General features: G+C 41.8%; 3 protein-coding genes across 3 annotated transcripts in view; 2 read left to right on the forward strand and 1 right to left on the reverse strand.

Moving 5' to 3' along the window:
• SEC61A1 (SEC61 translocon subunit alpha 1) overlaps positions 1 to 8,387 on the forward strand; it is a 12,294-nt gene extending 3,907 nt beyond the window's left edge. Inside the window, 7 exon segments of the mRNA XM_041425939.1 lie at positions 810 to 919; positions 1,122 to 1,275; positions 2,219 to 2,379; positions 3,010 to 3,207; positions 3,507 to 3,698; positions 5,276 to 5,352; positions 6,103 to 8,387. Coding sequence (XP_041281873.1) covers positions 810 to 919; positions 1,122 to 1,275; positions 2,219 to 2,379; positions 3,010 to 3,207; positions 3,507 to 3,698; positions 5,276 to 5,352; positions 6,103 to 6,289 — 1,079 coding nt within the window. The 3' untranslated portion in view covers positions 6,290 to 8,387.
• A 19,076-nt stretch (positions 8,388 to 27,463) lies between these two features.
• RUVBL1 (RuvB like AAA ATPase 1) lies at positions 27,464 to 44,107 on the reverse strand. The gene is made up of 11 exons (XM_041426001.1): positions 43,858 to 44,107; positions 43,083 to 43,169; positions 42,342 to 42,474; positions 38,329 to 38,480; positions 36,979 to 37,068; positions 36,010 to 36,159; positions 34,615 to 34,678; positions 33,241 to 33,439; positions 31,428 to 31,530; positions 28,352 to 28,443; positions 27,464 to 28,052 (listed from the first exon to the last, which is right to left on the reverse strand). The coding sequence occupies exons 1-11, from the start codon at positions 43,996 to 43,998 to the stop codon at positions 27,893 to 27,895; spliced, it is 1,371 nt and encodes a 456-aa protein (XP_041281935.1). The 5' UTR covers positions 43,999 to 44,107; the 3' UTR covers positions 27,464 to 27,892.
• A 6,237-nt stretch (positions 44,108 to 50,344) lies between these two features.
• Positions 50,345 to 179,709, forward strand: EEFSEC (eukaryotic elongation factor, selenocysteine-tRNA specific). Its single transcript, XM_041425582.1, has 7 exons — positions 50,345 to 50,630; positions 83,169 to 83,376; positions 85,377 to 85,473; positions 87,055 to 87,219; positions 115,552 to 116,193; positions 130,620 to 130,776; positions 170,476 to 179,709. Exons 1-7 carry the CDS (start codon positions 50,360 to 50,362, stop codon positions 170,658 to 170,660), a joined length of 1,725 nt encoding a protein of 574 aa, XP_041281516.1. The 5' UTR covers positions 50,345 to 50,359; the 3' UTR covers positions 170,661 to 179,709.
• Positions 179,710 to 288,358: the final 108,649 nt, after the last annotated feature.

A 288,358-nucleotide genomic window follows, 5' to 3' on the forward strand; every position in this document is an offset into this window, starting at 1 on the left:
CTCAGAGTTTTCAGTATCTAAACCAGCCTTTGATAACCAAACCCACTTGGTTCTAAGTGCATTTGAACTATCTGTGTGTATTTCTGTTTTCAGTGCCAGATTTCAGGCAACAAAGTTAACTTGCACTTGAATGTAAGCATCCTGTGATTATGTATTCCTTCCCAAATGTTGTGGTTTAATCCCATCTGGCAACTAAGTATCACATGGGACACTTGGTCACTCTCCTGTGGGAGAGAGGAGAGTGAGGGGAAAAAAACCAGAAAATCTTGTGGGTTGAGATAAGAACAGTTCCATAACTGATATAAAGTATAATATAATAATAACAATAACAACTGTAACAAAAAGGAGAGAGAGAAGTAAAACCTCAGTAAAACAAGTGATGGGCAATGCAATGCTCACCTCCTGCTGATGGATGCCCTGCCAGTTCCTGAGCAGAGATCAGCCCCTCCTGGCCAATCCCCCCAGCTGAGCCTGATGTTCCAGGGTATGGAATATCCCTGTGGCCACTTAGGGTCAGCTGTCCTGGTCATGCTCCCTGCCAGCTTCTTGTGCACCTGCTGGCTGGCAGAGCAGGGGACACTGAGAAGTAAGCACTGCTGAGCAGCAACTAAAACGACAGCACATCAGCCTGTTATCAGCATTATTCTCATGAAAAATCCAAACCACAGCACTCTACCAGCTACTACAAAGAAATTAATTCTGTCTCAGCTGAAACCAAGATCCTCTACAAAAAAAGTGATTTGTTTCTCTAATTGCCCACTGACATAAGTATCCAGGACAAATACATACTTTTTCTTTTTATTCTGTAGTGTTTGGAATGATCATTACCATTGGACAGTCCATTGTGTATGTAATGACTGGAATGTATGGAGACCCATCTGAGATGGGTGCTGGGATCTGCTTGCTTATCACAATCCAGGTAATTTCTAGTCTTCTCTACTTACTCTTCCCCTGAAAGGGTCAAAAAATCAGCTTTATGGACAGGTTGTCCCTCATGCAGAGCAAAAAGGCCCAAGTGTACCTGCTTCTTCACGTGTAGTCTAATCTTTTAATACACATTATTGTTCTAACAAAATGAAAAAGACATGGAACTAATGCTCTGCTTCTTTTTTTTTCTGTAGCTTTTTGTTGCTGGTTTAATAGTTCTGCTCTTGGATGAGCTGCTCCAGAAAGGATATGGTCTTGGCTCTGGCATCTCTCTCTTCATTGCTACCAATATCTGTGAGACCATTGTGTGGAAAGCATTCAGCCCCACCACAGTGAACACCGGGCGAGGTAATATGGCACAGTCTGTTTTCTTTACCAATAGTTTGTACAAAAAAGCAATATCTTTTTTCTTTTTTTTTTTTTAATGTTAACTTAATGCCAAATGCTGTTACTACCATCTTGGCTGTGTCATGGCACAGTCTGTTTTCCTTACCAATAGTTTGTACAAAAAAGCAACATCTTTTTTCTTTTTTTTTTTTTTTTTAATGTTAACTTAATGCCAAATGCTGTTACTACCATCTTGGCTGTGTAGTGAATCTTGCTAATGCAGCTGGTGCTGCTGTGCAAATTGCAAGGACAAAGACATTTTTTCTCAATTTGTATCTCACAAGATATTTAGTGAACTTGAGATTCTTACAGTGCCTTCATTGAAGTCAGCAGCAGTAGACTGCCATTGTATTATGGTTGCTGTCCAACTTACTGACCAAATATTAGCTGTTCTGCTCCTTGCATTTTTTGCACTTTGCCCTAAAGACCTTATTCTCCCAACTCCACTGGAGATGATCCTGTTTGCTGCTGTGTAGTAGAAAACAGAAGTGAGGTTATGCCATTTGCTGTAATCCAAACAATAACTTGTGTCTTACCACAACTGACACTAGAGAGCCTGATGCTTCCCTTTAAAGTTTACCTTTTTTTTTTTTTTTTTTTTGATCAGGAGGAGGAAAGAAAGAACTTGGTGCTTGTCAGTGTTTCTAGAGACCAGTAGAGTTATCCTGTGCTGGGTTATGATTTAGTTTCTAGGCCACTACAAGGGGATTTTTTAAAAAATCATGGAAATAACATAGCTGACATGAAGGGTGACAATGTAAAAGTCTGAGAACATGCTCGAGATGCCAAAGACTCAGAGCTATCCTATTCTGAATCCTGTAGTTCAGAAGTATGCTTAATGGGACAAAACACTGAAACTTGGAGATAATCACAGCTCACCTAACTTTTTCTTTTCCTTTGCAAGGGATGGAATTTGAGGGAGCCATCATTGCTCTGTTCCATCTTCTGGCTACTCGCACAGACAAAGTCCGAGCTCTTCGTGAGGCCTTTTACCGTCAGAATCTTCCCAACCTCATGAATCTGATTGCCACCATCTTTGTCTTTGCAATTGTCATTTACTTCCAGGTCAGTTGGAATAATGAGGGTTGTAAAACTTTATGGAAGTAGGTCTGAAATTTGCTTCCTTCTACAAGAAATTTTATATTCACAAGGCTCATTTTTGTACATGCAGCATCTGGATGTTCTTTATACACTGCCTTCTCTTAATCACTTTCTACACTTACCATAGTCACACAGAAAGCTTGAGGCTTAGTTTGGTTTCTGAAAAAAGAAACAATAAAACAAATAAAAATACCTCAGATGCATGTGTGCATGTGATATTGTCTAACGCAAATGCTATTGCTTTTTACTGAGAAACACTTTGAAGTTTTTAGGCCTGTTTGTTGCTGAAGAACATAGGAAGTTGGAATGTTGCTTTTCCTGGATGCTTCTTGAAACTTCAGATTTCTTCTGATGTCTGAATCTTTGATACCTTCTTGTGTGTGGCTGTGTGTTTAGACAACCATGCAGTTTTGCAGACCCTTTGAAGAAGGGTTCTCATGGGCAGGAGAGCCCTCTGGGCAGAGTAGTTGTACTTGCACAAAATTATTGCAGATTTCTTCTGTTGCTGTCAAAGCCTTGCACTTGCGATTTATGATCTCTGCTATGAGTTGCCATCCAGGTGTAATGGGGGACTTTCTTTTGAAAACTTTTCAGGGCTTCAGAGTGGATCTTCCTATCAAATCTGCTCGCTACCGGGGCCAGTACAACACCTACCCCATCAAGTTGTTCTATACTTCCAACATTCCCATTATTCTGCAGTCTGCCCTGGTGTCAAACCTGTATGTCATCTCCCAGATGCTTTCTGCCCGCTTCAGTGGCAACTTGCTGGTCAGCCTGCTGGGCACCTGGTCTGTGAGTATTCCTTCTCATCTTGCACACATCTTTACAAGGGCACCAGTGAAATGTGGGTTGAAGAGATGGTCTCTCAATATTAAGACACACTTTTTTAGGTGGTCATGCACACTGAAACTCCTAAATTAGTAATTAGTTTGAGTTAATGGTAGCATATGAGGCTTGCTGTGATGAATGTAAATGTGTGTGCTGCTGCAGTAGTAATGATGCAAAGCTGATACAAACTTTTCTAAGACTTGGCTTAATGGCTAAGAAATAGTGAGAAGATTGGTGACTGACTGCTTGCTTTCTTCTGCCAGGACACATCATCTGGAGGCCCCGCTCGTGCTTATCCAGTTGGTGGACTCTGTTATTACCTGTCACCTCCAGAGTCCTTTTCTTCGGTGTTGGAAGACCCTGTACATGCAGTTGTTTATATTGTATTTATGCTGGGCTCCTGTGCTTTCTTCTCTAAGACATGGATTGAAGTCTCTGGCTCCTCTGCCAAAGATGTAAGTTTAAAATGACAAATTACATAAGCTTACATGATGAAAACAAATGGGCTGTTGTAAGAATAAGACTGACTTTCTTCTGAAAAAGCTGTTCTGCTGATAATCTTGTTAGTAATATTCATTGTTTGTGTAAACAGGGACTGTATCTTTTTTTAATTGAGAAAGATTAAGACAGAATGGGGGTCATTTTTTCCTGTTTACTGCTTTTTCAAAACAACATCAAAACTTAAATTGCTTTAATTGGAATTAGGAAACTTAGGACATAGAAATATGTGATCAGTGTGGGAGCAGGAAAGGTAACAGGAGAGGTAGAAACTCTTTCAGTGCCACATGAGAGGTGCGCTGTGTGCAAGGCAGTTGTCACTTGAAAACTTGCAGGTAAAGCTCAGACAGCCATTCCTGACACAGTTTTGAGCTTCCTTTGTGGGAAAATTAACTAGAAGTTGTTATCTTTAACTAGAGAGCACTGACAATGGAGAATATAATGCATTGATATACCTGAGGCTAGCTTCTCAGAATTTCCATTTGCAACAGGCTATTTAACATTCAGGAACTGTATCATCCTGAAATTGGAGTTGGAAAACAAAATGGAAAATAGTTGTCAGTGGTAGATTTGTATTGTGTGGTTCTGGGTAGGAGGTGAAGTTTGGTAGACATATGGAATGGTTTAATCCTTTATTTAACAAATAAGTAATTGCACAGTTACTGTGACACTCTCTTCTTTTGCACTTGGATCTTGCTGTTTCTCAAGCGTGCAGGGAGGCACTCACAGCCATGTACAGTCTGGTTTTTATTTCAGAGTAAACCAATTCAGTATTCAGAGTAGACAGTTTTTAACACTTTAATACTTTTTCCTGATACTAAATAAAATAATTTTAGGTTCGTGCAAAAAAGGTCAGAAATGAAAGTTGATAAATTATTACAAGTGTTCATTGTGTAGTGGAAAGCTGGCAGCTTACCCATCTGAAAGTGTGTTTTCTCAGTGCATGGAGTCAGTGATGAGCACCTTCATGTTCCCCTGCTAGAGTTTGTTACCTAGAGTTGTTAGTAAAGTGTTTGCAGGGCTCTGCTGTAACCCTGTGCAATGGCAGAAATCCAGTTTAAGAATAACATTCCAAGAAGGGATTCTAAGTCTAGTTTCTAGTATGGATCCACAAATAAATAGTTGACTCAGCTGAATGCAGGAAACTGAAATGGAATGAACACTTCAAGGAATGATTTTGCAACATCTATGGAACCCTCATCAGGGTAAGAGTAGATGGCAAAACATGATTTGAATTATGTGTATGAGAGCCTACCAGTATCTAAATTTTCCTTCTCTCACTAGGACTAGAATTATCCAGAAAGCTTTGTATAATTGACAGGTAGAAAAGTGCCTGTGACTATAATTTATCTGAAGTTAAAATACCGGATATTTTGAACTCAGATGAATAATGTAAAACACAATCCAAAGCACAAAACAACACAAAAAACACCCAACCCCACCACCATTTACTTCTGTTTTCCCACAATACTACATTCCATGGCCTTGGGAAATCACAGTAAACTTACTTGCTCCATTCCTTCTTTCAATACAGGTTGCCAAGCAATTGAAAGAACAGCAAATGGTAATGAGAGGCCACAGAGAAACTTCAATGGTACATGAACTCAACAGGTGAGCTACTTATTCATTGGCTGTTCATGCAAGGTGTTATGGGCAAACAAAGGGCAAAGTTTGCTTTAACTTCCATTTTCTAGATCCTACAACACAGGTATTATTTCAGCTTTGATGTCACATGCATATGACATAGAATAATATCTCATTAATGGAAGACTTTTACAGTACAGCTTATTTTTGCCTTGCATTTAAAGAATTTGCCTCAAATTCTGGGCCTTTTATTTTCCTGTTTTATGTCTTCATTTATATACTCAGGGTAGCTAATTTCACTGTACTTTACTACTTCAAGCTGACCCAGAAGTATTTTCTTACTGTAATTTTTCATGTGTTATTAGTCTTGAAGACTGTTTTCATGCAGACCTTGCTTCTAAAACAAGCAGTTACTTAAATCCCCTAGGTGCAGACGTGGGCAGGGATTGATGTCTTTAGGTTTTCAGATTTCAGGGGAGGATCTGTGTACCCTTTGTGTTATGGTAATGTTATTGTAACTTTGGATTTCAGTCACCTACAGACGATTTGAAGAGCCAGTAGCCATGAGTTTAATGTTTGTGCCTAATTCCATAGTGGACTGTAGTACCTTCTCCTCTTAGTGTAGCATTTTTTTCTACTCCAGTCAGGTTGAGCATTTTATATTCTTATCTAGATTGCAGACCCACAAGGGAAGAGAGTATTCTGCCATTGATGTTTTTGTTACTATCTAAGCAAACTCTAATGGCCCCTTTTCTATTCTCATTTCTTGTTTTCCAGGTACATCCCTACAGCTGCTGCCTTTGGTGGGCTCTGCATCGGCGCCCTCTCTGTGCTGGCAGACTTCCTTGGGGCAATTGGCTCTGGAACTGGAATTCTGCTTGCTGTCACCATCATTTATCAGTACTTTGAAATTTTTGTAAAGGAACAGAGTGAAGTTGGCAGTATGGGAGCTCTTCTTTTCTAAACCTAGTTTCTCATGGACCCAGGAAAGAGAGGAGGGACAATGTCAAAGTGTAGCCAGTCAGGGGAAAAGAAGTATCATAAACTTGATAGTGTCATTCTATAGAAACACATATTTTAATAATGTTTCCAAAGCACATTCCCTTATGTTCAAACTTTTCTAGCATACTGTTTGCATTTTATAAATTGATGAGGAAGATGTGCAAAAAATTTTTTTAAGAAAATTGTTTTTTAATTATGTGTTAGGAGAGTCAGCTTTCTGACTTGGATTTAGTTCAATGACTCCTGAAAATTTTTTGAGCCCCTTTCACATTTAGTAACCTGAAGCCTTTACAGGTTTTAATTAATGCTTGTTAAATGAATATTTGGAAGGGATTTTTTTCCATTTGACTTGTTTTTGCAGCTCCTTTGCATAATGGTGAAAAAGACCTCTCCATCTGATGCTCAAGTTCCAAAATTGTGGTTGTAAGCACAAATGGTGCTTCATGTGTTAGGGGTATTTTTTTCAGTATGGCAGATTTGAAAGGCAGTTGTTTCTTTTTACTACGAAATAATATCTATAATTCCAAATATTTTGTCTTGTAATTACTACACTAGACTTTGTCAGCTGTTGAGTATTGGCTTGAGACTGTTTTCAAGTTTCTGTGTAAGAAAGGAACGTGTCCTTTCCCACCACCTCTCCTCCACAAGCAGAAAACTCAGGTAAATCTAGATTCTGCCAGAACCTGTGCCTAAGAGTTGCTACTTTGAAACTTGGTTAAACAGACTTTGTAAAGCCTTCTGATTAGTCTTTATTGCCATTAGTGGCTGTGCTTCTAGTTCTGATGTCAGCTGAAAGGAGTGAGTGTTATGGCTGCTTAGATGCAAATCGGCTTGTGCTCTTTGCTAGAGTGAAGTTTCTCTCCTTGGTAATGAATTCTGGTCTTGTAGCAATCAGGATGTTATCTGATTACTCATATCTAGTGGATTTGGAGTCTCATTACCACAAAAGAGTGGAAAGAATGGATGCTACTTGTCTGTTTTTGTAGATCTGGATACAAGACCTTTGTCAGATAACTTCACTAAGGGGCTTATGTAGGAGGCTTTTCCATCCTGTAGTCTCACAGATTTGAGTGGTACATAGGAAAATACTCTTTCAGAAAGTATTGGGATTCCTTTTTGAAGATCACACCTTCAAAAATTGAGAGTTTACAGTTAAGGCTGTAATGGACCAGAGTAAAACTTAATTTTTCATTTTAATTTAGGTTGTCAGTACTAATCAGGTGCCTAGGACCAAAAGTAAATATCTATGTATGAGTCTTGTAAATACACTTTTCCTCAATCAGTATTGGACAACATGGAAACCAGAAGGAGGAGTTGTGGCTGCTGGAACTTTTCTTTATACTGCATCAACATGCCTTCTGTGTGTTTTTGCATGTTGGGAAGACAGTCTGTGAGTCACTGTTCCTGCTGGAGTGGTGGGACTCTGTTACACACCCAAGGAGCACAGATGACATCCAGAAACCCTGGTTAATACCCTGAGCTCAGATACCAAACACGTGGGAAATCTGCAAAAGTGGAATGAGATGCACCTATCAATGCCCGGGATGAGGATCACAATTGGAAAAGGAAGAAATAATTAGGATGAAGTATCCATGAAATGATCACTGTCACACTATGTTCAATATTTTTTCTGGTTTTTATGAAGTACTAATGCACCACAGCACAACTGTGATGTGAAATGGGGACAGTTAAAAAGTGGCATTAAAAGGAGAGGGAAAGGGTTCTGATACAATTCTGCTTTGGGGATTTTGTTGTTGTTTTTCCAGGAAGCCCAATACAAACTTTATTTTAATATAAAAGACTCCACTTCTGTGCATGCTGCTCTGGCTGGGCTGGAGCTGTACTTGTATTTTTGGTCATATCTGTTTGAACTGGTTGCAGTTTAGACCATTTGCTCTTCGGTATCTAAGCAGCACTTGTTCTGTGCATCTATATTTTTGTGGTCTAGTGGTGAATCTTTGTTATCAAAAGCAGAACCTGCTGGCCATACAATGGATGTTCACAAAAAGAAATAATGCCTATAAAATCTGCTTTATAATGAAATAAAGTACATCTTTGGAGCTTGTGCTTGGCTCTTGGTGCTTGGATACTGTTACAATTTTAACACTTGTAGAGTAAGGTTACCCACCTATGAGAAAGTGGTACCCTCGAAATACCTGATCAGAGTATCAGTGTGAAATAAAGACAACTTGTATTTGCTCCAAGGTCTCTCAGTAGTGGGTTGCCAAAATAACTGGATCTTGACCATTTCTTTAGGCTTTTCTTTTTTGAGTTGCAATTCTAAAGGCGCTGCACAAGTAAATAGAGGGTGAGTGGGGTAGTGATGCCTCACTAACAAAAACTGTTTCCATGAGAGATACAGTGCCAGTCGTTTTATAGTGTGATAATTTAGACAATAAAACTCAAAGCTGATATTTCCAACATTGTTTTGCCCTTTGAGTTTTTAAACTGAGAGTAAGGGAAAATTTTGCCTTCCTCCTGAACAGAAATATCCCAGTACTGGAAAGCAGATCTACTTAAAATACTGTGACTGGATGCAGGAAGTTCAGCCACGATTTTGGTCGTGTTTGAAGTCGCTCTAAACAGCAGCCTGATTCCTCCCTTGCTGTTTTATTTTTCATCAGGAGATTTGTATTGATGACTGTAGTTGCTGTGGGAATATTATGTCATCACGTATATGATCACAGAAATAATTGAGGTCACTGTAGATGTGATGAGTTATGTGCAAGAGCTGGATGAGGACCAACACTAGGGCAACATCTGACATCTCTCTGCTGCGTTGTTTTGTGCAAAATTCTTGACATGTCCTTTTCTTCTGCACTGCAGGTATCATGTGAGAGTTTCTTTAGCATTTAAGTGCTGCATATTTGATTTTTTTCCCCTTTTGTCATTATTCTTGAAGCCTTAAAAATCACCTGGTTTATTCTAGTTCACTTATTCCTAGAGCCATGTAATTTTGAGATGGCAAACAAATGGACTTTCCCCCCTAATTTCTCAAATTTTGTTGGGTTTTTATATTTAAAAATAAATTAATTCCTTTTGGCTGCAACTGTAAAGGTTGTTGCTTTAAAAGCTTCATGGCTGTGCTCCCTTGATTTTTTCTGGGGATAAAGCCTGTAAACAGCCTTCTGTCCCAGGCTGTAAACAGACTGATTTGTGGAACAGGCTCCTCAGCCCGCATTAGGTAAAGGAGGAAGCCAAAGGAGCCAGTAACTGCTTTTCCTAACTAACTGTCCTCTCTTGCAAGGAATAACAAGCTTTAGGTGGCCCTCCGTTTCCCCACTGCTGTGGGGAGGCTCCGAGGTTCCTGTTTGCTCACGGATGTGCTGTGGCACTGCCGGCTCCTGGGCCAGCCCCCGTGCCTGGACCCCAGACCCGCTGCCGGTGTTGCCGGCTGCTGACTGCGCGCTCCAGCCCTTCCCGGGCCCGGCTGCCTCCCTGCGGGTCCGTGCAGTGGAGAAGGGACAGGACAGGGACAGTGTCCTTCTGGGCAGGGAGGGACGCTGCTGGCATCTCTGGTGTGCGCCTTGCCTGTCCTTCACCTCCTTTCCCCGCCGCTCCTCTGCCAGGTTCTGCCGTGACCCCCCGGCCTTGGGCGGCCTCCTGCCCTAAAGGATGTGCGGGTGCTGGGACAGCGCCGGGGGCTGCGGCTCCGGAACGGCTCCTGAGTCCCAGAACGGCGGTCCCGGAGCCTCCGCCCGCCGGGTGGCAATGTTACCCTGCGAGTCAAGCACGGCACTGGGGATCAGGGAAAGGCGGATCCAACCTGTCCCGAATTTGTCCTTTCCTTTCCTTCGCTGCTGTACCGGTGGGCGTCGTACAATGTAAAAAGTTCGGAGCAGAGTTTGCCAATATTTATTTGTGCTTCCTGGAGCTGCGGCCAGGATTGAGGTTGTTTTGAGATGAAACGCTGAAAATACTCTTTTAGAGCGTTTATAATGTTTATGATATTTTCTAATATATTTCAAGCATGATGAGTGCCAAGGGGCAGTTGTCTTCTTCTGCCACTTAAGCCTAGACTGAGACAGTCTATGGGATTGGAAAGAAGACAAGAAAAGAAGCATTTAAAACCAAAATCAGTATTCCAAGCTGGGGACCTAATTAGTCAACTAGACTTTAAGCTGCTGGTTTATAATACGCTCCTGGATGGATCTGCTGAAATTGAAACTCTTCCGTGGGCCAGGTTCAGCAATCCTCTGGCCACTGCCAGCGTGGTTCCAGCCAAGCTGGCAGCGTTTGGCAGAAAGGAAATACCCTGGCAATTGGCACCTCCTTTGGCAGCTGTATCAGAGGCTGGAGACTGAAGGAGCACAGACATGATACACTTTGTCATCGCACAGGGGGCTGTCAAGGTCAGAGACGGGATGCTGGCTCTGAGATATTTCTTGCTGAAGAACAAGACTGGGCCAATATCTCGGAAACAGGAATACCTGGAAGCTTAAAACAGAGGGAACAAATAGAACAGTGAGGATACATAGTTTTAAGAAACTGTTTCAAATATTTTTATATTGCTTTGAAGAAAATCAGGATATGTGGCACATATATAAAATCCCAGATTCCCCTTGTTAGATATTAAGGCTAAAGTGGATAGTTCCAAAAATGGTGTGAGCACTGCTAGGGAATATGAGCTATCTGAAATCACAGGCAAGTATTATCCACTTTAATCTTCAGCGTATCTGAAGCTCTCTGATGTTCTTACAGCTCTAATGTGTCTCTTCTTTATACCTGTGGTGTGAAGATTTATGAAAGAAGGCAGCTCCAGACATATGGGAACAGGGAACAGAGAGCAGAACATTCTGCCTGATTAACTTCGCTATATAAGTGAGACTTTTATTTTTTTGTTTAAATAGCTTCATCTTTTGGCAGTGCAAGAACAAGAAATTGTTGTTGCTGCTGGATTCCCTAGAGCTATGCCTAATGCAGGTAGAGCAAGGGCTCCCTGTGGCCACAAATGTGATCACTTACACAAGGATTTGGGATTACAGAGCTCAGCTGCAGGAAGTAACTGGAGGGTGTGTGGAGAGAGGCCATGAAGGAATTGTGGAAAGAAGCAGTGCAGGAGCCAAGGGGCAGTGAGGGGAGGTAACCTTGTGAAGCTGGGATGTGGTGTATGATGTGCCTATACCTAAAATCAGTGCATCTGAAAATGTGCTTGAGCTCCAGGATTCTGAAGAGCTCTGATTGCAAATGATGAGTGCCTTGTGTGGCTGTGGATGGTGATTAAAATGCAGAGGGGCAGCTGCCTGCTGGATCTCCCCTGCCAGACAAGCCCAGAATACCTGTGTGCTGTAGAAATCAATGATTTGTTTAACCTTGGTATCCCAGACTGACCTCATGTTTCCTCAGCACTGTCCAAAGGGTTTTTTGTGCTCTGCAGATGTAGAAACTTGTAAGATACAAATGTGTGTTTGTTAAAATAATTCCTTTTCTAAGCACTTTTATCTTGGATGTCTGAGGATAAAGCTTAACCTGTTGATTTTTAAGTTATTAGGAGAGCATTTTTTTAGCCTATCCCCTTTGCTTTGAGTGACTCTTGAAAGGAGAAGAGATTTATTGGGGGGGACATGTTAATTTCCTCAAGTAGGTAGGAAAGAGCTGTCTCTTATCTCAGTGCCTCCCATTTCTTAAGCAGTGCAGGCTGGCGGAAACAAGCCAGCATTTGGGATGAGACTTATCTAATTTAGTGATGGAACACAGTAGCACAAGCCAGGGAGTCTGACACTACTTTCTGCAACTGAGGTGCATCAAAGTCATTTTTATTTAGGTTTAAAAATCCACCTTTTTGTAGAGGAAGCTCACAGGATCCATTAAACTGGAATGGTGACAGGGATACAGCATATGAAGAGAGAAGAGTTCTAGTTGCAGAGCAAATAGACCAAAAATGTTTCCATTTTTATGAAGTGGGTTCTCACCTGTTATTTGTGTTGCAGGAGTTGTTTCTTCTGCATGTGAACTCTCTTTTTTGTGGGTACTGGCTGTAATTAAAATATCATGGAGATTTTTAGTTCCAAAAATTGTGCACTCTGAAAAAAAACCCTCCCATTTAGAAAAAAAAAACAAAAAAAAAAACAAAAAAAAACCAAAAAAAAACCTGCAGAGCAGGACAGGACCTGTCCCCAGTCCTACAGCTGATCATTACAGGAGTCCTGGCTCAGACAATGTCTCCCAACTCTTTACTTGCCTCTTCCACTGACGTTGCCTCTTTTAAAACACCAAAAGAAGTGTTAACTCTGTAGTGACTGAAACACAGGTCCAAACTGCACACATGTATGTATATAAAGTAGCTGTCTTTAAAACAAAGCTATCAACACTTAATTAATGAAATAACACCCTTCATTCTGTACTTAATCCCAAAATCAGTGCGACCAGTGAGCTCATACCTGTAGGCAAACGGGGGTCAGAGAATTAAGTGGTCCTTGTGCCATCATGGTCATGTTTTCCTTTGTTCACGCAGAATTGCTGATGCATCATGGTCTTGATATTATTTCATCCTTGCAGAATATTTTTACTTCTGCAGAGAGTATTTCCCTTATGCATAATCCATTAAATGATGATGAGAGCTTTGAGTGCCTGCAATTCATCAAGTTTAACACTTTACCTTTACTATAAGAGAAGACAAAACCATTTCTCTAAGGTTTTGGTTGTTAAACATAATAGCTATAAAATTGACTCAGTCTAGATATTTTACCTAAGTGGAGGTGACAGATTGATGCTACTGGGCTTCTAGAAGTTGTTATTGGAGACATAGTGAAGCTTCCTGCAGGCTGTTACACTGCTTCAGCTCAGGGAGCTCTGTGGGAGCATAATGAAGCTGCACCCTCTAATCATCAGGAAAAAACATCTTCATTTAGCCCAGGCTCCAACTGAAAGATCTGAGCAAACTGGAAAGACCTGAGCAAAATCCTCCACTTTATTTCCTTGTGTTCCATGGGTGGATCTGTGCTGGGAAGTTCTTGTACAAAACAGGCATTTCTAATGTCAGAGCTTCAGTCTTTCTGTGGAAGTGACCCTTAGACAGTCCAAACCTCACATTTTCCATAATAATGTGCTGCAAACATTGGGGAGCACCCTGTTTCCCTGCCTGGAGCCCCCTCAGCAGGTGCCTCTGTCACCTGTAGGTGCTGTTCTATTCCACTACTGTGCAGAGCCATCACTGCAGCAATAAAGTGCAGCTTTGCCTTTCTCTTGTAAATCCTCTGGCAGGAGCACGATGTGGCTCTTGCCAAATTCTTCTGTCAGGGGTAGGAAGGGCCAAGGGGTTTGAGGGGCAGAATGCCCAGGGAGGTGGGCAGCAGAGCTCAGCTTTCTCCCCTGTGCATCAGAGCTTTGTGCACACACATCTGTCTGCTGGAAGGCACGAGAGCCTCGTGCCATTGGCTGCCAAATCAGATGGGGCACAGGGGCTTTGTGACCTTGTCCAACGTGACCTTTCAAAGGCTGTGAGATCAGCTTCACACAATTTGTTTTCATTTTATAACAACACCTAGAGCACTTGACCGTGTAAAACAATTTTGCTATATTTCTGTCTAAAAGGCTTAGCAATTCCTGGATGTGATTTTTTTTATTTTTTCACTTGTTCCTGTGTGTGTGTTCCCTTGGTCTTTGAATGCCAATGGATGGTGCTTTCCTGCTGCCCTAGCACTGCCTGGGTGGGGTTGCCTGCTCTGATTCTGCGTGAGGGAAGGTGACTGTTTTTTCTGAAGACTGGTGATGGTATGTGTGGATAGACCTGGCAAGATCCTGCCTTCTGGATTGGACAAAGCAAATTCATCCTCTGAAAAAATCTATCCAGAGGGACAGGACCCTTTAGGAATATATAGTTATCAGTCTCTGTAATCTTAGGTGCCTATCACCTGTATCCAAGTTGTACAATACAGATGTCCAGAGGGGCTGGAGCCATTCAATAAAGCTGCTGCAATAGTTCTTTACATTAATACTGAGTTTGAACACATCACTCCTGCGGTCACTGCTCTGGAAAACCACGTGCAGCTCTCAGACCTGGAGAGCTTTGGGGATAATAAAAGAGCAGACAGGCTGAAGCAGGGCTGAGGATCCTGACAGTCCCCACTTGGGACCCAGCAAAGGTGGTGCTGGGGAATTGGTTTTGGCCTCTGTGGCAGCATTTGGCTTGCTAGTTCCCAGTATTTACCTAAATATGTTTTGGATTGCTGCAGCTGCTATTGTTTGTGATAAAGGCTTGGACAAAAGGTCCATTGATCAGGCAGTCCTGGCCATCCATCTCTGTCTGCCTGTCCAGACAGCCGGGCTGTGGTGGCAGCGATGCTGCTGAGCCACTGCTGAGCACCAGGCTGGCACAGAGCTGTGCTCCCTGCAGGGAAAAGCTGTGATGGCCCCACAGACCCCCTGCCTTTCTCCCCACATGCACACGAGCATCTCTGTGTGATCACAGAGCGATGTGTGACGGGCTCTGAGCCTGGCTCAAAGCTCATGATGATCTTGCTCCCATGGCCTGGTTTAGTAAGGAACAGTCTGCCAGGTTTGAATGCTCCTGACGTTCCAGCCTCACAGAGCAGAGAGATTATCACACAAAAAAAAAGTTCTGAATGTTATACCTTTTTTTTTTTTTTTTTTAAATGAAGTCAACTATTGAGTGGAGAAAATCTTGTGGCTGGAGGAAAACCCCTGGGTTTCTTAGGAAAAGTGAAATATTTCCTGTACTATTGTTTAAGCTAAACTTTGTCTGCTTGTCTAATGATGAAAAATGGTGTGTGGTGCAATTAGATAACACATGGAAAATATTCATATTTCTGGAATACTTGTCAAAATACAGGCCATGTTAGAAATGAAATTGCATCTCATGCAACAATTCTTGCATTGACAGAGAAATTAAATACTTTTATTCCTAAAATAGGAGAGAATAAGATATTGAAAATAAAAGGCATGAATATTGCTAATGGGTATACAGAAAATATGGTTATATCTTGTGACTCTGAAGTGGAGCTTACATCCAGAACTAGCTGGGGGAAAAAACAATGTGAGATTTCAATATAGGTTCTTTTTAATGTAGTTAAGGGAGTACAAAATTAAAGACTGACAGTAAAGTTGGCAACAATAAGTGGGAGTGGTAGTTACCTGATTTAACATGTAATAACTCAAATTGAAGTATTTATTCATTTCATAGGAAGATTTCTTTTCAAGCAGAGGAGTACAGAAGTAACAGTATCACTTCAAAAGTGAATATATTTTTATACATGTTCCTAATTTTTTTGTTGTTTGTTTTTCTCAGTTGAGCCCTCCATGTTTCTGACACCTCCTGTTCCCACTGCTGCTGCTGGGAAAGGTGAGGTTGGTATCCCCCCGCTGGACCCTGGGTCTCAGCACTGTGCACAAGCTCTGGCACTGCTGGGTCTGTGAGCATTTTGGAAGCCCAGTGCGGGTGGTGGCCGTGGAGCACAGACGGGCAGGAGCTGGGCTGTGGGGCCGTGGGGTGATGGGGCAATGGGGTGATGGGGCAGTGGGGTGATGGGGCCATGGGGTAATGGGACAGTGGGGCCATGGGTGATGGGGCAATGGGGTGATGGAGCAATGGGGCCATGGGGTGATGGGGTAATGGGGCCATGGAGTGATGGGGCCATGGGGCAATGGGGTGATGGGGCAATGGGGCTGTGGGGTGATGGGGTCATGGGGAGATGGAGCCATGGGGTGATGGGGTTGTGGAGCCATGGGGTATAGGGGCCGTGGGTGATGGGCCATAGGGCCATGGGGCAATGGGGCGGTGGGGTGATGGGGCCATAGGGCCATGGGGCAATGGGGCCGTGGGGTGATGGGGCCATGGGGCCATGGGGCCATGGAGGCAGGCACCGAGCAGCAGGACGAGCCGGGCTGCGGCCCCACGGCTGCTCTTGGGAAGTGCCTTTGGAAGAAGCCTCTCCGCGGCTGCCGCGCAGCAGCAGTGACAGGAGCGAGCTGAATGTGGAGGTGATTAACCCCACCCGGACGAGGAGCCGTGCTGTGCCTGCTGTGCCGGCTCCCCCGCATGGCCCTGTCCTGCTCCTCACCCCCTCGGGGCTGCTTCCTCTGTCCCCGCTGTCACCCCTCGCTTGCCCACATCAGCGGTGATCCCCCGTCGCCGATCTGTGCCCCGGGGAGATGAAGGAGCGCTCGGACAATGGGGACGCTGTGCCGGACTCCCGAGGCCGGGGAAGCCAGCCTGTCCCGCACAGCCACAGCCCCGTGTCCCCACGGCTGGCAGGTCACCAGCCAGGTGACGCGGGACTGATGCTGCAGATGTGAGGAAAGAACTTTGGTGGGAGTGAATTGGAACTGCTTTTGGCTGGTGAGATAATTGAGGGGAACAGAGTGTTTTGGGCGGTCTGACAAAAGGGGTGCAGGATTTGAAGTCCCCCATGCACACAAATTTGGAAATCATATGTCCGAGAACGTGTCTCTAATACTAGTTGAATACATTCTTTGATTCATAACTTGAAGTAAACCCCCTATGCCTGGGGTTTTGGTGGTGTGCTTCTCTACTCAACACTTTTTTGTTCTCCCCTCTATTTGTTTACTGGCGTTAGCTTCCTGAGAAGACGCTTGCCAGAGAGCCTGCTGCATTTCCAGGGGGTTCCTCTTTCTCTTGCTTTCTCCATTTCACCTTTCTACTCTTCCCCTCTCTTTCTCTTGTCTTGTGATGCACAACCTTCTTTCAAACATCCAATCTCACGTGTGCTTCTCCTCCTGCTTTCTCTGCGTTTGCATTGCTATACAGAGGGTTTAATCCTTCCCTCTGGTTGTGCTTTCTCTTGCCTATCTTAGCACATTTCTGCCTTTCTCTTTTTCTTTTTCTTTCCTCGTTCTCTAGATTTTCTTTCTTCTTCCTCACACTTTCTTCTCCTGTTTCAGGGAATTTTATTTTCCATTCTCTTTTTCCTTGTGCCTCTCAGGTTTGCCATCCTCCCTTGCAGTGTCTGCTCCTTCTTTATCACCCTTTCCTCCAGTCTGTTCTGTCTTCTGCTGGGTGTCTCAGCAGGCAATAAACCGAAATCCCATGGCCAGGCCAGAGGTTCTGTCCAGTGTGATGGGCAAATAGGATCCTACAAATGAACAGAGGAGTTTATCAGTGTGAGGTCATTGGAAATTACACCTAACCTGCCAGCTCCCCCAGCTCCCCCTCTCACTGGCAGAGGACAGGCGGTGTCTGCTGATCAGCCTGACCTCCCAGACTGGAAAAAGTGATGCTGAGCCCTGCCCATGCTTGGTGAAGCAGGGACATGGGATTATTTTTTTGGGCAATGTGCACCTTGACCCATGATCCGGTCAAACCTCATCACCCAAGAAATATTGGAATAAATCAACTCGGATGGGAAACTTACCTCAGATGCAGAGATATTGCAGTGAATGATTTATCTGAGGATGGTCTTGGTTCCTGTTGGATGTGGGTGATAATCCATAGAGCAGAGAGAGTCCTGTGCTGTGAGAGGCACTGTGGTCAGCTGAGATCCACACTCACAGCCCACACCTCCACACTTCATAGTGTTGCTTGTCATAGGATGGAGCCTGAAGAATCCCCACTCCTGGCTGTTCAAGCCCAGTCTCAGTGGTTCAGGAACATTCCATACTTTCTGTTCTGGGATGCATATTTTCCCAGACTTTTCCAGTGTGGCATTACCTTGCTCCATCAGCCATATTTCACCCTAGAGATGGCTGTCTCTTGATGGCAGATGAAGTGGAGTGATTGAAGCACTACTAGGCTGGGCCACTGTAAAATATTCTTTATCAAAAATGAGCCCTGCAAAGAGGGCTGTAATTCTTTTGACCCCCTCCTATTTTTTTATTTTTTCCTGTAGGAGTATTTCAGCTATGTAATTAATTTTTTTTTAATATCTCTCTTTCCAGACTTTTTATTCTGGTCCCACTGCCTGCGGTTCCTGCGGGGTGTGAGGAGGAGGGCTGAGTGACAGGCTAATAACCTGCTCTGGCTCTCGCTCCAAGCCCAGTGGCAGGTGTCCCAGAGCCCCTATTGAATGCCACCATCCAAAAAAAAAAATTATCAACAATCTTCCTTCAACAATGATTTATTATTGCCATAATTTGCCTTGGTACAATGAGCTGCAGAGTGTATTTCTGCACCCGACTGACAGGTATTTGATGGCTCCAGGTTCCTATTTTATTTAGTCTTGAGCCTAATATGATTTGGTTACCCTCGCTCCCTCCTTCCCATCCCTCTTCTCCCTCCCCACCCAACCTTTTCTCATTTTGTTTTGTTTTCTAAGAGTGTGTTTCGCATAACCCTGGGCTGGCTGACAGCGCTTGTAAAAACCAGAAGTCGATCTTGCAGTGGCTTTTCACCATTAATCAAGCTGCCTGGAATTGGAAAGTAACACTGACAGGCTTTTATCTTGGAGAGAAGGAGGATGGCAGATGTATTTTATGGTGGATGAGCCTTCACGGCTTCTATTAGACTGGGACTTCAGTGGTACAAGGTGGTGGTTTGGGGAGGAGGGGAGCGAGGGGGAGGAGAAGCCGGGGAGCAGCCTATAGATAAATAGATCCGTCAGTCAGGCGATGTGGAGGTCTCCAGGCGGCCAGCCATTGTAGGTGACAGAAAAGGCAATCAAAGACAAAACAAATCAAAAGGTACATCTTATCAGCAGCAGGCCAGCTGGACTTCCACCGCACTCAGAGGCCCCGCCGAGGGCAGGAGAAATTAATCCTGCTGTCGAGGCCAGAGAAATTGTCGCTGCTGAAGGTCCAAGTTCAGGCGAGCCGAGGTGGCCAACATTAAAGGAGAGGGAGAGCGGGGGGCGGCAGGAGAGGAGCGGGGGGCGAGAGCCGCTGTCCCACCACCTCCCTGCCTCCCTCCCTGCCTCCCTCCCTCTCCCCCGGGCTCCTGACAAGTGCATTCATCGTGCGATGATAGCTCGGCACCTATGATTGGTACCTTTAATAATATAGCCCTCGCTCAGCTGTCACCCTGAAAGAACAATTTTTCCTCCTGCTTTCCTCGATGCAAAGATACATCTGTAATGAGAAGGGTGACAGAAAGTGGGAGCACGGGGAGCCAAGGAAAGTTTGGAAGAACATTAATCTAAAAGTGAAGTTGGAGGTGATGCTGGCTGCTTGAGGTGCCTGTGGGGAGCCAGCAGTGGATTTGAAGTTGTTGTCCTGTTTCCTGGCATTCAGTGCTTCGGGGCCCCCTGTGTGAAGGGAGAGGGATCCTTGGCTCAGCCTTGAACAGGAGCAACTTTGCAAGGCACCATCCTCCTGCATGGCAGAGCTGGTTGTGGTGGGAGGGACTGGCAAGGAGCCCCATGTGCTGGGAGCCCTTGGTATAAATTGGAATGACCCCATTAACTGCGGATTTATGCCGGGCAGGGATCTCTCTTCACCTCTGCAGGCTGGAGGAAGAAATGTGCGATTATAGGTCCTGTGACTGTCCCTGCAGCAGAGCCCTACTCACATCCAACTCTGTCCATCCTTTGGTTTCAGCCAGACTCAATCCACAGTGCCATCACTGGCAGCACCATGCAGAACCTGCCTTATTTCCCCAGAGGAGTTCTGCCTTCCAGGGCAGGATGCCCTTGTCTCCAGGCTGCAGAGTGGCTGCCCCTGGCTCAGGTGCTCTTGGGCTTCCCTGTGCATTGGCCCAAAGCCTCTCTGGAGCCCTGATTACAGACCAAGCCGCAGTGTTGTGCTCTCTGGAGCCACTGCCCACATGTTCTGTGCTCAGGGCTGTAGGCACACAGTTTGTGTGATTGGAGTGGGGCTGGCCCAGCCCCATCCCCAGTGGCACAGCTGTGAGCAGCACTGACAGCAATGAGCCATGGAGTGCCCGGGGCACTGAGCAACCTCCAAAGGGAGCAGAGGGCACACAGGGGCAGGGCATCAACGTGAGGGGATAAAAGGCTGGGCTGAAGAGCAAGAAGGGCAGATATTTGCAGCCTCCTGAAGTTGATGGGATGTTACTCTGCATGGGCAGATGCCTGAAGCCCTCTGATGAGGTAGGGTGTTACTGTGTATGGGTGGATGCTTAAAGCCTTCTGGGGTGCACGGGGATGCTCTGTGTGCTGTGGCTGTCTCAGCTGCAGCAGTGCTGTGGTGTGTGCTGTGGCACAGGGCCATTGCAGGAAGAATCCCACTGCAGTGCCCAGCCCTGCACACCCTGCAGCCCCTCCAAGCAGTGGTGCTGGGGGCAGGCAGCTGGGGAAGTTTGTGGGGGTGTATTCCACCCCAGGTGTAAAAGAGACACTGTCAGCCCTGTTCTGGGGGTTGGGGAGAGCAGCAGGTGCCCAAATCTGTGAGATTTGAGGCACCTGCACTGAGGGAGCTCATTTTGTTGTACTTAGGGAAGGTGTCTATTTTAATTTAAGGGATAAACACTGATGCTCTCAAATGCAGTTAATCTCCTGTGGTTTTCAGCAGCTTTCCTGGCTGTCCAGCTCTGCTCTGCACTTGTCAGTCCCTCCCTGGTATGAAGCCCCTGGGCTTGAATTCTTTAGCATTTGCATTTGGCAGTCTTTCTCTCATTCTGTGCTCTCATGTCCCTACAAATGATTTGCTAATCTGCATCTGGTTTTGTTTTTATCCTAATGAAAATGGGGATTATATGAAGATCTGTATCAAACAGGTTGCCTGTAAAATCAGGGGTGCTGGTCTCTGTGGTCTGCACTCTCAAATCCCACAGGATCAGAAGGAAAGCAGGGAGGGTTAGGCAGCATCTCCAAAAGAAGTAGTTTGTTCTGTCTGGTCTCCAGAAATTCAGTGGTGATTATGCCCTGCCTTCTCCATGGAAGCAGATAACTACTGCAGGCAGTGGTTTGTGGGTGTGGGAACCATATGGATGGGATAAAAGTTGGTAAGAATGGGTGGTGAAAACAGTCCTTGAGGAATGTTTCCCTCAAGCAAAGCAAGTGTTGAACCCAGAATGGACAAGCACAGCTCACACAGGGAAGCAGAGCTCTGGTCTCTGTGCAGATCTCACTGAGGAGGGGAAACAGGTCCTGCACTGTTGGTTTGGTCTGTCCAAGCAGCAGCCTCAGAGGATGCTCAAAAGGGTGAACCCTTCATATATGCTCTGCAGAGATGATTCAGATGTGTTTTGCTGGCGCTAAAACGGGTAAATAATGTTTTTGTCTGGTAACATTTTCTGCAGTCCATGAAACTGTAAGAGCAGGGATGTCTATCTGAAATGCTCAAGATGATTTTGAAAACTGAAAAACAGATGTCCCATTCAGGACACATACAAGGTTGCTAGACAGCTTTAAAACATTTTATGCTTTGCTTCATCTTTGTTGCAGAGCTCTGGGGCTCAGTTCAGTTACCTGAACACACCTGGGGGTGAGCTGTGTGTCACGGGACCCCTCAGTAGCTCTGCCAGGTGCAGCAGCCTCTGCAGGGGCACAGTGTGTGCATGTGGGGGCCCTGTGATTGAGTTTGGGGTTTTTTGGGTAGTTGCTGCTGTCCTGGGCAAGGTCTTCACTTCCACAAGTGAATCCAGAGTGTTTTGTGGTCTCTGGAATCTGGCAGTGCTGGTCTTGCTGTTCTGCACTGCAGCAGTGGCTTCAGATGGGCTCCCTGGCAGCCACAGATTTGTCTGAAAGCAAAATCTGTTTTGTCCCATGCAAAAGTGTCTGATCCCTGAAGGTTACCACCATTGCTTTTGAAGGGGAATAATTTCTGGGGGGGCAGAGAACAGCAAGCCAGGCATCAAGGGGATGAATCATTGACCCAGAGCACATCAAGTGTGCTGAGCACCCTGTAAGGCAGAGCTTGTCCTGGCCAGGGCAGTTCAGTGCCCTGGGGGGTGACAATTGCAGGGACAGCGCCCCAGTTCTAGGGGATCAGACCTGTGCTGGCAGTGCTGCTTTTGTCCTTGCTGACACCTGCTTGGCAAATGTCCTGAACAGGCAAATGGCTTTTGTCTCACTGTGGGGAGCCCAGTGCCACCCCTCTCCCTGCATGGCAGCAGCCTCTGCCAGGAGCTCTGCCCAGGGCTGCCTGGGCCACCCTCATGGCCTCGGCACCGCTGTGCTCCCGAAGCTCAGGAGCCGTGGCTGCCCCCTCTGACTCTCTCTGCTGCTGGAACTCAGCCTGGATGTTGTTCTCATGGCAGCTGCCTTCAGCAGTCCCTGTGGATTCCAGCTTCCCACAGGAGACAGGATCTGCACGATCAGTGGAATCAGAGGCCATGTTGAGCTGGCAGTGAAACCTCAAGTTGTGCCATTTTCCCACTTTTCATTGCAGACTCAGGAATTTGAACTTTCTTTGGAAAAAAAGCTCACATCAGCTGCAGATGTGAGCGTGCTCTTTGCTTCTTTGCTGTCCTTACACCCCCTCCAGTGCCTGGTTTCCAATCTGAAACGTGCTCAGATCTCTCCTCTTTACCCCTCTTTGCCTGGTTTTACACCAGAAAACCATCACAAGCTCCCCTGGCTACTGGCACAGTGATGGGGCTGCCAGCCAGTGGAGATGGGCAGTGGCAGAGCTGGGAGGCTGGTGCCAGGGTTGGAGCTCAGGGCGCCCAGCAGCGCTGTGCAGGCTGCACAGTCACAAGGTAAAGTGTGCTCTTCTGTTTGGAAATCCTTCATTGGCACCCAAAATAAAAAAACCAAGTGAAGGTTGTTTTGTAATAAAAATGAATTAATTCTTAATTTTGTTGTTTAAAGAGAAAAAAGTCTGCTCTTTTCTGGCCTGCCCACTTTATAAAAATGTGGCTACTAAATAGGTTTTGTGGCTGTAACTCCCAGGATATCAGTGCTGTTGCTTTGCTGGTGTCAATGACTCACTTGGACATGCACAATTAGAAATGTGCATGGATGCACAGACTCCAAAGCTATTAACCGGCAGAAGAGATACAAACTGTGAACTGAGAGCCCAAAGTGTGCTTGCTCCCAGAGCTGGTGCAGAGCATGGCACTTGTTCATTCCTTTCCAAGAAACCAAAATGTTAGGCAGGAAAAGCTCCTGTCTGCTTCAGGGCATTATGAGGCTGGATGAGAACAGTGGAGTTTAAAATAATCTCCTGCTGGTAGTGACTCTTGAATACCAGGGTATTTTCTGTCAAAAGAAATAAAAAGCATCTTCATCTTCACCTCTCTGAAGCGTTTCCCAGCCTGAGGAGCACCAATGTATCTCACACTTCAGCTGTGAGTGCAGGCATTGGTACAGAGGAAGGGTTCCCAAATGTTTTGGGAAATGTTTTGCTGGCCCTGCAGGGAATAAAACAGGTCACTGGTGTAACACCAGCACACACTCTGACCATCCTGCAGCCTGAGGTAAGGTTTTACCTGTGCCTGCTGACCCACAGCAAAACTCTCACCATGCTTTGAGCTGCTGCATTCACCCTGGTGCTGTTTGTGGGTACCCCAGCTTCAAATGGTAAAAGCCAATGCAACAAGGGAATAAAAGTGTTTTCCACTGAGGGCACCTGGACCAATTTTTGGGGTGGGAAGATTTCGGGATGTGTCCTGAAAGTTAGATAGTCCTGAGTTTTCTTGACTGTGGTGCTTTCCTGACTGGGTCAGCTTTCAGACTTTCTTCTGTTTTTCCCCTAAAGGTTAACTTTGTTTTAAATGCTTTTGACCACATGAAAACTGAAAAGACAGCAATTTCTGCCCTCAGTGTGTACAAACAGGAGGAATCAACTTTCAGGTACTACCAGACCATGGCATCTGCATAGGAGGCACGTACACTGGATTTATGTGTGTCCCCTGCCTCAGAGCAGGCTCCAAGTGTGGCATCGCTCCACATTGAAAGGCAATCACAGCTTATAATATTCAACTGGTTACTAGAACCCCCACCCACCCCAGGTTTAATATTAGAACTATTTTTCACGTTGAAAACGAAATAGTACAAAATATGGGCTTGCTGTAATTGTTGTTAGATTATGTGTCACCCTGATAAGATGTAACAAATATTTTCCTACACAGCAGGACCCGTTTCCCTGCAAGTAATGGATGGAGAAACTTCTCATAGTGTGTAGGCAATCGGTTGTAAAAACTTCCCTGAGAAGATTAATGCATTAAGTGCAACCTTTGTGGGGAATAGAAAGAAAAGAATTAAAATAGTAGTTTGTTCTTTCACATTTAATATTAATAACCAAACTTATTTGGTAGGAATGTTCCTTGCTGCCTGTGCCTTCCTCCTTCAAGGGGCAGCTTTGTGTCAGGAGTATTTCTACTTTTTCTGAAGATCTTTCAGCAGCACCTATTGTACATGGTGCAGTGATTCTTTCAACAGAACTATTTTTATCAGTAATATGAAAGACCTTTTTTCATGGGCAAAGCTTTGACACCAACAAGTCTGCTGGACGTCCCTTAATAGGCTAGATAAACATTGGCTCGCCGTTCAGAGAGGAAGGATTTTCCCTTTGCAGCACAGCTCTACATCTTCCCTGGGCACTCAGTGGCCACCAGAGAGGTGGCACTCAGGGACAGGGTCCTGCAGGGACAGGGCTTGTGTGCTGTGCAGACAAGAAGTGCAGAAGGGAAAAGTGGGGCCCTTCCAGGAGCAAAACCTGTGGGTAGCAGCAGCCCCTCCTGAGCACACTCTGCACCACGTTCTGCCTGTTGAAGGGTCCTTGCTCCTTCCTGGGGATTCTTTGGGACGAGCCACTCCTCTGGCACAGACTTGGCAGATGTAAGGACGGTCTTACATGATGATGTAATGATTTTATTTTTTTTTAACTGCTCAAGGTTTGGGAAAACCGATTTGGTTTGATTGCTGCTGCTTTCCACCGTGTGTATTTTGAGACCTTGTTTTCTTCCTGAAGTACCCTTGTACCTGCAGTCAGTCTCAAGTGACAGGCACCATCAGTCATGAAGTCTGCTGTGAAACCAGGGTCGGATGGAGCTGCTTATTTGCAGTGTGTGGCACACAGTTCACTTCTTCCCAGCTCTTTGCTTGTATCTGAGGTCTGGCAGGCAACCCAGCTTGAGTTTTACAGAGAATCACTTGTTTTAACTGTTGTGAGAACAGATATTTCTCCCCAGTTTTACAGAGCTTGAATTTTTATAAAGAACATCTTTAAGCAAAGAAACAACTGGCTTGCTAAAGTAGAAACAAGAGTTTCTGCCCCTTCCTGCTGATGGTTAAGTGACAACAGTGGTCTCAAAATTTCAGTACCCCAAGAAATCCACCTTTCACTGCCCCAGCAGGTCTTTTGCTGCTAAGTGAACAGAGACAAATTCATCACTAAAAAGCCAATGCTTTCAAATGTTGATTGGGCCTTTGAACTACTCTGGCATTCAGAATTATTTAGGGCTTATTCAAACTTCTTTCTAAATTGATCAGTTAGATATTTCAGAAAACTCAAAGAAAAATGGTACTTATATTCTTAAATAACTACATTCATCATTGCCAAGAAGGACTTTCAAACTGTAACAGAAAAAAGAAGGTTCATTTTTGATCATGCAGCAGCTTAATTCACTGTGTCTCTTTCTATGCTGCCATAGCACTAAAACAGAACGTGCCATCCAACCACAGTAAAAAGAGATTTTAGAAGCACTGTGAAAATTATTCTGCTAGGTTAATTTCAATCTTTATTCATTTGGAGTTAGAGAGGATTTTTAGGTTTGAAAGCAGGAATGTTCCTTGGCCAAAAATATTCACAGATAAACCAAAAATAATTCATTAAATCTATCTGTCATTATTGTTTATTTGCAAATGTCGAGAAAGGAGTAGGTAGATTATTTAAAGTACAAAAGCTAATTAGGGCTGGCTGACAAGAGTACTGAATTTTACTTTGAAGAATGGGATAGGTTTTTACATGACTTAGATGGTAGAATATGATCAAAACATTATTTAATCCAAACCACCCAGCTTCCTTCCAGCTCTATTTTTTTCTCCCTGGCAGACTCTGCTGTCCAGTCCACAGTTACTGGAGCTGAAAAATCATTAGCAATTTCCACTAACAGCACTTCAGCACAAGGAAGAGACAAGCCTCTAGAGCACAAAGGGGTGAGGACAGAGATTTTTAGCAGCTGGACTCCTTCCCCAAGGAGATGATGACTGAGCTCCTGCGTGTTTTAGAAGGCAGAATTCCCTGATTTAACAAGGGAGCTTTGTTACATTTGGTGTGTATCAATTAACCTGTGTAAATTATTTTATACAAATGTGCATGCTATAGCTTTGTGATCATTTTAGCTTCTTTTAACTACCACAAAGTCTCAGAAGAAAACCTCTTAGGAAAGCAAAATGACTAACAGAGGTATATTTCACCTTTAAGAACAAAACAACAAAAAAAAATCCACAAAAAAAAACCCCAAAAAACAAAAACCCCAAAGTGTGCCTAATTTGCCACTACTGGGATTATCCCCACATGAGGAACCACTGACTTCCTGTGAAGGACTCATGGAAGGCTGTGTATGTTTGGTATTTGTGAGGCAGTGTCTCATTCAGTAACACAGATTAAAATTTTGATGAGTTAATTGAAAAGTCATCTTCTTCAATGTCCACTTTACATATGCTAAAAAGGACATTTAAACCTTCCCTCCTGTGATAAGTTACTATTTTTTCCACCCTACCCCAATAAATGCTTATTGAAGTAGTGCACAGAGAGTTTTAAATCCCTAAGGGGTCTAATAAGGAATGTGAGTTTAGTCACTTGATAAGGCTTCTCCATTTTTGCTCCAATACATCCATTTACGTGGTTACAGAGATTTGTATGTTAGTGTTGCAGGGATCTAAATCATTAATCATTTAACCTTGAAGTGCTGCAAAGCAATCAGGTATCCATGCTTCACACAACTGTGAACATGAGACTAAGCTGAAGTTCATCCAAACCATGCAGAGAGGGGTTTTAGCTTGAAAACTTTTCCTGATTCTGAGTGATCAAGAAAGTGGGGATAGTGCAAAAAATAGCTAATCATGATGGAAACAATTTTTTTTAATCCGCTTTAGGAAAATTCAAGTAAAATTTAAGTTTCTCTGGGGGAAAGGCTTTAAATGGGGCTAACATAACTCTTAGGTACTTCTGCATTCTCCAAGGAAGTCTTCAGAAAATAAAACCCAAATCCTACAAAGAAGTAAACACTTTTATAAGGTCCCAATCAATCTTTCCCTTTGCTGCAATCTATTTTTGTGTTGCAGATCCATTTCACTCATATTTGGTTTTGTTAATGCCAATTTATTTTGACTGTTTCTTAGGTCAACGCCCAAAGTGAACACACACACACTTCCAATATTCCTGACATGTTTTATTATAAAGCACTTCAGACAAACTTTGATTCAAAACCAAAATGTTATAATCTGTAAAAGGAAACTACTTTAAAACAGGATTCATAAAGAAAATAGACTGTTCTTAAGCATGAGCTTCAGTTGGAGCTCTTCTGTAACAAAACCTAAAGACAAAACTGATGGGCCAAGAGCTACTAATGTCACATATACTGATAAAAGGGAGACTAAGATGTTACACACAAACCATGGAGCATCTTATTGTTGGTAATGGAATAGGAACACTCAATAGTTAATTCCGGCCTGACAAAGCAGTCCAACATTTAAATATTCTTCAGTCCCAAAAGAGACAAACCATTAACATTTCTCATTCAATACCTACGCCAGCCCTGGCTAAGGGTTAAAGCTACTTCAAAGCATGGAACGTGATAAGCTTTTCATTTCATGTACTTCTCCTGTTGATCAGCCAAGATTTTTGCTGAGGATTTAGCATCATAGAAAAGTTCATTTATTTCTTCAATATGCTCTTTCTCAATGCTGTCTTTCCCATTAATCTTGGCAAGCAGGTTAGCTGGGGTCAGCAACTGCACAGCATACCTGTGATCAAACAGAGGCAGATGAGTAATTACAATTCAGTGCATCCCAGGGAACTGATGATACACAGAGCTGGGACATTTGCTAGGAAACAGAGCTCTACCAGCAGTATGAGAAAGTCAGCAAGCACTCCAGCTCATTCATTCTTTAAAGAAGGAAACAGGAGCATCATCACTCTCTTTTTAATGATTGTTACCAGACCATGACATTGTAAAGGACAGGTTTGTCTGCTTCCAACAGTGAGCTATCCTACAGTGGCTTTAGACCCAGTCATGCCGAACAGAAAACTGTGCCCAACTTACCTTAGGGTTGTCTTGGTACCAATTTCCCCTAAGTGGTTTAGAGCTTCTTCACTGATATTAATCCCTTCTGTCTGAGCACGAAGTTTTGTGATCTGTTGGGAAAAGTGATGTAAGTGCCCAAACAATTAACAGGCTAAATAACTTAGTATCTGTAAACTGTCAGCTTAGACGTGAGACATGCTACAAAACAAGATGGTGGGGAGAGTTACCCTGGTGTAACTTATCACTAAACCAGAATTTGTAGAATTCTAAGTCTTTGAACAGACAAATATAATGTTAAAAGAACTGTTATCACACAAGGAAGTAAAGTAACACATCTGGACTGCTAACCCTTCATGGTAACTCTGCACACTTAGCAAAGCCTATCTACTAATAAGGAGCAGAATATGAGAACTTTTATATAAGAAAATAGAAAATGTATGTTAGAAATTAGTGGCAGCTGGAGGCTTCTGGATAGCCACACCAGTTACTGAATTCTGCAGTCTATCACTGGTGCTGTACAGCAGAGCCCTCCAAAAAGCCCTCCAGAAATCTGCACCCTTTCCTTAGCGGCTTACAACACATTTTTTATTCAATTGACAAGAAGATAGTAAAATAAATCAAAAAGTTACTTTCTATGATTCACCTATTCCTTCAAGAAAAAAAAATCACTAAGAAGAATCTAATCTTTCAAGAACAGTCTCAGGCTTGTACCAGTTTGAAGATCTTTACAAAGTTGGAGAGGAAGATATCACCAATAAGCCTGAGCATATAAAGCTGTAACAAAAGTGGCACAAGTCTCTCTGTAGTCTGTATTACCAGCTGAGTGATAAGGGGCAGACTGGATAATGATGTTGTGTTGTAGTGCAGAGATAACTCTGGAACTGCAAGCCTCATATAATACAGGTATTTTTCACTTTGGCAGCTTTGTAAACAAGATATCAAGAAGCACTCGTTTAAATTAAAGCCATAAAAATGCACTGAGGGAGCAGAGTAAGAGAGGGGCTTGAAATGGCAAAAAGTTGGTGCTAAGATATGTGCACTGAATATTGGCAATGCTGCTGCCAATTGCAATTTCAGGTTGAAGATTTTTTTACCTGTAGATCACCTAGACATCCCTTCCCTTCATTCAAACATTGCTACTTTGCTCTTCTGCTACAAACAAGGTTTTGAATGTCACATCTTCAACGCTGTTTTTTAGAATAACTTTTTATCTAGTAACCTGGTAGAACATTACCAAAGGACCAGGGCCCAAGCCATTAATCCACTTCTTGTTTACATATGCATTTACTATGGAATAGGAAAACAAGCATTTATCATGTGAAATACATTAGGAACAAAACATCTCACTTATAACCTTTAATATCTAAGGCACATATGCAAAAAAGTTTGATAACACCACCACCTGACTAGAATAAGCATAAAAGTGAATTTTTCCCCTATTCTAGCTGTACTAAGGTTACTGTGTGTCTTGTGTAGAAATGGGATTTCTACTTTATCCACACACAGAATAAATATTTTGAACTGGTTATGAACAAACTTTCAGTAGATACATGACCAGATTCTGTGCTGATAAAGGAATCTGTTGTAAAGGCAAAGAGTCTCACACAGAAACATCAGCAGCAGAAACTTCCTCCTAATATGAAAGACAAATGAGAGTAAAAATAGAGAACTAACTTACTTATGCCTTGTTTTTACCCCCACACCAACTGTACTTAGTTAGAAGCCAAAGTTAAGTGTAATAGCTCCTCCTCTTCTTCCATGAGAAGTTGCCATTCAAAAGCCATAATTTATGGGAAGATGAGATTATCTGACTATGGGAACATGATTAATGGGGCTGAGTTTTTGAACTCAGTTTTTACCTTTAGGAAATGCTACTGTGAACACTTCCTTTCCTTCGGCCCTGGGGAGGGTGGAAATGACAGCACTTACCCAGTTCAGAATTCTGAACATCAGTATTCAGAAAGTGTCTTACCTGCATGGTAATACAGCACTAACTACACAGAAATCACTTACACTACAGGGAAATCCAGACAGCCTTTAATACCCCCAGGTTGATAAAAGTCACACATGAAAATTTGTTTTGTAGACTAAACCTAATTGTATTGTTAAATCACTGGGCTGCTTCTACTGCAATCTACACCACAATGCTTCAAAGTGTCCTTTAGGTACAAAAAAAAATCATCCTGAGAACAGCTCAGGACATCATCAATGAAAAGCTCCTCACACCAAGTGAAATGAAGCTTTGCCTCTGTTCCATAAATGCATCCGCATCACCTTGGCACTTTTCCAGCAGCAGGAGACCATTATCTGGCATAACACTCTCTTCCACTGACACTATCTCTTAAATAATACAAAGAATTGACATGGTAAACCCTAATGTCTTCTGCACTGTGTCACTTCCCAGCACTGAGAGCCTAATGAGAAGGGATCTTTGACACAATGCATCATAATGGCACCAAGCATTATAATCAATACACAATACATTGTGATGGGCCCACAGGAAAACTTCCAGGCATTTGGAAGGATATCTCTGCAACACTTTCTGTGCTTACATTTCCAAACTTAACTAGGAGCATATAAATTCTCCCCATTTCAGTTGACAGCCCCAGTAGGTTAAAGCTACAGTACAGGGCACAAAGGCAAAAATGCAGCACATAAGGTCATATTCCTCAATCCTCTCATGTCTCATGTGAGGGAAAAGCCTGAGGTCTGGGACTAAAGATCCCATGATGTGACACTTCATCTTGCACAACTGAAAAAGCACTACCTGCTGAAATCTGCAAACTATGGAAAGCACATTTGTGCAACAGATTGCTTCAGCTAACAGTTCATCCCTTGCTGCAAGTGAGGTGCCACTTTCAGCTCCAGATGTGCTTAGTAACTCCTCAGTGGCTGGGAGTCAGAGAAGCTGTGTGCACAGCTTTAACCAGCTCACTGTATTGACTCCTAGAGGAGCAGGCTTTTAACAAGCAGGAAGCTTTCTAGCACAAGTCCTGGTGGCCAGAGAGTCAAACATCTCTACAATAACAGAATAGGCAGAAGCTGTGAACAACTCTGTGGACTTGTAACAAGCTCTTTAAAATCTTGTGCATACCTGCTTCATTTCTTGGGGTGTATAGAGCATGGTTCTGATAATCATGACTCGATCCAGCAGGTCCAATGGTATTCCATGAGGAGACACAATATCCTCTGTGCCTCTGGAGGAGAAACCAAACAGAAAGAAATCAGACACTACTGTGAGTTCAGTACATTGATTTGGTTAAAATCAGTAAAGAGTGACTATACTAGTTTACAACTGTTGTGTGTCCACAGAGACACACATCCCCTGGGTCAGAGACAGGAAACATTCTGGTCTAAGGTTCATTCCAGACAGCCCCAGGGAAGCAAACACTATTGCTGGAGCTCTTAAACATGCCTCTCAAATATAGTGAGAGGTGCTTTCTTGTACTGTATCTCACAATACAGCCTTATCTAATGTTCCAAGGTATCCTCCAGCAAGGAACAAATCATTTGTACTAAGTTGTTTAGCAATATCAGCAGAAATTATATGCTATTATCCATTTGGACAACATCCCCTGCTGCTGAGCAAGCCATTCTCTCCCCAGTCCCTCCAGTGAATACTTTGGTGATTTACATTCCATGCCTGCAATCCAGCAAACTGAGAGGTTTAGGTCTCTCTATGAAGGATAGGGCAGGATCTAGATCCCCAACCATTTTATTTGTTTGACATACAACACTCAACAGCACAGCCTGCAGACACATGCACTCCTGGTTTCCCAAGACCACTGTCATTTACTGTGAAGTTGAAAGATACCCAGATTTAATTCAGGAGAATTACACAGATTGCAGTAAAAACAGTGAAATACTCATAAAGAATTACACTTTTAAGTTCAGTGCTAGTATTTAGGCAGCTGCAGCTCTGGCCATGGTTCTCCAGTATTAGATGTCACTATTATATGGAAAATTTCCTTTCTTAAATCACAGATTTTTCATAACAAGATCTACAGTGAATCCATGCTGACAGACCTCTACTTCCTTTACTTTTACAAGACAGTTTTTTTATATCTTTGCAAAGAGAGTGCAGTAATGTCCACCTTAAGCATTTTTGAAGGGCTTATCATTCTCACTTCTAAGCAATGCAAACAGAGAAAGATTAATACCAGATGAGCCACTATAAGGGAAATGAAAACCTGATTATGCAGCTGAATTAAATCAATCCAAAGTATAGCAATCATTGCTAATGACAGCTTGTTTAGACATAATTAGACCTAGACCACAAACTAGTAGTAGAACTTACAGAAGACTCTGAAATCAGAGGAGAGAACTTTTACTGAACATGCAAAGAATGCATTTTGTGGGTGCAAAATATCAAAGTGAAGTGGAAATGAAAAACAAGTTGGTTGTCAAAGACTGAAGAATCACAAAACACCAGACCAACAGAGCAGGAAAAGGGAGAGGCTGAACTGTGACACACTTTACCAGTATGAACAAGAAGCTGAAGTCTGATGGAACTAGGATTGCGAGCAGCAAAATAATCCAGAAGCAGGAAACAATGGTATTAGAGGTTTGTAGCTCTGGTGCTTTTGATGCCCCTAATGTGCAGGTAACAGATGTATTGAGCTATACAATGACAATGGTAACTGTCACAGATCACCCAGAAGTGAAACAATTCAGAAACTGTTAGAGGAAAGGAGGAATTTCAGTAAGTCTGGTGGTAAAGGCTTGTCCCATCATGAAGCTCATGAGCAGTTCTTGAGCACCAATACAGCTTGCAACTCATGCAGAGGATTATCACAGGTGTCAGTGTCAGAGACAAAAGCCTTCTAGGATTGTAACTCTACTGACACAGCTAATTTCAAGGTTTTTGGAACAATGCAAACTGGCAAATCCAAGTTTAGACATCATACCTGATAATGCAGTTTCCTCGGTTGGAAGCAAAGATGACAATGGGGGAAATAGAAGATTCCAGTGCTCGGTGCAGGTATGTGAAACACTCAATATCCAGCATGTGAACCTCATCCACAAAGAGCACACCTGGCACCAGCTCTGCAATGCCTTGATCAATGTATTTGTTCACCACCTTATTTATCTCTCCTCGAAGTTTGTCTGAGAAAAAAAAGAAACTGTTGGTTGTTCTGCTAGTGAAGTATAGGTCAGAGGATAAGGCTTGTAGCAAGGAAAATTCTCCTTGAACTTTTCCATGGTTTGGTATCTTACTGCCAGAAGGAAAATACCTGTGACACTAAAATTTTGTGACATTTAATATTATGTTGGGGAGATATCTGTGCAACAAAGTATTTCTAACTGAAATATTCACACATGAAACTTTGATTAAGTTGGTGGAGTTTGGTAGGGGTGGAGAAGTCAAGTCAAATCTCATTTTAAACAGAAAACTTACTATTTGATTGTTTTAAGTTGATGGAGTTTGGTAGGGGTGGAGAAGTCAAGTCAAATCTCATTTTAAACAGAAAACTTACTGAAGTTTCCAAGCATGACTGGAAAGAACATCACTGAAAAAATGAAATCTTGCTACTCTATTCCAGCAAAGATGTTTTAAACAAAAAAGAAAAAAAAAGCTATATAAGTTTCTGTGAACCTACTGCTCTCAAAGCTATGCCAGATGTTACATCAATGTATCTGGTATTAGAATAAGCAAAGCAACCTCTGGGACAGACAACATACTTGAAAAAACGACCATTCAGTTAGGTATTCAAACAGATTTTGATTTAAATTTAGATAGTAACTTAGTGAAGCATCATTTCTTTCAAAGCAAAAAGGAGATCAATTTGTCTGTAGATACTGTTTTCTCCAAAGAGCTGCAGGTGAGAAGAGCAGCAGTGCATGTGCAGTATCATGTCCTTAGACAGCTGTTATAGAGGTGCCATTCTTATTCTCCACCAAAATTCAATATGATTGCTACATCATTTTCTAGAATTTGTGCATTACTGCTGTATTCAGTTTGGCTCTTTGCTGAAAGCCTGAACCTCACACTGTGGCAGGAATGCTGCAGGATGGGCACTGGCACTCTGACCTCTCCCCAGGCAGATGGCTGCAGAGCACTGGATACATTTTACCACTACATAAACAAACCAGTAACTCACACTGTCTCCAGACATTGCAATTCTAGCAACTGCATCAGGGCTTTTGGAAATCTGAGCATTTATGAATATTATGTATGCATTATGTATTATGTATGCATTAATTTAAATATATTAACTCTATTTTTAATCTTTTTTTAACTGGAAAACACATAATCTCAAAATGCCATATAGGTTTCATACCAGTAATTTCAGTTTTCTTAGGTTTCATCAACTGTCCCATCATAGAAAGGATGTCTTGTCCTCCCTAGGAAAAGAAAGTGATAGATCAGCTTTGAGGTTATGTAGTAAGCACACACCTTGGGAATTTTATAGATCAGGAACTGGTTAAAAAGTTTGTTTCTTAGAGCTAACTTAATACTTTACAGCAGCAGTCTTTGATAATCTGTCAAAGTTTAGGTCACCTCACCACAGGAGTATTCTAAACATAATCACCTAGCTACCCCCTCATCTTTGCTCATTTGGAGAGCATAAAAAATCAAAATGAGATATCCTGTCTTGAAAAAACTGTCACAGAGGAACTCTGAAGGAATGAAATTGTCAGGGAACACAGAGACTTGGATTGCCTGCATGGACAGTAGGTGTTCAGCCTGTCAACACAGGAAGAATGATTCTAAATTTTGTAACTTTTTAATACTGTTATTTTTATAAAATAATTTATTTTGCAAATTATTTTGAAATCAAGTAAGTTAAAGAGTTGTATTGTTTTACTGTAGGGATTCCAGCCTTTAAAGTTGTTAGTGACTTCTGGTTTTGACACAGATAGAATTCCCTCAAGAGTGGATTTATGTTAGGACATGGCAAGGAGTAATTCTTCTATTTTCTGGGGTTTCTTTTGCTGCAATACATGCAGAGCCCTACTGAAATTCACAAAGAAGTTTAACAAGTGGCTATGAAACATTTCTGAAATAAGTAAGAACATCAACAGAATCCACAACAGTCAAAAATACTTAAGACACCTTTTATCACAGTCCTTGCAGTTTCCATTTCGTGGTTATAAAACATAAACAGAGCAGAATATATTAATCTGCATTCAAAACTTCCATTAAATGAAATTATGCAGGTCTGGCTGCTGCTACCTCACACCTGTAGGCAGCTTTCCTTCCAGAGAGAAAGCAATAATCTTTTTCTGGTCAGAGAAACAGCCCACAATGCTCTTTTCCTGCAAGTGATGGGGCACAGCGGTGGAGGAAAAGAGCAGGGTCTAGATTTTGCATTAACTGTGAAAGTGGTGGATCCCAAATACCTGTGTGGAAGCTGTTCTACAACTCCCAGACTGTCCTCTGTAGTGCTAGGAGTGTTATGCTGACCAGTATTCTGTGACCAGGTGCATGAATTCTAAGGAAGCAGCTGCTTTAACCTCTTTGACCTCCAGGGCAGGCCTGAGGCAGCCAGCCGCAGCATGACCTCCCTGAGGAGAGCCAGACTGGCCTTCCAGGTGTAACAGCTACTGCTTTTCCTACAGTGGAATCTTTGAGGGTGAGTTAGCTCAACTTCCTACATCTCAATTATTCTGGTAACATCACATCTATTTCAAATATTTTTTTCTGTAAAGACTTCATCTGTGAAGTCAGATACCTGAGGTCGAGCATTGGCCACATCCAAGTCATGCAGGGTGACATCCTGAATAATTTCCTTTTTCTTGTGCACATCACCTTTTGGCAAGGGAACATACTCTTCAGCTTCAAGGTCAAATTCTGTAGCATAGATATCACACCTGCCTTGCCTCTGAGGAACAAAAAAGAGAAACCCAGGTATAGAATTAATTTCAGTGCCAAAACCTTGAGTGACAAGAATTTGATAACATGGTTAGTTCACAATTCCAGCTCTGAAAAGCTTCAGCTGACAATTCAGACATCCCACTCCCTGCTTAGCAACAGGCACACCCTATCTGCTGATCAAAGCTCAAAAACTCTGTTGAGAAACACCTGATATTTTCAGTGGCAACAATATTCTACTCCTCTCTCCCCTTCTTCTACCGTGCGCAATTCTTGCTAAAGGACAAATCCAGCAGATTAACCAGAGATTGGGAGAACCTCCTTTGTAGGTGGGTGATTTATTATGATAGAAAATATTATGCTCATCCATTAAACAGCAAGTATCACTATACACTTTCTAAATCAGATATGAAAAGAATGCTAACTAATGCAGTATTCCCTTCTACATGTATATATCTTTTGGAGAAAATATCAGAGCGATAAAAGAAAGATTAAATACGCTGCACATGTCAGCCTGAAAATGACTAAAGTTGTTTGGTTCTTCCCCTCTTCCCTTAGAGATGCCTTGATCTTACAGAAAACTCATCCAGACAGCATCAGTGATAGCTTCCTTGCCAGATGACCTTAATTGTGAACCAGATCTCCAGATCCTTTGGGTGTAAAAGAGACTTTTCTCTCCCGATAAGAAAAGCACTGGGCTCTTCTTAAAATTTTCATGTAACCATATCATGTCAGTTAAGGTTAATAAATCAGAGAACCTCCTGACAAAGGCAGAGAAAGGCCTGCAAAAAACATGCACCTGCATAAAAGTATATAACTTTTGTTTTACCTTGACAGCTCCACTGTTTGCTTCAATATAAATAACATCACCAGTTTCCACTCGCTCCTTCTGCAAGCTCTCAAAAATGCTCGGGTCCAGCTGGAGGCAAGGAAACAGCACAGTTGATCAAAACAGCTCCATATTGTTATGGTAATCAAGGTAAAGAAATTCACTTTGAAGCTCACTCCCATCAGATGGAATTAAACTGCAACTCACCCTGACAATACCTCTAGGACTTTATGAAGCTGTAACATGTGGAGTAGGGATAGCAAATAAAACTGGAAGATGCACAGAACTTGCTGTCTTACAAAATATCTGCTATCCAAAACGAAGTGACAGTGCCAGAAACATAATGGTACCAGCTACAAAACATAGATCTGAGTAACGTGACAATGTATTTATACCTAAGAAACAGTAGTTCTCTAGCTTTCTAGGAAAACTTTTATAAAAAATCTGGCTATAGTATTGAATATATGAATCAATGTTCCTTGATTTCTCGAGTCCTTATCCTCTGTGGAGCTCTGTGAGGGAGAGTGGGTGTGGAATATATTAGATGCCTTTGTTTCTCCTGGTACATGTTTATTCACTTTTGCTCTTCATTTCCTTGTTTTCAGCGTGAACAAATGAAAGATGATACTTAACAACAGAGACAGCTTTTAGTTCTCTCCAAGTCTGACAGGGAAATTGAATGGAGACAAGAAAACAAAAGGAAAGTGGGCCTGAGCTGGCAACACACCAGCTCAATTTCCAGTTCTCTATCAAATATTCACTAGAGCATGACACCCCATGTACAAAGAAAAGATGTGACAGAAAGAATAATTTATATTTAAACAGGCAATATTTCCCAAGCCATCCTCAAAAATTTGCTTCCAGACAATCACGAAAACAAAACCAAACAAGGCCTTTCTCGTATGTTTATTACCATGAATATTAATTTATAGCCAGGGTCAGAGTGTATCACAGACTGAGACAGAATGAAGCTCAGATTGCAAACTCAGCCCATTTTTTGTGGTACTTGTCATTTACAAAATTGCATCAGGATCTCTTTGTATTAAAACTCATTTTTTAACTCCTTGAAGACATACAGGTGAGCGCTGCCAAACAGAGAAATAGCAGCTGCTAACCAAGTGATGATGGGTTTATCTCCTATTTAAATTAGCAGGACACAAGACCAATATCTAAATATTCTACATAAAGCAGATAAACAGTCAGGATAAAGTTGTCTAGCCAAAGAAACGGCCTCCTGGCAGCCCCACTTGACAGAGACAGGGATCAAGAGCTTAAAATGGAAATAAGAAGTGCTAAAAATAGAAGCAAACCCAAAATATTTAAGGAAATCTCTGAGACTACCACACATACCTTCAACTGTTTGGTTCCCTTTGCAGTTTTGAGTCCTATAATGACGTGGCTGATGGTTTTGCCATATCCCCCCATAGGATTCTCAGTCTCACAGGGAGTCAGTTCTGTGACTTCTCCTTCATAAACTTCCTTGGTCTCTTTAATCCTCAACCCTGCAAGAAATTGTTTTAAATAGCTTCAGTATACACTTATGAGTCTGCTGCTTTACTGTCAACAAAATGTAATATATTGTTAGGGTGCATTACATTTCATGGTAATGTTTTACTTGTAAAGACAGAAAGATGAATTATTGTTCTCTTCTTTAATATTAAGTGAGAATATTCATCCTGTGCATCAGAATGAAAGCTCAGCCCAAGTTCTGACTGGCTAAGAAGTTTATTAAATTTTTAGAAATTACTTTCTTCTATTTTTATTATTAGTTCTTGAAGCAAATGTTAGGATCCTCTGCCTCTTTTCCCTCCCACAAAGAGGGAATTTGCTTGATTTGCTCCCTATGCTAAAGCCAGAAACACAGAACATCTTCTGAAACCAGTGACATTAACATGACATTTACACAATTTCTGGACCATCAAAAAGCCCTGCAAAGTTAACAAAAATATTGAAGAAAAAATTGACTTAATAAAAAACTTCATATTTTAGCAACTGAGTTTAAAATATAACACAAATTGATTAACAGGCATTGTGCTTGAATATCATAAAATTACTAAAGGGTTAATATATAATTTTAAGTATTTTTCCAGTTGAAAGCAAAAGGTGAACTAGATAAAATTTAGCAGAAACTGCTACAACACAAATTTTAAACTATTTCAAAACAGCCATTTCAAAATTACATCCTCACTTTGTTATTTTTCAGACAGCCAAGCAATCATCAGAACATCTGGCTATCTTCTGTTCTAGTCACATTTACTGTAATTAACTAGGTTATTTTAAATTGATAAATAATATAAAGCTGAAGACATTTACAGGCAGACTGTTTCAAAGCAAACCTACTATCATCACCACCACCACTACAATTATGTATGTTCTAACTACACAGAAGTTCAAAGAATCCACATCTGAAGAAACTCCATGAAGTATTTTATGAGACACACATGCCATACCAAAAATAATGAATGGGCTGTAACAAGATATGAGGAAGTCATCCTGCCCAGTCTGAGGGTATTGTGACTTTATAAACCTTTGCTTGTTCCATAACTTTTCATTTTGCTTTGAAATAGATCAGACACTTCACCAGTAATTTTGAGCTGCTGATAGAGGCTATAAAGAACTGACAAATACAAGTCTGTCTCCCTCTGCTGGGCCCAAACTCAGACCAGGATCTGAAATGTGAGAAACAGCCTGACTGTGAATAACATGACAAATTCTTGGTAAGAAATGTTTGCTTTCTCTTACTTAAGATGAGATAAAAAGTTGTGCATGAAGTTAATTTCAGCGTTCTTCAGGTATGCCAAAGCACCAGATAGAAATTATTGAACCTCTGAGTTAAAAAACTGACCTAGACAAGGCTGCACCACACTGGCTCATGAGCAATGGGTGTGAAGCAATGTGGGAATCTGCACACTGAAACTGCTATTGCCACAAACTGGACCAGGTTTGCTTGTCCTCTTTCTTTTGCTTTAAACATCCAGCACAAGCTCTACCCTGCTCTGAAAATGTGGCAATGAATCTTCCAGTTCTGTTTCATCTGGAAAGAATCCAGTTCATGTGCTCATTCTGCTCCACAACACAAGTCAAAGCCAAGTCAGCAAGGGCAAACCCAGGGATCTGCTTCAGAAGCCTTCCTCTAATCCAGACTAATGGGCTCTTAGAGAGGTGTCTGTAGAAAATATTCACAGATAAACATGCTCTGGACAAAGGTAATTGATGCTTTGAACTTCCTGTTGATAATCCTTTGATTTCAAATGAATATGTACGTGTAAACTACAAACTTCATTCTCAGAAGAGTTCTTAGAGAGATCTCTTCCTTCCAAATCAGACACAATTCCAAGGCAGCAATTGTGGGCTGTTTGATGCTTTGGTTCAACAGCACTCCATGGAGCTGAACAGGGCTTGCTCGACCCGTTGGCAGGCACAGTTTGGCAACACAAGGAACAGTTACACCCCTGAAATGGCTACTGCAGCAGTTATTTCTTACTGCACCTGAGCTCTTACCATTAGCTGCTATCATCATCCTGACCACAAGCTAATGAGCTCTATATTGGATTAATCTCTCCCAGGTTAAATTTCTTTTAATCCATAGAACAATTTGATCTCCTCATTTCCCACTCTGTCCTTTCAGGTTTGTTACATATTATAACCTCTCTTCTGCACGCCAAACACTACTTGGCCATGAGACTACGTTGAGTCTGTTATTAAAAGACTCTCAACAATAAAAAAATCTGTAAACTCAGTAACTCCTACTTTCTTATAAAGTGATCTAAACCAGTCAGACTGAAGTTTCCAAGGGAAAAAAGCCCAACCATTAAGTAAAACCTTTGATGTTAACATCTCTGATAATTTTTAAAAATTCAGATGGCTAAACCCCTTCAAAGCAAAATGCATGATATGAGCAATGCTGATGTACACAGAACCTGCTACCAAAGAGACATACAAATAAAACTCAATAAAACCTAAATTAATACTTTCAAGTACTGATGGACGTGTGAGCTGAAGCTTCCCTTGCACCCAGACCCAACTACACTGCACAGAACAATTTTTTTAAAAATGCACCCTTGTAAAATATTTCTTTACCAAGCAGGGAAGCTAAAACCTACCCAAGATTAAAACCCAACTGGAAAGTGTTTAGTTATAAGAAATGGTGGTTACTAGTCCATTAAAATAATTCAGAGAATTTTTTTTTTCACCCATAAATATTTTCAATAAAGGCTGCGTTATGAACATGTGACATGGAATTCAACAGAAAGGAATAAAAGGAGTTCCATCTTTCATTAACTCTAATATTTGTTTAGAAGTGTCTCTCTGTTGACATTCAGGGAATGCAGGGAACTAACAATGTAGCTGGCTGTTAAATCTCTGCTATCTCTAGAACTGACAACATGGATGGCATAAGTTCCACCTGCTGGTTCAGGTTTCCAAACCTCTGACAGGGAACTTCATCACATCAAGGAAATTCTGCAGACTACTGAGGCTTCCCTCCCCCAGGCCCTGCCAGTTTCATGGTAATCAGAAGACCAGAAACTACTGAGATTCGCTTTTTTATAGAAGTCAATGGAATACTTTTGTTTCACTGAAGAACTGAGAGACTTCTTCACCCTGCTGCTGCCAGATGAAGCCCAAGAGGAAACATGGCACTGAAACAGGAAAATTACTGTTAATACATTCAGGACTAAAATCAACTGGGCTCTCTTTAGCATATCCTCACACAAACAAAGGCCACTTCTATCTGCATTTATCAGCTGTCAGCAGCAGCTGTGTAAGAGATTTTAGATAGTCACTGAGGCTGTGCTGCAAATTAAACCAATTTACATCAAAGTTATAAATGCACCGTGGAATTGAGGAAGACATTCAGTTACAATGTTTATTCAGTTGGCATGGAACTTTCTCTGTGCTCACTGGAACAGTAAGTCAGGCTAATGCTGCTGTTTGGGAGCCCCTGATTAAGTCTGTTTATTTAGTAGGGTAAAATCACTAAAACAAAAAACAGGAGGAGCATTTTTCTGTCTACAAGTATTTCTGCTTGAAATACTGTCTACAAGTAACGTGAGAAGCTAAAAATTATTTTTTCTTTCAGCTTTATTCAGTCACAGGCAAAACAGAAAGGTGAATGTGGAAGATGAGAGAATGTGGTGAAGCATAAACCAAAATACAATCATTAAATTACAGTTTGTAAACAGAAAACCTGAGTTCACTAAGTGTGAAAGAGATTCACTAAATTAGGACCAGCACTGAAGAAAATAAGCATACAAAACTCTGAAAACAGCTTGACCACTGTAAAGTTTTTCCTTTTTAGATGACTGGGAAAAAGCAAAGTAAGTATGACACAAACACTTAACTCTTCTTTTCCTGAAACTTACCAATTGCACGTCGGAAGTTTTCCATCAGAACTTCTGTTTTCTTGATCTCAGTGGAATAGACCTCACTTCCAACCATAGGACAAAAAGGAACTTTGCTTCCCAGTTCCTGAGCAATAGCTAAAGCCAAAGCAGTCTTTAAATGGAAAAAAAAAAACCCAGACATTAATTTTGAAGAGAATTAAGAAACTGTTCTTTTTGCACAAAGTTAACCTTCCTCATTGTATCACCTTCTACACATCAACTACCACTTTAATAGTAAGACTATTCTGTCTGACATGTATTTCTCACATATAACAACCCTCCTCCAACACAGGTGACCTTGGCCAAAGACTTTAAAAAAACCCTGAAAACACAAAACTGGGCATTTGAACTTGACAAATGATACAGATGGGAAAAATAAATAAATAGCATGAGGGAAAAAAATAAACTAAGCAAAAACTATTCTGGCTTTTAATATAAAAGTAACTGCTAAATTTTTTTCAGAGCCCTTGTTACCTATGTGTTTATTACCCTACAAGAGGTGGTTTCACCTTAAAGATGCTGAACACACCACTGGGTGTTGCCAGTGTCAATGACACCACAGAAGTAAAAATATCAATTAGAATACTACATCAATACATTGATTGAAAACAAATTCTGGTATATGAAAACATTTTGTAACCACTATCCTAAACAATTTTGACAACAAATTAAAACAGATTTGTAAATACTCCATTTTGTAACAAAATAGAAAAATAATACCTTGCCAGTTCCAGGAGGTCCTGCCAACAGCACTGCTCTGCCAGCCATTTTTTTGCTTTTGATTAGCTCCACTATAACCCCACATGCCTGTAAGTTAAATAAATATTTATATTGTTAACACAAGTATGCTATAGTATCTTTTGTTTCAATGTCACTTAAAGTGTTTAGAAATAATAGGTTCACAAAAAGTAAAGATTTCAATTTCACGCACACAAAAAGAAAGACAAGATCAGGAAAATGTACTTTCCCAATCGTTTTATCTGACACAAACATTAAAAACCACAGAAAAGCAAACTCAATCTGTGAGCCCTTTTTCCTCTCGCAGTCCCAAGGAGAAACAGAAGTTTGAAAGTAAAGCAAGAAATGAATCTTCGCTGCCTGAGCCGCAGATCCTCTTCAGATCTTTCATGGCCAAGCTGGATGAGGCTCCGATCAACCTGGTCCAGTGGGAGTTGTCCTTAAGATCCCTTCCAAACCAACCTGGCACTCTGACTTTATCCGGCCCCCGCACTGAAGCGGATGCTCCAAACCCCGTGTGCATCAAACCTGCTGACTTTGGGTCGGTTCCGATGCCTCTGGCACCCCAATTTCCACCCCGACACCCGGGAGACCGCCACCGTCCCTGCGCCAAGCGGGAGCAGAGCAAGCACGGCCCCGACCGTGCCCACGGCGTCCCACAGGGCAGCCGCCACACGGAGGGCCCCAGGCACGGCTCTCCCTCGCTGCGGGGACTCGTCACACGCCGCGGCCCGGTTCGGCCCGGCCCCGCGCTCACCTCCCGCGCATTCTCCTGCCCCACGAGCCCGGCCCCCGCCGGCTTGGCGGCGCCGCTCTCGTCCAGCCCCAGCCCCTTGACATGGCTGTGGGCGGCGATGCGCTGGGTCTTCGAGGTGCTCTTCACCTCCTCGATCTTCATGGCGAGGCAGGGCAGGGCAGCGGCAGCTCGGGCCCGGCCGCCCCGCGCTCCTCGCACGCGGCCCGCGCGTTACCGGGGCTCCCAGCGCGCGCCGGCGGGCCCCGCCCCCGCCCCGCCATTGGCCCCCGCCACGGCGCTCTCGTCGCTGATTGGGCGCGGGGCCTGCCCGTCAGCCGCGGGGGCTCAGGGTTTTAGGGTCCGCCCGCCCGTTTCCGCGTGCGGCGCGCGCGGGCGGTCCGGGTGGGCGCGGGCGCTGCGGAGGAGTAGGGCCGGGAAGGAGGGAGGCGGCGCAGTGGCTGTCCCTGGAGGCGCTCAGGGAAACGCTGGACGTGGCCCTCGGGGCCAGGCTCTGGTTCGGAACGTGGTGACCCGTCATGGGCTGGACTCTGATCTTTTACAACCTAAGTGGTTCTGCGATTCTCTGAATCGGCGAGGGCGGTTTGGGGAGAGGCGAGCGGAGCCCTGCTGGAGACGGAACCAGCTCGTTCTTGCTCGCAGGTTTCTCGGCCCTGCAGCACCATAAGCACTTTATTTCTTTCTTTCTGCAATCCGATGTGGCGCTGGAGCCAGCGTTTGTCCTCTGCGGGGCTGGGGGATGCTGGCTGTCCCTGCCTCGGTGCCCTGTCGCTTGCCCGCCCGCAGCCGCTGGCAGTGCGCCGGGAGCCCTGAGCCTTATCAAAACCTCGGCTGGCTTCAGCTCGCAAAAATAAGCTGAGGCTTTCCAAGGGTGTTTTCTAAAACTCTGTCAAAGATTCACAGAATCGTTAAGGTTGGAAGGGACTAGTAGAGACCACCTAGTCCAACTCCCCTGCCAAGGAAAGCGGGGGTGCTGTCTCACCTGCCCGGTGCTGCTCACTATTCCTAGTGGTCAGTGAAACTGCACTAGAAAAATTCTGTTCCACATCTTGGAAGCCTCCCTGTATGCATTTAAAGCATGTGCTGCACCTACAGCACGTATTCATTATGAGTTTTGAGCAATTGGAATGGGTAAATGCTTCCCAGCAGGTCGTTGCATGGCCTCGCAGAAACATCCGTGTTTCCCAGGTCTGTGATGCCGCAGCCTCCAGGCTGTCACAGCTCCTGACTGGGGCTTGGTGGAAACTGCTGTGAGGCTTTAAAAGCTTCATATGGAGATCACTGACAGTGACATTTTAGATGGGGTCTGGGAGCCTGCAGTTCCAGTGAGTTCTCTTTGTTTGCAGATGTTGTGATCTCTCCCACAAAAAAAGACAGGGGACTCTTCCCATAGAGAGAGTTTTCTGTGATTATAAAGCCATGGCTGTTTCTGCGGTGTTTAAAGCCAGTGGATTAATGTGGTATGAGGCAGGACTGCTGTCTGGTGCCATCCTGGCTTTCCTGTGCACTGCCAGGAGAATTGCAAAAGCAGTCCTGGGACAGCTCAAACTCGGAGGGCTGTTTTAGGGAGGATGGGAGTTATGGTTCTGTTTGCAAAAGCCCAATGAAACATATACATGCTATTCATTCCCTCTTTGTTCAAGAGCGTCTATTAGTTTTGTTACAAATGTAATTTGGCAAAGAAAAGACTTTGCTTATTGTTCCTTGCTTTTTCTGTTAATTGTTCTGTCAGTTTATATTTACATACTCTAGTTTAAATTTGTAATTACAATATAATTGCACACATGTGTGATTGAGCACCTTTGTAAGGATATCCTGCTATACAACTGTGCAGCTAAGAATTTTTGACTAACGAATATGAGCTATTCTTTAAATAATTAGAAAAGTGTGTATGTCATTAGACTCTCTACATCCTCTCAGGGATATATTAGTCGCAGAATGCAAACACCTAATGGTAGTGAGCTGCAGACTTTTTCCTTTGTAAAAGAGCAAATATACAACTTTGATTTCTCCTGTGCATTAAACTGCCGCAAGTGCTGTGGGTAAGTCTGGTCAGAGTTCAAGTTTCTGCCAGTTCTGGAAGAATAATTAGCAAGTCTGGTAAGAGCTCTGAAGGCAGTGGTGTTGCTATCAAGGGGTTCAGGCTAGGTATGACCCTCCTTCTCAAAAGGGTGAAATACATAATAATTTGTTAACTTAGACTGAAACTTGTCCATATGGTCCATGTTATCTTGTTTGATGTTGCAACAAGACCTGGTTTTGAGATTATGGCATTTCAAAGTCTATTTAATAATATTTGCTTATTTATTTTTGGTGAAATTTAATATACAGGAATGTAGATGGTAGGAATAGAGAATTGCTGTTAATCATCACTGTAACTTGGAGGAAGGATAGAAATATTCTATGTCTATAAAAATCAGATATGCTGTATAAGAGTCTTTAACTTTGGAAATACTAATTAGGGATTTTTCCTGCTTAAAATGGATAAGAAACTGAGTGTTAATTGCTTGTCTACAGCAATAAGATGTCTCAAACTCAGAATTTAGAACCTAAAAGTTCTGTCTGCTAGTGACCATTGCTGTTCAGTAAATAAAATCTGCTGCCACAATGAAAGTACAATTTGAATATTGGCCTGCAGAAAACGTGATTAAAATTATTTGGGTTTGTGTTTATAGTAGAATAGGATACCTCAATAGAAATCAAAGTAAAAAACAGTTTGCTGGATGAATGTAAGGCTGGCTTCTCCTCTTATTTGCTCACAGGTATTACTTAACTGTGCCATTGCCATTGCTATTGTATTGATTGTTTTACTCATTCCATATGCTCTTTGAGGATTGTCCTAAAGCTGCAGTTAAAGAGGGGCAAAAGAGGATATTCAGATAAGGGAAAATAAACAATAAGCCTTTAGACCACACAGGATTAATTGTTTATTCCCCAGGAAGAGCAGAGTACAAGTGGAACTACTGTATACATATTTTATAGCCGGTGTCTTGTGTTGTGATACATCAATACGAGGAAATATAAAACCTCAACTTTTACATGATTTTCTGTGATTTTTTTAAACTAGTTACTGTATTAGAGAGGGAGAAGAAAATACTTCAATTGCAAAGCATGAGTCTTCTTCCTCCTTTGTCCAGGCCATCAGATGGAACATAGGTCGGTTGTACAACCATCCTGCCCAGCTCATTCTACAGATGCTTTGAGTATAATTTAACATTTCACTAGCCAGCTAACCAGAAAAAATGTCATTGACAGTCTGAACTGTTATTCCCCAGGTTTAACCAACTCATTTTACCAAGGTTTCTTTTGCCCCCTGGTTTGAGGTCTTCTATTTGGCACAGACGTCATGCGATACCCGAGCTGGGAGCTGGAGACTTGAGGGCTGTTTTCCTAGACTAAATGTTTGAGGTTACAGGACGTAGCCTAGTTTCACATAAGCTTTCAAATTTCAGTGGGACATGCTGAATCCTGAAACTGTCAAATAGTGTATTATTTTTGGAGTGAGAGAGAGTATGTGTGTGTGTGTGTGAATGACCTTTACATTTTTACCCTATCCCAAAAGTCTGACTTCCTGCCCTTTCTCCCACGAGTCCATAAACTTTAGCATTAAAGTGAACATGTTTTAAGGGAGAAATTCCATACAGGAGAGAACAACTGGGATGGAGAATGGTTTATTTATGGGAAAACAAGGAAAACGGCTAAATGCTACAATTTTTTGGAGGGATATAGAAAAATCTGGAGAAGTTGGGATTCTCTCATTTTGCCGGGTTCCCCTCTCCCTCTTAGTAACACCAAGACCTTCGTGTAGGGGTGGGGAGTGATGGGGATAGTGGCCATGTCTTGTTTTGTTCCCTGCAAAAGAAGCTGATTATTTTTCTACTCTTCAAAGGAATAGGAGTGATGTGAACTACTGAATGCCACACCTTAACTTGCAAATTTGTAATTAATTTTAAAACTTTGGAAGCTAACAGAATGGACCTTTCTAAATGCTGAAAAAAAGTGCTTATGTCTGTCTTTATCGTATTTCTTCTTTAATATTGGTGATTGAAGTTATTCATTTCACAGGTACAATGTGCACTCTAATATTTCTTCAAGTGATATGTGGCAAAATCAGATCCACAGGCTTTAAAACCCTGGAGACAGAGGTATGAGCTCAGTGGTAATAACAAGCTCAGTGGTGTAGGCACGGAGGTTTTTTTCTTACCTCTACAGAAGGAAGGACTAGAGCTCAGTGGTAATAACAAAGGTGTAGGCATGGAGGTTTTTTTTCTTACCTCTACAGAAGGAAGGACTTCACTGTTTGCTTCCCTATCTAGAAAGTTACAAATCTTTTCTGTGTCTAAAGGGATAAAATTAAACCTCCATTTCTACTCCTCCTTCTTGCAGGTTACTCAGGAGTAAAAGAAGGGCCAATATCGTTATGTGAGGAGTGGAATGAAAGCCATTTTCCTGCAGAGTTTTATCTTCCTTCCTTAGCTATCCTTAACAGAAAGAATTATCATTTTTTCATCCCTTAAGTTCTATCCAGTATCCCTCTAAATTCTGGCTGAGGAAAATGCATCTCTTTGTTAAGCTGGCAGACCAAAATGGATCTCAGGTAAGCTCTGCCGTGCCTCTTACACTGTGAGTATTGAAATGGGACCTCCTTGCCCTCACTGCCAGCTTTCTCAAGACTTGTAGAAAGTTTTAGATCTTTCTACATTGTCAATGCTTGTTGAAAAACAGCTGTTATTTTAGACATTTCTAGAGGATTTATGGATACCTTTTCTGGTTGAGAATCAGACCTTTTCCCTCTTCCTTCTGAACTCATCTAATAATGCTAAAAGAAAAGTATTAAAGGGTAGGTTATATGATACAGGGATATCTGTGTGGATTCTAACTTTTTAGAGCCTTATGGGAATTGATGTAAACTTTCCCTTCCCTTTGCAAGTGCATATTGATGTAACAGATTCAGCACAAGGAAGTGTATATGAGCCTAATGATTTAACAGGAAACTATTCAAAGCCTGGGAACTTGGTCTGAAAAGTGACATTATGCTTAATTTGGCTCCCATGACAGAGATTCCATCAGGCTGAACTATTCTGCTAGAGAAGTTGATTAGCTAGGCTAGCTCAGTATTCCTTGTGAGTTCATGTCTTTCCTTCAGGGAGACAGTTGTCTCTCAAATAGCACTGAGTGCTAGGAAGAAATGCAGTTTTTTCCCCTTTTTCATTTGAGTCATTGATTCTGTCATCTTGACTTCCATGTGTTTTGGAAGGAGGAGTAATTTGCATCCAGCTTTAAACCAAACTCTTATATTGAAAGTGTTGATATATAAAGCCAATTTCTTTGTAGGAAAAAGCCTGCAATTTGGAGTCAAAGCTTAAAAACCAAATCCATGATGTTGGCAGTAGCCTTAGGCAAGTCATTTCACACTCCTGGCTCATTCATTAGTTATTAAAATGTGAATGTTATTACTGTGAGCAGTATGTATTACTGCATGGAGTGAGCAGAAAAGTAAAAAAAAAGCCCTGCTCTCAAAGAAAAAAAAAAAAAAAAAAAAAGAATATAGAACAAGTCTAGTCTACTTTGACACCTGTGGGAAGTCCGTGGCACAGTCGTGGTTTCTTGGCTTGTAAAGAGCTGTAATCATTTGAAGAGGTACTTTGGGCTCTTTAGTCACTGTTGAAATGCCGAGCACACGTGTTAAGCTTTATCCTGTAGAGCATTTATCTCCCTGGTAATCTGTAAAGCGAACCGACTTAAATCGGTGAAGGAATCACGCCCTTAGCCTCGGAAATGCCCTCAGCCTTCTCCAATGTTCATCTTGTTGTCTCTTTTGGTGGTGGTAGCGGTGGTTACCAGGAGATCTGTTCTTCACTGTTAATAAATTTGGATACTTAATTCATTAAGGATATGATTTTTAAAGAAGCATTTTACCTAACTTAAATATCCCTTTACAGGAAAATTAATTATGCAAGCCTCGAATTTATTAAGTGTAAGGAGAATAACTGATCCAAACGTGACCTGCTTCTTCACGTGGGTTTGCAATGTCCATGTGACTTCGAAATCAAACGTGGTCACCACAGTTCCAGCAGCACCGGGGTTTGCTTGGGGACAGAATGGAGGGGGTGATGTGACAGCGTGTTTAAGCAGCCCTGAAGTGTTTAATTAGCGTGGGCGAGCTGTGAGCGAAGGTGCGGATGCTCAGGGTAAATCCCATGCCGCCTTCCCAGGGCCACCGGCTGCCGGCCCTCCCTCAGGCCGGGCTGATGGGCACTGAGGTAACCTGCTGAAATTGCCTCTCCGTGCAGGGGTGCCTGCTAGGGGCGGAGAGGTGAGCTGGCTGTGTGCCGGGCCGCTGCTTCTCATCCCCGGCCGCGGAGCGGACGAACCGCGCCGGCTCCGCGCAGCCCTGCCCGGCGCTGGCCCTGCGCACCGGCCCCCGGCGGGCGGAACGGCGGCGGCGGGGCCCGCGTTGCCGCAGGGGCGCTGTAGGGACGGACCGGGCGGGTGCAGCGCCGCCATGGCCGCCCGCGTCCTGAACGTGAATGTGGGAGTGCTGGGCCACATCGACAGCGGGAAGACGGCGCTGGCGCGGGCGCTCAGCACCACCGGCTCTACCGCCGCCTTCGACCGGGCGCCGCAGAGCCGCGCGCGGGGCATCACGCTGGACCTGGGCTTCTCCTGCCTGCGCACCGCGCTGCCGCCGCAGCTCGGCCCGGGGCCCGGCGAGCTGCAGCTCACGCTGGTGGACTGCCCGGGGCACGCCTCCCTCATCCGCACCATCATCGGCGGTAAGGGGGGCGCAGGGGGGCCGCCCCGGCCCGCCCCGGTGGCTGTCGTGCCTGCCGGGGCGCTCCGGGCCCCGCTGGGGCTGCGCCCGCCCGTGTCCGTGGTGGGAGCGGGGCCGCTGGGAGCCGGCGTCTCCGGCTGTGCCCAAACCCAGGGGACGGGGCGAGACAGGTTTTTCACGGACCTATGACTTTGCTACGCTTGCTCGTAGTTGCTCTTCAAATAAAAAAACCTGTGCTCATAGGGAAGCACTTCGTACATGTGAGTTCTTGGAGTGCTTTTTGAGTGGTCAGGTGTGCTCAGTTTCTTACGCTTACTAGAAAAGAAGTTGTATTTGTTGTGTATGGAGGCTTATTAACGGAATCGAACAGCCCTAGAAATTGCTGTTTTCTTGCCTGTTAAAGCTGTCAGAGTTTGATGTTGTGTGTAGTTGAGAGCTGTGATGTACTTGCTGGACGTGCCCGTGTTGTCTTGGAGGACTGCAGAGTTGTAACGTGATAATTTTAGGCTTAGAAATAGTTTTGTGGATTTTGGTAACTCTTCATTTTAGTCTTCGTAGACTATGTCAGAAGGTTAATTTGATTTGCATTAGGACTCATTTTAAATTAGCTCACCTTGCTCCGTCTCCTCTGGAGTGTCGCCAGGTGGTGATGATGGAGTCACAGCTGCAGGAGCTGTAAACAGCCCCGGGCCGTTGCAACAGGGGATCCCCTGCAAGTTCAGTTCCTCTGCCAGGCTCTCTTTAATAACAGCTTGGTGGTTGTTTTGTAGGACAATGTTTCTTGGCTAGACTGAGGTTCAGGCTGGGTTATTTGTCACTATGTGGGAATTTAACCCCCTTTTGAGCAATTGTGCTGTTTGTAAATTGCGTTAGTGGTAACGGTGTTGTGTTGTTTGCACTTCTTGTGGGAGGATAATAAATATTTACTTATTTGTCAGTTTCAGCAGCAGTAAAACGCTCTGTTTCAGCAGTGTGTGCCCCACAGCTGCAGGGGAGGAGTGGCCGTGTGCTTAATTCCAGAAACCTGCGGTCTTGTACTCTTGTCTTGTACTTGGCAATCCCTTATTATTCTTTAGTAATTGTAAGCACCTGATTATCTTCTAAAGAGCAGAGTTGACTTTGGCAGATGTTTCTTGGATGTACTGAAGAGTCACTTGTAGTCAGACATTCCTTTCTGCCAGCAGCAGCTAATCTGAATGGCATGAACTTTCTCATGAAGGGGACGTGGGAAAACTTAGAGATCAGCTTTAACCAGCTTTGTTTTTCAGTAACTTTAATACTTATTTGGAGTGGTTGTTTGATACACGGACTTCTCATTGTTTTCTGCTATTTTTATGAAGATCTTCAAAGTATTTAGTCACAGCTGAATAAGTTATTCAGATTTGCTTATTGGTAGGCTGTGCAGGGAGAAGGAAGGCATGGATGGGATGAGATGATGATAGTTTCCTTCCCAGCAAAAATAATTTTTACAGATGGTAATTCAGACACATAAGCACATCAAACTTGCTTAGTTCCAGTTATACCACGTTATGTATTTTACTTCAGTAAAATAGTTGATTAGTGTGATTTACTGCAATTCTGTGTGTTAAGAAACGATTGTAGGGAAAATTCAGTATTGTGTTAATAGTTTGAAGAATTAGGAACTTCAGTTTTCTGCTTGATAATAGATGTATCTCGATAGTGAATGCTTTTTTAGCCTTTTTTTACTACCAGGTTTGAAAGGTGAAACCTTGACGATAAAACCTGCTCTGTGCCTGTGGGACTATTTAGGTGCTTACAGGTTTGGTGTGGTTTGGTGAAACTCAAACTGAAGTGTAGCATGTCCTGTGTAACAGGATACATTCTGTGGTGTTCATGTGTGTTTCATCACTTCAGGAATGGAAAGTGAGTCCTCCCAGATAATGGTATTGAAAAATTTAGGTTATTTTCATCTACTTCCTCATTACTAAGCATTAAGGGTTCACCATTCCAAACATTTTCTCTGCAACCAGGAATGCCACTACCCTTTTCTTTTTGATGGAATCTGTGATTTCCCTGTTACTACCCATTTTCTCTATATATGGTTTTTCAGTAAGACATAAGTGCAAAGTACTTTATCTGGTGTTTATTCTGCGTCTCAGATTTCCCATACCTCTTTAAAATATCACTGTTCTGAATTGAAATTCTGGGGTAGCTACAGGTGGAAGTTGACCTGCAGAAAAACTGGAATGCCTGTGGGCAAGGGTGCTGGATGTGAGGATTTGGAAGGTGGAGTGGCAGCAGAGATGAGAGGGCTGCTTCAGAACTCTGGCAGTCATGTGCATGCAGGGTTTGCAGGAGAAGCTACTGCTGTGAAAATGTTATTGCATCTTCTTGTTTGCAGTTCTCTTTTTTTACTGAAGGTGGGATAAAGTAGTTGTCTTCCCCTTGAGTGCTCCCAGCTCACGGAAACACGGTCTGCTGTGGCAGGGTAGCACCAGCATTGTTCACTCAGGTCTCCCATGAGGTGAGGAGCACAAGAGTTCCCTTCTGAGGAGTCACCTTCTGCCTCTTCTCTTCCAAAGTGCCATTTTCACCAGTGGTGTCCCAGGTTATCTGTCTCTTGTAACTGTCATCTGTGCTCCCAGAGTGCTCTAAGAGTTAATTCCTTTGCTGTACAAAGCTGATAAATCAGCTCACAGGTTAAATGTTACTGTTTACCACTCTTTAACATATTTCTGTATGTAGCTAATTCCTGAGGTGGATTTTTTTCGTGTCAGAATCTAGTATTGCATTTTTGTCATGCTGTGCCAGGTAGTGCTTGACCTTGTGAGTACTTCTCACAGTCACTCACAAGATGCTTGTTCAGACACAATACCTTAGGATTAAATGAATGCAGAATATTTGAGCAGTAACCAATTGGAATGAAAAATAGAAGTCGTATTTCATTCTGTGTGGCTACATTTTTCTTGCAAAGCTTGTCCTTGAAAACAAAACATATCAAATGTTAAATCAAAAGTGTTTTGTTTTGGGTGGGTTTTTTGGTGTTTTTGGTTTTTTTTAACCTGCATGCTGGGAATGAGAAATGTTGCAGACAGTTTCACCCAAGATGTTTTCTTTAAGTTTTAGATGGAAGGTGATAGTCAAGGTTGGAATGGAATAAGTAATAGTCACTTGGTGTACTTCATCATGCCTTTCACTTGTATTCAAACCATACTGGTTTATATTCTTCTGATGCTCGTGTGTGTGTGGCAGGAAGGCATTAAGATATTGTGGGTAGCTGTATGGCTTGGACTGTGCTGTGTATTTTTGTCTTATTCTTTCAAACAATAAGAACAGGCCTCTTTATTTTAAAATACAATTTCAGACTTTTCCTGTGCTTCAGCAGGATCTTGTCTCAAGCAAGGCAACAAAACCAGTATTTTCAGCCATTTGTGTCTGACTTGTGCCAAGCAGTGAGAAACACCCAGATCAGCCTTCCACTTTGGTTTGTGCACTGAAGGAATGACTGCAAGATGCAGGACTAATATTTTTGTCACTACTGCATTCTTCTGTTGCTGTAGAGATTTATGGTGGTATTTCTGGAAAAATTTCACACTGAGGTGGGGTAGTTTCTGTCACAGCACTATGGGGTTTTTTTAAGCTTCTGTTCTTGTGTAAATGTTCGGCTCCTCATCTTCCACAAAGCTGATGTTAATGTCATTGAAATAAAATAAGAGTTGCTTTTACATTTGTTTGTCACAGACCTGTGCACCAGTAGGGTCTGGAATAGTTTCTCAAATGAGTTCAGCAGGAAGGGATGCCTGCAGAGAGGTTAGACAAGTTAATCTGCCAGACGAAATTCAATCCCCATATTTCATTTTAAGACCACTTTGCGTAGCAAAGTAGTTTAAGCAGTAGCAGATTTTTTCCTTGCTGATGGTTAATTTCATGCCCTACAAAGGGTCAGCACACTAATATAGGAGAACATGATTACCTCATCCCAACTTCCCCCACACAGGCAGCCAAGGGTTAGTGAGTGTTTGCTTTAGGTGAGCTGTTGTTGGATGCCCTTTATCTGTTTGATTTTGAGATGGGTCCTCAAAACAACTTCTAAATCAGAAAATTGTCTTTTTTTCCCCTATGAAGTTCAAAAGACAAAGTATCCTTATAGGGTTTTAATTGGAAAGCTACCGCTTGACCCTGGTTGTTTAAACCTGGGCTGGGGGGGAACTCTGACAAACTTGTAGTTTTGTAATCCTTGTGCCTGTCTGAACCTTTGACCTTTTTACTTTATAACTAGAACTTCATTGTCACCATTTGTCCCTGCAGTTCCTTTCAAAGCAGACTGCCTTGCAAGTGTCTGTTTCCACTTTGCTGCTGTGTTCAGCTAAGGAAGGGTATTAATTCATACCTGATACATTGGAGGGGCCAGGACTTTTGAACTTGCACTAGAGCTTGGAGAGGGGGAAATGAGCATAGCAAAAGCATGTCTTGCTGATGCAAATGAGTGCAATGAAAACAGGCTTGGGAGATCAAGGGAAATATGGTCTTGCTACCAGCATTCAAATTCAGTCAGATGCAGATTATTTGTCAGGTTAACATATCACAAAAAATCCCCACCTTTTATCACAGATTAGTTGTTTTTCTGCGTTTGTTATACGCTTTTAAGAGGATTTGTAAACTCGGGGTTACCTTTGCATTACTGCCATGAAAACACCCTTCTGTCAATATGAGCTTGTGTTTGTTGAGATCTTTGTGAAGGTGTGACAGTTCTTGGGGGTTTTTTTCTATTCTTGGTGAGTGAGCAAGTAGAGTTTTATAGTTGTAGATGTATATGTGGATGACTTGCTGTTGAGTACAGATGTTGAATGAAGGGAAACCTCTGGAGGGAAAGAGTGCCTTTTATTTAGTGGATATCAATCTATTCAGAAAGGAGTCATCAGAGAGCCTTGAGATCTTTGGCTGCCAGTTGGAAGTAACATCATGAACCCTGTTCTGGTGGAAAAACATAAAATTAACATACAGCTCTGGTGTAATGTAATTTCTATCCACAAATCTTGATGTTGTGGCTGATGTTATGGAAGTACTTGTTAAGGGACTTCAGCTAGCACTAGTGGGAATGTTTTCTAAAACCTATTAGACTCTTTGGGTTCATGGTGCTTGTGAATTGCTGACACTGCTTTGTATTAACATTTCAAATAAACTTTATTTCTGTAAATGAAATTGAAAGAGTGTCTTTTTTTTAGTCACTATAATTTAGCTGGTGCCAGATACTTGTCTGACAACACGGAGTAGTATTTTTATTGACATTTTAAAGTGAAAGCCACTTTTTTAAAAATTATTTTTAATTAAGGAGCTGTGCATGAAGAAGGGCAACCAGGATAAAAACTTTGCGTGGTCTACACAACCCTGGAAATGGAACTTTGTCTCCTGGATGTTGCAGTGCACAAGAGGGCAGTGTTTGCTTACATTGTAGAATCTCAGGGCTAAGTACTGGGGTAACAGGTCAGCCTGGGGGGAGTGACCTCACTGTGAATCGAAACAGAATTAAGGACACGATTTGGAACACAACTCCGGGTTAATTTTCTCATTCTTAAAGAAAACATCCTCTGTGTTTTAAGGAAGGTTAGTCTTATTTCATCTGTAATTTGGGTTGTGCTTTTTAAAGCACATAAAAACGTGTGGGGTGTTGTTTTACACATGACACAAGACACAGGTAACAGGTGAGAAAAACCAACTGGTTTGATGTGGGAACCATGGAATTTAGTGCACAAGTCTTTTATTTCCTTCCTCATTTCCCCATGATTTTAATAGCTGGGTAAAAGGAGGCTAGTTGTACTAAATCTGCTCTGAACCACTGCTGTGTGAAATAGGATTTATTCTGTGGTGTTGGGTAGAATGAAACTTGGGGGGAGGGGAAGGTGTATCAGGGTTCTTAAAAATAGAGGTCTTGTGGAGTTTTTATCTGTCTATATCATAACTGTAATAACTCTAACTTTCTATGTATTGCATGACTTCTTGTTCTTGTGGGTTTTGTAATGATGTGACTGTGGGACTGCTGCTATTATTTCTGTTCTATGCCCTTTTCTGCAATTTTGACTTGAAGCTGATTTCACTGTAAAAGTTACATGTTCAACAACTTCCTAAACTTACACAACAACTCTTAAGCAATATTAGAGACTGAGGCGGGAGGAGTCTTCTGTTCATTTTCTGGATCAAGTAGTCTCAAGGAGCAAGAGACCCATTGTCTCCTGATAGCAAAAGTTACCATGAATAATCACATTCTCTTCTGCTTCTTCTTAGAATCCTGTCAGAAATGTAGTGGTTGCTGTGTGGGGTTTAAAAAATAAAAATAGTTGTGCATTTCATGTTTGGAAGGTGTGATTGATAATGGAATTCTCAATCTAAATTATAGATTTTAACCAGGAGTAGTTGTATTGAAATGTGTTTCAATGGGAATTTGTTCCTTGCTAATATATGACAATTTTTTCTACAAAGCTTCTGAGTGGTTGTGTTTGTTTGCTTGTATACAACAAAACTGTGCTATTTGACACAAAACCATGACAGCTTCTCAGGAAAACTTAATAACCAAGCACTGTAATTATGCTGTTCAAGTCTGCTTGATCATTTTTCCTATTGGTTTTAAACCAGAATTTCTTTGTTCTAGCATACTGGGTGCAAGCATTCATCACATAACCACTTTTCACTTTTGCTTCATGTTTATTCTTGCTTTAAATTATTTTGTAAGCTGTTCGGAAGAGCAGGGAAGCTTTAATCAATTTTTAGATGCTTTAAAATATTAGCTAATGTAGTGAAGTATTGTAAATAACGGCATAAAATCTAGAACAACTTACTGTAAAATATGGAGCATGTTTGTAGTTAAAATTACCCTTGTCAGAGTAAATTTGAAGCACATTTTTCAAAGTAGCATTTTTACTGATGATGGATATGCTTGCTTGCTAAGTAGTACAATTGAGCAACTCAGTGATCTGCTAATTGAAAATCTGCTAATCGACAAACCAGCCTTATAAGATTCTACTGTATTGGTTCTGCATCTTGATTTAGAAGTTGTCTTCAATTAGTAGATGCTACATATAAGCAGAATGATATGTTGCTTATGTATAAACCTATTTTTAATAGCTGGTTAGCTTGATGGAGCCATGAACTGCATTTCCTTAATATATTTGTTTTGGGGTTTTTTTACCTAGAATAATACATGTTTTTGCTCGGCTGTTGTAAAGTACTGTTTATGAAAACCCCTATGAAAACAAAATGTGGATGGAAGAATTGAGGTTATAATTGCAAAGCAGATGTGCAGCTGATCTCACTAAGTGGGCAAATCAAACCTGCACGCTGTCATTGCTGAAGTCCATTAAGTGTAATAAAAAGTTGTTTTTCCTTGTGACAGTGAGTTGTTTTCTGTCTGGGAACCCTAAGGTTAGCCTGGCAAGTGAAGGGCAAGGACAGCTGTTTTGCAGTGGTAATTTCCAGCTGGATTCTTGAACACCTTGTGTTCTGTGGGTCACAGCTGATCATGGGGTAAAACTGAGTAAAAATTACCCTTGTGAGCTTCAGCAAAGAGACTCAAACAGCTGGCATGATTGCAGAGATACTGTGCATTCTGTGAGAAAATATTCCTTGTGCTATCTGTGAAATTCAGATTAGGTAGCTGTTCTGAAGTGCTTCCTTTAAACTATTTGCTTCCAGAAAGTGTTGCAAGCTAAGTAAATACCAATAATTCTTATTTCCTATCTCCTTATCAATTATTTTACCAAAATGTTCTCATGCAGTTTATCTAATCTCTTCAAGTGAACATGAAATGGTTAGTGTTGGCTTCCAAATTGAATGACAATCTCAGTCTCAAACTTAGGCTGATTAATCCTACATTAGATTGTAATTATCAGCATTACCAACACTAGGAGTAGTTGGGACCAGACAGACAATAATAAATATGTATTTATGTGTAATGTAGCAGCAGAAGGAATTGGTGGATGGAGAGGAAATGGAATAGACAGGGTAGCTTAAATAAAAACGAAGAAATTGTATTCAAGAGCATCATGAGGTAAAGAATGATAAGGGGGAATAAAAACTGATGTTTGAATTTTAAGATTTATATTGATCTGGGTAGGAATCCAGGCTCCCTCACCTCAGGCTCTACAGAAGAGATGATTCATTTGGGCTTATGGTTTTGTTGAGAAACTCCTTTCTTACTTCATATTATAGATGGGATGATGATGATGACTCTTTTGTCCACTGCAGATCTGTTTTTTTTCTGCAGTACTGGAAAAATGAATTTAATATTGTTGCCTGTAGCACTTTGTTGTCTTTTGTGTTTACATTTTCCTTTGTTTTCTGTCTTATTTGGGATGCAATGTATGATTGGCATATGACAGTAAGCTGGTATTCTTGGATCTCAGGAGCTCTTTTTAGTTGTTAAACTTTGCCTTATTTTTTTTTCGGCCAAGTTTTACCTGTCTTGTTGCCATTAAATGCATTGTATAACAGGTGAACATGCTTTAGATATGATTCCCCTGTATATGTAAAATTTGAAATGGTCTAGAAGAACCTGTTGGGTAAAAAAAAAGCTATAGAAGTGTTTGAGAGTTGTTGATAGAACTATCCTATCATATTAATAAGGATAGGCATAGGAAATGTGGGTTTTTTTTGTCATACATGTTTATTTATGCTCAAATTTACTTCTCTTATTTTAAAAACTAGCCTTTCAGCAGTATTGCTTTGGGGAAGAAAGTTTTCCAAAATATGCAAAAACTGCATTTCAGAGAAAAAAACAAAATTGTAGTTTTCTTTTTTAGGATCCAGAAGAGGGGGAGGGAAAATGGTTTCCTTGTATTTGACTGTGCTGTTGGATGGAAGACAAAGCTCAGTCTCTCTTGCTGACTAATGTCATCATCAAGGCATTTTTTTCTCCCACAGAGCAGTTTTGTCTCCATTGAGACCCCCACAGCCATTGGCAAGACCATGGCCCGAGATTAAATCTCACGCTTGGGTGAAATTCTAATGACTGTAATTGTTTCCTCTTTTTAAGTCTGTGGTCCCTTCATCAAAGAGTGGTGTGGAAATTATGCATTTATGTTGTAAAGAGAGAGGTCATGATTACCTGAACCTGTGGTTGACTTGGGGGGATCGTGTGTCGTGTTCTGGCAGTGGTTATCCACGCTGACACGATTCAGGGAGATGCAGGGAGCTGCTGTGGCACAGCTCTGGGCTGTCACTTCGGGTGAGCCTGGCAGCAGCTCCGGTGTGCTGGTCACCTGCAGGGACAGGAGGCATGTAAATGTGGGCTGAGGGAGTTTCTGTGAATGATGCCCTGCAAAGGGCTTGGGACTCTTCAGCAAGTGCCGCTGTTAACCCTCGCAGGGCTTACTGCAGGTGTTCAGCGCCTTGAAGGACAGCACTGGTTGTGGAGGAGCCCAGCGTAGGTGTGAATGTGGATATGCAAAGAATTGCAGATAACCCTGTAGAGATAGATTGCCCCATCCTACGAAAATTGGGATGTACGTGTGCAGCAGTGTTGCCGTGTGATGGAAAGATTCACATAAGTATTTTGTATTCTTTGGCTTTAATGTGCAGTTCTGTATGTATACAATTTTGGGGACTGTACTGTGCCGTAACTCTGAAGATTTATGAAAAAAATGAACTGTACATTAATTAGAAAACATTTTGAGCTTGTACTCTAATTTAGCAAGTATCCTTTAAAGACGTCAAAAGATCTGATTTAGATGCATTCCATCGAAGAATAAGGAAAATGGTTCAAATAGTACCTAATTTTAGGTGCCTAGGTTGCATTTAAAGACTAAAGAAATCCCAAAACATCATTCTTAAAAGCATTCACATTAGAATCTTTCCCTGATCTCTGAAATTATGAATATTCAGTTTAAAAAGTATCAAGTATTAAAAAATTGATCAAGAAAAAGCCACCAAGTGTCAGCAGTACTGTTTACCTAAGGGACCAGCTTTGGGCATTTGACACTGAACCTGGCCCCTGTCTGGCTTCAAATCATAAGATAATATGCCTAATTTTAAAAAATCCTTAAAGCCTGAAAAGCAGGTTTTTACACTGAAATTACATCTGTTTGTTTATATGTATATAAATAAAAGAAATAATAAAACCATTGAAATAATAGTTAATATTTAATCTTCTGTATGGCTAAAAATTCAAAAGTCACAGGTCAGGCACCCCTGATAAGATTTTTTTTAAGGATGTAATTTTGTTCTTTGGATTTGCTTGCTGTTTGATAGATTTTCAGCCTGTGGGAGGGGCCATCATGAGTATTTTTTTCCCTGAGTGTATATTTCACCTTACTAACAGCTGAGATGCTCCCATTACTTCAAGTGCTGTGATGAAGTTGTGATGCCCATGTGTTTGTAGTTGAGCTCTCCATTTACTCTGGTGTGTTTTGCGATATCCAGCAGTGGTGGCTTTTTCTGTCTAAAACTGGTGTTGAACTGAAGTCTCTTGTGGAACAGATTAACCTGTCTGTGGTGCTGCAGAGTGCTTTTAGGGGAAGTACAAAAAAAAGAAGTATATTTGGTTAAATTGAACTGTACCAAACTTGTACAGAGAAAAAACTTTTCTGGTTAAGGGAACAAAAGAGTTTGAACTGAAGCTAAATTCTATTTTAAAAAAAAGAACCCAAAACAAGTGACTGAAAATTCAGTCTTTACAGAAAGTTTCTTTGAGGTGTTTTCATTACTGAACTGTGTTCACTAACAAATTATGTGGAGTCAGGTGTGTCTGGTAGTTCTTTCATTGTATGCCCCTAAATGTGCTTTTAAATTTATTTTTAACTTTATATACAGTATAATATAGTTGATTATTCTACTAATATCCAGCGCTGCTTAATGTGGTTGAATGTTTTCTTTGTTGTAACTTAAAGCCAAACAAATCAAAGTGAAGATAAATTTAGCTGTCTGTTTCCTTACTTACCCTGCACCAAGAAACCAGGGAGTCCTAAACTTACTGTGTAAAAGAATGCTGTTTTTTTAAGAATTGCTGTCAAATTGATGCAGTGGATGAAAGTTATTTTGGTCACTGTACTTTTTTCTTTTTCCTTTGCATTGTCAAGATATTTATTTTTGTCTTATTAAGAAAATCGTGGAGTGTAGCTAGGAATAGACCACATAGAAAGTGATGTCAGGTTTATGGAATTTGTTGTTATGTTCTTGCATATAATTGAGTCAATCCTAGGTAAAACCAGAAATTAGTAATCTGAAATTTAAATTAGTTGACAGTATCCTTTCAAGGCTTGTGTACTGTTTTAAATTTTTTTGCACTAACTTATGAGCTCTTATAAAAACAGCTGGGACAAAATAAGTACAAGAATGTTTGAGGTGAAGCTGCCTAATACTTATTTTAGTAGCATATGATAATTTCCCTTTCTGATGGAGAGCTAAAAGTTTTGTAGCATCTCAAGTGCACCTGTATTAACTGTTTTTATTGGATGCTGAAAATTTTCAGGATGACATGATGAAAGCCTCAAAATGCACTCATTTTGGGGATGTCGTTATTCTATTTAGAAGCTTTATGTAAAAGAGTTGTAATTTTGTCCCAGTTCCTCTTTATGCACTGTTTGTTCAGAAATAGAATAAATAAGTTCTGATTATCAGAGTCTGAACTGATGTTGGAGTCTGATGTTCTCTAACAACAGCAAACTAATTTTTGGGTCAGAAGCACAATATAGATGCTGTAAAAGCAGCCACAGTGAGCTCAGCTGCAAGAAGCTGTGTGTGAGAACTTATCATAAGAGTAGAGTTGTGTGGTTAAGTTGTGATGGAAATACGGAATGTTTGGGCATGGTCTATAGGTGCCAATTGTGATTTTATAATAGGTCAGCAAAATATCAAGCCAGTTTTTCAAAAGGAAATACATTTTGGAAAATGTTTTTCTGCTAAGCGATAACAATCCTTGTAAAATACTTTTAATGCATGAGTTGTAATCTGTCTGTCTATTTCTGTTAGCTCTGAGCACCCAAAAAAATGGAGTTTTAATCACCAATGCTGTGTTCTTTCTTGGTGATTTCAGCATTTCATTAAGGAGTGATTAGTGCTCTTCAATTATGCATTCATTTACCTTAGTGATGCATTTACAGTTAGAGATAGTGTTGGTTTATTGAATTTGGCTGATGCTGAGCAGTTTCAGCAGATTTTTTTTTCTTGCCATATAAGAACTGAAAAAATCAGTAGAGAGGCATTTACAACCTTGGCATAATTTTAAATGATAATCTTACTGGATTTTTAGGGGGAAACAAAAAAAAAAAAAAAAGGAAAAAATGAGGCGTGGTTGTTTTTTGTTTTGGTTTCGTTGCTGTTGTTTTCTTTTTTTCCACCACTTTGGACTTTTAGAATTCCTTTCTGAAGTCCATTTCCATAGGCTTTGTCTGCAGAGCATCAGTGGTTCATGGTGTGCCTCTTTTAGCTACAGGGGAATAAGCTCTGTAGCAGGCTGGTGTGGAAGCTTGCATTTAGAATAGATTTTTCTCTATGTTCATAAGCTGGCAGTTCCAGCAATGAATTAAAAGCTCTTAATTTCTTAAATGGGTGTCAAAGAAGAAGGAAAAGAGGAGGGACAATGTGAAATGGGATTGAAAGCCAATTTCTTGAAGTTTAGGTGGTGTCCTTGCCTGTATGAATAAGAGGGAGAAGAAAAGGCTCCTGATACTTTAAAAAACTGCCCTTGTTTGTTTTGTATCATAAGTGGGGTTAAATTTAAGTGGGCACTGTTGGACTGAGAGTTACAGTGGTTTGTGACAGGAGGAGTTGGGTTGCTGATAACCCACATTGCTTCACTTCTGTTTGTTTCATGTTTTCTGTTTTAAAGTCTGATGGCTTTGCTTTCTGATTTAGCAGTATCCAAGGCTGAGCTCCAGTTTATTCACACAGCTGCAGGGAGACAGGCTTCTCTGCCTGCCCAGTGCTCCTGCAGAGGGAAGAGGTTGGTGCTGCTCTCTTGGGACTGAAAACTTCAAAGCTTTCATTTTGCTGGTAAAGCCCTTCCTAAAACTTGCGTATTTTGAGATGTTGTGATTCAATTTTCCATGTAGCAGCAGAATATAGGTCCTGGAGGGAGGCAAATCTTCTCATTGTACATTGAATTCTTTTTTTTCTGAGTAAGAAAACATTAGCTATGTTTAAAACATGGTGACTACAGATGAGAAAACTGTTTTAAAAACTTTTTTCCTGAACTCTTGTGGTGTCTCAAGTCTCTCTCCAGCCCCAATGAGTAGCTTGCTTTTAACAGGACACTAGAAGTAAAAAGCATATAAACAAATGCTATTATTACTTCATTAAGGGAGGAAAAAAAATTAAATATCCATTTCTATGATTATTTGATTTTTTTCTTCTATGTACACCAGTCATTAGACAATTTCATTTTATGTACTTACATACCTTTTTTCATCTTTATATGCTTTATTTCAATGTTATATTTTTACAAAATGGCAAGATAATTTTTTCCTCAAAAGCAAATTAACTATGACATTTTAAACATAATTAATAAAAATAATTTATTGGAGGTACTTTAAGGAAATCTTCTAACAAAATTTAATTTAAGTCTACAGTAAATTGTCAGTAAGAATATACTTAATAAAGTTCCATTGTATTTCTCTTCCGTTATTATTATACCTTTCTCCAACAGCAGTTGTCTCCATCGTTTGATGCGAAGGCCGAAGTGGTTAGATAACAAGTATATTTACTTAAGCTCATTTGAAATGAAATTCTCATTCTGAGTTTTCCTTCCCTTGTTCTGTAATTCTAGTTCTTGCTGTCAGGAAGTTCAATTTAGAAACCATTGTCCTCTCTGTGTCTACAAGATATGAATGGGAAATATACCTAACAAAATGTGAAAAGCCATAATTAAAAATATAAAAAAGGCTTGTACAAGGCAAGAGCATCCAAGAAGAGGTTTTGTGAAAGAGTGAAGTATGTAATCTTTAAATATTCTTTGTATACTTGATACACTTTTGATCCTTTTTTGTATTCATGCTTAGGAATGTCTTCTCTTAGTCACAAAGATTAGATTAGCAGGGGCAGCTGACTTTACTGCACTTCTGGGTGCTTCTTTTCCAGAGCCCCATCCAAGCTAGACAGTGATGGCTCAGTGCCTGCCCTTGCTGCTCTTTGAATTTTTGCTGGGACTGGTGTTCTCTTGCAATGTGCAGTTAAATGGAAATGTACTGTTATAGCTTTGGAGCAGCAGCATTAGTGCCTTGCACTCCATGTTATTTTCTTTTTTAGCCAGGATTATTGTTTGTTGCTTATTTTGAGTGAATAATTTGAGCAGTGCCAGCATTCCTGAGAGCTGGTCACATGAGCCTGGCAGAGCAATGTGCATTCTGAGCAGACTTTGTTTTCTGTAGGCTTTCTTCCCACTTCCCTGGGGATGCTGTCAGCCTTTGTTTTAACTTGAAAATTTAAATTTCCATTTGTGAGGAAAAAAGTGGTTTGCAATGATTAAATGATACAGGAGGGTGAGTGTGGGATGCAAAACTGAGACCTGCTGTACTTAGCTCTTGAAGATCCTCCTTTGTCACAGTTCTGTTCTTGTTGAAGGTTTTGAGCTTGAGTGATGTTTTGCTTAACCCACAGGTGTTACTAGTCACTAACTCAGCTTACAGAAACTGCTACTACTGCTTGTAAAATGCTTGTTCCTCTGTGTCAACATTTGTATTTTATTCAGTTGTTCACTCATCCTGGAGAAAATGCTGGTAGGACTTGCTCTGAATTGTACTGAAATATCTATTATTAGGTAATCATGTTCTGGTTTACAGTGTTTGAGCTATCTTATGAAATTTCTGTGCAGAGCTGTGTTTAACAACTTCACTTTTGGAAATTCTTCAAAATACATAATTGAAAACTCTTTTCCTATATTTATGAGAGCTTTTAGAGATAAAGGGTCTGGTTTTGTATGTTGAAGGCTTCTATATGTTCCTCTCACAAAGATCTACGCTATTCTAAGTATAAAACTTGAAACAATAAAATAACATGGTTGTGTCAGAGATTAAAATACTTCCCTTATTTTAGGGAGCAAGGGGTCTAAATTTAGTCTGTGAGCTTTGTAAACCTAGGGCCTTGCTTTGTGTTTGTCTGTGAGGTGCCATGCATATTTGCAGCTTTGTAGAAGTACTACTTCAGTGCCCAGCTGGGTGTTCTAAATCCACGAAGCAGAATTAAGGTCCAAATCAGTATGAAGTCAGACCAGGTCTGTATTTTGCTCCTTGGCTATAAAAGTTCATTCACATGAATATCTAATGTTAAATAATAAATTATATAATTCAAAGCATTTGAAGTATTTATTTTTAAACTAATATTCCACCAGTGAAATTTAGAATATTTTTTGCGGCACTCACTGTGCTGTAAAATTGTTTTAAAGAAGTCATCTGGCTATAAATCATGATAACTTGGATTTTTCACCTTGTCTCCTCTTAGTCCTATGGAAAACATTTACTCAGGCATTGCTACTGTCTCTTATCTCAATGTGGTTATAGATCATTAAATTCCAGCCCCTCTTAACACAATATAAATTCTAATCTTGGCAAGTGTTGTGCCTAGTTTTATTTAGTAATTAAACTTTGCATGGCTTTCCTCCTTTACAGTGAGCGTCACCTTTTATATTTTAATGGACTTTTATTAATTATATGGAGAATGTAATAATGGGAAACACAAATGCCATACACCCTGCAATTTCTGGAGTGCTTTGTGGTGTTGGCAGTTTAGATAGGATATCCACATGATATAGTTTGTTTTGTCCTGAAGTACTGGGATGTGAATTTACATCACTGTTGACCCCTTGGGGCTACTCTGAAATGAGGTGTGTATCTTGTGCAATCCTAGTCAGCAAAAATTTAAATAAAAATAAATACACTGTCAGAAGCCCTTGTGCTGGCCTGGCAGGAGGTATGCAATAGTACCCTGTGCTTGATAATGGCCTGTTGGAGAAGGGTCTCTAGCACAATGTGATGCGACTTAGTGGAATAACAAATTATGCTAAATTCTTGCTATTGTCGTGATTAGGTAGTGAATTTTTGGGCAGGGCCTGATGTCTGCCATGGGCTGAAGGCCAGACAACTAAATACAAAATAAATCTCTAATGAAATTTGAGTGGGGAATCCAATTTATCTTTTAAGACAAACAGAAGTTACAGCCTTTGTGTACAAACATGGAAAACTCTGTTAAAGTGAACTGAGAAAAAACTAATAGATCACTGCTTTGACTGTGGTTTTGAAGTGATAAGTTTGTGGTGATTTTTGCATACAAAAACTTCCCTTGGTAGTTCAGTATAAAGTCTTAAAACCTTAGTCAGACCAATTTCATGGCAGCATTAACTCTTCAGCTACCCTTCCACTGAAATTTGCAAGTTAGCAAAGCACCTAATATTTAGCATGGTAGCAAGTCAGGGTAACTGACTGATGCCTAGAATGTGTCCAGAAAAATTTGTTTTCCAAAGTATTGCTTGTTTACTTTGGCTCTAATTATCTGTGCACACTGTAGAGAATGAAAGTATTTTGTTTCTCAGAACTGGCATCCGCAATATGTTTGGGACTGATTTGTTTGAGATTTCTTTCTGCATGCTGCACTGCTATAGCTGTGTAGTAATGTGGGTGCTTGAAATAAAGCTTGACATAAAAACTGAGGTTGTTTGCAGGGTGTCTTTCTTGAGAACAACCTGCTTTTTTGACATGAATCTTATTTTTCATCCTTGATCCAACTACTGTTCTGATAAAATTATGTTTCTTGTCGGTGTTTGGAGATCGTGAAGGTTTGGAGAGTGGTAGTGCTATAGATGTCTCACAGAATTTTTTATCTTGACATTGAATTAATTTCCCAGTTTGCATATGTGTTGAGTTGTGTGTTGAAATATAAGACGCAAGAAATAACCTGATTGTTCTCTCTTCGTATTTCCATTGGGTTATGTTCTGCAGCTGGAGTACCAACATGACAGTTTTCTGCATTACTGTCACAGGAATCTAGAAACTTGCATCAAAACTGGGGTTGACCATGCTCCAATATACAAAAGACTCTAAGGCAAAATGTGACATAGTCCTGGTACCTTAAGGTAGTTGTCTTTCAGCTTGCTACCAGGCGTTAGTAGCTCTTCTACCCATTTTACATTGACCTGCTGGAGAGAACAAAGCTGTAGCTGGAAGAAAATAAAAATCACTTGGAAGATGCACTGTAGTTGAGAGTATAAAAGGGATGTATGTAAGAGATTTTAACTTGTATAGGATGTTTATTGCTGCTAGTTTTAGGGGTGTTCTTCATTGTTCCTTGTTATCCCCCACCATTTGGTTCTCAGTTGTGGTGGGATTTGCCCTTGATTGATTGACGAATTTTCAGACTCTCCATAGCATTCTGTCGATGCAGGCGATGACTTGGCTTTGCAGCCTTGCTGTCACTTTGCAGCTGTGCACCATGTTTGGTTGTTTTGGGCAGGCTCTCCTGACTCCTGCTCAAAGCTGGGGCTCTCTTTGAGAGGAGCTTCTTGACCCTTTGTACTTTGTGTAGTACCCGCCTCGCAGGCGGACTCTGGAGCCGTTGTGCGGAATGCGTGTCTAATGCGTTCCACTCGGACCTCAGTTCCATTCCATAATGTTAGCTTTAATTGGCTGGTTTTAAACTTTCATGTACAATTTGGTTGTACACGGTAAATTACCACCCTCCTCGCCTTTTCCTAGGAGCACGAAAGTAGAATTCAGACTCTGCTTTCCCGTGCTGCCTTTTGGTATTGCCTTTGAGCTCTTTTAGGGACAGCACTGGTGGGTAGTGTTTCTGTCAGAGGACTTTTTTTCTAGTGGGCTTTTTTTTACTTCTAATCTTTCAAACACTGTACATTGCCAAACACTGTACCCTTTAAGACTGTACATTGTGTTGTATTTTTGAACTGAATTCTGCGTTTGAAAGTTTAAAAATAATTAATGCTTCTTACCCAAAGGAGTATCTCCAGTTTAATAACTGTTGCCGAACTCTTAGTATGGCTAGATAGCCAGTGTGTCCTCCAAGTGATTTTTATTTTCTTTTAAATACCCCTATATTTTAATTTTAGTTACTTTGTTTGAGTGCACGAGGACATCAGGGCAACATCAATTATATAGCCAAGGCTGGTCTTTACTATGTAAGAATGCCTTTGGAAGTGCTTCTGAGGTGTCAGAATGTGTAGCATGGGCAGAATGAGTCTGTTACTAGACAGGTTTCATCTGGGCTTAAATATTTGATTGGTGCATCACCAGAGTTTCTTTTGAGAAAGATGGGTAAAAAGTTGAGGAAAAAAATGGGCAGTGCTGTATACAAAACAAATTTTGCAGCTCAAACTCAAAACAGTGATGAGTCTCTTGTTTGTACTTGGTATGAATGAGGTAAAACAAAGCCCGTCTTTATTCTCCACATCAGGCTTATGAGCTCATGTTTCGGCTTTTCCTTTCCCCTCCCTTTCTGACATGGGCTCTTGTCTTTTTTTTTTCCTTGCTCAACAGACAGTAACTCTCCACAATATTTTTAATCTCAACAAGATGTCCAGTGGCTGATGATGCAAAAGTGTTGCATCAACAAAGAGGGGATGATAGCTGGAGCATTCCAGGTCTGACATTTTTGGCTGAGGAGCTGTGTATTGTGGCCACTGATTCCTCCCGGCACAGCATGCTTGCTTGGGGCAGGAGACTACTTTTCATTGACTCCTGTTGTGTGGCTCCCTGCTCTTTATTTTAGGTTTCCCCAAGAAGTTATGACTGGGAGTTCATGGTTTTAGATGAAAGAGCCTGTTGTCTTACTGAATTATCTCCTTTCTGTCTATACTTAAACCAAGTTGGCAGGTAAAAAAAATACAGTAAAACAAAAGCTCTCTTATGGTAATACCTGAGGCTAGATTAGAGTGAAAGTGAAAGAGTTATTTAATTTTTTTTATTTACATGTTTGTTGAGACTGCTTGCTTACCTGTAGTCCATTGGCACCCCGCAGTGGAACTGACCTCATTGCATTGACCTTAAGATAGGTTCCTGGGCCCTGGTGGAATCTCACTCACAAATGTATTTCCACTGAAGTGGATCATGAGAAGTATTAGATTATTTGGAATAGAGAAATTAATATTATGGAATTAAAAAATACACATTTGTAATTATGGCTGTTGAGTAGCCATGTAGTGTGCAAGTGCTTGTACTCCTAAATTTTTGAGAGAAAAATTACTTTAAAGTGTAAAAGAAACACTTTCAATTTTTTGATGCTCCAGTGCAATATTTTGAAGTAATAGCATTTTTTACTGACTGAAGAGAATCCAACTCATGAAACTTTTCATTCACTAAAAGTATAGCTGATGCTTTTAAAAAGTAAGGGCTACTTCCTCATGACAGCTAAACTTCTTGAAACCATATAAAAATCTGCTTATACCATAATTCAGCCTTGCAGCACTGCTTTTATTGTGTGAAGAACCTATCAGAAATTGATTTATAAGCTTGTTGTTCCCTAGACGTGCCTGTTTGTTATGTACAACTGTTCTTGTTTGTAGTCTCTGTTCCTTCACAGCATAAAACCTTCAGCCATCTCTGCAGCCGTGTCTTGCACTGTTTCCATCAGGTAATACTTCCAGCCATGAAGTTGTCCCCAATTTAATAAAGGTAAGGTGGGATAATTTGTTGACTGCTACCTAAAACCATCATTAACCATTGCAAGAGGGGAAATTAGGGCGTGGGTTTGGTGACTTTTTCCTTTTTTTTTTTTTTTTGCAAATCTTATTTTTGATGCAAAGGCAGTTCTGTCGCCAGCCAGTCCAGCATGCAGAGACTCTCCCCCCTGCCATAAAACAATGAGCACATTCAGGCACAACTAGTGTTTTCAGTTATTAAAAAACGGAGCCGTCTGTCTCTGCCTGTGACTTTAATCTTTAAGCCTTTATTCCCTATACCCCACCCCCTCTTTCTTTCCCCAACCTTTTGTTTGTGAAGTGCAGAGCTACAGGATATGTGGGCCTGGAGTTTTTGAATGTATTGTACATTCCCCTGGCAATTACAGATGTTTATAACCCTGACTGATGTTATTTCAGTATTGTGGAAGGTGAACAGAAAATTAAAGAATGCATTTTTCATTGCCCCTAGCAATCTTTAATTTTTTTTTTTTTTTTTTTTTTTTTTTTTTTTTTGAGGACAGGGGAGAAGAAAAAAAAAGAAAAAGCAAAATGTAAACTGTTAATTAAAAAAAAAAAAAAATCTTGTTTCGCATTCTCAGATGAAGCACATCTGAGAGCAGTACAGGAATATCTTCCCATACTCTACCAGAACTCTTTTGTTAAGACAGTGTGTTACATGCAGTGTTGTAAAAACATAATAGGACTGGATTTAATATAAAAGACACTCCTTAATGCAGGGTGCAAGACTTTTGCTTACTTTATTTCAAAGACAAGGTAGCTCAGGGCTTGTAAACAACTTAAGAGCAGAATCCCATGGGGTTTTTTTCAGCTTTGTATGGAACACTTTTTTTTTTTTTTTTTTGTAGAATGATTTAGAATCTGAGTTGGAGTTTTACTTTTTGACTTGGTGACAGACTTGTTTAAGAAAATTTGGTTTTGGTAGTCTTGTAGAAATATGCACTTGCTCTGTACAAGGTTTTAAATCAATTTCTTACTAGTGGTGGTTGAGCTATCTAAAGCTGCAGGTGCACTGTAAGATTACTGTCCTTGAACTGACAGAGGGGTGGAGAGAAGAGAATCCTGTAGAAAATCTCTGTGATCAAGGTGATAATTGGTGTGTTTCTTGGGGACTCCAGTGCATTGCATGTTTTTCAGAGTAGCTAGCCTAAAACACTGAATTTAAGTAGAGGAAAGTTAATTGGAGTCAAGAATTTCAAGGTGGTTCAGCAGTATCTCTCAGGTACAACTTTCATATCTGTACCTGTTTTCAACTGCATGCAAACTGCTGTTTATAGGTTTTGGAAGTTTGGAGTTGCATATCTAAATGTATATTCAGGTCTGTCTACCTGTGTGGTGGTCCTTATCTCCAGTGACTGCTGCATGGAACGTTTTTTAGACTGATGTTTCAAAGATATGGCAGAAGAGTGAGCAAGAATTTACAGAGAGATATCCTTTGGCTAGGCAGGACTTGAAGAAGTTAACACAAAAGATAGCAAAAAAGTCTCCTTGTCATCTAATATTAAACAGATAAAAATATGCTTAAAGAAATTCTAACATGTTCCAAGATGTTTATAATTCAGTAATTCTTCAAAGCACCCTGAGGGAGGCAATAGATGCACTGTAGTAACAGTTTTCAAGACTTCTGGGAAGGAAAAAACAAACTAGTTGGTCATTAAGCATAGCACATTCTTTTCATCCTGAGATAATCAAGTACTAAAATTGTGTGATGCTTGTGTAAGGATTTTTGAGAAGTGCTGGTTCTCTTTGTGTTAAAACAAGGGAGCATGGGTGGGATTGAATCCTGGATGTGCTAATGGAAAGATACCATCTTGTACAAATGAGATTAACTTGAAAAATTGAAGAGCTGAGTGTGAAGTAGTACTGATAGAGAACAGAATTTATAGAAACTTCATAGTTACTGTTCAAGAGTCTGGTTTTGCCCCCTCTCTGAGTCCAGTTCTGGGCTTGTATGCAATAGTAGATTCAAATATGGGCAGAAATATGAATACATTGCTTGGGAAACTTTTCAGTTGGTCTGTTCTTGGAAATTGTGTGTTTAATTGTCTGAAAAGCTAATACAGGAATTCACTTACTGAAGGAGCTCACTGCTTGAGGGAAAATGTGTGCAACATTCTTGAAGTTGGGAATAGTCTCTTTCTGTGTGGTGTGAACTGAGTCATTAGAGATGGAGTAGAGGACTTCATACGTGTGGAAGGAAATCAGTCAGAACTGGAGATGGGCTCATGTCCTCACTGGTGCAGGTTCAGTGCCTTTGCAGTTCTTCCAAACATTTGATTCTTTTTATACTGCTAAGCTACTGTTTTCTCTTTCAGTTCTTGGAAATAGCTTCAAAGATGATCTCTGTCTGTAATCTGTGAAAGATGCAAAGGACAGAATGATCATACTTGTAGTTACATTTTTTGCAAGATATTTAACATCACATGCAAATATAATTACTCTTTTTTCTTGACACTTGGCAGGAGATCTTGTAGAGAGCAAATGTAAAGCTGATATGGGTCAGGACTGTAAAAAGGGCATTGTTTTTCTTCTTGGTCCTCTGACCTGTTTGCTTTTCAGTGTTTACAGTAAAGACTTTATGGACCATCAGAGACCATTTATGGTCACTATATAAGGCCCAAGTGTAATGTTAAGTTACATTTAACTCTTCAGAGCTGTGCAAAGGCACACGTGGCCTTGATACCAAAACAAAATACCTCTGAGTAACAAGCCTGAAACTCGAACTAATCACTCATTAGGAACTGGGAAAGCTTACTTGCACCCTGAGCACACATTATCATCTGAGGAGGTCAAAGCAGAGTTTTCCATTTTTCTTACTTTGCACCTTTTTTCCTGAAGCATGAACATGAAGTGTTGATTTCTTACACAACTTACTGTCTCATTGTTTGAGAAACCTTATTTTATGAACTAAACAATTCCAGGCAAAAGGAGCAGGCCACTTCATTGCCAATCTCTAAGTTTGGGTTCGAGATGAATTGGTGGAATTACAGGTGCCATTTTTGTATGACATTTGGGAACTTAAAACATTTCAGGCTATTTCAATATTTCTATGGCCTGAATTCCAAAATATGAAATGGAACTTTTTTCTGCTAGGTATAATATAGGCAGGCAGTGCAAAAAACAGACAAACAAAATCCCACCAAACACCCCCATGCAAACCAGTTTTGTTACTTGGATAGTGATAACCCACTTGGTTTCTTCTATGTATGCTTTCTTTTGCTTTCAAGTCTATGAAATAATACTTTTTCTTACTATATGCCACAGATTGTACTCCATGGCTGATGAGCTGTATAATGACATTCAGTCTAAAATGCTAAAACTGTAGTTTTGTGCAGTATCCTAAATATTTAAATTCTCAGCTTTTACTGGTGTCTGTATTTGCATATACATATGTATGAATGACACTTTAAAAAGTTAATGTTTGCTAACTAATTCACAATTTATGCACTTTTGACTTCAAGCCAAGAAAGAAATTAATGCAGCTGAAATACCACGGTGTTGAGTAATTCAGCAAATGCTACCTTTTTTTGTAGCAGTCATCTGTGTCTACTCAGAATGATTGTTGCTCTTCCAAGATATGTAGGCTTTTTAAAACTGTACCATAGTTTATATTTTCAGCATTAAAATAAGTTGAGGTCTGTTTTGAACTCTGTCCAGTTTGTGCCCTGTCAATATAGAAATTCAGATCTAGTAATAGGTAACATTACAGAAAAAGATTTTTGTACATATGGAAGAGGGATGACGTCTTCTCTCATATGGTGCTTTACCTCCATTTTTACACATGCTATGTATTACATGGCATTTCATGTTACAAGGCAGGGATTGTTTGCTTTGCTCTCCCCTCATTGTCTATAGGATTTCCATTTGGGGTGACTTTCTGATTTTTGACAAATATTTATTTAAAGAACAGGAATTTAAATGCCAGACCCTAGTAGTCACTCATCTGGTTTGCTACATTTTCTTTGGAAATAGTAAAAATGATTGTTTTAGAGGGACAAACAAGAAAGTCAGTGGTGGAATTAAGTATCCTTTACTTTAAGTTTCATCTTAATACCTCTTACACAGGATAAAATCATAAGTGTTTTATTGAAAAATGAAGCTTCATCTATCTGGATGTAGCTTTAAAATCTTAACAGTGTAACATCAAAGCTGTATTTTTATTTGTCTAAAGACAAGTGGTTTTTAGCAGCACTGAATTTGAATTGCTGTGCAACTTAAAATTATATAATTGATTGTGCTCGTTTATTAGAGGTGTTTTATTTCCCTTCTTTCACTCAACTTCATTTGTTTTTGTCATAGTTAACATGAATTTTTCTTTGTGAAGGACCTAACTGCATTTGTCTTGTTTCCTTTTTTGAAGCTACTTTAAGATTCCTTTTCCAGAAAGTGACCAGATCAAAATGCAGTATTTTATTTCAATATTATATTATATATAGGCAAAGTCTAATTCTTCACCTTTCTTTGCTGCTTCTAAACTTAAAGCAATTTTGCATTGAACAGCATATAATGATTGTATCTTTTCACCATTTTCTGAAGTAATTGCACTAGTTTTGTGTATATGCACATGTACTTTGGTTTCTTTCAATTCTTCCTAACAATATGTGGAGTGTTTATTCAGCTTTAGGCTTCTCTGTAGTTCCTCAGGCTGCTGTTCAGTGAGCCCCTCGGCCTGCAGCAGCGTCTTGTCCCCAGAAACAGGAGGTTTGCTTTGCTCCTTCCCTTTTTGCCTTTGCAGCTCTTGGCTGGTCCTGCTGCCTCCCTTGTGCCAGCTCTGGCTCTCCCTGCGTGCTGCAGGAGCTGGCTCCTCTGGCCAGTCCCAGAGAGAGCTCTCTGCTGTGGCTGGGTTCAGCTGACTGGTCTGAGCTTCAGCTTTGCCTTTGGGAGGCATCAATAAACACGGTGTTGGGGAAAGGTAACTGGGAGCAGGAACTTCCCAGCTCATGGAGCTGCAGGCTCCATGACCAGGTGCCAGAGCCTTTTCACTGCTGTTCTTCACTGACAGCTACTTCTGGATCCCTCCTATGTACAGGCTGATGTAGATCAGCACAATAACAAAGTGAAGTGTGTGATTACCCTGGCTTGAAACCACGTGGCTAAAATTGCCTTTTTCCCTTGCATGTTTTGTCTTTACAGTGGAAGTGAAGGATGTTAGTCAGGGCCTTTCCTTGGCTGTGGAAGGATGTGTCCTTAGCAGTGGCCATTACTTGTGCTGCTCTAGCTTTGCTCAGGCTGGCAGGAGGTGAGGTGTACTGAGGTTCTGTTTGTGCTGGGGAGAGGGGAGGACAAGTACAGCAAATTAATGTGTTAGCTAAATTAAAAAGGTTCATAGCAATCTCTCTTTAGTAGTGAATTTCTTTTTGAAAGTCTTTGGAGGCAGATTTCTCTGTAATTTTACGTATTTTTTTTACATTACTATGTGTAATTTTAATGTCTGTTTAACCAGTGAATTTAGTCAGATTGCAATAAGGGCATCCTGTATTTGCCTTGTTTAAGAATAGTCTCTCTTCCACAAGTGGTGGAAACTACCAAAGTGTTCAGATATTTCTCAGGCTTGGTTTTCCTCTGAAGAGGCTGAAGACAGCATGGGACTCCTTACATTCTGCAAATCCTTGCAAAGGATCTCCTGATAATCTTTCTTCCTCTGTTGTTCTGTGTTTTTTTGAGAGTGTTTTCACTTTAGGGTTTGTTTGTGATTTTTTTTTCTCAATAACTCATCCATTTCATATAAGCTTAATCCTGTGTACAATATTCCAATGGCTAGACCAGCATGTAAAAATTATTGGAAGATACTTCTCAGGCTTTCTTAGGATGACCTTCGTGGAGTCTTTATCAGCTTTGTTTGTGCTACTTCAGCATGGCTGATCAAGTTTATTGACATACTCTAATCATTACAGGCATTTCCTCCCTTTGAAGAGCACAGACTTGTTTCTGACATGTGGTTAGAACTTACTCAAACAAGACAGATCCTTGGATGACTTGACAAAGGAGATGGTAGAGGCATTATCCTTTATCCTCTTCAGAACAATATGGCACACTGTTTTTTCTGGCAGATGAAGTATAAAGTATATTCAGGGGGATTCTTGTGTGACCTCTTTTGCAAAAGAACCCTTTTATTTCTTATAGGAAGTTATCACCTACTACTTGTAGTTGAGTTGAACTCACGTTTACAAATAAATAACTGTAATACATGTGTCATTTGACATCCAAGACATTCCAAGTATGTATGCCCTTATGGCCACGCTGCTTTCCCTTTCTAGCTCTCATGACACATCTATTACAGTTATTTATTTACAAACTCACGTTTGTAAATAAATAACTTTAATAGATGTGTCATTTGACATCCAAGACATTCCAAGTATGTATGCCCTTATGGCCACGCTGATTTCCCTTTCTAGCTCTCAGTTACAGACCAACCAGAGTGGCTGGTTTTCATCTGAAGAGAATTAATGCAATGACATAATGCTTCTAATTTTAAGCTTTACTGTGCACTCAGAAATGTTGTGGGTTGCCAGTGTGATGCTTTCTATCTGATGTTACAAATGCTCTGGAGTCTGAAGCTGCACAGCTCCCTGTTTGTGCTCTGAGCTGCTTTGGAAGTAATGGTAGGATGCTTGAGCTCCATGAGTTCCTTTTCTTTTCAAAGTGTTTCCTAACAGGAGTTGTATCAGTTTTGATCACAATTTGCATTGCTTTACAGAAGGTTTCTTCATGTGTAATTCATGTTCCCCAGTTGAGTGCATGCCTCTCCCTGCATCACACCTCCTCTTTCTGTTTGAATTTTGGGGGATTCCATATCCTGTAAAATATCTTCCTTATTCATCACAGTGCCTCCCCTAAGGTAACTAGCAAAATCCTGTGTGACTTGTAACATCTCCCAGGGTGCAACTGTATATGAAAACAGGGAATAATTTAGTTGTTTCTGAATAAAGTTTCTTAACAAAAAAAAAAAAGGGGGGAGGGGGCTGTGAAAGGGGAAGTTGGATACTCTCTGCATGATATAGACAATATTTCCTGAGACAGGAGATACTAACCTCAAAGAATTTAAAATAAAACATTGATTTAATTTTTTTTCTTTTTTTTTGGAAGTGGAATAGTGGAGATAAAAATGGTAGAATAGTTGGTCTTTTTATCCTGTGTGCAGATGAAATTGATTAAACCTTAAAAACTCGCCTCAGTCCACCCGGTTTATTAATTGAAGAATTTCCTCTTCCCCAGAATGGGAAGTGCACATTAAAACAGAGCTTTGCCCTTGAGTAGCAATGATACTTGAGAACGTACATTTTCTACAATCCTATTTTCTCTTCTACACTAGAGGAAATCCTAACATGGTAAAAAGCATATTTAAAAAAAAAAAAAGTATGTTTAAGGAAGTCCTCTTTCATTTCCTTGTAGAGCATGAAATCAAATTATAGCCCATGGCCCACAATTATTTTATTTTTACATTTCAAATTCCATTTTCTGCTTCCTTTTGCTGCCTGTGAACAAGAGTTGTACTGTTTGTGCAAAGTCAGCTAAAAAGATTACCACAAAAAGGACAGGCCACAGTAGCTTAAAGAAGCCACCACTCAGAATCTGTGCTTATGTTCCATGTTTGTGTGGCATGCAAAACGTCCCCTTTGTTCACACAGGGACCTGATCCCCTCTTCTTCCCTCCACTCACCAGGTTTTACGTTTTGAAACCAAGTCAGCTTTATATTGATGTATTATTGGGAATATAATGCAATACTTTAGTTATGCTTGCCAAAACAATACAGCTTAAAATGCTCTCATGTTCTTGATCTACATTTGGTAAAGACAAACCATTTAAGATTCTGCTTATTTATTGAAAATGCCTTTTGGGTGAGATTTTTCACTGAGGAATTGGTAGCTAATTTAGTGCTTGGAGATTATAACTGGATGGTTCTGAAAGTGGGCTCAGTGCATGTATAATAAAATAGTTTATCAGTTCCAAAAATGTATTACTAATACATGAGGCTGAACTGTTTGTTTGTTTGTCTTCCTAGATCTAATAATGTCATTTTTTTCTAAATCAGTGTTAATATTATGTTTTACTGTAGGGATGCAGCTCAGTCTGGGAGCTGGGGTATAAAATTTACCCCAAGCATGCAGCAGGCTGCACAAATGGAAGGTGGTTTGGGGTCATGTACATGCAGAACTGCAACAGCCTCTGTGGTTGAGGTTGAAGGAGGTTTGTTATTTATATGGAATGTTCTGTTCCAGAATAAAACATGGCAGTTATGGTGCTTTACTGTTTTCCAAAACGCATCTGATATCTTGGGTACTCCCATGGTGTTTCCCTGTGAACGCTGATATAAGAGCTGGTTTTTACTAACTCGGTGTGACAGTAAGCACAATTATGAGGAGTGAATTTGATGGAGGGGATGAAGGTCTGCAGCATTGTTTCCTAGAACTCTGGGCAGGCTTTTTTTTCCTATTTTGGAAAAGGTTTGAAGATACATTAAATGAAATAATGCAAATGTAGAGAATGCAGTGAATTTTCTCCAAAAGGCTAACAGCTGATCAATACGTACTTGTAAAATGCATACTGTTCTTTTTCAGTGTACTCAGGCAGGAGCTGGTGAGTTCTTTCAGGATCCAAGAGTGAGAGCTAGCTAGGAATGATGTTGCAAGTGCACTTTAGGGAAGCTTGAGTTGCTTCCTTCTGCTCTTTGGAAATCTGTCATAATCTCTGACATCTGTGATTCAACTAATCTCCTGAGTAAAGAGTAATAAATTACTTCCTTGATGACTTTATATAATCAGATACTCTTCAAAATTCAGGAGCTAGCATGGGTTGTGTGTTCAAAGCAGTAGATGGACCTTTTCTTTATCTTGTCTCTGAAGGTATTTTTCTTATTTTCTGAGTTTTGTGTTCCCTGTCACTTTTGTGATACAAATGAGTGCTGCTGCCTCCAGGCACTTGCAGTCTTTGTGATGCTGTGCTGCTGGTCTTGTTTTTTCCTGTATCTGGCTGTCATCCAGAATCTCTCAGTTCATGTTTTATCTTTCTTGTTTGTTTTTCTTCACTCAGACTATCTACTTTATTTTTGCTGTGGTCTAGCTGCTTATCTTGGAAGTATAATTCCCATCTTTCTCCACCCCCTTGTGTTTTCTGATGACAACTTGTTTATTTCATTTGCTTTTTACAGGGCTTCATCTGAGCTGTGTGTCATCACGCAAAGGGTACTCCAATAATTGATCTTTCATTTTCAAGCAAAGTGAGAAATCACATGTCAGGATTTATCTTTTCAATGTTCTTGAACATGTCTTTCATAGATGAAGTGGTAAATAAAAGGTTACACCCCTGTTTTCTCTGTAAAAGAAATAATTTGAGTATCTTAGTTTAACTTTTTCATTGATTCTATGTGACCTGCTTCAGTGCAGATAAAATGTTTTTGATTGCTGTGCTTCCTTGTATGCAGACCTGTCCTTTGCGGGTGTCTCTGCTTTGTTCAAAGTAATTTCAAGCCATTTTCTTGTTCTGAAGGTTTGAAGAATATTCAAATAGTCCATAATCTCTTCCCTATTACTTGCTTAACTATGTATGCCCATATCCTGTCTCCTTTTTGAGGAGTTTTGAGGAATGCTTTTTTTTTTGTCCTATGACTTCTTTCAGTTCTTCTGTTCCATTTTGCACAAGACCCCATGGCTGATATTATATTGTCAGATAGTGCAGGTGTGAGTAATATTTTCTACCTTTTTTTATTCTTGTTACTGTTTTTTGAGTCTCCACATAGTATATCTGTAATATTTTTATGTCCCAATTGAAAAATCTTTCCAAGTGAAGTTGTATTCATGCGAGTACTGATATAGTCCATCCTTGCTTCACTGTTAAATCTTACTCTGCTGCAAAAAATTATTCAGAAATATTGCTCCTTTTGTTGACTGAACTCTGATATGATAGTAAGCTGATTGTTTACTGGAGATTATTTAAGTAGTGAATTTGAACATATTCTAAGTCTGCTATTACCATTTATGTGTTATGAAGAGAAAATTTATTGAATGAGGTGTTCTGTGGTAGCTGGGAGAGTTACACTTTTGTCATCTTGCCAGCTTTCCTGATTTTAAATGTGACATTGGTGAATCCTTCTACACTGCTCTAGATGATTTTGTTTAGGTATTTAATGAACTTTATTCATGGCTGATGTGCAATGAAAGAAATGGGTTCTAGAATAAACCAAAATGTAAAACTATGTAGGAGAAGATGGGGGATTGAGAAGAAGGTAAATTGTCAAAGATGGTTTATTAAACAGCTCAAAAGGGAAAGTTGAGGTACCAAGTTTTTACATTATTTTTCCACCTTGTTACTCAAGGGTCCTGCAAACCTGAGCACTCCTGCCTTGATATGCATGAGTAAATACACACAAACATCACAAAGCCTCCTCATGCCTCGGTGAGAGCACAGTTCAGGTATTTCTGTCAGAGCTGTCGTGGTCTTTGCTGTGGCTCCACGACTGCTGTGAAGGGCAGCAGCTTCCCACCCTGCTCATGTGCCAGCTCTGCCTGCTGTGCCCTCTGTCCCATCTTGTGCCAGCTCTTAGGAGCTCTGGCCAGTCAGTACCTTGGGGCTTTGGAGGAGGCACAATAATTGTGCTGACAGTGTTTGTGAACTTGTGTGTGCTGCTGCTTTCCCTGACTTGAAGTATTTTTTGTCTGGAGTGCCGTGGAATATCTTCCGGTGTTTCTGGAGTTTTTCCATGGAATGACAGTTATTTCTCTTTGTTCATCTTCTATGAAGATGAGGCAATGCCCCAAGGCAGACATTCTCAACCTTCTAGCAGCAGGGCCAGTCATTTTTATGGCTCTTTTAAAGTGTTGCTAATAGATTCATAAATACAGCAATTGCAAGCGTTTGCTGTATAGCAAATGAATTTGAAGCAGTTGATTTCGAGTTTCAAGGTAAAGTGACTCCTTTTACTGAAACTACATATTACAGTTCAGTGCAGATTTTGTGTTCTTTTGGAGGGAAAAGATACCACACTGCAAATACTGCTTCTTATCAGCTGCCCTTTTCAGGGTCAGGCTTGGATCTGGTGGCTTTGGCTTAGTTCTAGAGCATGAGGATCACTGTGCTTTAGTAGTCACAGTAATGTTTGGTAAGGCTCAAGCTGCAGCATTGGTGTGTTACCAGAATGTCCTTTTTATAGTATTAATAAAGATTTGGACTTGATGGTTTGGTTTTCATTATTTATTCCCATTCCTTTTGAGGATGTCAGCTGTGAAGAACAGTGTAATACAAAATATGTGTATTAGGTTTAAAACAGCCCTGTTTTATGCATTCACAAAAATTGATCCATTCTGATTGTTAAGTGCTTTGTCCCATTTAAACTATTTTCATGCTGTTTGTTTCCCTTGGTTTCTGACCTTTAAGTGTGGACTTGAGTGGTGTATAAAGTCTCAGCCTTTTATAAAGTCTTGATGATGTTTGTGTTGCAATTCCTGAGACAATAAAAATGCAAACTGCTTTTGAAGATATAAAGCCCATCTTTGGTTTGTCAGAGAGAGATACTTGAAATGATTGGTGAAAATTCTGCAGGAGCACTGGAAATACCATAATTATCCAACTAGTTCTCTGAAGGGCTTAACATTCATTATTACAAGATGAAAGGTCTGGTAGGTTGAAATAGTCATTTGTAGCCATAATTTTTTTTTCTTGTAGTTCCCACCCACTCATTCACCCATGCACTTCAACCTCGGAATGATTTCCTATCCTGAGTTCATGGGAACTAGGAACAAGGGGAGCTGTTGTCGTAGCCATTGTAAAAGCCTTAAAAGCAAAAAAAGGCAAGGGAAAGGCTGGACAGCGTGGAGGAACAAGGAACAGTTGTATTGATTTCTTGTTCTTCTGATCTTAAGGCCAATATTAAAAGTACTTAATTTAGAGAACTGGAATTTTACATGATTTCTAGCTTTTATCATCTTTCAAAATGTGCTTTTTTTGGCATATGACTTTCTGGTACTTCAGCTTTAATTTTTTGTTACTTTTTTATGTTTACTTTCTCAACACTTGAATCTGTTGCACTTTTCTGTTTTGGTATTCAGAGTATTTCAGTTACCTCAAAATGAAACAAGAAAATTCTGAATGTAATTAGTGGAAGGCCCAATGTTCATCAAAAGCTTCCTTGAAAACTAATTTAAATCCATGAAATTCAGGTTGCTTCAATCAAAAGATTAAGGGTTCATGACAACAATACTTCGAAAAATAAAAATAATTCATAAGCATGATAGGTAATGTCAGCCTAAAATTTAGGAGGCTTTCCACGAAGAGGTCTAGGAATCAGATCGGTTCCTGTGTTTGAAATTACTTGTTCAAGTTGTGTGGATCTGAATTGGGAGTGAATGGCAATACACTGCAGGTTTTAAATTGCCTCTTTCTAACACCGAGGGATTCAGGAAGTTCTTTAGACTTGGGATAAACCTGTCTCTGGTGGTGATCACGGTTTTCCCTTTTATGAAATTTTGGGCTTGGAAAGAAAAATGGTGGGAAGCAGGTAGGGACTGAGGCTTGTGGGTGTTTTTATGGGGTACCTGGCTGGCTCTTGTTGGGGTTGCTCTGAGTGTGCAGCTCCCTGCAGTGTTGCTGTGTGTTTCTTTGCCTATATTAGATTCTTGCTTGGCTGCTTAGATTATAATTTTTAATTGAGGCAAATGTCATGCCTGTGTTACTACAAGCTTAATTTTCTTAGTATTTTTTAATGCAGTGATAACAGCCTTAGAATTGAACTATCACATTCTTCCCTGGTTCTTATGACTCAGTGATAGCCTATAATAGCTTAAATGCCCAAGGTCTTAATTTCAAAAGAGCTGTGGAATTCAGTGATTACTTTGACTTGTGTTTTGTTTGTCTTTCTGGGCATTTGTACATATGTTGACAATTTTAAATGGAAACAATTTGAGAAAATGATCCTTAATCTTTTTATGCTGTGGCAATACTGACTGTGAGTTCTCCTCCAGGTGCCCAGATTATCGATTTAATGATGCTTGTGATAGATGTGACAAAAGGGATGCAGACACAGTCAGCAGAGTGCTTGGTAATTGGGCAAATTGCCTGCCAGAAGATGGTGGTAGTCCTGAACAAAATAGATCTCCTTCCAGAGGGGAAGAGACAGAGTGCCATTGAGAAGATGACTAAGAAAATGCAGAAGACCTTGGAAAATACCAAGTAAGTGAACAGTAATACTAACAGATAACTTGTCACAAAATTTGCTTTGGCAGAAATACCAACATTTCTCTTCCAATGTGCTTCTAAACATACTGGCACATCTAGCAAAAATGATGACAAGAGAGTGAAAAGATTTACAGAAGCTCAGAGGCAATTCCAAATTAACATCTGCAAGTATCATGTGTAGAGAAATGTTTTCCTGTAATTAAGCATCTAGGTTCAAAGAGCTGCTTGGAGTTTGGATAGGATAATACAAAGCCAGAATATCCAGTTGAAGAACTGCTGGATGTGGTTATAGCACATCTTTGCTTTGCTCAGGGATATAAGGGGACATAACTATTGGGTCACATTTTGAGTTGAAGAATCTAAAGAACAGGATTCAGCATACACAGGAGAGAGAACCAAAATTCAATTTTGGCATGTGCAGTCTGTGCTTGATGGTGCTTTGAAAGCACTGCTGATCTGGGTGTGATTGCAGTGTGCCTGTCCTGTTGTATCTCAGGCACGTGGAGTTTCTCAACAGCCTTTTTCCCACTTGACTTTGAATCTCCAAATGTATTCCTGAACTATTCTTTTTAGCAGGATAGATGATACCATTTGACAATTGCCTCTAATGCCAATTGTGGGGTTTTGTTTTTGTTTTTCTTTCAAATAGTTTACTTGTTGAAATGTTTTCACTACACACATAGGTATGCATGTGGAATTCCATAGCAGTCAGCAAAGCTGAAGGCTGTTGCAGTTGTAGAGTAGATGTTGCCACCAATACAGGGGAAATTATTGTAATGTTGTCAGGAAATTGTATGGAAGGCCAAAAAAAAAAAAAAGGCAGAGAAAGGTAACTGTTATATATTTGAATAGTTTGATATTTGTGAATTTATCTAAACTAAAAGCAAACTGTCTCTATGAACGGAATTTCTGTTTTTGAAAAATTTTTTGCTCATCAGCTTCTTGCTTTGTCCAGCAGGATCTAAATTCTGTAGAGAGAAATTTGGTTTGATGGAGTAAGAGTTTCAGTGGGGCTGGATCATGTTTAGAAGTGCCTCCAAATGCACTATACAATTACTCCAGCTTGTTCTGGTGTATGGGAAGAGGAGTAAAACATTTGGTTACACATAAATTTGTTTATTGCAATACAGTGCTCTGAAATACATGTATGAAAATAAATTTCAAAAAGTTTTATGGTTAATCACAGGAATTTTCAGTGCATGTTTTTAGTACCCTTTGTCCTTAGATGCCTCAGGCTTATGGCGTGTAAACAAAGAAAATACCTCATGTGCCTCATTACAGCTGGGTCACTGAGTGAGCTCCCTTTCTAGAACTTAACATTTCTTTAGCAAAGCCCCATCTCTTCCTTCCAGCTTGCTTCCTTTTGTGAGAAAATCAGTGAGGGGTGGGTGTCAAGAGGATGGCCAAAATAATTAATTAAGTACTTGAAGAATAAAACTGATTGTAGCATAAAAGGTAAACTGAGGCCAGCTGGCTGTACTGCTCCTCTCTGAACCCTTGTGTGTTTGAGATTTGTGAGTTTTGCAGACTTGGATTTCAGTAGATTTACATCTTTCTGTTGTCTACAGATCTTGCAGAATCAGGTGGGCATCATGAGGCATCTTGCATTTGGCTCCTGTTTTGAAGGTTATGACTTTAGAATTTCAATTGTTTAATGAAAGTTAAAAATGTGCTAGTCTCCAGGTAAAGTGACTTTGGATGCAAACCACTGCATTAATACTGGGTAACAGCAGATGTTTGCTTCTGAAATGAACTGAATCTTGCATTTGACTGTCACAACACTGGATCAGTAGCTAATGGGACTTTCATAGTGAAGTCCAGTAGTGCTGATCTGCTGGTAATTCAGGAAGAAATTGTCAGTCACAGTGGGAGAAGAGCAGATGAATTGGAATTTTAGGGAATTTCCTAGCCTTCAGAGTAGCCTGGTAGTTCTCTGTATTGACATGTGTAGAAGATCTGTGGTCTAATGGTGAAAGTCTTTCTCTCTCTTTCAGATTCTCTGGGTGTCCTATTGTTGCTGTTGCAGCAAAGCCTGGTGGACCAGAAGCCCCAGAGTCTGAGAATCCACAGGGTATTTCTGAATTAATCGAGGTACTTGCTGAAGAACATAATGATAACATGAAAACATCCATTCTCAGATGTTCAAAACCCTTAGTTACATGGCATGATGTTTACACTGTGAAGGGCAGGACACCTGAAATAACTGAGAGCAGTTTGTAGCTTGCAATAGACTTTTCATCCTTTCTGTCATTAGCTTAGGGAGAGGAACATCTTTGCCCTGGAGGGATGCCACTGCTGCATCAGACAGCAGAAACAAATGCATCATTCTTTGAAGACTTGTCAAATTCTGATTTGGATGCTGCCAGGTTTAAAGTACTTATAAATTGCTGAAGTTAAGGTGCAGCATCAGTCAAAAATCTAGGGATGCCTGGCCCTGGGCAGCCAGGCTTGTGTAAAGGCAGGATATTGCACAAGGCTGCTGAGCACTGAATGCTGCATCACCTCACAGGCTGTGTGAGTCAGGATGGCTTGGGGATGGGATGTAGTGTGGCCTTAGACTAGATTTAGCCAGGCCAAATCTGCCCCCAGCAGTTTCTAGAGATGAGGAGATATGCAAGTGCTTACTTCTGCCTTTATCTGACTCCTGTTAGATTTACTGGGATGTTCTCCAGGATTACAACCTTTGAAGGAAACTCTCATTGCAGCTGTTTTGTCAACTGAAACCTAATATTAGATGAGCTGGCAAATGCTGTGTGAGCCCTGCCATTGCACTTGGAGCTATTATCCCTTCTGTCCTTCCTAAGAGACTCTCCATTGTTCTGCCATTGCAACCTGGGCTTGGACTGCAGGTTTTGACCTTAAAAACAGATGTTAAAGGCAATGCCAATTGTACATGCAGGTGATATAACAGAGAGAGATATCAAAAGTGATTTGAGACAGGAGTGAACCAGTTCTTTTGAAGCACTGTTGAGTACATGACTTCCTTTTTATAATATTTTAATTATAAAAATTATATGTCTGATTATATATTTTAAGAAACATAGTATTTGTCAACAAAAAAATCCCCGCTAAACTCTGAATTTCTCTAGAAAACGGTACTTAGGTAATTTTTCCTAATGGATTGATCCTTCAAGAAGCACTAACAAAAATCTGAAGGGGAAGTTGAATTTGAAAACTTAACCCAGTATTAGAGTTTTTCTGGGAGGGAGTCAGAGATGGGCTTTATGGGGCACTAATATCTGTGCGTAAGTTCATTTTCACAAAATCCAAAAAAGCTGAAGTAGCAAAATGCTCTGTAAAATTGTGCTTTTGAGAGAGGGAGGAAAAAGGGGGAGATGACACACATAGTTTTTTTCCTCTTTGCTTTGCTGCAGTGTTTATATTGAGTTTGGCAGCAACTTTATCGCCAGTGAGGTTTTGCTAACCAAGCTAAATGTGCAGCACCAAATCTTTCTGAGGCAGAAAATCGAACTTTTCCTGCTGCTAAGTGTGCACCTCCCCTATGGCACACACAGTTAATTTGACATTGGTGAGTTCTAAGCTCATTGGGAGATGCCTGAAATCAGTAAAATTGCAAGCTTGTTCAATCAATCATCTGCTTGCCTGCCTTCTGCTGTGTTGCTGTCATGACTTTTCACCCAGGCATGGTGCTGCTTTTATCTTTTTTTTCAGGTCTTGAAGTCTCAGGCTTACCTGCCATCAAGAGACCCCTCAGGACACTTCCTTATGGCAGTTGACCACTGTTTCTCTATCAAGGGTCAAGGCACAGTGATGACAGGGACCATTCTTTCTGGCTCTGTTAGCCTTGGTGACAATGTGGAGATTCCTGCCCTGAAGGTGAGTCTCTCATTTTCATTCCCCCTGGTTTTCCTGATAGAGACATTCAACAAAGAAGAGAGTGTTCTCATCCAGTCTGAAATTACTCATCTGTTTTCAATTTTTATTTTTGTATTCTCTTATGCCAGCTTATAACAGTGAGAGGCATAGTAATTTTTAAATAAGGCAGTCAGTAAAGTCACCTGCTCAATAATTTAGCTGGATGAAGAGAAGACTGATCTAGGTTAGCATGTTAGGCTTTCAAATCAGAGAAGCAAAGTGGGCATATTTCCAAGCTGGGATGCACCCAAGGACTGAACAAGGTTTGAGGGAGGTTAGTCTCATTTGAGATATGCTGCAGTGAGAAGGTTTGCAAAAGAGTCCATACAGGTAGGCTTCCAAAAATGTCTGAAAGCAAAGGAAATGACAAGAAGAGGGCATTGAAATGCTTGATGTACATTCTCTTTGTTTGCTGAGGCTTTAATTTGTGTCAGCATGTTCTGAGAGAACTGCTGGGATGCAGTAGGTGGCTTGCTGCTACTGGGCTCTTCAGAGAGCCTGTAGAAAGTCAAAGAGACCTTCCAATGGCCTTTGAACTGCTCAGCTGTTGTTACTGTTTAATTTCCTTAAAATATATATTCATCCTTTAAAAGAAAACAAAGTGACTTTATGCTTGGAACATGTGAAATCTGTTTCATAGGTGCTGATGATCACTGCTTTGATTTTCCCTTAATATTAATTGCCCAAAATGAATTAGGACTTGAGGAGTATTTTGCAGCTGCCACATAAAAGTGGACTGAGCTGATTAGAGTCTGTGGGCCAGCAAGTTGTGGCCTACAAGCAAGGATGGGACTCTTTTGGTGCTGTCAGTATTATCTTCAAGTCATTTTACTGTAAGGGCCTTACTATTTCATTGAGTGAACATGCTGTTTTCTCATTTTGACTGTATTGTTTGGACAGGTGAAGGGCTACACAAGGCATTCTGATCTCACCTGAGTGAGGTATTTGGCTGATAGTGGATGATTCATTTCTGGCCAGCCTCTTCAGTGATACCTGTGGCCATCTAGTTTGTATGCTATTGCCATTTGCATAGAAGTGGTTTGTACCATATGTACTCTGACATTTCTGCTTCCCCAGTTGAGTTCCTCACTGCCCATATTCTAATTTACAGCATGCAGCCTATTTTGGGAGCTATGCTTTCAATTCCTGCACAGATTATGATTGCTGGGGTTGTAGCTCTAGCTTCAGCTTCTCCTGGTTTCCACTTGGCAGTGTTCTTTCCTTTGCTGTTGTGTCCTTTTCTCAGTCCTGGGCCTGCCTGTGCTTGGGGTCCAAAGAGGGCCAAGTAGTTAGGAGTGCAGGGAGTGGGAGATGGCTCCTGCCCAAACAGGGCCTTGCATAGCGAGTTCACTGCTTTCTTTTTGACATAGCATTTGCCAAACTTCCTGTCATTTTGTGCTCCAGGAGATGGGGGAGACAGGGCAGAGTAATTATTTCTTGCAAAGAAAGAATGCATCACTAGATTATATCTGGAAATGACTATTCTGCTTTTCATCTGTAGTCCAAGAATGTTTTGAAGAAATGTGTTTAGGAGTAAATCTGCTTTTTGAGAATCCATATGAAGGAAGAAATGACAAAAATATAGTAAATAACTTGTGAATTGGTGTTTAAAAGTGGAAATATACTTTGTGTGTTTTCCAACAGTGGAAAAGACTTTGTGTGACTTTTTTTTTTAGTGGGTTTTCTTCCCAGGTGACTGGGAGAGTAGTCACTGAAGTGACAGGCAACTGAGCAGATGGACAAGTCATTTGCCAGACAAGCCAGATCACTTGGCTCTTATGGCATTAACTACTTCCCTCAAGGTTTTAGTTATTTTTCCAGTTGTTGTTAATGAATTAAACCTTCCGCTGCTGTGTGTGAAATAGAAGGTGTGTTCATGCCTTGGGATCATAATAGTGGTGGGCACAGTTTTGCGTTTTGGCACTAGCAACTTGAGGACATTCACCTTCATGTTGCACAGGTATGGAAACCAAGGCACAGTAAAAGGGAGCAATGTTTTTAAGCTTGAGCTGTGTGTTGTACTTGCCCCTGCCAGCATCACGCAGAGCTGGGTTAGGATACCTATAAAAGGTCAAACCTTTCTCAGGGGTACAAGGTAACGGAGGAAGCACATTTCACAACACATTGTGGTTTATGACTCTCTCTGACCTTTCCTTGCCCTGACCCAATGGTAACTGAGATTGACAGCTGGTACATTTAGGGACGTTACAAACTAGCTGCTTTTTTTAAATTTGAAGAACCCTCTCACCAAATGAAGTGGCATCACCTTCCAGTTCTACTAATGGACTTCGACATCTTTGACCGCTTGAACCTGCACAAAGGAGGGACACAGCAATTAAAAATAAACAGTGACATTCTCAAATGCCCGTGCTTGCTCTGATTGAGGCTGAGAGCACCAGCAGTGCATGGATTCCTTTATGCTTTGCCTATGTAAATTGCCATCTGGGGTTGATTATCCATATAGCAAAAAGAAAAATTATATATATGTGTTTGGCAAAAAGCTTTGACATAGCAAACAGTTCACTATCCAATTGAGTTAGTACTATTTGCTCCTTAGCACTTGAAATCCACCTTGAAGAGCATGAACCTAGGATTTCCGCAGCAAAAACAGAGTGTTGGCAAAATTCTGAATGTCATTTAAGATTATTTCAGTGGTCTTTCAATCTCTGTAGTCTTTGAGTTTATAAACTGCAACAACTTGTGACACTTGTATTTCTGCTTTATAAAAGTTACTGGAGTTTGAATAAGAAGGTTTTTTTGCAATTTAGTTTTGTTTTTATTTTACTGATATCTGAAGTGTAGGTTGTTTAGAGATTTCAGTTTAAATGAGGATGAATGTCAAACTCCAGTGCTGCTGGGTCTTTTTATAGCACACTTCAACTGAAAAAGAAAAGTATTTTCATTTCAGTGGGAGGAAGGCATCTTTTGCCTTCCTTATCCAGGTGACAAAGATTGTAGAAAAAGTCAAGTATGAATTGGGTGAGGAGGCAGAGAGAGATGTAAACAGCTCATGGGTCTGGTTTTCCTGGAAGTGTCCACTCAGCATTGCCTTACTGTGATCAGGGCTGTGGGTATACAAGACCCAGAGCACAGATGTGGCAGCCCAGTATGAAGACCATTGCTGGGGCTCTATTTCAGGAATTGTAAGAAGTAGAAACTTTTCTCTTTGCCTTATAGTCAGGTTCCTGTTTGTCATGTTTAATGAATTGCTAACAAATGCTGGAGCAGATTGATGCAAGCTGAGTGGCTGGTGAAGGTAAATAACTGACTTGGAGCCTCTGTAAAGTCCAGTGCTGCCATTTGTACTGTGTATGTGTCAGAAGTTGTGGGTGTCTTGAATGCTGAGTAGCTGTGTTCCTGCTGAGTGGTTCCATTCATGTTTTTCTCTAGGGTATCCTGTGGGGATTCTCACTCTGTGCTGAATCTCAATAACATATCTGATGTTGTATGGTAAAAAGTTGTTTCTTGTGTAGTAAATCTCATTAAAAGGGAAGATAAATATTCCTGTCAGCTCCAACATTCACCATCCTGGAGGTTGGTAGTAGCCAATTACCATTATTAGTGTGGAGCATCTCAGTCTCAAAAGTTGCAAGCACACTTACGAAATGCTCCCCTCGTATTGCAGAGCAGTCATACAGATTGTTTCAGTACTCAGGTGAACTTTCACAAGGTCATGTGAGACCTAGATATGAAAAATGTGAGGAACTTGCTTCTGTTTATCTCATCAAGTCTCCTAGTAAATGAGAGTGTTGGTGGAAACCAGTAGTGGTTCTGTCTTGGCAGGAGCCTATTGACTGTCAAATTATACTGACTTCATGAACTTTAAAGAAGCATAGTTTTGTGTGGCTTCATGACTTCATTTACTTTCACCATATGAAAAGAGATGTTTTCTTCTAAGCTTTTTTTGTTGGCTAGATAACCTTGGTCTGTGTTTTGGCAAACATAGCTTTTATGACTGATACAACAAAAAAATTCTCCACTGTCTGATAGAATAACTCAAATACTATTTGCAAGGCTTTTTTTCTTCAAACCATTGTAGCTATTAAAACTGTAACAGAGGTCTACTTTTGTCCATATAAGTACCTCAGTCTATCTGATGTCCCAGGACCTCTGATTAGTGACCTTTAGTATGTATGTACATGTAGTAAGAACTAATTTTAGCTTATTTAAGGAATTTTGCACAATCAGAGTTGCACAGTTAAGCCTTGTCAGAGGACATTTAAATCTCAGAAAATGAACTTGGATCAAACCCCACTGAACTGGACCACAAAAACGTCTGTATGTGGACTTTCATGGTTCAATCTTAAAGAAGTTTTTGCTTTTACCATTTTGAGCACTTTGGACCTCCTAATATGCCCCTTCCAAATTGCAGTCAATGTGGATTGCTTTTAGTACTGCAGATAGAGAACCCTTGCTGTATATTCTGGGAGTATGTCTGAATACTGTTTCTACATCGGCTTCTTCCTGTGCTGCTTGGGGTTTTTCTTGCCCAATACTGATATAAACAGCCTTTCAAATGCAACAAGTCCTCTGCTGGGAGGGGAGTTTTGCTTGCCATGAAAGTTTTCTTTTCACTGGAGTGCTGTGAAGAAGGGCAGTTCGGAGAATTGGGTAGGGGGAGAATTGCCTAAATGTAGCTGGTAAATTGTGAAAAGGTAGTTTATGGTGCATATTAAAAGATGTGGGTGCAAAAATGCAAGAATCTTAACTCTTAAAGCAATAAATTAAATGTAGAAACAATGTTTTACATGCTGTTTAATGCAGTACAAGAGTGAAACTTTTTTTATTTGTCTGCTGCTTCTAAAACATGGGTTATGGTTTTTTGGAGATTTTCTTCTTTCCTAGAAAACATCAGTGTGAATCCTACTGGTTTTGCATCTGCTGTGGCATTTCTTAAAAGCAAAATATGCAGGATTTGGCTTATCCTGGAGAGTACTCTGCTTTGAGCATTTAGGATATTATCAGTTGTTTTGGAAGAACAAAATTGTTCTGCACAATTCTTTGTGGTTAAGTAGAGGATGAAAGATCTGATCCTGTGCCTGTGGAATGAAATTTAGATCTGGCAATAAAAACTTCTCAAATCTTTTTGGCTCAGTCTCTTAAGAGAATAAGAGTAGCAAATGCCGAGTTCCTTCTGAAGATCAGTTCCCTCATTTTCAAGTATGGTTTTGTAACTTTTTACTGTGTGGTTTTTATGGTTTTGTTTTTTATTTCTGTTCTAGTTCACATTTTTAAAAAACCCAAACCAACACCAAGCCCTCAAAAAAAAAAGCCAACAAAACCTAAAGACTGCGAAGCACAAAATCCATTTTAAGTTTGTCTTGAAAAACCATACAAAATTGTGGTTAACTTTAGACCTTTAAACTTACAAAAAAGCCCTCAGGAATAAAAACGTTCAGCAACAGATTTGTATGTTGTTATTCATTCTCTACCTGTTACTGAAGTACAATGTTTAGTTCAAATCACTTGCAATTTTTTATTGAGTATCATGTAGGTACAGTAAAGTGAAGGAGCAAGATAAAGGACTTTGTGCATTAAGGTTTGTTTTATTCAGGACCAGGGATAATACATAATAGATATATGTTGTGGGGCTTTTAATTTTTTTCTACTTGGTCCGAGCAGAAGGGAAGGAAGCCAGGGGAGAGCAGCCAACCTGAGCAGTGCTAATCCAAACCATACACTGTATTTCTGGAGCTTGTGTGTCTAATGTGATCTCTGTAGGCAGAAAAGTGGACTAGTCAGTGCTGGCCAATTAACTCTTCAAATACTGAAATTCATCTGCAGCTTTTCTTGGAGGTCTGGGTGTACCCTGTGCTCCCTGCCAGACAGAGACAGTTGGGTACAAGATTGGGTAATTTTTCTCATCCAATAGAAGGCAAAGCATACAAGTTCCTTCCTACAGTGAATCTAAAAAGGAAGGGATTTGTAATTTCTGTGTTGCTTCTGTCTATTTAAATCATCTTGAAATGACTGTTGGGATCAAGGCTCCACCTGCACATGCACCATTGCTGGAAATGATATTGCTCTCCAAGGTAGAATTAACTTCTGCAGCATTTCCATGGCACTGCTTGCTTGTGCAGAGTTATCTGCAGTGCTGACTGGTAGTGGTTAATGCATGAGATTAATTTGGAGTGTGTATTTTGTGCCATTGCCATGCAGATAATTTTGCCTTAATAGTTAGCTAGTGCAGAGAGCTGTTACTGTCTAAGAGCAGGTACACTCTTCAGTGGGGCTAAAAGTTAAAAAATAATGCAAGATGATCTCAACTCTTAAGTAGAAGAAAATACTGAGTGATATGAATGTCATACTTTTATTTGATATGATGACCGATTTTCTTAGATAAGATACATATTTTCTGTCAAGATTTCAATAAACATTTTGTCCCATGAGAACTATAAAAGTTAAAGAAAGTTGTGACAGAAATACAAGGTGGGAAATCAACTGAGCTGAAGACGAAGGAGCCATTGTACTGACAGGAAAATGATCCAGGCAGAGTTGTTCTGAGGTTGGTCTTGGCACTGAAGTTCCACTAGTGACTGCATGTGCTGCCCCGTGTATGTGAGTGAGTTCTCCTCACTCATTTGCCTCTTTAGTGTCCTCTTTGGACTCCTGGAGACTGCTGGCAGATGTCATGTCCATGTGTAGTCTCTCATGCTCAGTGTAGCTGTCCTTTTTGGAATTACCAACATACTGGGTTGCAGGATCTGATGCTAAAGCCTCCAAATCCCAGTGCATGAATGTGCCACAAATGGAGAAATAGATTTTGTTCTTGTGTGCTACATGAGTGACCAGTTTGGCTTTTCTGTAGCAACACACAAAGATAAACAAATATGCAGGTTTTTACTCCAAAATGAGGTTGAAAAGAAAACTAAACATCTAATGAGCTACTCCTAACATGAAGATTTTTTTGTATTGTCTCAACTTTATCTGTCTGCTCGCTCTACTTTTTCTCCTGCCTGTCCTTTTTTGTCCATTTCTGGCTTCCTTTCCAGTCTCAGAGTTTGCTCTTCAAGGTGACTGGTCTTTTATACTTATACCGTAGATTGAAGAAACTTTTTTCTTCTTGCATTTTCCCATCTGCTGTTGCAGCTGAGCTGTGATTGGGATGCAGCTGAACAAAAAGGCACATGTTATCCTAGGATTCAGTAGGTAACATCTTTCCTGTTGAACCATTGCAGCTCCAGGACCAAGTGTTGTGTTCTTGGCTTTGTGTACCCTGGGGTTCAAGATCAGTTTGGAGCTAAGTTAATGGACATTGCTGTAGTAGTCACAAGTTTCATCCAAATGCCTTTTTGTTTAAATTTAGGGTAACTCCTTAAAGCAAAGGATGGCTGGATTGTGTTTGCATAACTTGTTTGCTTAAGCATTTGCTGCTGCCAGGTCATTAACTTTATTTTTATTTCTTTTAATTTATCAGGTAGAATTGTTCTCAATGCAGTTTAATTGAAAGCAGACCCACATGCACGTACACAAACAGTTGAAGCAGGAATCTTAGTGGCATGCTTGAATAGTAATTGGGAAGGTAACCTCCTGTATGGTGCACACAGCCATCACATGGCATTGCTGCTGGGAATGGAACTTTATTAGAAGGCTTAGTTAGGGCAGAGAGGAAAGCTTATGTTTTAAATATTCAAATTCAAGTGCTGGAGGCTTTGGCAAAATGTCAGTAATCAGAATGAAGGGAGGGAATGGCACTCTTCTTCCTTGGTCATCCATACACAGTGCAATTCTTTATTTGATGAGGCTTTTAGAAGCAGAACAGCTCAGCAAGTGCCACATTAACTAAGCTGTGGTCTGTAAATTATAAAGTTCTGCTCAGTTCTGGCCGCTGGCAAAGAAAGGATCTGAATATTGAAAACATTGCTTAACCAATGCTGCTGAAAATAAATATGACCCAGAGACAGAGGAAAATGGATTAGTGCATAACTGCCCAGAAATCTGTAGTTACTCTATTACCAGAGTACTTTCATGGAGTATTGCTATAACACCATAGGAAGTCTGCTGGATTTCATGCCTTGTACTGTGTGTTTCTGAGAGGGCTTCATTTAGAGAACTCTCTACATTTTATTCTTTGATGCCATAAAAATTATGTGAGAATTTACTTTGCTCTCTAAATGTTTATTCAACTCATCACCTGAATCTGTCATCATATGCCTGTGACAATAACATGTATTGTTGAAACTAAATGTGAGATGCATCTTTTCACTAAAATATTCCCATCACTTCATGTTACAATAGCTGGTGCAGCTTGAATTGGAAAAGTTATACTTGAGAGAGCCAATATTTACAGTATCAGCTGGAATGATATAATTAGTTTAGCTGCCCAGATAGTAGTGTGATGAACATGATACGAATGCCTAGATACAGATTTCCATTTGCAACTGTCTGAAATGAAAGCTAGAAACTCCCAGGCTCTTCATGGGAGTAAAGATTAGCTTCAAAGCATATGACACAAAATTGGCTTCTCTTTCTTTCTCCTCTGACAAATAAATAATCAAGAATAAACATTTCACACTTTTAGAAATAGTAAGGAAAGCTCAAATAGCCTTTTAAAGAGTCACTGTAGCTAATGCATTTTTAAATACTAAAATAGTAGACTTAAAAACTGTCAGGTCTTTGTGAAAGATTTACTAGCTGAGCTGTTCCTCTCTAGGCAACCTGTATTTAAGATATATTCCCTCAATATATGTCTATAGGGTATGTAATAGGTTCTGCAGAAGAATAGCAGAGGTGACCTTAATCCTTGTGCAGTTTAGGTGGCAGAAATCAGCCATGAGAACAGATTAACTCATGGAAATAAATAACCCCAGTGTATATATACAGCTGTCAAGGTTTTTTCTTCAACAGAAAGGGGATAGAGGTATGGAAAACAAGTCAGAAATTTGTTGGTTTTGTAAGTTTTGTGTGGGGCTTCAGAATGCCTAGAAGTTTTTTTTGCTCTTTCTTGGTTTTCCTCTAATTTATTTAGTTTTGTTTTCTTAATTTCAGTTACTGTGTTGTAGTTGCTTTTTCTTAATATTAATTATATAATGAATTTCAATAGACTGTTATGCTAAGCATACATAGGGGAAGTTTTTGTCTGATGTGCAATACCTAGTATATAGGACTGCAGAAAGTTAAATGGTAGCTTAAGGAAAAAGTATGTACTGTTATGAATCAGTTCACTTTTGAAATATGGGTATTATTCATGAGGTATTTTCTTGCCTAGTTGAAGACGTCGATCCTGCTTGTGGAAATTAGCTGACAACAATTTAAAGTCTTGAGGGAGTGAGGAATATGCAGGTATACCACAAACACTCAAAACGAAACCACAGGAAAAAAAGGGAAGCTTGAAAGTATGTATTTTTACTAAAAGATTGTAATAAATGCTGAATACAACTAAAATAAATGTCCATTTTGGCCTTGAGTCAGCACAGAGCAACACCAGTTGGTTTTGTCTAAATGCAAATCTTTGTAAAATAAAGTCAATTACAACAGTAAATCTCACTGTGAACTATTTTGCATTTGGTTTTAGGAGAGAGTTGGAGTCAAGTGGTGATTGAACAAGAATAATGTTTTGTATAACATGTGTTTCTGTTTCAATTGTTCCTTTTCTGTTGTTGACATGATGTTCTTGTTTGGAGAAAAGCAGTTGTGTGTACGAAGCGTATTAAAGTGGCAAGGACCCTGATATTAATGCCTTTTCCAGCCTTGCCAAGGGCTGCTCTGTTGTTTGGGTCTAGAGGAGGTTATTAGATATCTTCACCTCAGGGTAGGTCTTTAATTTCTTAAGGGTGGAGCTGGAGAAAGTTCTCCAAAATAGAGATACAAAGTGAGGCTCAAACTTGTTCTGAGCCCTCTGGTGAGTCTGAGATGTTATGTAAGATTGAAGTTCAACATAATTTATTCTAGTGTGATAATATTTTTCGGGCATGTATTTCCCTAAATAATAGCAAAAGGGTGGAAAATTCCTGGGTTGGTAGAAATCTCAGTGTCTGCTTTTCTTTCTTGCAGAAAGCACTAACAGATTAGTGAAAAGTTCAAAAACACAATTGAGGTCAAACACTTTTTTGTAGTACAAATGGTTTTTTTTCAGGTCTTTCCTCTTACTTTGCTTTGCATTGTTTTCACCTTCACTTTTCTTGCCTACTCATCCTTTCTGTGGAGGTTGTTGAACTTCCATTTTTAAATCAGCTATCCAGATGTGTGATCTGTGCAGGTAGAACATCCCTGGTTGTCAGAGCTGAGGTCACAGGCTCTGGCTGCACTTCTGGAGAGTCCTTGGAGATTTTAAAGTCTTTGTGGTGGGGGGGAATTTTTTCACAATTTGAGATTTACTGTTGGGAATAGAGAGAATGGGATTAATAAGGGTAGGGAGAACATTTTTAGGGAAGGCAATTGTGGCTTAATCTGCCTCTACCTCTGTAAAACATGTGTATGCTGAACTAATTTGGGAAATTACTAGAAACACTGAGGTGCTTTTTCTTAAAGGGATGTTTTTGGCAGAAAATTAAGCAGTATTTTTGGACAAAATGTCAGCAATTCTCTAGTAAAAACACACAAATAAGCATGTGAAGGTAAGGGTTCTTCTATTCACTTGGTTTGTGGGTTTGGGTGGTTTTTGGTTTTCTTTTTTGTTTGTGGATTTTTGGGGTTTTTTTAATTTTCAGGAGGATCGGAGTTTTGGGGTTCTTTGTTTATTTAAATAAGGGTGATTCTAATTTTTGTCTGAGGGTTTAATGTGTTCAGTATTGGCAAGATGCTTTGAAGGTGCATATATGGGGAAAGAGATAGGCAAAGTTTTTACGTCAGATTTAAATGGAGTAGGGGAGAAAGAAAAGTTAATGCTCAGGCATAGTTTTGTGGTTATAGTGTGACTCACAAGAAAGACTTAGTCCATGTGACACATACATTACAAACAGTTGTAAAAACATGCCATTAGATATCCAGAATGAGGAGTGGGCTGAGTTAATGTTATTCTGAATCCATAACATTCACGTTTTCTGGCACAGTGAGAGTAATGCTGCAAATCAAACGTTGTATTACTGCTTTTGCTTTTACATTACTTTGTCATCCCTGATGGACAATGTCCCTTCTGATCAGCTAGGAATGAAGTTTTAATCCTGCCTTTCATTTTTTCCATGCCATCTAGTGATGCTGACACTAGGGCTTTTTATTGGAATCAGGATTTAGATGCACTTCGACAGAGAACTCATTGATGTGATTTAAATTCTTATAGTTAGGTGAACTGCTTTAAAGTACATGCTGATTTTCCTGCTGTTTTCCTGCATATGAAGAATCAAATTTTAAGGTTAGATTTATGTTTAAATGTGATTATGTTTTAAGTTTTCATTAATGCTTCCCTCAACCTCCGTTGTGTGGTGATACTTTTCCTTAGTGTATTTGCATAAATATAGTTTTAAACCTCTTGGAGCCATACCTATATCTGAGCATGGCCATGTAGAAATGGGTCTTGTATCTTCCTAATGTTTTGGAGGTCATTAACATTCACTGGTAATCTTTGTTCAGAATTTGGATTCCTTTGTTTTAAGTTTTTGAAAATAGTGGATTTCTTAAGTTCAGTTTTGGATCTGAAGGAGACATTACAAACATTTGATAGTTTTAAAAGAAACTTTTTAGAAACTACAGTATCTGTGGCATGTGCTGTATCTAAGAGGGGTTTTTATATTTTCATTTCAGAAGAGTTGTTTGGTTTTTTCCTAGGAAGCTATTAAAATGAGCCTTTTTTGTGATAAAGACTGAGCTTCCAGATCTGTTTCAGATTCTGTTTAATCTTAGCTTTAACAAAGTTAAGATTTCATTCTGTGTTTAAATCCCCTTTCTAACATAATTTATTCCATCTATTTTTTTTTACCTGTAAGTTGGCTACAAGATTGATAAAGAAAGTAAGAACAGCATGTGAAAAGAAAAAATCTTCTCCATATGTAGCAGTTGCAACAAGTGGGATTTGGTTTGAGATGCTGAATGTATCTCTTACACTGATAGTAACAGGAAAGTTTCAGAGTGCACAGAGATGTCACAGCAGGTCTTGAAAGTTGAGTGTGTAGGGGTTTTTTGTTTTTTGTGGGGGGTGGTTGTTAGATTTTTCTAATGCAGATACTAAAAGTTCAAGTCACAAAGGAAAACAAATTCCCAGAGAAGCTGATTATCCCAGTTACCACTCAAATAATTTGCAGCAACGAGAGCTCAGTGTTAATATAAAGCAGACTACTGTGATTTAATTATGGATTTGGTTGTTTAATTGTAAAAAAGGCCAATGAAGCATCATAAATGTTGGGTTTTTTGGGACTAAAACTTTCCCCCTGTTACATTTAAAGGGCATAGTAGATGCATTTCTCATATGCAATTTTTCATGTGGCAGTTCTACCTAGATTGAGTTTGTAGTGCTCTGATAATGATCAGAATTCTGCAATAATGAAAAATAAATTAGAGTTGGAACAGGCAAATATGTGTGCTTTTGAACCTGCAGAGTTATTTTTTATCTTTTTTTATTTGTTCATAAATAAAACAAGCTTTAGCTTCTTTGAAGCAGACATCTCCCTGCAAATGGGAGAAGCTGAAACCAGCACAGTCAGGTGTTGAGCAAATGTCTCCAGTGAGTTATCACAGGGGTTGTGTTAGAGATTTTTGATTCTTTTTATTACTCTGCTCAGAGTCTCACTTCTCAGGTTTGTACTTAATTGCTGTGTGATTCTGTGGTATAAACTTCCAGATGTCTACCTGTTGTTTAAATCTGATTCCAGCCAGTCTCCCAAGCAAGACTCATTTACCCCTTGTACATCCAAGTCTTCTCTCAGGTACCTTCTCCTCCGAGCTGGAATGTTGTTGCTTCAAGGTAATTTTAACAGATAAATTTACAGGACCACACACTTGGCTTATTTAGTTGTACCTTTTGAACCGCACTTACAAAAATGTAGGTGATTTACATGTTCCAAAAACATGAGTGTTTTCAACCTCATCAATTATTTTTAATATTAAAAGTCAGCAGATGGAGCCAAAGGCTTGTAGAAAAATGACTTGTGCTAAATATATATTAAACCACAAAGCCCACTAAGTTTAACTAATAATGTTTCTGCTAAAATTTATAACAGCAAAGCTATTTATTTGCTGCTAAACCTCACATTAGCATCCTTCTTTCATTCCCTTGTACAGAGTGAGAGGTCATCCCTTCATGTACCAGGGGTCTAACAAGACTAAAAAGAGTGAAGTTTGAGTGGGAACCTGATTTTCTTTGTAGATTTACATCTGTGCAGAGTTTTCTGTGGCAGCATTTACTACTTTATCTGAAAAAATGGTGTTATATTTTGTCAATATTTTCCTTCTCCTGTGAGCATGGTAACTGGAATCTGCTATTGAGGGTTAGACTGGAATTCACAGCAACCAAATTTCTATTGTTGCATGGTTGGTAAGGTACTGGGGTTTCATGTTTTTCTTCTGAAACGACTGAAATAGGCCTTTGCCTTAGATAACTTGTCAGATTTGGTATCCTAATAGGCTAACCCTATGCTTTTTGTTAAATATTAGCATTCTTTCTGGGATTTTAAATAATATTTTCATTAAAAAAGAGGATGGGATGTTTTGTAAACTATGTGTGCAATTTATCCCATTTTTATAAAATTAAAAAACCCCAAAGGCAATGTGGTACCTACCTTTTGTAGGAAAGGGAGAAAAAACTATCATAGTTTTAAAATCTGATATCCAAAGGGGATGCAAGAAATTATGACGTCTGACCAGAGAATATTTCAGTGGTACAGTGATATTTTACCTTTTAAGAAAGGCAGAAAAATGAAATTGTGAAGTGACTAATGGCAGCTGTTTTGTCCAACTTGATGTAAAAACTTTTCTCCTCTAAATCTAATTTTCTGAAGGAATACGAATTGGACGTATGTTACACATAGAATCTAGAGCCAGTGGGATATAAATGTGTGCTTAAATACTGCATGTATACTTTTTCTCATTTTTGTTTTACTGATTCTTGAAGCTCGCTCTCTTCAGTTTGAAGCAATGATCTCCTTAGAGAGGCTTGAGAAGCTTGGTGTCCTGGCCAAGTCAAAAGCTTTTCTTATTTTTCTGTTTATCTTTGGCCTCATCTCTGTTTAAATTATCTTTCCTGCACTCCTGCTGTTGAAAGACAGTGATAAAACTTCCACCAGTTGTACCAACTTGCTGACTTAATTTCCTCTAATGAACATTGGCTGTAGTAGGAAGAGTTTCTAACATTGACGTTTTTCTTTCGATTGATACGGTCGGGTTTTAGTTTCAGATTCTCTCTGGACTTAGTCATAGGCTTTGCTAGTAGGCATTTTGCTTCCAAAATGTGCTCAGTCACTTCCAATGAAATTATATTTGCTTTTCAAGCCCTTTGCATTGTGTTAGAAAAGTCTTACAGGACTGGGATGGTGCATCCCAAATTATATCTTTATTCACTCTCCAGGTAACTGAATGTTACAGTCTCACTGTGATGTGAGTATCTTTCTATTTCCTGTAGATGAACATGAATGCAACTTGTAACACAGAGAAAATGAACTGATAACATAGGAAGCCACAGGGCTTTTTGCTATATTGGAGCTATGAGAGCTAGTGACTATGATGAAAAAAATCTGCAGATAAGGAAGCCTGATCATGAAGAAGTAAGTCTAAAAAATCTGATGAAATTTTTTAAAAAATTGGAAAAATCTCATCTGAAAATCTGATGAACTTTTTAAAATAAGTTGATAAGTTGTCCCCCCCAAGAAAAAATCCAAACACCCAACCCTAACTATCTAGTTTCTAATAATGGAAGGTTTTGCATTGCTGAATAGGCTAGATAACCTTCTTTGGACTGGATTCAGTCATCTCATAGAATTTTTTGTGGTCTGTACACTTTGGATTACATGTAATTTCAACTTTAATTTAAAAAGAGAAAGCTTTCTGGCCTTGGGAGGGAGTGACACTTGCAGTTTTACAGTCTTGAGTGCAGGCAGAACAGTCATATGTGAAATCTTCTCCCAGTCCTGGGATGTTGATTTTGAAGCCCAATTGGAATGACTTTGAGTTGGCCTTTTAGTGAAGGTTGTCTCAGCAGGTGTGATTTGGCAGCTACAGTCCAGAGACCCAAAGGACAGGAAGTGACAGATCCTGTGAGGAAAGAAGTGAAGCAGAAGAGAGATACATAGAAAAAAAAACAAAAAGGAAATGAAAAACTGGTTTTTGGTGTGCTGCAATACCACATAAAGAATTGGTCTTTACTCTGTGAAATGTATGTGCCAACAGGCTACTGTTCTTTCATAGGTTTCAAGTTGCCTCTGTTACTTCTACCAAGCTTCTGTCCTTGGTGATTTGCTGTCAGGTGTCCTTGCTGATGGCTCTGAAGCTGTCTCCTCTGTTAAACATGCATGCTGCAACCCCAGTGAGCCTGTTTTTATGGTTCCCTCATAGACCACATCTAGCTCCTTTTAAAAGACCCATAATGGATTAAATTTTTTTATTAATTGACAACTGTTTTCCATCGTTCTCCTGACTGATGACTGTTTCCTTATCATTGATATATAAATGCCTAGAACTGATATTTCTCAGAAAATATTCTGATAGAGTGTGTTCTAAAACAAATCAATAAATAAAAACCCCAACATAAGCAAACTAGCATTTTGTTCATAGTTTATCATGAATATTTTGGTAAAGGTTGTATTAGCCAGAGAATCCTGTTGAGCATTCCCTGTACCTCAGTGGTACTTGCACATCTCTGCCCAATGGACTTCTTCCCTTCCCTGAGGTGCAGTGGATTTGCTGTGTTTGTTACAGGTGTCTGTGACACTTGATACTGGAAAATGAAGCTGCTTGTTTTAAATAAGAAATGGATTTGCATAGTGTGAGAAATGACGCTCACTTTTAAGTTTTAAAGGTTTATTAAACCTTAACAAAATACAACAAAGGAGTGAATAAGGAAAAATTACAGCGCTGGGAGCATGGGGCTTCTCTTAACATGCACATAATATTCATCCCTTAATTGTGAGAGGCAACCATCACATTACTCATTTATAACACACAGGTACTCAGAAGTACTAAAATATGCTGATGATAGTTGTGATTTCTTTGGATCTTGATGAAGGTTTTAAAAATCATGTCAATAGGTCTGCCAGTAAGAAGTGCCTGTGTGCAAAATGTAGAAATATTTATTCACCTGATGACAGTTGAAAGGTTTAGGCAAATAGAAAGATAATAGAAGATTAGAAGTGTTTAGAAGATAACAGTTTGTACTTCTGTCATTTGAATACAGCTCCTGTCTGGTATTGTCAAATATAGTAGTGTGCTTGCATGTATGAGGAATTACTTATTTTATAGTCACACCTAGGGTTTTTGAAATGGGACAGCTCTTCCATAGCAAGTTAACAAATCCTTGAGAGGCAGAGAAGTCACAGCTCTTTGTCTATTGTAAGTGCTTGTTGTATCAGAGGTGAGGGCCCTTTTCATGAGTTAATCAAAAAGACCTATGCAAACAAGCAAGAGGATTTTTTCTTTGGTCAGTTGCTACAGTTACAGAGCCTGACATTATTAGTGAACCTTCGTGATCTCATAGGCTGCTGCAAACTCTTGAGCACCAGAACCCTCTTAATAAAAACGTGAGGCACTGGATACACAAATTCATAGCAGCTGTCACAGCTGGGCTGTGGTGAAGTTTGGTCAAGACCCTTTGAACTTTTTATTTCACACTAATCCCATTTAGTGTGATCAATATACGGACCTCCAGCTCCTAGGTCTGTTAATTGGGTGTCAAGTGTTGGGTTGGCCTGTGTCAGGCTGTAAAATACAAACACAGAAGAGACTATCAGTAGGGAAGTAAAGTGTTTATTGTCTGAATGTATAAGAGTGAAAACTTGCCTTCCTAGCCTGAGATATCCTTAGGGATCTTAATGATCTTTTGTTTCTCTCAGTAAGGTAACAGTATAGTTAAATATGCATTCTACCAAATATAGTAGAGCAGCTGGGGGCTGCAGAATAATATAGAAGATCTAGTTCTGCTAATAATGTGATGCTGGATTACCTCTTTGTCTACCTACCCTCCTGCCTTTTTTCCTGATAATAAATATACTTAATTGCTCTTGTAACTATTTGTGTTGGGTTGCTTTAGGATGGGAGTCCTTTCTTGTTTTGCACGTGTATGTCTAAAATGAAGTTTCTTCTAAGACTTACCAATATTTATTTTAACTTGTGCTTTGTAGCATTCAGGGAATAGACAGGATAACTTAGATCTTCATTTCCTCATCTCAGAGAATCTCGGGAGGTTTTTTAACTCCCCCATCTTTAGTTCTCTGTCATTCAGGGAAGGGTAAATATGTAGAATGATATTTCAACTTTCATACATTTTTGGGTTCTTTTATTTCAGCCTTTCAGTGACAGAAAGGACTGGGGAGTTGTGAGCAGTTTGTTTCATCTCCTTTGAAGAAAACCTAAAATTTATAATCCCAGATCAGACCTTTCCTATAACTCACGCAACTCATCCTGTTAACTGTTTTAATATATGGCACCGCTCTTTCATTAAACAACATCCAGGAATAATTAGTTCAGCAATGATGCCTCGGAACAAAAGCCCTTGATTTCGTTTAACTTTATAAGTTGGTCTCTTTTGATCTGCAAGAACACATCTGGGGCCTTTAAGAAAGTAGAAAGAAAAATATTAAATGTTTAGTAAGGCTGTTGGTGAAGGTTTCAAAGCACAGTAACCCTTTGGTACCATGACGTAGCTCAGAAGCAAAAAAGTGTGAATTTCTTGTTTCATAAGCTATCACATGGCACCTCTATGTAGTAAATGCAGTTTTTGTTACCTGATGATGACTACATTTTGCCTTTATTTCCAGTTTCAGAAAAGGGAATATCTTCATTCTTCCCCCAATTTTTTTCATTAATTTTTCTGACTTTTTACCTCCATTTTCCCTTGGATGCATTTGAATGAAGTAATCAGAATCATTACTGTAAACCTGACATTTTTTGCCAGGTATCTTGGCATTAGAATTTATTTTTGCTGCATGAAACCTTTCACTGTACTGCTTTGTTCCTTTAATAGCCTACTATAATTTGCCAAGGTGGTAGGGATAAATCCATTTGTTCTTTACTCTAGACTTAGCTGCTTAGATTTTGCAAATATCCTCAGGACTTGCAAAAGTGCAGAGGATATAAATTTACTCGTCTAATCTTAATCACTGTTACTGACTTGTAATAGAAAATTGCTTACCAGTTGAACTCTTTAAAAATTGCCACAAAAAAAAAATCCTGCCTTGAGGGAAAGCTATAAAGATTTTGTATACCAATTGTTTTTTATTTCATAAACGAAAAAGTATTGCGAAAAATACTTGTCTGACTGTAATTAATTTCATTTTCTTTTCTTCTCCTAGCAGAGGTAGCCTTTGTTTTGACTGTAATTAGTAGAAGGAATTCACCAGGAGTAGCACGGTATCATTTGATTTGTACTGTTGTGTTTGCTTGTTTGCTGAATTGCACCCGAGTGCTGCTGTATTTATATTCCGAGCGTTTCCTAGAAAATGTACAAATCATCACGATTAATGTTAACGTTTGCCATAGCTAATGAAGCCTACCAGATCTCTCAGTAATTATTCATCACCTTTGTTTCATTTTGTATAAATCATGGCTTCTATTAACAGGCTTATTTTAGAGAACGGACAGGAGAACTTTGTTCGTGAGAAAGAAATGAGAAAAACAACTTTTTTCTTATTTCTCCCCTTGGCCGTTCAAAATAGAAGTGAAAAGAGTTGAAAATATTATTTTTCATTATTTTTAAATGCAGCTTTATGTTCACTCTGTTTGTTTTCCTTAGTGAGCCTGTAACTCTAAGGTTGTGACCCAAAAATGACCTCCTTTTCCACTCTCAATTGCTTTTGAACTACTCCAATAAGTAAAAAGAAATAACCCAACAGAAGGGTAACCAGATCACTGCTACCACACCAAGGAAACAGGCAGGCTTTGGGATGCTCTTCTTTAATCTCTCTATCCACAGAGCCTTCATTTTAATTTGCAAAATTGAACCCAGATCGAGAGCAGTAAAGCCTGAATACGGTAAATATTCATGCCTCAGTGATCTAGAGTGGCTCCATTACATTTCAGAGATTGGGAGAATTACCTTTTGGATTATGTATATTCATGGGCTGATTTTTATTTGAGATCTAATATTACTCACATTGGGCTACATGTCGCATATTCTGTCAAAACCAGCCTTCTCACAAAGCTCCAAATGTTCCTTACACGTAAAAGTTTTACTTCTTTCCCTATAGTTTCCTCCCTTTTATGCTTTTCAAAGACTGGTAGTAAACAAATTTCTTTTAAAGAAGAAGGGGAAAAAAAGCCAGAAGAAATTCTATAAAACCTTCAACCCTGTGTTTACTGTGATATATTTTTTTGCATGTGACTTTGAAGTCTTCAGATAAAAGTATTATTATTGTTCTAAACCTAAATCTATTTGGAAAAAAAATTCAGTTTGTTCTGTTGGAAGAAGAAAATTCCAGACAGCCTTTCTTTAACCTATAATTTTGCATGGGTTTTGACTTCTTTTTTTTCTTTGAAAAATGTTTTATTGAAATATTTGTGATAAGTTGCAGAAATTTTAATTGGAATGTAAATGTTAAGCTGCTTCTGTGTCATAGTTTTACTATGGGTCTGACATTCTCTGCATTGATACTTGCTACCTCAACTCATTGGCATTATACTATGCCTTTAAAGTTCATACTTTGTCATCTGTAGTGACAGGTGGCACAAGCATTACCACTTAATTTAGGATACTTGACATCTTAATATTTCTTTCTTTTTACCAAAAAAAAAAAAAAAAGAAAAAAAAAAAAAAAAAAAAAAAAACCAAAACAAAAAAACCACAAAAAAACTAAAAATACCCAAAAAAAAAAAAAAAAAAAAACACCAAAAAAAACCACAACAACAAGAACAAAACCCTAAGATATTTTTGTCATTTTGGGATGAAAGGATTATGGTAGGTGTCTGCCTTCTGCATCCTTCCACACATCCAGGGGATGCAGGGATCTACTCCCTACCTCCCAGACATTTGATGTGTGTGGCTGTTGGGCTCTTTTGGCCAGAGGACCAGAGTGGGAGGTCGTCCTCTCCTGTGTGGAAAGATTCACCCACATCTGGAAGAGGCAAAGCAGAGAGAAAATAAAAGTGCAGTGGGGCTTGGCAGAGGTGAGGGGTGGGAGCCGAAGGGTGCTTTAAGAACTGGTGTTAGTGGGAAATGCTGCCAGGTGCTTGAGCAGCCTGGTTGCCTTCTGGGGCAGAGCACAGAGACAGGAGCAGTCATGACCTGAGTGGGTTTGGCCAGCATCTCTCACAACGTTCTCCTGTGGCAGCTGGGGAGGGATGGGATGGGTTTGGGGGGTTGGTGTGAGTTAAAAGTTGTATGAAATGATTAAGTTTATTGGAAGCTTTGCTGTGGATGAGGAAAATTGCTATGAAATTATAATAATTCTGAAAACTTAGCCTTTTGGCTTAAAAAGTGGATATTGTTGTTTTGGGTTTTATTTTTCCTTGAGAATTTGGATTGTGACAAATGATGCAGTTGAATTTATCTGCAGTGAGGCGTAATGCCATGTTATATCACAAGGGTGACAAGATTACTGGAGTTTACCAAATAAATACTCCAGTAAGATAGCCTACATGTAATACAGTGGGAATTTGATGGTTTACAGTAAATAATGAATTCTGGGCAGTTCAGTCATGAGAAGAAAATAAATAGAGGACAGGGTTTTTTATTCAGTGAGATTTGTCCAGCCTGTACATGGGATAGATTAGGTTCTGTTGAAAAAAAATTTGTTTTATATATTTAAAGGCTAGAGGAGACTGCTTAAGCACAGAAGTTCACTTAAGTTTACCTGAAAAATCTTAATATTTTGGTTTGTGAATGCGTGAATATAGCATACATGTAATATAAATTAAAATTATGGTATTGGAGTTGCATGAGAGTAAGGTCATTGACGTGCTTCTTTATATATTGGGTACATAGTCATATTTTAGATGCTGGGAAAGGGAATAACCCAAATGCATTTTAGTGTCCTCTTTTATATTGCTTTATTCCAGTATTGCAGTGCAGGCTCTTCAGGCTCTGGTGCTACTTTATCCAGAAGGAGGACTATATTAAATAAAATCAGATAGCATGTGTGGAGTGTTACATAAGCACCACAGTGGTCATACAGTGAATACCCTTATAAAACTCACTTTAAAAAATTAAGTTAAAAGAATCATTCAATATGAAATAATTTTTTCTCCCGATGCTGTATTCCTTTCCCACATGGAGATGAGGCTATGCAGAAATAATAGAATCTAGAAATATTCAAGGCCTTTCAGATAATTGGTACTAAGCCACATGATCTTGCTGGAACCCACACACTTGGAATTATTTCTGACTCTTGGAGGTTTCTACTCTTTGTAGCTGGTCCTAGCTGCTTTTGTGATGTTGGCTCAGAAGAGAATGCTCTCCACAACCTGAGCAGTGGGCAGAGGCTGCATTGTGTGATTTGCTGCTTCATGATGTGTTATTGACAGCTCTTGTATTATTGACACCTCCTGTTTTATCTCCATTTGTTGCTGTTTTGAAATCCTGGTTGAAATTCTAGAGCTAACTAGTTACTGCATGAACCACAAAGGCATCTCAGAGAATCTAGAAAATACTTACTACATTATTTCTTAAAGCAAAAGATTTTTTTTCATTTCAATGAAGGATTTGACTTTTTATTTCTGATGGCTCATTGTTGCTCTCTTGTGCCTTCATATCCTGTATGTCCTTTTAATGCTTTTGAGCAGGAGTGGTTTGCCAGCTTCACTAAATACATGGCTGCTTGCTCATCTATGGGATTTGCTTTGCCATCCCTCATAAAGCAAAGAATTCAACGTCCTTCACATTCACATGTTTATAAGAGAATTTGTAAAGATACCTGCTTATGTGTAAGGAGCAGTTTTGTGTTTGAATTGGAGCTTTGCTTAATTTCAGTTGATGAACTTAAACACAGGCTGACTGAAAACTAAAAATTTTCAGTCTTTGTGGCCTTTCATACAAGAGGCCAGTGTGGTTTGGTATCTTCTGACCACCCAGAGAGGATACTGGAAGAGAGAAGATGAGATACCTTACTCTTTATTTGAATTTGTAGTACATCAACAGGGGGGAAGGAAGCTCTTGCTTTCAAAACCAGCAGGTATGGGATGCAAATTGGTGATCAATTGGGAGTTTGCTGCTCCCCTTCTGCTTAAAGAGATGCACTTCTGGATGATACTGAGGTGGTGTTTCATGCATTTGGCACTTTGCTACAAGGTATGGATAGCTTATACTTCTCAAGAGTGTTTTTTCTTTCTAGGGTACTGATTCAGGCAGGCTTGTGCTTGGTGTATTTTTAAACCTCAGGGCTGAAATGCTGCTTTCATAATTTCAGTTCCTTTTTAAATGTAAGTTTAAAGATACAGCTCTTAGTGACTGGGCTGTGAAGTGTGATTTTTATCTTTAAACTTGTTGGAGTCCTCACTATTTGAAGTGTGGTCATTTTTTATACTGCCTGTGCAATACTCCTTTTATAAATACTGCACTCATAATCAGCATTTTCTCTAACATATTATTGAGACTAATTATTTTAACTTTGCAGTTTTTCATCAGGATTAGAGGGAAGCATGGTTGCTGTATCTCATATCAGAAAGATGCACTCACAGCATTGAGAGGCAGCAGGAGAGCTAGGTTTTTATCTAAAGAAGCTATGAGCAATGGCACATGGCTGATAACTTAATGGAAGTTGGATAAATAAAGGAAAAAAAAGGTCTGACATATCAGTGCAAATAGTCATTAGTGGACTTTTTCTGCATCCTGTTTTCTATTAGTCTGTTGTAAACTGCTTTGAAAGTCTTAGTGGGCTTTTCCTTTGGTCTTAAAATAACGAGTTCTCTTATATTGGATACATTTGTTTATCTCAAGGGCTGAACTGTTTGGGTGCTTTTGATTTCTGTTTTGTGTTTTTCCATCTGCATTTGAATACAGACTTATTTCTCGCCCTTTTTATGGCTTTTTACATAATGCTTTAGGAACATTAATGTGATTATGCAAACTAAAATTTAAAACAGGAAGCAAATCTCTGCAAATGATGTAAGATTTCAACACGTGGCTCTTGATGTATATGTTGACATATAATCAATTCCCCTGTGCCACGAGAAAACAAGATGTGAGTGAATTTCTTAGCAAAGTTTGTGGCAGGTTTTGTAAAGGTATCCATGTTCTCCATGTTTACCTGCATGGTTCACAAGCAGTAAAACCTGTCACTTTAAAGTTGCACTCAATATTGTTCACTTTCTGTGTCTGAAGGCCTAATTTTCCCACTTTGAGTGGATTGCTAAAATGGGCCTTGGGTAATTTTTGTGGACCATAGAAGATAAAGTTGTTTTCCAGACAGCATTTTGAGAACTAAAATGGGTTTCTTGAAATAAATGCAATGAAATGCCAAAGATATTTGTCATAGCTGGTCTTGGTTACAAATTCCTGTTGCCCAGGACAGTGCTCTGAAGTATTTTACCTCGTTCTGGTGGTGGAGGGGTGAACTGAGTGATCAGTCCCAACTCCCTACTTGAAAAATCCATTGCTGTAAAGCTAAAGAAAATATGTGAAAACTTAGAACTCTGTTATAGCTTGTAGGAATCCCTTACATAGGGAAACTAGATATGCATAAGAGAAACAAATCTAATACTGGGGGTCAGTTGCACCCTTTTCAGTGCTTGCTTCTCGGTTTGTATTTTAAAGGCCAGACAAAATAAAGATGAATTTTACTTATGTACTTGAGTCTCTTGAATAAAACCCCTACATTTGGAGTATTTTAAACCATGGGCAAATGTCTCTGTCAGTCAGGATCAGAGTGTAATTGAATGAAATACTGTACTGATGTTCATGGTCTGCTCAGAAAACAGGAAATCAGTGATTTAAAGCTGCTCTGGCTGTTGTTATTTGATACAGTGGGTGCAGACCAACTCCCTGATTCACTTCTCTGCTGGTTCCATGTCTGGCCTTTTGAAAGAGATGCGACTCCAACTCACTTGGGGTGATCTAACCCACCCGGCAGTCACACTCTGTTCTGGTCAGATTCTAGCTCCTACAAACATTATGCTCTTGGAACAGAGGTTATGCTCAGTTCCGATGCTGTGCTCTGTGCTCCTTTGGCAGTTCTGGCACTGAGAACAGGAGGGGAAAAAAAGAAATGGGCTTGAATGTGTTCTTTCTCTGATAGGTTTATGGAAATTTCAGATACAATAATAGCTAATAATTAGAGCCAATATAGATGGGCTGATTAAATAATCTGCATGGTTATAGATGATATAGTATACTATAGGGTATAGATGAGCATGAAGTGGTGATTCTCAGTAGGTTGAGTGATGCAATGGCATTGCCTGCTCGTGTCTGAGGACAAGCAGACCTGTGTGAAAGCCAGACCCAGCTAAAAGGAAATCAGGTGATTCTGAGAGCTCTGATGAGCACAGTCACAATTTCCTTCTGGGAGAGAGTTGGGAGCAGCACAGATAACCTGCTTTGGCTAGGAGCGGGCAGGGGTGGGTGGATCTTTACATGATTCTGCAAATTTCCATGTGTTTTCAGTTAGTAGGATAATGTTTTCTGAAAGAGAATCAGTCAGGATCCAAACTGTTTGTGAAGTGGCATTTGAAACTGTGAAGACCATGAGCAAATGTATCAACAGGAGCTTCATTCAACACTGGAAAATACTTTTGTGTCCATACTCCACTGCAATGTTTATCTTACACATAGGAATTACAGCAGGCCTTTTGTCACAGGAAGTGATGCTTTGCAATTGTGTGTTGTTTAATGTAGATGAACACTGAGGAATGTAGCAGAACACAGCTTATATTCTGATACAATCCAGCTTTGTGATCTATAGTTGAGAACTGTAAATCACAATGAAGAAAGTTTAATCATGTGGAGTGAATATTTCAGAAGTACTTGTTCATTCTCCTCTGATCACTGTTTATGGGCTGCATGTCAGATGTGCCTAATCATTTGAGCTAAATTAAGAGGAGAGAGTAGGCATAAGACTGAGGAAACTTTCATGGATGCCTAATTAAAAGCCAATATGTGTTCTGAGTACATGCACACAATTGTGTTTTCTAATCGCATTTTTTAGTCTTAAATGTTATCTAAATTATGTAAAAGATATTTCAGATTCATATACAAAGACTGTTTCTGTAATACTTTCATTCATCTGTTTAGGTGGGTAATTTCTAAAAAATAATATTATAAACTGGAATAATAATAATAATAATGAAGTCTTTGTGGCTTCATTTAAAATAGAAAACTAGACAGATCTCTTATGCATCTTCTGGTTCCAATTTTGTTTTGAGGAGTGACAGTGCTGGAAGATTCCTTAGTTCTTGCCAATTTATTGACCCCATCCATGGTTATAGAAGAGGAAAGATTTACTGCTGGTGTTATCACATGTGAAATCACAGAGGTCTTTCGAAATTGTTTGGGCTGGTACTTTTCATACTACAGATTCATTCTTGTAGTGCTTGTAATGTCTTTGAAACACTTATGTTAGAAAACTTTGGGTTTTTTATATTTCATTTTTCTTTTTGATGTCCTTCAACATTACTTGTATCACCATTGATGCAACTATATGAAACTGGAGAAGGAGGGGTAGTGGATGGAAGAAAGAAGGGTTTGGGAAAGTTTTGATTCAAGCCCCTCTACTTCCAGCCTTTAAAAATACAATCTTGAAAAGTCAGTAAAAGCTGGAGGTAAATGCTAAATTGTTTCTCTCTCCAATGTATCTGTATGGTTAATATTGTTGAGGAGGTTTAGCTAAAGGGATAATGAATGTTTATTTGAGTACAAAAATGCTTGAAAGTGAAACTACCAAGTATTTACAATGGCCTTTTAAGTCTGTTTTGACATTAGTTAGTATCTTAACAAACTACTGGGGCTCAGGCATTTTTAGTGAAGGTTTTTTCTCTTACGTGAACATACCTCTTGATCTCCTTTCTCATATTTTGTGGATTCTTCAAGAATTCACAGACATTGATGTGGCATTTGATTTGAAAAATGTTGTAATAATAACATTATAATCTGTAACAGGGTGTTTCTTTTGGTTTTGGTTAGCAGCCAGAGGCTCAGGGAACCCGAACAATATTCACAGTGGTGAAGTTCATGGGTATTGTTATTTGTATAATTATGATTTCCAAAAGGAATATAGGATTTTGTTGTTTTCCAGAAGGCATATAGCTGCTAGATTTTCTATATTTTTTTTTTTTAACAGCTTTCTGTATATTGCCTGTGACCATTTTTTGCTGACTTGTTTGGAGACCTCTTTATATTTCAGTTACTGAAGGTTTTAGTTCAGCCAATAGAGTTTTCATCTGCTCTTCTATTTTGATCTAAGTTTCTGCAATTTGTTCCCCTCTGGGTCAGGTGATGTTGGGAATAGGCATAGACAGATTATCTGGAGCCATGTGAGATGTCCTCCATACAGGGCAGCAGGCTTTGTGGAAAAGGAGAATGTGAAAAACATCATTTTGTTTCCACTTATGCGTTGCAACTAACATGCAGAAAAAAACTGATATTTTCAGTATTATGAATTCCTAAGTAAATAGCTCTATGATGAAAATAATTAAGTTCCCTAGACTGTTCTGAATTGTCCAGCCTAAATGCAGTGCTCTGAAGCTGTGTGACATCTGAGGATGAAGCCCAGCTCTGCTGAGTCCAGTCCTTTGGTTTGAAATCCTCTTCATCAGTGCTTGCATATTTTGGTTTTTTATTTTCAGGAGTTAGATGATAAATAGTTTCAACTGAGTAAGAAAGTAAAAGCTTGAATGCTGGGAGTTGCAGAGTAGCATTTGGCATGAACCTTTCTGATAGCTGTAGAATGGATAATAAGTAGAGGGAGATGGAAGAAGAAATTATGCTGAGAGTTGAGATCTGTCCTAGCAATGTTGTTGTTCTGTACACATTCACAGTTTAATCTATTGCATGTAGATAAAAGCATACTAAAAAAATTATCTCTGGAATTGAGCATTCTCATGAAGAGTTCAGTTCTTGGGTCTGAGTGTTGAGGTTTCAGCCCTTCAAAAATGCTGTGTAAAACTCTTCTGTGGTAAGGAATCTTGTCCAAGTACAAAATATTTATTTGGGACATTTTTTTTTTAAATTGCCAAAGAGATCATTTCAGTATTAAAAGCTATCTAATATAGGGACTTGAAGCAGAGTGGTTACCTATCCAAGCATCCAGCATTAGTAGGAATGCAACAGGTGGCACCATAAACATATTACCAGAAAAAACTTTTGGTTACATTAAACTTGAGGGGATGGGGTTACTTACTAAGGGTAAAGGTTTGCTGAACTGAAAAAGAAAAAAGCCAAAAATGAATCTGTGTTAAACTAGACCAGTTTAGTCTGATCAAGCTGAGCCTAGACTGATCTTTAAAAGCTTATCATTTCATTCTTCTTTCCTTGAAATAAGTAATACAATAGCAAGCTCATTAAGGCCAAACTTTGATAGCATCTGGGAAATTTTAGTATAAGTAGTGATTGGTGTTTCACTTTTCCTATGATATTCCTGAGATATGGAGGCCCACATTTTAGTGACAGCAATGCTAGCTGTATGTTCATGAGCATTCAAATCTTCCTAAGAAAGCTTTGAGGATTTTATTTTTTAGTCTATGGAATACTATAGACTAGGAAAGGGCGGGCTTTTGTGTTACTGATTATTTTGTAGTGATGGTTCATGAGTTCATTGTGCTTGGTGCTGTGCAAATACAAGGGGTTTTTTTCTCTGCACATTTTACAGTTTATTCAACCATGTCAAAGAGATGTGTGAAAGGATTTTCATGGAAGAGGTGGGAAAGCAGACACATAGGTGCATGAATGGGTATTGCAGTGCTATACTTTTGATGCTGCAGATGCTCAAGGGAGTATATTTAAGCTATTCCATGGTGTGGGTATATCTGATTATTTGCAGATAGAGCACAAATGATGTAAATATCAACTTAGTTGTGGTCATGACAACCTTCAGTCTCATGAACAGAAGAAGAATAAGCTAGGGGGCTCAAATATGTGGTCATTTTAAGTGATGGAGTTCTCAGACTGTTGGCCTTCTACTTTTTGAGTTCTGGACTCTTCTAGAAGGTCAGTTGCCTTACAAGACAGCAGGGTGTCATGTGTGGCTCATACATCACTATATAAGCAGATATCATGTGACATAAGCATAATAAGCATATGAGTGCACTCATGTGCAATTAATTGTTTCATTCTTTTTGTTCCCCTTTCATCCATAGGTGACAAAGAGGGTCAAGTCCATGCAGATGTTCCATACTCCTGTGACTTATGCAATGCAGGGTGACAGAGTAGGTGTCTGCGTGACCCAGTTTGATCCCAAGCTGCTGGAACGAGGCCTGATTTGCACCCCAGATTCACTTCACACCATCCACGCTGCCATCATTTCCTTGAAGAAAATTCAGTATTTTCGAGGATCCCTTCAGACTAAGGCCAAGTTCCACATCACAGTCGGTCACGAGACAGTTATGGGAAGAGTGATGTTTTTCAGTCCAGCCCCTGCTGACTTCAATGAAGAAATTCAAGAAAATGTGTTCAATTTTGAAAAAGATTATCTTTATCAAGAGCAATATTTGTCCAAGGACGCACTTTCTTCAGAGGAGAACAAAGAAAATGACCAGACAGGAGAAGTGCAGCTCCCAAAACAGCAGTGGGCTTTGCTGGAGTTTGAAAAACCAGTCACTTGTCCTAAACTGTGCCTTGTGATTGGCTCTAAGCTGGATACAGATATTCATGCCAATACCTGCAGGCTGGCATTCCATGGGGTACTGCTTCAAGGCATGGAAGACAAGAACTACACAGAGACTTTCCTTCCAAAGCTGAAAGTGTACAAACAGAAGCACAAAGAAGGACAAGTGGAAAGGGTAAGCTGTCTCTCTATGCTGTATGTGGCAACTGGAAATATTTGTCCTGTGCATATGTTGGAGGGCTACAGAATTGTCACTGCTATGTTCCAGAGCCCTTACACAGGTTTTTGTAATGTTTGTATTACCCAGTGTATTACATCTGGTCTGCTTGCAAACAGAAATCACTGTTTGAAGTGACAGGTTTATTCAGTGCAATCCAGTGGTGAGTAATTTGGTGCTGTTTTTGCACTGATCCTTTCAGAGTCTGATCAGTGTGTTCCTCCCAGAGGAACCATCCTAAGTGACAAAACTTCCAGGTTTCCATTGGTGTATTTTACACAGTCTGCAGTGCATTGAAAATGTAAAGACAGTGGAAAAGAAAGTAACATTTGGTTAAGTAACACAAGTAATTACTTTTTTGTATCTTTACATTTTCATAAATAAGAGCATTTATTTTAGTAGGAAAAAAGAAATTTCCTGCAGGATGCCTTACAAGTGATAACATGTTGAAGTTGGAATCATGTTCATGACATGGAGATGCCTAATGTATGTTATTTCTGTGTCATACAGGTAATAAAAATTATCATCATCATCTGCTTGTGTTTGACCCATCTCAGTGTAGCAGAAAACAGAGCTGCTTTCTGGAGGAGTTAGCAGCTACAGTGCAAATGAAAGGGGGTTGGTTTGTACTTTGCCATCGGTTTTGGAGAGATGCTCTGTCTGCAGTGGTTGGTGTTACATTGCTGGCATAGGTTTGGCCTTGGTGGTGGTTTCCCTTCAGTCAGCAGTGGAGCATCACTTGTTGATACATTGCACAGTGGAATTTTTCATGATGAATGGTTTAGGTGGAGATCTACAATGTAGAAGTGACTTAATTGTTTACTCCTGAGTAAACTGAATTGATGCAAAGCTCAGCATTTGTTTAGTTGATGTATTGGTATGATAGATGATCTATTAAATATTGGGTAAAGAACTCTCTTAATTTTGATTTTCCTAACTCAAAACTTCATTGTTTGAACAAAATGTTTAGCATTCTTTTTTTCAAAATTCCATAAAGCTGAGTTGAGGATTGCATAGTATCTCTCCTTAATTTGCTATAGGAGACTAAACACTTGGCATATGATACTGTGTTGGCCATGTATAATGCAGACTCCTTGAATACTGTTTGTTTGCTTTACTAATTTAATAGTAGGAAGATCCCTGCTAGGGCATGATCAGTGAGGTTCTTCAAAATGCCTCACTAATTAATTGATCGAAAGCTAATTTGTATTTCCTCCCCTTTTTTCCTGAGGTTTCTAGTGAATTTTTAGCTCTTAAAAAAAAAAAAAAAAAAAAAAAAAAAAAAAAAAAAAAAAAAAAAAAAATTCCCCTTTTTTCCTGAGGTTTCTATTGAATTTTTAGCTCTAAAAAAAAAAAAAAAAAAAAAAGTAAATTCAAAGGAGAAAAGGAGAAACTGATATGTTCACTTCTGATTTTGAAGGCCTTTTATTTCAAAGGAATGACAGACCTATGGCATTGTGTTGGTTTTCTGAATGCCAGTTTTGTCATTAGAAAGGGAGGTAGTTAGGATGGGGATGTCTGTAGCTTTCTGAATTTTTATCTTTGTTTATATGAGTTACCTGAAACTCCCAAAATCCTCAGTCACTCTTCACAATTGTGGTAGCAGGTGTATTGTCTCCTTTGTTTGACATGTCCAGCTGCCTTTCTCTCTGGCTGATGGAGACACTGAATCCAAACCTGGAGTCCAAAGTGTTCTGGGCTCAAATCTGCAGAGAAGCTCTAGATCAAATATGTGTCTATCATTCCTCTGGCTCTCAGGAGCTTTCTGAACTCATGAAACTTTTGCCTTTATCTTGGCTAAAGATTGATACACTTGTGCATGGCCCATGCTGCCAGGATCCAGTGAGACCTGGCTTACAATAACAATGGGAATGGAAGTTTGTGTGAGCCATGGAGACAGATGCCTTTCTCTAACTGAGGTGAACTGGTCTCACATTCTTTATTTGTGCTCTCTATACCTGGCACTGAACTATGGCACTTAAAAACTTGCAGAGTACCAACTGTGTGAGTTGTCTGTTGGGGTTGACAGTTTGCTGTTAGTCCTGGTCATACAATTTTAACTGGTTTTATTTAGTGTTATTTTCAAAATGTTTGCTGGTTTATATATTCTGCTCTAGATTTTACTGTGTAAATAATGGAATAATATTAATCAATTACACTCTGGCCCAAACAAAAAGCAATGAACATGCTTTATTTAATATTTGACCAACAGAATAATTTATTAGGCTATGTTAGTGAACTATTTTATCTTCCTGTGCCTTTTAAAATGTAGATCAGGGAGGATTATTATTTTATCCTGCCTTTGTACCACAGTGTGCCCTATATATGTGCCTTGATCACTGTGTGTGTGATACTAATTGGTCCTGTAAAGGCACAATTGCCATTGCAGCTTTGTTTGTACCCACTTTCTGCCTGCTGTGGTGATGCAGATACTTGCAGCTGGCATTTTCCCTGATGCATGCTGAAGGGATGAAGGAGGAAATACTGCAGGAAAGGTTCGTGGTGTTAAGTCCCAGGAGCACTCAGGGAGTTGGAAGGGTTGGTGGGAAGAGGATGGTGCCAGGTATAAAGGGCCTGCTGGGGAAGTGCTTACAGCCAAGGTAGCTGCTGGCTGACTGTACTTTGCAGAGCACAGCAGCAGGAACAATTGGGTGGTACAGAGACTTATTTTAGTACACAAAGTCACCAGCTAATAGAAAACTTGAATCAGCTGGTCCCACCCTGCTGCTGATGGATGGCTGGAGATTAGGATCGCTGAATTTAGGGTGTCTATTCTTGGCACTGATACAGGAAAATTTCTTTCTCTGTTGAGCAAGGAAGCTCCCCCCTCCTCACCTTCCCTGGGGAGGCATAAAATAATAATAATAATTAAAAAATACATGTTACCTTCACAAGAAGTGAACTTTTCCTTCAGAGAATACTGCTGGGGAAAATTAGCTTCATAGCTTCCTGAAAGCTGGGAGAGAGGGAGGCAGGGCCATGTAACGTTCCTCCTCGGGTTCACCATAGAAACATGCTTCCAAAACTGGGATGCAGGGGAATTCAACAGTGCCCATTTGTAAAACATTGCTGCTAATCTGATGTGGGGTCTCCCAAGCCCCCCTGCTTGCTGCTGGAATTAAAATAAATTCCCTGCAGTTTAACTACCACTTTACCCAGGAGAAATCAGGCATTTATGGTTTGGCTTTTTGTTCCTATTCTGATTACTTTCAGAGCACTAATAAGTAGGAATAGTAAGAACTGTAAATTCATTAAGTTTCAGCATCACAGTATTTTTCTTGTGTGCCCCTTGTGCATGGCACCCTTCTGCATTGTAAGGTTTATTTTTTTAATAAAACAAGAATACTTATTCTCCAACATTTTTTTCTCTCTAAAGAAAGTGTGACATTTTTCCTGTTTCACATAGAAATCAAATCCATTGAAAATATGGCATTTACTACACAGTATTTTTAAAACATCATACTTTAGCTACAAATAATCTTCAAGTAGTACAGTTTACTGAAATGTCATGCCTGAGCTTCCTGTTTTTTCTCATCTGCTGAAGTGATGGAAAATGTTCTACAAAACTTCAAGTACCCTGTCATTGCATTTTTTTACTGCTCACTTTTCCCTTTTGATATCTTACATTTCTAATGCCAAGATTGAGTGGAGCACTGGGAGAGAAAGAATCAAACTTGACTACTGTTGCTCATCAAAATTTTTGAATTTACCTGTCTGCAGTGCATCCTTGTTTATTCATCTACTGATTTTTTGAGGGGAAGGAGAGTAAAGGGGAATAAGTATTACTGTGATCTATGACAAATTACTATATGAGAAGTTAGCGTTGTCTGAGGTGCAGCTTACTCCATGAAATTGAGGTGCTGGGATTGCATCTTGCTTATGAAAATGTTGCATGATTCTACTGCAGTAATGGTTTTTATCTGGTATTATACCATTTGATATTTCTGAGCTGTTATGAAAATGTGTGAATGCTCTCTTTTACTTTAGAGGCGTTTTTAATGTTTAAGTATGGTGAGTTTTAAGGAAAATCAAAATACGCTATTTCATCAGAACTAAGAGAACAGTGGTAGAGGCTCATATTTGCTTAACCTCATAGTTTCAAAAATAGTGTGAAATACTAGCCCAGCTTTCTCTTGCAGAGAGGACTTGAGAGAGGGGAGAACTTCATTGGGAGGAAGTTTCTGTCAAGAGCATCTTTTGGGTGTGGTTATGTGGAGGCAGAGACTGTCGCCCTCTGGACATTTTTATTTTTCAAACCCTTGGCTGCCTGACAAATGTGCTTTCAATAGGAAAAAGCTAGGCTGGCAACAAGTGGCTTGTACTGATAAAAAGGTAAAAGAGAGTGCTATTGTGAACACCAGCGCAGCTCTAAGGAGTGTGATGTGGGAATCTTGGTGGAAAAAGGGCAAATGAGTGTGAAGGAGGTTTTGTCGCTCTGATTTGGCATTCAGTGCTGGCAGTGGATATGTGCTTGCTGCAGTGGAGCAGGTCAGCTGTTCCTGGAGTTGGAGACAAATTACAAAGCGAAGCAGCAACCGATGTCCTTGGATTTGTGCTTCTAGAGACAATGTTCAGCTCTTCACAGTTCTGTGGGCAAAGAGACTTGTATTAATCCTAACATCATCTCTGAAATACCTTCTTTGAATTTAACCTCTGTGCAGCCTTGCAGGTTAATTCCAGTCTGACTCATGAAGCAGTTACTCAGTTCCTGGAATAAATCCTTTATATTTGTCACATTATTTGCTCTTTGGCTTCCATGAACGTACAGGTTGAGTGCAGAGAGTTTCAACTGAAAGGTGAACCACAGGAGTGCATCATGCTTTCCTGCATGACTCAGATATTCTGCCTGTTTTGAAAATGTTTGTACAAGCAAGATTTATCTTAGGATGGTTGCCACAGGGTCCTATTGTCATGGGTCCTCGTAAATCCATAGCTCTGTGACAGAAACAAAAGGAGGAGGAAAAGTCTGTCTTGCAGTGTGAGCTGCACCTTCTGCACTTTCAGGCTTGTGTAGTGAAAAATATGCATGTGTTGGCTGGAATGGTTTCCCATTTTAAGTGTAGCAGAATGCTTTCCTATCATAATGGGCTTGTCCTTTATAATGATACTTTATCAGTTAGAAAAATTAATTCCCTCTATTTCAAAGTTTTTAATGTGTCTTTCTCATTATTTGCCTTGCTCCTTCGGCTTTGCTTGCTGGTAATCATGGTGCATGATGTTCTGGTTTTGTTCCTAGACACTTTGTTCACAGGTGTTGTGGGTTGCTGGATAGTGAATTTTCTTTTTGTACTCATTTTCTTGTTGTGCCCATTCCTCTCCTGGGGGCTGAGGCCATCATGTAGCCAGCATGCTTAATTTCTAGGGATGCCTGTCGCGTAATAACAACATGTTACTAATTGTTTGCATATTGGTGTGGTCTAAGAGTCCCCAAGGAGAAACACATCTTGCAAGAGCAAGAAGTGAAAGCAGGGTAAGTTATCAAGATCTTTATCAGTGCATCTCTTCTGAAGCCTGAATGGAAGAGAGAAAGCTTATCTTTCAGCATCTTTTAAAAGTGTTGGGTTCTTTCCTCTTCTTCCAGCAGGATAGGAAGAGCTTTGTCAGAGCAAGTACATTACCTGAGTGGTCAAAGGGAAGATCTTTGTCACCATCACTTCACAGATCCTTCTGCCTTTCAGAAAAAGGATAGGATATTGTGGAGATGAGTGCCAGTAAGCAACTACAGGAACTGTGAGAAAATGGTATTAAATTTGTTGATGGCCAGGAATGACCCAGATTGTCCCTTGGGGAGCTAGACGCTTTCAAAAGCAGCAGTTTTGAAAATGGTGGGGTTTTAAATCTATGAGCAATATTTGAGTGGAAACAACACATTGAGTTACTGAGCACACGCCAGGTTTGCAGTAGCTCAGCGGCACACTTAACCACACTGCTGAAGGAGTGTGCAAAGGAGGAAAAATGGACTTGCCCATGGGTGAATAGGAACATCTGATGTGATTCATTTAATGGATGAGACCAGTTCTGTGGTGGTTACCTTTGCCTGGGGAGGCAGTAAGTTAGTACAGAAGTAACAGAGTATTCCTGTCTGGAAAGATTCCTGGGTAGAGGATAATTTATAGACAACACTGGCACTTTTTTCACTTAATCCTTTGCAGATATCCATAATACTAGAATTTGTTTCAGAGTTGTGCCTATGGACTGTTTTCAAAGTACATGTGACAGAAATACTGTCCCTTAAATTTTCTGTTGAGTGGTTGCATGGTGCTGCTATGAATGAGGTGGTAATGAAGGTGCTATGAAGGTGGTAAAATTTAATTATTTAAAATTAAATATCACCTTGGACAGATAGACTCCTCCATCTAACTTATTTCTAGGTATAGGATGTTTCATTGTCTTACTAGGGCTAATGGTGCATCTGCAGTGACAGTGCAATGCCAGTAACACCCTGCATCAGCCAGGTGCTTTCTGGGAGACTGAGGTGGGGTTTGCAGACTGATAGGGGCACCCTGTGAGTAACAAGGCCACACTCTGAAATCTGACTGAGTGCTGCCTGCACGTACAAGCAGTGACCTAGGCTGTCTGCAGAGCTTTGTGACTCTAGCTGGGAGAAGTGGTGGATGTCACTCCATCATCTACTGTAAACATGCAGACGCCACAATTACTGTTTTGCCTGCTTTGAAGTCTGAACATGAATTTGTTTGGTTCTGCTTGGCTGCTGATGGTATGCTAAATACAGTAATAATACAGAGATGAAGGCAATCAGGTGAATAAAAGTGCACAGCACATTCACTAGTTAAAATGCACTATTAAAGAGGAATAGAAAAGATGCATTCGTTTATTGGCTCTTGTTTAGTTTTTGAGTAAAAGAGTTTGAGAAGCTTAGTGGGGGAAGGGAGGTCTTACTGGCCATTAAAGAGAAATACCATTTCTGTTAAATAATGCTGAGAAAAGGATGGTGATGTTTCCCAACATTTCCCAACTCAGCATATGGATTAACACAGCACAATAAATTGGTCATAAAAGTGTATCAGGTAAGTTGCAGAATCTGCCTTCTTGCCCATAGGAAAAAAAAGTTCTGTTCACTCACCAGCAAAAGAATGGCTTACTCCACGTGACTGGGTAGTAGAATTTTGCAAGGTTTGAGTAACACCTATGGTTATTATTTACATTATTAAATTTAAAATGCAGACATGCTTTTGAGTCTTGCAAGTGTGTGGACAGCTGGTCTTGATTTTTCTGAGGTTGTGTAACAGTCACCTGTGGGGGAATCAGTTTGTCAGCAAGGCAACCAATACACCATTTTATTTATTGGATACAAAAATAAATTAAGAATGTTGCTTAGGTTGCAAAATCAAGAACTTGAAAGTTAGGAAATACCAGATTTACAGTTGCTTATGCAACATTAATTCTGTTCCCCTGTGCCTCTACCCTGTGCACTTAATAAGGTAAGGTTCCTCTGAAATTTTTTTGGATGTGGTCATGTTAAGACAATATCATGGAGCATATCAAAGAGGAACAGGGATAAGATTGTATGGACATCTGGCATTTCTTAACTTCTTAAGTGCCCAATTCTGCAACTTACTTTCATATAAAACCTAAGTTATTTAATTTCCTAGGTATTTTTAAAGTCAAAAGATGAAGTAAAACTAAACCTCCATATTGCTGAAGCCATCCCTTTACTGTGCACCTTCACTGGGGCTGCAGTTGTCAATATCCAGTGTAGCACAGGCTTGTGTGGCTTGGTAGCACAAACCTTGTTAGCCAAATGGCAGAAGGAAGCTGTTACCTGACAGAGGAGGTGGCTTTGGCAGCAGATCCACACACTGGAGTTGGAGATCCTCAGGGGAGGGGACAGACTCAGGGTGTTTGAATGTCTTGAGAGATTCAAATCAGAATTTGCTCTGACAGAGCAAATCTGTCAGAGACAGTTCTCTCTTCTTCCTCAGCAGCAGTTGCTTCAGGCAGCTCTTTCCAGGCCTGTCCTGTCATTATTGCCTCCTTCCAGTGAGGGTTTTGTAAGCCTCTGCTCCTCAATTCCCCCCACCTTCCTCAAGCTATTTGTGGGCACTTTCCTTTAGAAAGAAATTTAACTTACTGTGGCTATAGCTGACCTCCTACTATGTGCCAGGTCTGTGCAATGTTCCAAATGAAACTTGCCATGTCCCACTGATGCCTCCTTTTGGATGTTTAAGATTTAAGAACCTGAGATCACCACAGTTTAAAAATACTTTAAAATAGTTAAGAAATTGCCTGTGTGTTTTTAAGTCACGGAGGTACCACCAGCAAATCCTCCTGGCTGCTCAGAACCTTCTCCAGGAAGAGGAGTCATCTTCAGCTTGGCAGTCCTCTCTGTGTCATGCTTCCAAAGCCTGGTCAAGACCTGCACATACCAGCTTGTGGTTTGGTTTTTATTCTTGGATAGTAAGGATCACAGGGTTTTTAATCTGTGTAGCAAGCCAGGGCTGGCTGGTCTGGAGATGGGTGGTGTAGGATGGAGTAACAGTCTTGAGCCTCCACTTCCCCATTTCTGTTGAGGTTGCTTTTTCCACATAATGGGAATGCAGCATAGATTAATAAAAAATGAAATCATGACATGAACCAGTTTCTTCTGACTTGATAAAACTAATGTTTTCATTCAGACCATGTCAGGAATTCAGTGCCTGTGTTTGTTTTGGGATTCAACCCTTCTAAGCTTTGAACAGAGATGAAGGAAACTTGCTCTATAAAGGTGCACTGTGTATGTGCCTGGAGAATGCTGTTGGTAGGGTTTTTAGAACCTAGAGCAGTCTGGTTGTGCACCTCTCACTCATTGTCCTGATTCAGTACTCAGCACTCTATTTTTTATTTTTGCTGCCCTGCAAGGTTTTACCAGGCTCTACTGGTGGCACAATGCTCTGCAAAGAGAAGGGCATTTTATGGCTGCTTGTTAAATGTTCCCAAACTCAATTGTCCCTTTATTCAGAAAGGCAGAGAAAGGAAAATGGTTTTTGTATATAAGAAACGTAGGCTGCTGAGAGATGGGACAAACATTTAAAAACCAAGTTAATGGATATGTGGAGAAGTTAATGTGCTGCCTTCCATTAAAACAGCAGTAATGAGATGTGAAGCAGAAGGCTTCCAGTGCTGGAGGGAGTTGCAGAAAGAAAAGTCTTTATGCTGCTGTAAGTAAGCTCTTGAGGAAAAGCTGTGACTGACCAAATATTCATTCTTTGTACCAAGTTGTTCAGCTAATTCTCAATAACCAGCTATAAGCTAAAAGTCTTTGCAGAGTCAAAAAAGCTGGAAACTTGGTCATTGGTGCAATCCTCTCAGTTCCTTTCTCCTTCACCCTTTTTGTGGCCTCATGTACCATCATTTTCTCAATGCATGAAACCTTGTTTCAAAAGAGAACAGGAATTTGCAGCCTCAAAAATATTCCCATTTCTGAACCAGAAATGGAAAGTGCTTGAAACTGTTTTCTAGAAATAAATGAGCTGTCACTGATCATGATGAAGATGTCTCAAGTGTACTTTTTCTGACGTACAAAAAAGTAATAAAAATGCTTTGTATTTTCAGTATTAGTCACAGGTTCTTTTTGTTCTTTTTTTCTCTCCTGTTGTTTTTCTTCTTTAGTTCCAATGAACCTTTTATGAGTTTGCTCAGAATAATCCTTAGGCCTTTAAAAAAATTTTCTTTTTAAACTCATGTAACTTTTTATTAAAGCAGAAAAGGTTATTCCTTCTCTTTCTGTCTTTTCTAGTATTTAATATTCAGTGTTTTTACTTTGTCTTAAGCCTTTCCTTACTTCCCTCTCATACTGGCACCACTTTTTTCCTTGTGTGTTTCTGTTCTGGTCCACTTTTTTTTTCCCTACAGATACATTATGAGATGAGAGTTATTTGCTCTCAAAATATGTGATGGATTGTTTGTGAAGGTGTTCAGGTGACAGTTATTTCTAAATGATCCTAAAAAGGAGGCTTGTTTAACAGGCTGGACAGTAGAACTTGCTGTCCTGCTCAAAGGGGCATCCTGGAGTTTGTTTTTCCTTGGAATTAATACTATGGTTTGCACCGAATTCCAACACTTAACGTGAACCGTGGGTTTGCAAACAGTCTAAGGCAGGGTAAGTACTGAAGAGATGAGGAGTGCAAGTTGGTTATTTTTTTTGTGCTAACTTCTTGGTTTCAGCACAAGGGTTATGTGCCAGAGATGCACATACTTCACCTACGGTTATAAAGCACTGTTTACTTTTTTTTGTGCAAACACAAAAGCCAAGTGGGAAGGGATATTTCATAAACTCAGTGCTATTGTGTCCTCTGGTCTAAGCCATAAAACAAGAGTAACAGAGACATTCCCTTTGAACTTGAAATCCTTTTCTAAGCTGCTGATCTAACCTAAGTGAGAGGGGGAGACTATACCAGCCAGAAAATTTCTCTTCTGGGTATTTTTCCCATCCTGCCCCTTTTCTTTTTTCAACGTCCTTAAGTGAGTTTGATACTGCACCTCTGCCCATAAATTTAAAAAAATATTATCGTAATGTAGGTCAGTGAACTGAAACGCCACTGTACACCATGGGGGATTAAAGTCAGAGAGGCAGCCCTCTCCCACTCCTACTAGGTCATATGACAATATAAACAAGAAATGCAAGGAGCCTTCAGCTTTTTCTTGCCCTAATCCTTTGTTTATGCAGCACTTAAACTGACTTTTGGGGTCGTCTCTGTCTGGCATTAAAGCCCTAAAGCTTTTTGAAGTTTCCCTGAAGTTAATAAAATTAGTCTGCCCTCATTGCTAGGCCCCTTGCTGCTGCTCCAGAGCAGACTGCGGATCCCTTACTGTCTTTGTGGCGTTTGGCTTTGTAAGTTCATAATATTTTATACCAAAAGAAAGACTGTTTGAGAGAAAAGCAGAAAGCTCTCCCGAAAGGCTGTTCAGCTAATAGGCAAAGTGATTGCCATTGTAGATGTTCTGAGAACTCAAAGGGGATTAACTTAAAATCCCGCGATTGGAGGTAAATTGCTGGTAAAGTAATTGGAAGTGTTGAGTTTCAGTTAGAGAGAACAACATGCATTTCTTTCCCTTTTTACAAAGCAAAGCTAAACCAAAAATATAATTTTTCTTTTATTATTTTCTAATGCAGTCTTAAAGTTGAGAAAATGAGCTTTCCTTCATAGCAATTCTCTGCTACACTCATTTATTTTAATGCAAAGACTGATCCAGTTATCTTAGTTCCTGTTAGGACAGGCATTTTCTAGTTATTTTGTCTTTGTCAGGGATAAACTGGTGATAGGCTCACTGGAGGGCAAGGATGGCACAGGATGGGGTGTGTAGTATTTAGTGTGTGAGACAGAGACTTGGGGTCATAGAGGTTTTATTCCAAACATCCAGTCAGGCAAGTCACTGATCACTTATTATCTCAGCACCACTAAAGTGATTTTGTTCCTAATGGCCTGTAGAGATGCCCAAGGAATCATAGTGATACCTACAGAATGTATTCATTGGTTAAAGGAGGGATTTTATTTTTTTTTTTTAACAAGTTGAATTAAGAACTGGCTGGATGGCGGGACCTAGAGAGTGGTGGTGAGTGGTGCTGCATCCAGCTGGCAGCCAGTCACCAGTGGTGCCCCTCAGGGATCTGTGCTGGGGCCAGTTCTGTTTAATGTTTTTATTGATGACATGGATGAGGGGATTGAGTAAATTTGCAGGTGACACTAAGCTGGGAGCATGTGTCGATCTGCTGGAAGGCAGGAGGACTCTGCAGGGAGACCTGGAATGGTTGGATGGATGGGCAGAGTCCAATAAGATGAAGTTTAATAAGTCCAAGTGCTGAGTCCTGCATTTTGGCTACAAAATAATCAGTAACCCCCTGCAATGTTACAGGCTGGGAGCAGCATGGCTCCCAGGCAGAAAGGGACCTGGCGGTGCTGGTGACACCTGGCTGGACATGAGCCAGCAGTGTGCCGTACTGGAATTGTCTTCCCCAGGGAGGTGGTGGAGTCACCATCCCTGGATGTATTTAAAAACAGACTGGATGTGGCACTCAGTGCCATGGTTTAGTTGAGGTGTTAGGGCATGGCTTGGACTTGATCTTAGAGGTCTCTTCCAGCCCAGTGATTCTGTGACTATTAGAGTGAAAAGAACAGCACAGCTGGAGTCCTTGGTTACTCTCCTGTACTGAATGTACAAGAGCAAGACCCTAAAAAACACATTTCTTTATAAAAGATAAGGGGTTTTTTTTTAATTCAGAGGTTTTAAGTGAGTGTGGCATAACTGAATGCTGATAGAGTTTGTTTCTGTTCTAATACTCAATTAAAGGTTATCATTGCTGGTTTACTCTAAGGTACTTGATGCCTGTAACACTTGTTCACAGAAGTCACTGGAGTTTTTTTTGACAGCCTTGCTGGGGAGACTCTAAACTGAGCCATGCTAGCCTGGTATGATTGCTCGTCCTGTAATTCCATTTTTAATTAAGTTAAAGATAACTTTGAAGTGCTCTTGGAAAAATAAAAGATGCTTAGAAAGATGTTGGCCTTTAATGTTGGCTTCCTGTGCCATTTGAGGGATAACTGCACAAATAATAGATATATTACAGATCCTCCCTGGAGCATATTGTACCATCTGTATTTCAAACACAGGGGAAAGAAACATTAGCCAGCAGTGGACAAGAGAGATGAACAGTTTTAAAATTCTTGTTTTAGGAATAAAAGATTTGTAGGATGAAGTAAGGTTTTAATTTCTCCAGCCACTGCAACTGGAAAAAAAATTTGGTTTTGAGAATGTAAGTGCTTCTTCAGGTTGGAATTAACAGCTTCTTTTTCTTCTAGTCTAGCCAAAGAAAGGGAGGTGTGCCTGAAAGCTTATCTCCCCCCTCAACCTCCACCTATTATCAGGGGCTCTAGAAAAAGACATTATTCAGTTTTGCATTTAAGCCAGAAAGTTGCTGCGCAGTGATACTGCCATCAATGCTTCTCAAGCTGTTTTGAAGCAGTGGGAGAGCACAGACACAACAAAAAACCATAAATGTGTCCTTTTGGGGAAAGATGAGGAGTTTGGGCAGTGAGTGTTGTTGAGGCATCTGAGTGTTTCTGCACCCAGCCCAGAGCAGAGCTGCCTGTCCTGCTGTCCTCTCCACGTGGCAGAAGCAAGAAGGGCTGTAGATATTTCTCATCCTGCACCTGGTCTTGGGCAGGGGGAGGTCCTGCCTGTGCTCTCCAATACTGCACAGCCCTTTCAAGACTCTTTATAGCTGAGCAAGTAAGTTCTGTTTAAAATAAAACAAAAATGAAATTTCTGATGCTAGATTTACTACCATCCTGAGATTGGCATTAAAATGGAGGTATATATATGTAACAAAAGAATAATAATCCTAGGGATTTGAGTCTTTATATGCATTATAGTTTATGGAGGAGGCTTCAGGGAAGGAGAGTTGCTTAAGAAACTGGAAATACTTTGAGTCATCAATATTTTGAGTTCATTTAAACTGAGTAAAGGGGAGTGTTCAGAACTGACTATAATTCTTTACTGTTCTAAGTCACTTTGGTTCCTGAGATGTGAAGAAAAGCTGCAACTTTTACCACGAGAAATAATATTGGAAAGATTGAAGTAATATCCCCGTATTTATTCTGATAAATAAATGCTCTTTCTGTGTCTACAAGGCAGAGTAACTGCAGGCATTGGGTGTACAAGGATATTCACACCTACAGGATTAGGCTCACTTGACTGCACCTTATACTTTGTAATGCCTAAGGGAGGGTTGTTTATCTTGCCTCACCCACCAACCTCACTGCCTCTTGTTCCTGATAGCTTAATTAACAATTCAACTTGGAATGGTTCTTCCCACTGGGTTACAAACCTTGAAATTAAAATTGGATATAGTGGTCATAAGGCTCTTGGTTTAACAGATCAATATGTATGTAAAGGTGAGTATTTAAAAGGCTCTTTTTAGAAGCTATGTCATTTCTTTGGAAGTGTAGCTGTTGGAATGCAGGTCTGGAGCTAAGAGAAAGAATGTTTATGTAGGTGATAATGTACTTAGCTGTAGAATAAATAATGGAATAAACTTTTTGTCAGCATAAGTACTTCAGTGACTTTCATGGAAAGGTTTCAAAGCAGAAAAAATATTTTAATTAACTGATCTTTACAGCATGTTCTTATGTAGGTTTTATTATTCTTATATTTTGATAAGGGAGGTAGAAGCAGAAATGTGTTAGCTCATAAAATCTTCTATGGTTTTAGACACAAATTGCCTTAAACTCAGCAGTTTAGATGACTCACCCAGAGTTTTGCTCATCTGGGGGTAAATGGTTTGTCAAAGGTGGAGTGGTAGAAGTTGCCAAACTTAGCATGTAACATGGATAATTTCCTGTCACTTTAGCTTGTGGGGTTACAAATCCCTATTTTTTTTTTTGCAGGTGATGGACGATTACAATGTGATTGGTCGTTCATTGTTTAAAAAGGAAACAAACATCCAGATTTTTGTGGGTCTGAAAGTGAAACTGTCAACAGGAGAAGATGGAATAATAGATGGTGGTTTTGGACAAAGTGGTAAATTCAAAATCCGAATTCCAGGTAGGTGTTAGCAGTTAACTAATAACAATCTATGTCCACTGTAGAGGAACTTCCCATGCTGCAAGGTGAAGTGCTACCAGTGACCTGAAGTTTTGAAACCAGCTCACAGCCAGCTGGAGCAGTGATCTGGTGGGGACTGTACCTCTTGTAATTACATGATGGTGGCTGTGACTTACAGTGTGAGACTGAGTGGCCTGAAGACACATCCCCTGTGTCAACAAACTCAGGTCTCAAAATGACTTCTTGCTAAGTGGCACTAACACAGAAATCATGCTGTGCCCAGAGAGGTTTGTGGCAATCTCTCCTCTCTTAATGTATGTATGATTTGCACCAGAGCCCTTCTGAACAAATAGAAGAAAGCAAACCTGCAATCATTTTTACCTGTGGCTGCTTATTAAATAGAGTATATTGGATGCAAGTTCCTTAAATTGGCTCTGTTCTGCATGTTATTACCTAACTTGCCTTCAAGCAAAAACTGCTTGATAAATGGGGTTTTGGACATCTTGAGAGTTTTTTTATTGCTTGTGTCTCCTGGTTTTATAATATTATATATGACTGTATTTTTCATCCTTGCTGAATTACAGGAAGGATTTATGCCTCCTTAGGTTAGAGCATGGGAAATTATGGGTGCTAGAGTTTATAAGTGTCATTTACTGGGGTTTTTTTCCTCCTTCTTTTACAGCAGGAGAGTAGTTCTGAGCCTTTTCAAAAGGCAGTAATAGGTGTTGCATTTAACTGAGATTGCAGGATAAGATTTTAAGGATACCAGGCAGTACTTTTGTATTTCAGTTTTGTCTTCAGCCCATTTGTCACTAGTTAATCCCCCACCCTCTTAGGGAGATGAGCAAGATTGCTTCTGTTGAACAAGTGGGGAAAAGAAATTACAGTGTTCTATGACAGCAAACATAGCCACTGATCTTCAGAGAGAGGTGAAGTTTCCTGATTCCTTGCAGAAGATGGACTATCTTTCCATTTCATTTAGAGTGTGATGCAACTGCTCTAATTTTGACCCTCTGCAAGTTTTCTTTCTTCTTCCTATTACAGGATAAGAATTTCTGACTGTATAAAATATCTCATGTGTTCTATCCTAGCTGTACTTCTAGTTTTGTAACCAAATGCTAGATTTTACAAATAGGTAAGGCTTCTGAGAGCCTAATTAGCAATCACACTTCACATTTAAAGAAAAAGGTTGCACCAGATAAGTGTTTGCTTTTAGTTTTCTGGTATAGCAAAGATTTTGGGGATTCACTGAGTTACCTTTAGGTAGGTGATGAAATGATGCATAGATGACCTTAGAGCTGAAAAGCTGAAAATCAAGATGGTGTCTTGCTTAAAAATGTAGTTATGTAACTTTCTTAGTCACTTTTCTCTCCCAGAGGCAAAAATCTGATGAACAAAAAGAACAGGAGGATGGCATTTACATTGCCATTTCTACATTTTTGGATGGAGGAAATGGTTCTTCCTGGGACAGGGAGAAGCCTTAAAAGGAGTCTCTGGCACCCTTGTGGATTTAAGCAGGAACTGTAATTGTCAACCAGCAGTTACATTAAGAAAATTGTATATAGATTTAGATAATGGCATTTTGCTCTGTCCATTAAGCTAGTGGGAAGAAATGATACCTTTCACCAAGGTGTTTGTTATCTAATCTTGGTTACACTCATCAGGTGTTCAACAGCAGACCTTGAAACAGAGGACCCTTTATGGTTTATTCTTTCAATGAGAAGAATATGTGGTAGAATGCTAGAATTTAATACCTCTCTAAAGTAGGCAGAATAATACAACTTAGTTTGCTTTGCTTTAGTCTGGGTCAAACTTGGGTGCTCTTGTTGTTTGGAAAGAAAAGGCAGTAAGTTAAATTCAGTCAGGTTGAGGGTATCAAGGAATGGAAAAGAAGCACAGAATTTGAAATAGCCTAAAAACCTGTCTCTTTAAGAGTTCCAGAGATTTGTGTGTAGGGGGAGGGCCATTGCTGTGATACTGCTTGAGTCAACTGCAGTTCACATTCCTTTGTTAGATCAGTGTTGCTTTTTTAATGAGTCTGCACCCTGTTTGTTAGTTGTTGGTTTGTTTTTTTTTTTAATTTCACTGGTCAGACTTCTCTTTCCCTTACCCCATTCTTCATCTTTGCCTCCTCTCATACAGTCTCTTTCATATTTTTTTGGGTAGACCTTTTTTTAAAATTTTTCTGAAGTTATTTTTCTGTGATTTCTTCAGAAACATATCAGAGAGTAAGAGGGAAGGAAAGGAAATGTCCAGGTTGAAAACTGCCTTGTACTGCCTCAGCCTGGCAGTCCATCAGTCCTCTTGTGTTTAAAACCAGTCAACCCCTAGAACTGAGTTAGCTTGTTCAGCTAGTTGACCTGATGATAGCTGGTGACTGGTTCTAGAAACAAACCTCTCCATGCCAGTAAAAATCAAGGAGATGTGTAAGAGATTTGTGTCCTGACTGCTAAAGGTAATAATAGACCATGGCACATCTTAGGGCACATCAACATGGTCCCTCTGGTACCCACAACACCCTCTCACATGGAGCAAGTGTTGGGCTCCCCAAGTGTTCTTCCACACTCTCTTGGAAATGGCTTGTGTTTGCCATAGATCAGCCTGGGAGCTTTGTCTTGTGTCATCTGTGGGCTGAAACTTGGCAGACCTCAACTGGGAATGGCAGAACGTGGATCTGTTCTTACTCTGGCACTGCTTGTGTGCAGCAGTAAGTCAGATACTTCTCTCTGCTCTTCTGCTTTGTGAAACAGGCATAATTACTATCCATTCTGGAAAAAAAACCCCAAAATAATGAAACTCCTGATTTAGATTTATTCCAGGCTTAGAGCATTAATATTTCTTGAAAAGACATAATTATCTTTCTTTAGAGTACAAAAAGCACATCTAGAGTACAGCATGCAATTGGAAGTTCCTCAGTTGCTGAAAGATGTCAGTACTTTGGAAGAAGTTCAGGGAAGAGCAGCAAGAATGTTGGAGAGGCTGAAGGGATTGATTTATGAGGGAAAGAAGATGAAAAGAAATGCATGAAACTTGGCTAAACGATATCTAAGTGGGAGATATTATTATCCACATGTATTTGAAGAACATAACGGAGAAGAATCCCTTAGGGTGGTCCAAGGAGGTGGAAGCAAAGCTTAGTAACATGAAATAAAGCAAAGTGTAACTTGACTATTGAGAGATGTTATTTAGCAGAGATGTCTTGCACTGCCAGATCATCTTTGCAGATGAGGATGTATTCCAGTTTGACAATATTTATGTGTAGTTTGCCTGGATGTTTGCTAGTGCAGGGTAAAACAGGCAGGTAGTAGGATGGTGGGTGGAAGTACAATTTATTTTTCAGTTCACTTCTCTTTTTGTGTCCAGGCATGCTTTTATTGCTTGTATGACAAAGTATAACCTTTCTAGAATGTTTGCAGCAGCATCTAAAAGAAAAAAGTATTTGCTGGCAGATCTGTTCTATAGGGCTCGGTTGTGGAGCTGTTTGTGCTTTAACTGAAGGCGAAGTTTCAAGGCCTGTTAATTGACAAGATGATGCTTCCTTTCCAGACTGGTTGCATGATCAAATGCATAGAAAGGGGGACATAATCTCTAAACTCACAAGAGAGTTTTGTGTAGTTTAACAAGCTGCTTAAAAAGCAAACGGGGTTTGAAAGGCAGTTTGAACTACACTGCTTTTAAAGTTACGCTTTGTGCGGATGAGGGAGCGAGCTACTGATGGGGCACTGCTTGCTGAGGTGGGTGATATGTGGCAGCTGTTTTGCTTGTAAATGGAACACTGTACAGGGTAAATGAGTGAGAAGTATTGTTCAAGAGCAAGTTTGGGAGGCAAAAACTGTATGTTTAAGTGTCTTATTCTAAAGAAGATAAAAGCTAACAATGACAGCCTTTGGAAAAAGCTTATTTCAACATACCTTGCACCAAGGAATGTTGTGCCAGTTGATAAGACATTTAGAGGAAAGTTCAGCAAATAATTTGAATAACTTAGTGCTAATTGTGAATTTGATTTAACTGTTTCTCACCCAAGAACTGACCCTGTAAAACTGTGCTTGGTTTGCAAAATCATGATCTGTTGCTGTGTGTCTTGACATCTTCTAGAAGATTGACTTTAGGTATGCCCATTTCTTTGGTTTTGGCTCATTGCATTTGTCATGTGCTTGTTTATTGTAAAATGTAGCAACTTTTTAAATCTAATGGGAGCATGTGTGATATCTCAAGCATGGTTAACTTTCCTTTCTGTCTAATTTCTAGTGAACTGTTCATCCTTTCTGAGGCACTGCAATGTGTCTAACTGCTGTTCTCCTCTTTTTGGCTAGAAATTGCTGTACGTGACTTAGAGTTACCTTATTTCTTAATGTGAAAGAAGCAGTGCATATCTAACACTCCTAACAGCTGAACACATTCTGAATTGAGCAAATGTAAACGTAATAAAAGACACTTTTCATGAGAAGAGATAAAAATGAGAATATTGGAGTTATAAGCTTTGTGGCTTCACTGTTCTTTTTAGCCGTACAGGATAACAGGAATTTTAAGTTTCTTAGAACAGGTGAAAACAAAGTGGTTTATGACTTTGTCTTTTGTTACCAGTAACTTTTTGCCTTGCACTTGAGAGAACAAGTCCATTTCACTGTTCCCACTGCTTGTCAGGGTAAGAGGGATTGAAGGTGCCATAAAAGCCTGTTCTGAAGGGACAGCACAGATCCCTCCCTCACCAGGACACAGCACTTCTGGCATTCTGCAGTGTTGGTGTAACAGGACATACAGTGGTCAGAATTCAGCAAAGTGTCTTATTCTTGAGAATTCCTTGTATTCTTACGTGTGAAGTTAAGGGTAGGAATACAGAATATGTTTTCCCCTTAGTATATTGTGGATTGGTACATCTTTGGTGTTTTTGTATTTTACTGCTTTTTTCACTGGATGAGGTCCCCTGCTGGCTTGCAAAGTACTTAATGACATAGTGGGAGAGCTATGAAGTAAGAGCTGTACATGAACAGCACTACTCTGCATGATTTCAATTCCAGTTAAAAACTGAGTGTTTAAAAGTGGAATTCAATTGTTTTTGTATTTTAAGGATTCCTCTTAAACAAGGAAGTTGACTGGAGGTTAAACAGCATGAGAGAAATTGAAGTTATGTGAAGACTGAAAAATACAACAGTAAAATAATTTGTGTATCACATTGTCTTCTGTAACCTCCTCCTTAAGAGCTATCTTAATTGTATTCTTTTTTGATATTTGATTTTTTTTCATTACTATTCAAGGCATATGTCGCTTTGTTCAGGTAGGTCTCAGCACTCCAAGGTGGTTGGCATTTGTGGAATATTACTTTCAGGGGTTTGGGTTCTTCTTAACAATTGCAGGAGACAAGCTTTAAATGGTTGACTGTAGTTAATGTCATATTCACAACTCTGTGATTTGGAGGACACTCCTTACTGACACCAGTAGGAATGGGGCAGCCTAAACCTTTTCATTGCACTGAGAATAATTAAACATCCTGTCACTGAGCAGCATACATTTTGTGGGAGATCTTGACATTTGGAATTCTTTGCTTGTGTTGCATTAGAATAGGATAATCTTCTCTTAGGCCAAATGGAATTTAGGCACATTTAATGTCCTTGTTTTCCCAGCCTGGCTTCTGTTTTAATAAAGGAAAATAAAAAAATGTTGGCTGCAAGGGTCTGGTGGGTTGCCATCCCTGTCAGTATCAGGTGAGGCTGAGCAGGATTTCAGTCAAGAGGAAAAACAAAAGCCCAAGGGCAAAGAAATCTGTGTAGCTGTGTTTTATTTAAAAGCTGGAGATTAGCTCTGCTTGTTCTTTCACAGTCTCTTTTCCCCTACCCTCTAAACCAAACAAAACCTAAAATCCTTAAGGGGTACTTCAGGCATAAATCTCCTTCTCTCATTTTTGTGCAAGTTGGCTGGCGTAGTATGGACAGAGGCTGGGAAACGATTGTTGCCAGAGAGGCATCACTTCCTTGTATGATCCCCTCTTGAGCAGATTAAACTCTAGTGGTGTGGAAGTCCTGGTGACCACATAGGAGCTAGGAATTTGTACTGCATTTGCACAAAAAGGTTGGCCTGAAGGAATGGAGCCTACTTTTGAGTGGTGACATCATGTGAGCCCATACTGACCTTTGAAGCTGAAGAAGCAGATTTATCGACCTTAGAGAGTTCTTGTGGAATCAAAGTCAAAATTTGTGTACATTCCTTCTGAATGAAAACAGAAGTCAAGGAAATAACAACTTACTAATGGCCTGTCTGCCTCATTCATGATGGGATTGGGAGATCCTGGTCTGGTCTGCAATGACACAACTGCAGGATGGAATCTCTGAACTGAGAGCTCTGAAGGGGGAATGTGTTGATAGTGAGATTGGTTTCATAGGCAGCAGTCATTGCACTCTGGAGCAGATGCTGCTCCCAGGGCAGGTTATGACTCTGGATTTGAAGTTTCCATCTGTCCAGCAGGTTTTTTTTTCTGGCATCAAGCACATGTGGACTATGGAATTATCAGACATCAGGTGATGTAGCAGCATTTGAGTGTGTCTGCAAGAAAAGAGTCCAGCTCCTGTGTAAGCCCTTGTGTTGGGTACAATATGTTCTACACAGTGATCCTCTGGGTCATTGAAAAGAGTGAGAGGGAGCCTTTTATTTTACTGCCACACATCCTTTCAATTCTTGTGCAAGAGGAGCTTAATGGAAGTGCCATTAGTGTAGCAGAAGGAACATTGGTGGTTCTGCACCACATTTCTGAGCCCTTTTTGCTTCCCTGAGTAGCAAAGCACCTCACACTTGTACAAGTGTGAGCTCAGCCCCAAAGCAAACTGAGCTTTTGCTCTGGGCTTTGCTGCCTCTTGGGTTCACGTGCAGTTTGTTTCGGTACGACTCAGCAGAGCATGTTTTTCTGAGCTTATTGTGGAAAGCAGTAAGGATATAGGTGCTGCCTCAATCTATAAAGACAAGGTGGTGAAGTTAAGCATTTAGAACTTCAAATATAAAAAAAAAAAAAAATCTTAATTAGCTCTCCATTGTGAGATGCATTATGATACCAGGTCTAATTCAGTCATTGCATTCTCCACACTGACACACGCAAGGAAGCTTTGCTGGTTTTGGTGATGCTTTGTAACTGACCTGTTGTCCTGTACTGAGGGATTTTTTCCTCCACAGTGAATAATCAACTCCTTTATTTTTTGCATTTCACTGGAGTCCTGCTGTAAATATGAAATCAATTATTTGTGCTATTTATGGAAAAAATCCTATTAAGAAAATAAAAAGAATTTCAACAGATGGGATTTATTTGACCATAGGGTATCTTAACTTCTACAACTTCTACCACTTGGGGAAGAAAAAAAAATACACAACCCACAATCAAAAGAAACCTCACTTAGTAATCACTTGCATACATTTTCTTTTCTTAATACTTGCTTCCAGTCTCCATTGAACCTCTCTTCACTTTGACTAAGTTTTTGCTAATGCTCTCACCTCTCTCCTCTTTGCTTCTGTTCTTTATTCATCTGCCCATCTTTCTTGGTCCCTGAAGTTGGATGTCACTGACAGCTTGGTTTGCCCTCAAATATTTCTACCAGCGTTTTCAGGCTTCTGTAGGGATGTGCAAGGTAGAGGTGATTTTTTCTGACCTGTGGATGTTCTAGTGCTGCAATATTGTGAGCTCTTGAAAGGAAGGGCTGAAGGAAAATCCAGTTTAACTCTGTGCCTGAGAGTGCCCTCTGCAGATGGAGGCTGTTGGGAATTGAGCTGCCAAAATAGTCTGCTCCAAGTACATTCTAATTAAGTTTCCTTTTTTGCCTCCAAGAACAGCAACTGCTTTACTGGTTATCCTGAAGTTAAGTTTCAAATCCCTGCTGCAAAATAGAAAGATGCTATAATAGAATTTATTTATCTTAATTTGAGGATAAAATCAGGATCTGATAGTGTGGGAAGAGCTTGGGAGACGACTGTGGGTTTTTACAAGTATTTTTGAAACTGAGCAGTTGTTGTTTCAATTGGCAGTGACATTAGTAGTCAGCTGTCCAAAGTACTCATGACAGTAAGCCCCCAAAGAATGATTTTCCTATTATTAAAAGGAGAAAAAAAAAATCTGTAAAGATTGTTTCTTTTCTCAAATAAACTCAGGTCATATATAAGATTCTCCTAAGCCACAAGAACTAGATACATAAATTAAACAAACTGAGATTTGCACTCAGTTGCATGTTTTTAGGATCTGGGATTTCAAAAGAGGTGCACTTATCTTGAGATTTGTGGTAAAACTGAGAGCTGGAAATGCTGCTGTGTATAATAACCTTACTTCTGTGTGGAGTCTCTTGTGGTTGCAAGTCTTTCCAGTTAATCCAGGCTTTGTTATTTTGGGGGAATGCAGTTATTCTGGAAAGTTGCATTCCCTGGGAGAAAATAAGCATCTTGCACATTTAGGGCTGTTACTTCGCTGAATTTTGAATAATTATAACAGCAGCTGTAAGCTCTTGGAGCCCATGGCCCAGTCCAGCTCCCTGGCAGGGCATGTCTGCAGGGGATGTGGCCAAACAGGCTCCATTTGCCTGTATTTGTTCTGTGCTTGCATTTGCCATCACATCACCCTTCACTTCCTTGGGCACCATTTCCAAATTATCTAACACCTCTTGGCTCCATGCTGCTGTTATGTAAACTGCCCCTTGGGCTGTCGTGGGTCTTGCTTCACCTGCTTAGGAAATCCTTTGTTCAGTGGGGCTCTTTTGCTTACTGAAGGTTACCTTTTAGAAGAAAAAAAGAGGAAAAAATCCAACATGTGTGTGGAGGCAAAATTAAGTATTCAAAATTGGAAACGGAGCAAGTTTATTTCCCCTATAAAAGCAATCCTACCCTATGTGATGGTTCTATAAACACACAATTTCAGAATAGAACCATATTCAGGTTTTAAAATTTCTGTTGCATTTTTATTTTGGATATGTTTCATTTTAAAGTGGAGATGCCTTGCACAGTCACTACAACCCACTTGTCCTGTTTCTTACATACCAAATTATTTAATTTTGACTTCACTGGATTTGTGCTGCTGAAGTTTTAAGCAGTTTGGATTAGAACAAGGCATGGAACAACACAATTGCTCTTACTTTCATGAAATAGTAGAGAAGTTTAATGTACCACACATCCCACAAACAAGAGCAGGATGCACATGCTACCTTCTGTCTGTTTTTTTGTTTTTGTCTTTCTTAGGTGTTTCATTTTGCAAATTCAGTACATGCTGTAGTTTTAAATTTGAAAACTTTTTCTTGAAAAAGAATGTAACTAATAGTGGGTTTTATTATGTGTCTATACAGTTTGGCTGAGCAACCTTAGAGCATCAAAAAGTAATAATTTGGTAATACCTTGTACCTCCTAGAACAAATAGGATTTTTTTTTTAACTTTGTTCTCATATACTTGCACTTTGCAAGTTTGGGATGCTTCACTGAGTGCCTTGGAAAAATGTACAGAAGGAACAAAATGCAATTTCTTCTGAAGAGTTACAAAACATCATAAAAATGCCTGCGGGTTTACTGCTGCTCAGTTAAGCTTTGTCCTTCTGGGAAGGAAGGGCCCTTTTTCTTGCTGAGGGCTTAGCTGATGTCAGTACAGCTAAATGTGACGAATTCAGGTACATGACTAAACTGCCCAAATAGGGTCTTTTTTAAATGATCCTTAAATCCTCCAAAAAATATGCAGGGGATATACACAATTTATCGTTGCTTCTTTTGGTGTTTTAGGTGGAGTTTTACTTTGAAGGGTTACGTTTTTTGGTGAGAGATGACAGAAACACTCTCTAGACAGGTGGACCAAGGGTTTCAGGATGAGCTGGTCAGGAGGAACTTGCTCTGTCCTATTTCTAGTGGGCAGCTTTCTCCAAGAGCCCACTTCTTTACATAGAGAAAGGAAATGGAAGCCATGAATCCAAATTTTGTGTTCTCAGGTCTGTAGTTTAGTTATACAATACCAAAGAAGGAATTATTTCCTTCATCTTTATTTCTGCTTTCTTGTGTGCAAAACGGGATGCTAGTTTATGGATGTTACAGTTCTCACTCAGGGCTTTGCAGTATTTGGGTGGAAAATACTTAAGTTACAAGCCTTTACATAACTTTGATCTTCTTAAGTCTCCACAAGGGTCACTCATGCATTCAGGTTGCCCCCTTGCCATGAAATTTCTCTCCCTTTCTGTAAACTGTTTGTGCTCGTTTACTTGATTTTGATCATTCATCCCCTGGGCCTTTCACCTTCCCTTTCCACCAGTGTTTGTTCTGATAGCTTTTTGAAGTCTGAGTAAAAACATACACCACGGGGGCTTCCTGGAGGCAGAGAGCTTTGTGGTTTGCAAATTGTAGAGTATTTGAAGTATTGACTCGAACAGTGGCCAGTGCACAGTGTATGAGAACTGTTGTGTGACAAGGACGTTAACCTTGAGAGCCTGATCCATGTTTTGAGTTTGGGGACAAAAAAAATAGTTGTTCTTAATAGTGTGCATTGATTTCAAGGAAGTCTGTGTAAAGCAGTCTTTGGTTTGTGTTTTCACAAAGGAATTTGAGTGTTTAATAAAGAATAGGAAATAACTGGAGCTTCAATAGACCTGTTTTCATAGGGGGGGCTCTGCTGTGACATGATTTTGTGTAATGTTATATATAAGCAACAAAAGCATTTCCTGCCTGTAGCTACAGTATTACTGCTTTGAAAAGAACATAGCAAAAAACACTTTAAAAAGTACTTAATACATGGAATAAAAGTTACAGGAATAGTGGAGAGGACCATCATCCTGCTTAGAAAAGTCTTTCTTGTAATATCTGAAGTTGTAACTTCAATCCCAAGAGATCCATATTGCATGCTTTTGTGCTATGGGTTTTATGACAATATTTTTTTAAATCTCTGAGCCCTCAGTTCCCCTCACTGCTTTCCCCTCATCCCCCTCAACCATTCCAGATTAGCAAATAAAGACAATTAGGTGATTCAGAGAACCTGTTCTTTTCTATTGCAACTGATGAGTTACCCAGTTTGATTTTTTTTTTTGATGTTTTACCCTAATGCATTTCGACTCTCCCCGTACAACTGATGAGTTACCCAATTTGATTTTTTTTTGATGTTTTACCCTAATGCATTTCGACTCTCCCCGTCCCACTCAATTCCCTCTGTGTTTGACCACTTGCCTTTTCTCACTTCTGCAGCCCCTTCCCCTGATCTTTCCCACACCACCCAGAGTAGCCTCTGCTGCTTTTTAGGATATTTTTTAATGGGATATATATGTCTGTATGTGTATAGATAGGTATATATGTGTGTATATATGTATATAGATGTATGTGTGTGTGTGTATGTACATATATATATATATATATGCAGAACCCTGAACCAAGAAGATGGACCTGTGCCATCCCTGTTCCTTCATAAACTGTCATTGCATGTGTATGAAGAACATTGTTTGTGCAGTGCAGGCTTTTTGCTGTGCACCTGAGGATTTTTAATTCAGTACAAGTTTGCTGCCAGGTATGTATTTATTGTTTACCTTAGCTTTCTGTCTGTGAAAGAACAGTTCTCTGTCCCTAACACAGCCAGCTGATGCATGGATGTGTTAGGCAAGGGGCTGTTTGCCTGCTGAGTATCAGCTCATCAGGATTGGTATTACAACATGAATGCAGCCTGTAGAATACGCATTTGTTTTCTTTATGATTGCAATGAATTACCTTCTCAAGCTCCCACAATGGTAACGTGGGCTGTGCCAAGCAGCATGTGCCAGGCATAAGAGAAAGAAGATGTTTTTTGAGGACTGAAAGTGTGCTAAAGAATGCAAGTTGCTGCTGACAGGAGGGCAGGCTGTATATCATGAACTGGGGATTTTCTTTTCATGGCTCATTACAATGGATTGTTCTCACAAGTACCTCCTCCTCAGATGTTCAAAGATTATAGTCCCTTTGGAGTTCATGTGGAAATCGATGCCTGCTTCCCCAATCCCAGACTTTTTTCCCCTAGTTTTTCTTAATATTTTCCTTGTTATACTCTGAAGTGAGTAATTTGAGGACATAATGTAATTGGATTTAGTTGTGGGTTTTATTTTTCTGTCTTGAAATTGTGCACATTCAGAGAAAGATTGACTTATTCAGTAAATTATCAGTGTTTTTATTTTTCACTTGAAGTGAAATTTAAGCTTGGGTTTATTGACCCAGGCTCTCTGTTGAGCTACTCTTCCTTTTAAGAGAAGTTGAATATTTTTAAGAATATTTTTCCATTGACCAAGGCCAAATAGAAAGGGTTTTTTGGGAAAATACTAAAATATGTATATAATTTAATATTTGACAATTTATTCCTGTGAAAAATCAAATTAATTTCTCACATCTGTGAAAATACTACAACTTGACTGTTTCTGTTCAGTTGATCATTGTGCAATTCACTAGTGTTTAGTCTTAAATATGTGATTAGATTTCAGAGTAAATGTATGCTGCAGCAAAAGCAGCAGTGAGTTTCTTTTAGAACTTATTTCTTATGAGCACAGGAAAATTTTTATTTGGCATTTGGAAAAAGTTATAGGTAGATTAACAACAGATTTTAAATGTTGTTTCTCTGTAAGATTTTGAGCTTTAATAAATACTGATTCTTGTAAGAAGACTATGCTGTAGAGTTTTGCAAATGAGTTTGGTTGAATAACCTTATTTTCTCTAATCGTTATAAAGAAAGGATGGATTTGTAGTATACACAAATGATTGATTTTCGGGTGGCTAAGAAATGAAAGAAATCTTGTAAACATGGGGAAAAGTCTGTGTTATTCAGACACTGAAGTTTCCTGGGTTTGCTTGCTGATGGTTGGGAATCTTCTGTTAAAGACCTGTTGATTGCCTCTGTATTCAAAGCTTTTATTCTTATATTAGATTTTGATTTCAGGACACACATACATGGATTACACACAGAATAAGTGGAAGCATGTCATGGATTCCCTGCTACTTTCACTGAACCAGGTAGAATTGGCTTGGGGAGGAAAAGGAGGAAGAGACCATCTGTAAGCAAATCGATGGAGGGCATTTCAGTCCACCCCTGCCAATTATTTCTAATCGAAGCTGTCTGAGCCAGTCTTAATACAATTTAGCTATTGCCAGCCAGAAGGATTTTATTTATGGAACAGGCCCTGTTGAAACTTCCTCCGACCCTGGAGAAGCTGTGAATGGGAGAGAGCTGATCAAGCAGGCATGTCTGGCTAGCGTATGCATTTCTTTAATAAGGCAGGGATTGATGTCTTTTGCAGTTCAGGGGTTAGATAAACAGCAGTCCCTCGGTTCAAGGCTCTCCATGTTCAGTTGTTTGTTTATACGGATCTCAGAAGGTTAGCTTAGCCTTCTTGACATCCCCAGGGAGCTTTCCTGACCATGCTGTAACCTCGTCTGCTCCAAAGCTGCTCAGGAGGTGTCGCATCGCCTTCTAGGAAAGTACTGGCTGAGAGGAGTGTGCAGCTCAGACCTGGTCTCAAAGAAAGGTAGATGCAATCAGAGTGGTTGGAACACTGGGTCTGTCTTCAGGAACTCATAAATAATTTGCACGTGCTTTCATTCTGTGACTTGATGTTTGCACACAGAGATGCCTACAACATGCAGCTCAGGCTCTTACTGATGGCAGTTCTGAGAAATCAGTGACATACATGACTAACTTCACCAGAACTTTGAGGTTGTCTTACTAATTTCTGCTTCTACTGACTGGCAGTGGTAGCCTATTAAATTGAATGGGATAAACCCCAAATAAATAAGTAGCTACTACTAATTTCTGCTTCTACTGACTGAATAGGATAAACCCCAAATAAATAAGTAGCTATGTTAATAGTTTTTTATTTTAAAAAATTAGTGATGGTTGCATGTTGAAAAATACAGAGAGTTAAAGCATGCATCTAATTAGGCTCATTTCCATAGCTATTCTGTTCCAGTTTTCCTCCTTCACACAGGAGGATGATGATGGTCACATGAGAAATGAGAAAGGAATTGTACAAATTCATCTGGGTCTTATTGCAGTGTAATTCTGATGTGTAGAGTTGTTCTGGAATTTGAGGATGGCTTTGCTCAGAGTTAGAAGTGTGCTCTATCACATGTGGGACTGGCTGATTTTAAAATGTGGCATGTTACAAAGTTGGCTTAAGTCCCAGAATTTGGTGAATTAGTTTTTGCTGATTTGATGTCTGGTTATTCGTACTTCGTTTTTCTGCAGCACCTTCAGTCTGTAGCTGTGCAGACCCAAACAGACATTAATAAACTGGCTGCACAACTACAGCACAGCTTGTGAGATATCCTCTCATACAGATGGGGAAACTGAGGCACAAACATGGGCTGTTAGTGGCCGCTGGACATTTTTGAGAGAGCAGGGATCTGTACAGACCCTTCCTGTCCTGTAACCCCCAGTGTTGTGCTGCTTGACCTGCAGTGTCTTCATTTCCTTACGATCAGTTTGTGCACTCCTAGAGCTTCTCAGGAAACCTGAACTTTGTCTGGTGTTCTCAAGTTGGACAATACTCTTAAAGTATCCTGTCCTGTACAAATCCATATGGATGGCATCGCAGCTGAAAGGTGTTCAGAGTGGGGGAGAGGTCACTTCCACGCTGGCTGAGGTTTCCAAGGGCCAAAATATGAACATCTTGTCGCTTTTAAATAATGCGTGGGGTCTGACTTCAATGCTGGGTTTCGTATTTAATCAGTATTAATATGATAACAGGAATGTGGCAACTGAAGCGAACACAAAGAGATTATCTTCTTAGCTAAATGCATCCATTAGCTAGGAAATATAGGTTTCTATTAAATGAAGCGGACAGATGGAGTATTGGAGGTGACTGAGAACAGGAGGGGGAGGGGGCTAAGAGGTGAAAGTTGAGGTTTAGAAAATCTCTATAAAAATAAAAACAAACCATCCATCTTGATGGCTGGCGTTTTACCCTCCCGTTGCACTTTCAGGATGGTGCTCCGATTCCTATCAAGAGCATTATGCTGAAATTTAATCTAACAGAGCACTTACTCCTGCCAAACTCTGGCTCAGCAACTGCTCCTCGCCCCCAGAAAGAAGTGGCCAACAAAGCTTCAAATACAGGACAGTGTTGTGCCATCTTCAGGAATGCTGCTACTTTGAGTTCCCAGGGGAAGACAGATTGGATCTTGTCCCTCTAGTTTGTTGGGGTTTTTTGATTTTTGTTGGGGAAACAAAATCATGTTCCAGCATTTCAGAGCAGTTGGAAAGTAAATTATTCATCTCTCCGTGTGTATGTATAGGAACCTTGATCTCATAACTGTTGTAACAATGTTTATAACCAGTGTTTGAAACCAAGGTTATAATAGTATAAATAATTTTAGATAATGCAGATAACAAGAAGAAAATAATATAATTAGAATTTTACAAGGTGGACAATTCACTAAGATAGATGGAGTAACACAATACATTAAAAAAAAAAAATCTGTAACAGCACAAACATGACACTGGTGACAGGAAACATCTGCATTGCCAACCATCCCTGGGCTGGCCACAGCCTCACATCTGCACCACCAGCCTGGGAGCTGTGTGTGCTCAATTATATCAGTGCACATCAGACTCTGTTCTGCAGCACAGGATTGGGTTATTTTCTTTGGGCATTTTGTATTGGTTTTAAGTCTATAAGCATTTTACTTGAAAATTAAATTGAAGAAACCATGTAGGACGGTGCTGCTTAGAGTGGACTAAGTGTGAACAAACTGTAGTTCATTTTTTTGAAAGCTGTTTTGAATTGGACCTAATTACTGTCATGGCAAATTCTGCATGTGAGCAGTGAGAGTCTGGTTGGCTGCAAACAATTTTTCATTACTTGTTCTTATCTTTCATCCTATTTTGATTTTGCTGCCAGTGATTATTCCTCCCCTGGATTTTGAGGAATTTGCCAAGCTTCCTCTGTCTAAGCTTTGTGTGGAGTTTTAGATTTGATGGTGGGGAATGGGGGAGGAGAAAATATGTGGCAAGAAGGAGAAGCAGCATCACTCTTCTGTCTGGTGTTTCCAGGCTTCACACAGTTTTGTAAATGAATTTTATGTTCTTTTACTTAAATTCATGCATTACTTCTGCTTGACTTTTCTCTAAAGCCTTTAGGTATTAACAAAAATGGGACACATGGAAAGTCCAGAGTGGACTTTTCTTGATCCTCTACGCTTTGTCCACTGTCCATCTCTAAGCCAGTGCCAAATTAACAGTGACTGGTTCATTTGGGCACCACAAACAAATGTTATTGCCATCTCTGCATCTAAGAAGATCAAACTTTAAAACCAGATTGGGTTTTCATTTTCCCATCATCCATGGTGTCCTGTTCATATATACTGATTTCCTTCCCCAGCATGCAGTGAGTCACAGGGAGGAGGAGGAGGGATCCCAGGGAAGGTGTGGGGCTGGCTGGTGGTGCAGAGATGCTGGTGTTGGCTGTGCAGGACCCTGCTCCCAGCAGGGAGCTGTGTGCTCTGCTGGCTTCATGGGAGGGTGCGGGAGGAGCAGAGCCGTTTTTCAGGCTGTCCTGTCATTCCTGCTTGGGAACCTGACACATGGGCCTAACTTTCTTGCTTGTGTTGTTTTTCTAGGAGGGAGGGAGGTGACTGAGCAGCTAGCCCCTTGACAGGGCAGTTTTAAAACATTCATAAAACTTTTATTGGGCTGCCACCCTTACAGATAAATATTTTCTGAGTTTATCGGTTTATTTTAAGGCTTGAAGTTTAATAGCAGCTTTGTAGCCCTATCTGTCCCCAAAATAGCCTTTTGGCAAGCCCCATCTCCGGAGGCTGCCATGCTTTTCTAGGTCTTTGGAGATTCTTCATCACTAAATTATTACCCTTTTTCCTTCTTCCAGCTTTGTCTGACTAAATGTGACCAACTGCTAAGTCTTTCCCCTTCCCCCAGCCTTGCTGAAAGCTGATGCTGTGTACCCATATTTGGTCATCATAAAAGGAGAAAGATTGCAGTAGTTATAAATTAATTTCTTTTATTAAATTTGGTTTGTTAAACCTGTTTTATGAGTCTTACTTATCAGTATTTTCTTAATGCTGCATGTGATTTTAAGATGGTACAGGCTGGTGGCATTTCAGACATGTACTGGCACTTTTCAGGCACTTTCTCAGTGTGCTTCCACAAATATAAAAGCTTTGCAGCTCGTCTCAGCATTAAGTGGGGAAACCAGTGGGCTTACAGCCAAGGCTGTACAAAGGAATGCTGTATGTAGTGCTTGGAGGAAGATGGAGCTGCAGGTTGAGCATCCCTGCCATTTGGTTTCACTGTGCTGTGTCCAAAGAGGTTTCACGGATTTCAGGATGGGCTTTTGCTCAGCACTGACTCAAGACCGTGTGTGATTTTGGCTGCCCTGGAGAGCCCTGTATGATCCCCATGTGTTCCAGCTCCTGGAAAGTGAATGTTTTTAGCACCTGGAGCACTACTGCATGTTATGGTTTCTTTCTATCCCAGCACAGTTGCTGAGCTCCCTTCTTTTCTTACCAGAGACAGTTGTAATACCTACAAGGAAAGCCTGTGACTTCTTTTCTTGTTTGCTCAGCTGTCTGTCATGACACTACTTTCAATGACTGATTTCCTGAACAGAAAACTGCTGCACATGATATTGTATCATGACATTTTTTTGGTCTAATCTCAAGTTTTTTCGGGGTGTGAGTCTTTTTCTGTGCAGGAAGCCCTTTTCCAGCATATGTGGTTGTTGGTCCCTCAGACATACTCAGAAAAGTGCCACAAGTAGGAAACAACTTAGAGGTTGGGTTCAGGGGTACTTGTGAAGAACTAGTCTGTTGAACTGACAAAGATAAAATCAGAGCTTCAGGACAACTGAAGAGATTAAAATAGACTTTACCTCCCTTAAGAGGGTCACTTGGTCCTAACAGATGTAAAAAAAAAAAAACCCAAACAAAAACAGCCCACTTGCTTTACTTTGGGTGAGGCTGACAATTTATATAGTCAGGGAACTCCCTTCTCCAGACCAGTCACAGTTCAGCAATACATTTGCTGGTTTGATTTCTTATTTTTTTATTCTAAAAATAGGAATATCTATTTTTGTATAAAATAGTGCCCTGAGACTTTTGTTTCTGTATTTCCATGACTTCTGTTTTTTATGTCAGCACATCTTGGGGCTTGTCCTAAGAATGGAGCTGATGTAATAGTAATGGTTTTCATCACAGCCAACTGATCTGTTGCTTAGAATATAAAACTGTTTACTTTTGCAGGACAGTTTTTTCTGCAAGTTTTACATTGATGAAGAAAAAAATCATAGGAGTCAAGAAAGTTATATTCAATGAAAAAATTAATTCAAACAGCTTATATGCTCAAATAACCCAGCAATATGTGCCTACCTCAGTACAAGCAAAGAGATTAAGGCTATTTTTTTTTCCTTTTTTTTCCTTTTTATTCCTTTTTTTCAGGAGACTTTTGAGTTCTGGCAATGTGCACATTATATGCAGAGCTCTTGTCCAGCAAAATTCTGGGCAAAGCTGGACAATTTGAATTTTTGTATATTCACATGAGAATTTTATTGCTCTATCCATAATGTAAATATGAGTATAATGGATTGTAACTGTTTCAAGTCCTTTCCCTGACATTTAGTAGTGGTAGCCCCCAGCTAGTGTCTGTCTCCTATCAGATGGAGTTTATTCTTTTTTTTTTCCTCTAGAAAGCTGTGGAGCAGAGATGTAGAGATAGTAGATAAGTTGCCAGCAAATTTATGGCAGTACAGTGAAGAAGACTCTGGAGTTTTGGTATAGCACCAGTATGAGTCCCTGTCCTGGAGCTTTTGCAGTGTGTTGTATTTCAGGTTAGTTACTGGGTCAGCCAGAAGCCTGTTGGTGTTGACTGTTGGTAAATTTCTTTTTTAACTGCTTGTCATAATAGTCTTTTGATCCACTGCATTCATTCTCTATTGGGGATTAATCTTCAGGAGAAAACTGGATGTTGTCTAATTCATGAGAGTTGTAAATGCACCTGGAAGGGTAACCAAAGGTGTACTTTCAGGAAATATCCTGTTTCTAATTGAGATGTTCTCTGGATGATCTAATAATTTTTCCATAATTATGTATACATCTTATAGTTGTAAGGATACAAATAGATCAAGTGTTTAGCAAATACCACTTACTAGTTTTGGGGTTTTTTCACTGTTTCTTTCTGGTACATTTTGATTGTGTTCTGAGAGGACAGTAGGTTTTTGGTTTCTTGGTTTGGGGTTTTTTTGCCAGCAGCATTGAAGGACCCACAGCTAGGCAAGCTGAGAGGTACTTTTGATTCTTATTTGACTTTTGAACTCTGTCTCTATGTTTTCTTTTGTTGTGGTTTAAATTTCACATCACTCAGAAGTTAATGCTTCTTAAGGATGTAATTTACCTTCAACACAGTTCCTCTTGCTGGTGCATGAATGCTTCAAGCACTGTGATTCTGATGGGAAAGTATGAACTGCAGGCAAGAGTTCCTGCTGTGGAAACAGAAATAGTGAAACAAGGAGCAAATATGGCTTCAGGGTAAAAAATACACTTCTCAAGTTTTGTTGTAAAATAATTAGCCTTCTGTGGAGGCGCAGAGACCATAGAAAAAGCACAGGAGCTGCTCAGTTGCCTGTGATTTGACTTAAAGTTTATGACCTTGAGTAATGTGCTTGCTCAACCACACTTAACAAAAGCATATTTGATGAAATGTTAAAGTCATGAATTACATGCCATGGAAAGCCTTTTTTAAAAATTGTAAAATCAGAAATAAATCAAAATCTTCAGACCTCAGCAGAGTTGTTTAAATATGGAATTAAAAGGAACAGGCTGTTTCATCCACAATGACACTTTGTAAACTTACACGGAATGTGTAGCTTTTCTTCAGGTTGAAAAAGGACTCTGTATTCCAAGGTATTGTACAAAGAACTGTAGCATTAGGAACCATGTTTTCTAAGTGGGGAAGCTGAGACAGAGGTGAAATAATGTTGTGAACTGATGGAAACCAAAGAAGCAAAACTGCCTAGGCCTGGGTTTCTTAATTTCCAATATAAATGTCTGCCCATTAGGGGCTGCAAAAATCTGAGAGCAAGTTGTGTGACAATTTGGAGGCTTCTGTATGGCAGTATCTGCCCCTCTGTTTTCCTTGTTGTGAGCAGCAGTTACTGGTTCAATCATCCCCTCATTTCAACCATCAAATGTGTAGGTTACACTTATAAACCAGGTTTTACTTATGAGAGAATAAACATGTCCCTGCTCACACAGCAGCTCTGGCTGGTATCCCTTCCATAGACCTGTCAGCTTTGCAGGGCATTGGGAGCCTGTTCTTCTCTCTTTCATTGCTTTGTGAGTTTTATTTATCTGCTTTAATGTAATATATTGGAATTGTTATTATTTATTTCATTTGTTTGGGGATTTTTTTAAGTAGTTGGGTATTAGTGTGTTGAAACAAAAATAGGAAGTGTTTTCTCTGACTAGATGTTAGGATTACTGTATAAAAATGAAAATACAGTTTCTGATTTCTTGGAGGACTTTTACCATTTTTTTATTTCATGTATTAGACATCACATCTGATGCTAAACCACTGTATAAAACATCTTTGTTGAAAACAGGAAATTTCCCTGTAAAGCTAGATAGATTTAGTTTTTTTTTTTAGGTCACAAGAAAGTTTGAAATGCACAATAGCTCTGAACATTAACTTTTCACTTTGTCCCTGGAACTTTTGAAGAGAGACTTGCATTTTTTGGCATTGGTCAAGTAGTCTGGTCTTGATAGACTTGCTGTGTGTAGTGTCTTTGTATTAAGTGTTCCCCCTGGGGCTCCATCTTGTGTTTTAATTCCCAGTTTGTGGCTGATGTATGGGCTCTTCTGTTCAATAACTTCTATTTTCTATGCCATTATGCCTACATGCTTTACTTGATTTGTGTTGCATACAGAGTGTTTTCTCCTTGTTGTGTTTGGAACTGGTTTGTAATAGGGTTATTGTTATGTAATTCTGACTGAAAGTTAAAACTTCATCAACAAACACAAAGTACTTGTTCTGTTTGAAAATTTGTGTCTTACACTCATCATAAACTATTTATCCATTATGTGCTTGTTTTTATCATTTAAATAAAAGAAACCACTATTTCATCCGTGCTGCAACTTAGGAAGTATTAAAGATTCACTGGTATGTAGAGCACTTACTGCTGTGAACACAAGTGAAGAGCTTCTGTAAACAATTGATTCAAGATTTCAAAATAACACAAGTGCTGAGAAAACTGCTGCACTCAACTATACTGTCACATTTCCATGGATTAATGAGTTACTGTTTGTTATCTCAGTGATAGTGACTGTCTGAGTGCTCAAACCCCACCACAAATGTGCTATAAATTCAGAACCTCAGATCTCTCTTTAAATCCCAGTGAAGATGTTTTGTGGTGAATACAATGTGCTGAGGAGCATTTTGCAGTTACTGAAGCTCAGCTGATGGGCACTGACTTGCTTCTGTGTCTGAGCTGTAAAATGACAAATGGTTGAAAAACATATACTTCGTGCCAAGATCAGAGATTTCTGCCTGCAGTTGTAGAGTGCTTTAGTGCAATTCAAGAAGATATTCAGATGTTGGCTGGAGAATACATTCATTCTTCCAAGTTGTGACTATTCCACTAGTCTGCCACTCCACTTTTGTCACTGTTACTCATGAACTTACTGTGCTCAGTGATCCCCAGCCTCCTCATGCTTTCTAGTCTTCCTGCCTGTCTTACTTAACCCCCAGCTTCATTTATTTTTACCCTGCAGTGTCTGTGCTGGAAAGCACTCTAAATATGAAGAGAACTCCTGGTTTGAATCCATTACTTGGGTGTACCTGTGGTGGGCATATTAGTGCATGGATCTAGTCAGGCTTGCAGGACTGGTCAGTGTACTTTATCTGGAGCATGTTCAATCTATTTAAGTAGGTAGTATTGCAATTAATTTTTTTTTCAGTAGTTTGTCCTTTTGAAATTATGCTTTAAAATTCCAGAAGCTTTTTAAAATGCAGACTGGCTATGTTTGGCTTGGGATGGCTGAATGCTGCATTCAGTGCACATCACTCCAGTGTATACTGGATGATGTTTTGGTATTTAGGAAGATGCAGCGTGTTCTGTGTGCAAACCCTGACACACAAATGCTCACACACCGTGTCTGTTGTGGCTGCACATCTTCAGCTTGTGTGGTATGATGTACACACTCGTGCACGCCCACACACTAAACCTTTGCAGGTCAAAAAGGGAGGATAAACTTTTGAACCCAGCTGCTTCCAAATTAACTACATGTGCAGGGACCACCAAAGCTGGGGTTACCGTATTCCAGAAGAGTGCTGGACACTGACACCCACATCTTGTACTGCAGGGGACTTCTTGTTCTTCCCTGGGAACCTGCAGGATGATGTCTTGGAAACACGCCGTCCTCTTTGCCCTTTCCTTGTCACCAGAAAGGACAGGCAGCAGTTTGGTGACTTCTTCCTTCGTTATGGAAATGGGACTGATACAGTAATCAGGATGCTACATATGGAGCTTTTTAAATTACTGCTCTTCAGTCTTTTGTTAGCCTTCATTATTCCTGAAGATTTTTTCCAAGTCATAAAAATGACATTTTTAATATGCAGAATTAAAAAAAAAGGCAATATGAAGAATACATTTTTGTCAATAAGCTTTTACCTTTTAAACCAGTTATCTTAGTTTCTGCTCTAGGTATTTTAATTGAAGATTAACTACTCTTAAAGAGTATACAAATTTAGGTAGTATATATTTGAAGTAGTAAAATAGGACTGAATAAAAGCTGGGAATAGAGTGGCCTGTCCATTATAATTTTAGATTGCAGAGCAAAACTAACCTTCATTTGAAGTCAGCACTGCTGACTGAGTGACTCTTCTAATGTTAAGGCTATTTTATTTAATTTTTTTGTTGTTGTTGTTCTGACGAAGTTCACTGGAAGTATACTTTGGAGTTACAAGTTGAGCAGGTCTTACCTGAAATGTTTGCTTTATTCCTGCTGCGTTTTCTAATAAAAAGTTGTTGAGTCAAAGCTGATGCATGCAAGCATGAAACAAAATGCTGAACAATAGGTGTTTTATGCTTCTTTTGACTTCTGCTAAAATGACCTTGGTGAGTTCCTTTTTACCTCCTACAGGAAATAAGACCAGCTCATTTCTGTCTGCAGGCTGATAATTTCTCTTGCATCTTGAGCAGCCTTAGGTACCACATATGTTGTCTAAACTATGGGCATTCAAGACATGGAGGCTGCTTTTGTTTCAGAGGGAGGCAGTTGAAGAGGCTGCTGCATTCTAAGCACCTGTCTTGTCTCTGGGGCAAAGTACCTGGTTACAGGCTCGTGTCTTCCTCAGGTATCCCATATTTTTTCCAAGGATTCCAGGATAGCTGTCCTCAGGAAAATCTTGTTAAGATTTATTGTTTAAACCTATTTGATCTGATAGTTTTTGTAAACACTCTGATTTTTCTTTCTCCTTAGAGTTTTTACTTGATCTTGAATTGTAGCAGCATAAGTATTAATGTAAACTTCATGTAGATCCATAGCCTTGATGAACTGCATGTAAAAGACACACTTTTATGGACACTTTGATGAATTCCCTCATCAGTGTGCAAGATGGGGGAATGCTGCTGCTTCCATTTTGATCCCTGAAAGCTGCAGTAGATTAATAAAGCTGGTGCTTGTGGTGGCACATTACCCTGCGTGGAGATGTGATTCCCAGCTGGACCATTCCCTTGGGCAGTCCCTGGGGTAGCCCTGCCCTGTGCCTCAGTCTGCAGGGCATGCAGAGCTTTAGAAGGAGAATAAGGCTCAATCTTGTGGTGTGCTGCAGGCTTCCCCCTCTGTTGCCTGCCTGTAAGGAAGGAACCTGGATAAGATAGGACCTTAAGCTTGACTTAACATGGTGTAATAGTTTCTGTTATCCTAGCTTTGCATAGGCAAAGCTGGTTTTGGCCAGGGCTGTGCCCTTTATCCATGGCACTTCCCCAGTCCTTCCCTTTTGTTGGGTTTTTGTTGTTTGTTTTTGGTTTTTTGTTTTTTTTTTTTCTTGTTCTTGTTGTTTTCCCCCTCCTCATAAGGAGGAAGGGTTTGAACTACAGATTTACCATAATTCTGCTGCAAAATCAGTAACAGCTGTTGGAATTGTAAATGGCTTCTTGGTTGCCATCACAGAACCTGCAGTTGATCATCTCTGCCCTGAGCAATAACTGGAGACATCAGAGCTCTAAACAGAGAACACAGATGGGTGTGGGAAGGGACAGGGTTTCCTTTTACTGGATGATTTTTCAGATGCTGTGAAGTGCAGAGTTGACTGGAGCAGTGTCATAATGGGAGCTACAAGGAAGATGTAGAGGAGCTACCAGAGAAAATGTAATTTGAATGTGAATAGTTCTTAAATTAGCCCCTTTCAAAAAACCAGTATTCTAGGAAAACTCAGTGGGCAAAAGATACTCATGTTTTCATTGGGTGTCTCTACAAATTATTTATAATGTTAGGCTAAATATGTTCCTGTGTTGTCTTTGAGTAATTTAGATATAATAAACATTGATATGTTAATACATGGCAAACATTTAACAATTATTTGTCAAGAAAAATAAGTCTTCAGGTCTGACAGCCCCTGCTCCTGAAATGCACTGCATTAGAACCTACACTTAATGAAATCAATAGTCATCACAAAGATGCTGCCTTTGTGGTTTTGGTAATGGGGTTGATTTATTCTTGTTTCTGTGTTTTGGCTGATCATATTACATCTTCTGTAATTTTATTTTCCTCTCCTTCAATGCTGCCTTTTACTGCAGTCCCTAGAAACACGGTATTTATTTGTGGGGGTTGGATAGTTTTGGCAGTGCAAGTCAGAGGAGTTGGTGTGTTGGAAATGTGCAGTGGCTCTCCAATCCAGCTTGTCGCTCCATGGAGCTGGGCTGGCTGTTGTAACACTCTGCAATATGAGTTGCAACCTTTTTCCCTTTCACAGCTGCATTTGGACCCATCCACTCAAACAGCTTTGCACTGGGAGCGGGAATCTTGTCCATTAGGTTGCTGTAATTTGTTCTGTTCCAGCCAGCCACCTGTATCAGGACACTTGTTAATAATTTCTGCATCAGAGCCCTGTGAATTGCCTACATCTTGTTTCTAAACAGTGTGATCAGCACCTGGAAATTTCAGAAAGATGAGGAGAGTCTTTTGGGGTGATGGTTCAGGAAAACTAATCTCCTTCAGCCTAAATATGATCTGCTTCCCTGGACTTGGACAGAGGCTGTACCTGTTTTCTGATATTTTCCTTGACTGGGTTTTAGAACAGTCTGTGCCCCAGGAAGAGTGCAGTGAGGAAGGAAACCCAGCCCTTGGGTGCTTGCCTAGAAAAATGGAAGTATTGCTGTGGCATGGATAGAGGTATTAAGTTATTAATATGTGCTGGGTCTGTGTCACTGTATCTCTGCAGCTTGTACTATCTCATTTAAAGTCTGACCTACTGTAAAGCTGTCCCTTTGTAAACACAGCACTACTCAGGTTCAGCTTGGTTGGCATTGCTGTTTATTTGAAGCCTGAGTACTATAAAGTAATTATTAAAAAACATTAACTTTTATATTCAAAGTTTTATTTCTGGTCTTTGTATTTACTGAGAAAAAACATGAAAATATTGAACTAAGTCTTGATATTTAGGAGGGAAATATAAATAAATTGTTACTTTTAGAATAATGCTTGTATCCATTTTCAGCATTTTTATTTGTAGAGTGGACTGATGACATTGCATTTTTTTACAATACAATACATTGCATTTTTTTACAATACAATATTGAAAAATTTACAACATCGAAGCAGCTTACAGAGTCCTGTTCTGCAAATCTTCCCCCCCCTTGCTTTCTGATAATCATTGGCTAATTTATTTCTGTAGGAACATTTAAAAATATTGTAGTTAAATAATACAAAGAGAATCAAGTTAAGGCTCAGTAGTGTTCAACCAGCATGTGAAAAGCATAGTGTCTTAATTAAAAGAAATGCAGAAAACTTAGTTATTGGAAAGTATTTTTTACTGCTACAGGATTTGTGGGTGACTAAGAAATTTATAGACTTGAGGGTTTTTTTATTTTTTAAATAAAAGCCAGATACATGTCTTCATCATTTGGCTTGTTGACTTAATTTACTTGGATGGAATTTTTCAACATTTAAAACAAATTAAAATTCATGAATCATTTGTGCTTAGAGGCACAACCTTTTTAAGATACAGCAGTTAAGACTTAACTGGTTACATACATAAAATACTGTTTTGGATATGTAAATTTGGTAGTTGCTCCCTTAAAAAATGCAGATGAAAGTTTAAATAGTTGGGAATACAGCCTTGATTACCTGTTATACAATAATTATTGTGCTTGAATAACTGTTTATATTGGCACTATATTGTCTTTCTCTCTTGTTTCCTGCAAAAGCAGTGACTGCTTTGCAGGACAGCTGTGAAGAAAACATTTCACCATAGCAGAAGGCAATGGCGTGGTTTGTAAAGCTGTTTTGTGTTGCCTTAGTCACAGTCTGCACTTTCTTGTTACTCAGATTTTTCAGGTTTGATCTGTTGATCCACGCTCACTCTTAAATTGGGTTTTGCTGCTCTGTGCTGGGGTGGTGTGACTCGTTCAGGAGGGGAAGGTGTTGTTGCAGCCAGGGTGCCATTGGTGTTAGATTAGGATCAGCATTGTTTGATTCTGCGGTAAATGCAGCATGTGAATTTTTTAATTGTTTAAATTATTGTGGCTGGTTGATTGCTGGTACAGCTAAGTGAGCTTTTCCACAAACGTTTTGTAGATGTGGCAGGCTTTGTTGTCAGGTTTTAAACTCTGCTTTCCTGGAATTTACTTAAAAACATGACTCTGAGAAGAATGTAGGTGAGCAGTCAGTGGATGTCGATAGATAATTACAATTGTTCCAGATCAAAATGGCTGTTCTCTTTGAAAACAATTATTTCAAGACTATTTCAAGGATTTTATGTATTCACTTAGGAAACTCATTTCTCTGCTGCTGTAGTACCCAGGCACCCAGTCACTGTAGCACAGCTCTGGGCACTGTATTGGTGGCAGAGAAGTACCAGCCCTGGCTTGTTTTTTTCCTCTGGAATTCTATTGCAGACTGAGAGGTTTGTGGCTGTACATAAGCAGATGCTGCTGAAAACTTAAAGCAGTTAAGTTAGAATGTACAAATTTTAAGTAAAAAGAAAGGTAAAATAGTAGACAAATTGAGAAGCAAGGACAGACTACACCCTTTTGGATGTTCCTTACTAAGGCTGCTTTGTGTGTAAAGTCCATCATTTGTACACAGAAGTCCATAATGGGCTTTCACTGGAAGCTGTGTTCATTTTCTGCAGAAGGGATGTTTTAAAGAACATTGGAGTTGTTGAGATTGAGTTTTGATACGTGAGCCAGTTAATCAGTGTTTGAGCATCCCCTATAACTGGAAAACACAGTGCCTGGGAGAGCAAACCCGTCCAGTCTTGTCCCTCAAGTGGCCTCTACTTATTGAGTGACCCTTGCTTTTCTCATGCAGCCTTTCCTCATGTTTGACTGAGACCCACCTGTGGATGGGGTTTGAGTCTGGGAGCCTCACCCAGGACCGTGTGTGCCCCGTGGAGCTGCTGCCTCTGAGGGTGCTGCAGTGCCCCTTCAGCAGCAGCAGCAGTTTGGCTGTTGGTGTTGGCAGACTGTGAAAGACACTGTGAGGGGAACACGCTGTGGAACTGTGAAGAGCCATTTTAGGGAAGAAGTGTATGAATATTAAAGGAGAAAGAACTGGCAAACATTTGATTTTGTCTTGGTGAAACAAAATTATACAAATTTTTAGTGGGTGGGTTTTTTTGTTTGTTTGGAGGTTTTTTTGTTGTTTTGTTTGTATGGTTAGTTTTCTGGTAGAAAACCACAGAGGAGAAATTTATAGTTTGTTAAAAAACTGAAAACTTCATAGTAATCCAAAACTCTCATGCTGTTTATTCTCCTCCACCTCCCACAACATTTTATTTCCCTTGTAATAATTAGTTTGAACTTTCCTCTATTTCTATGGATCAAGTAATTTTCATACAACTTTGGGATTTTTTTATATGCTTTAAATCTTTCTTCTAAATAATGTTTTTGTAACAAAAAAAAAAAGCCATGAATACATTATAATTTCAATTTTCATGGTGTGTGGAAGATTTCTGCACTAGGTCTTTATTGTTTTTGAAGAATTCATCACCCTAGTTAAGAAGCTTAATATAAATTAAAGAAGGTATTAAGGAACATTAAGACATCAAAATGTGGAGCGTTCTTTTCCTTTCGATTGCTCCAAATGCAAACAAGTTGAATAAAATGTAATCAAAGGGCCTGTTTGGAGAACATTGAGTGGCTTTACAGCTGTGCTGTAGAGAACCTCTGGTAAGAGCATAATTCAAATAAAAAGGCCTTTCTTTCCTCCTCCTAATTCTCTTTGTTGTGGTGACAACAGAGTACAAGCCCGATAAAAATTTAATCACCTTATCTTTTTAAAGCAAATTGCATATTTGTTTACACACAATATACATAACATGAAAAAGCAAAAGCTGCTATCCAATCCCCCTCCCCTTCTAATCGCCTTAAAGGCCCTTGCCTAGAAGTTTAAAAAAAAAAAATTCAGTGTTTTAGTCTTTATTCTGAAGTCCCATTGTTCAGGATTGCTTCAAAAAGGCAGCCTGGGGAGAGATGAATATCACCAAACTTAAACTCTGGACCAGGGCTGAGCAGCAGATGCCTGGGATGTGTCCGTGCAGTTGGTCCAGCCTGACTGGCTGCTGCGGTGCCTCCTCCACGTGGAGAGTCGCAGGCGAGGTGGGAGGATTACAAAGGGGCCTGTGGATGGAGCACTTTGATTTTTGGAGCTGCTTTGTAATGAATTGCCTTTGATTCTGTGTCAGCTCTGCTCACCTGTAGCTCTTCCGCATTGTGTGCATTTCTGAGAGGCTGCTGCGGGAGATACCGGGCACTGCTGCAGGCTTTGTTGTTGTTGTTCCCTTTTCACTGGGATGATGAAGTTTTAGTCCCTTGTGTTGAATGCAAAACATGTTTTCAGTTGTTTCTGCTCACCTTGGTGCACACAACTTGAGCATTGTTAGTTTTGTTTATTTACTGTTTAATAGGTACCGGAGTGCTGACAAAAACACAATCAAAAGTGCCTTCTGGCCCACTGCTGAGTGGCTCTGGCCTGAGAAACTCCCTCACTGGATGGTAATTTAGTGCCAAAGGGATATTCTGTGGTTTTCAAAATTATGAAAGCTCCTGTGCTTAGTGGTTCCTATTTTTACATACCTAACTGTACTCTCTGAGGACATGTTTGTGATACTGCTCCTCTTGATCTGAGAATTTAATCAGCAAGGACTACATCAATAATAAAAGTTGTGAAATTCTGTCCTGTATAACAGTTGTCATATACTGTCCCAGATTCTACTCTGTGTTTATGTCTGCATGTTTCTTAGTACTCTGCCAGATGAGAGAGAGCTTAGGAGACCCAGTGACACTAATTGTGATTTCAAGACACTGTTCTGAGTGTTTTGAATGGTATTGGGTATTTCACGCTGACCTGCCTGTAATTTTCCTACTGTTGAATTGTAAGAAGAGCCTATAATCCCAAGCTTCCAACATTACATTTATGTGCATAAACAATTTGACTCCTTATTATTTCCATTATTTTTTCATAGTTATTCCTGGTATGCACTGGGCATTTTCCATGCATTCAGTTTTTGCTTCAGGGAGCTTGAAGAATGTGTGCACTGAAAGCACAGCACCAGTGTGAGTGGTGCCTCTCCCTGCTGGTATGCTACAGCACTTAGGCATGATCTCAATGGCTCTGTGGACCTTGAGTGCCCATCAAATGAAAATAGAGTTGTAATAATTGTTGGTATGATACATCAGCTGGCATAATTGCAACCTTGTTACTGTACTGAAAGTCCATGCGGAAATTAATTTGAAAATTTCCTCTAGGCTAGTGGAACAGTGTTGGATTTGGGGCCAGAAATATGATCATAGTGGTTGTCTTTTAGCTTTGACAGTTGATCCATTGTATTGTGTGTACACTTAGTTTGTGTAGCCTAGACCTAGAGCATGGTGCACTGGAGTCTCCCTGTAACCTGTATTCAGGTTAGTCCCTGCTGCACAGAAACACCAGGTTTTGTACAGCATACAACTCATGTTGTCTTCCAGGAGTGCAAGGTAGAAAGTTCTCTGCTCTTAGGGAAGTTGCTCCAGGAAGACTTGGCCAACAAACGATTGTGGTGCACTGTGCAAGTGAGGTCAGGTTTGGTACTCTCAGCTGATTTCTGCTGAAGGATGGCCAACTGGCCAAGAAATGAAGGCATTAAGTATGTCACTTCATCTCCCTGCTGTCATTTAGGGCTGAAGGGTAATGTTGGTGTATTTTGGCAAACCCATAGCGGGAACTGCAAATATCCTTCTAAAGTGTGTGTGGGCTTGTGTAGATTTACTTAAGTAATGAGATGGATGCAGAGCAGTGCTGTGATACATGATGGGGATTTGTCAAGTTCAGAAATTTTCAGATTTCAGAAATCTGCCCTGCTCTGTGGCTTCAGGTGGCAGTTGTCCATTTGGACCTGCTGCTTAATAGTTGTATTTTATTTTTGAAAAACAAGGTTAAAAAAATGTGGTTGTATTATGTAAATTTGGGAAAATAGATAATATATCCCTATCATCTTGCTGTGAATTGAGCAATATAAAGCTGAATGAATGGCATCCTCAATGCACTGTGTGATGCTGGGTCTCATTAGTGTGGATGACAGGTTTAGGATGAAGAGAGGAGAGGGAAAGGGGCAGGCAAGGGAAGCACAGGGAAGTGTACCACTGATACCCACTCAGCAGCCAGCAGCTACGGTGTGGTGCTGGAGTCTGTGCTCCATTTAGCAATATGAAAAATATCAGACTGAAAATCAAGACGCTGACTTCATGTAGAAGGTATGGCAGACTAATTAAAGAAAAAAATGTGTACCAATTGAGCCTATAAAACTCTTCCTGACCTTGAGAAAACTCCCAGAGAGCTGTGGGAAACTCCAATCTGTCCCCTCTGAACTTTTTTGTGTTGTTGTTTAAATATAGTAACTGCTTTCTTAATTAAAAAGAAAAATTAGATGGCATTTCAAATTGTGTCCATGGTGCCTTGGGGACCTATTACAGTACAAATTACCCTCTACTATTTAGTGAGGTCTTGTTTACTATTGTGTGAAGCGAGGGTTACCAGTGTAAGGATGTAGGACAAGAAGGGCCCTTCTTTGAAAGTCTGGCTCTGCACATGAAAGTGACGCCAGCAATTGGAAGCAATTTGTGGAATTGTTTGATTATATTAATTATGGCACCAGCAAACAGTGCTTGGGAAACAGTTTTGTTTTCTTGCATTCTTTCTTGATTGCTTGCAGCAAAAGCCAAGATACAAAATGTGCCTTTAAGGACTGCCAGAGAGCGCAGTTCAAGCCATTGTGTGGAATTGGCACTGAGCTTGAAAGGGTTGTGTCCAGTTTGATGGGAGAGTTTTCCAAATACAGCTTCGGCCTGAACTTCACCCGGGTCAGCTGCTTAAATTAAAACAGCTTCTGTCTTCCTCATCAGGGAAGATTGGCTCTTTCCCTGTGAAGTAGGAGCCCATAATGAAATCCATGTTACTTCCAGTAGTACCACTTCTTATAATAATATCTTTCAGTCCAAAAGCCTGTATAAACTTAAATTGATATACAAGACTCAATCCTGCTCACCACTGAGCTGCAGCCTTCTCTGATGTGGTACAGGGCAGCTGTTCCCCAATTTATGGGAAGATGCTTTATTTGTGAAGGATTTCCGAGCAGTCTGCCATGCTGAGACTGCAGGAATAGTGCTACTGATGCAGGCTGGCTGTCACAACAGTTTGGGACATGGGGCAATCTACTTCTGCTCAAAGTGGCTGTAAGATTTTTTGTTTTCCTTGTCTCTGTCATCAAACAAAGAATTATGGATGTTTTGCACAGATCCCAAATTGAGGGTTTAGCACATTTGGAAGGAAGGAGTCTCCTTTCTTCTCTTCTTGCAGGCTGGTTGCTCCCTGGCCAACTTCTTGCTGTAGCCCTATTAATATTCACAAGCCAGGCAAGGTGATAACAACTGATCTTGTACTGGCCAGAAAAGAAAAATTACTCTTCTCTAGAGTTTGAAACTCTAGCAGAATATTTGAGAGAGCTGACAAGAGATGTGAAAAAGGTGGTGTGAATTCAAAATAGAATTACTGGAGAATTATGAAGGGATTTACATAAGTAAAATTCATTGCCTGATATGTGGAAGTAATTGAAGCTGAAATCCTGAGCTCCTGAGGGTAGCAAGGAAAGGAGTGTGTATCCCTTGTTTCTTGAGTGAATCTCTGGTCAACTATTACACTGAAATGGTCTTGGTAATCATATTACATTTGTTATCGTGGTGATGAACACCTAGGAACAGAGTAGATTGGCTCCTGTAAGAGAACTTAAATCTTCTGCCTATAAAAGGTTTGTAGGTGTTGACCCTGATGTCAGGATGTTCCTGCCTGATCCTAGGCTCCAGTTAGCTCAGGACAGTTTCACCCCCGCTCTTTCTAAAGCACAATAGGTTCATGAGAGGCAGGTGGGATGCCAAGCCAGACAGGATCAGCAGTCTCTAGATGACCCATCATCCAGTCCACTGGATGTAGTGTGGTGCATTTGAGGTCCCTGTTATAGTGTTTGTGGGTACAGTGACATAGTACTTCTGTCCTTGGAAGACTCACAAAGATCTTGTTTTTCCTGATCACTTTGGGGGTTTTTGGTTTGGGTTTTGTTTTGTTGGTGTTTTGGGTTTGGGTTTTTTGGGGGTTTTTTTTGTTTTGTTTTGTTGGGGTTTGGTTTGGTTTTTTTTCTGGGATATTGAAGGTGCAAAATTGCATTAATAAAGTCAAAAGGTAAAATTTGGGGTATCTTTAGGAGAGGAGAAGAGAAGCAGAGTTGCTAACTGATCTGAGGAGTTGAAGCAGCAGGATGTTATATTTTGTTGTTCTGGTCCTTTCTGCCTGACTGCAGAGATAACTGTAACAGGCGAGGCTGGGCAAACAGATCCTCTCATTTTGGAATTCTTGTGCCTTTTCTTTAAATCAAAACTCCAGAGTGTTGCTTTAGAGATATTACATGAGCTTTTCGAGTTCTTAGGTGCATAGAAACAGTTTTGTAGAACTGCTGATGTGTTTTGGGACTAGTTGGAAAACAAGTGTGTGCTTTCTAGTGTATTGTGGGACTCTGAGAATCAGTTCTTATAACACTGGTATTTCTATTAATTTTGCTGGAAACCAATGATAAATTTATTATTCTTATTTTAAAGTTAATCAGAATGTGAAACAAACGGGAGTACTACTCTGTTTGAATTTCGTACCCTTCTTTGGACACAGGTAGCTATGTTTTTTTAAGAATGGATATTTCTAAGGATGGATAAATATATATAGCTGTTGCAAGAAAAGAAAAATTAATTAGTTTTTAATTGTGTTGTGCTGAAATACAAGATTCTTGAGTCCTGCAGTACTGGCAGAAAGTTTCTATTTCCTTTCAGTGGTCCATCATTGCAGGAAGCTGAGGGAGAGGTTGGTCTTTGTACACTCTCTGGTGAAGCCCCTCTGCATCAGACTGTGGCATGGATGTCACCATCTGGGCCTCTAATTATTTCTGATTTTCAGGTCAACCAGCTGTTGTACTCTCTGTTAGCAAGAGTTGATGCAGACACACACTCTCTGTGTAATTAGGGTTCAGGTTCTGAGAGTTCAATTTGAGGAAATCCTGAAATTGTGCAAACCAGCTGTTACGAATAATCCATTGTGAGTGAGGATTATCCCCAACACTTTGCCTCTTTCAAGTTTTGCTCTTTTTTTCCTTCCCTCGGGAGGAAAGAAAAATGTCTGCCTGTCATATTAAAAGGTTATGTTTGCCTCGGATAAAAATTATTTCCAACATCAAATATGCTATGTTAACTTGTTTTCTGATGTTCAGTCAATTTTTAACATTTGAATGTTGACAGGAAACAAGAAGTTGCACGTAGCTGAGTCTTACCTGCAGTATTCAAAGGAAGTGAATAGGATATTTTGTTTGCAGAAGGGAGAAGCAAGTTCAGTTTCTCACTGAAACTCTGCTCACAAATTCCTGAATGGAATGGGAGGTTTGGCAATAGTATCAGCAAGTCAAAAATAGTCTAGCAATTTCTTAATATGTTATGAAAAACGGAATGTTTTCTATTCCCAGGGTAGCTGCTGGTGTAGTCTCAATGTGCTTTTTCCTAACAGCATGGTGAGGATCCTGAGCCAGCACTTTTCCAGCAAACCATGGCAAGTGCCAGTGCAGGGTAGCATGAACTTTTCATTTTGGCCTGAAAGCAAAGTTCTCATTAATTGGGAGCATTGAAAGCTTTCAACATGATTTTTTTTTTCCCATTACAATTCTTATGCTGTAAGAAAACTCTGTAAAAATCCATGCAGATACTTCCATGTTCACCAGCATAGTTTGCAACAGGCTTTTTTTACAAGTGTGCACAAGAGAAGGGAGTTGTTGAAGTTCAGCAAAATAAATTATTCTCCCTGGCTGTGCTGGAAAGCATGCCTGCACCTATATTATTACACCTGTTTTCAATGATGGGTTATCAGTTGCTTAAAAATTGCTCCTGTCTCTGGCTGGTCTACAAGAGGATACTGTATTATCTTGCTTCTCATCTAAAGTGTGTCTGGCATTCAGTCTTTAAAATCTTGCATTCAAACACAGTGTTTCATTAGCTTTGAAGGAGACAGAACTATTCCTAAACATTGAAGAGAACTGTGAAAATAGGAAATGGAAATACAGAGATGGGAAATCTGAAAAATTAAGTTGGAAAAGGGGGAAAGAGAGATAAAACTCCTGAAGGGCTGAATAGCAAGTGCAATTTTGAGTCAAGGAGGAAGGAGTTGGACTTCAGAAAGAAAGAACAGGGACCGTTCTTGGAGACCTTTTGGAGGAGCAGGGAAGCAGAAGGCTAATAAGAAAAAACGTCAACAAATCTGACAAGGGATGTTGATAAGGAATGACAGTATTAAGTGAAGGCGAATGTGTAGTGGAGAAGTTGAAAGTGTAAAAGGCAAAGTATAGTCGAAGGTTGCAGGTAATAGATGAAATAAATATTTATATGGGGCAAAAGCACAGAGGTGCTCCTTCACCCTGCTGTTGGGTGAGCAAAAGGAATTAGAGGAGCAGATACTGTGTCAGCTTTCATCCTCCTTCCAGCTGAAGCAGGAGTAAAAACAGAGCAAAAGTAAGCCCGGTTCTGGTGCTGTGATTTGTGTCGGGCTGGCATTCCGGGCTGGCTGATGTGGAGCCTGTGCCCTGCGGGAGGGGACACGTTCACAGGGCAGAGCTGCTGTCCATGGGAGTAACTTCCCTGGAGGGAGGGGAGCTGAATCCATTGTGCATGGATAAAAATGGGATTTATTCTATACACAAGAAGGTGTCCAGAGTTCTACAGTGTGGAATTTCCGTATGAAGTGGTTAAAATCTGTGTGTTTCCACACTAATTTCTTGTGTGAGCAATTGTAAAACTCAGCGCTGCCACTGCGTAAGATACTGCAAATCACTAAGCTGCTAGCTTTTTATTTGTGAAAATTGTGTAAAATACTGCGCTTTTCCTTTATTTTGTGCGTGTGAAATTGTTCTTCCTGATTTGGTATTGCTTTTCGTTTGAATTTGAAAATGAATTTTTTTATTAATATCACTTACAAATGGATCAGTTTGGGCTAAATCCTTCAGGCCATTCTGAGACAAAGGATATTAGAGTCTGTATTTTTATCTGTTAATTATTAACAGTAGTTGAAAAGAATGAAGTAAATTACACTGTTTTGCAACTAGATTTTCATGTCTGACCTGAGTTAGTGGATGCTAAAAGTACATTTTGCATAAGACCTTGTCTGGGCACTTCTTCTTACAGACATGGTTTTGATGGGTCGGAATGAATTTGCTAAGCTTTCACATATCTTATGTGCCTTTGAGGATGGCCCATTAATAATATTAATACATAGGTATTTTCCATTGTTGTACGCAAGGCATTTTTTAGAACTTTGAAGCTAGTCTTTTTTTTAACACATGGACCTTTTCAATTTAATCCATTAGCAACTTGGCAAAATAAAGTAATTGTCCAACAGAGGAAGAAAAAAAAATCTATTAACATTTGCTACAAATCCGAGTAGTACAGGCAGCACTTAATTAATGGAACAGATTTCTCACTATGTGTTCAAGCTAACATAGCTATTGTTCAGCAGAGATTAGACCCTTAATGTAAGTAAGTTAAACTAGACCTCCATCTAAAAATATCCGTCATTTCAGCTATTAAAGCTCTGATGTCTTCTTCGGTGACAGATATATTTCCCTTCATTTCCTTGGTTTTGTAAAATGTGAAGCATGCATTGTGTGTAATGTGAGAAATCCACGGAGGTAGATGAAACCCCGATTGTGCCTGTCTCTCTCTGCCTGCTCCTTTGTGCTGCTCCCTGTCTCAGAGCCTCCTCAGCCCTGAGACCTGCTGGCACCAGAGCAGAAAAACAGAAAATGCCATTTGTCAGGGTATGATGCCAGCCACCTAATCTGTTTGCAGAATGAGGGCCATGGGATCTGATTAGGTAATTTAGATACCATGTGAGTTCAGTAATACCTGAGCTGCCTCTGGCTGTCAGCCTGTCACTTCACTGGTACAAACCGCCACCTTCTGCCATTTTTTCTGTAAACTTCTTACCTGGAATACCTTATTTAGTCCAAATAGGTGTTAAGTGCTGCAGGTGAGGCATACCTTTACTTCTCCTATGTGGAAGTTAGTGATAGGGTGGAGGAGGTGAGATGGCTCAGTTTTAAATGCATTTTCCCCAGCAGAATTCCACATGCAGCGAGCATTTTTTCTTGAAAACTGATTTTTTCTGACATGAGATGCTTTGTTTGAATACCACAGATGCTGTGCCAGGTTTCAGTTGTGTTGGGCCATCCAAGCTGATGCCACTGGTGGGTTTGAAGCTCAGTTTATCCACTGTGGTTATTTCACCCTTGTGGCTGAGAATTCCCTGACTTGCTGCTGCAGCCCAGGGTCTCAGGGGGGTGAGAGGCCAAGCACTGCCATGTCCCTGTGGGCAAGGGCTTGCAGAGGCAGCCTGGGTTCTTCAGATGCCCATAAGGGAAAATTTTGGCTGCAATTTTAATGCCACATCTCCTCCCTTCCTCTCTCCTTTCCGCCAATTACCATTTTTTGGAAATTAGCGTCTCGCAAAGCCTGCTAACATAAATAAAAGTGTTTTAGGATTTGTTTGCTTTAATTAAAATGTGTCTTTCTGAAAGGATTTAGTTAAACATCTTTCTTAAACAGTGCTGTGCCAGTAACAGCAACATTTGTAATAGTGATAAGACCCAGAAAGGGAAACCAAGTAGAAAGCAAAATGAAATGTTTCTTTGTCCAAAAAATAAATGGTTGTCTCAGGAAAGCAGAGGAAACCCTGTGCAGGGACAGTTACAATTAGGTTGATCAAAACAGTAGAAAACATAAAATATTAAATAAATTCTGCAAAGGTAGTGAGTGGGGCTGCTTGAGGTCACTCTCTCTACTGTCTTTATTTTGTTTTCCCCTTTTTGGACTGTTGCTATTTTTTTTTCTAGCAGTACCCACAATAGTCTCGGAGCTTTCCAAATAGGAAATAAGTTGCTTTACATGTCGTGATAAATTATTTTTCGTAGTGAAGATGGAGTGATTGTAAGGGTAATGATATTAATGGGATTTATATGAAAGCATCCAATTAAAAAATCGAAACAGCTGCATCAAACATGACTCTACAATGTAATAAAATCATATAATAAATATGTGGTCCCGCCACACCATATTACCTAGTTTGATTAATTGAACCTTACGTGTGCAAAGATAGTCATTATCAGACTTCTCAGCCATCAAGGAAGAACAGTCTCAATTATTTTCACAATGAAATAATCATTGCTTTTTTTGTGTCCTGCCATCTGGAAAGAGAAAACAGCAGCTGCCATGACTGAAATGCATGATCTTGCAGAACTGTACAAAGTTGATTGTGCTTGATGCTGGACTCTTCTTCAGCCTTAGTGTGGGCTGTAATTTATTTAGTTATATAAAAAACATGTTGATTTTCTCCTCTTTTGGAACCTTGCACTTTTTTCCCTTTCTTTTTCTTTTTTACTGTTTTTTTTTTTTTTTTGGAGGGGGGGTGGGTGTTATTTGTTTGTTTGGGTTTTTTGTTTGGTTGTTTTTTTTGGTTGGTTGGTTTTTTGCGTGTTGTTTTGTTGTTGTTGTGTTTTTTCTTTGTTTTTTTTGTTTTTTTCCAAATAAAAGACCCTTCTCTCTGTGAAAGTCTCCGCAGTGCAGGGCTGTTGTTGGGAAATGGCAATTGGGAGCTTCCTGGTTTTGCTTCAACACTTCCTCATTTCCTCCCTTCCCTTGGCCGTGCGGTGGGAATGCTGCTGGGATGATTTGCTCCCTGGCACAGCCAGATGAGAGGCTGGGCTCTGGGGCTGTGTCCCCTTGCCATCAGCTCCGAGTGGCCCTGGATGTGTGTGAGCTGGAGCAGTTCACCTGTGCCCGCAGACCTCCTGTCTCCAGGAAATCATAAGCATCTCAATCTTTTTGTCAGGCTGTGATACGAGAATCCGCATCTGAATTTCAGTACGAAGAGAGAGAGGCTGATTAAGTGTTTGAGATAAGGTTATGTGACACCACAGGTTAAAAATACCTGAACTGATTTTGGCCCAATGCCTGAAAACCACATTGTAGCATATTCAGGTGGCACTGAAAAAGCTTTGAGGAGTTTGTTGCTTTCTGCTTTATGCAAGTGCTTCTTCAGGAGTGGGCTTTTAGGAGCTGCATCTCTCTTTACAGCATGTTTTACAGCATTTCTTTGGACTTTGCTGTCTTGCTTTTCTTATCTAAAATGTTACCAATGTGTTGAGTTATAAGAAAAAATAAAGGTGTAACAAACCCTGTCAGTTTAGGAGGAAAAGGACAAATATTTCTGTTTGGCACAAATGTCTGAAGAAACAGATCCCCAAAATACTATGCAGCTTAATTCTAGTGCCCCTAAGCAATAAGCAGTGCAAGTTGAAATCCCTAACAAATACTTTGTCTTAACAAAATAAAAACAAAACAAAAACTCAACAAACAAAAACAAACACAAAACCTGTATAATTTGCAATGTCCCAGTTATAAAAAAAAGCAGTGTGCTTCAGGTAAATCTAGAAAATAGATTTAAAGAAATTCAAGAATCTTCTGAGCCTTGTGACTCTCTATAATTTTAATGTTTTATCAGTTGTTTTTTATTCATGCCTTATATTTTTATAAATATTCTTAGTGATGACAAGAAACTTTCGGTATGTGTCTAAATAATAAGAAAGGCCTGCCAAATAAAAGACTGAGACCAGGCAAGCTGTTCTAGCTTGTTTAAATTCTTCCCTGTGTTTAATACTTTAAAAGCTGTAGATGGACACTGAAGGATTCGGGATACTGCACTGGATTTGTGGTATCACTGTTATGAACTTTATGTTTAAAGACTTCTCTTGTTTCCTATGTAAATACCATACTGCAGGAGTCATGCAGAAATGTGACTTCCCTAATGCATTTGATTTACTTTATTTTCTTTGGGTGATTTCAGATGAAAACATGCCTGCTCATTTTTCTAGTTCTCTGAAATGTGATGTTGAGTGTGTTAATCATGTGTGTTCTTGTTCTTTTACAGATGGGCTGAAGCCAGATACCAAGATGCTGCTGACTGCTGCCTCCAAGAAGAAATCTAAGGGAGGGAAGGGGGATATGACCAAAGAGGATGAAAGCAGCAAGAATGATTCAGCCCAACCTGTTACTATCTCTCTTATCTTTAAAAGATATGTTTTTGATACACAGAAGAAAATGATTCAATCCTGAGGAAACAAGAGAGGCTTCTGATTACACCTTAAAGTCCAGACCCTGAAATGCATTGAGGTGGAATGTGTTTCTTGTTCAAACACATTAGACCTGTTCCTTCCTCACAAACAGAGCCTGGAAGCTTTTCCTGACTGTGCCCCCATCCAGAATCTCTGCAATCTCAGATTGTTCAGTTCAAATTTGCTTATTTTGTAATTTCTGTGATGTGCATCTTTATGGCATCTCAGAGAATCTCACCTGCCAGATGAGCAGCCCTGGGTGTACGTTCTAATTGCACTGTTTTCCTGGATAATTGTGTTGAAGTTTCTCTTGATTTAGAAGTTTGCCACCAAGTCAGGATGTAAACTTCATGTGACCCACAAAGTGAAGCTGATTATTCTAGGCTTACTTCTTTGAGCAAAGTGGGAGACAGAAGGCATACTATTTAATAGTTGAAAGCTAAAATGGATGTTTCACATTCCTTCAGTTGCAACTATGTGAGATGCTATGTGAGAGATGGTATGGATGTTTTTTAGAAATACAGTTCATATCTAGAAATGTTTTCCATATTAAACATAATGATCTGTGTAGCTGAGAGTCTTAATTGTTCTGTTTGCTCTTCCAAAGGTTCAGAATTTATCTTCATTGACATTTTATGTAACTTTTTTGATTTTCCTGCCTGTTCTGCAATGAATCCTATTCCAAAACTGTTTTCTTTTTCTTTTTTCTTTTTTTGTTTTTTTTTGGTAACCAAAATGCCTTTTGTGTGTGAAAGAAAAAGTTGCCTCTGGAAATAGTCAAGGGCTTTATTTCATTAAAATAATGATAGAAGATTGCTGCATAAGCCTTGTAAAATGAGTGTCTCCAAGATGCTTTAGAAACCATTAGTTTTTAATAGGGATTTCATGGCTGCTTTAGCTCTTTCTTTCAATTTCGTGTCCTAGGCTCATAAAAAGGAGAGCACTGGTAATATCCCTTCCTTGTTGCATAAAAAGTATAGGACACCTTAACATGAAAACTAACAGCAATTCCACAGGTATGAAAGCTGCAGTCTGGAACAGAAATTGGACTCAGGCTTGGCAGCATGGCAAATGTTGGTTCCTGCCTTTGGAACACAAAGAGTACCTGCTTGTTGATGCTGAATAGCAGCCTGTGACCCTTTTGCTCAAGTCAGCTATAGATGGTGATCATATGTACAATGTAAGTGCATGTTGCACGTGGAGGTAAATAATTGCTGCATTCATTCTTATTAATCATATTATTATATCCCTTGATGGGCATGAGTCCATCATGATAACATGATCCTGATTTTTTTCCAGTCTTACCCTTTTAATTTCTAGGTAGCCAAAGTGGCTACAAATGGCAAAGTTATCAGCTATTGAGAGGATATTTACAGCTGGACAATTGTGAGACAGAGCAAGCCTGGTGTCTAAACTAGGCTGATGGTCCCCCTTTAAATCAGAACAGAATTAGTGCTTTGTGTAATAATCCCAAACAGTTTCTGCTGAGTGAGTCCCAGCAAAGCTTTAGCACATCCCTTAAGATTATGGGGTATGCTTTCAGTGTGATCCCAGAGGAATTAGGCAGGCAACTTCAGCTATTGGCTTAACGTAACTTGTGCTGCCAGCCTTGCTGGAAAATGTATCCTTCTGTAATGGAAAAAATGCATTTCACACCCCTGTCACCTCTCCTTCCCCATTTCTCTCTTCTTCCCAAACACCCCCAAAAGCAGTCTTTGGAAAGAATATTTATAATGTCATCTTTCTTTTAAGCCTTTATCAAATCCCGTTTTGTACTCTGCACTGTTACCTCTGCCTAAGGTACTGCAGTGATGAACAGGTGACATTGAAGGAACAGTGTTACTATCATCCCAGGTTACTCTCAGAATTATGGGTATAAAAAAAGTAATTAAATGCTCCTAGTTATTAAGGAACTTATATCTGTCTTGTATCTGTATAGTTCTAGTGTCCTTGCCAAATTTTAAATGGGTTGCTAATTTGGAGTACTGGAAAGAAAAGGGGAGTGATCAGGAAAGGTGCTTCCATAGTTGTTATCCTTGTACTTAAAGGATTTTGTCTTTTCTCATTTCTAAGATACTTTTGAGTAGTTCTGGAGAGGAGGTTGTCAGTGTAAATGGGGGTATGTATTTTTGCAAAGCCTATCTGATGAATGTTTTCCCCCCACACCGTGGATTGCCCTTAACAGGATCAGTGAGTCTGTTGTTATGGAACTTGATCCCTTTGAAAACTCATTAACCCTGAACACTTAGATCTGCAGTCCTCTTCTTGGCTGAAAGGACTGCTGGTGCAGGGAGTCCCATGGTTTATTTGCTTGGGTACTCCAAGGGAGTGAGCAGCAATAATTCCAGAGTTGGACCTACATCCCTTTCTCATCCAGTCTCTTGTAAACATATTTTTAAAATCTCCCTCCTATCTTCCATTTCATTTCCAGACTAGCATACTAGCTTGGCATTTTTCTTCCATCTTCTCAGTCTAAGACCTGATCTCTTCCTCAGTGCTCCCATTTCCTTCTTTGCTCATTGCTTCTCCCTGCGCTTGCCCTGGGGATCCATGGCAGGGCTCCCACGACGTTTGCTGGGAGCCCGGTGAGGTGGGGAAGGCTCTTGGCTTGCAGCTCATCCCTGCTCCTGTGTGCACTGAGGAGCTGCCTCTGTTCAGGCTTTGACCCTGAGCAGCTCTGATGGGCCCACAGGAGCAGGCAGTGCCTTCAGCTGCCCCCCTACCCTGCCCTGTGCCTCGGAATCCTCTGCAGAAAGCCCCTGTCACAAAGCCTCGTCCTCTCCTTTCGCTCCTGCTGCAGACGTCCGTGTGGGATACACAGCTGGGGAGGGATCTGTTGAAGACTGGAGCTTGGTTTTGTGTTTCTCCCAATGTAGAATTCCAAAGGGAGAACCTAAATGTGCCCAAGAACTTTGATTATAATGTGCTATTACTGCAGATCTCTGGCTACTGTCCTGAGGCTGTTGGATACACATTCGAAAAAGGGTGAAATGGTGGAACAAAATGATTATGGGAAAATCAAAGCTTTAAAAGACATTTGTAGGATGAACAGATGTTCAAACATTCTTTTATTTGGTTTCCAGACAGACGTAGAGACTTTCCTTTCATCCTCATAATCAGTGCATTATGCTGTAATTTGTAAAAATGGCATTAAAAAAATATTAACAGGGTCATATTGTGATCTACTGACTCTGTGTCATTAAGCCGTGAAGTTAAGAACGGCAGCTGGGAGCAGGGGTTAAATGTTGCAGAATGTACTGTACTAGCATATATTGTCAGACTGTATTATAATGAATCCAAAATGGAATAAAGATGTAAGGAGGTTTTTTTAATACTCCTAAGGTTGTCAGTGTTGCAAAACTAGAAATTATTACGGCTGTGCAGATGTTTGGTGAGTAATACATCTTTGGGTTGTGGAGAGAGTAGCAGGGAGAAAAGCTTCATTTTTACAAGCCTGTTTTCTACTTTTCCTTGGAATTTATTTTGGGACTGCAGTCTGGCTTGTGATCATGCCAGAGGTCTGGAGCCAGGAGGGTCAAAGCTGTGCTCATGGTAGCAAGGATGCAGTAGGTGGCATCCTTTGCTTGGAATCTAAGCTGAGCCTCCCCACCTAAAAAGGGGGTTTGCACTGGAACTGTGACTGAAGGGTTTGCAGCAGGCTTGCAACCCAGCTCTTAAAGAACAGCTTCTGTTAAAAACTACAATGCATTTAATGTCTGGGACAGAGCCATCAACTCCAGTCTGTTGACCAAAGCCTGAGGCACCAGTGTCCCTTCTGTGTATGTTTCTGGCTCAGCTGAAAATAGCTCTGTCTCTTAAATCCTGTATTAGTTGGTTGCAAGTAAGTGACTGTGGAAAAGTGAACCATCTGCACCAGGGCAGTTCTTGATGTGTACAAGGCATCTGTTTCTGGCAATAGCACTTTCCTTGGCTGTTGGACTCTGCAGTTGAACAGCCACGGGGTGGTGAAGCAAAATGAGAGCCCATCACAGCTCATGGGGAGTTGCAGTGGTGAAGCCACAGTCCACCCCAGCACTGTTTGCCTCTCACTGCTGGGAGAGCAGCTCTGTGTTTACATCTGCAAAGTGCTCTGGGGTCTTGTGAGATGAGGGATGAAAGGCAGCAGAGGAATGCTACCTTCTTAGCAGTTTCAAAACCCCTTCATGCTTCCCTTTTAGTTTAATACCCACAGTGAGCTGGAAAGCTCTTCATTTACAAACACATGAGTTTTAACCAGACTTGTTGAGGATATAAATAGAATTATTTTAAGATAGAGCCTAGTTCTGGGATCTAACCTGCCAAGCCTGCAGAAAACGAAGAACTTTATAACTGCAATCTGTGGTAAGGCCAGTTTTGCTAGATGAGCACCCAGAAGGAATCCAGGGGCTTGGGGAGGCTGAGTTTAAGCAAGATCCTGGCAGTCTTCTGAGATTGTCCACAAACTCTCCTGCTGTTCTGTGCAAAAACAGGTTAAAAACATCAGTAGACAAACTGTAGACAATATACGAGGAAAAAGAGCACAGTGGATCTGCTTATTTCCCATTGTCAGTGCCAGAATGTGGAGTCTTGCTCACATCTCCTGCTGTGTGTGCTGTGCTAGTTGAAGTTCCAGTTGTTGGGTTTCCACTCCTCAGTAAGTGTTACAGTTTTTATTTTGTGTCTGGTACAAGTGCTTTTCCAAGATGGTGTAATCAGCCTGCAAGGCTTGGATCATCCATTTCCTCCTCAAGGACTGTTGCTTGTCAAAGGTGACTCCTCTAAGGGGCATCTAAGCCATACCTTTCTGATATGCATTTATATATCAGAAATTTGTTTTTCTAGTAAAGGACAGGAGAGGGAATGTATCAAATTCTTATATTTTTTTTTTTTTATTTCATAGTCAGCTGTGAAAGGAACTCATTGAACAGAATCAGAAAATACTGCAAGATCTTTGGTAAATATCAACACTGCACTGCTTTACAAGGCACTTTCTTAAAAACGAGACTGTCTTTTTGACTATTGAGTCCTTGCCAGTCCTGCCTGTTCTAGTTCATATTTCTTAACCAAGAGGTAATTTGAGGTCTGGATCAAGTGCTGCTAAACTGACAGCCCCAGCAGTGAATGAGGTTCCTGCTAACACTCTTGCACTGCCTTTTTGGCTAAACTGATCTGATTACTTTTGATCCTTTCAGAAAGCTGGGCTCTTCATTAGCTCTAGCATGTTCTGTTTAGATCAATTTCTTCTCCTTTGAGTGGGAGTCATGCAGTTTTCTTGTGTGTTGGTTGATCATTCTGAGATTTCTCAAGGGCCTCGTTCATGTCAATCAGAGAGACTCCATCCTTTTTGGACCACAAAATTGTTTTTATTAGGCTGTACGTGGCCCCCATTCAGATGTGTACGAGCCGATTCTTTTATACTATTTTCTGTGAAAACTGATATTTTAGTGCCTATAACTTGAGTCTGACAGTTAGGAGTGATCCATGCCCTCATGGTGAATTCATTCCCAAAACAGCATTCCATAAGGACAAGCTGAAACTTAGACCCCACACAGAAGTTTTTGCCTAAATTTCTTCGTTTTTGCTAAAGTAAGTGATCCATCATCTAGTTTTCTTTCTTAAGCCTCACTTCAACCAAAGCTGACTTGAACTCTCTGAGAACATAGTTTTGTTACCTGGAAAGATCAAGGTCTTTCAGAAGCTCTTCTAGACACTGTTAAGTTACTGAAATATTATCTGCATTGGTGCCCACCTCTGTTAAATGGATATGGGAATTTTTTTTCTGCAGAGTGCTGGTCATGCTGTTTGTGAGGACAGTAGAAATGCAGATGGGGTAATTAGTTACTTATTGTGCAAGAATAACTAAAATTATTCCCCCCAAAAATCAGGCATCTGAGAAGTGTGTTTTCACATGCACATCTTACTTGTTTCCTCTTTAGATGAACTAAGGTAGGTTTCAATTGCTGATGAATGTGGAAGGGAAAAGGAAGGGATGGTTTTGTGTCATCTTGCCTTTTAAAAAGATTGTTGGGAAGCTTTGGCAGGAGAAGCATTTTGTTCTGAGAGAAATGCAAATCACTTTATACCTCAGTGTTTGGGGGGTTTGTGTTGTTTTTGTGTTGTGAAGATTGATCTGTGCTTGGAACCCCACTGGGTGAGTGGACAGTTTGGTCTCCATCCAGTTCTAAATTGAGCTCTAAATCTCATTTGCCATCTGGCAAAGCATGGCATGACTGGGCAGTTTCAGGCAGAGGTCTGGATTTAGAACAGTGGAAGAACACAGAGGTTTGCCAGTTTGGAATGAAAATAGAACTGTCAGGAACACAAAACTCAATGAGAGGCATGGGCTTAGACTGAAATGTATTTGTCAGGACCTTAAACTGCTGTAATAATGGTATCTGAGCACAAATATTTAATAATTTATGTAACCTGTTGTTACAACAGGTACATAAATCTTTAAGCATCACAGTTTAACATACACAAATACTTTTAAAGCTGAAGTTGCTTTAATTGAGATCAGTATTGAGAAAAGCTCTTACAAAATATTTTGAGTTCTCAGTACCAAGTCCTGTCAGTATTTGACAATTTTTGCCTTTGATATATGATGTATTTCAAAATCACATCATTATGTACAACTTGCACTCACTTACGTGTTTGTGCAGTGACTCGATGCCCAACTGATGTGTACAAAAGTGGGAGAATGAATTTGGTCAGTTGTCCACTGCCACGTGTGGGATGTCACGGGGGTGGACCTGAGTATTGAGACTGTGGCTCCTGCTGCTTCTCTTCCCACGTTCCCCTTGCTGCCACGTGAAGGGCACTGATGAGTCTGCTGTTCCCAGCCTTGAGGGCAGTCTGGACTCCTCAGAACATTTCTGTCCTGTGACAAAAGTAAGAGGAAATCTGTCATAACTTTATCTTTCACTGAGGCAGTGCAGACAGAGTTTGTCCATGTGGTCCATATTTGGTTTTGTCCATCTTCCAAAGGAAGGTTCTTAACTGGATTGTCTGTGCATTGCCCTCCACCCTAACATCGAAAGCTCATGTAGGAATTGGTACCTGTGTCCCACTACTAAAACGGGCAGAAGTGAACTTGTGGTAACTTTGTCCACAATTTTATTTGTTGAAATACTAACATTAAAGTCATCTGTGAGAGAGCAGCAAAGACCACCTTCAATTTGTACACAAGGCTTGCTAATTTGCAACATTAGTTTTGCTGGTTAGCGTGGGGTGGTTTTTTTCCCCTTAATTAGAAATTTTAATTAGACCATGCTGTGTATTAAGATGTTAAAGCTTTGACTGGCAGTTTGGAATTGCAGAAGGATCAGCTCTCTCTGCAGGGTTGCAGCACAACAGGGATTAGCTCGCACCCTCCTGCCTGCAGGTGTGTTTTGCTTCTTGAGGAAATGTTCCTCAAGGCAGGAAGCATTCATCGTCCTGATCAGACCTGTCTGTTCCAAGGAGCCTGAGCTCAGGGAAGAGCTGCAGATTCACAGATCATGCACAAGGTGTAAGGACAAAGTCTCAAACCTGAATGACAAATAGGTCATTTGTTGGAGTGTTTCACCACAGCACCTTTGTCTGCTGAACTCCGGTTGTGCCAGTGCAGGAAGGTTCCTCGTCTTTGGAGATCAGCTGCCATGCTGGCCCTTCTGCAGCTCCAATTTTCAGTCCTGTAATGTAGAAGAGCTGCCTGAAGGGATTTCCCCATGCCTGATGTGCTGATCTGGGCTGTCTGTAGCACACCATGCATAGCGAGTTGCTGGGTGTGAGGGAGCCTTGTGGGCTGATGTATTTGGAATTGCTCAAGCTCCCTTACCTCGTTTTTCTTTCTTGTTTTAAAGCAGATTCAAGGGGAGATAGGACAGATTTTTAAAAATTAGCATTTAATGTTTCCAGCATCACACTCCTGGAAAGTACAAAAACTTCTGCCATGGATAATTATGGAATAACCTATATAAGGGAACTGTTTCCCCAGTCTCCTCACAACTGGTGGATATCTTGTGTCCTTTGAGCCTGAAAATTTGTATTTTTCTTCTGTCTAGAGTAAGTGTGGGTTTTTCTGTTAGCCAGACAAATACACAATCATTTAAAAAACTGCTGAAATGCATTTTCCAAGATATCTTGTGGCACTCTAACCCACAAGCTAATTACGGTACTGCAATTATAATTTGCTATTTTGAGTTGATTTCATATTCTGCAGGAACAGAAGTCGTGATTTTCCTTATTTCTTGCTGTTAGTTTGTTTATCAGATGTCATCTCTCTTCAGAAGTGCAAATCTTTGCCACCTCTGTTGGTATAGAAAACTATCCATGTTTCTAATGGTTTTACTTAATCAATATGCTCTTAAAAATGAAGATTGATAAGTAACATTTTAATAATTTCAATATTAACTGTCCCTTCTAAGCATCATCCCACAGAGTTCTGCTGTGCAGGGTCCCTGTTCTATTGAGTGTACATTTCTATTGAGGGTTCACATTGATGCCCAAATCCTTCATCATGGATTCTTCTGTGAATATATTCACATAGTTCAATTTATATGTTATTGACAGTTAACTTTCACTTGTCAATACTCAATTTCAGCCTAGCTTTGGTGGTACTTAAGTCTACCTCCTCTTCCTGCCAGCTGTATTAACCTTCTGCTATTTGCAAATCTTGTCCAGTTTTAGTTCTTCTCTTTCCAGAGGGTCACTGGTTGAGCAACACTGAGTTAGTGTGGACTTTTTTAGCACGTGTTTGATCTTTCATTTGATTAAAGCCAGATCCTTACTCCTGTCCTTTTCTTTCTTTGCTTTTCTTGCAGAAAGTCTTTGGTAGCCAAATGGTTTATGAATGTGTGTGTATAATTTCAGTATAGTAGAAGTATCCAGTTTTCCTTGGGTTTTTTCGGTGCTTAGTGAATGACATTGGTCAGGATGATTGGCCAGCCTGGTTTTGATTGATGCCTCATGGTTTTATCTGGCACTGAAGTAAGCTGACACTGGTCTGTAATTCCTTGTAAGTTCTGTTTTAAAGAAAGTGGTAACTCTGGCAATTGACTGTAGTTAAGACATATATGTCTGTTAGTGTGTAAATAATTTTTAATTAAATGCTGTCAATAATAATAATTAAATGTCAATAATTAATAATTAAATGCTGTCAATAATCAGTAAAGTGTTTTATCAGGTGCACTTAGTGAACTTGTCATTTTTATACCAATCAATAGAAGTGACTAAGTTGATAACTAATGAATGTTATTGAGCATCTCCACTTTTTACTGAGCAATCCTAGATCAAATTTGATCACAAACACAAATTCTAGAGTTTGTCACCTGATAGTGAAAGCAGATTCTGTTTTAAGTTTGTAAAGATGAATTTTTTATTTTCACCTGCACTTTAAGCTAGCACTGTCAGCACCATGTAATGAGCTTTTTGCTGGAAGGACTTTTGCAGGTATTGTGGATGTTGAGGTGGGCAGTGCTTGAGCAGTGGCTGAGCAAATCCAGTGTCACTGTTCTGCACTTGGCTGCTCCTGGCTCGTGCCTTTTGCAGTAACTTTGAGACCAGCATTTCAGTGTCTTAAAAAGGGAACATCACGAGAGGCTTTGCAACAAGTTGAAAATGAGCAATGATGTAGAAAATATGCCATGATTGAAAAAATGCTGATTTAATTAAATGTTTATGGCTGAGACACTCTGGTGTAAATAGCCTGTGGCTCCTGGCTTGCAAATTTAGGTGTCTTTCTGTTTGTGGCCAATCTCACTGTTTTGTGCTTGTGGTACTGGAGTTTCTGTCACTCTGAGCTCAAATCCCAAATCCATGTGAGTGACTTGCACATTATGGAATAGAAGAATCCCTTCACTGAAGCACAGGTGTGCAGCCTGTCCTGGAGGGGTGGTCAGAACAGCACAGTGAGTTACAGAGCAGCAATGCCACATCCATCCCAGCTTGTGGCATTTGTGAGTGAAGAGGAGGAGCTCTGTTACGTGCATTAGTTGGATGTCAATACAATCATGTCTGTCTCAGCACCAAATCCCAGTGAAAGTACTCTGTACTAAGCTCCCACTCTGTTTCTGACGTCTCCATTTTTGTCTTGGAATCCTGTGGCTTGCTTTATTATCAATATAAGAATATTAAGAGAGGGAACATTTTTCCATTCCATTAGCAAGATCTCTTCAGAATCTGTGATTGACAAGCATCTCTCTGCACCTTCTCAGTAAGGAGCTGTCATCTGTTAGATGGATGTAGAATGGCAGGAACTGTTATGTTTTGAAGGAAATCCTAAAGTCACCTTGTCCCTCTCCCTACCCAGAGGAAGGATCAGTTGTATTCAGTATCATTAGAGTTGTTTTGGAGAGCAAGGGAACAGATTTTTTTCTCCCAGTATCTTCCTTGTTGCCTATTTATCTATATAATTTTTTATCCCTATCCACTGTGATACAGAGAACAGTCTATTCTTTTTCACTTTGCAGCATTCTTTATATACTTGAAGACTGAGCATGGATGTGATCAATCTTCTTTCCTCTGGACTAAATGTTCTTTGTTGGTACAGTCTCTCCCCTTGGGGGCTGTGTTTCCTGGACCTGGGTTTGTTTCTGTCTTCCTGAGTTTCTCCAAATGGTCAGTGTCTTTTCTTCAGTTCATTTCTCTCAGCCAGGCAGTTCTCTAGCTAAGACCTCATGGGAGCTGACTAATTCAAGTAGGATTTTAACTTTGGGGGTGCCTCAGGATGTCTTCCTGTTTATGCTTCCCTGTCTGCAGGTTTTGCACAATTAGGAGATTACTGCCTTGAGTTTAATGTGTGAGCTCAGATCATGATGCCTCTCTGTAGATTTTTTAATGCAGGCTTCCATTTCTCATTCTGTACTCACACATTTCAACATCCCAGCTTAAATAACTTCTTATTTTTTCAGGCTATTGTACCAGTTTACTGCTTTCAAATTCTAGTCCTTTCCTCCAGCATGTTCATTCCCAACTGATCTATCCAGTCACTGAGATCATGCATGAAAATATTGAATAGAATTAGCTCGAGGACAGGCTTCTGTGAACCATGCTTCATACACCCTCCCAAACAGCATGCCATCAATAACTATACTCTTCATGTTCTCCAAACAGTCTCATGATCAGCCTATAATAAGTTTCTCTAAGAGACCTTTCCCTGGCATGCTTATGCAAATATCATGTGAAAAACTTCAGAAGTTTTTTCTAAATCAAGCTACCTACACCTATATTCTAGGTAATATTTTCAAAGTTACTCACTCTGCTTTTATTTGGCTTCAGCTGCAAAACTGGACCTGTGTGGAGCCTGCTGCCCCAAGGCATGTGTTTATTTTTGGGTTTTACTAGAATCCATTTTTCTTAGAAAAAGAAATGTGTAAATTTTAATGTGTAAGAGGATGTTTAGGAATGTGGACTACTTTGGTGCAAAATACACTCTACACAGGTGATATGCAAATTATCTTTGTTCTGTAGGTGCATTTTAATCTTGACCTGCAAGACTGTGTTCAAGCCTGCTTTAAGTATTCTGCACTCTCAGCCCTAAATCAGAGCTGTCATCAAACATTCAAGTGCCAAGCATCCAAACGCAGCCTGGACCCAGTTTCAGCCCTGCAGCTTTTCTCTCTCATGGCTCCTGTCTAAATCACAGCTTGAAAGGCTTTCAGGGCTAAGAAGCAGCACCTTTTGCAGTTGAATTAAACAATATTTTGGTGACAAAGGTGAATCCTGACAGGAGTCCAAGGAGACATTCAGGGTCATTTTCACATATGGAATAAGTGGGGATTTGAATTGCAGGTTTGTATTGGGCTCCATTTCAGTATCGTGATGCTTTCAGGTGTGATTAGAATGTTTTCATTAAAATTTGAAAATCAAATAAGACGTTTTCTGATAATTCTTTCTCTTTTCTTGGCCTTGCAATAAGCATATAATAAATTCAACAGCTTATGTCATGAGGAGCTACTGGATTTCAGCCCACCTGAACATGGAGATATTAGGATGCCTCCTGCACTTTTGTGTGTGGTGAATGGGTCTTAGTTATTATAAAGTGCTGCACAACTTCACCTCTGCACAGGGTGTTCAGCAAACAATTCCCAGCAGAAAATACCTGCTGTTTCCTAAGCTATGGGAAATGCTGTCTTACTCCATTAGCCCCTCTGCACTTGCTTGGTTTTTCCCCCTGCTTGCTCCAAAGAGGAGGGAAACATATCTTTACAACCACACCAGCAAGAATTAGCCCAACTGTATTTTACAGGTAAACTAACAAATAAGAGGAGAATCTGAGCAGCCCCCAGGGACTGAGCTTGTTTGCTGCTGGGCTGTTCTATCTGCAGTTGGCATCAATGGAAACCTGAGTGCTCCATTAAAAGTCAACAATCTCTGTTGTCTGGGGCATGGGGCAAACAGAGCCAGCCTGTTCTGCAGACAGACTGATGGCCTTTGTCTCCCCACACCCAGCTCGGGATGGGAAATGATGAGACTGAACCAAAAAGCTTGAAACTGGACTTGGAGTTCTTACCCTGCAGCTGTGGTCCAGGGAGGAGCAGACACACAAGGTTGCCTTCAGGGGCCGTGCAGGACATTCACTGGGTGTGAGGCATTAAGTGAGGATTGGGGCTCATCTGTAGCAATGGGAAATAATGCATGGTGCTGGTGTGGGCCCCATGTAGTGACATGGGGGTGTGAATCTGGAAATCTTCATTCCAAAGCCTTGGGGATCGTGTGGGTAAGTTACCACTGTAAGCTGATGAGGACAATAATCTATTATAGAGCCTACCCTTTTAACCATGCCCGTGTATTAGTGCCTTTAACAGCAGCATACTGTCCTCTCACCCAGCCCAAGGAGGCTCAGGCCTACACTCTCCTGTAGCATTTTCTTCCAGTAAACGTGACTGCTCAAATGATGCCTTGATGTTCTGATTGCCCACAAAACAAAAAGTAGGGGTTATATGTACTTTTGTCCCCATAGTGCAGCAGAATTAGATTGCATCTCAAACACCTGGGGTTAGGGCTGATTCATGGGAAATACCCAGCATTTGATGTTTTCATCTTTTCAGAAGACAGCCCTTCAGCCAGGGGACAGTGTGCCACACAGGAAGTACACTGGGCTTTGATGGTATCACAGCCTGGAGGGAAATGCATGATAGTACTTCATAGTACTTCGAATGCAAGGGAAGTGGTCTTTCCACTCTGAGTTTGCAGATATTGGAGTGGTGAATTCATTGGTTCTCCCATGCAGAAGAAGTTATCTTTACCCCATCCTTGCTGCTTCTCTGTCCCTTTGTTCCACCAACAATTTTTATCAGTAAACGCTTTGGTACAGCCAGCAAGTTGTTTGTCACAGGCTTAAGGCCTTGTTTTGTCACTGAATGCTGCTATTTTGTTACTTGCTCTTTGCTTTTGCAGTCTGGGTCTGTGAGCTGCCCAACAGTAACACTGGAGTTTTGGGGCTGTTGGGAGATTGCACATGGTCTTGCTATGCTTTTACTTGCTATTTCTATCAGGCAATGCTAGAAAATGTGCAAAGGGAGAGTTCCCCATATCATCTGCCTTTTGTTCATCTTAATCTCCAGACAGTGTGAGTGACCTTTCGATAACAGCCAAGACAGTATTTTGTGCTGTAAAAGCTTGGACATAGAAATGAGTGCTGCAAATATCCCTTTTGCTCTTAGCTGTCCACCCTGTGTTGGGTACATATGTTGAATCATTGTTCTAATTACCTTTAGAAGGTAAAGGTGGTAGCCCATGAATGGGAATTTCAGAAGCACTAACCCTACACTTACAACAGTCAGGGTGAGTTTCATGGCTAACTCCAGGGGTAGGAGTGTGCCCACAGCACGCAGCTGACAGCCCAAACCCAACTGCTATGCCTGGTTTGGTATGGCTGCAGGAGTGACTTTGGTTATCTCCAACAGAGTTAGGGCATTTTCCCCTGAATTACAGGGATTTAACTCTTATTTGTAGGGCATACTCTGATGTCAGTTCAATAGTCTCTAAACCTCTCCTCACTTAGTAAACTCTGGTATTCCTGCAGTGGAGGGGAAAAATGAAGGGAGAAGGAGGGGGAAATATCTGGAGAAGGTATAACACAGACAACTGAATACATTTGGATATTGTCTTTTGGTTATAACAGTGTGCGAAACCTCGGGATGATCCACTGCAGAGAGAGGGCAAGGATGGCTCTACCAAAAAATACTTCTGGCTTAGAGCTTGTGCCCATGTTTTTTGTCAATTTGATCTTGGTGTTGCACTGTATCAAAGAATAATATAGTTTATTATTAGCCTTGTGAAGAGAAGATTTAAACTCTTCTCCCTGCCTCATGCATAGGTCCAAGCCAATTGCTTGAGTTTGTGAGTTCTGAGACTTCAAAAGTGCTGGAGTGAGGAAGAAGCCCAGTGATCCACATGTCAGCAAGGATTTGGCCATCCTGCAGTCCCTTTAGCAAGTCTCTCTGGCATGCATGTGGAGTATTTTCTGCCAGGCAAATGGATCATGTGTCTTTTTGGTCTTAGTTTCAGCTGCTTTGTGTCTGTCATCTTCCGACTCCTAAAAATTGCCCTGTGTGTCTCATGGTCTCAAGAATACCCATCTCTAAACATTTTGGTATAGATGTCTTTGATTTGCACTGTTCTCTGCCTCCTGGTTTGTGACCAGTGCTTTTTCTCCCTTCCCCGTTTTTTCTGAGATGCTTCTGGTCAAGAGGTTTTGTTTCTTGTAGCACCAGGAGCAGAGTTAGGGGCGGAAGCAATGCAAAACTCTGATATGTCCACATCTCTCTTCAATCTGTTTATCTTCCGCAGAGGCCTGATAGTGAATGACATTCATATAAACAGTGGGTGAAAGACCTGATGTGCACAGTTCAAACATCCTGTCATGGTCTGGGCACATGTACCTGATTGAAAAATAAACACCTCACATGCATAAATATCTGATGTGTTTTCCTGGTTAAAATCTTGTGTCCCTGTGCAGTGTTTTCGGAAGACCTACAGTTCATCCTTCTGTTTTCTCAGAATCCATAAGATATAACCTGATTTTAATTCTGCCTTGAGCTGCTGGCCATGACTTGATTGATGCTGTAGACAAGTTTATCTGAACGCAAGTTTATATGATATAACAAACCGTACTTCAGAGAAACACTTAAATGCTTTTCTGTCTCCAGCAGTGACCTGTTAAACTATTTCACACAATTTAACTTTGTCTCTCCCCCTCAATACACTTGATGGAAAGGACAGTGCTTCAGTCTAGAAAGCCATGTAGGCTGGACCAGGCTGACATTTCAAATTCTGGAATCTCTGTTCTTGCAAAATTTTCAGGACCAACCTGCATAATGTCACCAGGTCTGAAATAACTTCGCTTTCAGCAGAGGTTGGTGCTAGATGGTTTCCCAGTATCTGAGTGATTCTATTAATCTATGTTAGACCATGTGCAGCCACAGTTAAAATCAGGTTTGTTCACCCTGAAATCCCTGCAGCTTGAAAGAACATTGTGCTTAGATGATGTTTTCATTGCTGCTTCTTTGTGTCAGCCTCCTGTAGTGGGATTTTTGACCTGAAGATCAGATGTTTCCTGAAACTGGGGGCATACAACAGATAAATTGCTGAAAAAGGTGTGAAGAGAAGGAGCAGTAAAACTCTTCTAGAAGCATTATTTGTAGCAATTGTAGTCTGGTTTCAGCTCCCAACTGTGCACAGGGTGGGACAGTCCTGCACATCTGTGGTGCTGCTCTGGCTGTGGTGGATTCTCTGTGAAGATCAGACTGACCTGACAGGGCTGGCTGGGAAGCTGCTGACCATGTGCAGTGGTTTCACTGCACTCGTCTGCCTGGAGGGACATTACAGAGTCCCAGAGCTGTGTTTCCAGAAGAGTATTCCTTTTCAAGGCAGGAGGATTTGTGCTCACCCATATTGCTCAGGGCACAGGCCTCAGGCAAAGACCTTCAAAGTTTGAGCTTTCTCCTGCATCTGGGGAAGAGGATGGCAAACCCAGTCCAGGGGCTGCTGATGTTAAAGGGGGTCAGGCTTTGAGTCTGAAAGTCCTCAATGATGACATTTTGGCCTGTAACAAGGCTTGGTAAGATCTCTGGTAGAAACTTCCTTGTGCAGTTGAGTTTTGCCATGAGAAGTTTGTTTTTACTGTGAACTGCATTGTGCATGCTGTTCATCCCCAGCTGTCTCTTTGCCCTCCTGCTATCCTCAGCTCTTTTCAGAAACCTTAGATTTATCACTCTTGGACTGTCTGTCTGGTTCTGACTTTTAAAAATAAAAGCTTTTCAAAGGGCCTTTGGAATAGGCTGTGTTATTTTTGGCTCAGTCTCTTAGTGACACTCATTGCAGAATTAAAACTTCTAATTAGAAAGCAAAAAAAAAAAAAATTGCAAGGGAAGGAAAACACATTGCTGCAAAATTAAGGTGGATATTTTAATTGCCCCAGAGGCATGGAATTGCAGTCCACTGCAGAGTTTGCTCTGCCCCAGAAGATCACTCTAGAAAATGATTACCAATTTCCATAAGTAATCTACAACCTTTTAATTTTAAAATCTCAAATAAACATCTCTCCCAAGATACTTGGATGCTGCCTAAGTTTGATGCAAATATCCTAATAAGAATAATTTAAAATTTTCACACATGATGTTGGGAAGACAATGTAGAGGGGAAAAGTAGTGAATTGAGGATGGCAAGGGAAAGAGATTGTTGTAATAAAACAAGAGATACAATGGAGTTAGAAGTGAAGATGGCCTCTATGACCTTGGACTTTTCAAGTGATTCATTTCTCCTGTGCAAACTTCTTGAAAATGGCTTTGAGATCATATGCCCTGAGGCTCTGCATGAAGGGACATGTCTCTAGAAATTCGTGTGGGCTCCTTCATGGTTTGGGTGGGTGCTGCCTGATGCTGCTCTCTCTCCTTTTCCATGTGTGCATACTTGGCCCTGGTCAAGCCATCAGTTTTTTCCATGGTGCTTTTCACTGGAGCAGGGGTGGGTTGTGCTTGTTGGTGTCTGTGTGTGTTTGTGTCTGCCAGAAACCCCCCTGAGGTCCCAATTGTGCTCTGCAAAGCTGTTTTGAGGGGAGAGGAAAAAGAAACAGAAAAAAAGGAGATGATTGACAGTAGCCCTTTAGATTTCTGTTGTTAATGCACCAGTAATAAGATAAGGCTTATCTTTAAATGTTCATGGAATCGAGACTTTGATGGAAACAGGCTTTTGGGTTAATATATTTTTGATAGATAAAGCAGAATGAAATGAATAGACCAGGAGAACATACAGTATTTAGAGAAAGAGATATTTTTTGTTTAAATCTCTCTCCTGGCATGCTGTCTGGGAGCATGTGACACTCACATATAAATGCTGTGTTTGTAAACACACACTTAGTGTGTGTGTTTTAAAAGGATACAGGGGCCTAAAAGGGGTGTTACTGGGCTAAGAGGCTGCTGAGTGAGATGAAATCTGCTAGCTGAGATGAAAAATCTCACCTTCTGTCCCTTCACTTCCGCTCAAGTCCAGCTCTTGCTGGGTGGGTAAATGTGAACAGATAAGAGTTTGCAGTGTAGAGATTTTGCCTCCCCCATGCTCTGACATGAAAAAGGAGTTGCGTGCCACCCCCTTGGAGGAGTTTGGGCAGCAGTGTTCTGCTGTTCGAGCTGCTCAGGGGGAGTTTGGGATGTTGTAGTCATTAATGCATTTCAGCTCAAGCCCTTTGGACGGTCTGTTTTGCATATTTGCACATTTGGATGAAATTATCTCACAACTGTGTGTACGTAGTACAGTGTCTGGGAAGGCCATGCCGAGGGGACAGACCCTCCTTGCAGCCAAGAACTGCAGCATCTGGGACATGGATCCCAGACCTCCTGGTTGCTGCTTTTCCATTGTGTGTTTACATCACAATGTTGAATTTCATCTGCCCAGCTTCATCCCTCTCTTTTTTACCTCTTCAGTGAGGAGTCATCTGTCCTTCCTTGTCTCTCCCTGCCCATGAACATCTGCAGTGCAGCCCCAGATATCTGAGCCACTCAAGTTCATTTTCCCCATAACCTGCCTGGACTCAAAATGATCTCTCCCTCTTAGGATATGCTGACATAACCTCAGCATTTTACCAAATCTTACAAAGTATCACTAAAAAACAGGTGCTAGGGCATCACTTGGAATTGCTGGTAAATATTGCCAGGTAAATATTGCCAAGTGAATATTGCCAATATTTCCATGGCAAGTGAGTGGCACAGCTGTGAGAATAAGGTCCCAGAGTCTTCAAAGATAGACAAAGGGGTCTATAAAACCTGTAATTCAGATCAGCGTGGGGGAGCAAGAGATACAAATTTCAATTTGATCACCCAAAATCTTTGGTGTGGTAATGCCAAATTGTGGCTTTGATTTCTCTTGTTTTAATACAACCTCTTTAGCTTGGTCCAGGGTTTTGCTTGTTTTAAGGGGTTATAAAGTGAGGTCTGGAAACACAGAGTGAAAGCTTTGGTTCTTTTCAAAACTGGTGACAGAAGTCTGACTTAATGCCATTAGGATTGGCATCAAATCCAGGCAAACAATTTTTCAGGAGTAATTTTGCATAGAACAGACTACAAGTGTAGTAGGATCCAAATTCCCCATTCATTTATCATTTCTTGCTTTTTCAGCCTTTCACTGAGTAGTGAGCTCTGGGCTCTGAGTTCCTGAGCTCGCTGATCCCTGTTTGTGACGTCCCTGTTTTCAGCTGGATGAGTGTATCTGTGCTTGTGGGCGCCGTCACAGGTGCCAGTCTTTGCACCACCCTGAAATTTGCTTCCTTTTTACAATTTTAATGGGTTTGGTTCATTAGGAAGCAAATGCATTTTAAAAACCTGCATGTATGTTGGTTAGAATGTATTTGTTAGCTCACAGACCTCTACATTTAATTAACGTTAAACAACCGTCTTGAATCTAAGAAGCTATCTAGTTGCAATTAGTTCTTGTTTGCTAATTAATTACCAATGGATGATTAAAGACTTGTTTACTGAGGTTTAGCAGCTATCAAGACACACATCTAGTACTCAGGGGATTTACTATGCGGTAACTGGATTGTTGAATTAAATTCTTATTGGAGACCTTTAAACTGTGACTGAAGAAAGCTGCTGTGCTGACAGAGTTTCCTTTCACAGCTCAGCCAGCCCCAGCTCCTCCAGGTCCTGCTGCCCTGGGCAGCTTTGCTCTTGATGGGAGGGGTGGTTGGGCTGCTACACCTGACTCCCTGGGGTCAGCAACTTGTTTCCTTCTGCAAATTAAAGGCACGGAAAACCAGGATGTCAGTCTTGGCTCTGTTGGTCCAGCAGTGCTGCTTGCCCACGCTCTCAGTCTGTCGTGTCTGGCAGTCTTGGTTTGCCTCTGTCTCTTCGTGGGTGCTCATCACGTCTTAGTCCAAACAGACACCCATGAATTGAGCCTTGTTCTGCTGGGATTTGATTGCAGACTGGCTTGTGCTCCTGAATGTAGGCTTTTGGTTTTGCTTCTTTTGACAATTTGCTGGGTAGTTTTGTCGAATTTTTTTTAAGTCTGTGGGTTTGTTTCAGATTCAGTCCCTGTGTTTATGGACCATTTGGTCACCAAAACCCCAAGTTTCTGCTCACCACTTGATGAATAGGATCAAGATTTATGGTGGCAATTAGTGGTTTTTCGGGTAACCAGCTGGAAAAGGCTTGGGAAGGTGGTGTGTTCACTGCCTTCTCAAAGCCAAGCTCTTGAGGTGCCTGGAGTCATGCAACCAGCATTGCTCACTGCTTTTGAGAGCCCTGCCCTGCGAGGGTAAAACAACGGAAGGGAAAGTTAAACACTGGTCCCACACACAGAACTCTTGGGTTTGCCACAGAGCATGAACAGATTGGCATGAACAAAAGCTGTCCATGCAGGTGTTGGTGAATAATAAGGGACAGAAATGTACTTTATAATAGCAGCAGTTCAGAGTTTGGAGGCTTGGCTTTAAAGCTGTCTGCAGGATCTTTAGCCTCTGTCAAGGACTGCTCTTGCATTTTGGTTTTTAGCCAGGTCATGAAAGGAGGTAGGAGACCAGCAAGGGTGCTGGGAGTTTCTACATGGAGACAAGCTTGGTGGAATTTCATGGAAGAATTTTATCCATTATTTCATTTTCTCTTGTGCTTTCCTTATTTATAAGCCAGGGGTTTGGATTGCTTTTCTCCAGACTCTCTCACTAAGCGGAGCTGGCAGGGAAAAAAAAAAAATCAGAGAGAATGAGCAACTGTGGCAGAAAACTGATTAAAAAGAATAATTAGCATTTGCCCCTGATAAATGAGCAAAGCCATTAATTAGACTGATTTACTCCTGGCTTTTTTTTTTTTCCCTTCTCCCTTTCCTCTCTCTTTTTTTTTTTTTCCTCTCTTTATCAAATGGCAGTGCCGTGACTGCCCCTTTGGTACGTTTTCATCAGCTTTTCACCAGTTGTCAGAGCTAACACCCTCCTTTCCTGGAGCCCAAGCAGCCTCTTGTAGCTAATGGATATGGAATGCAGCCAGAGCTGATAGCTGCTAGATCTCCACTGGCTTACAGGTGTTTCCATCATTACTGGCATATTATCTGCCACGGGGTCTCCTTCTTCCTCCTCCTCCTCCTCCTCTTTTTTCTCTCTGTTTTCAGCCTTCTTTTTAGTGTTCTAGAAGTAATTACAGTTTAAAAAAAAAAAAAAAAGCTGGCAAATTTTAAAGAATTTTATTTTATGCAACACGATGTCCCGGTGATCAAATCAATTTCTTTTTTTGGCACGGTGACAAACAGCGATGCTGCTGCTGTCGCCTGTTTGAATGTAATTACCAGGATGAAAGGGAGAATTTTAATTAAGACAATTTCCCCCCACACCTTCTTCCCTCCTCCTTTTTCAAATAATGAGCTGGGGGCTGTGGGTTTTTTTAGTGCTGGGGGTTTTTAATATGTGCTTTTTTATTAAGAAATACTACTAATCATTCGACTATTGCATATTATACCATGACTATGCCCCCCCCAACCCTGATGAGAGCTGGCTGAAGGCTTGGGTCCATGATGGGAAAATGATGCATTCACAGTCTCAAATGGGAGCTTGGCACTATACAAGCCAATGTGAGCATAAAAGTCCTTGTTTCAGATCTTAAATGGTGCAAATGGGATCGTATGTGGTGCATGTATATGGTGCTTGGAGACTTTTGTGATTAATTATTATATGCATTCCTGTAATACCCAGTGGTCAAATTTTTCATGCAGTTTAGGGCCCTGGAAGCAGAAACATGCTCAAGTGGCTGCCTGGGAGCCAAATGCCACAGAAACATCACAACATCTGGATTTGACCTTCATTCTTTAGACCCAGCTCTAATTTAGGGAAGCGTTTGAATTGTGTGCTGGGCAGGGGGTAAGAGTAAGATGCTTCTGGAGTTGAAGGGGGAAGAAAGTTTCTGGCAAAGGGCAGATGTGAGTGAAATGGGAGAAGAATATTCTGGGATTTGTTGGAAGGAGATGAGAAAAAGTAAATGGCAACTGGAGCTGGGAAATAAGGGAATGAGAGTTTATCTGGAATGGGATTCACTTTTAAAAGTTCAAGCAAGTACAAATGGAAAATTCTTATGGGCCTCTGGCGTGGGAGGTGCACTGGCAATGGGTTTGCAAGTCAGGACAATCAGAGACAGGGCTTTGATAGGAGCAGGTGAGGTGCTGGACTAAGATTTTAGGGGGTAGTCAACCAAATTCCCTAATCATTCTGTGAGTCTTAGCTCTTATCTCAGGGGGGTGCATGCTGGGGATGATTTTAACTGGCTGTTGCCTTGGAGGGACATGTTACCCTGCAGGACTGTCACCTCTGTGCCCCTGAGTGTCAGCACCATCTGCAGAAGTTAGACAGAGTCAAGTTCTCTGGGACTTGTACCCTGCTGCACAGGCAGGAGCACGGAGAGGAATTTTTCTTCTTTCTGTTGTTGCTGTTCTTGTTGTTGTTGTTGGGGTTTTGTTGTTGTTTTGGTTTGGGGGTTGTTTGTTTGGTTGGTTTTTGTGATTGGGTTTGTTTGTGTTTGGTTTGGTTTTTTGGTTTGGTTTTTTGGGGGGGGGGTTGTTTTGGGTTTTTTAGGGGTTTTTTTTGTTTTTGTTTTTTTTTGTTTTTGTTTGTTTGTTTGTTTGTTTGTTTTTAAGGGAGTACAAGAACACCTTCCTAGTCCTCTGAGATTTGTCCCTCTCTGGGTTCACCCCATCCCATGCATCACAAACCTGTTGTGCTCTTTCAGACACAGGCAAGGCATCCTCTGCAGCCTGGCCACCCAGGTCTGTTAGCAATCCAGAGGCTGGTTCAGGATAATTCAAATTGCCTCTTTCCCCCAGGGCAGGACACACACACTGCCTCCAAAATACACTTTTTAACCTGCAGCCTTGGGACCAGGACAGGGCCATTACTTGGGACTGAAATTAGGTCTTCAAAGGGGTGGTGTTGGAAGGGGCTACAAAGAGGAAATTGATTTCCCAGATGTGTTTTTGAAGCATGTCTCATGTCACTGGAAGGTAATTTAGACCGATCTGGGTGCTTGGTTTCCCAGAACAACTGAAAGTTTATGTGCAAGTTCCTTGGCTGTGCAGTCTGTGGAAGGCACCCTGAGCTGGGCTGGTCCCCAGGCTCCACCCTGCCTTCCTGGGGATCACTTCAGGCATGACGTGAACACTGCTGCACAAACAGGAAAACCTGCAGAGCAAGGTAGGTGCCTGGCAAAAAAACGAAGGCAGCAAGCTCTGTCTGGGTCTCTTCACTTGTTCAGTGACACTCAGAGGGGTCACAGCTCTGCCTCCCACCTCGCCAGCTGCCATGGAGCAGTGGAGCTCAGGCATTTGGGCAGAGCTGGCTGAAAAAGCTGAAAAAAGGGAGCTGGTAGAACTTGAACCTTGGCTGAATGGCTGCCCTTGTCCTCTGCAAAGAAACCAATCCTGCTTATAAAATCCATGTGCTTACACCTGGGTGTTCAAGTCCAAAGGAGGAACTTTTCTCCTTTATTCATTGCCAAGTGAGTTGGGGGATAGGTGAGCTGTGGTGTAGGGTGTGAGGACCAGAGTTACTGGAGAGGGAGGTTCAGGGTTTAGGTGAGAAACAATACCAGAACCAGGATGGCAAGAGAGTAGAGTGGATAATCATTGTGCTTTCAAAGGCCTTGGGCTCTGCTGGATTTGTCCTAAAGCTCACAGCCACTCATGGGCTGGCATTCTCCACCCAGTCAGTTGTCCTGGAAGAGATGCCTCCTTTAGGGTGGCAGCCCTCAAGGGTTTGGCAGAGCTTGGGTGCACTGGGTTAATGAGCAAGGATTGGTATGCATGCTCCTGCCCCACACAAACAGATGCAGTAATCTGAATTATTTGTGTGCAGCCCAGGTCCCTGGCTTGCTCAATCCCAGAGTGGAAATTGCGCCTGAGGTTAATGCACTGCAAAGAATGTAGGGGAAATGTTTTGTGTTTTAAACAAATAAAAATCAGTGCGTATTTTTTTAACGCTTGCTGACCAGCTCTTCACATCCTGTTAAGCTAAATATTTGCATGGTGGTGGTGCAGGGAGGGCTGAGCAAGGAGCCCCTGTGTTTCGTTTGGGTGGCTCTATATTGCCATCAGCTGCTCTTTCCTCTTCTGTCTGTTTTTCTTAGCAGGGTCAGGACGAGTTTCACAGTCCAAATGGTTCACTGCAATTCTCTACAGGATATCCTCATTTTACTTTAATGGGGAGGAAATTAATGAAACATACAGGCCCTGGGGCTTCAAATACTATACATTAATATTATCCCAACGTATTGTGGTATGCGCACTCTCTCAGACTAAACTTTACACTGGACAGAGGAAGTTGTGATCAGATTCAGGTGCCTGTGAAATTTAAGTGGTGGGGGGAGAAGGGGGAAAAAAAAATAAAGGAAAAGAGAAGCTTGAAGCTGTTTCCTTCCATTTCAGCCCCTGATCAGTGTGAGAACGGGGATGTTCAAATGGGATCAGGTCAATACAAACCAAATAAACTCTCCCAACTCTTAGGACAGGAGTATTAAGCTGTATTTGTGTATCTGAGAGGCTCATTCTTTTGATTTGTCGGTTACCTACTTTGGAGACCAAATTCTTCCCATCTGTCACAGGCCAGCAGTGATCTAAGACAGTGGTGGTCTTTGCAGAAGGTGTGCTGCTAAAGGATTCTAAATCTTCCCACCTCCCTTTCCTCCAAGTGAAAAGCACCACAAAATGAGAGAGTGTCATAGGAAAGAAAAGAAAATCAAGTTCAGCTTCAGTTTTCTGTGGCAGTTACGGGGAAAAATGAGAAGGCAGGTTTGAGCACTCAGCTGTTGCCCCTTGTGCCAGCCATCTCATAAGCCAACAGTTTCCATGCAGTGATGCTCTCTGGCTTCAGCACAGCCCAGCACCTTCAGCTGGGGTTGCCTGGCCAGACAGTGGATCTGGATGTTATTAAGCCTCTCAAGACAACCAAGAAGCTTTGGCCATGTATTGAAACAGCTTAGACCCAGGGTGCTCAGCTGCCATCCCACTGCTGCTCTGAGCTGCTCACATACAGCCCCTCTTGTGTAGCTGCTCCTGCAGCTGGAAGGGGGTCACTAACACTGGGCTGCATCGGGCCTGTTCCTCAAAGCTGCTGACTTCTGTGAATTCTGGCTTTCCTTCTGGGATTTTTGTTTTGTTTTCTTTCTCCTCATGCTGCAGTTTCCTCATGTTACAGCAACTGGCACTGCCTTTGCATCAAAAGGAACAGTTCTTCACAATTTTGGTGAAAGAATGTGGAGGAGGGGATCTTGTTTGGAGAAACTGGCTGCATCAAGGAAAAATAAGAATTTAAATGGTCATCATGGTCTTGGGGAATAGCAAGGCACTTTTTTTTTTTTTTTTTTTTTTTTTTTTTTTTTTTTTTTTTTTCTCAGAAGTGCACTAAAATACCTTAAATTTTATATGGGCTGAAGTAGAAAGCAAACCCCCTCCCATTCCCCAACTCCACATCCCCAACTCTGTCCATTTGATTTTAAATGTAGCTGAACCACTTGCCTGGTGGAGAAAACCACAACTTGAATATTACCACATTTTGCAAACTGAAGGCTCTGCCTTGGGATATGGGGACAATTTATTAGTGGAAATATCTTTAATTAATTTGTGCACAAGTTCGTGTTTTTCTTTAATTCTTCTCCCCAGGCACTTGACCCATAGTAATGAAATCCGGGAGTCCTTTTCAGAAAATTACTTTCTCAGCATTTTTGTTCCTTTTAAAGTTAAGTGTATCGCATAATGACCATGAAATGTTATCCTCTATTAGGAACACACTTTTCACTGAGAGTCTTCAAATCGAGTTTATTACCAGGCACTCTGTGCTAAGCTGCCATCCTCTGCCTCACGGTCACACAGGCCTGCCTTTGGACCTGCACTTTGGGAGTGTCTCTGGGGACGAGTGCTCTGCCCGGACAGCTCGCGTGGAGCTGGTGGTCACTGGAGGAAGGCAGCTCCAAGGTTTGGTTCCAGCCTCAAAAGCCAGGCCCAGGAGAGAACAGCTCTGACATCACTGGCCATAAGCTGGAGAATGGGCTCTGCAAGCCAGGAGAGCCCAGGTGTTCGGGAGCCTCACGTGTGACCTGGCCCCTGGGCAGTTCTAGGTGCCTGCAGCATTGCAGTTGGAAACACAGACCTTTTTGTTAGGTCTGAGCGGGGACAAAGGCCAGAACGGCTCTTGGTGGCCACGTCCCCACCAGTGTCATATTGTGGTGGCAGTATCCCAATGGTTTCTTCTTGTCCAGGCTGCCCCTAGGGAATGGTTGCAGGCTCAGGAAAGTAGGACATGCCTTGAGAGGTTCTTCGGTGTCTTAAGTACACTTTGCCTCTCACTGCAAGCAGTCCATAAGGACAGAATGGTTTCCTTTTGCACAGGGATGGGCCAACAGTCCCCTGTGGTTTGGCATGTGGGATGTTGGCGCTGACACAACAGACACTGGTGATTGAGGGGTTGTTTGGGAGTAATGCTGCCAAGGCACAACGGGATTTTTCAGTTTTTTTCAACGGAGAAAACTGGGAGGGGGGATGCTAAACAGCAACAGGCGATGAACAGTTCTGATTTATAACCCATCGGAAATATGTTATCTCCCCACCCCACCTTCTGCCCCTCAACTGCCGCTGTCTGAGCCTGGCACCTTCTGATGCAACATTTAGGAGCTGATTCAGACCAGCCTTGGAGGACATGGTGTCGTCGTGGAGGAGTTCAGATGGGTGTTTCTTAAAAAGTCTCATTCAAGAACTGACTGGGCTTTTAACCCCCAGGACACATGCCAGGGAATTCACCATGCTGTAACATTACTGTCCTGGAATGGAATGGACAGCCTTGGCCAGAGCTGCAGAGCTCCCTGCATCCCTCTGACTCCATGTCTGGATCCTTTTCTGGGGCAGTAACACAGGGCACTCACTGCTCTCTTCGCACTCTGATGCTCAGTCCAAGTAGAATCAAGCCCCAGGGGCCAGGGTTGGTTCATTCACCTTGTCATAAAGATATTATTAGTGTTTAGAAACCCCCTACCAGCCGCAGAAAGGGCTGCTGCACAAAGGGCCTGTCCCCATTGTTTTGAGGCCATCCATCTCCCTGTCCTGGTCCCGTTTTCACTCTAATTTGTTTAGACCACAGAATGGGCGCGTGAACAACTTGTTTTGTTTTTGATGGGTGACCACAAGAACATTGGCTGCATGTGCTTTTTGTTTGGTTGCAGTTTAACAGCTGTTCCCTTTGAAATAACCCCATTTTTGCTGGCTTTATTTCCTAGTTGCTCTTACCCAACTTTTCTGCCCAGTGAGGTTTCTCCCTCCTCCCCACACACCTGGCCCTGTTCCCTGCCCTCCCCACCACTACCCCAGGAACCCTTTTGGTTATTTCAACCTCCGTGATTAAACTGGCCCCCAATTGTTATCAAGAACATTCAGGAAGGAGGATGAAAAAAGGAAACATAATCTTATCTGAGAATAGAAAATATGATAAGGGCCCCCTATCTGGAGGCTGCAGTGTCCCTCGTGGTGGGGCTGCAACAGTTCCTTTGAAAATAATCACCGACACCATCTCTGCTAAATCACCTTTCACACAGCTCAGGCCTTTGATACAAAGGCCCCTGGCAAAATTAGAGCAGGATTGTGCAGACCCCAGAGCAAACGCATTAAATGCTCAAGAGATCAGAATTAGGGGGCACACAGATATAATTGCTTAGGAGGAACTCGTGTTCCTGGGGGGTGACAGTGCGTGGGTGGATGTGTGTGCACGTTTGTGGCTCTGTCTGGTAGATGCCAGATGATGACTGCAAGTTATAAGGCATGATGAGGTGCTAATTAAATGGCCTTTGTATGTTTTAATCGTCCACCAAGGAGAGGAGTTAATGCTGGGCTGTATGCAGTGTATGATCATCGAGTGCTCAGCTCTCTCAGAAAGCCTTGGATAAAGTGTGAGCACTCTTGTGCTGGTTACGTGTAAACAGCAAGACCAAGAAAGGAATTTTTGCTTTTAGTTTTTTGTGTTGTTCTGGGGGTTTCTTTGTGTTTTTGTCCCCCTCGCCCTGCGCACCTGTAAAGCTTTTCTTATTTTATTTCAGCTGAATTGAATTTCATTGGTTTTTATGCAATAGATCCTATTAGGCACATTGCAAAAACCCCTCCATGTGCTGCTCCCAAGAACTTGACAGACCTTTTAATGAATATACATGGCCTGAAACAGCCCTGGTGCAGTGTGGGGAAACTGCTGGAGCTGGGAAACAAAATACCCTGTAGGAAGAGGATGGAGGTGCATTGAGGAGAATCAGCAAATACAAATATATGGGCCATAAGTACTACTTCAAAAAAGAAAGTAAAATCTCCTCCATATTTGTTCTAAGATTCTAAAAAATACTTAGGGATTTTGGGTACTCGCTTATTTTTTTGGGTTCTTGGCATGGGGTGCCTTTCAGAGAGTGGTATAAAATATCTCTTTTTAAGCAACTAAGTTATTTTAAAACATTTGAAATTAGTAACCTAAAAATTGAGATTTCCCAAATCCAAGTTCACTTGAGAAAATTGTACGTTGCTAATTGACTCCATACATTTCTGATCATCATGGTTTATATCTTTTAGAAAATTATTTGGCCTGAACTGGGAAACTCTGAGCCACCACCCTGACTTACAGGTGTTAGCCATCAGCCAGTCAACCCATTTCCAAGGTACTTCAAGGCAAAGCTTAAAAATATGCTTAAAAAAACCAAACCAAAACAAAAACCTGTGAAAACCTTCAACAGCCAAGCAAACTCCACTCCTCTGTGAATATCAGGTTAGGAGGTCTTGCTTGGGGCATAGGAAGTGCTGAAATTGTCAGATCTTATGAAATTATTTAACTAAAGAGTCCAAGCTAAATCTGGCAAAGCTCAAACTGTAACAAAGTTCCTCTGCAACATAATAATGTGGAATTAAAATGCTTTTTTCTCATTAGAGGGAAAAAAATACTTTTTTCCCATACATTTTTGGTGGTACCCTGCAGTGTAGGGAAAGGGCATTATAGTGTTGCCACCTGGGATCTTCAAGTGTTAACTTCAGCACTGCATCGTTATTCTAAGGTAGAAAGTTTGTAAAGTAACCCAATTTTAAGTACTGGCCAGGAAGCAAATTGCAGTGGTGGGAAATTGGCACAAGAGGTAAGAGATAAGCTCAGAAATCCTTGCCTTTCTGCTGATCTGCCTTTCAGGGACTGGCATTTGTGAATGCAGCCCATTGAATATGAGTGCTGTAGTTTGCTGGTCTGTAACAGAGATGTGGTCCATGTGGAATAAGGTTGTGAATGACTGGCAGAACCTTCTGTCCATTTTTTTCCAGATACACAAAATATGGCCTTTAGGTCTTTTCCTCCTATTCTTCCCTTTGACAGCCCAAATTATGGATGAAGGTGCCAGCCTGAACACTAAATTTCCTGTTGCATGCTGATTTGTGGGTTATTTGTGCTAGTGAAAAGCATGCTGATTTGTGGAGCAGTCACAGAGGGCTAAACAGTGAATCTGAACATAAATACATTTTATCTTTCATAGGTGGGTAGAATTCTTTGTCATTTCTGTAGCTGGCTATGAAATGCAGCTGAACCAAATCCTCACATTTCCTTGATCCTTGTGGGAAGCTTCAATCTGAGATGTCCCAGAGGAGACATCTAAAAAAACCTGGATTCACCAAAATAGCTCTCCTTTATTATTATTAGATATAATTGCTGGTCCAGAGACACAGCACTGATCACTTGCAGAAGTATGAAGGGAGGCATGAGCCAGCCAAGGCAAGCCCAGCTTTATCTGCAGAGCTCCCTGCATCGTGGTCTGGGGCATTCCCAGCCTGCAGCAGCCATCCCTGTGAGGGTGACCATGAGGTTTTATAAGGCAGTGCAGTGAAATGTCTCAGGGAATTGATCCAGCTGCAGAAGAAAAAGAAAAATCCTGCTTTTGTGTGTCCTGAGTGTTTCTTGTTACAGTGGATCAGTTCCCCAGCCAGGCTGATGTCACGGAGCACTGCAGCAGCACACAGAGGGGATCACACATTGCAAGGCAGAGGCACTCAGAAAGGAATCCCCAAAACTGGAATTGCCACCAAATCCAGCAAAGCAGAAGAGAAAAAGAAAAAAGAAATCTGTGAGCAGTTTAAAGAAAGACCCAAGCAACAGGGAAAACTGTTTTGCTGAAGAATGTACTTGGGGGGGGGAAAAACCAAAGAACCCTCCAAACAAACCCCAACCCAAGTTCTTTTTGATAAGAGTTGAAGATCAGTCCTCTTCAGCCTGACTCAGCAGTGTGGAGTGGGCTGTTTTGGGAAGCTTTGCTATGCAGGAGTGGGGGAGAGTGAGGAAAACAAGCAACAGCAATGAGTGCCCAGGGAGTGAGACTCCAAAGGCTCATTTGGGTTCCAGCAGCAGAAGGTGCTGCTGGTGACTGGGCAGGGAAGAGAGTCCTCCCAGAGGGTCTGACCCTGGCATCCTTGCGTGCACCCCCGTTCTCAGGCCCTTTTTCTGTTTGCACCTTTTAAAGAGGGGTTCCCAGGCCTTGCTCAATCTGTAACCTTCATGCGCTTCCTGTGCAGCGCACTCTTAAATTATTTTTTATCAAAAAGGCCCAGAAATTTGATAGGGGAGATGAGAAGATGGGCACGATCAGGGAGCATAATAATGAAGAACTGTCAGTTCCCTGGCTGTAGCTTTGTTGGCCCTCCTGCTTTCTGAGATAAAGACACAGTGGCTGGTCTGGGTTCTATATTAAAAGGCCGATTTGGCTGCTTGATTATATATGAAATATAGATTTAAAGCTTAACTTATGTTACCAAAAGCTAATCAATTGCAGAGTAAAGCCTGACACATTTGTTATGATCACTAAAGCTTTTCTTGGCTTGTTTGTGCTCATAGTGGCTGGAGGGGTTTTAAAAAGCTGCTTGGATCCAGTTTAGTGAAATCGTACCTGTTCAGAATCTATTTATATATTTAGTAGTAACAGCTCAGGATGGAAATGTTTTCCTCTCTGCTATCCTTCTCCACCTGAGTTTCAGGAACCTCTACAAAAAAGGAGTTAAAGCCTCCTTTAGCAGGTAGAAAGGGAAAGATAGGTAGAAAAAATTCCAGAGCCAGTGTCCAGAATGACTGTGATCCTGCCAAAGTATTTTAATTCTTCTGGAGATGACCTTGCTCAGCTCCTTTGTTAAATGCTTTGCTGGATCTGTTGCTTTAGTCTTTGCTCCTGGAAAGCTGAGTGTAGCAGAGCTAGAGAAATGCTGCCCCAGCATCAGTGAATGGTTCTGGTACCCATGCAGGCCCTCACAGAACAACCTGGAGCATCCCTCTGGAGGGAGGAAACGCCTTTCAGAGGCCGTGGCTCTTTGCCATGGTCACCTCCCTGGCAGCCTGACAAGAGCACAGCCAGAAGGTCAGTGCAGCACCAGAGTGTGCCAGGGAGGGAGGGCTGGAGCCATCGTGCCTTGGCTGACAGGCCTCTGGGGCTTGTCTGCTCACAAATGACACACACATGCAGGCACAAATAAAACCCTGGCAATCGCTGTCTGCAACAGCCTCGCTGCTTCCAGGGGGAAGGAGTGCAGAGTAATTTGATGCCTTCATTATCTTCATAACATGAACCAATTTGTCAGCAAACTACTGTGCAGCCTGATTCCTGATTGCAGGGAAAACCAGGCTGGGAGAGAGGACTATTATTTGCAACCAGTTTAAGCATTGTTCTTTTTCAGAGGAATATAAATACACTGTGTAGAGCTGGCTCATTAGACACTTATCCGTTTGTATTTATGATTTAATTAAATAACTGCACGGGAGGACTTTGGTTTCTAATCACAGTCACAATACAGTTTTGCCCTCTTTATGGCAGTCTCTTTCTGAGAAAGGTATTGGAGGCATGAGCACATTCAATCTGCCAGCTCCCGTTCCTTGATGGAAATAAGAAAATAAAATACTTTAAGCTCCAGTGTAGGGATGGGGGAACTGATGGATAAAGAGTTTCAGTGACCAGCCTCAGGTTATGCTGCTTACTGACTTCTTGTGAGAAACCATTGAGTCTTCTGCTGAAAATCAGGGCTAGGAAGTGAGTTGCTGATTGCTCTTTGCCTCTAAAGAGGTGATCCCCCTCAGAATTTTGCAAGCACCACTTTTACCTGCTTTCTTCTTTTGCTGTAAAGTTCAACCTTAGCCCATCTTTCCAGTCACCATGAATCAGGTTTTGTCTTGCGGATTTGCTTGTCATGGCTCTGATTTTAACTTGAAGCAGCAAGAGTGAAACATACTGGGCATGATTGCTCTGAATGCGCCCCTGCACAGAGTCCTGTGCTACTTCACCATCCCAGGAGCTGGATTCCATGCAGGATGTGGCAGGAACTACCTGCTAGGCTGGGTGTCCAGAGATAAGAGGTGAGTTACAAACCAGCAGAAAAGCTGCACACAAGTGAGGTGACCTGTCTCTGACATGGCCCCTACTCTGGTGTTGCTTCTGTTCTGGTATTGTCTTCTGGTACCAAATCCAGTGGGTTTCTTGCCACACCATATTTCCTGTAAAAACCATTCTACAGAGGATTGGCTTTGAGATTTTGCTGAGGCAGAGTCTGTCTCATGGCTCTGGAGTGGAGGCCAGGTAAATATAAAGGCAAGCTTTCTGTGCCTGCCCCTCCCCTCACTTGCTTCAGCTCACATCTCTGGTCTCAGTCTGGGACAGAGGACAGCAGGGTTATGAGATCTCCTGATCAGGCGTGCAACTTTCAGCAGTGCTTTGACTTTCAGTGTAAATTTTCTCTCTGAAAAGTCAGGGGAAATCTAAAGGAGCTGCCTGTTGCTTAGAGAATAGAGAGGAAGTGTGCAGTGCTTTGACATTATATTTTCTTATTCCTAATCCCTGAGGTAGCTGATGTTTTTATTTAATTTTTTTTACTCCCTTCCATGTTTAATGTGCTCCTTTAAATTGCCTAAGCTTCTTTTTCTTCTCTTTAACTCAGTTAAATCAGATTCCCCTGTACCCTGAAAAATAAAATACATGGAGGTTTTCTCTAAAGCATAGTTTATGCTAATAATTCCCTCTCTGCATTCCTGTGCTAGAGTCAAGCACTGCATATCTGATTGGGCTCTTAATGACTTTTGGGAATCATTTAAATATCTAGCTGACTAGCCCAGTTAATAATCAAAGCTGCAGCTCCTTGAAGCAGGAGTGACTCATGGAAGAAGAAGAAAGCTTCTGGTTATTTCTAAGCCTCTCTCGTGCCCCCTCACTGCTGTGCAGGCTCTGAAGGGCACGGCCTTATCAGATGTTCCCAGGCAATGTGCATCCTTTCTGTCTGGCTCCCAGTCACACGTTCAGGTGTGCAAAGTGCCAGCTCGGTGTCTGAACATCTGCTGCCTGTGCACCCATTGCAGGGAGATCACTGGAGCTTGCAGATTAAACACTTCAGGGGCAAATTTAGTTTTTGAATTGCAGATTTTTTGGGGGGGGTGGAGGAGCGGGGGAGGGAACACTTGAATATTGCAGTGGGGATAGTTCTTGGGAGACAACTGGCTTTACTCCTGTGTGCTTAAGTGCTGGTACTATCTGTGGATGAATCAGAAAGCAGCAGATGTTGGGATTTGCCTTTGGGATTGCTTGTCTAATTCAGTGTCCTTTCCCAAATTAGTGTTACCCTATCCCAATGTTTGTTTTCATTCTTAAGGTATTTTCTGACCATCTCACCTGATAGCTCCTGAAGTTTCATTTAATTTCTAGAATGAGCTCTTTTTTTACATTTTTTCTCCTGGAGTGCCATAGATTATTGTCATGTGCTGTTACTGCTGTCTGTGCTGCAGACAGACAAAAAATCTGGTCTGGTAATGGAAAAAAAAAAAAAAATTGCTGTGTTTCTCCTCCTCCTGCACCCCAGATTACTCTCCTGAGCACTGGCATGATGTTAGGAGTACCTTTGGCATCTCCGTATTTCCTTTTGTGTCCTGAATAGCAGTGCTCACTGAGATCCCTGCTTCTGTGATTTATGAATCGAGATATGTTCCACCAGAGAGAATGAGTGCCTGGGGGAGGAGAGAAGGGCTTTGATCTCACTGTGCTTTTGAAATATGACTGTAAAATCAGAATTAGATGGCAATCTCTTTGGGGCAGGGACATCTCTGTTTGCCCTGCACAGTGCCTGGCATGCTTTGGGTGCCTGGCATGCTTTGGGTGCCGTGTTATCAACAGCAGAGGTTGAGTAATGGGTGATGCTCTCAAATCTTGTCTATTGACCCTGAAGAATTGAGGAGCTGTTCTCTCCTCATGCTATTATTAAGAGTGCTTTTGTTTTCTTGCCCCTGCTCCATAGTAACTGGACCTTGCTGGCCCTCTGGCCATAGCTGGGGATGGAGCCTCTGCTGAGCCCTTGCCTGGTGTTTGTGCTGTGACAGGAGCTGTGCTCTCTCCTGGGCACAGCCTCATGTCCTGCTGTACAAACTGTGGGTTTTCTGTGGTATTCACTCTCCACACGCAGCCTTAAGCACCAACTACGGATTCAGGAAGCCTTAAAATAGTGAAAGTAGCAAGGAAAAGCATTGGGATATTTGCAGCTGCTTGGACCAGTCACAGATTTTTCCCTTTGCCAAGTGAGTGTAGAAATGTCATCTCATTCTTTCTCTTGATTTTAAGTTTTGGAGAAGATGTACAAAGACTGTGAGGGATTTAATCACTGGGCTGAGTTGTTCTAAATCCACAAAATGATCCTTTGAAATTTCTTTTCATTAACTTTTTCTTTTTTTTTTTTCCTTCAAACCTACTTTTCTCTCACCTCTAGATGTGAAATGTCAATTTATGATCAACCTAAATCAAAGTTTTTCAGTGGGGGAGGAACAGCTGAAGATATTATCTCTGCTTCCAGAACTGCTGCTTCCTCAGCTCTAAAAGCAGCACCACACTTGATGGTTTCACCAAGTTTTTGCTGTCTCTGCTATTAAAGAGCCTGACTTAATTCACAGTCACTGCATTTGAGTGGAAAACTTGTCTTATCATTATAGGGCAAGAGGAAGGAAAGGATACTCAAGGTGTGATTGCCATGATTCCTAAGTGAGTCATGGAGTTTGATGTGGAACAAGCTGACCTTGTCCTCCTACACTGCATATGTGGCTTTGCTTTTTAAGGTGAGAGATGGGATTGCTGTCTGTTCTGCACCTGGTGGTCTGGATTTGAGGACAGTAGTTTCCATAGCTTTTCCAGTTGGAGCTGAAGTTTTTGGATAGAGGTATGCCCCTGTTGCATTGCTGCAGTGGGGAGTCTGTTCACCCAACAGAAACCATTTCTGAAGAGGGGGAGCAGGATGGCTGCTCAGATCATTTGAACTGAGTTGGCTGTGAAACATGGTCCATGTGGAAACTCTTTCAAAGAGTTCTTATGCTTTGTCATGATGAGCATGTTTTCTAAGAGTAAGGAGAATTGTTTGGACTTTGGAGAGAGGCAGAAAAGAAAAAAAAGGCTTTTTAAAGACCCACCGAGCTATGTGCTGAAGCTGAAGTGCACTCAGGTGATGTCTTCAGCTCAGTTGCCTATGATACTCTGCTCTAAAATGAGACATGTAACATCTCATGTGGGCTACTGACCTGAGTCCTAAAACTCTCACCTGATTGTCTTGGTTTTCCAGCTGCAAAGATTCATTAGAGGAGATGGAAATTTCTTGCCTCCCCAGCCAGGAATATAAAGGCAAAAGGATGGATGAAAGGGAGTGGGGAGAGCTCACAAGGAGACTTTGCTGGCAGTTGTCTGCAGTGGATCTTACAGCACATCTGTCTGTCCAGAGAAGCTGATGGCACATGTGAAATGCAGTGAGTCCTTGGGCTATTGTGTAACTTAGGGGATGCCTGCAGCCGCCGCTCATAATTAATCATTTAAGCAACAAAATCAAGTGACTTTACTGACAGTATCCAAACTGCTGACCTCAATGCATTTTAAAAGTTCGTTGGATACTGAACCTCGAATGACCCATGGATGGATCTGGAATAATAATTTTCATAATCCTCAAGTCATTATCTTAAGAGGGAACGTATTGTTCTCCTAATTAAGTCTGTCCACACGCTGTGCAGCTTCCCATGCAAATGCACTGTGCATAAACTAATTAAAAGAAATATACAGCCACAAGGACTTAAATGGTCTTTTATGCAATCTCTTTAAATTATAGTCTCCCTCCTCCCCCCTCACACACACAAACTAACAAGGGATTCGGCATCATATTCAGCAGGGAAAACCACTGAGCAGTTTTGGATCCCAGTCTGGAATCCCCCAGAATTTATTAGAAAGCTTTTGTTTTATGACATTTTTGTGAGGGCCCTGGATGTGTAGAAGACCCTAATTGAGAATTACGATTGTTTAATAGGAGACAGTCCCTGCCCTGAAGAGCTTACAGTCTAAACAGACAAGACAGCCAAAAGCTGAAAAAGCCTTGTTTTGCAGTTGAGCAGCTCAGCCATTGAAAAGTTGAATGACTTTTTCAAGGTCATATATACAGAGCTGGGAACTGGAGGCAGATCTACTCCAGCACTGTAAGTACCTGAGTCTTCTACCTTTAGTAATAGACCCAAAAGACATAATATATAGAAGCCTGTTATGTACAACAGCACCAAAGGGCAATTTCACACTGATTCTCACTGGTATTTTGTTGGCTGGGAAATGGCTGTGAGACTGCTTGGCTGTTTTCAGTACCTCTTTCATGTTCTCTGGGGTGGTGGAGGTTGTGCCCATGGAAAGCAGTATGTTGGAGGCATGTGACCATGGTAAAATGTTTTTTGCCAGGTCTCCCCACTTAAACCTCAGCAGCACTGTGCAGACAGTGCCCAGCAGAAGCCCCCTGACCAGCAGTGTACATTCTGTCTGTGTGCCCTGCATTGGATCGTGAGTTTGATGAACCCTGGACTGGCCTTGTTTGTGTTTGGTTGTGAACATGAGTGAAGCAAGATGAAGGAGATCATCAGGGTTATTTTTGCTGTCGTTACCCTTGGAACTGTTGCTGACATTGCCTTTGGCTTCTATTTTGCAGAAGAGGAGTGGAAGCTCTGGGTGTAGGATGTCCCACTTGCTGTTTTCACTCTTCTTCCAGTATATGGATCTGGTGTTTGTGTGTTTTCCAGACACTCAGCAGAGGAATACTTTCTGAGTGGCCTGACCTGAGTCAGGTTTGAGTACCCAAACAAAGAAGCTGTATTTGAGGTGAAGTGGGACAATGCAGCCATGCCCATCCATGGGAGAGCATCCAAGCAATTGTTGTACAACTCAGCTGCTCTGAACCAGGTGGAGTGATATCAGCTGCTAGATGAGGAGGAGCTGTGTAGCTTACAGCATTGCAGAAGCCTTAAGTTCTGCCAAATAGACATTAGTTGGTGTCTGCAGCTTCTGAAGTGGAGCTGCAAGCTTCAGAAACAGCCCATCAGTGTGTGAGTGCCATCCACAGTGGGACTGGTTCAGGGGGAAGTGGCAGCCAAGCCCTCAACAGCCCAGGCATGGCTGGATAGGAATTTGCACATAAATTTTGAGAGAGAACAGGGATTTTCTTGCTGTCTTTTGTAGATGGGTGTTTATGAGCGTGAAGTGGAAGATGAAATTTCCTTAGTCTGTTCTCAATTACTGTCTCATTCCTTGCATGTGGCAGGTTTCCTGAGAGCATCCCTGCCGGTGCAGCAGCCATTGAAAACAGCAGCTGGAAAAGGAGGGTGAGGAGAGCCTGGCCTTGCAGCTGGGAGGCCCCTGAGCCCAGGATCAGAACCACAGCGAACAAGCAGTTCTCCTCTTATCTGATGTAGCCTGGAGAGCAGACAGATAGGACTGCAGCAGTCAGTATGATGGGAATGTGGTGGGTGGACTCTATCAAGAGAAAAGAAACCCTCCCCTCTATGGATGAACCTTCATCTCTCTGTTTCCCCCCTCTCCAGTCCTCATTCTGGTAAGAGGGAGGATCTTTTCTCCATCCAGCCATGAGATGAAAGAGTGCCCCACATTTGACACTTCATGAGTTGGCTGAACCCTACAAAGTGATCTTCATAAAATCCTGATTCCAAAGCATCAAAGCCTTTTCTGACTGGTAAAAACCCTAAAAATTCCTGGAAGAACTGCCAAAGGGCAATGGGGCTGATTCTGTCAACTGCCTTTGGTTAGAGCCGGGTTTGGTTATTTATGGGGGCCGGGGGAGGCAAGAACTCTCCAGATGGGTGGCTAAACCAAATAAAACAATGATAAAATCAATGAAGTTATGTGCAGGGAAAAGAATGCCTGTGCATGAGGCACACACTTCTCTGTGCTGGAACATCCCTCAGCCCGGTGCTGCTCTGGGCACTCCACCCCAGGCTGCCTCATCTCCTGTGTCTGCCCAAATGTGCCCTTTGCTGGGGGAATTCTGGCTTGATTTATTGGTACCTTCCTAATGAGACTTCACACTGATTGAGGCACAAATCCTACTAGAAACATGTCCAAGTGAGTAATCACCCAAATGCAACAAGGAGTCATCCCACTGCAGTGGGATTACAGCAGGGCTGTTCTGTCAGCCCTTGCAAGAAGCCAGCAATGCATCAGGAGTGTGACTTTCATCTCTCTGGAAAGGTGGCAGTGTTCTGATGTTCAAGTCATGCTGGCACTCCAAAGAAGCAGGTGTGTGTCTCACCAAACTGTGCCTCAGAGTTGATGTGTGAGGGGTGGAGGTTGGGACACAGGATTGCACAGAAACCCTTGGGTGAGAAGAAAGGTGTAAAGATGATGATTTTTTTGTCAGAAAAGGCTGAAGAAATTTGCTGTTGCAGTGTGATGGTGTAAAGGAACTGGGTGAGCAGGAGGACAATATTCAAAATCATCTGGGTACTTGAGGCATCCTGAAGCATAAATTTTGAGTTCTGTTGGGGTGTGTGTCACTGCAGAGCTGTGAGTCAGAGTGAAAAACTGTCCCTTCTTCAAAGAATTGAAGTCTAAGTATACAAGGGAAGAGAAAGCATAAGAAAGCAGGATATGTGGGATTGGGACTGGCTGTTAGTGCAGCCTTTCATGCATCCAAGATTAGAGGAAGAGGATTCAGTCATTCCTTCAAGAAGGAAGACTGCTTGCCATCTACTTTGCAAGGAAGCATGCTGAGCAGGTGGGAAGATGACCAGGAGTCAGGACTGAGTAGAGTGTTGAAATATCTGATGAGAGAGGAAATTTAGGGGAGAGGGGTGGACTTGGTGACTGCAAACTGCTTTTGCATGAGTGCACCCCTGGTTTTCCTATGTTAGTGAAATTTTGGATGTTTGTGTGGGTTCTTACACAGCCACACCATTAGCCAGTCCAATAGTCTCATCTCCTTAGTGCTGGTTTTTATTTTTGGAGGTATGCTTTGGTGGAAAACCTCCAGTACTCCCATGGAAAATTTGTCCCTTGAGTAATTCCTTTTTTTCCACTGAGTCCTTTTGGACTTCATGGAATCACAGAATGGTTTGGGTTGAAAGGGACCTTAAAGGTCATCTAGTCCCAAGCCCCTGTCATGGGCAGGGACACTTGCACTAGACTGGGTTGCTCAGAGCCCCACCCAACCTGCCCTTGAGCACTTTCAGTCTGGCAATTGGCCTCACCTGTCCACCAGCATTTTTTCATGCTGTTAAAATGGGGGTGAGGATCAGCCCACTGAGGTTGCTGTTCATCACTGTGCTGTGAACTCCAGCTCTGCAGGTAAGTGTAATTAATTATTTTCTGCCTTATCCATCAGACAGAGCCTTACTGAGTTCTTTGTTCGGGTCAGCCCCTGTGAGAGTGGTCCCAGCATTGGGCTGCCTTTGCCCAGGCTGTTGTCTCAGGGAGCCCAGCCCTGCCACAGTCAGTGCCCAGCTGAGGCACTGCTCCTCTCTGCTCCTTTCCCGCAGCACTTCAGCAGGAGAGGGACAGGATGAGGTGAGTGATTTGTTTGCTAGTCAGATGGCAGGACCCTTGTTTCTTGTTAAAGGCCTGTGAGATAAGAGATGCCATTGATGTTTCAAGGTGTTCTTATCGTAGGCCTTAGTCTGAAACAACACCACTCACCCACACTTTCTCTCCAGCTTGTTGATGAAAATGGAGAATTTTCTTCTGCTGTTTCCAGTCTCTGGAATGCCCCTAGACAAAAGAATTTTTCAGACACATCTTTTCCTTTTGTGAATCAAACTCCAGCCCCTTAATGTTCAGCAAATAATGTGTTCCAAAGAGACTGTCTTGTATGTGATCGTAATTACATTTGGGTTTTAATAATCATAAACACTCCTGTTTTCTAAGAACCAGCTAGACTGATTTCCAAATAATTTCGTTTGAATGGCATGTTTTGTGTTTGTGTAGCATCTTCTCCCCCACTTCTAAAGAAAAACAAACAATGTATTAAAAAAAGAAAAAAAAGCAAGTGTGGGGTAAAAAAAAACCTTGGAGAACTTTAAAAGACTCTAAACCTGAAAAGGGAGGGTGGGATCAGCTAATTTGTCCCTCTTTTGTATGGTTTATTAAGCCTTTTGTTCTGGAACGCATGGGTTCAGTGGGAAAGCGGTTTTTGATATATAATGTATTTACTTTTGCTAATTAATTAAAGCAGTATTCATATGAAAATGCCGACTGATAATGGCTTTCACAGCAACAACTGTGTTTTTTAAAGTAGCAACTTTTAATTACAAATTGACTGGCAGAAATATATAAACCCAAATATTGTTCCACTGATTTCCTTTTAACTGTGTTACTCTTGCTTGATTTATCGGATTAGGGCTTTTCACACATAGTGGGTACAAGATATTGTTTTTAATGAGAAATTAAAAGATTACCAACAATACCCATAAACCATTAAAAACACAAACTCTAGATGAATGGTAATTAGACTGAATGATTTGAGGCTGATAAATTGAAAGCAATTAATGTATTTGTTAGGGATTCTGAAGATAGCTCTGGGTGTTCCAGAAAGCACTGAAGGGTTCAGATTTGGAGTGGAATTCATGTGGAAATACCTTTCACTGCCTCAAGTGTCCAGGGTACCAGTGGAGAAGATGCTGGCAGGGCTCCACTGGGTTCTGGGGAGGGGGAGAGGTGAGGAGTTACATCAGGGGGTTTTGTGGGGAGGGCTGAAGGGATGCATCAGGGCAGGTTTTCCCTGGATTAAACCTTTTCTGTGTTTCACTGTTATCTGTGACATAATATGAGGGAAAACTTGAGGAGGTAAGGCAGGGGGAAGTGCTAAGGAGAAATAAAGTTTTTTTGTCTCTGCTGTGGTTTATCAGGAATGCATCTTCTGCTTAACTCGAGCACCCTGAGTCAGTAAAGCTGCACAAGATGCTCTCTTTTGGCATGTGAGGAGGTTGCATTTGTTAATGGTGGCTTGTAACCCCAGCAAGAGCATCCTGTTTCTTTCTCTTGTTCTTGGCAAAGCAAATGTTTTGGGATTCTGTTTCAGCAGAAGGAAGTACTCTCGGGTGGTGATGCCTTTTGATATTGTTCCTTGTACTTAGGTCTAGAGCAGAGCTCACTATGATTTCCCATCTTAGGAGAATTTTTCTGCGCCAGAAAAATAGCCAGAACCAAGTAATCTCCTAAATCAGGACAGTGATGTCTCTTCTCAAAAATCTTAAAACAAAAACAAGCCCTCCCCACCATTAAATGTAAAGGCTCAGGTAACATATGACCTGAACAACTGAAACATCTAATTTTAATTTTTGCTATTTATTTCACTTCTCAAAGTGTAAATTAAGACATGCAAATTAAGTGTCATGGAAAAAAAAAACAGGAGCCTTTCCTCAATTTTCACCCGAGTCAGGAATATAATCAGTCTTACACACATTTTCTTTGTGATAATTTGAGATTTTTATTGAGGGGTGGGGATGTTTTTCCAGAAAAAAAAAAAATCTTGACATGGAATTCTGCAAGTAGAACTCCTTCTCCACCGTTGGCTTATCTCTGTTCTGATCCCTCCTTCAGATGTCTTCCTTCCACAAGACTTTTCAGTTCTTATCCACTGTAGAAAGAAATGCATTATTTAACAAGGCAAAAGCACAGTGAACCCTGATGGTAGAGCCCTTCGTGTTCTGCCATCAGCTGCTGGTATCTTGTTCAGGAAACCAGGTTTTCAAAGGAGCTGGAGGTCTTGAATTCACTTAGAACTTGTGGTGGTGGGTGCTGAGTTCCTTTGCAAACCTGGTCATTGCATTCTCACTGAAAGCTGTTGGATTTTTCTGAATCTTTGCCCCAAAAATGGTGTTCTCTATGGAAACACTGTGGCTTTTTGTGTTTTCTTCCTTGTTGTCTGTCTAAAGGTGCACTGAAGCCTTGCAGGTGTTCTGCAGTTATATTTGCAGGAGCCCTGCTGTCTCTCCGTGTGGCTCCATCCCTGTGCAGCACGCTGTGGCTCGTGTAGGGTGATTTGTTACAGCTCTTTTCCATCCTACTGGAGTCACAGTCAGTTGCAGACAAAAGTAGGTGTTTTATCAAGGAGAGTCTTGCTTCCAAGGATGGCCTGGACAAGGAGCTGCTTCACCCAGCAGCCTTACTGTGGGGAACATTTCCTCTGCTGTGAAGTAGCATCTTGGGCATTTAATTTTAGTATTTTTCATTCCTCATGCACTGGTTCAGCCATCAAATTAACAAATAAGGCTCTTGGAGGAGCCACCTGGGGCCTATTGCACAAGCTGGTCGCCAGTAAAATCCAGTTGTGTGTAGCAAAAGGGAAAAGACCAATAAGGAAACAATAACAGAAAAGCTCTGTTAAAAAGGCATATGGGTACAATGCTGCTGGCCCAGTTAAGGAACCTGTTATATTCAGTAGTGCAATAAAATCCCAAGTAATTGCAAATGAAACTTAATGCCTTGTAAAAGAGCTCAGCTCCTTTCTCCTGTAGCTGCAGCTTTTTGGATGGGTCCAGCAGGAGGTGTATTTGTGCTGCACAGCCTCGGAGGCTGTGGGCAAGCAGCTGATCAGCCATGGGCAGTGTCAGGGCTGTTTGAAATGCTCCAGCTTTTCTGGCCAGCCTGGCCTTCTGCAGGAGGAGGTGGAACAGGGCGGCACACAGGGAATTTGACTCCAGCCTGGAGCGTGTGGGATCCAGAGTGTTCTGCTCTTCCCAGCAGGGATCACTTCAGACTGGTCCAGCTGCTGAGGTGATGGTTACTTTTTCCTCTGTATTCCAGTCCCTGTGTTCATCATCATCATCCTGACTAGAGCTGTGGGCTCAAAGGCCATGCAAAAGCAAGGCAGAGAAGCCCTCCTAACATTAATTGTGTGCATATTCCTTCTGGGCTTCTATCCACACATTTTCCTGAATTTTTACAGCACAGGATTCTTGCCTGCTTCAAGCAAAACCCGTTTATTTGGGGAAAAGAGACTTGTGGTTCTGCTCTCTATTACAGATTTTGGATCATAACAGTTTCTTTAAGTCATAGGGCTAAATCCTGATTGTCTTTCCTCAGGTTTCACGTCAAACTCCCTTTATGTGAATAAAAAATATTCACATAATGCAGTATATGAAGTAGGAGGAGGGGATTCGCAGTACCAGGCTTTCCAGTGAGGATAGGGATATTTTTTATTGTTTTGTGTCTGGTTTTTGGGAATTAAATAATTGCTTGATAATTTTAACTTCACTTCAAAGGCATGTTTCTAGTCCTTATGTTTGTGTGAACTCCACCCCACCACGCACCTCCCCATGCAATTTGAAGGTGTGATTTGGTTATGCTTGAAAGACTCAGGATCCAGAAGACAGAGAAAAACAACCCAAAGCTGATTGTTATTAAAAACAAACACCATCATCCCCTCCCCAGACTGATGGTATTTGAATTCCTGGGTTTGCATTGCTGGTTTTGGGCCAAAGGAACTGAAGGCAGGTAGAAGCCTGACAGAGAAGCAAGAACCTGGTGGTTTTGCTTGCAAAATTCAGCCTGCTAAGCCTGGTGTGCAAGTGCCACAAAATGGTGTGAGCAAGGACTGAGTGCCATGGAAGGAAATACCAGCCCTTAGAGAAAATCCTTCCTGCTTCCACACACTCCCCTCACTTTTCAGTCCTGCAAAGTATGATATCCCCTCCTTCTCCTTTATTAATCAGATTTTAATTTAAACTGAAATGCTTTGTTTCCCCACATGATTAACTGTATTTGGAAAATAAAGTATTGAGTGGTCCTTTTACATTCAAATGATGGTTCTAACTGCCCACACTTTGGTTGAAAATGTACAGTGTGCTTCTTTCCTGGCATGAGCTAGCAGAAGTCATGGGGTGCACTCTGAGAAATAGCCCCTGCTTTCTTTATTGTTGCTTTTTCCTTCCTCTGATGGCATGAGTCAGGGGCACTGTCAGTCTCTGAACCAACAGTGTCTCCTTTTCAGCAATCAATCTGCCTGTTTCATTGTTTGACTGAGCTGTGGCATGCTGTAAGATTTGTCTAAATTCTCTGTGGCTGACAATAAAGAGGCAAATTTCTGAAATTCTAGGAGGATTTCCAGGGAAACTTCCTTCCCACTTCCCCCCGCCTTGAAATAAAGCAACGTCCTGCAAACTCATCAGCCCATTTTGTCCTTGTAGGGTTAGGGCTGGCATCCCTTGTTAACTTCCTGCATAACTATGGGTTTGACTTGGCTTCTCTAAACGTTCTTGCTGAAATTGGTCCAAGGCTTTATCCTCACATCCACCCACACATGTAAATTTCTCAGTGTCATAAGTTGGTTAGGATCCATGGATGTCATGGCATCTCTTGGTCTCTGCCCCTTCATCCACCCCTGTGAAAAATGTGTGGTGTTTGAAATGGAGGCAAATGCAGATAGACAAGAGGTGGGGTATGGAACTAAGAGAGGAGGGCAGTGAGAAACAGCCTGTGGAGTTTATTAGGCCATTTCAATACTGCAGTGCAAGACTGTCCCTTAAATCTGGATGTGAAAACTGTGAGCCAATGGAGAGGTTTGTATTGATTTCACTGAGCTCTGGATCAGTCCCTTCAAAAGCAGCAAGGAAAAAGGACCTGACCAGATAATGCCCCTGTGGCAAAAGATAAGACTTAGCATCCATGCAGGACCCTAAAAAAGATCTCAGGTCTTTCAGAAGTGCTCCTTTGGAAAGGGCAGATCCTATACTCAGGGAGAATTGTAATAGTCTGAGGCCAGTGCTTTGGAAACTCTGTTCTCTTGGCTAAATGAGAATGCCTTGGATTTTCAAATCTGGTTCTAGTTGTAGGTGTTGAATGAATGAAAGTCTGTTTCTGAACAAATTTTTGAAGACTTGCCTCCCCTTCGACGTCTAAGCTGAATTCTGCAAGGTGTTCCTTCAGCTTTTAGGGCTGCACATACACACGGTCAAGGACTTAGGAGGATCACTGATGGGAAATTAAAAAGAAAAATTCAGATAAAAATAGTGTGGATATTTATATCAAGGATATGGACACTTGAGACCCTTTTAGAAATGGCAGGCCAGCCAGCAGTTTCGCCACCAGATCTTGGTTTGAACTCTGAAAGCCCAGTGAAGTTGGGGTATGTGATCCCAAGACTGGGGTTGTCTAAACACGGAAATCACTCAGAACTCCAGTCAGCAGAAATGTATGTAAAGGCACTGAATAAATGCAGCAGTCCTGGGGAGCTAATCTCTCCACCCAGAGCTCTGGAGTTCTCAGCATGCAACCATTGTCATCTAAAATATTACCTGTCCTGTTGCAGCCTGGATTTGGTCTCCTTGCCTGTGGATTAGACATAAGGAATATAAAACAAAATACATGCACAAAACCCTTGTGTTTCCTTTGCAAAATCAGGCTGTGCACATAGCTAATTCTTTTCATGTTAATCTACACTTACAACCCGATAACAAGCTAGAGCTTTCTTCTAACCAGGCTTGATTAAATTTGGAAGATTTCTTCCCAACAGGAGAACCCTTTCTGCTTTCATGCAGTAAACATGATTTTGTGCTTTCTGTATTTCCCTTTTTATTTTTATTTCGGGAATTCTTTTTTTCTCCCCGTATTATTATTATTATGAATAAGCTAGTTTTAAATCAATTTCAACAGCTGGAATTAATTTTCCTGTTACTGACTCTTCACTTGGGCCTGTCACAGAGAGGGAGGCTTTCTATTAGCATAAACATAACTGAAAGCTCTGGAATTTGCATTAATGTACTTTTAACAAGTTGACAGTCTTTTGGCACACGCTCCTGAGATCTGAGAAGCAAGGGAAAAAAAGACTGTATTATACCTTACACTGGCTGGATTGTAAGAAGCTGTCAGGTAAAACCTCTGGTTTCTTTTTCTACTACAAAAATATGGGACAAAATATCCACTCATAAGCAGGTGCACATATCTGACAATTTTGCAAAGCCCTTACTACTTCCCTCCTAGTGCCTGGAAGAGCCTGCTCCAGCTTGGGAACAAGCTGTTTCATTGTTATTTAAGGGATGTGGAACTTGCACAAGGGGTGGAGGTGCTGAGCAAGATATTTCACAAAGCTTTTAAAGGGTCTCAGGAAATGTATATTTTGGTGACAGGAGCATGGGTCCTTTGAAAAGTGATCCAAACTCTGCTAAATAAATTGGTAGATGTGCCAAATAAAAAACTAGTCCTGCAAGCTCTTTATTACTATGGGGTAGGAATTTAAGAGGATTCAGCCTGGCAGTTTGGCCAGCAGATGACAAAATCTTAAGGGATGACCTGAAGGCTGAGATGTGGTTTTCTACATCTCTGTTTAAACCACATAATTAAAGTGAGGGTCTTTCCATTTGATTCCAGCTCCTGCATGGCAAGTGAATTGTGGCTGAACTTGGCCTTCATTAACCAGAGGAACCAGAAACTGCTGTTCCTGCCAAATCACCGAATCGTTTTAGTTGGAAACAACCTCTAATACTGGAGTCCAACTTTTGGTTGATCACCACCTTGTCAACCAGACCATGGCACTAAGGGCAAAATGACATGGCAGTAGCAGCAGGACCTGAAAGGAGGATGATTTTTAGGAAACCTGGGGTTTAAAACATTTGGCTGAACTCTGCTGGCTCTGCAGTCAATGTGCAGAAGTAACAGGACTACTTCTGGCTTGGTGTGGGCAACCAAGGGGCTGGTCTGTGCATCCCTGCCTGCCCAAATGGACTCTGTCATGGCCTGGAGGTGAGAGTTAACTCAGGCACTGCAGCCTTCAGATGTATGGATAGGAAGCCTTTGAGTAGTTCTGGGTCTCTCAGTTACGTAGATGTTCTGCTTGTGCATCAGTGCAGTTGATGTGTTTTTTTTAAAAAATGCAATGTGCTTCCACCAATTACTTAGAATAAATGTGTTACGGTATTTGCAAGAACTGTACAAGCCAACAGTAAATTTGTGTATGTTTCTAGTTACACTAGAAAAGGAGGCAGGAGAAAATATTTGGGCTGCAGATCAGACTCATATCAGTTGCCATGGGAATAAAAGAAATACGGAGAATTAAGGGAATCCTTTAAAGTACAGGATTTTTTAAACTGAGGTCTTATTTGATTGTTTATTTAGGCCCTACATTAAGACAAAAATGTGCATTTAGCCAGCTCCTCCTGCTGGACCCAGAGCAACTATTAGGGCTTATTTCCATAGAAATATTGCTGATGCTGGCCCCAGAACAGAGCAGAAGGAGGCCTGGGAGAGCTGCTGTGCTTAGTGGCACTGGGGCTTAGTGCTCTGCAGCCAGGGGCTCAAGCAGCCCCCTTGCAGTTTGGCAAACAGAGGCCAGCTTCGTGTTCACATGGTAAAGCTGCTGCCAGGGCTTTGGCAAAGCTGCAGTATTTTTCTGCTCCAGGCTTTGTTCCTGGGTTTGTGTCTCGAGTTTGGAGAGACCAAAATGGTACCCCTTTGGTCTGGAAACTATGACTTGATCTGGCCGGCACAGGAGCGACATGACGCAGCTTACAGAATGGGAACTGTCTCACTGCTGGGAAAAGTCACTGAAAGGTCTGCTAGTTAATTAGCAGGGGGATTGTAAATAGCTAAAACCTGACTGAATTCCTCTGTCAGCTCAGGACAGGATCCTCCTGCCACTCCTCTTCCTGATTCTTCGCTCTTTGACCACAATTGGTTATTTTGTGGAGATCATTTTTCCTCTCACGGCTTCTGCTCCAGTCACTACTATGGCTCACTGTGTTATTTGTTCCCTCTAGGAAAAGAAGAAACTCAGTGCTGTGGAAGAGCATTATTCTCTCAGTCTCCTTCACACCCTTTTTAGTTCTTCCCTTTCCCAGGGAAAGGCTGAGAGCAGAGGCAGCCTGTCCAGTGCTGCTTGGCTTGGATGCTGCTGTCCTCTGTTGCTTCAGCTGTGGAAAGCACTTGAGGCAGATCTGCCTTGCCTGTGGCTGAATCACACAACTTTTCTGAGCTAATCTGCCTGTGTGCTTATGGCTTCACAGAGCCTGGTGCAGGTTCCTCATCCAGCCACAACCACAGCCCGTGGCAGACTGCATGGCTTTGAGATACCTTGGTGATTCTCCAGTTGCCATCATTGACCAGTGCACAGGGCCAGATCACTGGAGTAGGGAATAGGATACTTCTTCACTCAAGCCTCCAGACCCTAAGGTCATGAAGTCAACAAACCTTCTAGAGGGCTTATTTCCTTCTTCTTAAGACACTTCCAGGAGCTCCTGGAGGAAACCTGTGTTGGTACAGGCAGTGCACCCTGAAAATGCCTCAGAACATCACCTGTCTAATAACTGTGTGTCTTCCTTTGATAAAAAGAAGACATTTATCATCTTTCACATGAAGATATTTTTCCTACATGCCAACCCAATCCCTCCCAATTGCATGAAATTGTCCCAAATGCAGTCTAAAAGTAAGTTGGAAGCAGATGTCAGCAATTGTGTGGAGAGGGAAGCTATCCCAAGGCAAGGGCCCAGTGCCTGCACCAGACTTCACTGGCCTCAGGAGGAGCTTGTGTGAGCCAGCACTGAACACCAGACCCCTGGTGGGGTGCGAGCTGTGGGCTGGGAGGACTTTGCAATGATGGGAAGAAGAGTGTGGGAGGGGAAGAGGGAAGAGTAGTTTGCTTTAGAGATACTGTCCACAGTGCTGATTCACTGGGCTAATCGGATCTTGGTGGCATTTTCCCTCTGGTATCTGCTCTGTGCGTCTGTCACTGTTTTTGAGAATTTATCTTTCTCATCAGAGCTTGGGGTTTTTGTTGGGTTTTTTCCTCTCTTCATCCAATGCCTGTTAGAAGAAAATCTTTGAAAACAAGAGGTATTTTTCTTCAGAGCTCTGTTTGGTAGGTCTGAGCTGTGATAGTGTTTTCTCATGTTGATTTCCAAGGAGCATGGGTGCCCCATGGGCAGTGGCCAGCCAGTCCTCCCTACAGCCTCTGCTGAATTCTCTTTTTTTTTAAATTTTAATTTGGTAGAAGTTTTAAGTTATCCAAACTCTAAAGCTTAATTCAGCACTATGCAGCAAAGGCTGACAGATGGCCATTTTATGTTGACCCATGCCCTGTGGCAGAGACCCTGTGGGCAAGGGTCTGGACTCATTACTTAAGTGACTCTGTTTCTGCAAATGTGAGAAGTGGCAGACTGAGATTGAAATGGGCAGCCCTAATGGGTTTGGAGATGGAGAGGAGCACTGTCTTGCCTGGTCCATATCCTCCTAGAGAAAAAGCCTAATGACAAATAGCTGAGAAGTTTTTATTATAGTTCAGGTCTGGTACAACTGCTGGAGAGGTTTGAGCAACTCTTGCAGAGCTCCACTGTGTCCTGTATGGATTGATGTGAAGCCAGGAGCTAAGTTGAGCTCCTGATGACCAGTGTGCCAAACCTCTGAAATCCACAGATTTGAAGAAAAGGGTTCAAGTTATTATCTGCCAGCTGAAAATTCCCCTCCAACCCCTGTTGAAATCTGCAGATTTGGAAAAAAGAGTTCAAGTGTTGGTTACTATCTGCCAGCTGAAAATTCCCCTCCAACCCCTGTTGAAATCTGCAGATTTGGAAAAAAGAGTTCAAGTGTTGGTTATCATCTGCCAGCTGAAAATTCCCCTCCAACCCCTGTTTGTATCTGTTTAGCTGAGCACAGCATGAGAGAGGGGCTGCTTGGGGAGTGCCTGATAAAAGAACTTTAGCTGTGCAAAGCTCCTTCAGTGAGACTTCTCCATAAACATCATCTGTTATGAATTCAGCCTTGCATGATTACAGGCAGACATCTGTGTTGATTATGTGGGTTTTCTGGAGGAAAGATTTTAAAATATGGAAATGAATGGAGCTATTTGCACAATCGGTTAGCATCCGTTTCATGTTATTATTGAATATATGTCTCAGGGAAGTGCTTAGAGACCTTAGGTCAGAGCAGGGCTTCAGTGAACAAGGTACAGAATATGCCTGAGGAGATACACCTTGCTGCAAATAGCCTGAGACAGTCCCAGCCATGGCAGACAGCTGGACAGAGGGAGGGCCAGCGCGAGGGGTAAGGTGACCTGCTCAGGGCTGCGTGCAAGAACGCAGGAACAAAACTGGGCCAGGCTGCAGCTCTCGTGGCTCTGCCCAGTCCTCAAACACCACTGTGCCTCCAGGCCTGTGTGGGCAAATAAGAATAGCCCTGTAAATTAGTGGTAATGTAGCTATCTCTCTCTCTGTGGTGTTTTCACCATCCTTCTCATGATGTCTGCCTTACACCCTGAGCTTTTGAGGAGAGAGATGCTGGTGGTCTTAAGGATAAAGCATGATGCAAGTTTTATACCTTTACTGCATTCAGAATGAAGGGACAATAAGAAAAATGTTCATGTTTAAGAAATATCAAAACTCAGAGTGGTCTCAAGAGTGTATATTAGATCTAAATGACTCAACACTTGCAGAAATATGAGAACTTGGGATGAGGCAGTGAAAGGAGATCAAATAAAATTTTGGGTGTAGCTGTAGGGTGTTCTGACCTGGTTTAGCACAATTTGGTTGAGATTTGGGTGTGAGTGAAAATAGAAACCTCCTTCTCTACAGCTGATATTTTCTGCATTTCAATTTCTACAACCTTGAACATTGTGTATGTAGGAGATCAGTTGAGGGTTGTGACCATCATAACAGTGTTACCCATGGGGCTGGTGTGGGACCAACCCCAACCTGTTTCTTGCAGGCAGGTTCTGATATAAGGAGTTGAGCCGTTAGATCCAGGCACCAGTTGGCAGAGGTGTCCCACTATCCTAGAGTGATCTTTGTGATGGCTCTGTTTTTGCTGAGTAGCCCAAAAGGCTCTTATGGAGCTGGGACCAAGCCACAACCAGGAGCTCTCTCTCATCTCAGGTTGAGCACTTCTCCTTCAGATAGCTGGCATGCTCTGAGGGCATGGGTAGGCTGTCAGAAGGACCCCAGATTAATGTGGCTTCAAGAAAACCTGTCCTCAGCTTCTGTTTCTTTGTCGTCACGCAAACCTTCAGAACCTCTCTGTGCTCCCAGGATGGCTGTTTGTTACGGTTATCACAATGGTAACCTTGTCTACCATCCCATGTCCAGAAATACAAGAAAACAGCATGGGCAAAGGGGCCCATCCTCCACACCACACTTCCCCTCTCGACTCCTCCACGCTCAGGAAGTGGCAAAGCTGTCCTGTGTGACCAAAAACAAGGCAAAGAACCCTAGTGAAAAAGGGAGTTAGGGCTGATTGGTAAGCCAGGCATGGGCACTGAACATCTCTCAAGAGATAAGCCTCTGATGCTTGATTCTTTTCAGTCTTTTGGAGACCGTGATAAGGAGAGGCAGTTGCTTTGTCAGGGTTACTCACACTCTTTGTGCATGTTCAGTCGCTGAATTTGTTCAGATAAGACAAACATCTAAACTCCATTTCCGGAGACGCACACCAGTCTTTGCACGCAGGCAATGGTTATACCAGGGTGGGCTGCTAGAGACAGGGCTGATGATGAATGCTCCTCAGCAAGATGCTCCATTGTAGCTGGTGGTTCTGTATCTATTTTGCTTCCCTAGAGCTCCAAAACTGTAGTCTCAAACGGTCCAATATCTGGGGTATTTGGCAAAGGTGGCCATAAGCATCCCTGCAGTGGAGGGGGAAGTACTTCTGAAAAACTCACCAAAATCCTGTGTGCTTTGGGCTGAGAAAAGCTGGACACTCCCAAAGTCTGGTCACATCCAGACTGGCGTGTATCCCCTTTGCAGGATTTGTGAGTCATCAGCCATCAGAAGAAAACTTGTAGTTAGTGAGCACTTCAGTTGCTGCTGAAAGGCAGCCACGGGGGAATAGAAACATGATTGATTCAAGAGAACAATGTCTAGACACAATTGTTTAGGACAGACAGTACAAAAAAATAATGTAGGCAATTGGAAATCTGCAGGGAATTCTGTAAAGTGTCAGGATGTGATAAATGCCCAAGGTGGAAATCAGTCCACGTGTTACTCAGCACCCTTGCTGCAAGAAGTACTGGAGTAGCTCCAGTCACTGAAGTTGGTTGGAGTTCTTTTCCAAACTCACACAAAGCAAGAAGACTGTTTGGGAAGCAGTCCTGACTAGAAGGAAGAAGCACTCCCCATTCAGTTACCTTAATTTTTCCAGCTTCTGTTCTTCCTCTAGAGTTTTTCCAAATGACTGCTCATCTTGATTTTTCCTGAGAGCTCAGAGGAGTCTTTTCCTGGGCTGATGAGCAGAAGTAGATCAAATGGCTGGAGCTGGCCCTGCAGGAGCAGCAGGCTCAGAGCAGTCCTGCTGCCTGGGCAGTGGGGGTTATGGGAAGCTGTCTGTGGGTGTTATATCTTCTATTTTGAGACTTAACATGAAAAGGTTGAGATATACTCTGTGTAGAGACTTCTGGGTGAATGACAGCACCATTTGACTTTTTTTGTCCTCTTTTTTGAGGAGATGCCTCATGAAACTGCCATCTTACACAGGATCAGTTTATAAGCTGAGATGTGAGTAGCAGACAGGTGTTGACTTGTCCTAAGCTGGGCTCCTAGCTCTGCTGTTGTTCTGCACTGAAGAGGAATCTACATGCCCCTGGAGGGAGAGGGACTGCCAAAACTTTGAGAACTTGTTTCATTATTCTATCCAAATCTCCCCTAAGATCTCTATGTGAACAGATTTTACGTAGGGAAAAGATTTTCACAAAAAGTCTTCTCTCCCCTCCTTAAGCAGACTTCATCTGAAGGCCACCAAGAAAGCTGGGGAACTTTGGCACTCAGAGGATCTGGTTCACATTGAAGGCACTGTCACCACTGTGTCCCTGGGGGATGCTCCTCCTGGTGACCTGCACAGTGCTCAGCAGTTGCATCACTTAGGCATCTAATTGCTTTTAGGCATTAAGATGCCAGGTATAAGATGCCAATAAATTTAAAAACCCCTGCAATGGAAAGGTTATGCTATATATTACCAGGCAACTGAGGATGCAGCTCCATCAGAACAGGGTTATTCAATTAACTGGGATCCAAGCAGTTAGTATGGCAGTGTTTTATTCTTTAGTTTGAGTGGGAGTTTTTTGTTGTGTTTGTGTTTAGTTTTTGGGTTTGGTTTTGTTTTTTTGTTTGTTTGTTTGTTTGTTTTTCTTTGGTTTTTTTTGGTTTTTTGGGTTTGTGGTTTTTTGTGGGGTTTTTTTTTTTTTTTTTTTTTTTTTTTTTTTTTTTTTTTTTTTTTTTGTTTTTTTTTTTTTTTTTTTTTTTGGGTTTTTTTTTTTTCTACCACCAGAGCAAGAATTTAGTGTTCCTGAATTTCAGGGACATTTTTGTTGCTAGTTGCCCAAAGTAAATATTAGGCCTATGGCATATTCTGGTATCAGCCTGCTGTGAACAGTAACAGAAAATCCTGTCCTGAGAAGTGTTTGTTTTGGAGGAATGGGTGCACACAGCCCCCCTCTCTTTTCTCATGTTGCATTGGATTCTCCTTTACAGGTCTTTATGGTTCCCAGTTTTCCCCCGTGTTCTCCTGGTGTGCAGACTGGAATAACACAGTCTGTGTGCAGGCAAACCCACAGGGTCCTGCTGTCCTACAGCAGCACTTCCAGGGTGGAAATACTTCTCTTGCTTTATCTGAACGTACCTGTCCATGTCTGAGCTGGCATGCACCTGCTGGTGCCTATTCCCTTCAGCCTTCAGTGTCCTTCTCTTCCCTCAACCTTTAATTCCACCTTTCTCTCCCCATCCCCAGACCAGCTGCCTGCCTTGATGGAAGGGCTGCCTGTGCCCTTCTTGTGGAGGGCAGCTGCCTGCATCAGGGAACTCCAAAAGCTGCCCACGTCCTGAGCAGTGAAACTTTGTTGTTTCAAAGTCACTTTGACCTGAGTGCTGCAGCAAACGTGTACAGCATCTGCTGCCGCTGTTTCGCATGAGGGAGCTGCAGTCAAATATTAAAAAGGCAGCAAGAGCATTAAATTATTCTGCAATGGAACATTGTCATTCCTCCATAAAACTACTTTGACCTGTAGTTTTCTATGGAGTCCATTGCTCTTAAATGTGCAGTGAGAAAGGAAATTAAAAATTAATCTTTATTTCCATCTCAGAAGAAAACCTTAATTCTCTGCATTGAAATTATACTCATAATCCAGGGTAATAAATTATAGTTTTTAATTGCAGCTAGTCACAGCCAATCAAATGGGAACCTCTCTCTCTCTCTTGCTTGCTTTAACTTTGCTATACAGAAGAACTCGTGGAGTGCTGGAAAAAATTCACATACATTGACCCAGGCTCTAACACAGTGTGGAATAAGCCCAGGATGTATTAACACAGCCAAGTTCTGTTTTTGCCTGGCACCCTGGAGCCAATGACCTGAAAGTAGCCCATGGGCACTGGCTGCACCAGGCACAGGAGCACAGGGAAATGCATAAATTGTACCACCTCCACGTGGGGAAGGTGTGGTGGAGGATCTTGTTCAAGGTTACAGAGTGAGTCAGTGTTGAATGAGGAACAAAATCTTGATCTTGGTTCACCTGCTTTTGACTGTGAGACAAAGCACCCTTCCAAGCAGAGGGCAGGAGCCAGGATGCCCTGCTTGGCCCATGGACCAGCACTGCTGACCTTCAGGCATCTCAGCTATGACATCTGACAGAAAGGACAGCTGGTCAAAGCAGAGACTTCTTTGTGCTTGGTCTCTGTTGCAAGTAACCTCTGTGTTCTTTCATATTACAGTGTGTTGCAGACAAGTGGAGTGTTTTTTGGGATTTGACATTGCTGCACTGCATATGATGAAAGCTGCCTTGCAAATGGGCAGCCTTTAGCACAGCCAAGGAGCTGTCTCTGTTCCCAAATAACTGATGCTCTGCATGTGCCAGCTCTTTCCACTGCTATCCCACAATGTCTAGCTGTCATCCCAACCCTTGTGCAGTGGCACTTAGCCTGGGGTTGTTGCCTCTAGGAGCAGCCCATAAGGTCTATAAATACCTGTGTAGTGCAGTACTGAAATGTTTGCCTAGCACAATTCTCCCAGCAACTCAGCCTTGCTGGTTTGTGATTTTTTTTCCACTCTATTATATCCCAGACAATGTGATGGACCTGTTCTAACAAGGAGGATTTGAAGGGTGGCTTAGCACTCCCAAGCTCAGCTAGGGAAAGGGAGAGCCAACAGGAACACAATCCTCAGCTGGAGAGAAAAGTAGTGGGAGTGGGAGTCTTCTATCCTGATAATCACTCCTAACTCTGTTTTCTTTTCCTCAATTATAGCAGAATGTGGAAAAATGGACAAGTGAGTAAAATGATGGAGAAGTGGCTAAAATACCAGACACAGCTGTGAGAATGAAATGAAGCTCACCTGACATAAGAAAATGTAAGTGGTTATTACCAATATAATTACAGCAAAGGTCTTTGTTACTGATCAGGATTGACCTGGTATGTCTTTAGCCATTGATTTGGAAAAGGCTGTAACATCTCTGCAGTGAGGATCTCCACTCTGTGACCATACCTTCCCGGGGGTTCAGTACTCTTAGCTGCTGTGAGAACAGTGGGGGGAAATCCTTACCCAATGATGCATGAAAAAGTACAGACAACAAAACTCTAACAACATTCCCGTGCAAAAGCACTGATGTTCTTGATTAATAGTTCCCAGATTCCAGAAAGGAGGTTTTGTGGGGCCTTAGTCTGCACTTTTTAACACTGGCTGTTCCTAGAGATTTTCAGATGGACAAAAAGAAGCATTAGCATGGGCAAAACATGTTTTTGCCATTATAAGAGATTACCACGCCCAGAAATTCTGCTGCCCACCTTCCCTCACTGGCAGTGAGCTACTGTCTGTGGAGGATCTCTGTGTGCCCTGCCCTGTGCAATCCCAAATGCTGCAAGACCTTCTCCAGGTGCCTGGCTTTCCTGGTTGGATGATCAGCAGCTGCACATCAGCAGGACAGGCTGATGTGTCCTGTGTGCTGCAGCAGTTGTGCAGAAAGGTTGATTTACCCATGTGAAATTTCCAGAGGGGACACGAGGGCTGTGAGTGGGAATGACTGCCCTGAGCAGCCTGGGCAGAGCTCCTTCTTGTGCTCAGCTGCCTCAGCTTGAAAGACAATAAGACAGTTACAAGGAAATAAATTTTAACATCATGGAGTTCTTCTGCTATCTTGACTCTTCCATGCATTTTGTTAGACAGAGCTCTCACAGAAATGTGTGTTTTGGGAAGGGCTGCCTCTATCTGAAGTTGTGGAGATGTTGATGACCAGTTTGCTGTCCTGCTTCTGCTGTTATCAGTGTGCAAGGTTTAGCTAAAGTAGCTGGTGTGTGTTCATATATGGTGAGCACACCTCTGGTTTCTTTTATCTGAGCGGCTTTTAAGTGTGAAATCTCTCCCTAAGCAGGATTAACCATGGCATAATGAATCAAACTGCTTGGAGGCTTTTTCTGGTGATCTAGTTGAATTTGGCAGTTAACTTCCTGCCTTCTCTTCTAGTTCTACCAACTGGATTTACCTCTAAGTTATTCTTTTTTCTTGGAGCATTTAAACAGGAGGAGAAAACTGCATAGCTTTTCTACTCTTTCATTTTTTTCCCTCCTAAGACAGTCCCTCACAATTCTTGGTCATTTTTTATTATATCTTTATTTCCTACTTTTCCTTCCAGTTTCATGCAAATAATAATAATAAAAAAAACCACCCCAACATTGTCAAACCTCTTCTTCTAGGCTGTGAAACTGTAGAACAGTGTACTTGGATGGCTGCTGAGCTAAATAACACAGTTTCTTATGGTTCATGAAAGTGATTCTTAAATTTTGAATGAGACAGCTTTGTGATGCAGAAAGCTGAGACTGCCAGTTACTCAACCAAAGCCTCTGCTTCCCAACAGGGAGCAGTCAGGGAGAAAGGAGAACACCCAGTAGACTATGTGTATACAGACAAGGCTCCTTCTGGAAATTAAATGGTTTATCTAAAGTTATCAAACTGCTGACTGCTCTTTTAAAGAGGCACTTCAGGGCTGGGGAAAGAACTGCAGTTCTATTTGTCAAATCCAAAGGAAGAATGGTCCTGGAATTTATTATCCTATGCGTAATTTCTGTATTTAGCAAAACACTGGAACCAGGATTTATGAAATAAACAAATCTGTTTCCGGAAGACGATGGCAGCTCTATGCCTTTAGCAGCAGTGGAGGCACAGTAAATGTATCTCACCAGAAAATCTTTTCTTTTATAGGACAATAAAATTAGTGAATGAAAGCAAAAAGAGGTATAATGGATCTGGGTTTTAACAAGCATATGAATCAGTATCTCATGAGATCTTACCTGAAAAAAAAAAATCATTGTATTTTGCTGGGAAAAGATATGGAGAGAATAAAAGGAAAAGAATAGGAGAGAGAATCTTGTGACCGTGGTTGGAGATTTGACTAAGATGGGGTGACCTGGTGCTCAGGGCCTCAGCCAGTGGGTTTAAGTCCTTGCTCTGCCACAGACTTCACAAGGGCACATCACTTCCCTTCTGTGTTTTTTTTCACATCGCTGCTTTTCTTGGTTTGCCATCATTAAATGAAAAATGGTACTCTTGTCCTTCCTGCTTGTGAGAATGATGGCTTTTAACATTGAGAGTTTCCATGAACCGTGGGAGTGCAGACCATGCAACAATATCAGATTTTTCCACTGCCATATGAGCAATTATAACAAGTTATCCATTTTTCATCCTTTCATGCTTCATGCACAGGGTGAGCAGACTCTTGATTTGCCTTGTGGGAAGACAAAAAAATTATATCTGGTGTTTGGAAATTTCCTATAATGGCAGCAAGAGAGAAAAAAAGGTCTTTTGCTTTTCCTTCATCCTGGAAATGGTTAAGAGGAGCTCTTTGGCGAGGATATGCAGCAACAGTTCAGACTCATGGCCATGCCACTTAGTGTTTGCTTGGCTTCCTGGTGGTTTGGAATGGAAGGGGATTGGCTTCTCCGTCCCCCTGCAGCCTGGGACACTGCTGTTCCTGGGCCCAGGAGCATTTGCTATGCCCACTCCCCTGAACATGTGCTAGCCAGAGGGATTGTCTCTAATGTAGGCTAGGCTGCTGTTTCTCACAGGCTCATCTGTATCAAACATTTCCCACCTTGAAAACTTCCTCAGTTAACGGCTAATTTCAAAATCGTTATTAATGTATTTGTGCAGGGATTTTGGAATTTAATTAGCCTCTTTTGAACTGTTCTTAGAGTGTTTGTCTGGAGAAACAGAAAATCCCTCCATGGCGTTTGCTTTCCCCAGTTGTTGGTTTTCACTGGAAGGGAAAGATACTGGCTGGCTTTGCAGGCTGCATCCTCCTGGTGCCACTGATGCTGCAGCTGAGGATAAGCCAGAGGCTCTGCAGAGGGAGCAGCTGCTTTTGGGGTGCACCAAGGCCCCTCCTGGCCACGGGTGGGTTTATGTTGGCACAGGCTGGGCTGCTGAGCACAGCAGGACTCACAGCTGACAAGGGGCTGTGCAGTGTCCCAGCACACAGCTTGCTCTTACTCCTGCCCCAGGTGTGTTTGCACCCAGACAGCCATGCTGGCTGAACTGGGCTCCCTTTTCCCTCTTCATTAGTTTCCTTTGGGAAATGCCAATCCCTGACTGAGATTTGAATGGATGTCACTTCCAGAGGCCAGTTGGCACAGTGTGATTTTCATCTCACCTTTTGAAAGCACTGAGCTCAGGACAGAGGTTCTGCCACGCCCCACCCAGAGCATGTTGCAGGCTGTGCATGCTCATGTGTGCAAATCTGCAGGCTCTCAGTTTTCATCTGAAGGCTGGTTTAAGTTGGATTTTCTTCCTTTTGTCTGATCCAGCTTTGAGAAGCCAGGCTGGGCAGGGCAGGATGGGGTTTCTGGTGTTCCCTGCTGCTGCAGGAGCACATGCACTCCCCTTCTCTCTGGCAAACCACAGTGGTTATGACCACTGCCTCTGGTAGTGTTGTATTGGTCCCAAATTGAGGAAGGATGACTAACTTAATCACTCGATAGTTTTGATTTCTAAAATTAAACAGCCTGCCATATGTGCAACCCTGTTACTATATTTATGCCAGCAGTTAGCAGAGAGCACCAGCCAAGCTGGAGGGGCTTTGCAGCTGCAGCTTGTGCCTGTACTGCTGCTGCTGTGAGCACACAGATGTTTCTTTGCCCTTTCCCTAAATGCAGCCCTGGAGACATTTCTCCTGTGGAAACAAAAGCACTCATTGAGCTTTCAGGGCACTCTTCAGCCATTGCTTTTTAAACGTGTCCTGATGCTCCCTGGGGAGCCTCAGCTCCCAAGAATGGGTGGAAGGATTCAGGGACTGGATCAAACCCAGCAGACAGCAAGCCAGAGCTGAAGGCTGCAGCTCCAGTGCTCAAGCAGGGGCGGTGAGCGAGCTGCAGTGGCTCCACTGAGGCCATGGTGGGTGCTCCCCCAGAGAAGTCCCCTCCAGGGCCATGCACGGCCCCAGGGGACATGTGGCAGCTGGTTTTCCTGGGTTGCCTGAGCTGTTCAGTGAATTAAGGGGTCGAGATGCCTTTCTTGCACCGTTTGTTTTGTAGGAGCTCAGTTAGCACCGTGCAGATTTATTTGGATTCTAGCAGAGAGGAAATAAGATGAATAAGCCGTGGATGAAAGCCAAGGTGAAATGTACTGAAGTGGAAGGAGTGGACCCTTGTTTTTTGGAGGAGGGCAGACTGAGGGATGAGATGTTGGTTATTATTTTGGTCCAGGCAACATTCCTCTGTGATCTTAGACATGTTGCTTGACTTTGTTTGCTAGCAGGAAATCTGGCTTGCCTAGCAGAAGGATTAAGAGATGGAATGAATATTTAGCACTAACTAACCAAGAGTGTTTGGGTGAAACTGAAATATTTTGACATACTAGATCTGATTTTACCAACTGACTTGGTGACTTATAGGTGCTTTTGTTTGGTGTTGAGCAAGTGTTACTGCAAAGCATTAGCAGAAGTGTTTGGGTAGGGTTGCATGTGCTTGTTGAGGAGGTGGCAGGAGAGGGTTTGTTTTTCATTTGCTTGAGTTTTTTTATTTAAAACAATTGGAATCTTTGGGGATTTCTTTCTTGTGGAACAGAGCTATATGGATCTGGCATCTGTATGCAATAAAAGTAGAGAGTATCTCTGACCCTTAGGGCAATGTCAGATTGAGAAACCTACATCAATTAGGTCAGAAAAAAACAAACTTTAGTTAAGTTTCTGTGCCTGTTGCACACTCTCCTTTAAGGATGCATGGATGATTTTGGATTACAGGGGCACCTCAGAGTACCTGGGGTGACCTATGTGCATCAAAACACTGCAAACTAACCTGTCTCCTTTGGAGAGAGGCACTTTGTACTAACCCTGCAACTTTTGGAGATCATCTTCCATACCTGATCATCATTTCAGTGTCCATAAGCTGTCTAGAGCTAGTTCTTGTTTAACTATTACAGCTGCATGAGACTTGTACACATGGATCAGTTTTCATTCTGGAATTACCTCACAACATGTAGATTCTTAGAAATTTCATTGATGTACAGAGAAATTTTTTCATAAATCTTTCCTCCACTTTTTTTTTTTTTTTTTTTTTTTTTGGGGGGGGTACCTCACAACATGTAGATTCTTAGAAATTTCATTGATGTACAGAGAAATTTTGACAGGCCACTTTTTCATAAATCTTTCCTCCACTATTTTTTTGGGGGGGAGGGGGGCATGGTTTTTTTAATCTACTTCCTTCTGCTCCTTGTTTATTGGGAGCCAAGGAGGAGGCATGTTGGACTGATTGCTGTTGTTTATTAAGCTTGCTTCCTTTAGGAAGATTTTTAAGCCCACTGTGGTCAACACAGGGAAATGCCTTCTTATGCTCCACCTCTGCTCAGAGGGCAGGAGTCTGGCATACAAAAACAAACACAACCTTGGGAATAATCCTTTCTTAAAAAGAGACAGACCAGACTCACAGCATTTGAAGTTTTCTGGAACCAGGGATTGTAATTTCTGTGGATTCACAGAACCTTAGTGGTTTGTACCTTAAAACAGCAATTGCCCTTGCAGGCAAAAGGAGCCTTTATGTTTACTGTTTCACTTATGGATAGTTCCAGATAAATTACTTAAAATTCTCAGGTGTCTGCATAGCATGGAATATTGGAAAAGGAGAAGAGAATCTTCTGTGCCAGAGCAGCATGGGCAGCAGGCAAGTGAGCTGGCTCATTTCTTTGGGTAGTTGCCTTGGGTGGGTCAGACTTTCTGCTCAGTTTCTGCATCCCAGCAGTACTGTTTGCCAGTGCTATTAGTAGTGTTACATTATAAGTTATTAACATTTGGAAGAGGCTTGGATTTATTTGTAGGGAGCTGTTCTTGGCAAAAGAAGGATGAGTCAATTTTTTGTTTGTGTTGGGTTTTTTACTGGTTTTGGTTTGGTGTTTTGGGGTTTTTTTTTGGTTTCTTTTTTTTTCTTAATTCAGGTTTTTTTTTGTTTTTTTTTTTTTTTTTATTAAGGTTTTTTTTTTTTTTTTTTTTTTTTTTTATTTGGTTAGCTAAGTTTGAGTCAATACTTTGACTCATGTTTTAAACAGCAGCATCTAGGAACTCACTATTTCTGCCAGCAGGGCATTTGGCCCTCTTCTCTTTGCTGGGCTCTCTGCCTCCCTTCTGGAAGGTAATGTGGGATGTATTGATCCCAGCTTTTAGGACTTGTTCTATTTCTGAACCCAGATTGCAGTATAGGGAACATCTATATTAGAATGACAAAGAGAATAAATTAAAGCACTGTCCTGTCTCTCTGCTCTGCAGGCAGTCGTTAAGGAGGGAATGCCCAGTGCTGTCTACCTGAATGATGCTTTAGAGTCTCCAGTATCAGGGGACTTCAGTGAGCACTGTATTGATTTTTGTTCCTACATTAAGCTTTTAGCTTTGCAAATGGTTTTTTTTTAAATCATTAACATTGCAATGTGCAGCATGAGGGTGAAACAGCTCTGCTGCTGTGCAGGTACCACCTCTGATCACTTCCTCCTTCCCTTCCTCTGTTGAACCATCATTCAGCTGATGCACCTGCAGGACAGTGAGGAGGAAAGGAAGTGAAGTTGCAAGCCAGAACAGCCTTGGAACTGGGTGAGGAAGACCAATTTTTCAAGAAATTGACAATATTTTAAGCTTTCTTTTTAAGTGGTTGTGAGCCTAGGGTGGGAGAACACAGTCAAGGGCTGTGTCAGGCTGAGGGTGTGGGGAGGCTGTAACAGCTCAGTGGGGGCTGAGAGCTGACATCAGCATCTTTATTGCTTCTTGAACAAAGGATCTTAGGTAAATTCAGCTATCAGGTAAGCTCAGATTTTCCCACCTCAAAACTGAAGACAGTGAAGCAGTGACAGAGAAACACTGGAGGTCTGTTACTGACATCAGAATGAGGATTGCACTGGGCCCCAGGTTTGCTTGTTAGAGGATTAACACAGCTGAAGCAGTAAATCAGGAGGTTATGGTTGTTTCAGATTTATCCAGATACTTGTTAGATGGGATCTGCTTGCAGACAGGAGCATGTCACTGCAGACACAGCTGTGCTGCTTGGAGCAGCTCAGTCCCTCTCTCCCTTCCCTCCGTTTCTTTTCCCTCTCCATGCCTGGCTTCCTGCTGTAAGGGCTGACCCTCAGCCCAGGGGAGGGGGAAGGCTGCTGCAATATAGGTGGATGCTGTGAAACCCTTGGGAAAGATTGCAGAGACACCCACTGGTGTGCCAGGCAGGGCTGGGATGATCCACAGGGGAATGGTCTCCCACTTGTATGGAGGGGAAGGATGTTTGTGTCTTTTGCTTTTGTCTGTGTGCATGAGCCCAGCGACCTGAGTCCTTCCAGTCTAATTATACTGTTTCATTTCAGGACAGGGCAAAGAGCTTTTTGCCCTTAACACTCCTGACTTTGCTACTGTGGTGAGTTCCTGGCAGATAGGGATGTCTGTCTGTCCTGTTACAGAAAGGAGGTGGATGTGACGTGGTCACAGAAGTGACAAATGCACAAGTCCTAGTGGCTTCTCAGCCACCAAGCCCTCATGGTTATTTTAATGTCATTTCTTCATGGGAAGGAGGGCTGGGAGGGACATGGAGATATTGTCTAGTGCTTTCTGCTGCCCCAGGATGGAGTCACCTTGCTCAAAGATTTGGTTTGGTGCAGCACAGGATGGGCTCTGCTTCTCTGACCAGCAGTGCCTGTCCTGCCCCCACCAGACCCTGCTGGACCCCCCTGTGCAGTGTAGGGCATTGCTGCTCGTAGGAACTGCAGCTCCCTCCCCTCTCTGCACTGTGCAGCCCTTTTGGGGAGCACTGCAATGCCAGAGCCCGGTTTATTTGCAGTAGCAGGTAAAGGCAACCCCTCCCAGGGCTCTGCAGTCATGCCTTTTGGTCTTCTGCACTGTGATCCTTCATCACACGCAAATAGTGCGTGTAGAGCTGGAGCTCTACATTTGATTTGTGCTTTGATTTAGTTTTTAATATTTTGTTCTGCATATGTCTCCATCAAGACAGTTCAAATAAAAGGCAATTGTTTTCATGGCTCCAAAGTTTCCCAGGCTTGCTGTTAGTGAATGTGCTTTAGGAAGAGAGCAGTCTCCCACCTTAGCAAGCAGCAGAGAAAAATTTTCTTTTCTGTGGTCTCCTCCCTCCCCCCATGCACTAGTGTGTCAAAACCTTGAGTTTTGTGTAAAGTTGTTAAATAAGCTTCTAGGCAAAATAAAAGATCAAAAGGGGTCTAATTAGCTGTAGTCTGCTTAGGAATTGTGGTTGTTTACCTAGTTTTATAAATTGACACTTTTAACATTAGAACTCAAAGCAAAAGCGATGTAATTATTCCCTTTTTTTGAAGCTTAGGTTTAATGTCTTTATTGAAAATTGGATATTTCTGTGGCATCTCAAGATGCTTTATTCTATCAAATCTGGAGCAAGTAATTTTTCATTTTGGATTGTAATGTGGTATAAATGATAAGGGCCTGATTCAGAAAGCTTTTTTCTGTCCCCCCCACTGGCAGCCTGACGAGAAAGCTTCGCAGTCACCTCACAATAACCCTGAAGATAATCTAGGGTTTGAGTCTTTGTGAAGCTGCTCGCTCTAATGCAAGGGAGAGAGTGAGATTTCTGAGCTCTTAGGTAGGGTGCCTGAAGCTAGCTTGTCATCACAGGATTTTCAGTTCTTTTCATATCTCTTACCAGTTGTAGGATGCCAAGGCAAATATGTGTTTCTCCTATAACCTTTCTGTGCTGTGATCATGTCCCTGGGAGTACTATGTGCCTAATTTAAATCTCAGAGAGGGTAGCAGGTAGTTGAATGGAGAACATCTGGCGATTAAAGCAAAGGAGGAATGAGAGAGAGATGAATTCTGTTATAAATTTTTCAGTTTTGCTCTGACATGACCTGATCATGTGTCTTATTTCCCAGTCTCTGATCATTTGGACATACCATGCATGAGTCCAACATGTCCAACCTCACTAAATCTGACCTCAGTAACTTAGAGCAATGTGGATAGAGGAGAGGAGGGTCCTCATGAAGTTGTTTTTGGGCTTGGATAGGTTATGAATTTTATTTATACTGTGGCAGGACTCTCAGACTCCGTTTAGAACCAGAAGCTGATGGTGCTGGTATTTTACTAATGCAGAGGAAGTTGTGGTGCCTGCCCTAAGACCTTACCACCCATCAAGACAAATGGCAAATAAAGGATTTGTGTGAGGGTGATTGCAGGAAAGAGTCAGTCCCTCAGTGAACTTTTAACTTTTTTTTTTTGGTGTTTATCTAAAAGTTCATGCAAATTGAGGTGGGTTTCTTTGATCTGAGAACTGTCTTTTGTAATTTCAACTGCTCCCTGGCTTGTGTCAGAAATACTGTGAGTGGGGTCTCCCTGGGGTTTTTGCACAGCCCAGGTTTTAGATGGGCTGGGAGGGACGTGAGGCAAGACTTATACATCAGAACAGGACTTGCAGTAAAGAAATTTTTATTGGCATATTTTATATTGTCCTAATTCAAAAGTTTCAGTTCCTGATGATCATTCTGGGCACTGGTTCAAAGTTTCATTTGGACTTGGCTCAGCTCAGATGCTGGAGGAAATTTTCATGATGGGAGACAGGTCCTTTTCCTTCAAAAACAGAATTTCTCAGTAGATGGTAGGATTGGATAAGAGCTTCCTTTGAGAATCCAGAAGGGATTTGCTTGAATTTTCTAACTCTGCTTCTCTGGTGCAGTGTGGTGATTAGAGGAGAGCTTTTCAAGCGTCCCTCTGAGAGTCTGAGCATGGTCTGGCTACTGGCATCTGTGGGGTTTCCAGTAATTAGAGCTCACCAAATAAAAAGATTGGTACATCCATATATCCTATAAAAGTTTCCCTGAGAAAATGGATGTTTATTCTTTAGTAACCCTAAATCTTTTTATTGGCTAACTGGTAAAGAGGCATTGGTTTCTAAGCCTGAGACAGCTGCTCTGTGGCAAAGGTTCAATTATTCTATCTGCATGCTCTGTATGGACTGTGTTGCCATACAGCTTAAGAATGGTCCAAGGTCTTTTTGCATTTGCTGCTTACAAGATGCCCAGTGCTTCAGCAGGAAGAGGCAGAGCCCAAGAGCAGCCACTGCAGAGAGTGATGCACATGGTTTAGGGATAAACCATCCCTAACATCAGGCTGCTGTGAAGGGGAGCTCAGCCCCTCTGTCCCACCCAGAGCCAGAGGAGATGGATGTTCTCCCTGGCTGTGCATCTGGCTGTCACACTGCCATAGTGGTCATTAAATAACACTTCAATGTTTTAGAGCTCAGTGGTTTTGTTTAAGTATCAAATAAGGATTTTATTTTAACTGAATTTAGCTTAATCATCTGGTTGTGTGACTGCCTTGAGTAAGTGCACTGAAAGTCTGCAGAATTCTCAAAATATACCAGAGTGAAAATCCTTATGATTTCCTAAACTTTACAAATCAAGTAACTGGACTAATGGGTTTGTGATCTGCAACTGAGGGACATGAATGTGTGCACATGTTAGAGGCAGGAAACCAACATTTCCACCAGAACATGCAGCTGCTTCTTGGGTGAGGTGAATGCAATCTATGCTTTTTATTTCATCTTCCCCAGGTAGCTAATACCAACATGCCTACTCTAAAAGTTTCCTTTAGATATATGTGATTTTTCCTTTTTTTTCTTATTCCTCAGGAACATGCAAGTCTTGTAAATGCCCATCATTGTTTAACCCCTTAGAAACTCACCCAAATGCACTGTACAGCTGTCCCTTGAGTCCACTGTATTGCCTCTAGATAATGCCTGGTGCTTCAGTGTCAATCCAGGAATTTCCAGGTTGTACATCACCAGGTAGGTAATAAAGCAAGAAATTCTTATCTGAACATGGGATTACAACTGCACATTATTGAGCTGGATTAAACATGTTGTTGTATGTATTACTGCCATGTTTTGACTACCTACAAGCTAGAGCATTAATAATGTAATTACATAACTTATGATTACCTAAAAATGCTCCCTCTTCAAATGGCTGTTGCAAATTTGTCATTTGCTTATTGTGATTCATTAAATATGTTGCAACTGGGTTATAATCTTCATTAGTTTGACAGACTAAATCCAAAACCAAGGATAACCCTTTTTGTTTTCACTTAAACAAGCAGTTGTGGGTGTCGATATACGTCTCCTTCACCAAAAGAAGTCTTGCTCCTAAACTCACTTTCAGTGTTTCTGATTCTTGAGGGTTTCCTAGGTTTCAAGAATAAGCCTCTCAAGAGCAACATTAGCAGCATACAGCAAACAAGGATTTGTAAAATAATATTAACTTCTACAATTTATAAGCTTGATTTCAGATTCCTTTCTTTTGACCATTTTGTTTTCAGAAGCATTCATCAGAGCACTGGGTTTTAATTTCCTTTTAACTGACAAATTTTGGAATCAAGCAAGATACATTTCTCTGATTACTGCTGGACAAGGCTTGTAGGTAGAGATAGTGTCTTTTATTGGATGGAGCAGCATGGTTGGAGAGCTCAGGCAAACTTTGAGGCACATGAGCCCTCCAAATCTGAGCCAGAAGCTGTCAGTGCTAAGCATATGCTGAAAAAGCAGCTGCTGGGGGTTAGATTTGTGTGAATTAAACCATCTCAGGGAGGGGAAGGTGGGGAGAGTAGGTATCTCTAGGTCATAACAGTGACTGGGAAGTGGTGCCAGATTATTTGTAAGCATGGTCTGGTACACAGGTGAAGGATGGCAGAATTGTTCAAGGAAGAGCCTTGTTGTGCCTGGAGTAAGGAAAGATGTGTTTCTCTTGAGTGACCTAGTAACAACACGAACGGGAAAGTTCCTATTTCATGCTTAGGAGTGTGTGTCCTCCTGAGATTGCTCAAATGCACTTCAAATTTTCTTCCCTATTAATCTCTGTGGGCTTTTGCAGGAAGCTGGAGAAAAGGCTTCTACATCTGCAGCTCTTTTTGCTCTGACACAGGCAGAGTAATCTTCAACATGGAAGCTCAAGCCCTGTCCCTGGGGTTTCAGGCCCATGGAGGAGGTCATATATGACTGACAATGCAGAGCCAGTGGGATCTGCTGTTCTGGGTTTGTCAATTATTAGCCTGGTCTGACAAAGGTTCTGCCATGAGCATTGTGGTAACTTCTTAAAGTTGATTGGGAGCTATTAAAGAGTGATAAAAATCAGATATTTCTGACCATGGTGATCAAAGGAGGAATTCAGTGATAGTACAATAGGTGCTTGGAATTCTCTGGGCATTGCCATCAGTATTGTTTAATGACCCAATGCTATGGCTATGTTGGGTAAATAGCAGCTTTGGCAGGTATAGAGAAAAGAAGTCCTTAGGACACAGGGGTTCCAGAGCAATGAATAATTCATTGCAAACTGCCCACTGGCCTTGGACACTGGTGGTTGCCATATTGTGACTGTCAGCCAGAAGGCTGACCCCACTTCCAGAATCCTCATTTATTCAGATTTCCTCTCTCAGGTTTTACACGTATTGCTTGTGGTCTAAAGGCAACAGTTCCACCAGCTGAGCTGTCAAAGGTTTCTTTCTGTCTGAGGCTGTACATACACTTATTAAAAGCTGGTGTCAGGTGAATTTTGCCTAATAGGATTCTGAAATTTCCTCCTCCTTTAAGAACAAGGGTAATTTAATGCTTCTGCCCTAATATAGGAATATACTGATTTGAGAGCACAAATCCTCCACTCTGCCACACTGAAAGGCTTCAGCAGCCTGTGCTAAGCTGGGAGCTCAGCACATGGTAGCTCAGTGAGTGGAGCCACAATGTCCCATAGAATCCCAAAAGGTTTTTTTACCCTAATTTTTCACTCAAAACTCATGGGCACCCTCACACTGCTTGGAGTTCACAGTGGCTGGGAGGATGTTGGCTTCCTGCATCTCAGGCCTTTGATGCCTTGAGTTCCCCAAATTCCCTGAACCTGCCATGCACTGGAGCTGTGTGAATCTCCTTGTTCTTGCTGACCAGCAACCAGCAATTTCCCAGGCATCAAGTACATGTGTTTGTGGTATTGAGTCATTTCTTTGGGGCTATTGTTTAAGGCTTCAAACCATGGAAGGAAACTGGGAGCCTGTTTAGATGTCACTAAAGGTCACTGGCTATTTTTATAGATTACATTAAAAGAAGCCAAAACTGCACAAAAAGAATATTGAGATTGTGAAATCAGGACTTGGAAAAATATTTTTGCTGCCTATCACAAATCACTACAGAGCATATGCAAACTGATTTTTCAGGGGCTCATAGCTTGGACAAGGGTGCATTACTCTTCCTGTAAAACATTATTCCCTGGCACCATTGTGACCTTCCTGCCAAAATTTAAAGCAGAGCTCCAAATGACAGCACTGAGACTATTCAACTAAAAGCTTGCATGAGATATCAGTTGTTTGTTTTTTTCTCTTTTTTTAACTGGGGTAGAAAGCTTTCCTGTAGTAGATGAACTGCATTAGCTGAAATTTTTACCCTGAAATCCATCAGGGCAAACAACCAGCATCAAAAGCTTTCATTCAAAATATTAAAGTCTGGCAAAATTCTAAGCAACCTGAGTCTTATAATAGTGAGTTTTGTGCAATGTGGTCAGCATATCAAAAGGAAATACTTTTTTCTGTCTGTTTTGATTTTGATGTCATTCCATGAAACATTTAACTGGTAGACACAGCATTAGCTCCAAACTCATTTTGAAGCAATGAACTTTAGTCAGACATAAACAATTGAGCTGGGGGCAGATTAGATGAGTGCCAAATTGTGGGAGAGATTTTAAAAAAGGGACTTTGCAAACTGTGTCCCTGCATGAACAGAATTGTTGCAGAGCAGAAAACAGGCCTTGAAGTGGTCTCTGGTGGAAGGAGCAGGGCTTTGTAGCACAAGGGAGTTTACCTGCATGGCAGCCTTGAGCCAGGTATGCGAGAGCTTGGGAAAAGGAGGTCAGGTTGGGACTGATGCAGGTCTGGCATCAGAGTGAGCTGGGCAGAGGGTGGTGGACTTTGACAGTGTGGTACAGCTGAGTGGTGGCTTGATCCAAAATCCTGCTTGCCTGCTCTCCTAGGGGAGCAGCAGGGTAATGTTCTGGTGGCTTAGAGGCAATTTACAAGGTTAAACTGGAGGTTAGGAGGTGAATTTGGCAACCATGAAAATGGGTCAAAATGCTAATATGTACACATACAAAAACACTGCAGGCAGGCAGCAAGCTTGGAAAATAGACTTGAAGTGACCAGACCTCAGACACCATAAAATAAGGAATAACCTTTGCTAATTCTCAGTCCTTGCCCCTGCAGAGTATTGCAGGCCAGAGTGGCAGGTGGGACTTGCTCAAGGTCTTATCTTGAGTCAGAGCACAGCTGAAGGTTCATTCCCAGGTTCCTGGTCTCACTGCTGGAACAGGCTGCCAGGAATTACTGGCAATATGTTTGGTTTTAATCTTTGCACTGCTCTCCAGTGAAGTTCTCCAGGCTGAAGCGCCTGGAATTTATCTCCAAAATATTTTGGAGGGGAAATGTGATCATAAAGCTAAAGCTTTGGGCTATGCATGCTTCTTTTCAGGCTCCTAGCAGGTTTGAGAGGGGTAAGTGTTAGTAACCTGCCTCCTTTGTTTTCTTGACAAGAAAAGTAATTTAGAAAAACAAAAACCAAAAAACCCAAACGCATTTTAATTCCTTACACTGAGTTCACGTCAGCTTTAGCTTAACTCAACCCACATTGCAGGAACTTTAGGAGGCATTTTATGTTTGTTAAAATAGGTTTGAGTCTCTTACCGCTCTTACCACTGTGTCACTGACTGGGGCCAGCAAAATCCTGTCCTGGGTGGCAAAAGTGAGGGAAAGCTGCTCAGCCCCAGTGCCAGGTGTGCTGAGCAAACAGCGTGCTCAGCCTCTGCAGAAGGGCTGAGCCTCCAGTTCCTGTCCAGCTCTGACACAAAACCCTGCGCTTCCTCTCCTGGATCTCTGGAGCCTTGCAAGACCCTTCCTCTTCCCAGCATATCGGATTGCAGCTGTCTCAAGCTGACTGGCAGCAAATTGCTGCTCCTGAGTCTGCCCTTGGTTTTTTTCCAAGCAGAAGGGAAAGGCTGGAAGTTGCGGGTTTCTGCGGTCACCGCTGTCCCAGCGAGCTCATTTCTGCCCTGCTGAGAGCCGGCACCCTCCGGGCGGGGCGAGAGCCTGCAGGCAGCCGGGGAGCACCAGCTGGGCATCGTGCCTGCCTTCCCCAGCCTGACGGGAACAGACAGGGACAAAGGGAAGCTCGAGGCATGAAAAGGCTGCTTGTTGCAGCGTTTCATGGCCAGTGAGCATGACCAGCCTTCAGGGCTAATTACCAAAGGAGAGAGAAGTATGTTCTTGTCAGCAGACCTACAGGGTTACTATTTAATGAAGCAGATATGCAGGTAACTTGTTCAGTGAGCAAGTGACTGACTTGTGTCCACAGGGATGTAGGTGTGTGTGACAGGTGGCTTTTGGCCCTTGTCTTCCCTCTAAGTGCATTTGGGTACAACTCTCAGCAGTGACACTCTGTATCCTATTTCCCTCTTCTCCAATTTTTCCCCTCTACCTTCTCTGCTCTCCTTTTACCGTTTTTCTCTACTATTGTCTTTTTTCCAACCCAAGCGCTTCTTGTGTATTCCATCCTGACCTTTCACAGCTCTCCACCTTATTCTTCCTCCTCCCTTTTTTTAATTACTGATGCAAAGCAGCATTGAACAGTGGTGTCATCACTATTTCATCAGGCCTGCCCTAGTTCCTGCCAGTGGTTTATGGAGCACGTGTGAGCTTGGGAACGGCCAGTATCCTCCATGTGCTTCATCAGGCTCCCCTGCAGATCTCAGTTTCTCAGCACATCTGTCAAGTGTTACTTGTCCTTTTCTTGGGACTGCCCGTGGAGGTGTGCAGGGGGTTGTGAGCTGTGCCAAACCCTGGTGTGGTGCTGGCAGGGTTACAGCCAGCCTGAGGATGTCTCCATGCTGCAGGAATCTTTGTATTGCTGTGGAGTCAAAGCCAAAAAGTTACTTGTGTGTTAATCCAGTGCCTGTGTTGGTCTCTGTAAGAGAGATGGGACAAAACACGCAGGAATTAATCAAATGGTGATTTAGGGTTTTTTCTGCCCAAGTCAGTGGATATGAGCAGATTCAATGGCTCTTTCTGACTCCTAAACTTGTGCTCTGAATTCATACCATTTAATCCAACAAGCATCACCTCTCAGACTTGTCCTGACATCTAGACTGGAGTAGGTACCACTAGGGAGGAGTAGCAGCATCTACAGCACAACACCTCTCACAGATTGTTGTGGGAATTACTTACTTACTTCACTGCAAGCTACATTATGACCTGATAGCATTTGCACTTGGTAGAGGATCTGTCTAATACAAAAGTTGATTAGTACATGCATATAAGATAGTTATGGATCTCCTCTATCAGAGTCCCTTGTGTATTTACCAGAAAAGATAACTGGATTGTCAAAATTTCACCCGTACCTCCCATGGCATTGGGAAAAACATGCCAGTTGAAAACTTATGAGACTGCAGAGATTTTGAAGCCCAACAGCCAAGGTGTGTATGGGGAGCACAGACTGTAGCAGGGAGGCTGGTGCAGGCCAGAGGTGAGATGCAGTAGCAGCAACTCAGGGACAAGACACACCATGTCAGTCTGACCCAAGCCTGCTCTTCCCGACCTGTGGGCATGACCCTCAGATTCTTTTCACAGGACAATATGACAATTTTAAAAAACACTTTGACTTGCATGTTTTCTGGATTTTATGCTGTTTTCTCTGTAGAGAATGTTGAGGTTTTTTCCTGGAATATTAATCAAAAATGTATCTCAGGAAAGAGTCAGCCTTCCTTTAATTCTCCTTTTTGCTGCACAAACCACTTGATATGAGGCATTGAGATGTTTTGGGGTACAGCATGAGCTTGGCCTCAGTTCAAGACTGCAAAAATGACTGCTACCCACAGGAGAACAGGGGGCTGGAACAAGACAGTCAAAGCTGTGCTACTGCACAATTGCTGCGAGTCCTGGCCTCTTGCTCCGGACTGCGATGGACAAGGCAGGCCATGGGAAAGCAGTCCTTGCTGGCTCCAGGACCTGTCACTGGTCCATTTGTAGTGACACCAGAAAACAGTTGTGCTGCTTCACACTCTCTGTTTCTACCAACAGGTTCCAGACCAGCTCCACGACTGTGCTGTCCCCAGGGAAGGAAGGGTCCTCCTCCTGTGCTGGCTGCTGGTGACCTGGCAGGGGACATGGAGCTGCTGGCTGTCACAGCACCAGAGGAAGCAGGGAAGGATGCAACAGCATCACAGGCCAAGGTGGAAGGAGCAGAAGAAGCAGCTGCAATGCCAGAGGCAGAAAGCCTAGTGGGGAAGGTGGTCACTCCTGAAGGAGCAGTGGCAGCTGTGGTGGGAGCATTGGAAAACCCAGCGGCAGAAAGAGTGGCTGAAGCATTTGCCAGGGCAGCAGAAAGAATTGCAGTAGCAGAAGTAGCCAAGGTGTTGCAGTCAGCAATAGCTGAGGTAGGCACTCCTGCAGCCCCAGGTGCCTGATGGGCTGGAGGGGCTGGCAGTGCTCACTCCCCTGGGCTGGGCTCACACATCTCGATGGCATGGGAGGCTGCAGCTCCAGCTCCAGAGCTAACCCTGACCTTTCAGCCTTGCCCTCAGAATGCCTCAGGTGGATCAGACCATATTTATGCTTAGCATCGAGCAATGGGATGAGATTTTTATTTTGGAAAAATTGAAAGCAATGTCAAAAAAAAAAAAATCCCTGAAATTCCTGATGAGAGTTTGTGTTCTTTTCCCATCTGGTTTCCCTCTGTCTTTTAGATGAGCTTTTCTTCATGATAGCGGGCACTTTATCACGCCTGGTATAGTTAAGGTTACAAAGCACTCTCCGTTCCAGCCCCGCTGGCCACATGCTCATCCTGTTCTAAAGCATTCATATTTGGGGATCAAAAAAGGTCCATGCGTGGTGTTTGCTCAGCCGAGAATTTTTATTTGACATTTGAGCAATTATGCCTTGTGTTGATCGTGAGTTTGCTGAGGGTGATAAACACACTTTTCCCATCTAAAAAACCTGTCTTTTAACATTGATGATGTGGTGACAGATTTTCAGCAGGGATGGGAGTTGGATTTGCCAGGGCTCAGTGCCCACTCTGAGCGCCAGATTTTCAGCTGCGTTCGGCACCCAGCAGCTTCCCGTTGGGTGTGAGGCCTTTGGACATGTTTGTTCCCATGTGTGGAGCTCGTTTGAAGAGCTGCCTGCCTGCAGCACCACCGAGCATCCACCTCCTGCTCTCAGGAAAATCTGGATCTCATCTCCCAGGGCTCTGATTTCATTTTGGTGTGCAGGGTCAGCTTACTGCTATCACTGTTTCTTGGGCCCAAGAGCTGTCCTGAGCACATGGAATTTCTATAGGATATCTTAAATTATCCCTCAGCTTGGGCAAGTGGCTTCACTCAGGAAGGGTTTCTCAATGTCTGTTTGAGTTTTGGTGTCTGAGTTTTAGTGCATTTTTACATCTTGTGGAGATCAGCTGCATTTAGATACATGCCAAAACAATTCTCTAAATTAGCCTGTGAATAGGTACCTTTATTTTTAAAATCAGTAGTTTGCTTTGTAGTGGCTTTTCCAGTGCTCATATATTTCTTCTCTCGACTTTTCAGCTCAAAGGGAAGAGGAAGAACACGTGGATAAAGCCAAGGAACACCACTCAGCAGGAAGAGGATTGGATGAAGGAGGGAGAGGTGAAATGAAATGGAGAGGTGATGTTCTGGGTCATACCTCCTAATGGCTTGTACCATCACTCCTGGAATGCAATAGGGCTGCCAATCACATCTTTTTTGTGACTCACTATACTGTTTAAAATAAATATATGGCATATTCTGCATGCAGTAATGTTGAAGGTCTGTCAAAGGTCTTTGTCTTCTGGTTTTGTGAAAGGCAGCTCTGCATCTATTCCTCAAAGGCAAGGGTGAACAAAATGTGCTGTTCATAATAGAAAACATACTACAGGCATGAAATTACATAAAAAAAGAAATACTTTCATAGAATCTTAGAATATCCTGAGTTGCAAGTGACCCACTAAGATCATCAAAGTCACCTCCTGGCCCTGCACAGGACACCCCCAAGGCTTAAATTTACATTAAATATGCAGTCAAGTTTTCGTGTCTGTAGGATGAGAGATGGTCCATGGGAGCACTGCTAATGTGAAATAGTTTCAAATCCTAACAGAGCAGGTGCATTTACCAGTCAATCCACTTTGCTCCAACTCTCTCCAGCTCTCAAGTGGGTTTCTTGCCTAGATGGGAATGGTAGGTATGTTCTTTTTTCTTTTTTGTTTTTATTTTTTTTCTAATTCTATTTATTCATATGAAGCATGGTATGGGAAAGGTGTCTCCATCCAGATTCATAATGGTGTGATGCGAGAGGAAGTCCAGAAGTGTTCTTTTTTCTTTTTATTTTTTTTCTAATTCTATTTATTCATATGAAGCATGGTATGGGAAAGGTGTCTCCATCCAGATTCATAATGGTGTGGTGCGAGAGGAAGTCCAGAAGAAATTCAAGAAGCAGGAAAAAATAGCTTCAAAACAGTGGTGGACTTGTCAGCATGAATGACATTCCCCACATGGATTATTAAAAGAGATTTCTAATCTTTGAGAGGAAAAAGTTGGGGGTTTTTTTTGTAAGATTGTTTTCTCTGCCTGTGAGGTGTGGGTAAGACAGGTTTGTAGCGACAGCTGGATGATGGAGCAGTCACCGTAAGAGCTAAATGGTGATAAAGTGTTACAGAGTGAGATTAGAACAAAGCCACTCTTGGTGGGTGTCTCACAGCTTTTCTTATGGAGGATGATCACAACTCAAAAGTGCCTGATGCCTTCAGCAAATGTCCACTTCATGAATTCCCTCCAGATACTTAATGGTTTGCTGCTCCAGGTTTGTGTTTAGCAGACTGAGGGGATGGGGTCAAATCTGTACTTGGATAGAAAATTTCTGAAGTGAATGCAGGAGGTGATGCAAGTGCTTGTGTGTGACTTGTGGCCATAGCCCAGGTGGGGTAACCAGGCAGTGTCTCCAGGTACTCCAAGTAAAACAGAAAGCAGCTCCCTGACTGCAGGTGATCACAACTAAAGCCATATCACTTTTGGAAAGAGTAAAGACTGCAGCCCTGGATTCCACCCCAAAATCCATGAGTATACTGACAACCCATCTTTAAACTCCTGTGTAGTTGCAGCTGGATGTGATATTCTCCATATACCTACTTCCAGCTTCCAGGGAGTTTCTGTGGGAAACATGCCATTTGTTCTGGTGCACCCCAGAAGGGGCAGCACATTAGTTCCAGCATTGTACGGAGCTGTTCTCCAACAGACCCCAGGCGAGGAGGGTGTTGAGGAGGATCTGCTGCTTCCCTGTGCAAGCTGGCTGGCCATGAAGATCCATCTCCCTCTGGGGAATCATGTCCTTGCCTTGCAGCAAAGCCAAGGGGTTTCAGTGCAGGCTTGTGCCTTTGCCCCTCTGCAGCACACCCAGTGCCTGTGCACCTCTGCTGGCTTCTCTCTCTGTGCAGTGACAGGCTGGGGAGGAGAGAGGAGGGGAGAACAGCAGCCTCTGATTAAAACTCAGCCCCCCTGGCCTTAGATCTGAGGAGACAGAGCCCGCCCTCCCTTCCCTTACCATAATTTTATTTTATTACAAAAAGAGCCCGTATTAAAAAAGCTCATGATTATGTTTTCTGTTCACCAAGACTTTTCCTGTATCCGACCTTTGGATAACCTCCAAGGCTTGCAAACATTTGAAAGGAGTAAAGGAGCTCGTTTTATTGCAGGGCCTCAGCATACATTCTTTCCAGCCTATCTTTAACATCAGTTGACAAGAATTATATAATTGCAGTCTGTGATCCCTTTAAGGCTAAAATGTATTCGTTTTCCCTCAAAGAACACTTCAGGTTTCAGAGTTAAAAGTATACTTTTTTTTTCCCCCCCATCTGGGTTATTCTGCAGAAAGCCGTTTTCTCTTAAACTGGCAAGTCTCATTCTACCCAGTTGCATGGATTTATTTTTTACTGTGGTTTTAAGCTCACATGTTAACAAGTAGAAGAACTAGCCTCCAAATCCCAACCTGTGTTTCCCATTCCGTTGGAAAATTAGTGGGTTACAGAGAACGCGCAAGGGGAATTACACTCCTTAGGTGGAATCAAATAAAATTTCAACATACCAATTTAATCAAATTAGTGTCTAATGCTAATTGATAGGCACTCTGGAGATGGACAGGTAGCTGGATTGGATTTGATCTTGCATTTCAGAAGCATGATGTAATCTGCTGGATCAGGAAGGAATTTCTGGTTTCCTATCAGAATGGCATCTGCCACCATGTTTTAGGAAGCTGTGGACATTGGATACTTGGATAGGAACTGGGGAAGGATGCCAAAAAAGAAGTCTGAAGATAATACCTGGAATTTAAAAAATTAATTAGCTGTTGCCACGATGAAGTTCTGTTTGCATATGTTCCTCACCATCCAGGTTTTCATGAGTGTTTGTGCTCCTGCAGAGTGAAACAAGCACATAAACACCTGAGTATTCCTGGAAGCTTTCCATGCCAGTTCTGTTTGTGTGTCAGAGCCAGTGATGGTCAGATCCTCTGCTTGAAGGGAACAGAAGTAATGCCACCACAGTGCTCAGAGCATATTCACAGTGCTTCTTGAGAATGGAGTGAGATGTTCAAAGAAGCTGCAAAAAACCTCACCACTCCAAGTATTTCTGGACAATGAAAAATGGATGGTGTAAGTAGCCTAGTCATGGGCATGTGCATGCAGGAAGGGAAATTAAATTTGTCTCAAGAACTGGCTGTTAGGAATGATCTGGCTGGCTGGAGCTGGAGAAGAGACTAGGCTCAGTGGGCCAATTGTCCACTTTGGTGCTGCAAGGGCGTCTGGGGAGTTTTGAGGGGTTCTTCTCAATTTTGCTCTGACCTTACCCCAGATCTCAGCTTTCTTACCTGATAAAAAAGGACAATGGCAGCCAATGTGCCTGCCTTCATGCCCTTTTATCTAAGCACTTGAGGAACTACAAACTTTTATTCCAAATAATGTTTGCCAGTAAAAGTGGATATCTTCTTCAAATATTTAGTTACTCTAATGCTGATTGCCCCCATTCCCTAAGGGGAGTAGGGGGCAGGGGCAGCATTCCTGGTTTTATAGAGGGGCAGGCTTGAGAGGGCTTTAACTGCATGTCACGGGGGTTGGATGCAATAACTGAAGAGAGGGGAGCCAGTAATAGAATCCTTTTAATAAACTACAAGCCCACAGTTTATAAACTTGGACACAGATTATGCTTCTGCCTAGTGTATAAAAATAACCGCATTTCGATATCTTTGTGGCCAAAGGATCTTGTAACCTGTTAAGTTTTTGCTGCCTGTATTTCTAATGTAGGCAGGACCAGTGTAATACCCGGCATTGCACTGAAAGGGAAAATCTCTGGTCTGTTAAGCTGTTCCCTGCCTTTGGTAGCCTCTCTGTATCAGGATTCACATTCTTGTTTCCGTTTCAAACAGGAGACTAGTTTACAAGGCAAGTTACTCCTTGGAGATCACAAGAGGCTTTCTTTCCTCTTTCTTTTTCTGAGAGGAAGGATTAGGTCCTGGTATTCTGTTTGCCTTTTTTTTTTCCTCCTTTGGCTAATCTGCTCTCCAAGATGTCCATGTCACAAGAGAAATAAAAGGCTTTAAGTGAGCGCGGGATTTTTTTCCCCTCACCTCAGCACTCCAGCCGATAAGAGCGATTTATAGAAATCGCCACATGGAAAAGCCTTAAAACAGAATTTCAGATGCTTATAAGACAAAGCAGAAAGATAGCAGAGCAGCAGGTGCCTTCTCCTTACCTCCACCAGGTCGTGTTCTGCCTGCTCTTAAGGAGTTTGGTGGATGATGATTACAAATACATCTGCACCATATCCTGGTGTACTGTACATGCAGTTACAAGGAGCTTGTGCAGTCCCTCACCTGCAATCAGGAGGTTTATCACTATTCAAAGGGCTTTGTTTTCTATTATCTTTGTGTGTTTTGTGTGCTGGAAGCATTAATGGCAGCACAGTTTAAGATGTGCTCCTTGAGGCTGGCACCTTTCCTGGTGCCAGCGTGTGATGTGCTGCGCATCGCTTGGCTCCGTTCGAGGGGAGGACACACACTGGTGCCGATCCTTCTGTGCGGAAAGTTTCAGGACTCTCTAAACAAAATTACTTTGTTCAGAGCATACTGAACACAAAGATGATTGCTTTAATGAATGCTGAATTATTCTTGTTCAAATACCAAGTGCTGGTACTAGTTTGTGGTAAGACATAAAGACTTTTGCAGCAATACATATGAATCTGTGTTTGGTAGTTTGTACCTAGCACAGGTACAGCTTGTTCACACTGGTCACGTCACATCCAGCAAACTATGTTTCAAGGGCCAGGTCTGCCTTGATTTAAGTCAGCACAGCTCTGCTGAACTTTGTGCCACTCTCTGACAACTAAAGTTATGCTTCTCAAATGTTTTCAGCTCTTTTTTTTTTCAGTCCTTTCTTTCCAAAGAGTTTTAGAAATGCAATTAAATGGACAGTAAGGCTCAGCAATTATACATAAAAAGCTGTTTATCTAAGGGTATCAAAGTGCTTGACAAAGGTGGGTAATTCTCACAGTGCCCTTTTTTTGCTGGGTGAGATGCTGGCATGCAGAGACAGCGAGCAGTTTATCTGAGTAACAGAGTCGGTAGCAGAGGTAGTAATTAAAACTTTGGTCTCATGACACCCAACTCTGTACTGTAACCACTAGACAAACTGCCTCCCGGAACCGTATCTCATCTCTATCTCCCTACATATGCACAATAAAGCCTTTGTAGTATATGCTGTACACTTGCTATTGATAGTTGTATCAGCTGAAAGATAATGCTCGCTCTTCTAGCTGGCTGCAAGTGTGCTCCACACAGCCTCAATTATCTGAACATAATGGTGGAGAAGGGGAGAATTTTGGATAACTGAGGGCTTCAAATAACTGAAGGAGTTTTCAGTGCAATTAATAACACGGTAGGAACACAGAAGGTTTTGGAGACAAGGTTCAGGTACGTGGTGTCACACTGTGCAGTCAGTCAATAACAAGCATACTGCTCTTTCAGAGTTTTTCTCTTTTTCTGAACAGAGTTGGGGCTTTTCCTTGGTTTTTTTTCAGACCAAAAAAAAAAAAAAAAAAAAAAAAAAGAGACTAATGTATTTTAGATGTGTTGGTATCCCTTTAAATTTGATGAAGACTAACAGCCATCATTTTGGTCAATGGGAAGCTGCTTATGGACATGTGTAGTTTAAAAACACCGACTGATCGCAGCTTGTCTGGCAGTGGCATGTGGGCTATGTGGGTGGCTCTAAATGTCTGCAGAGAAGAAGGACCAGAGATCATATGAAAAACAATTTCCCCTGTACAAGCCATAAACTCTGGGATTTCAAGTATGACCCAGCTGTAAGGAGCCCCATACAAGCAAACAAACGTTCAGTTACTGTAGAGACGCGCTCGTTTGGGAAGATAAAAACACGACCCACAGAACACGCTCACAAAGTGTCTGTGCACTGCACACTGACCTCCATGTGACAGAAATCTTCACTTGTGCAACTCTGTAATAAACTTCACCGTGCCACCTAGGCCAGCTGCACATCACTGTCTGCTTTTTCTGCGAGATAATTTATTTCTAATTGCAATAGAATAAAAAGACGGGCTAGAATTTGCAGAGCATATCACAAAGTGTTACTGGCCCTGTTCGGTTTTCATCGCACGGCATGCTCTCACCATGACTTGCTTTTCAAAACCAGCTCTGTCCTCTGCCTCACACCAGATGCAGGAATTAAGAGCAGCCTTTACCCTTGCAGCGGTTATGAACAGACTGGTGCAGGTAAGGCTGAAAGACCTCAGGGAAGGGAATAAATTTGGGTTGGTTTTTATGAAATGCAGTGCTGGGCAGAGGATGGGCGTTCAGCTCTGACTGGCCTCACAGTTCATCTGTTCTGGGACTGAGGCAGTGTTGTGCCCCCATCAGAGAAGCACCTGAACACACTCAGAGTAGTACAAACCCCACTGTTTGGTTTCTTTTTCTCAGCTATTACCTGAGAGACAGGATATGTTGACATCTGAGGCCTGATGTCTGACTTATTTTTTGAAAAGATTGATCTAATCTTAGTTGCTTTAAATTTTGATCTTAAATTTTTCTCTGTAAGTTTTCACTAGCCACTTTAAGTGCCTGAAAAAAAAAATATATATACTTTCTTGTATGCTTCAGTGTTTACCCCAGTATGCATTTTGGTGAGAGAGAACAGGCATATTTATTATTTTTAATACAGTTTGGATACACACATACATGATTCTCTTCCTACTTAAACGTCATATTATACACAATTTGTATATGCGTATTTATAAGGGCTTAAATGGAAACAGGACTGACACCAACATTTTATGCATTATTAGGAGGAGCAAGTTCATCCTTTAAAATGACTATATTTGGAAATCTGATTCTAAACTCTTGCTGGTTTAACTTAAGTTTGTGGCTTTTCTCCAGATTTTCAAAACCAGTGGAAGTGAGGACAGGATTGAGAGGAACACTTGTGCTCCTAGAAGGTGAGCATTCACATGGACACACTTGAGTAAGGGTGCTGCTTCAGCCCATCTGAGAAATGGCTGCACCAAACTGTGGGGCTTCACAGGTCAATATATGCACATTGCTATGCTCTTTTTTTTTCCCCCCCACCACTTTGCTGGTCAGAAGTCCCATCTCTCTTTTTTTTTTTTTTTTAATTTTAAAATCTTTTTTTAATACCTAGTCAGCTGCTCTTGTGGGAATCTTGTGCTCCCTCTTCTTTTCCCACACTGTGTCGATCCCTTTCTGAAACCATAAAGCAGTGAGCTAAAGCACAAAGAGCCCGCGATAAAGCCAGGGTGTCTCTCTAACAGTTCCGATAGTGAAAGTTGGCGGGAGCGGCGCTAGGAAAGCGATGCCTTGAGCAGAGCTGCTCTTGCCAGCCTGGCTTTGTCCGGCCTGGCGGGCGTTCGGCGGCGGCTCAGCGGGCTCTCGGAGCGGTGGGAGCGCTGAGCCGCGCTGGGACAGTGCGCGCCGCGGCCCACAGGGGGCAGCAGCCGGCCGCGCTCGGGCCGCGCTCCGCCCGTGCCGCGCAAAGCCCGCACCGAGCGCGCACCGCGCAAAGCACAGCCAGCCTCCGCATCCCTGCTCTTCATGGCAACAGCCCCTGCAGGAACCGTTTGCTGGGGTTTTTTTCTTTTTTCTTTTTATCTTTTTTTTTCTTTTTTTTTTTTTTTTTTTTTCGGTTTTCCGCTTTTTCTCTGTTTCTTTGCGTGTGTCTAATCGCAGTGCGGAGTGAGGAGGCTCTGGCGTGCTGTCCTAGGTAACTTTCCCCATAATGGAAAAAAACCAAGCCTAAAGACCTACTAAAAAGAAAATAAAAACTGCAGACACTTAAATACCTTGAAATAATATTGTGTTGCTTGAACACAATACACCCTGAAGAACATCTGAGTAAATGAGTGTATAGAATATGTAAGTTGCTGTAAAAGCAGCTTTTTGTTTGCGTGTGGGTCTATATGAAACCCAAGATGATATATCGTGTTATGCTCTGATCTTTGTTTCAAGATACAGCTATGGGTAGATTTCACGATGGAACATATTTTACCTTTTATTTCATCACTTCTAACTTTGTTGTTTTCAGCACATGCACACTCAATATTAAAATCCCATGATCTTTACTTTTTCTAACTCTCTCTTTGCCTGTTAACAAGATCCTTTAAAAACCAAACTAAACCAAAATCCTTTTAGATCCCATGTGGATTTGTTACTCTGATGCTGGTGGCACCAGTGGCCAGTTCTCCGAACTTTCCTGGCAAGTACAAGGGCGAGCTGCTTGCCCGCGTGAGTTTGCAGCCAGAACCGCTGCTGCTGCCGAAGCGCCGGCCGAGGCGCAGGAAGGACTGAGCAAATGGTTACAAACGAGCACTGCTCCTCGCCTCCACATTTTTCTCTTCGCCTTAAATGCACTTTATTGCACCTTTCCCGCAGTTTGTTCTGAGGACAGGCACACTGATAATCCTTATCCAGCGCAGAGGAATTCCCCTCCTGGCTCTCAGATTGAAGCCGCGGCTGGCATTCTGCTACTCTGATATGTTGACTTGGATATTTTTTAATTATTCTTCCATATAATCTCTTGCTCCTGTTGCTGGTGCAGTTTACCTCCAACCACAATACGAGGCTGGCTAACAGTTGCTATAACACAGCTTCAGCATTTCCTACCCCTAGATTTTTAGGGCTGTGATTTCAGCAGAATACATGGTTTGTCGTTTCAGTGGGGGCTTTCAAACTGCGTGGCAGCCGTGAAAGTGAAGAATCCATGAGAGAAGCTCTGTGTGTGTGTGTTTGGTGCTGGGGGTGTAGGATATGGGCAGACTCTTTAATACACTGAGAATATTATTTTTGATTTTTGGTTCTCTGGAAGATTTTTGTTCTGGTTTTTGATGATGGCTCAAACTATTTCCCAAAGTGAAAGTAGTTGCTTTTCCTATATTTTGACAGCAGCCTCTAATAAATGGAAGACCTTCCCAGTCTTTAGAAAATCAGTGTATTGAGTGCATGCTGAATAGTAAGAACAAACTATTTTTGAAGTTGTTCTGCATTGTGGAGTATCAGTGTTTTATATGTTCAAACCAGTGTGTGCAATTCCTCTCGACTGTTATGTTCGCTTCAAACAATGAGGTCTTTGCTCAGCAATAGTCCTAGGTTTGTTAGGGAATCAGTGCAATGCTGGCCCTAATCAATAAATGAAGTTTGCTTGTGGCAGGACTAACGCAGCCATTATATTAGAGGGAAATCCATTTAAGCATTTGATTGTTTTCCTAAGGGTTTCATTTGCTGGTTTTCAGGCAGGATAGTGTCACTTAGAACAAGTATTTAATCTTTTTTTTCTCTAAAAAAAATCAAACTGCAAATGACTCTGAAAACTTAGCACTGAACCTTGGTCTTACAGGATTAGTTCCCATCAACTTCACTGACTTCATTCACAGGAGTAAAGGCCACAGGAGAAATCCCACACAGGAAAACCTATTCTTTGCCCTGGAAACCTTGTTATCTTATATGTTCCAGGTATGAACTGTTGGTTCATTCCTGATGCATGAAGAGTAAATTCCTGCCTTTCTTACTCTGACAGGGTTTTGCCGGGGCAAATTTACTCCTGGCTTACACCATCTGTAACCTCAGTGGGAGCAAAATTCAGCCCTTTAGCTCTAATGGGAGCCTGTTTGATCTCGTCCTTTATTGCCGAGTGGTATCAGGAAGGGAGCTGAGCACAGAAACGTGACTACCACCGAGCTGCTATTTGTTGCACTGCATTATCTGTATATCCTTGTTATTCTAGAAACCTTTTTTTTTTTTTTTTTTCCTGCCTGGAACATTTTGCTGCAGCAAATGAAGAAGGGGGGAAAAAATTGAAGAGACCTTCATTTGGTGGCATAGAAAATTTGCATAAAATATCGCTCTAAGCATTGAAGGATCTTATTACATAGGGTTTTGATGATAATCTTTGTTGAAATAATATTTAACACATGCTGCACTTTTAATTAAGTATCTGAATAATCTCAAATTAATACCAGAGGTTTAAAAATAAGTTTTCATTTTAGTGAACTGTAACATAATAGCAAGCTGCATGGCAACCCCTTCCTCTACCCTTTGATTTAATTAAACGCCCTTCTGTGTGCTTCTTCTCACTTCAGAAATGCACATAAAGAAATCAGACCCAGACGTTTTATTTAGGATTTTGCCACTTTTCCTTTTCCTTATGTCTTTGCTTATTAATTTGCCCTGCTTCCTCTTTGGCTTTGATTAAGGTGTTTCTTTGAGGATCAGCTCGTCTGGGGCTTTGCAAACTGGCCTGCATGTTTGAAAGGGGCAGTTGCAGCATGTCACGCTGGCCTTGGGGTTTTGGTGATGGTGACACACAGGTCCCTGTCTGGAAGCAGCCAGCTGTGGCAGGGAAGTGCTGGGTCCTGTACTGCACGTGTGTGCCATGGGGAGGATGCAGCCGGGTAAATCCTGGGGCAGCTCACACAGCACAGTGACACCCTGGAGCGGGTTATGCTCCTGGAGTTCGATTATAAGGTGAAAAGGAGCTCAACATTGCAATGGCTCCGGACAGCAATCAAACCATTGCAAATAAATTCAGGTTTATTCTATTTATTTTTTCGAATTGATCCAGCCGATTTGTTTGCCTTCCAGTAAGGCATGTTTGACAATCACTGCTTCATTATTCCTTCTTAAGAAATTCCACTAAGCAAAGGAGGGGAAAACGGCCCTCGCTCAGATCCATGCCGGTGGAATTGTTTTGCTGGAGCCACTTTGCTGGGCCGGCGTGGGTGTGGGCTGGGGGGGGCGGCTGTTTACTGCTTTTATGGAAACATGCTCCAGTTTGGGAGAGTGAGGATGTGAAGCAGGCTGGCTTTGAAGGCTTTCTGTTAGATTTCTCCCTTTATCCCTTTCCATCTATCATTGTAAAGGAGACATATATAACCACCGCACTTTGTATATTAAGGGGGGCTGCCTGCTTTTTCCCTTTGCTGAGATAATGACGCTGAGGGTTGTTGACTGCTGTTATCTCTGATGACAGCCTTATCTGCATGGCTCTGATTCCTGCTCCCGGAGTCAGAGATATCCAGTCCTTCGGGAACTGACCACTGCTCCCACTGTGGCTCGGCAGGCTGGAAAGCAAATACTTAGGGGTGACAGAGTTCTTGATCAGATGTGCTGTTTACTGTGTTCACCTCTCCCAAAATACTGAAGGGAATATTGAAGGGAAATACTGGGGGTGAGAAGAGATGAGAGACTCAGAATCAGGTCAGATAAAAACCAAATGCCTGCAGCTCTCCCCAGACAGCCTCTGGTGGGGACAGTTTTTGTCCATGACCAATTGTTGAATGGTGTTGGTGTGGGGCTCAGCTTTTCTGCACCACAGAGACCCCGCACTAATGGACCTGGAGATGATATTGACACAGCAGAGGGACTGTTACACCCTCCTGGCTGTACCAGGTCAGAATCCAGGGGTTAATTTGACTTCCTCTAAACATAATAATCTGCAGTTAATTGGCTAACATTCACCATGCCTCCAATGTGCACAGTACTGCCGCAGTTTGGCACGTCACAGTCCTGTCCCTCAGAGATCTCAAGCCAAATTTCAAATATTTGTGAATTTAGCCTCTTAATGGTCTTGAGAAATGCTCTAGTTTTACTGCTGCAGAAAGTGAGATACAGAGATAGTGTGTGCACTTGACTGGGATCCCCAGCTGCACGTGCAGTCAGCCATGAAACCCAGGGCTCCAAACACCTCCCTGGCACCCTGCTCATCCAACCCGTCCAGCTGCCCAAGTTTTACCCTAACAACCCTGAAAAACAGACAGCTGTTCCCATTTTCCAAAGCATGGGTTTGTGCAAACCCTGCTGTACTAAAAGTACCTTTTAGGGTGGAAAAACTCCTAGTTAATTCCACCTTAAAGCAGCGCTAAGCAGGAGCTCATTGAGTAAAGGGTGCAAGAGCCCAGAGGTGCGTGAGTTTGAGTCAGAGAGCCCTGCCCGTGCTCTGCCTCATCTCCTCTGCAAGACCATCTGCCCTTTCTTAAATGCTTGGGGCTATTAGGAGTTCTTTTCCTCCCTGCCACGTTTTATAATACAAGTGTTTCAATCTGCACACTTAGACCAATTTGATGGATATATGATCCAGCCTGTCTGTTCCCAGTGGCACCTCTGCTGCTGGTGCTCTGCCATCTGAGCTGCCCTGAGCAGCAATCTCAGGCTTCCAAGGTGAGCTATAAAGCCAGTGTTACTGAAAATACACATTGCTGAAGTATGCTGATGCTTCCCCCCTGCATTTAAATGTATTTTACTGAAAACTGCTGCTGGGGGTGGAGAGGGAATACTGTGTTTGCCTTAAAAGTTTAAAGGAATGTTTATTTTTTTAGTACTTCAGAAGGAGGCAAAGCACTTTTTAGCACTAAAAACAAATTACTGATTAAAAACCAGAATTGGTACTGCAAAAAACAATTTCATTTAATTTTTTTAAATTTTTTTGCTTGAAAAGGAAGAAAAATATTACTCAAAACTTTTTATTCAAAAAAGCATTTTATGTGAAAAGCTGATTTTGTAATGTAAGGAGTTCTTTTATTCTCACTCCCAGTATGGCTTTGTACAATGTAATGTGTGACCACCCAGGGCTGCTTTTGCATTTTCCCCATGGCTAACTTGTGGGGCTCTTTTCCTGAGACATGCAAAACAGTACTGATCTACAAATATTCAACTAAGAATGTAAGAAATCTGTCTAGGATATTACTAAATCAGCAGAAATTTCAGTTGCAGACCACAGTTTGGAATATTCTTACACACACTGTTTGAAGAGGAGCTTAGACATTGATAACTTGTCTGTCTTTTCCCCTCCAGTGCTTCCAGCTGGTCTAATAAAAGGGAAACCTCACCCTGTGGATTTTACTTTGCTGTTGAATGTGAGGATGAAATATGTCAAGTGAATAACACTTATTTTCCAAAGCTATAAGGGACTGAAAGGGGTTAGGATGGGATCTCACTGTGGTAAGATTGGGATTATGGACTTGGATATAACATTACCTTTTCCCTGGGTCTGTCTAGGGCTCTGACTCAAACCTGCTGGTTCAAAGGCTTCAGAGGCAGAGCCCACGAGGGGCCCTGGTCACTGAGGTGCTGGCTGCTGGCTCCTGCTCACGTCACCAAGGCACATCCTCCCACATCACTCCCATCAGCTGTGCCAGTGTCACCAGCAGCAGAGCTGCACAGCAGTGCCTCAGCTGAGCTACCTGTAAGTAGTGCAAAGCTCTGTGCTAAAGCCAGACATCATCTCTGCTGGGATTTTAACCTGAGCTCACAGACAGAACACTAATTTGATCATTCAAGCGCACCGTTACGCAGCCCCGGTGATGATAAGGGTGGTTCAATTCCAGCATTTGCAGGATGGAGACTTTCTCCCTGATGGTTTCTGTGTTGTGATTCCCCCACCCAGCACATGCCATCCTTGACCACAAATGTGCTTATTTTTCTCTATCATTTCCAGCCACCCAGCACAGCAGCACTGTGGCTCCTCTCCCACACGGCAGCCCCGCCATGGGAGGACATCCCTGTGCATTCAGGATCACGGTGGGAGCAGGTTTTGTGTGTTGGCAGGACTTATCTGCAGCTGTGGGAATGCCAGCAGCCCCCACCTCCTGAACATTAATTACACAGCCCTCTGTGCTCCTCTGTTCCCAGGTGGAAAATGGAGATACCCTTCTTAATCCACACCATCACTTTAGTTCACCGTGGCTCCTGCATCCACAGAGGGGAGGCACTGAAGAAGTGACAAAGATGATTAATAAGGAGGTTATTAACAAATGCTACAGGTCAAATTCCACACCAGTTCCCAGGTTTGTGCTTGACACAGAGGTCAGTGTCGTGAGCAACTCCCCATGTGGCTGGGAGCTGGACTTGACTTTTGGATGCAAAGCCAGGATAGGCAAAAATTAGGTTAAATAGATTTGACCTGCACCTGATAGGAATGTTTCTGAGGAGTGAGGTGCTTTCTGTGGTATTATTGGAATGTAAGACCATCTCCCAGGTGTTTTACCAGTGGTCACATGGACTGGTGTAGTTGTTTTGCAAACTTGTTTATCTAAACTTTTGGTATTTGAGGGGCTGCTGACAAACAAAACTTTTGAATCTCTTATGGCTTGGGCAGACAGCAAACTGTGTTCTTGCTGTGGGGGAAAAGCACTGCTCTTCTGGAGTGTGGTTTCCATTGAAACATTCGGAGAGCTCCTAGCTCTGGCCTGCCTGTGTTTATCTGTGCCAAGTGTGAATGGGAATTGGAAAAGGAGAAAGAGAGAATGGCTGCGTTTTAAAAAGCTAATTTAGAAGCAGACGCAGTCTTCTGTAAAGATGATTCTGATTGTCCAAAGCTCTTTTAAAGGAACAAGGTTAAATGCATTTTATTGAGAATATAGGATTAGACACACGCACAAAATGAACAACATCATCTTTATTTATTTCATACTTGTACAGCTAAGAGTATAAGCCAGTCAATTCCTGATGATTCAGGAATGCAAGGGGATTTTCTGTATTGTTTTTTTATTTCATAAAGCTCTTTATCTCTGGCTTTGTATATTAGCTGCTTCTACACTGCCAGCAGTGTTCCCCCTGACCACTATCCTTCTGTAACCAAAGGGGGAAAACAGGCATTGACTGGAAACAGGGCAATCCATGAAAGCTACAGGTAAAATCCTTGTGAGTCTATTCCCACATGCCCTGATTTAACAGTATAAACTACCCCACATGGGAAAGGCTGGTGCTCACACTGCTCTTCCACACAAGATGACCGAGGGTTTAAAACAACTCTATGAAGCAGTATAATCACAGTATTATTTACAAAGTGCTGATGTTCTGGCAAATAACATGAGCAGAGCCAGTTCAAATTGACTGCAGTCTGTGTTCAAAGCCATGTCTGGAGCAGGACTGCCTTTTCTTGTATATTTTTACTCTGTGATTTTTATTTTGGCTGCATCTGTTCACTGCCATTGTAAAAGAATGACATAATAATTTAAAGAAAAAGCATGGGGAAGTGGGAGTTTCTTTTTTATCAGCTTTATACTCAGGGAAACTGAGGTACGGAGAGGTCCTGGAGGTTTGTGAATGAACAAAGCTTGTGAAACAGTGGAAAGAGGACCCAGGGCTCCCACATCATGGCACTGGCAGATGTTCCCTGTGCACAAAGATAACAGGAGAGCAGCCCAAAAGTTATTTACTTGACGGAGTTTGCCCACACACAGGAGGTAAGGGCAGGAAGAGAGTGTGCCTCATGAGTTTAAGGTTTTGTAGCTTGGTCTCTGATGGAGCAGGATGCTATGGACATGGATCATTTCTCAGAAAAAAAAATTGTTAGAAGCAACTAATCTTAAAACTCCTTTTGGATGAGCACAGAAAAAAATTCAAGGGCTCTTCACATAGGCTCTTGACAAAGAGAACTCTAGTCTCAACTACGCCTCAGTGTCCCATCTGTGGAGAAAAAAGAAAAGAAAAGAAAAGAAAAGAAAAGAAAAGAAAAGAAAAGAAAAGAAAAGAAAAGAAAAGAAAAGAAAAGAAAAGAAAAGAAAAGAAAAGAAGAGATTTAAAAATTAATATATTAATTCCAGCTTTTCATGGACTGTCTGTCTTGTCTCAGCTGTCTGGCTTTACCCTCCCACCCTCATTTTGGTAGTGTCATCTCTCTAGATCCTATCTTACCTTTCTGGAGCAAATACAGGCTCTTGCTTATGTAGATGGAGCCAGGATCTGTTCTGCAGAGGAGCAGCGTGTCACTGTGTGAGTTCAAATAAGCTTGTTGAGTCATGCCAGCTGAGGATCCTGCTGCTTGGATTTATTGCTGAGAAAAGACCAAAAGTGAATGCCCAGCACAAGGGAGGTTTTGCCTTATGTGCCTCATAGGCTTAATTAATATACAGATTTTTGTTCACTGCTAGTTCTTAAAACCAAAATCACTAACAGACAAATGATGCAAAGGACAAGGGCAGAAATGCTGTGTTCACGGCTTTTTACTGTCTATATAGCACTGAAGTTGGGTAGAGGACTCTAAGGCATTTAACAGACATGATGGCATGAAATGCTGAATATAATTAAGCCAAATGGAGCTTTGTTGTAGATTTGAGTGGAGTCACGACTGCCCTTTCCTGAGAAGTTCCTGGTTTAAGGGTCACTCTTGCCTTGAACAGAGCTTCAGCAGGCAACAGGATTTGGATCTGCTGGGCAAAGTCTTGGCCTGGAGGAGCCTCAGATGGTGAGCATGAGCCCTAAGCACGGCAGGGCTGTGCTGGCTGGGGTGCCTCTCTTTGGTGAGGGCATGTCCCAATGGACCTATGGTACTCGGACATGCTGGTTAAACACTTGTTCTTCCTGCAAATACCATAACAAAAATAGCCTCCAACAAGCTGGACCTAAATTTTCTGTACATTCCTATGTATTATGTTGTTCCAGGCTTAATCTTGGCAGTGAATATTCCAGGATTGCTGTTCAGAAGAGAGTGGTCTACATCCCTATGCAAATCCTTGGTTTGAGTCACTAAAAATGTGTTATTTTCTTGCTGTGGTGCTAGCCAGGATTTAGAGGTTGCAATCCAACATTGAGGCAAACCAATGACCTTGGATTGCAAGCAAGAAGGTTTTTTAAAGGCTGATTTAATTGCTGGTGGTTCTTACCTCCTTTCTGTGTTTGACACCATAAGGGTACTTTAAAAATTACATTTTCATCCTTTTCCCAAAGCAATGAAGGCTAGATACTCTTTTTGCCTGTTGAAGAACGTGTGATCATTTGTAGCGCCCACCTTGAGACACCTGTCTTAGGTACATGAGTGGGGAAACTACACTTCTGAATGTTTTCATGCTCCTCTGAAAGGACCATTTGGAGACCAACCTCCCAAAGTTCGTTACCCAGGTTACAGTTTATGTGACAACCCCTCATCTCTGGTTTCATTTGTTGCCTCTGAAAGCTAAAACTGAAGCTTCAGGAAAACCCTTGTGTAGTACAAACTCACAGTGAGCTTGTGGGCTCAAGCGAGCTACAAAAATCTGAGTGGAAGATAAGGCCCAGCAAAGCTGTTTCCCAGAACAGGGAAAATATGGCTGCAATTGTTCTAGGACTGGAAATTTGGAATTTTTTTCACTATTCCTTTTGACTGCATTTTTATCCTTGTCTGGTTCCTCTGTCTGTTTGTACCAGTATATTTCAGTGGAACTTACAGTTTGTGCCGAGTAGATTTGACATCATGAATATTCAACCCTTCCCACAGGACTGAGAGGGAGTTCTACTTATCCAGCTAAGAAACTGGATGTGCTCACGTCATCCCTGATCACAGCTAAGCAGAACATTGGTAGCCACAGTACAAGTGAGAATTGGAAATGGCCACCAACGAAAATTTCAAGGAATCCCAGTCCACCTCAAGATGTTCCATAGCCATAAAAGATGGTGAGAGTGGTTGTGCAAATTTTTCCAAGTAACAAAACAATAGGATAAGAAACAGCCTCAGGTTGCAGCAGGGGAGGTACAATGGGATTGGATTTTAGGAAGAAATCATCACCCACTGGGATGTCAAGCACTGGAAGAGGCTGCCCAGGGCAGTGGTGGAACCACCACCCTTGGAGGAATTTAGAAGACATGCAAGGTGGCACTGAGGGACGTGGGTTAGTGGTGACCTTGGCAGTGCCAGGAAAACACTTGAGCTCTATGTTCTGAAAAGACTTTTCCATGGTAAACAATTCTATGGGTCTGTATCTCTGACATACTCCACTCCATCTATTCTTTTGCATCTCCAGCTTTATCTGCTGCAGTCCCATCTCATGTTCAGCCAGAGTTGGGAGGGGAGTAATGGCAAAGTTTCATAGTGCTCAAATCACTCCTCATTTAACATCTATGTAACATTTATTTTTGCTTTTCCCTTCTAGAATTGAAAGGCCTTTTCATGGAATGCAGTGACCTGCCCTGGAGGGCTCTCCCTGGCCTGTGGTTTCATGCTCTGCAGTCTCATCCAAGACAACTGCATTTGGGATTTCTCTTCCAGCCTATTTCCCACAGAGTAATTTGGAGCAGGTACATTTCTGTAGCGCAGGACTGAGAAGAGCACTACGCTACAAACCATGCACGGGAAGGTGTCCTGCGCAAAGGCTGCCCTTACACAAGAACATACATGAATAATAGGAAACTGTTTGGGTGTGGGATGCAGGTGGGATTCATTGTCGGAGTGGAGAGCATTGCCTTGGTTTGGTGGTGCAGGTCCGGGCTCTATCTCAGGACTCTGCTCCTGCCACTGTCCCTGTGGCATGGGCACACCTCTGCTGTCCCCGACAGCAAAGGGGCAGGCATCGGGGTGAATTGCAACGTGGGGAAAAGCGTGTAAACCCTGCTTGATGGTTTGAGACCAGCAGGAAGAGAGCAGAGCAGCGGGGCATTAACTGTGGGGCTTGAGAGGCCTGGAAAGGAGCTGAAAGGCGAGGATTTGGTGGCACTTCCTCTGGGCGAGGAGCTCAGTGCTCGCACGGCTCTACTGTGTGGGGAGGATAAAGCGGGGTGGCCGCAGGGACCCGGGCTCGGGGTGCGGCCGGCGCCAGCCCCAGGAGCCTGGCCCCACTGGGGGTTCGCCGGCCCCAGGAGCCCGGCCCCAGCGGGAGTCGCCGGCCTCCACAGCCGGCCCCGCTGCCTCCCGGGCCGCCCGGCACACGGCCCTGCTCACTTTGAAGCCCCTGGTGCTGCAGAGGGGTGCTTTCTCTGGCTCTTGTTTGCTGATGATCCCTAAATTAAGAAATGCAAATCTATTCAGGGCAGATTCCTTTTCCAAAGGCAACTTGCCTCAGTTGCTAATTCCCTCCACAGCTTCTATACAGACCCCTCGCAAACACCTGCAGCTTTTTTTTTTTTCCTTCCTCTCCCCCTTTTTCCAGGGAGCGGGTGGCAATGGGGAGTTTATTGAAAATCTTTGTTTTCTCTGATGCAGTGAAACTTGCTTTGCTCTTTTGCCACCTTTTCTTTCCCCCTTTCACTGAATAAATACAGCTGATCCATCTCCAGCCCCTCTGCACGTGCCAGAAGAATAAATCGCCCGCCTCACCCCCAGCCCCCTCCTTTAATTCTTTCCCCTGCTGCTGTGTTTGCTTATTCTCACTGCAGCTGTAGTGCTGGTCGCAAGCGTGAGTTGACCTATTGCTGGTTTGTTTGGCACTGGCTCTGCAGAGCCATCCCCCCAAAAAAGACTTCAAAATCAACTGTTAGAGCCCTCACTAGGCTTCTTTTTTTTTGCTCCTCCCTCTTTTATTATCACAGCACTTGCCTTTTGTTGCCGGTGCAAACACAAATACACACACACACCACACACAGGCGTGCAAGCACTGGGAGTGAGGAGAGCGAAACCCCTGAAATATTGCACTGTCCAAAGTCCACGGGTTAAAACAAACATCAACACTGCGTCAAATAGTTTGCCCTAAGAGTCTTTTGTTATGAAGATAAGCTTGTTATCTCTTTCATTCAGATTTTAATCTGACAGGTCATTTGCATACTGCCAGCCGACTTCAGGGTGTGCATTAGATCCACTTTGCATTTAAATCCTCTGTCAGTCAGGCAAATAAAAAAAGGGGGAGTTGGGGGGGGAGAGAATAGCAAAGAACCCCTTTCAGATACTCGCAGTTATTGCTACTACTTTTTGTGCTGATTGTTGATGCAGAAAAGTTCTCCTGGGTCTTGAGGCTCTGTATGGTTTTGGGTAGCCAGGATGCCATGAGCTGCACCATTGAGGTCTTGCAAAAGATCCCATTGTGACCCCTGGGCCCCTTCCTCACCCAAATCCCTCTTCAAACCCTGCTAGGCAGACTCTTTCCCCACACTGACCTCTGTTGCCCGGTAAAACCTAGACCCTGCCCTCAGTCAAGTTAAGCCTGTCCTGGGCTTGCATGTGAAGGGATTAAGCCCTTGGGAATAACAGGACAAGGAACAATGCCACAATGCAGTTAACAAGACACCTATTTAGCAACTTTCATGTAAATATGCCTCTTCCCTTAGTTATTCTACTTGTCTTACATGTCTGTCTATATTTTTATTTCTTCTCCACGTGAAGCCTGATCCTGCATCCTTAATCCTGAAGCTCCATCACATGTGCTGGAGGGATTCTAAGGACAAGGCTGCTCTTACAGGTGACAGGAATTCATTGTGTGACTGTGAAAGACAAAAGCTGTGGGACACGAGTCACCTATGATGCAAGTGCAGGTTGGTGGGGTTGTGTTGCTCTGTGGGCACAGAGAGCTACAGCAGTTTCTGGTGTCTGGAAAGCACCACAGGCACAAAACTCCAAACAAACCAATGGAAAAACCCCACAATACTTGTTGAAGGTGTTATCAAAATGCATGAGTGCTGAGGATCTGTGGTCCTTGCCACCACATTTTTCTGTAACAGCACAAGTCAGGAATTTCAGCTTCTGGATCTGATTCCTCTCATGTCTGTGTTTGGACAAATTGGTGACGCTCACTTTTCTCTTCCTGAGACCAGCCCAAATAGCGTCAAGACTCCTTTGTTTCTTGGAGATCCAAGCACAGGTTCCAGCCTGCCCTGGTTTGGCTGTCCCCATCATCTGGCCATGGACCACCAGGTCCTGCCAGCTCTTGCCAGCACCTCCTCTGAGATGCTGAAACAATGAACTGTGGACAAGATCAAACCTGGTGCAATTCTTGTCCTGTGCATGGACGTGTAACCGCAGCTCTGCTGAAGACCACAGAAATTATCCTGGGGTAAGTGAAAGGTAAAACTATGACTCTCCTTCCTGAAATACAATGGAGAGCCTGTGAGACAAGGCCACAATCCCCCTACAGAGAGAGATGGAGTTCCTGGGGATTGTGTCCCAAACCACAGCAAGCAGAGCTATAGAAGAACTTCTCCTTCAGCCCCAATGGGGTTAAAGATTGAATCTGATTAAATTAGTGTATCCAAAAGAGAGGAGTGAATAGTTGCAGGGCATTTATTCAGCTCTAATATGACAAGTTCAATTCTTCTGTTCAGAGCCAGTAATTTTCTTACATATATTAATTATTTGAAATAATTCTCTGAATAACATCTAAGAATAATTCAGGCAATATATCTTGATAATGAACGTGTTACTAGTGAATGGTTGAAATCTCAGCTGTGCTGGTGACTTTGGCTTAGGTGAGCGTTCACACGGCATTGTTTCTTCTCTGAAATACTGGTACGTGACTTTCAGAACCAGATTCTGGTCTGAACTGCTGTGCTTATGAGGTTTCTGTTATTTCCCATTTCAGTAAATGTTCCTGACAGTAAATGCCATTGTTAGAATATTATTGGTAAACAAATATAAAAACGTGAATGCAGGCAGACCAAATTTGAACCATTTATTTGAAATGATGGTGGGGGAAAGGTTTGAGATATGTAACCGCCTCCAAATTTAAAGGAAGTTAGTGGGAGAACGGTTTCTCTTTGCAGCTGATATCTGCTTCACTCTTTTCCAACTTCTTGTAAGGATTTCTCAGGGCTACCCAGAGCAGCAAACCTTTCCAAGCAAAGTCCCACATAATGCCACATAATGAAAAAAACAGGAGCATTCGCAGTCTTCTGGCACTCTGGGATAGGTTTCTCCATGGTGTTTGCATGGGGCCATCGTGTCCCTGCTGCTGGTGTTTGGTACAGGCAGGAGAGAGGTGTGCTGTTCCTGCTGTGGCTGCTGTTTCTGGAGATGACTGGGACAAGGTGATTGAGATATCCAGTCTGTGCTGGGGCTGTCCTGCAAGGGAGCTGTGCCCTCAGTTATTTATCATCCAGCAGCACTGCCAGTATTACTGGGACTGAGGCAGCCCAGAGCGGAGTGCAGCGCCGCTGGCTGAGCAGAGCGTGTCTTTGTGACAAGGAGTGGCAGCAGAGCCATCCCCAGCCAGCAGCAGGGAGAGCTGGCTGGGCACTGCGGCTTGACCGTGCTGCCAGAGCAGGGCCAGCCCTGCTCCACGCCCTGCTCCAGTCAGCCAGCCTCTACACTCACAGGCACAGGAGAACTGGAGTTTGGGTGGGAGTTTCTGTCCAAAATCTGGACTGTTTGGCCAAGGATGGAGTGAAAAGGAAGGGCAGAGTCACCCATATACAAACAGGGAAGAGCTCCTTCTGCAATCCAGTTCCCAAATCATGCCCTAAAATTGACAACACTTAAGACCCCTAGACTAAGGGGAATGAATGCAAAATGAGAGCTCTGCAAAATCCCTTGGTTCGAGGCCAGCTCTCTTGCTTTGCTTTGCTGCTCCTTGGCATCAGTCTTTCAGCCAAGTAAGCAAGTCAATGGCTAGCTGTATTGCCAAAAAAAAATCTTCCTAGCTATTTTCCATATAGCTAATGAGAATGCAAATGTGCTCGCTTTGCAGGCTTGCTTACAGCCTCTGCTGCTTCCTTTCTGTGGATGGTACCTAAGTGTCCTTCCTTTAGCCATGTGATCTAAGTACATCACACTGGCTGGTGGGGCTGTCCTTGTGTTGCCAATGAGAAATAGAGTGTTTTGAGTGGAATGACAAAGTAGGAAGCAGAGCCTCTCAAGCACCTGTTGTGCACTATCCTTCCACATGCTGTCCCTGGAGGGTTAAAGAAAGAGCAGTTTAGAATAAGAGAGGCAGAGAAGAAGGGCTGTCTTTGTAAGTTAGATATCACGTCAGAGCCAAAGTCACACGGTATATGGACTTCAGTGAGCCCATGGTTGGGCAGTGTAGAGTGTCTTTGCTGGGCTCTCCTTGGGAGTTTTCCTTCTCCTCATGAGCAGTTTCTTCCTTACTTACAGAAGTGTTGTTTTTGTAATCCCCCATCAAAAGGTTTCTCATTGGGCTTGCAATGTGATACCACTTAGAGCTGTGATCCCTTCAGAAATGGAGTGGTGATTCTGTTTGTACCTTTCATTGTGCTTCTCTGTTGAAGAACAGAGCCTCTCTTGACCAAAATCTCTTGTCACACATTGTAAAATCAGCTCTGGGTTCTTTTCAGCTACCCGAGCCTGGACAGAGTCCAGGCAGTGTCCCAAGCCGTGTTTTTCAGGGACATGTCTCTTGCCTGGCTCCCTTTCTGGGTATGTTGGATCAGAGATGAGAGCTCAGTAGCCTGTGGGCATTGTTGCATCATCTGACCGGCACTCTGGACCCTTCAGCGACCGTGGGGACAATTCAATAAAGGAACATAACATCTGCGTAGGAATTTTTTCCACACAGACACACACACTTCATCCCTAGACAATGCAGGAACGCTGCAAAGTGAGGCAAAGCTGTCGCCTCCTGAGCATTGCCCTTTTCTCATCTCTTCCGTCTGGTGTGTGTCTCCAGATTTGCCTCCAGTCTTTAACAGAGCTCAGGTTCCTCTGGTTGAGCCTCCCACTCTGGCCACCAAAGGGCTTCCTCTGCTCTGAGAACAAGTCCCTTTCAAAAGCAGCCTGACATCTTTCCTTTGTTCCTAGCTTTCCACTAGGATTTTCCATGATGCAATCCCGTATGGGGTTACTGGCAAAGAGCTGTTAAAAGTCAGTAGCTGTGCCTGGAGCAAACCCATTGTTCTGCCAGCACAGAGCCCTTCAATGCCGCTGACTCCTACATGGCCTTGCTCCTGCCCCCCAGCCCCACCGGCGGGAGGGACGTCCAAATCCAGGAGGGAAACAGACATAAACGCCAGGCACAGCACAAAGAGCAAGGGTTGATAAAACACAGCCACGGCCCCTGACCATCACTCTGGCTGTGGCTGGGGACTAGGCTCAGACTCACCAGATGCATCTCACTTTTCCTGGGGAAGTTCACAGGCTGCTGCTCCAGCGGAGAAGGGTTATTTTGGAGTGGAAAGTGAGAAGCTGTAGCTTTTATCCTTTTGGAGGAGCAATTTACAAGGAAAACAATGCAGGATTCTCTGGAATAAGGAGCATTAGCTGCATCATCTTTTAAAAATAATTTAGCCAAGTGAATGTTGGCTGGGGATTAGCACCCTTGCAGGTGCTTGGGTTGCAATGAGGGGATGTTTGCTGAGATTTATTGATGTTGGGGATTGTTCCAAATGCATAGGTGACATCTAATGCCAAAGCAGATCTCTGGCTTGCTAATGAGATAAGTCAAAGGCTCTGCAAAGTTTTCAGCAGCATAGTCATTAACCCCAAGACTGCAATATCCTTTGTGTTTTTCCAGCATGTTCTGCCAAGATTTCGCCTTAAGCAGAGAAAAGATGAAAACTAGAGTGTCTTACAGCTGAAAACTGCTGTCTTCTGTGTTGGTTCCTGGGACAGAGAAGAGCCTGTGTATAATCACCACTGAGCAGGGAAACATTCCTACTGTCCAGCACAGTCATTTTCTTTGGTGTTGGACAAATGGAAAAAGGAAAAAAGCCACTGAGAATGGTCCTGTCTGGGGAGTTGCAATCTTACATTCCCCATCCTCCTCTGCTTCTGGTGCTTGGATTATGGGGCTCCCAAACTCAAGTTGCAGAGGGGCTTTCTAAGTAGTTACATCAAGTAGTTACAATTCCATCCAAGCAGGTCTTGTTATGGGAATTGCTTTTTGTGGTAGTAATGAGGCTTTCATCTCTACCCTTTACTAGGTCTTGCACACTTGAAATGGAGACAGGCTGCAGTTGAACTCTGGGTAGTAACTGACCAAGACTGATGATTGGAAAAATCCCTCAGCTAAGATATTTGTAGGAAATAAACAAATGCTGTTTTAGCGACGCTGAAATGTTTAGTGACTTCACTTTGATGTGCCTATGCTATTGTGTTGGAAGGACTTCAGCTTTTATATTCTGTCCCCTCCTGCAAAACTTGAGACATTTATTCCTAGAAACTTCTTTCAGTTTTATTTAAATTAATTTTTTTAAGTACCTCCCTCATAAAAAAGAAAAAAGTTTAAAGTTAAACCAATACTTTTGTTCTGCTCCAAATTTTTTTTAAAAATGCCAACTACATCAAAGTGGAAACCAACATGATTTGGATGTTTGAAGCATAATTCTTGTTTCCTTTTATTCTCTGTAGTTTCTTGGTGAGGAATTACTTCCACTTGGGACACTTAGACAATGATTTGCAGAGTTAAGGGATAAAAAGAGAACAATCCAGGATCATAGACGTGTCAGTATCGTGGCTAGGTGTTGTGGGACTTCTTCCTGAATTTCACTTGGAGAGTTGAAAAAACCAAGGCAGTGACTCAGTGGCAAGCTAATAAATTACATCCAGCCTTCAAGGAAGAAAACCAAATAGTTGTGATGATAAGATAACACGTGCTATGTTATTGTTAGGAGTATGTTTCAGTCTCTTCTGTGTGCTGAATAAACAACTTTGGTCTCCTTGCAATGAGAGAAACATTTTGTATCACCCCTTGTACCATGAAAAAGACTCTCCTGACCACTCCTGGGGAAGTGATTCCAGTGTGGATCAGTACTATTTCAAAAACTGGTTGTGGTTGATTCACTTGACAGAGCCATTCTTCCAATCCTTTCTTTAGTGTCTAAAATGAGCAGCTCACCTGCCCTTCCAGCCCTCTGGAAGAGGCAAAGCCAACAGCAAAACCATGATTGTTTCCATGGTCCCCCTATTGTGCCACTTGAGACAGTGCCCAGCTTTGCTTGTGCCCAGGTCCAGCTTCAGATTTTACAGGGTTGCTGTTCTCAAAATACACATGGGCTGTGCCAAGAAGGATGAGTCAGACAGATGCTCTTAGTGGTGCACTGGGTGGTGCAAGTTTGCCCTTATTCATGGGAGTCCATGAGCAATTAACAGATGAAAATTGTAATTAATGCCAATCAGCATGAGTTAATGGAAAATAGAATGGGATGCCTCTCTTTGGTTTAGTTGATAAAAGTGATAGTAACATACAAGACTTCTGTGAGACATTTGACTGGGTACCACATGACATTTTGATTAAGGATCTAGAGCAGTATAAAATCAAGAGGGTGTGCATTAAATGAATTAAAACCTGGCTCCCTGACAAGTCTCCAAATGTAACTGTAAATCATCTGCCAGCTGTGTTTGTAGCGAAGTCCCTCCAGTATTCTTGGTTTTAATATCTTTATCAATGACATGGAAGAAAACGTAAAATCACCACTGATGTAGTCTGTTGATGGTGTGATGAGACAGAAACAGTAAATAATGGAGAGGGGAGGTCACTGATAGGGAGGAATACAGAGCACTTGGGGAGCCAGGCTCAAGCAAACAAGAAATGTGGTGATGCAGGTGAATGCAAGAACTAAGGATAAAAGCTGTGTTTATAAGACAGTGAACTCCAGGAAGAAGGATCCTGAAGAAGCTTTTGGGAAGCTTTTTTTTTGGAAAAGCTTCTTCACCAGCCAAAATCAGTTGACTGGATGGTCTTGGTGCTGAGCTGTAACTGAGCAGGAGGACAATTGGAGGTAGAAAAAGCACAGAGTGTCTCTAAGTTATTTCCTCCTGATGGCAGTGCTGCTGTGGTGAGTAAAAGCATCAAAATGCTGGAGAGGGTTCAGGAAAGAGACAGGAAAATTTTGGAAAGATAGAAAAGCCCTGAGTGACTCTGTTTGCTAAGCCACCAGAGCAAAATTGGAATATAGAGTTGGTCCCAGTTTGCAGATGTGGGGAGTGAAGTAAGTACTAGGATATTATTTTTTTTCTGTAGTAGACCACTGCACAGCTGAAAGCTGAGTGTGGAGGCAATCAGATGGGAAAAAGGCTTCAAGGAGTCAGCTTAACCAGGAATTAATTTCTCTTGTCTGGGATCTTTGTCCAGGCTCAGCAACTCATGGCATACCTGAGTGCAGGAGCAGAATCTCAGCAAGATTAAACCAGCACTGCTACACTGGCATAACCAGATTGGTGACTGATACCTGCACATAAGTAAAAGCTGAAGCCATGCTTATGTTGAAGTCTGTACTAAAAGTGCCAAGGTCTTGGGGAAAGTAGAACTTGTGAGTTCTTAGGCATCTTTATATCCTGGTCTATACACAAATGTGAAAAAGACTAAAGTATTTTTAAACTAATGTAGTACAAATTCTTGGATGGACATCTCAAAATTGATTTTAAACTGCTGTAGGTGGTGATGGTTCTAACTCCAAATCTTTAGATAGGTGTTCACAATGTAAGCAGCTGTGATAGCTGAAATGTTACCATACCCACAACCAACTGGTTCTTGTCCACCTCAGCTTGAAAAGATTATATCCAGCAGTGGGTTTGTGGGGTGGCAGCCTCTCTAGGGAGCTGCCAATGAGCATCCTGTGGTTAAACTATCAGCTAGGTCAGGAAGACCTGGAGGACAAGGATGTCCATCATAACCTGTATTCACAGCATGAACCAACATCTAGGACCGATTTAAGTGTACTTGCACTGGTGTTGCTATGTATCTAAGTTGTTTGCTAAATAAAATCTAAGGCAGTTCAAGTTTCATTGAGAAGGACAAGCTAATTCCAGGGATGGTTTTACTGCAGCTTGAAGGTAGGTTAGGCTAATGCAGTTTATTTTACAGGATCAGGCTAGGAGAGTGCATTGACAAGTGGCAGATCAGTCACTGCCAACTGTTTATATCCTGTGAGCAGAAGAATGCCCCAGGCAGATTCATTTTGATGTTTTATGCCAACACAATGAAGTCGTAGGGAGCCTACAACTGACATAATTTACACACCATGGAGTCAGAAGACCAATGAACACTGAATCCAAGAGGGACCTATTTTAACTTACATTTGCTTACAAGGCTTTGGGGAACAAATTCATGTTTTGGCTAACCCATGTAGCTGGGCACTGCATCCAAAAGGGGCAGCACTGCTCTTCTGCTTCCCGCTTCACCTTGTCCCTTGAGGAGCTGGATTTACTTGCTTCTTGTGCAGGCTCTGTTTTGGTGAGCTGGTTTCAAATTTGATCCAATCTGCTTTGAAAAAATGCAGTTTTCAGAGTGGCTTCCCAGTCACTACAGTCCAAAAGATCAGGTGGAATTTTTGTGGCCAGGATGGAGCCTGTTCAATAACAGTCGATTTTCTGACTTGGACTTTTTGAGATGGGCATTGCATTATCATAAATCCCTCTTCACAACAGCAAAGCAAGTTAGCAGAACATTCTAATGAGATAAATTGTGCAAGAAAGCAGTCTGCAAGCACAGTGACCAGGTTACACAGGGGCAGAGTTAGTGGGCTAAGCAAAGAAGGAAAGTCTAGACTGAAATAACACACGGTACTGTGCAGGTTGAAAAGTTACAGTAAGAGGCACAGTTGCAATTCACATATCTGTGGGATCTCTGGTGACACTGGAAGAGCCAACATTTGCCTCTTCCATAATCTGTCACCCATCACTGCTGCCTCAAGCATGGGAAGTTTAATTTCCTATGAATCATGGTGTGACTTGAGAAGTTAAATCCTACATCTTTCTGAGCCCCCACTGACAAAATAGTAGACTAAGTCTACCTTGGTATTCCTGCCTGCTTAGTTGTTGTTGGAAATCGTCCTCCGGCTGTTGGTGTCTTCATCAGCTTCAGCCTTACCTGCAGGCCAGACTGCTGTGGCATCCCAGGTTGGTGGATTCGAGATGCTGGTGGAAGAACTGCTTGAGTTAAAGGCAAGTGTCTGATGTCAGGGGACTCCTGCCAGTCATTGTTCTGCTGTTTGTGTGAAAACAGGCTGAATTCTGTGGTTTTGCTATGTAACATTCTTATGTAGCTGGCTGAGTCGCCAACATGATAAATGCAATTACTTTTTCCAATTGTTATTTTTGCCCAAAGCATGCAATTGACACTGAAGTCTGCTGGGCAGAGGGGGAGTGTAGTGGCTGCTCACATCCCCACAGCGGCACAATGATGTGAAGGCATGGGCTGCAGTGGTGGGAATCCAACGCTGCACATGGTATGCCAGGAGCAGCACTCATCTGTGTGTCCATCAGTCCTACCTTCAGATGTCGGTGGCCAGGGGGTAATCTGCTTTTTTGGTGTCATTGAAGGGGGAAGGATGGAGTTTCTAGGTCAGCTGCAACATGATTTTCCCTGGAAAGGTGGGAGGGAGTGGGATTTGGTTGTGCAATGTAGTGGAAGGGAGCTGTATTGCACCATCTGGGAGGGCAGCAATGGCAGCAGAGCTGCCTCCCTCTCCCCTGTGCCCACCACAGCCAACCCTGTCTCTAGCTCCCAACAGGAGCCTTCCCAAATGGGAAAAATAATTTTATGCCCTTCTCCAGCGGGAGGCAAGACTTAACTGGACCCTGAACTTGGGAGGGAGCACAGCTCTCTTGTAATGATGGGGATAAGGGTGCTTTCACACAGAGTGGAGATAGGCTGGCTAATTTGGGTTGTCTGCACCCTTTGGGGAGCCAGCACTGCAGGGTGACTGGTGCTGTGGGCTCCCTACCTTGTGACTTATTCAGCTGAGGAAAAGGACAGCCCAACCAAGCTCCCACCGTGGTGGTTAAAGTTTGTTTTACCCACCTTATCTAATCTCTCCCCTAACTTTTGCTGGGGGAAAGCGTTTATTGCTTATATCGTGTTACTCCATGAGCACTTGCTGGCTGCGGCTGTTTGCGTGTGTATATGTAGATGTGAAGACAGATAACTTCAGGCCTTGCAGTTTTATGGGTCAGTCAATCCAAACTGCTTCCACTGGCAGATGTGGGGATGTGCTGCCTTCATTACCTGTGGGCCATGTGCTATCAGGGTGTAAATCAGCAAAGCGGGGCTCTGTTTATACACATAAATTGCCCCAATGTGACAGCTTAATACCCTTTTGACTTTTTACCCTCTGCGGGGGAGAGCCTCAAATGTCTTACAGCACTGCTCACCCCCGGGATGACGGCAATGCGGGGAAACCAGCCCCGCTATAAAAGGAGCAAGCACGCTTTGCTCCCGTGTGTCTTCAGGCTTGGCTGCGTAGCCAGCAGCTCCCCGCAGGGGAAAGGCCCTTCCAACAGACCAGTCCAACAGGAAATTACCTGCTCACCCTTTGCTAAATTACCAGCTGGACAGCCAGTCACAGGGTCCCAAAAATGCCAGCTCCATCTATTCCCCTAGGGACATGATTCCCAGGCACGCAAGATCCCAGCTTGTTCACGGCGAGGGCAAACCCACCTGGCCGTCCCTTCCCTGCAGCGCCTTGCGCAAGGCTCGATTTCATCTCTTCTGTGGGACACAAAGATCATATGGCTCAATTTTCCCTGAGCAATCACAGGGTAAAACCTGCCAGGCTTCCTTTAGCTCCGGCTCAAGGGTTTTCTTACTCCAGGAGATGCTTTATTTTTGTCGGCAGATGAGAGGGTGTTCCCAGTGAGATAACAGGGAGCAGATGAGAGGGAAGAAGTGCCAGGACATTCACAACAAAATGGATTGTTGTGATATTTTGAGGAGATTTCCAAATTTAAATTATGTGGGAGCAGGGGTAAGACTGTTGAAATTGAGATCCTCTCCATTAGAAATGTCCTTTTTGTGTTCCCCTATGTTGTCTGTATAATCTTGGAGAACAGGAGCTCATGGCTGCATCCAAGCCTTTGGTAACGCCCTTGACTTTTTTCCTAAATCTGACTGCACTAAACCATCCTAAACCAAACTTAGAGGAAAAGAGACCCTCTTAATCAGGACGTTTTATTGTGCTGGCACTGAGCAGTCCTGATTGGAACTCTCAATTTATTGCATTGTCTTTTTCCATCCCTCCTCCCCATCAGCACGCAAGCTCTGTTAGAGTATGACAGGTCCCAGCTCACTTCCATGCTCCCACCCCAAATAAGACCATCCCTGTGCCCTTTATAAGAGAGAGACATCTGCAGCAGGCCTTTCCCAATCCACTTTTAAAGTGCAAGTTGAGCCTGAAAATTGATGTAGGAGAGTGACCTTGTTAGAATGTCCTTCCCTCTGGTTGATCCGAGGTCAAATGCTCTCAGTTTATGAGTCACTGACTCCCACAGTAGCTAGACTGCACCTACCTCTACTTCTGCTCGGCCAAGCAGCAGGAAAGACCCTGCAGCTGGGATGTTGCATGGAGCAGAAGGTGACCCCATCCCTGCTCCTGGCCTTGGATCCCTTTGGGGCCCAAGAGGTGGCTTTGGTGCAGGAAAGGCTGAGAATGAGTTTAGGTGGCTGGAGAGCAGTGCTGGTGCTACCCTGTACCTGCAGGCACCTCATTTTACCTGGCTGGGACTCCTTCCCATACTGACACTACTCTTGTGGCATTTCTCAGAAAGAGACCATCATTCTAAATTCTCAGCTCAAATGATGCCATTTCTACAGTGCACTTTGTGTGATTCAGAGAACTGTGGCTTCCTGCAGAGGAACATATGAGGCAACTCCAGGTTGGATGCTCTAGTGTTTAGTATCAGGAGTGCCCAGCTTGCAGCCTTTGTCTCACCATGGGTTCAGTGTTTTCTTGTCTGCCCAGCTCTGGCAAGACTTGAAAGCAGTTGGTATCTTTGAGGACTCTGCCCTTCTGGTAAAGTTGGTTGAAATTGGCCAGGGAGTTCACAAGTTTTATTAGGGAGAAAGACCATACACACCCACAGCATGATCACAAACAAATTGTTTCTCTAGGAAGCTAGGCTGAAAAAAAAAAAAGGTTGTTTAAGTAAGCAAACATTTTTCTTGAAGACACTAGAGCAGGGAAGGTGGGAGGGGAAGTGTGTGTTTATATAGCTGTTGACCCAACCTCTACTTAAGCATTAGTTTCTTGGTTTAAATCTCTTTATCCCTATTTATGCCCATTTTTATCATGCCGGTTATTAGTCCTAATGACTTGCTCTGCCCTGTGCTGCCACCTTCATCTCAGCAAGCTCCTGTTTTGCTGCAGAATTCTACAGACCACTTTGCTGAGATCAGCCCATCCAAATAACTTCACACATACAAACAATGAACCCAGTGAGGGAGTGGGGGTTGGCAGGGCCCCACCGGGGCAAGGCATAGATGTGAGCAAAATGAATCGGTGGCTCAGGCTGTCCTGTAAGGCTCCTGTTTCAGGATTTGCAAACTGGTTTCCTCTATCAGCTCCAAAGCATCAGAGCTGCTAGCTAATACTAGGGCAGTAAAGGCTTTTTTGGTATGAGCTGTCAGCCAAAAATTCAAGTGCCTGTAAGTTGTTCTAGTTTTTCCAAAAATGGGTGCAGTGGTCAGGTGTCCCTTTGATGTGCTCCTGTTTATTTACAAAGAGCCCAAAAGGTCCCATTCCCCCAAAGGTGGCAGGAAACAGGCAGGGACAGAATTTGGTACCTTGTTCTTCCTGTTAGGGCTGATCTCACATGTGAGTAAACAGTGGGTGCGTGGTGAGCTGCAGCAAAGGCTCTGCTGCCTGAACAGCCACCCATCCTCCTGTTTTCCAGTCCTGGATGCCTGTGAGAGTCTCCCTTTCACTTTCTTCCTGGCTGGCTCAATGCAGGAAATCAGACTGATTAAAAACTAAAGTGGGAAAAAAAATTAAGGAAAAAAAAAAAAAAAAAAGAAAGAAAAATGTGTTTCTTTAAAAGCAGCAGAAAAAAAAAAATTAAAGATCATTTTAATTAGGTTTGAAAAATCTGCGGCACAGTTGACAGGCGAGCTGACAGGGCTCCCTTTCACGGGATCGCCCAGCTCAGGGTTTTTCAGCTTGTGTGCAGAATATTTTGACATTCTTGCTTTCTTGGCTCCGTTTGTGGAGCCCAGTGGAACCTGCAGCCTAATTAAATGTAACAATTCCTGAAAATGAGGGTTGTTATTTTTTTTCCTATGGATAATAATAGAGGTTTTATTTTAAAAAGAGCTGATCTATTTACTCTAGGCTGCCTGTTTCCTGACCTGGCCTCAGCACCTGAGGGGACAGGAACAGAACGAATTAGACAGGAGCTTAGTCACTGGAAAAGATGAGGGTGTTAATGTGTGTGTGTGTGTGTGCACATGTGTCCTGCATGCTCTGCTGAAAGAGTTGAGAGGTGGAAGGTTAGGAGGCTCAGATTTTCCCTGCAGCTCACTTTTCCCCTGACTTTTGTGGTTGGGTGCTGGTTTTTAGGCGGTGCCAAACCCTGCGGGCTCTAGAGGGGCTGCACAATCCCTGCTCTGGCTCCTCCACCGCGGGTACCAGCCTGCAGGGCAGGGTGAGACCTGGGGCTGTGCAAGCCAGGGGCTGATGACAGCTTTTGTATAGGGAGCTGTGCTAAACAAGAAGGAAAACACAAGTCAGTATTGTCTAGGACTGGATGTGCCCAACTCTGCACCCTTGGTGCCCAGAGCTTTCCTTCCAGGGCTTTAACCACAGTGGTTCATTTTTACCATGGTGTTACTCCTGGCCCTTTGAGCACATCCCTGCATCCTTATGCCTGGTGAAGCATAGGCCAACTCCAGGAGAAAGACAAGTCACAGAAAGTTGCTCCTTGTGCCTCTCCCTGTGGGCTCCCAGGGCCGTTGTGCCTCAGGTCTGTCAGCTGCCATGGCTGCAGCTGGGCAGCACTGCTCCGGTGTCACTGCTCTTGGCTTCCTGTGGGCTGCCTGGCACTGAGAGCATCCAGAGTGGGAGCAGAGTCCCTCTTTCATCTCAGCGTGCAATCCCCCAGGCTGACAAGGAGGAGATGCTGACAGAGGCTGAGGAACACTCTTCCCATCCTGTACATGAGGGATGGCTTCCCTGTGTCCCTGGGCTCAGCACTGCTCATCAAACCACCTCAAAACTTCCCAGCTGATGTGCCCATTGCTCAGCCAAAAGAAAAGGGGAGGACACCAGCAGTCCAAACCACTCCCAGGCTTTTCCCCTCCCCACTTCCCTCTGCAGCTCCAGGGAAGTTCCCTCAGGCACAAGAAATCAAAGCTTTAGGGGCATTTGTGCCTGCCTGGCCAGGGCAGGACTGGCTCCTGGTGCCCATTGCCTTTCCCAGCCTGCAGCCTGATGGCAGCAATGAATCAGCAGCCAGTGGACTTGTCAAAGGCATTCCTCCACTTTAATCCTATTGACAGGACTACTGCCTGGAACAGGAACTGCGGGGTGAGCCATGTCAACAGCAGATTCTTATTACAGATAATATTGATGGGGCCTTTTCTTGAATAATGAAGGGAAGAGCCCTCTGCTTTGACGTTTGTCTCCAAAACCTAGAATTACTAAGAGTTTAACCATCGGAGGGGAGCTTAAGATAGTTGCATCTTAAAGGATCTGCTTTCTTGTCGCATTCAAGGCTGGGGGAAGGAGTTTAGCCCATAGAGTCCATGCTGACCTTTTCACTGCTCTTAATAAATGTTACAGTTAAATAAAGTCGGATGGATTTTTCTATCTACTGTAGGATGTTATCCACTTTCTGGAGGAAAAAAAAAAAAAGGCAAAAACCCCCAAATCCCTGTTTAATATCACTGTTACTCATTATCTTTGGTAGCTGCATGGAGAAAGGCAAGGAGGAAGGGCAGGGGCAGGACAATTCAGGCTGTATTACCAGGGTAATTCCTTCCACGGCACATGATTATGTGTATCTCTGAGAAAGGGTGAATTGGGGCTGTTAAAATCCATTGTGATCTTACTGCCAAAGCTCAAACCAAGATCAGCAGCTCTGGAAATATTTGAGAAAAGTTTTGTTTGTTTCTTTTTAAATTTACTTTCTGATTTTCCACTCTATAAAAAAGCAAAAAACCCTCTCTATCTGTTCTGGTCTCTATCACTGGTGCCCTACAGGAGTGGAGGCACCAGAGCTGCAGGGGAGAGGCTGTCTGGGAAGTCAAAAGAGGGCAGAAAGCATCAGCTGTTCCAGGAAATAACCTGTCCTTGCACATTTCCTCATGTTCAGGCTTCGATATTATGAATACAAGCACTGTGATGAGAGAAGGTAAGGAAGGAAGATGGGGCTGAATGGTGGGCATTCTTGGATTTTAGATACAACCAGGAGCTCAAAGGTGTCCCTCTGACGCCTTATACCAGGAACTTCTCCAAATGGGCTTTGGACCTCCAGCCTCCTGTTGGGACAAATGAGGCAGACAGCAGGCAAATTTGATTTTTGTCCACATTTCTACCTCCCAGATCCTAGAGCTGGCCCAGGACTGAACTGGCAGGTGGTTTAAGTTAGAGCAGCCACAGGGCTTCTCTAACTTAAGCCAGCTGGAATCTCTTCTGGGGCTGGTTCTACCAGCCAAGGTTTGCTGGATTATAGTAGGGCCCTGAAAGCCTCCAGCCCATCACTGCATGGCCTTCACAAGAGGACCAGGGAGCAGATGACACAAAAATGTCAGGGCAGTTCCCAGCTGGTGCTTAAGGACCAGCTTTAGTTCCTTCACACTGCTGCAGAAAATCGGTATCTGATCCAAAGAAGAGTGTTCTCATGGTATTTTTAGTCTGATTGTGAAGACCCTAGGAGTTTTGGATTGCCCTTAAGGTTCTGAATATTAGGCTTTCTGACTTGAACTGTTAAATATTTTCCATACATAAACAGCAGCCACAAAATTTCAGCCACAAAATTCAAAAATGGATGTCTTGTGTTTTAGATTTAAAAAAAAAAATTAAATGCCAGAACAAGACAGAGGAAAAGCAAAGCCTCCAAAGCAGTTCACTTACTCTGAGTGCATCTTCTTCCTCTGAAATGGGCTCTTGACACAGGGACGAAGTGGGCTCTCTTGGCACAGTTCTTAAAAGTGCAGAGACCCAGCAAGCACAGGCGGGACCATTCCTGAGGTTAACTGGTCCCCCAGCACCTGATGGGGTGCATGAGAAGGCAGCCCATGCTCTCAGGGTGCACCCTATACCTCTCAGCATTGTCTATGTCTGTATCAGTGTTTTAATCTCCTTGCATCTTCTGATTAACCCAGGAAAAAACAGGGCTTACATGGGCCCTTGTCCTCCTGGAACAACAGACCACCACAGAACCATCTCACTGAGCAAATTTGGAATCCCACATTGCACTGGAGTGCAATCTTCCTTCTCTTCCAGCCATGATTTATTCCTTTTTTCTTCCAGAAGGCCAAGGTGTAGGATAGAAACTTAGCCCTGCTCCTTAAAAAGGGGACATCTTATCTCCATGTTGTTGCCCAGGGAGCTGAAATCTGGCCAGTGCAAGCCAGTGGTGGTACCTATGGAATTAGCTGACTCTTCAACCCAAGGGCTCAGAAATCAGTTGGTCCTTCAGGTCATGAGGACCAACTTTTTACTCTTTTTTATCTCAAAAAAAAAAAAAAAAAGGTGATAAATACTGTTTTCTCCATGCTTTCTTTTTTCTAGAACCTGGATGTCCACAAACTGCTTGTTCCTTTTTCTTCTCTTTTAAAAATGAAATCTGAGATTTTTGCATAACATATTGAAGCAAGACGCTGAGGAGGGGGTGAAGAAAAACATCAAGTACTGTGGGACTAAAATTTCAAGAGCTGGCAACACTGATTATTTTTGTTTTTCTTTCTGTTTTCCAGAGGAAAAGAAAACCATCCTCCATTTTGCTGAGCGCCAGCAGTGTGAACAAAAATATAAGGTGCTTCAGGGCAGGAAGAAACTGTGAAGAAATACGTTTCCAAATTCCATTTGTGTTGGATTGTCTGAAAATTGTCTCAAGAGCTGCCTTCTGGAGACAGCTGCCCTGCTCTGAGAGAGGGCAGAGACATGTGTGGGGGTCTCAGGCTGGGACAGGACTCAGGTTGCAGTTGCCTCTGGTTGTGCTCAGGTCTCAGTAATGCCAGGTTCTCAGTGAGGACAAAGAGAGGTCAGGTGTGCCGTGGAAAGGCTCCATGAAACTCTTCCTCCCCACAGGAGCATCATCTTCTGCAACAGACATCCTGGCTGGCCAGAGCCAGTCCTGGCAGGCAGAAAGGTGGAAGAGGACAGGCTCCCTTCCTGCTGGTCACCTGGCGGTCATGGCCATGGTGTAGTGCCCCTGTGCTCAAGGAGGACACACAGAAGGACCTGAGTCTGTGCTGGAGGTGTTCATGAGGTACCCAGCCACTCCTCTGGTGCTTGCAGGGCTCCCAAGCCACCAGCAGCCGGAGGAATCCATGAGAGAAATCCATGATGGAAGCTCAGAAAAGTGGGATATTGCCCTTGAGATATCACATCCCCAGGGGTGATATCCCCTTGATATCACTGGAGATGTCCCTGGGGATAAGGATGATGGTGTGGATCTCTGCTCATGCAGCCACAGCAGGTATCTCCTGCAGGCTGTTTAACAGCACAAGTGGCTGTGGCTGCCTCGCCTTGGCTGTGCACGGTCTGCACAGGGGGCTGGTATTTATTAATGGCTGGCAGGAGCTGCTGGAATGAGCTTGGAGCTCCAGCTGCTGTTCCTGCCTGTCCTCCATCACTTGTGCTCACATCTTTCTCAGGCTCTCTCCTTTTGTGTTGAAATTTTCCATGCTTTGTCTTAGCCCAGCAACACATTTTTGCTGAAGGTATGGACTGTGCTCTTTGGAGTCCTCTTTGAAGGGCTCCTTGTTAATCTCTGCCTTGTGGCAAAGGTCCATCTTTCATGTCTCAGGAGACATCAGGCTGAAGAAAATCCTTAGAGGATGGATCCTCCTTTATTTACTTGTTTATTATTTGAAAAAGTTACTTAAAATCTTACATTTCAGTCAACTAGAACTTAAAAGGAAATCTCTTGTTCAGATCTTCCCCAGTGGAAAACTAAGCAGCTCTGGCAAAATTAAAGTTTTTCCATGGAACATTCAGATTTTGTGAAAACTACACTTTCTATTTAAAAAATATATTTTGGTCATTAGTTTTTTATCTGCTCTGCTTCTTCAGGATGATTCAAAAACATAAAGGCAAACATCTCCACTTCCTATGTCTAATGTATCAACATTTTTTTTTTCAATCATGACTTCAATTCCATCTCCTTAGCGAGGAGGCTAGAAAAATTATTCAGCTTAAGGAAAAGCATTTTATCAGTTATAAAGTTGTGGAAATTTTAAATGGGTATCTTAGTGCTACTATTGGATTTGCAGCTTGCCTTTCTTCCTATCTGGGTCGAGGATGCCAGGCTTAAAAACCTGGTCTTAACTTAGTTAAGGGTATCTCTGGTAGGAGGCTTTTGGTTTGTGGTGGGGGTTTTTGTTTGGTTTTTTTTTTTTTCTGTTTTTTTTTTTTTTTAAGGACAGCTGAAATAGAGAAAAATCTGTTTAGGACTGCAGGACTAAAAATTACCTCTGGGAACTGGGAGACCTGCATTCATGGTAATTCTGAAAAAGTGATTCCAGGGATGAATTTATCATTTACAGGAGGCTTATGGTTTTAATACATGTTTTTCCTTAGGATTTTCAAACTTAAAGATTGTTTTCCTTAGACAACCCTCCTTTTCTTAGAAATCTAGGATAACCAAATACTAAGCTTAACTAATTAAATCTTTAAAAGTTAGCAATTTCCAGTCCAAGGATTAATGATGTTACAGAGTTAAGACAAGCTCATTGTGCAGCTGTAGAATTTTCTCTATCTCCTTCTCTACCCTTTTGTGATGACGCAACTTCTTGAATGTTTAGAGATTGTCCCTACAAGTAGGTGTAAATGTGGTACTTTCAGACATGTACATGCATGTACAGAATCAGTGTAGACTGTGCACAGAGCACAGGACACAATTCCTTGCACACAAAACATGTTCAAAATGGCTAATTTGCAAAACACCCAGGATTCATCACTGTGGGTGACTTGATCTGAAACATTAGAATAGGTGATAAGAAGTCACGTTATGGAATCATTTATATATATTTCAAATGGCTCCCACTTAAAGCAAAAAAAGTCTTTATAATTAACACGACAGATAAGAGTAACTGTGCCACTTTAAATAAATGTGGATTTGATTTTGAAATAGAGTTTCAGATTCTGGGGATGTGTTAAAGACAGAAAAAAACCTGTATGCTCAGAGTTGAAAATTAAGATATACTAGAGACCATCTTTAAAAACTCAGCACAGAACTCCCCTGTTTCTGATGGCCTTCAGCACAGAGCTCCTAGGAAATGGGAAGGGGATTAATTTAATGAGAGCTGAAAAACAGAGGCCCTATAAGGGAAAGTTTGTGACTTCTTTTCCATGCCAATAGCCTTCCAAGGAGAAGACTTCCAAAAATCTAGTCGTGGTGGAAGTAACTCTTGAGGACTGCTGCATTTTTGCAGATTTTGAAATAAAACGTGGGTCCAGTTATGGGTTAGATGTTGGATAAAATGGACATTATATTGGTCATTGGATGGAGCCTTGGCAACCAGTTCAGTGAATAGTTATGCTTAGTTACTGGATGTGTGATCCTCGGTCCTGTGTTGGGCTAAGTTCCTATGGCTCCTTCAAATACACATGGGCAGGAGGTAGAGGAGCACAGCTGTGTGACAGAAAGACAGGAATATGTATTTCCCACCAGCATGCTGATCTGAAGAGCCCATGACCAAGATGAATTAAAAAATATTAATTTCTGCAGTACTGTCTTCTCATTTCTTAGCTGTTGCTCAGGCAAAGCTGTTATTAATTCAGGAGAACTCTGCCCGAGCAAAAACCCTCCGGAGTCCAAAATATTTTGCAAAGAGTAAATATGGGAATTATTCACCTACCACAGAACAGCATCAGCCCCTGGGTGGAATGCAGGAGCTGTTTAACAGAGCGCAGAAACATTTCCCCAAAGTTTTGGACAGGAGTCTAAGGTTTCTGAATGCCCAATTGAAGCTACAACTGAAAGAATCCAGCAGTACAGGCCCCCTCCCTCACCTTGGTCCCGGATGGAAGGGTGAGCACCACCCACCCGAGTACCACACCACTTCCTCTAGGACCCGAAGAGATTTTTCTGGAGCTCGCTCATCTGCCCCAGTCCTCCACATGAGATCTGGCAAATTAATCGCTCCAAGTGTCTGGGTAAGTACTGTAAAATGCTTCAATTTCAAAATAGAAATCATCTGCTTCATAAATGCCAAGGGCTTTCAACATGTCGTTTCTTGGTAAACAAAGAATTTCAGCACGACAATATCTTAGGATGTTATTGGCCATATTTGTTCCCTCGTGCGTATTGAGGCGAATGTGAACAAAGTTGCAGAGCTACCCCTGACATCCTCCTTCAGCTTGGGGGTTTCTCCCTGCTGCGCCGGAGATGAGGGGCTTGATCTGCACCCAGTCCCCAAAACTCCAATTTCTGTGATGGTAAAGGGCAGGTGAAAGTTCTGCTTGTGCTTGGTTCTGTTCTGCACAAAGTGTTGTATACTATGACTAGGAAAAAACCCAAACAAAACAAAACGTACTTCTTTTTTTTTTTTTTTTGGCGGATATTAGAACGCAATAAAAATATATGTGTGCTTCCCCCCTCGCCCCCCCAGCTAAATTGATTACATCTGGTGGCATGAAAAAAATAGCCAAAATGTCAGACTGAGTCACACAGCCCCCTTGGGTGGTTATATTTATTTCAGCATTGAAGCACTCATCAAAACAATTTATCCTTGGCTCTTCGTCTCTGCCTTCCTATCCTGTGCTTACAAACTCTTCTCTATTCCCTAACACTTGTACTTAGCCCTAAGTCCCCTCCTTCCTCCAGTCTTTTCTTTCTCCATCTTTTTCTTCTCTGGCCTTGATCTGTCCATCTCCTTCCTCTTTGCTGCATCCACTCCAGCAAAGTCCACTCCACTCCACTCCTGTAATTTGTAATTCTCCACTTGGGATAGCAGGGGAAGCTGGAGCACAGACACAAGGCTGGATGTTTTTAATGCTGTGTCACCTACTTAGTGCCTAGTTGCATGTTACTTGGAGTGAAGTGGTGTGGTAAAACGTGCTGTGGTTTCCATTACTGCTGTGACCAGTGGAATGGGTGGGGTGGGACCATGCCTGCTGGGATGGACACAATTCCATCTCCAGCCTTACCTGCTGTCCCCTGGCTGCCCTGATTTGCTGCAGTGGAGGAGGTGGATCTGCTGGCTCTCTTTTGATGGATTATTCTTTGGTCTTGATTCACCTGTGTCCCCTGCTGACATGGAGCAACACCAGAAGCATCTGTTTGGTGTGGAAAGTCTATGCTGCAGTGGGTGGGAAGAACTTCATTGCCAAGAACACCAAACCTCTCTTCCCAAAGCTCCTTCTGCCCAGATTGCAGAGAATGGCCATGTACATCTTGCTCTATAAATTCCATGTCAATCTGCTGTCAGATTCTGCCTGCTTTCATATCTTATGCCAACCACAGCTGCAGAAGACCTGGCACTCTAGGATCCTCATGGATGCAAGTGGGTGCAGAAATGCATTTCTCTGTATTAACTCTATAATGATGAAAGGGCCTGGTCTGGCAGGAACAGGGACTAAAGCTGTTATTTGCTTTTTTTCTTGGGTTGATGGAATGCCCTGCACAGAAAGATGCTATTCCTTTCTTTACTACTTCTACAGTGATAAATGATAGGTGAAGAGGATAGGGATACCCTCCTGGGGATACCCGTGGCTGGAAGAGGACTTGAGAAGCTCTTGGCACTGCTGTCCCTGAGCTTAATGCTCTCTGTTTCACCCATTGTGTCTCCAGCTCCCATCCTGGGCAGCAGGCTCCTGTTGTACAGTGCTACACATTTTTCTCCTGTGGTAAATCTGAGCCCCCTGGGATCTGGTATTGTGCTTTTTTTGTTTTTTCCCCCAGGTATTTTTGTCTGTGAACCACAGAAAACTGAATAGGAGGAAATGAAGTGCAGATTGAGAACATGGTTGAGTGCACTTGCTAAAATAAAACATTGGGGGGGAGGGAGGGATTCTTTTATAATAGAAAATGAAGTGTGTTTACTTTTTATTGATGAAGTATTTAATTGTACAGAGGGTTTGAGAGGTGTTCTTAGCAGCATCTCAGACTGTGCATGGACTAGAAATGCCAGTTGGTCTTTGGTACAAAAAACCAAGCTAGGTTAAATATTTTGTGAATGGGAAGGGTGAAGGGATGCCATGGGGTTTTTGGTGACATGCCACAGTTGTGCCAGGAGAGCCACGGAACTCCAGTGATAGTGATTCTCAAACAGGACAGGATGCTGAGATGACCCAAGACTTGTTGAGTGGATGTGTTTTGACAGCACGAGAGAATGTGCTGAACTCTGCACAGCGTGGCATTTTGTCCTGGAGCTGTGCCACAGAGCTTTAGAGCCTGCCTGCCCTCTCTTGTGCCTCTAGCTTATTTTCTTAAGCAAGCACAAGCAAGTGCAGGGTGTAGAGATAAGGCTGTGACCTTTTAGATTATTCTGCTACTCTATAAATAGTGGATGGGTCTAGTGAGGTGGCCAGAGTTTTTTTGTGAGGTTAAAATAATTTCATTAATTCAGGTGTCTAAAGGTAGCAACCTATAGTCACCTGGCATGATTTTTTGTGGGGGACAGACCACTAGAGTCCACGTCCCATCTCTGGAGCTGTCCTGTTCTCCCTGTGTTTCTGAATCTCTGTCTAAAAGTTTGTAAAAACTTGTATGATTCAGTGAAGAATCATGAGGCTTCAGAAGCAGAGGAGACCAAGAAGCTTGGAGTCTCCATGACAGGCCTGTGCACCTTTACAAGAAGCGTGGGTGCAATCAAGAGGTGTACTCATAATTAATTAAATGGGGTGGCTTTTGTTTAGTCTTAGTTATGCAAAGTGTCCAGTGGAGCTCTTAAGCACACACCAAGGTCAGTGAGAGCTAATCACCTTTACAAATCTTGCTTGGGTCAGATCCTAAGTGTATAGAAACTGGACACACTGGTTTCTTTTCAGAGCCACCATTCTCTTTAGCCATGAGAGCTGATGGCCACACAACGCTGCCTCTGCTTCCAGGTGAGATGGGAGCTGGGGATCTCCTAGAAAACCTCTTCCACCTGTCCCTAAGGCCATGAAGAGAGCATGTAGGGTTGATCCAGGCTTTTTTGTCTTGCCTATCTTGCTTATTTACATCAAGTTGCTAATTCCCGAATTCCTGTCTTGACAACACCTTACCAAGGGAAAACATCCAGTTATGCAGCCTCCAAATGGCACAGGGACCAGCCCAGCAGAGGAGATCTCAGCTGCAAGGGAATTGCAACTTCCTTAGCCTTCCTTGGGGATAAAAGCCTCTCATCATCTTGTGAGCTGCCACAAGAAGAGCTGAATCCTGCCACATGGGAGTGGGCAGTCCCGGTGCTGACCAGCATGACAGTGGAAAGTGGAAGGGGAATTCAGGCAGAGAAAAAATTCTACAGGGGGGAATGGATGCAAGAAATTCCTAGGAATGTTACAGAAATCAGCATTCCCCCTTTCTGCTCCTTCCAAACCAACCCACCTAAAAAATGCCGTTTTGTGGGCTATTTTGGAAAGGAGTCCATGCCTGGGGAATTTTTGGCTGATGCTTATGGCTTTTAGAAATTTCTGGGAGATCAGACGAATAGAAACAGGAACCAGATGGGACTTCTAGCTGCTGGAAAGAAAGGGAAAAAAATGGAGGGTGGGAAGGAATCTTTTCCTTATTAAAGATGTGAAAAGCACTTGTTCACTTTTGGGGAGTTTCCCCATCACCCTGGATTTCTTATTTTAAAGTCATTTACTCCAGTTCCATTATATTCTCTTAGGACATTTATCTCTGTTCTTGTTATTGCTAGGAATTTTTCTTTCTTTTGCAACAGAACCCAGTTTATTTTTAGGAGAATTTAAGCCTTTGCTTTAATAGATAAAAAGAGAGTCAGTGGTTGGTTTTGTTCTTGCAGCAGCCTCAACATCCCTTGGCCATTTACTTACTGAGTTTATCTTTGAGGCTGCTTAACATGGAAAAAGGCAGTGGTAGTGGAGTGTAGAGAGAAAGTGGAGGTGAAGAAGGTGGACACAGCAAAACTGAGCATGTGTGGGTCCTGTTTGGGGTAAAAGGCCATGAAAGGGAGAGTTGCACCATACTGGAACATATCATAAACCCATATGTGGACCTTAAAAGCATGGGGCCTGCGGCAGCCCAACTTTTCAGGCATCCTGTTGCATTTGTGGTGTCCTGGCTGTTGGATTTTGGGGTTGTAAATCCAAAAAACAGGCCTGGTCGAGTTCCAGGTTCCATTTTATCAGACCTTGGCTCTGCAGCTGGTTCAATTTTGAAAAACATCCCAGAGATGGAATAGGGTCCAAGGAGCATTTTCCAGCTCCTTGGTCCAAGCTGGACTCTGGCTGGGAGTCGTGGTCCAGCCATGATCTGACGTCGTGCTG

This window comes from Onychostruthus taczanowskii, unplaced genomic scaffold (genome assembly GCF_017590055.1).
Source record: "Onychostruthus taczanowskii isolate IOZ18803 unplaced genomic scaffold, ASM1759005v1 scaffold9, whole genome shotgun sequence".
In the NCBI taxonomy this organism is placed as follows: domain Eukaryota; kingdom Metazoa; phylum Chordata; class Aves; order Passeriformes; family Passeridae; genus Onychostruthus; species Onychostruthus taczanowskii.

Excerpts from the sequence above, each read along its gene's own strand:
- EEFSEC (XM_041425582.1), top strand. The coding sequence starts at position 50,360 with ATGGCCGCCCGCGTCCTGAACGTGAATGTGGGAGTGCTGGGCCACATC. Across the intron at positions 83,377-85,376 it reads AAGACCTTGGAAAATACCAA|ATTCTCTGGGTGTCCTATTG; the intron begins GTAAGTGAACAG and ends TCTCTCTTTCAG. Across the intron at positions 87,220-115,551 it reads TGGAGATTCCTGCCCTGAAG|GTGACAAAGAGGGTCAAGTC; the intron begins GTGAGTCTCTCA and ends TTTCATCCATAG.
- RUVBL1 (XM_041426001.1), bottom strand. The coding sequence starts at position 43,998 with ATGAAGATCGAGGAGGTGAAGAGCACCTCGAAGACCCAGCGCATCGCC. Across the intron at positions 28,444-31,427 it reads CACCCCAAGAAATGAAGCAG|ATCACAAAACTTCGTGCTCA; the intron begins GTATGCACAAGA and ends TTTTCCCAACAG. Across the intron at positions 28,053-28,351 it reads GGTACCAAGACAACCCTAAG|GTATGCTGTGCAGTTGCTGA; the intron begins GTAAGTTGGGCA and ends GTTTGATCACAG.